The following is a 288358-nucleotide window of genomic DNA, read 5'->3' as shown; positions in this document are numbered from 1 at the left end:
AGGTGCCAGAGATCATGGGAGGCATCTGAGAATTCTGCTACTACACTAAATCTGGGCTGGCCTCTGTCTTCCTTTGTAAGTCATATGAAAGTGGCCGTAGGCCTTAAGAAGTCTTGCAGCCTCTTGTTTTGCTGTTTTGAAATGCTCCTTCTTGGAACTCAGATGCTATGTCCTGAGAAAGTTCAAGCTGTTCATGTGGAAGAGACCCAAGGTTCCCGTGGACAGCCCCAGCTGTGCTCCCAGCCAACAGCCAGAATCAACTGCCAGTCATGTGAATAAGGCCACTCTCCCATAGTCCAGCCCCAGTTAAACCATCCTGATCAACACGAAGAGACAAGCTGTTTCAGCTGAGCCCTGTCCAAATTGCAGAATTGCAAGCAAACAAATAATTGTTGTTGTTTTAAGCCACTAAGTTTTGAGGTTGTTATGCAGAAATATAAAAATAAATAGTTTTAGGGCTCTATCAGGTGCTAAGACTGTAACAGATCACACTTAAACATTGGGGTTTGAATGTGCTGGGTTAGGAGTATGGGTAAATGGATTATTATTTCCTTCTTTATTCACAGTGGACTCTGGAAATGACTGATTCACTGTTGGAGCTTTGGAATGTGATTTAAAATATGATTTAAAATATGCCAAGACCAGACACGGTGGCTCACACCTGTAATCCCAGCACTTTTGGAGGCCGAGGCTGGCAGGTTGCCTGAGCTCAGGAGTTTGAGACCAGCCTGGGCAACAAAATACAAAAAATCTACAAAAGATACAAAAATTAGCCAGGTGTGGTGGCATGTGCCTGTTGTCCCAGCTACCTGGGAGGGTAAGGCTGGAGAATGACTTGAGCCCAGGAAGCAGAAGTTGCAGTGAGCCATGATTGCGTCATTGCACTCCAGCCTGCAGCCTGGGTGACAGAATGAGACCTTGTCTCCAAAAATAAAATAAATAGAATATACCAAATAATATATTATTGATTTATATCCTAGGTGTCTGAAGAATCACCAAGAGTTAGTGAAAATTTAAGGTCTTAGTGATTGAGCCAATTGTACACATTTCAGTCTTCTGAAGAAACCCTTATTTATTTATTGATTTTTTTGAGACAGAGTCTCATTCTGTTGCCAGGCTGGAGTGCAGTGGCGCGATCTCGGCTCACTGCAACCTCCACCTTCTGGGTTCAAGCAATTCTCATGCCTCAGCCTCCCGAGTAGCTGGGACTACAGGTGCCCACCACCATGTCTGGCTAATTTTTTGTATTTTTAGTAGAGACGGGGTTTCACCATGTTGGCCAGGGTGGTCTCGATCTCCTGACCTCGTGATCTGCCTGCCTCGGCCTCCCAAAGTGCTGGGATTACAGGCATGAGCCACTGCGCCTGGCCAGAAATCCTGATATTTTATGCTCAACATTAAAAATCTAGATAGTTGGTGCCCAAAGTTAGCTTCAGTTAGGCTTCAGACATACTTGTGTTCCTCCCGAGATTTCCTTGGTTGCCACTCTGAACCCTCAGCCACTTATTCTACCTTAGTCACAACAAGGTCATGCAATGCCATTGTGGCCACATGGTTCTGCTACCTGGGGTCTAACTGGCCTCTCACTGGGAGTGCTGGGTCACTCCCCTTGCTGCTATCCAGCATCCAGGCCAACTACCCATGTGCCTGGGAGTTCTGGCTCCTCCTGTCACTTCCTAACCTAGACAAATGCCATATATACCACAGGGTATGGGATCTGCCTTCCCAAGGGGTCAACTAAGATGCTGGTATTAGGGTTCTCCAGAGAAACAGAACCAGCAGGAGATATCTGTATCTCTATCTATCTATCTATCTATCTATCTATCTATCTATCTATCTATCTATCTATCCATCCATCTGAGAGGGATTTATTTTAAGAAACTGGCTTATGCAATTATGGAGGCTTGTTGAGTCAAAATCTGGTGGGGTAAGCTGGTAGGCTGAAGACTCAGGGAAAAGTTACAGTTTGAATCTAAAGGCCTGGACAAAATTCTTTCTTTCTTAGGAGGCCAGTCATTTGTTCTATTCAGGCCTTCAACTGATTGAATGAGAACTGATCACATTATGAAGGGCAATCTGCTTTACTCAAAGTCCAGCTATTTAAATGTTAATCTCATTCAAAAAATGAGAATCCTCATGGAATTATGTTTGGCCAAACTCTGGGCACGGTGGTCCAGCCAAGTTGACACATAAAACTAACCATCACAGGGCTTAATAATGCAGCCTGTGAGTGCAGGAGACATAACTAGTTATAGGACACACTTTGGCCAGTGGAAAATAGGAAACTAGAGAGAGGGACCAGAGAAGGTCCTTCTCCCCTCCCCTCCCATAGACTATCCCCAGAGGTCTGTCTGGAGACACCCCAAAAACCTGAGTGTAAGCACTTGAGGAGTGACTTGCTGGATTTTTTATGGCTCATTATGAAGCAGTGGCCAGCACAGCCATGCATCTCCTTGCTCTGACCCTGTTCTTCCCTGATTCCTTTGCCAGAGATGTTCAGTTCTCAAAAAGCATTAGCTTTTTATCTTAAGAAAAATACTTGTCTTTGGCTGTTTTGTAGGGAATCTGGGCTAAGAGACGGGCTTTCAATATTCTTAAAAAATACCATCAAGACACACTATTTGAGCAAGACATTTTCAATCTTTTTTTTTTTTTTTTTTTTTTCAGACAGAGTTTTGCTCTGTTACCCAAGCTGGAGTGCAGTGGCCAGATCTCAGTTCACTGCAACCTCTGCCTCTGGGTTCAAGGGATTCTCCTGCTTCAGCCTCCTGAGTAGCTGGGATTACAGGTGCCCACCACCATGCCTGGCTAACTTTGTATTTTTAGTAGAGATGGAGTTTCACCATGTTGGCCAGGCTGGTCTCGAACTCCTAACCTCAAGTAATCTGCCCACCTCGGCCTCCCAAAGTGCTGAGATTAGAGGCATGATCCACTACGCTGGGTCAACACTTCCAATCTTAAAATTGGTCTTTATTGGCATTACCAGTATAATTTTAAAAAATTATGTAAGTTATTCTGTATACTAGAAATAGTTGAAAAATATATATATATACACACATATATATATATATATATATTTATTTATTTATTTGAGACGGAGCCTCACTCTGTTGCCCAGGCTGCAGTGCAGTGGCCCAATCTCAGCTCACTGCAAGCTCCGCTTCCCGAGTTCACGCCATTCTCCTGCCTCAGCCTCCAGAGTAGCTGGGTGCCCACCACCACGCCTGGCGAATTTTTTTTTTTGTATTTTTAGTAGAGACTGGATTTCACCGTGTTACCCAGGATGGTCTCAATCTCCTGACCTCGTGATCCACCTGCCTCGGCCTCCCAAAGTGCTGGGATTACAGGCGTGAGCCACTGCACCTGGCCTATATATATGTTTTGAAACAGAGTCTTAGTCTGTTGCCAGGCTGGAGTGCAGTGCCATGATCTCAGCTCACTGCAACCTCCGCCTCCCGGGTTCAAGCAATTCTCCTACCTCAGCCTCCCGAGTAGCTGGGACTACAGGCACACACCACCACATCCAGCTACTTTTTGTATTTTTAGTAGAGGTGAGGTTTCACTATGTTGGCCAGGCTGGTCTTGAACTCCTGACCTCAAATGATCCACTCACCTCGGCCTCCCAAAGTGCTGGGATTACAGGCGTGAGCCACCATGCATGACCTAGTTGAAATATTAAAACCCCGTGTGAACATTTTTGCCTTCAACAACTCATGTACTTCAGTATGGAAAAGTGGAGTTAGAGTTACTATACATTTCTTTACACAACATGCTAAAAATTATATGGCTATGAAACAAGTAATTAAATTGATGGCAACAGTGGGAGACAGATTTTTCACTGTTGGAGTGGGTGTTTATAGATAAGCAAAGGAAATAAGCTAGAATAATTTATAGAGTAACAGATTACAGCTGGAGACAAACCTGTGAATTTATATTTAGCTTAATATATGTATATAGATCATTACATATAGAAATATAGATGCATATAAATACACAGGTTGGTATACACACATACATTTCCTTACTCTGACAGTCGAGTAGGCCTAGAAGCAATGAAAGCCCAGTAGTAATGAGCACATCTAGCACCCAGATCTTGGTTTCTAATATCATTCTCCAATAAAGGGAATCAGGGCTCTTTGGAGAAATGACTGATTCTAGTAGTGTAAGAAAGTACAGTACAACAGTGCTAAACATACATACACACATAATGATGTGGGTATGTCAAAATCATATAGGAGTCAACTGAAAGAGCTCCTAATGGCCAAAGATGGAACAATTTTCTCAACAAAATAAAGAAGCACTGCATTTTAACTCAAAGGATAAAATAAATATCATGAGTCTGCACTGGTTCATCAACAGTGGTAAGTTGTGATGGTAGTATGTACCCTGATATGGATATGACAAAAATGGCACTTCACCTCTGTGGTCTTCCTCTCCAGAACCAGAATCCCAGTCTAATAATGAGAAAAACATCACACAAATCCCAATTAAGAGGTAACCTATGCAATATCCTACCCGTCTACTTCAAAACTATCAAGACTACCAAAAACAAAGGTCTGTGAAATTGTCACAGCCAAGACAAGCCTAAGGAGACATGACTATTAAATAGTTATTAATTAGTCATTCCAAGATGGGATCCTGGAATAGAAAAAGGACATTAGATAAAAACTAAGGAAATCTGAATAAAGTATGGACTTTATTAATAATAATGTATCAATATTAGTTCATCAGTTGTAACAGATGTACCACACTAATATAAGATCTTAATAACAGGGGAAATGAGAACTCTGCCAGGAAATATGAGAACTCTCTGTACTACTTGTCACAATTTTTCTGTAAATTGAATCTGTTCTAAAAGTAGTTTAATATAAAAAATGTATAGTGAAACTTGATCATAGTCATAATTTCCACAATTTCCTTTAACATGGAACTGTGGACTGCCTACTGTTCTCTTTGACTATAGTAGAGCATGCATTGACATTCAGTTGGAACCTCTTTTATTTGAATACCATTCTTGTAACATACCTATTTGGTGCTTTGTCAGTGCTGATCTCAGCATATTTTTTCCTATTACTGTTATGACTTACAGAACTTTGGGCAACCAAGCAAATGATTAGCATGGATTTTCAGGCATAAGGAGAACAAAGTCATCCAGCACTTCTCATTCACAAATTGTATCACAATCCACTAAGAACTGATTTATGCCTTTGTACTTCTCAGTGATTTCCTCCTGCAGTAAAGTACTAGTGTGCATAATGGATAATAACTGCTCTTCCACCTTGTATGCTGTTATTATTATCTTCTACGACAAAATCATCGATTAAAAGATTTTACCAATAGCTTTTCCTGTCTTGTCTCTGAATATTATTTCCTTTGCAACTATTGTTCAGCAATACCATGACATATACCTACTTTTAATAAGACTCATATGAATAAGCAATAGTCATTATTTCAGACTAGCAAATGTTATTTCTTTCACATTGGAGAATATTAGTTTTTGTTTGTTTTGGAATAGAACAGATACTTGGTTCATGCCAGTGGTCGCTCTGCAGTATTTAAATATTACACAAAGGATTCGGAGGCACCATACTACTATTTGACAACATTTGAAGCAGACAGCACACTAGAAACTAAAGAATAGATTCATAAATGAGTAACATTCAATTTCAAAGATTAATTGTATTTCCTCTTCACTCTTTTCATCTTTGGTTGCTTGTGGGAAATCAGAATACCCACAGATTTACTTGTCCCAACATGAATAGACTCACATTCTATATTTGTTTTAGATTCTTGTTCACTTTTATGTTTGTGTTGTTCTCAATTATAGTGTGTCTATTAGTACTTTCATTACTACATTTACGCTTCATTGAACAACTTTTAAGCTACCCTTTCACTTTTGTGATTTGGACATAAAATAGACAAAGAGTAGTTTCAAAATATGCGTAGTCAATACATATACATACCATTTAAATGGTATGAAAACACACTCTCTGAGATAAAACATACTCTCTGATATATCACATTAACCAAATGTAAGCTAAAGCAAATGGATTGAAGTAGTCCTGGTAACATATTTACAACTTCAAGGATGTAATGATTATTATGCATGGAATGGAATTCATAGGGACATCATATTTAATTGCATGAATACCAGTCACATTTTAAAATGTTTAACAGTTAATTAGGTTTTGCTTGAAGCTTTAAAGTATGATAAGTTTCAGATGCCAAAAGTTCTGAGACTATCATGTAGAAAGTTTAAAGTAGGTGTTCAAGAATCAATAGAACTTTCTGCAGTGCTGTGAATGTTTTTTTCTACACTGTTCAATACAGTAGACAGTAGTCACATGTGGCGATTGAGCTCTTGAAATGTGGCCAGTGTGAGTGAAGTTTTAATTTTATTTACTGTTGATTAATGTAAATTTAAATGGCAGAGGACAGCACAGGGTCGGATAGGTCTGAAGCCCTTCACCCACACCAAGAATGTAGACAGATAGTAAAAGGAAGAAATGGAGAGAACTGTAACATGGATTCCCCAACTCTTTGGATTCCCTTCAAAGGGTAGATCTGGTGCATGGATGCACCTCATTCAGGCCTGGTGAAATGAGCTGTGTTCAGAAATGTAAAGGATGAGAGAGGGGCTGGCTAGCTGCTGACATGCAAACCAAAGTTTACTGAGACCAAGGCAGCCTGAATGTTTCCCAAGGCCTCGGTGGGTGTGTGTGTGTGTGGTGTGATGTGTGAGAGAGAGAAGGAGAGGGAGGTGTGAGTACCTATCCCAGATACTGTATAATAGGGCTTCCTGGACTGGTGATCAGGACCTAGCCGAGCAACTCTAAAGCTATCAGCAGGTTTCCAGGAAGGCCATAGAAGGAATAAGGGACCAGACAAATTTGAGGTATGATTACTCAGGTCAAGGAAGCTGCAAGCAAAAGATCTCCGATTGGGAAGTCTCTGAAGAAACCATGAAAGTTATCCACAAATGAGGGTCAGCTTTAAACATTTGCCAAGACCAAAGTTTTCAAGGCCATCTTAGGTCAATCCGGGGGACGTTCCCTGTCTTCCTTGTGTCTTCCTCCCACCCACTCCCCTCCTTGCCTAAGGGGTCAGATATGGTTAGCAAGTAGGACAACAGGGAGTGTCTGGGCCCAGACATTCTACTTCTGACTAAAGGCTGTTTGGGTATTTCAAGTCAAAGTATGGATTTTTAGTTCCTAAAAGCAATCAGAAAAGTCGTAAGACCGCCTGGGTTTCATTCAGAGGCAGAAGAACTTGCCCCATCTAATGAATTCAAAGGGGTACTGAAAGGCAAAATTAAATTGCTTCATGATTATGGTACATGAGTCCAGCTTGTTCAGTATTCTAGGTATATACGTGAACAAAAGTTTCATCACTTTTCCCTCTGAAATAGACCACCAGAAAGCCACTCTGGTGATGTACCTGTGACCCTGAACTGGAATACTTGGGTAAATAATGATCTTACTTGTTTTTATTAATTTTTCTTAAATGTATGTATAGCTCACATTTATTCCAATGTCCAACATTAGAAGTGTTTTGGGTCTTTATTTGAAGTTTGGTGATTTTCTTTTTTTCTTTTTTTTTTTTTTTTTTGAGACAGAGTCTTGCTCTGTCACCCAGGTTAGAGTTCAGTGGCACAATCTTGGCTCACTGCAACTCTGCCTCCTGGGTTCAAGCGATTCTTGTGCCTCACCCCCCCGAGTAGCTGGGATTACAGGTGCACGCCACCATGCCTGGTTAATTTTTGTATTTTTAGTAGAGATGGGGTTTCACCTTGTTGGCCAGGCTGGTCTCAAACTCCTGACCTCAGCAGATCTGCCTGCTTCAGTCTCCCAAAGTTGGGATTACAGACATGAGCCACCACACCCGGCCTGTGGTGATGTTTTTGTTCCAGAAATGTCAGTTAGCCTAGGAAAAATTGGTTTCGTTATACATAATTCTGCTTCAAGTCCGTTTCCAAGAACTTATCAATGACATTAAGTGAGGGCTTCCTGTACAATTTTGGAGCAACACCCCCGGCCCTTTTTTTTTTTTTTTTTTTTTGAGACGGAGTCTTGCTCTGTCTGAGTGCAGTGGCGTGATCTCGGCTCACTGCAACTTCTGCCTCCTGAGTTCAAGTGATTCTCCTGCCTCAGCCTCCCAAGCAGCTGGGATTACAGGCAGCTGCCACCACGCCCAGCTAATTTTTGTATTTTTAGTAGAGATGGGGTTTCGCCATGTTGGCCAGGCTAATCTCGAACTCCTGACCTCAGGTGATCTGCCTGCCTCGGCCTCCCAAAGTGCTGGGCTTACGGGCGTGAGCCACTGCACCTAGCACTTTAGGGCCCTTTTTAAGAAAAATTGTTTGAAATGGTCCTGCTTTTTCACAGTTTACAAAAATATACGACCAGATGAATGTATCGATAGGATCCCCCGTTCTTCCCCAGGCTAGGGTCTTGGAAAGAGCCTGTGTAAGTGAAGGGTTCTAAAGCTTAAACTTCTTTAGTTTCATGGTAAACTGGTCTCTGGCAGCCTTTCTGGTTTTGGGTATTGTTGTATTCATGTGACAACTGGAACTGTGGCAGCCATCTTGGGACCATGAGGAAAGTCAAGTTAAGAGGACAAGCCAAGACGCTGAGTGTTGCACAGGGCAAAGAGGAAAAGAAACTTGTTAGAAACACCAAGCACCTAAATTTCTCAACCTTTGAAGCCATCTAAGTGCAGACTTCTTGGTGAAATGATAAATATATTAATGTTTAAGCCTCTCTCCAATAACTTGTAGGCAAAGGCATCCAAATAAAAACTACCACCATGCACTCTCTACATTGTTTCATACACATTCACACATACACACAAATAACCCTAAATGTGTGGAAAGGAGATAATCTCAGAATATAGGACGATCCTTTACATCAAATTAATTTGCTTTGTGAAAAACTCAATTCATTGTCCTACCTTTTCTCTTTGGTTGTATACCCAAGGAAAACTTTACCATGGCATTTGGGAATCACTGGTCTAGACCAGATACTCAACAGTGTGGTTCGTGAGCTAGGGTCAGTCCCAACTGTTCCTTACCAGTCTATCATGCGACAAGCAAAGAAATGGAGAGGAAGAATTTAGAATTTTTTTGTAGCATTTGGAGATGTAACAGAGTAATTTTACATCTATTGAATATAATTATTAAAATTTGGGGGGCTTGTACTTTGTATATATTTTTTTCCTAATTTTATTTTAGTTTATTTTATTCTATTTATTTATTTTGAGATGGAGTTTTGCTCTGTCACCCAGGCTGGAGTGCAATGGTGCGATCTCAGCTCTCTGCAACCTCTGCCTCCTGGGTTCAAGTGCTTCTCCTGCCTCAGCCTCCTGAGTTGCTGGGATTGCAGGCGCTCACCACCACACCCGGCTATTTTTTATATTTTTAGTAGAGGTGGGGTTTCGCCATGTTGGTCAGGCTTGTCTTGAACTCCTGACTTCAGGCGATCTGCCTGTCTCGGCCTCCCAAAGTGCTGGGATTATAGGTGTGAGCCACCGCACCTGGCCTGCTTTGTTTTTTAATTTGATTTTTCTAGTATAGTAATCTATTTTTCATTGTGTCTACTAAAAGTGTCAGTCTGCAACGGATTAGGAAAAAATAAAACAAAACTCATTCCTTCTCACAGATAGTTTGAGAAGCACTGTTTAAACCACTATTGTTCCAGCCTTAGTATTTCATATTCTCAGTTTCTCCCAGTGAAATCATTGGTTTATTCTGAATACAATCCTGTCTTAGTTAAAGTATTAGGCATAGGGCTTCTAAATTTGAATGTTTAAGAAAAGGTAAATTACCTTTTTAAAAGAGTCTCTTTTTTGGCTCCCTATAGTGTGGCAGTAAATCCTTGACGTCTTACAAAGCATTCGAAAGAGCACACAAATAAACTCCCAGCTATGAAGGAAATAGAAAATATATTGTTTATAAGTCAACATCTTTATCCAAGGGGCTTTAATAAATTTAAGCCACAAGTTCTAGAAATATAGAAACCAGAGCATAGCCACAGTGACCATTTACTACATTCTGATTTGTGTTGCCTAGTTGCCACGTGTTTTTGTTTTTCTTTCTTTCTCTCTTAGTTCCACTATAGCAAGTACTTGGAACGTTGAGAGTCAAACTTTTCTTATTATTTCATATTCCTCAGTAGGTCATCACTATCATCTTCCTCTTTTAAAAACATGTCTTCCCTGATGTACTCATTTCGATTATATAAGGAGTCCCCGAAACCTTCCTTCTTTTAGGATTCTCTCTTTGATCCTTGTATTCAGAAACCTTGCTATAATGAGCCTGCTTTGGGCTTTGATGATAAAAGCTTCACATGGTATGTGTTTCCTCTCTGGAACTTGATTCTTCCAGTTGCAAGGTTAGTGTTAAATAGTGTATACAAACCATTGTATGCCACTTCCTTTGGTTTATTTTTGTAATTCATGAAAGTATAGCCATTTTATTCTTTGTTGACTGTCATAGCCTTTAATTTTTGGTTTCCACTTCCTTTTTACTTTAGAAGCTTTTGACTTAATTTTGGAAAGTGAGTTCTAATTTCTTGCCTCACTTATTATGATAGACACAGCCATGAGCTTGATTTCATTTTTGTTGGTCATCCAAAAATGATGACCAACTATCAGGTAGCTGTGAGGGCTTTCCAACAATAGTTTGCCTTAAGGCTTTTAAATGTCATATTTATTTATTTATTTTTTTGAGACAGAGTCTTGCTCTGTTGCTCAGGCTGGAGTATAGTGGAGCAATCACTGCAACCTCTGCCCCCTGGATTCAAGTGATTCTTCTGCCTCAGCGTCCCAAGTAGGTGGGATTACAGGCATGTGCCACCATGCTCGGCTAATTTTTATACTTTTAGTAGAGATGGGGGGTTTCACCATGATGGCCAGGCTGGTCTCGAACTCCTGACCTCAAATAATCTGCCTGCCTCCGCCTCCCAAACTGCTGGGATTACAGGTGTGAGCCACTGCGCCCAGCCCTTAAATCTCCTTTTTGAATTGTAATAAGACTGTCCTCGACCTCCCCTTGATCTCTAGATAATAGTTGCCAACACAGAAGAATGACAAAAAGTGCACATAAGACTGTCTTGTCGTTAATTCAGTGATGTTCATGTGCAACATATGGCTACCTCTGCATTGTTGTGTTTGCTCAAAAGGTACCCGCTCCTGTTTATTGATGGAAATGCAATTTTATATATATATATATATGTATATATTTTAGACTCCTCTGTCTCAAATATATATATAAATATAAAGCTATATATATGGTTTTTTGGTTTTTATGTTTGTTTGTTTGAGACGGAGTCTTGCTCTGTTGCCCAGGCTGGAGTGCAGCGGTGCGATCTCGGCTCACTGCAACCTCTGCCTCCTGGGTTCAAGCAGTTCTCCTGCCTTAGCCTCCCAAATAGCTGGGATTACATGTGCCTGCCACCATGCCCTGCTAATTTTTGTATTTTTAGTAGCGATAGTGTTTCACCATGTTGCCCAGGCTAGTCTTGAACTCCTTACTTCAAGTGATCCACCTGCCTTGGCCTCCCAAAATGCTGGGATTACAGGTGTGAGCCACGGTGCCTGGCCATCTCAGGTATATTTTTAATGTCCTGTCAGAGATTTTTTTTTCTGAATATGTTACCTTAGAATCATTTTATTTCCTTGCTGGCTTTAGTCTGTCATGATCAATTTCTTTATTTCTTTCTCTATTTCATTTTAAACACCTCAAGGAAAGACAACTCATATATTATCTTGCTGTAGGCCTAACCAAACGTGATTTGTTCTTGTTGTTGTTAACAGATGAGTTCTCACTCTGTCACCTAGGCTGGAGTGCAGTGGTGTGGTGATGGTTCACTGAAGCCTCAAACTTCTGGGCTCCAGCAGTCTTCCCACCTCAGCCACCCAAGTAGCTTTATCCAAGGACTACAGGTGCATGACACCATGCCCAGCTAATTTTTTAATTTCTTGTAGAGATGGGGGGGGTCTCACTATGTTGCCCAGGCTGGTCTTGAACTCCTGTCCCCAATCCTCCCATCTCAGCCTCCCAAAGCACTGGGATTACAGGCGTGAGCCACCATGCCTAGCTGCCAAATGTGATTTTGCCACAGGGTCGTTTGCTTGTTTATTTGCTCATTCACTTATTCATTCACAAATTCAACAAATGCTTAATGATAACCTACTATGGGGCAATGCCGGTGCTAGGTATTAAAGAAACAATAGTGAAGACAGACAGGATCCTTGAGCTTAAGAAACTTTGGGTTTAATGGGAAAGAGACACCTTAAATACATATACACAAACATAATTACAAATGAAATTGTGACCCATGCTGTAAGGAATTAGTACAACTACAATTACTTTAATTTTGGGATTAGGGATTGGGGAGAGGCAAAGGCTTCCTTAGGACATGACGTTTATTTATTATTATTTTATTTATTTATTTAGAGACATGGTCTTGTACAGGGTGGAGTGCAGTAGCATGATTATGCCTCACTGCAACCTCAACCTCTCAGGCTCAAGCGAACCTCCCATCTCAGCTTCCTTAGTAGCTGAGACTACAGGTGCGCACCGCCACACCTGGCAAATTTTTGTATTTTTTTTGTAGAGGTGGGATTTTGTCACGTTGTTCAGGCTAGTCTTGAACTCCTGAGCTTAAGCCATCTGTCTGCCTTGCCCTCCCGAAGTGCTAGGATTTCAGGCGTGAGCCACAGCACCGGGCCAGGACATTGCTTTTATTTATTTGTTTATGTATTTTGAGATGGAGTCTCGCTCTGTCACCCAGGCTACAGTGCAGTGGCGTGATCCAGGCTCACTGGAACCTCCACCTCCTGAGTTTAAAGGATTCTCGTGCCTCAGCCTCCCAAGTAGCTGGGATTACAGGCGCCCGCCACCGCGCTCAGCTAATTTATGTATTTTTAGTAAAGACAGGGTTTCTCCATGTTGGCCAGGCTGGTCTCAAATTCCTGACCCCAGGTGATCCACCTGCCTTGGCCTCTCAAAGTACTGGAATAACAGGCATGAGCCACCGCCCCTGGCCTGGACATGGCTTTTGTACTGAGACTTGAAGGAGAAGGAGAGTTGACTGGGGCAGGTGGAGAGAAGTGCTTTCTAGAATGAACCCATATGCTGGGTGGATTTGGCTCTGTTTGATTTTCTCTTTAGCCTGGAAGAATTTACTTATTCAAATAATCTTGAGAATCTACTACGTGCAAGGCAGAGATAAAACCTTGTATGTGGAAATAATTTTGTATTAAATACTTTTTTATTTTTTCGAGACAGGGTCTCACTGTGTCACCCAGGCTGGAGTGCAGTGATGTGATGATGGCTCATGGCAGCCTGGACCTCCCAGGCTCAAGCAATCCTCCTGCCTCAGCCTGTTAGGTAGCTGGGACTACAGGCACAAGCCACCATGCCTGGCTAATATTAATTTTTTTTTTTTTTGTAGAGATGGAGTCTCCTTTGTTGCCCAGGCTGATCTTGAACCCTTAGCCTCAAGGGATCCTACTGCCGTGGCCTCCCAAAGTGCTGGGATTACAGGCATGAATAATCACAGCTGGCCTGTACTAAATACTCTTTAATGATATAGGGAAGTTTTTTTTTTTTTTTTTTTTAATTATACTTTAAGTTCTAGGGTACATGTGCACAATATGCAGGTTTGTTACGTAGGTATACATGTGCCATGTTGATTTGCTGCACCCATCAACCCATCATTTACATCAGGTATTTCTCCTAATGCTATCCCTCCCCCAGTCCCCCACCCCCTAACAGGCCCCAGTGTGTGATGTTCCCTGCTCTGTGCCCATGTATTCTCATTGTTCAGCTCCCACCTATGAGTGAGCACATGTGGTGTTTGGTTTTCTGTCCTTGTGATAGTTTGCTTAGAATGATGGTTTCCAGCTTCATCCATGTCCCTGCAAAGGACATGAACTCGTCCTTTTTTATGACTGCATAGTATTCCATGGTGTATATGTGCCACATTTTCTTAATCCAGTCTATCATTGATGGACATTTGGGTTGGTTCCAAGTCTTTGCTATTGTGAATAGTGCCGCAATAAACATACGTGTGCATGTGTCTTTATAGTACCATGATTTATAATCCTCTGGGTGTATACCCAGTAATGGGATCACTGGGTCAAATGATATTTCTAGTTCTAGATCCTTGAGGAATCGCCACACTGTCTTCCACAGTGGTTGAACTAATTTACACTCCCACCAACACTGTAAAAGTGTTCCTATTTCTCCACATCCTCTCCAACATCTGTTGTTTCATGACTTTTTAATGATCGCCATTCTAACTGGTGTGAGATGGTATCTCATTGTGCTTTTGATTTGCATTTCTCTGATGACCAGTGACGATGAGCATTTTTTCATGTGTCTGTTGGCTGCATAAATGTCTTCTTTTGAGAAGTGTCTTTCATATCCCTCACCCACTTTTTGATGGGGTTGTTTTTTTCTTGTAAATTTGTTTAATTTCTTTGTAGATTCTGGATATTAGCCCTTTGTCAGATGGGTAGATTGCAAAAATTTTCTCCCATTCTGTAGGTTGCCTCTTCACTCTGATGATAGTTTTGCTATGCAGAAGCTCTTTAGTTTAATTAGATCCCGTTTGTCTATTTTGGCTTTTGTTGCCGTTGCTTTTGGTGTTTTAGTCATGAAGTCTTTCCCCATGCTTATATCCTGAATTGTATTGCCTAGGTTTTCTTCTAGGGTTTTTATGGTGTTAGGTCTTACATTTAAGTCTTTAATCCATCTTGAGTTAATTTTTGTATATGGTGTAAGGCAGGGATCCAGTTTCAGCTTTCCACATATGGCTAGCCAGTTTTCCCAGCACCATTTATTAAATAGGGAATCCTTTCCCCATTGCTTGTTTTTATCAGGTTTGTCAAAGATCAGATGGTTGTAGATGTGTGGTGTTATTTCTGAGGCCTCTGTTCAGTTCATGGGTCTATATATCTGTTTTGGTACCAGTACTATGCTGTTTTGGTTACTGCTGACTTGTAGAATAGTTTGAAGTCAGGTAGCATGATGCCTCCAGCTTTGTTCTTTTGGCTTAGGATCATCTTTTTTATGTGGGCTCTTTTTTGAGTCCATATGAACTTTAAAATAGTTTTTTCCAATTCTGTGAAGAAAGTCAGTGGTTGCTTGATGGGGATAGCATTGAATCTGTAAATTACCTTGGGCAGTATAGCCATTTTCACGATATTGATTCTTCCTATCCATGAGCATAGAATGTTCTTCCATTTGTTTGTGTCCTTTTTTATTTCGTTGAGCAGTTGTTTGTATTTCTCCTTGAAGAGGTCCTTCACATCCCTTGTAAGTTGGATTCCTAGGTTTATTATTCTCTTTGTAGTAATTGTGAATGGGAGTTCACTCATGATTTGGCTGTCTGTCTTTTGTTGGTGTATAGGAATGCTTGTGATTTTTGCACATTGATTTTGTATCCTGAGACTTTGCTGAAGTTGCTTATCAGCTTAAGGAGATTTTGGGCTGAGATGATGGGGTTTTCTAAATATGCAATCATGTCATCTGCAAATATAGACAATTTGACTTCTTCTTTTCCTAATTGAATACCCTTTATTTCTTTCTCTTGCCTGATTGCCCTAGCCAGAACTTCCAACACTATGTTGAATAGGGGTGGTGAGAGAGGGCATCCTTGTTCTGTGCCAGTTTTCAAAGGGAATGCTTCCAGTTTTTGCCCATTCAGTATGATATTAGATGTGAGTTTGTCATAAATAGCTCTTATTATTTTGAGATATGTTCCATCAATACCTAGTTTATTGAGAGTTTTTAGCATGAAGGCTGTTGAATTTTGTCGAAGGCCTTTTCTGCATCTATTGAGATAATCATGTGGTTTTTGTCATTGGTTCTGTTTATGTGGTGGATTATGTTTATTGATTTGCATATGTTGAACCAGCCTTGCATCCCAGGGCTGAAGCCATCTTGATCGTGGTGGATAAGCTTTTTGATCTGCTGCTGGATTCGGTTTGCCGGTATTTTATTGAGGATTTTCACATCGATGTTCATCAGTGATATTGGCCTAAAATTCTCTTTTTTTGTTATGTCCATGCCAGGCTTTGGTATCAGGATGATGCTGGCCTCATAAAATGAGATGGGGAGGATTCCCTCTTTTTCTATTGCTTGGAATACTTTCAGAAGGAATGGTACCAGCTCCTCTTTGTACCTCTGGTAGAATTTGGCTGTGAATCCGTCTGGTCCTGGACTTTTTTTGGTTGGTAGGCTATTCATTATTGCCTCAATTTCAGAATCTGTTATTGGTCTATTCAGAGATTCACCTTCTTCCTGGTTTAGTCTTGGGAGCGAGTGTGTGTCCCGGAATTTATCCATTTCTTCTAGATTTTCTAGTTTATTTGCATAGAGGTGTTTGTAGTATTCTCTGATGGTAGTTTGTATTTCTGTGGGATTGGTGATGATATCCCCCTTATCACTTTTTATTGCGTCTATTTGATTCTTCTCTCTTTTCTTCTTTATTAGTCTTGCTAGCAGTCTATCAATTTTGTTAATCTTTTCAAAAAACCAGCTCCTGGATTCATTGATTTTTTGAAGAGATTTTTTGTGTCTCTATCTCCTTCAGTTCTGCTCTGATCTTAGTTATTTCTTGCCTTCTGCTAGCTTTTGAATGTGTTTGCTCTTGCTTCTCTAGTTCTTTCAATTGTGATGTTAGGGTGCCAATTTTAGATCTTTCCTTCTTTCTCTTGTGGGCATTCAGTGCTATAATAGGGAAATGGTTTTATTTATGATTCTGAGATTATTTCTGCCTCTAGAGTTCATTTCTCCTCGTTATTTCGGTAATTGAGTAAGAAAATAAATAAAAGGACTAAAGATAGAGGGATCAGTTATAAAAGTTGGCAAAAAAATAATGATGATTTTAGACTTGTTAAAAGAAAACTTCAGTTGAATTAAATTTAAAGAAGTTTGATTGAGCAACAAACAATTTGCAAATCGGGCAGCCCCCCAGAATCACAGCAGATTTAGAGAGACTCCAGGGATGCCTCATGGTCAGAACAAATTTATAGATAAAAAAAGGAAACTGACAAAAATCGGAAGTGAGATACAGAAACAGCTGGATTGTTTACAGGTTGGCGTTTGCCTTATTTGAACACAGTTTGAACACTCAGCAGGGTATGAGTGGTTGAAGTACAGCTGGGATTGGCCAAGACTCAGGTATTGTTACAAGCGTATACTGCTAAGTTGGGTTTTCAATCTTGTCTGCCTATTAATCTAGGTTACTGTTTGTCTACAAGGACTCAAATATAAAAGTATGGAGTTCTTCTCAGGCCATGTTTAGTTGGCTTTAACAGACTTATTAATCATTTTTCCTGGGTTTCAGTTTCTTTGTCATTAATATAAGATGGACTAGATACTGTGGAAGGTTTCACCCAGCTTCAAGTTTTTGTCAATACTAAGTTCAGTATTTGCCTATGAGATATAATTCTGGCAGCATTATTACTTGAAATGTTCTGCATGAAATATACAAAAAAATTACTCCTGGGAATATATTTGAATTATATGAAGCCATTTGCAAAATCTTTTTTTAATTTAGCTATCAGTAAATTTCATATCATTATTTATTCCTTTTTCCATTCACCAAATGTATTATTATTTGGAAACTTATACTTGAAGAACACTAAACTAATCAAGTGTATACTCTGGCAAGTGTAATCAGTTATACAGTTAATGATGTATATAAATTTCTTTTTTAATCTCTTGCTGTTTAAACCCTGAGATTTAAAACTGTTATTTGGAACTGGAAAGCAAAATGTAGTGCCAAGCATTAGATTTTCCCCCGTCCTGTTCAGTTGCAGAAAATTATAAAGTACTAAAATCTCAGCCAAGTAATACAGTTATAAAATGTTATTTTAAAAATAGAATCCTGTGTGTGTGTGTGTATGTGTATATATATTTTTTGTTTGTTTGTTTGTTTTTTAGACTGAGTCTCCCTCTGTTATCCAGGCTGCAGTGTGGTGGCAGGATGTCGGCTCACTGCAACCTCCATCAGCGATTCTCCTGTCTCAACCTCCTGTGTAGCTAGGATTACAGGCATGCGCCACCACACCCAGCTAATTTTTGTATTTTTGGTAGAGATGGGGTTTCACCATGTTGGCCAGGCTGGTCTCGAACTCCTGACCTCAGGTAATCTGCCCACCTTGGCCTCCCAAACTGCTGGGATTACAGGTGTGAGCCACTGCACCCAGCTTGCATGTATATTTTTCAAAGGGATATGCAAATACTGTTAATTGCGTTACAATTTTGGCCAGAAATGAAGCCCCTGGGGTCAGTCCAAGAATGCTGCAGCGTTTTGCCAATTTTAAACCTGTTTTCATTCCTTTTTTGATTTCTGGATGAAGTATGAACCACTTTTATCATTCTGCATAGATGGTATCAGCCCGGCTGTTCCCTCATCAAATTAATTAATAAAGATTCCAAATGAGTCATAATTTCATCCAGAGTAATTTTGGCAAGAGGATGACTTGGCTGAAGTTTCTCACTTGTCTTTCTCCAAAGAGAACATTAGTCTTAGAGTCTTGGCCACATTCTGTACTGCATCCCTGTGGACCATCACCTGCCATTGGATGGAGTGGGGTTTCCTTACTCTAAAGATGACAACACAGATAATAAAATCTCTACTATACTCACATGTTTCAAGGGAAAAATAAACCTAATAACTATTTAGGTGGGAAATGGCTTTGGAGTCTGATAAGTCAGGATTGAAATACTGTTTTCATCAGTTATTTGCTATATAACTTTAGTTTCCTGTCTAAAAATGGAGTAATAATTTTGTAACCCACATGCAAGTAGACCTTGTTAAATTACCATATGCTTATATAAGATTGAGCTCAGCCTATTGATATTTTGGGGAGGGGGAAGCCAAAATCTGCATTGAGAAGTACTGAAGACTTATGACTGGAGGTTACTCAGGAAAAAAGAATATTGCATTATATATCACACAAGCAAGGTTCTCTAAAACTCCTCTTTAAACATTTTTACTTCCACCCACCGCACCCCTCCACCACCATTTCAGTACCTACATCCATTTTCATATGCATTAGTTAGGGTAATGCCAAGCTAGTATAACAGAGTCCCAAAATCCAAAATGCAGTGGTTTAAAGGAAAAATATGCTCTCGCTCTGTCTCTGTCTCTGTCTCTGTCTCTCTCTCTCTCTCTCTCTCTCTCTCTCTCCCCCTCCCCACCCCCTTCACAACAGCTAATATACAAATAATCCTGGCCAGCAGGGCAGCTTTGTTCTCTTGTTATTCAACAACCCAGGTTATTTCTGAAGTGTAACTCTGCATTGACATTATCTACATAATATGAATAAGGTATATGGATTCTAGACAGAGGGAAGGGAAAAGAGAGTGTGAAGGAGGCACAGCTCTGTGTCTGAAGATCCTGGCTCATAAGTGCACATTTCACTTCTGCTTGTTACCAGAAAGGGGTCCCAATCCAGACCCCAAGAGAGGGCTCTTGGATCTTGCCCAAGAAAGAATTCAGGGCGAGTCTGTAAAGTGAAAGCAAGTTTATTAAGAAAGTAAAAGAATAAAAAAAATTGGCTATTCCATAGGCAGAGCAGCCCTAAGGGCTGCTGGTTGCCCATTTTTATGGTTATTTCTTGATGATATGCTAAACAAGGGGTCGATTATTCATGCCTCCCCTTTTTAGACCATATAGGGTAGCTTCCTGACATTGCCGTGGCATTTGTAAACTGTTGTGGTGATGGTCAGAGTGTAGCAGTGACAACATCCAAAGGTCACTGTCTTCACCATCTTGGTTTTGGTGGATTTTGGCCAGCTTCTTTACTGCACCCGTTTTATGAGCAAGGTCTTTATTACGTGTATCTTGTGCCAACCTCCTATTTCCTCCTGTGACTTAGAATGCCTAACTGTCTGGGAATACAGCCCTGTAGGTATCAGCCTTATTTTACCCAGCCCCTATTCAAGATGGAGTTGCTCTGGTTTAAACACCTATAACATGCTGACGTTTCGATACAGGAGCTAAAAAGAAATTACTTAGGCAGTTAGTGAGGATAAGAGAGTCCTCAGTAAGGCTTCCCTTTTAACAAAAAGCAGCCTCCAAATCATTTCTTTTCTAGCAAAGAGCAGCCTGTAAAATCAAGCTGCAGACATAGATAAGCAAGCTGGAAACTTGCATGGGTGAATGCCGGCAGCTGCGCTAATAGGAAAATGCTACCTGGGGGCCAGGCATGTTCAATACGGAGGCTCCATTTTCCCTTTAGTCAACCATGTGTCCAGTAAAGGAACAGGCAACATGGCCAAGCCAGGTAGAGAACCCACCTGCATCATAAAAGATTAGGGTGGGGTGGCCAGCTTCTTCCTGTGCTATGTAAATGACACACCTGGTCCAACCAATCTTTGGGTCCTATGTAAATCAGACACCGCCTCCTCAAGCTCATTTATAAAACCCCATGCATTTCACCATGAAAGCGGAAGACCCACTTGGGAGCCTCTCTCTCTCCACAGGGGAGAGAGCCCTTTTCTTTCTCTCACATATCAAACCTCCGCTCTTAAATTCATTCCTTGTGTGTCTTGTGTCCTTGATTTCGTTGGCGTGAGGCAACAAACCTTGGGTATTACCCCAGACGAATGATGCCGCTTCAATCTCACTGTTGACAACTTAATCACATGACTGCCCATAAAGTGGTAATTTGCAAATTAGCCACAATCCTTCACTTTACCCTGTATCCAAGCTGTTTTCAATGTGATTTTGCAGCTTCTCTTACTAAGGAGGTCGAGTCTATTTCTTCTCCTTTGGAATCTGGCAAATGTTTGTTTTTTGTAAGTAGAGTGTGGCAGAAGTGATGTGGCAGTTCAGAGCCTAGACTTTAAGAGTCGTTCCACTTTCTCTTTTGGAATTCTCTTCAGGGGTCATGTGAACAAGAAAACAAGTCCAACTAGCCTGCTGGAGGATGAGGCACCATGTGGGGCAGAGATCAGCCATCCCAGCTGAGCCCAGCCCAAACTGACGACCCATAGACTTGTGAACTAAATAAGTGGTTATCTGTTGCAAATTGGGTTACCTGGGAGGTATTATAGATGCTGAGATGGAGTTAGGAATGCAAAATACCTGTGAAAGGGAACAGGAAGGAAGCAAGGCTTGGCTAGGGGAGCCATCATGTTCCTGACAAGTGTCTGTCAGTCCAACAAAAGTTCCAAAATAAAAATTGTCCATTAGAGGATGTAGGGGAGAAAAGTAATCTCTCTCTTTTCCATTGCTAGGTTCATGACCGAGACACCTGTGAAAGGAAAATAAATCTTGGGACCACAAAATCACTAAGCCAAAGGGAAAAGCCAAGCTGGGAACTGCTTAGGGCAAACCTGCCTCCCATTCTATTTTTTAAAAAAGATAGCTACTAAGATTTAAAAGCTACATACCTCCCTCATAAAGAATTTCCTTGTGGGAAAGGACAGACAGAACTCAGAGTCATTCCTCTACAGAGATAAATGCCTATCGACTCTGTCCTTTGGAAAGACTATTCAGAAACTCAAAATAATGCAACCATTTGTTTCTTATCCACCTATGACCTGGAAGCCCCATCCCTACTTCAAGTTGTTCTGCCTTTCCAGGCCGAACCACTGTACATCTTATATATATTGATTGATGTCTCATGTCTCCCTAAAATGTATAAAACCAAGCTGTGCCCCGATCACCTTGGGCACACGTCATCAGGGCCTCCTGAAGCTGTGTCGTGGGCATGTCCTTAACCTTGGCAAAATAAACTTCCTAAATTGATTAAGACTTGTCTCAGATACTCTTTGGTTTACAAACCTATAACAAAAGACAGATTAAAAACAGAAAAGCATATAAATTTATTTAATGAGTTTTATGTGACACTCAAGCTTTTGAAAATTAAGACCTAAAGAAATAGGGAAATGTATGTATCTCAATGCTGAGTTTGATGAAGTGCAGAGTTGTGGAGAAGTGTGGTTAGACAAAGGGTGTACGATGTAAAGGTAATAAACTGGGGGTAACTTAGCAAGAACTGTTTGTTCAGATTCTTCTGTGTTCCTGCGTCTTCAGAGATAATGGTATTCCTTTCCTCTAGTTATAGGGAGTGTGTCTCTGTGACTTTCTTTTTTTTTTTTTTTTTTTTTTTTTGAGACAGAGTCTCATTCTGTTGCCCAGGCTGGAGTGCAGTGGTACAATCTCAGCTCACCACAGCCTCTGCCTCCTGAGTTCAAGCAATTCTCCTGCCTCAGACTTGCGAGTAGCTGGGACCACGGGAGCGTGCCACCATGCCTGGCTAATTTTTGTATTTTTAGTAGAGATGGGGTTTTGCCATGTTGGCCAGGCTGGTCTCGAACTCCTGCCCTCCAGTAATCTGCCTGCCTTGGCCTTCCGAAGTGCTGGGATTACAGGCATGAGCCATGACACTCAGCCTGGGAGAGTGCCTCTAGAATGAGGGTCTTATGACCTGTATCAGAGGAAGGTCAGATAATTCTTTTATGGCCTGCTTCAGGGAAGAAGGGTGGGAGAAGATCAGAGAGCCCTTTCTGCTTCCACGATTTTCTCAAATGTCAAGGTGCCCTACTTTGTGACAGTGTGTTCTGAACTCCATCAATGAGTCCTGCATTGGACAGAAATGGCTAGGCCTTTGCACCACTGCCTTGCTCAGTCATAGGCTAGGGGTTACCCAGAGATGAGAATGACTTCAGTTTGAAAGCTGTCAGCTAATTATACTTCTCACTGTCCAGCAGTGAGTCCTCTCTTGAAGAAGGATCTGAGTGGGGCATCTTCATGTATGCCACATTATTGCTTTAGACCACCAAGTCTTCGGGTTATTTGTTATGTTGCAAAAGCTAACTGATTCACATAACTGCAAGGAAGGTTGGGAATTAAGCTAGGCACCCTTTAAAAAAAAGAGAGAGAAAGAAAGTGCGTGGGTATAGGTGTATGTGCAGGTGATTCCAAGCCTCTCTTGCAGTCAGGGCAGAGGCACAATGCCTGTCAATCAAAGCACATGCCCTCGATTTTGAAATGAAAATACTGATGCAAAGAAGGAACCCAGCAGAATCCTGTCTGGTAGCTGTTTGGAGGCACAGGAGCAGTGTCTTCAGCAGCAATGTCCAAAGTCCAGTGTCAGTGGGTGGGGAGGCAAGCTGGCTGTGGCCCAATGACAGCACCAGTGGCATCTTCCTTGCACAAATTTTAAATTAGTTCCTGTGGTTCATGGCTTTCCAAAAATTCCATCAGATGCCCAATATATTTTCAATAGATTTCCTCTCCTGCTTAAATCAGTCTGAGTAGTTTTCTGCTGCTTGTGACTGAGAGCCTGACTGAAATAGAATACATGACTTTTTAATTTCAGCCCACACAAGTGGGGAGCAGGAAACATTCCCTTCCACTTTGGGCAAATTTTTACATCTGGAGATGCTGCGGAGAGAAGAATGAACTTACATGGGAATCTGATGAAAAGCATTTTCCTCCTTCAAGTCAAATTACTTGAATTTGATATCTTTTGCTATTCACTTGCTATATGACCTTGAGCAATTCTCAGTTTCTGAAAGTCTCTAAAATATCACTTATAATACATGCACCTGGGAGTTGCTGTGAGGCGTAAATGTGATAGGACATGTGAAAGTAATCTTTAAATTGTTACATACTTAGCAAGTGTAAGTTATTTTTAAATAGAAAAAAATCCTACCAAGCTCTTGCTCCAAACCTGATACACTAATTCCCCCCTTGGGACAGTTTGGATAGTAATTAAAGTCAGTTTATGAGCTTGTACACATTCTTCACATAATTTGAGCTTGTTCCAACTTGTTTGTATAATTAATTGGTAGCATTTTCTGTGCCAAATGTACCTTTGTAATCTTCTTCTTGCTGTATAAGTAGCAGGAGTCACCCATCTCAATAACTCATAAGCATTTTTTAAAAATTTGTGAAAAAATAAATTTTGTCCTTTGGGGTCTAAAATAAAAGTAAATAAATGTAATGTGGGTGAAAAGTACAGCTTTTGTGCTCATTTATGCAGTCCGCAGATTGGTCTTTGCATTTTTCCATTCTTAGTTTGGAGTTTCAGAACTTGATTAGAGAACTTGGATAGGGAGTGGGGAAGCAGTTCAGGAGACAGTAGGCCTAAGAGTATATCTGTAATTCTTCTTGAAATTCTTTGCAAAACATTGTTTGGCCTGTATATGATATATGTTTATTACAGAGAAATTAGAGAATATAAATAAAATTTTTTTGAATCCTATTATTACTGCATTGGTATTTAGTTATCTGTTGTTTAGTTGTTCATTTTGTGTATAATTACGCATTGTGTGATATGGCTTGGATCTGTGTCCCTGCCCAAATCTCATGTCAAATTGTAATCACCAGTGTTGGAGGTGGGGCCTGGTAGAAAGTGTTTGGATTATGGGGGCGGATTTTTCCTTTAGTACTGTGTCGCCATAGTGAGTGAGTTCTCGTGAGATCTGGTTGTTTAAAAGTGTGTGGTACCTCTCTCCTCCTCTCTCTCTTCCTCCTGCTCTGGGCATGTAAGACAAGCTTGCTTCCCCTTTGTTTTCAGCTATGATTGTAGGTTTCCTGAGGCCTTCCCAGAAGCAGAAGCCGGCTATGCTTCCTGTACAGCCTGCAGAATTGTGAGCCAAGTAAACCTCTTTTCTTTATAAATAACCCAGTCTCAGGTATTTTTCTTTTCTTTGTTTTTTTTTTTTTTTGCTTTTTTTTGAGACGGAGTCTTGCTCTGTCGCCCAGGCTCGAGTGCAGTGGCACAATCTCGGCTCACTGCAAGCTCCGCCTCCTGGGTTCAAGCAATTCTCGTGCCTCGGCCTCCCGAGTAGCCGGGACTACAAGCGTGTGCCACCACGCACAGCTAATTTTTGTATTTTTTGTGGAGACAGGGCTTCACCATGTTGGCCAGGCTGGTCTGGAACTCCTGACCTCAAGTGATCCGCCTGCCTCAGTCTCAGGTATTTCTTTATAGCAGTGTGAGAATTGACCAATACACTGTGTAACATACCACCACATACTTAGTGGTATAAAACATTTTGTGATGTGTGCAGATTCTGTGGGTCAGGAATTCAGATACAGAGTTGTGAAATGGTTTGTCTCTGCTTCAAGATATTGGGGGCCTCAGTTGGGAAAAGACTTGCTGGTGACTCACTAGCTGGGGACTGGGGTCATCTGGTAGCATCCTCACTCAAATGTCTGCTAACCAGGCTGGGATGACCTGAAGGCTGGTCTCAGCTGGGTTGGTTGACTGGAATCTGGACCATCTACGTTTAGCCTCTCTATGTGATTTGAACTTCTCACAGTATGGTGGCTAGGTTCTGAGAATTGTCCCAAGAGGAAACTTCTAGAGAGTGAGTCTTCCGAGAGAATCAGGCAGAAGCTGCATGATTTTTTTATGAATTAACTTCGGGATCTGCATAGTGTTACCTGTGTTTTACTCTATTGGTCAAAGTGGTTACCAGCTTGCCCAGATGCAAGGGGAAGGGGACAGACACAGGTCTTACCATTCAAACGGAGAAATATCAAAGAATTTGGGGACCAACTTTAAAACACATATCTTGCAAGACTCTTTTGTATGGCCTACAAAATATACCCACACACACATACATATGCATTTAAGTGCATTTTAAAAACAAAAATATCATGCATTCTGTGTTAAGCACAACCTTATGTAACAAGGAAAGAAAAGTTTTATTGAGATGACTGTTGACTTTCAAGAATATTTAAATTCCAAGAAGTTCTATACAACGATCTTAAGGTGATCATCCTTCAAAGCACATTTTAGAGTTTCTTAAAGATTAATTCAGTCAAAAAATAAAATTTTGGAAAGACAGTATCCATTGAGAGTTGCAGAATACAGATCTAAACAGTGATAACTTTTCTAATTTCTAACTTACTGAGTTCAACATTTTATTTCAAGACTCTAAATGGAGCCCTAATTTAAAAAAAAAAAAAAGAACAAAAGCCGAAAATAAGGTGTTATTTTGTCTCAAATACTTCTTAAGATAATGTGAATTCCACATACCAAAAACATAGTTTGAGTTTTTTTGTGGTCACAGGCAGGCTGTAGAGAGGGTCCTTCAGACACGGTCATGCATGAAATCACCTGGGCCTGTTTGCATGCAGCCTAGGCTTGGCCCCAGGCTCTGCAGTTCTAACAAGCTCCCAGGTGAAGCTGCTACCTCCTCAGCAGAACATTTTTCGAGCAGCAAAGGTTGGAACAGACAGGGAAACAGCCTGCATAATAGGCCTTATGTTTCGTTTCAACTTGTTTTAAATTATAAAAGAAACACATGTTCATGATATAAAATTTATGTATTACAAAAATACGTAACTCCCTTAATGATTACTATCACAGAATGAAAAATTATACATATACATACATATATATATTTTTAGAGACAGAGTCTCAATCTGTCTCCCAGGCTGGAGTGCAGCAGCACAATCATGGCTCACTGCAGCCTCCACCTCCCCTGGACTCAAGCAATCCTCCTGCCTTAGCCTCCCAAAGTGCTGGGACCACAGGCCAGCTATTTTGCTTTGTTTTGCTTTGTTTTATTCTTTGTAGAGATGGGGTCTCATGATGTTGCCCAGGCTTGTCTCAAACTCCTTGCCTAAGTGAATCTCCAGCCTTGGCCTCTCAAAGTGTTAGGATTACAGGCATGAGCCACTGCACCCGGCTGAAAAATAATATTAACAAACGTTTGTGTATGTTTGTATTGAGCATTAAGTGATTTATATGCATTATCTGACTTAACCCACAGACAATCTCAGACAATGGGGAACATATTTATTTATTTATTTTTTGAGTCAGAGTTTCGCTCTGTCACCCAGGCTGGAGTACAGTGGCGCTATCTCGGCTCACTGCAAGCTCTGCCTCCCAGGTTCACGCCATTCTCCTGCCCCAGCCTCCCCAGTAGCTGGGACTACAGGCACCCACCACCACGCCTGGCTAATTTTTAAAACAATATTTTTATTAGAGACAGGGTTTCACCGTGTTAACCAGGATGGTCTCCATCTCCTGACCTCGTGATCTGCCCACCTCGGCCTCCCAAAATGCTGGGATTACAGGCGGGAGCCACTGCGCCCGGCCACAATGGGGAAAATATTATTATTCATCCCATTTTACAGAAAAAGGAATGAAAGCTTGAAGGGATTAACTTGCCAAGTGCAGTTGGAAGACGGCAGAGCTAAGATGCCAACAGGCCTTCAGACTCTGACTTCAGAGCTTTTATTCTGAACCACAGGGTGAGACGGCCTCGTCCATTAATTATTTCCTCTATATGCACTATCATTAATTAGAATCATAATTTTAAAACATAGAATTAAACCATGCAAACACTTTTATTTTTTAAATTTTATTTTCATTCTGGTTTTCTTTGGTGCGAGTCGTTTATTTGGGGAAAATTTTCGGGAAACCGGAGTGGGGAAACTGCAATGAGTGACATAGGAATGGAAGCAAAACCAGCTGTCACTCTGGGCGACTGGGGCTCAATCCCACTGGAGACTCTCTAAGGAATCATGTAGAAAATGCTTCAGAAATGTCCACTTGAGACAGGGATTATCTACTGGCTCCCATTACTTGTTGGTTAAAGCAATGCTATCTCCTTCCCATTTCCAATATTGTGCCTATTCCTGCCTGCCTGAGAGGACTCCTACAAGCAGCCGATAGAGTATGCACCAGAGAGGACTGAGGACATCAGCTCAGAGATGCTCAGGGTGGTCAAGAGGAGGCACCATCAGGCTGTACCTGCACACAACTGTTGTGCACAGTAATGCATATACATAATTAAACATTTAAATAGAAATGAGTCTGTGGATTGAGAAGTCTCTCTCTGACCACTGACCTCTAGTCCTCCAGTCCTCCCCGGCAGAGGGAATTTTTGTTTCTACTTTCTCTTTTTTGTATTTTTAGTAGAGATGGGGTTTCACCGTGTTAGCCAGGATGGTCTCGATCTCCTGACCTCGTGATCCACCCGCCTCGGCCTCCCAAAGTGCTGGGATTATAGGCGTGAGCCACCGCACCTGGTCTCTACTTTCATGTATATCTTTTCTGAGATACCACACTGTATTAGTCAGGGTTCTCTAGAGGGACAGAACTAATTTTATATATATATATATAAAGTATTAACTCACACAATCACAAGGTCCCTCAACAGGCCATCTACAGGTCGAGGAGTGAGAAGAGCCAGTCCAAATTCCAAAACTGAAGAACCTGGAGTCCAGTGTTCGAGGGCAGGAAGCATCCAGCCCGGGAGAAAGATGAAGGCTGGGAGGCTAGGCCAGGCTTTTCACATTTTTCTGCCTGCTTATATCCCCGCTGCTCTGGCAGCTGATTAGATGGTGCCCACCTAGATTAAGGGTGGGCCTGCCTTTCCCAGCCCACTGACTCGAATATTAATCTCCTTTGACAACACCCTCATAGACACACCCAGGATCAATACTTTGTGTCCGTCAATCCAATCAAGTTGACACCCATATCACGTGTGTGTGTGTGTGTGTGTGTGTATTTTTTTAAAATTTTTTTGAGATACAGTCTCTCTCTGTTCCTCAGGCTGGAGTGCAGTTGTGCAATCTCGGCTCACTGCAACCTCTGCCTCCTGGGTTCAAGCGATTCTTGTGCCTCAGCCTCCCAAATAACTGGGAGTACAAGCACCTGCCACCACGCCTGGCTAATTTTTGTATTTTTAGTAGAGATGGGGTTTCACAATGTTGGCCAGCTTGGCCAGGCTGGTGTCAAACTCCTGACCTCAAGAGATCTGCCTGCCTCGGTCTCCCAAAGTGCTGGGATTACAGGCGTGAGCCACCGCACCCGGCACACATGTACATTCTTAGTATTAAGAATATACCCTTTCTTTAAACTGTTAGTGACATACTACACTGGCTACTGCACCAGGCTTTAAACATCTTCTAACTATGAATCTTGATGATAATAACATGTATATGTTTAGAAATTCCTCTTCTTTGAAATGACTAGTATTTCATTTGTGGCTGTAATTGAATTTATTGTTTTTGTTTTTTGAGACAGAGTTTCAATCTGTCACCCAGACTGGAGTGCAATGGCGTAATCCCGGTTCGCTGCAACTTCTACCTCCTGGGTTCAAGTGATTCTCCTGCCTCAGCCTCCTGAGTAGCTGGGGTTACAGGCATCCACCACCACGCCTGGCTAATTTTTGTATTTTTAGTACAGACGGGGTTTCGCCATGTTGCCCAGGCTAGTCTTGAACTCCTGACCCCAGGTGATCCACCTGCCTCAGGCTCCCAAAGTACTGGGATTACAGGTGTGAGCCACCATGCCCGGCCTGTATTCGAATTTATTTAACCAGTCATCTTATTGATGATGTTGGTATTTCCAGTATTTTTTTAAAGCCGAGTTTATTGAGGTATACAGGTAGTAAGATTCACCCTTCTAAGTGAACAACAGCTCCATGAATTTCGGTACATATGTATAATCATGTAACCACAGTCAAGATGCAGAACATTTCCATCCCTCCAGAAATCTCTCTAATGCACCTGTGTAGACAGACCCCTTCGCTCATCCCTAGCCCCTGGCAAACAACATGGATCGCGCTTCCTCCCCTCTGCCCTGAGCATCCCACGTGTCAGCTTTCTGTCCCTGTAATATGCCTTTTTCAAAAGGTCATATCAATACAATCATACAGGGTGTAGCCTTTTGAGTCCGGGTTCTTTCACTGAGCACAATGCAGCTGAGATTTAGCCATGTTGTTGTGTGTACCAGTGTTTGGCTGTTTCTTATTACTCTATTACTGCCCAGATTCCATTGCACCACAGTGTATTTATCCATTTGCCAATTGTAAGACATTAGGTTGTTTCCAGTTACGAAGGAAATAAATAAATCTGTTACTATTGGGCACTGGCTTTTGGGTGGACATAAGTTTCATTTCTCTTGGGTAAACAAAGTTTTTATTTCTCAGAGTGGGATTGCTGGGTAGTGTGGTAAGTGTATGTTCAGTTTAATAAGCAATTCCCAAACTGTTTTCCAAAGTGGCTATACCACTTTGTTTCTCTACCAGCAATATATGCATGCTTGCCAGCATTTGGTATTATCAGTTGGTTTTATTTTAGCAATTCTGATTAAGTTTGTAGAGTTTTTGTCTACTATAATCAGTGCTACAATGAATATCTTTATACACAAATCCTTTGTAATTAGGTGTTAATATATCCATAAGATACTTAGAGCTAGGGCCGGGTGCGGTGTCTCACACCTGTAATCCCAGCACTTTGGGAGGCCGAGGCAGGTCAATCACGAGGTCAAGAGATCGAGGCCATCCTGGCCAACTTGGTGAAACCCCATCTCTACTAAAAATACAAAATTAGCCGGGTGTGGTGGTGGGCACCTGTAATCCCAGCTACTTGGGAGGCTGAGGCATGAGAATCGCTTGAACTTGGGAGGTGGAGGTTGCAGTGAGACAAGATCGCGCCATTGCACTCCAGCCTGGCAACAAAGCGAGACTCCATCTCAACAACAACAAAAAAAGGATACTTAGAGCTAGAATTGATGGGTCAAAGGGTATGAAAAGTTCATTAGATATTGCCAAACAGCCTTCTGAGAAGGTAGTACGAATTTACCCACTTACCCAGTAGGTATGGTACTGCTGGTTTTCCCACATCCTCACCAAGGCAGTGAGTTTCTTTTTTTTGTTTTGTTTGAGACAGAGTCTTGCTCTTTCACCCAGGCTGGAGTGCAGTGGCACAATCTCAGCTCACTGCAACCTCCGCCTCCCAGGTTCAAGCAATTCTCCTGTCTCAGCCTCGTGAGTAGCTGGGATTACAGGCATGCACCACCATATCCGGCTAATTTTGTATTTTTAGTTGAGATGGGGGTTTCTCCATGTTGGTCAGGCTGGTCTCAAACTCCTGACCTCAGGTGATCTGCCCACCTCGGCCTCCCAAAGTGTTGGGATTACAGGTGTGAGCCACTGCACCCAGCCTGCAGTGTGTTTCTTAATTTCAGCACACGTTTTAAAGTGAAGCTTTACTTTAGAGGATTGCTGTGTAAGTCTCTGGCTCTTCAGGTTGTTGGTGAGGACTCAGGGCAAAGCGTTTAGGGCAGTGCCTGCTGCACAGCAAGTGGCGACGGATGTGGGTTATTGCGTGATAACCACTAACAGCTCCACTACATGGTTACTTGCCTCTCTCTCTGAGTTCCTCATCAGTATATCCAGGACCGATTTTCTCTGAAGGGCTCAAATGTTCTACCTGTGGAATTTAGTTAATCCCCATAATCTCTTTAAATGCTGGCCAGGAATTCAGGCACTGTGGCTTTATTTTGCTTTTGTTTTTTAATTAATACACTTTATTTATTTATTTTTTTAGATGAGATTTATGCTCACAGCAAAGCTGTGCAAAAGTACACGGAATTCCTAGGTACCACCATCCCCCACCACACACACACACACACACACACACACACACACACACACGCACTCCTCTACTATCAATCCCATCACTAGAGTGGTACATTTTTTGCAATTGATGAACTTACATCCACACATCATTACAACCCAGAATCCATAATTTACCTTAAGGTTCACTCCTGGTGTTGCACATTCCTTGGGTTTTGAAAAATGTATAATGACGGGTATCTACTGTTATAGTATCGTGCAGAATAGTTTCACTGCCCTAAAAATCCTTTGCGCTCTGCCTATTTATTCCTTCCTCCTAACCCCTGAAAACCACTAATGTCTTCACTGTCTCCATAGTTTTGCCTTTTCCAGAAGGTCATGTAGTTGAAATCATACAGTATATTGCCTTTTCAAACTGGCTTTTTTCACTTAGTAGTATGCGTTTATGTTCCTCTATGCTTTTCATGGCTCGATAGCTTATTTCTTTCTAGTGCTAGATAATATTCCATTGTCTGGATGTATCACTGTTTATTTATCCACCCACTTACTGAAAAACATATTGGTTGGGTCCAAGTTTTGGCAATTATGAGTAAAGTTGCTATGAATATCCTTGTGCATGTTTTTGTGTGGACATAAGTTTTCAATTTATTTGGGTTAATACTGAGGAGTGTATGGCAAGAGTATGTTTACTTTTGTAAGAAACTGCCAAACTGCTTTGCAAAGTGACTGTACTAGTTTGTATTTTCATCAGCAATGAATGGGAGTTCCTGTTGCTTCACAACCTTGTCAGCACTTCTTGGTGTCAGTGTTTTGGATTTTGGCCACTCTAATAGGTATACAGTGGTATCTCATTGTTTTAATTTGCAATTCCCTAATGACACAGGATCTTGAGCATCTCTTCATATGTTTACTTGGCATCTATATACCTTCTTTGGTGGGGTATCTGTTCAGGGTTTTTTGCTCATTTTTATTTATTTATTTAATTTTTATTTTTTTATTTTTTTTTGAGACGGAGTCTCGCTCTGCCGCCCAGGCTGGAGTGCAGTGGCAGGATCTCAGCTCACTGCAAGCTCCGCCTCCCGGGTTTACGCCATTCTCCTGCCTCAGCCTCCCGAGTAGCTGGGACTACAGGCGCCCGCCACCTCGCCCGGCTATTTTTTTGTATTTTTTAGTAGAGACGGGGTTTCACCATGTTAGCCAGGATGGTCTTGATCTCCCGACCTCGTGATCCGCCCGTCTCGGCCTCCCAAAGTGCTGGGATTACAGGCTTGAGCCACCACGCCTGGCCTGCTCATTTTTAAATCAGATTTTTTTGTTTTCTTGTTGTTGAGTTTTAAGAGTTCTCTGTATATTTTGGGTAACAGTCCTTTACCAGGTGTACACTTTGCAAACACTTTCTCCCAGTCTGTGGCTTGTCTTCTTGTTCTGTTGGCTTTTTTTGTTTGTTTGTTTTGTTTTTTCCTTCAACCTCTTCCTTTTCCACATAACGATGCCTCTTCTATTTCATTGTTTTTCACACCAGGTTCCATTCTGGAAGGGCTGCTTGCTTGGTGCACACAGTCCGGGCATAGGCTGGTGCTCTCAGGTTCAGATAAATACTTTCAATAATCCTTGTAGACATTGCTTTTTGTTTGTTTTTTTTTTCTGTTTGTTTGTTTGCTTGCTTGCTTTTTTTTTTGAGACAGAGTCTTGCTCTGTTGCCCAGGTTGGAGTGCAGCGGTATGATCTTGGCTTAGTACAGCCTCAGCCTCCCAGATTCAAGTGATTCTTATGCCTCAGCCTTCCGAATAGCTGGATTACAGGTGTGCGCCACCACGCCTAGATAATTTTTTGTATTTTTGTAGAGCTGGGGTTTCACCACGTTGGCCAGGCTGGTCTCGAACTCCTGACCTCAGGTGATCTGCCCTCCTTGGCCTCCCAAAGTGCTGGGATTACAGGCATGAGCCACTGCACCTGGCCCTTGTAGACATTCTTAACTTAGGGCTTTGAAAGACAAGAGGAAGGTTAGTTAAAATGACTGACTCTATACTATGGAATGAATTGGGTACAGGTATAGCTTAGGTATAACTATATACTGTGTATGGAGTTACAATAATTTTCAGGCATAATTAATTGTGACTCATTTCTCTTTTCTTTTTGAAAAGAATTTATTCTTATTTATTTATTTTTGTGGAGATGGGGTCTGACCATGTGGCCCAGGCTGGTCTTGAAGTCCTGGGCTCAAGAGATCCATCCTCCCACCTTGGCCTCTCGAAGTGCTGGGATTATAGGCATGAGCCACCAGCTGAAATAATATGTTTTTGATCATTTATTTTCTACTGACTCCAATAAAATATAAGTGCTAGGATAATAGGGACTTTGTTTTGTTCACCAGTGTGAGCCCAAAATAGTTTCTGGCACATAGTAGGCTGTGTATTCATATATGATGAATAACTTGAATGTATTTATGAATAAATTACTCTGGTATCCTGTATCCTTCATATAGTGGTGAGACCCTAAGGCAGTTATGGCTACAGGAAGTATCTATCTGCCTTGGTTCTGGGCCATTCTCTTCTCTGCTTGTCTTCAAACTTGCCTATGTATCCTGTGCCAAGTGATGACTGCATTATCTGCTGTTGAAAATGGGAACCCTAATTGCAAGGAATCCTTGGTTCCTGTGTCTAAAATTGCTCAGAGTGCAGATTTGAAGTACAGAGTATCCAAGAACTGTACTTTTATGGCTCTGGTTATAAAACATGCCACTCTAATTCTGCAAAATCCTCGCCACAGCTGCCAGGAAATGCCCCGGAAAGCTGCCATCAAGTGCCTTCTGCAAGCACTGCGGCTGCTGGAAGAGTTTCGGGAGGAAGAGAACCACTTCAAATTTTGGGCTATCTGGAAGATTCTCCATCCTACTCCCTCTACTTGGGAGACTTCTCCATTGTCGCCTTGGCTACAATAACTAGCTGAGTAAAAAATAGAAGACATTGCCCTGCTGGGGTTGCTATGTATCCAGGCCAGGTGTATACAGGGGGTATTAGGTGGTCGCATAGTAGAAGCCAGTACATTCTAATAGATTGATTAAGTCTCATTAATATTATTTCAGGTTAACAATTAGGAAATGTGTATCTAAAAATTACATTATACCAAAGAAGATATGCAAGTGGTCAATAAGCACATGAAAAGATGCTCACCATCACTAATTGTTAGGGAAATGCAAATCAAAACCACAATGAGATATCACTTCACACCCATTAGAATGCTGTTATTAAAAAAAAAAAAGCGGCCGGGCGCGGTGGCTCAAGCCTGTAATCCCAGCACTTTGGGAGGCCGAGACGGGCGGATCACGAGTTCAGGAGATCGAGACCATCCTGGCTAACACGGTGAAACCCCGTCTCTACTAAAATACAAAAAAAATTAGCCGGGCGAGGTGGCGGGCGCCTGTACTCCCAGCTACTCGGGAGGCTGAGGCAGGAGAATGGCGTGAACCCGGGAGGCGGGGCTTGCAGTGAGCTGAGATCCGGCCACTGCACTCCAGCCTGGGCAACAGAGCTAGACTCCGTCTCAAAAAAAAAAAAAAAAAAAAAAAAAAAGCATAAAAAACAGTGTTTCCAAGAATGTGGAGAAATTGGAACCCTTGTGTGTCACTGGTAGGAATGTAAAACAGTACAGTCACTGTGGAAACCAGTATGGCAGTTCCTAAGAAAATTAAACATAGAATTGTCATATGATCTAGGAATTCCATGTCTGGGTATATATCAAAAAAAGTTGAAAGCAGAGATGCAAACAGATATTTGTTTGTTTGTTTGTTTTTTAACTTTTATTTTATTTTATTTGTGTATTTTGAGACAAGGTCTCACTCTGTCACCCAGGCTAGAGTGTAGTGGCGAAATCACAACTCACTGCAGGCTTGACCTCATGGCCTCAAGTGACCCTCCCACCTCAGCACCACCGCCACCCACCCCGCCAATGAGTAGTTGGGACTACAGGTGCATGCCTCTACGCACAGCTAATTTTTGTATTTTGTGTAGAGATAGGGTTTTGCCAGGTTGCCCAGGTTGGTCTTGAACTCCTGGACTCAAGTGATCCATCCGCCTTGGCCTCCAAAAGTGCTGGGATTACAGGCATGAGCTACTGCGCCCAACTTAACTTTTATTTTAGGTTCAGGGAGTTACATGTGCAGATTTGTTATATGGGTAAATTGCCTATCCCTGAGGTTTGGTGTATGAATGATTCTGTCACCCAAGTAGTGTGCATAATAGCCAATAGGTAGTTTTTCAATCCCCCACCGTGCCCTCCCTGTCAAGTAGTCCCCAGTGTCTGTTGTTCCATCCTTGTGTTCATGTGTGCTCAATATTTAGCTCTCACTTATAAGTGAGAACCTGTGGTATTTGGTTTTCTGTTCCTGCATGAGTTCACTTAGGATAATGGCTTCTAGCTGCAGCCATGTTGCTGCAAAGGACATGACTTCATTCTTTTTTATGGCTGCATAGTGTTCCATGGTATATATGCACCACATTTTCCTCATCTGGTCCACAACAAACAGATATTTGTGTACCAATGTTCATAGCGGCATTATTCACAGTAGCAAAAATGTGTAATCAACCCTAATGTCCATGGAAAGATGAATGAATAAATGAAACGGATATAAACATACAAAGGAATATTATTCAGCCTTAAGGAATGAAATTGTGAAATATGCTACAACATGGGTAAACCTTAAAGGTATTATGCTAAGTGAAATAAGCCAGTTACAAAGGACAAATACTGTATGATTCCACTTATATAAGGTGCCTAGAATAATCAGATGTCTTTCTTCATAGGGACAGAAAGTAGAACAGTGGTTACCAGGTGCTGGGGGCAGGGGGCAATGAGAAGGAATACAGGTGCACAGAGTTTCAGTTTGGGATAATGAAAAAGTTTTGGAGATGGATAGTGGTGGTGGCTGTACAATGGTATGAATGCACTTAATGCCACTTGAATAGTAGGCTTAAAATGTTAAATTTTATGTATATTTCACCACAATAAAAGACCTCTAAAATTACATTATATACATTTAGATCTGACTAATCTATCTCCTTTTAACAATGTACATGAAAAGAAGTAACAATAGTAGTAAATGCTTAGACTTAATGTTTCCTAAGTGCTTTGTATACATTCATGTATTCTTCCAACACCAATAATGAGTCAGCTTCTGTTACGTTCTCCAATTTACAGCTAAGGAAATGGAAACAGAGAAAGGTCAGGTGACTTGCCAAGGGTCACAGAGCTAGTCAGTGGTGAAGCCAAATCAAACCCAGGCCAGGTAGCGAGACTGTGCCTGCACCCACTGTGGCATGCTGCCTCTCTGATTCTGTAATGCACAAATATGAGTGCAAGCGGGGCAGCTCACCAAATGTGATCTGCTGTTCTGCCATGCTGTAGCTCTTTCATGTCCTGAGTTGACAAGCTCCGACTTGGAGAAGGCCTGCAGCCTCTGAGCAGTGAGGAGTGGAGTATTCTGAACTGTCTTCGGGATTGGGCTCGCAGATGGTTAAACACCCATGTGCGCTTTGCATGGGGCTCCTCTGGGATATGCGTAATTCAAATGACGACAGGAGCATTTCATTTTGTATTGGCTGGTACACAGTCAATGGAGCAAGTGGGAGCCGGCTGATTTCCAGAGAGACAGAAAGCTCGAAAACTGCAGCTGAGAGTCATTTATTCCTTCCACTCCAGAGGGTTCTCTCACTGAAGTACAGAAATCAGACTGACATGCGATGGCCAGCTCTTCCATCTGTGGAGGATGCAGCACTCCAGAAAGGCAAGCAGGGATAAGGAGGAGGGGCCCGGATCTGCCCTGGAAATTAGCCACAAAGAATGATGGTCCCTGCAGTGCTTTGCTATGATTTCAGGATCCCTCATCCCAATCAATTAAGAGGAGGGGGACGGAGTCCAATCATCACATGCGGTTACCTCACCCTATCAAGCCATTATCTGTGAAACTTTTCGTTATTTTTGTTGTTGTGATAATACTAAGAGCTGACATCGAGAGCTGACTACATGCCAGGCACTGTACTAAACACTTTATGCATCTCATATCATTTCCACTCCACCACAACCATCTGAGGGAGGTGTTGTTCTTACCTGCATTTTACAGGCTGAGAGGCCCAGAAAGGTTAAGAAACTGTCCAAGTTCACACACAGAGACAGAGCCAGGATTCAAATCCTGGTCTTGTTGAACCTGTTGCCTATACTCCTAACTGCTAAGCTATGCTTTTGTTATAAAAGAAGAATGTGTTTACATTAATTCTCCGATAGATGGAGAAAAAAAGGGTAGGATTCTGTTAGGTTGAAAAGGCTGTTTTGTAGGTCAAAACAGTAAACCATTGTCAATTTAAGATTTTGTAGCTGAGCAACTGATGAATTTTCTCTTTCATACCCTGGTCATGGTAATGGGACTAATATATGTAAAGTTATGAATTGCTGTTAGGTTTTGTCATCATCCTGAAAACGAAAGTGTCCCTTGATAGCTGGGTTGGAACCCTGGGGTCACCCTTCTCTGTATAGTCTTGATAGGAAAGGAAGTCCTCAGGGTAGGACAGGGCTGCTGAGGAGACCTCTGCCCACTGTCTAGCATATATGGACAAAGATAGCATGCTCTTTATACTGCTTTTTTGGGGAGGTGATGGGACCAGTGTATCCTGGAATTCTTCAAGTTTTTTCGTGTCTCTCCTCTCCAAACAGTAAGTCTTTGCATTATTTGATGTCTGAAAAGTTGCCTCTGAATCTCTTTGCTTCATTATCCTATAGTGTCAATTATATTGTTAATACACACATTCTATGGTGTATGCATGTGTGTACATATATAGTCATGTACCACATAATGACATCTTGGTCACTGACAGACATATAATGGTGGTCCCATAAGATTATAATATCATATTTCTACTGTATCTTTTCTATGTTTAGATACACAAATACTTACCATTGTGTTTCAATTGCCTACAGTATTCAGACAAGCTGTACAGGTTTGTAGCCTTGGCCATAGCAATAGGCCATACCACATAGCTTAGGTGTAGTAGGTTATACCCTCTAGGTTTGTGTAAGTACACCCTAATGTTTCCACAATGAAGAAATCATTAGCCAGGCATGGTGGCATGTAATCCCAACCACTCAAGAGGCTGAGGTGGAGGACTGCTTGAACCTGTGAGGTTGAGTTTGCAGTGAGGTTGCACCACTGCACTCCAGCCTGGGTGACACAGCGAGACCTCACTCAAAAACAAAAAGAAGAAATCACCTAATGACACATTTCTCAGAACGTATCCCTATTGTTAAGTAATGCATGTATATAGTTACTGTTAACTAAGAAAAACTCTCTTGCTTTCAGAGCAGAGCATTTCTATCTTCCTTCTCATTTTTACAAAAACAGGGTAAAGTAAGTTTTTATAATAACACATTGAAAGATTAAAGTTTTTTCCATAGGTGGAATGGAAGGTAAAAATTTTTTAAAAGATTAAAATTTTTAAAGAGGAAGGAAAAATGTTTTATACCAATCCACCAAATGGAAAAAGGAAGGAAATCCTGACACATGCTACAACATGGGTAAAGCTTGAGGACATTGTGCTAAGTGAAATAAGCTAATCACAGAAGGACAAACACTGTATTATTTCCCTTATATGAGTAGTCAAACCTACAGAAAGTAGAGTAGTGATTGTCAGGGCATAGGGGTCGTAAAAAGAGTGGGAAATGAAGGGTTTTTGGTGTCCAGGCATGGTGGCTCATGCCTGTAATCCCAGCACTTTGGGAGACTGAGGCAGCAGGATGACTTGAGCCCAGAGGTCCGAGAGCAGCCCGGGCAACATAGTGAGAATCTGTCCTTAAAATAAATGAATAGGAAAAAAATATGAAAAAGGGTTCTTGTTCAGAGAGTATAGAGTTTCAGTTTTGCAAGATTCCAGTTTGCAAGATGAAAAGGTTCTGGAGATTGGTTGTACAACAATATAAATATACTTAACACTACCAAGCAGTATCCTTAAAAGTGTTGAAGATGGTAAATTTTATGTTATGTGTATTTTACCATAATTTTTAAAACTTTAAATGAAAAACAAATCCAGTTTTCCCAAGATTTCTTTTTTTTTTTTTCCCTAAGATGGAGTCTTGTTCTGTTGCCCAGGCTAGAGTGCAGTGGCATGATCTCAGCTCACTGCAACCTCCGCCTCCCAGGTTCAAGTGATTCTCCTGCCTCAGCCTCCCGAGTAGCTGGGATTACAGGCGTGTGCCACCACACCCGGCCAATTTTTGTATTTTTATTAGAGGCAGGGTTTCATCATGTTGGCCAGGCTGGTCTTGAACTCCTGACTTCAGGTGATCCCTCCGCCTTGGCCTCCCAAAGTGCTAGAATTACAGGTGTGAGCCACCATGCTCAACCCAAGATTTTTTATTATATGGGAAGATATACAGATGGTCCATGAAAATGATTTTAGAATTCAAAAACAAAAGTGAAGACCTAGTAAGATAGAGACTTATTCCTCTTTTTAAACAGCTAGTCCTTGAGAATTAAGGGGCTCTTTAAATAGAAAAAGCTAATTGACACTTTTTCTTTCTTGTGATGTCAGAAATATGACATTTTACGCATAAACATTTATAGGATTTTAATGCCTTAGTTGTAAGCTCCTTCCAGAACAAACAAACATGTAGCTTTAAAAATATAACTGACAGCAATTCCTAGGCAAGTCCTAGTTCTGGGTTGGGCTTAGAGCCAGTGGACTAGGGCAGCATGTGACCTATGGAGACACCAGCTGGGGTGGCTAAGGAAGTGCTTATGCCACTCTCCCTTAACCCCAGGCAGCACAGCTTACAACAAAGAAAGTGACTCTTTCCTTTTGCTTGAGGAGAGGAGAGCAAAGAATGAAGAGAACTTTGTCTTGCCTCTTGGATATTAGCTCAGCCTCAATAGAATAGGGCACTGGGCAGAGTTGTGAGACCCCCATTCTAGGCCTTAGCTCCCAGATAAATCTCTGTACATACCCAGGGCCAGAAGGGAACTCGCTGCCTTGAAGGGAAAGACCCAGTCCTGGCAGCATTCTGTACCTACTGACCAAAGAGCCCCTGGGCACTGAATAACCAACAGAAATACCCAGGAAATACTGCATGGGTTTTGGGTGAGCCTCTGAGATGTACTGGCTTCAGGTGAGACTCAGCACATTCCCAGCTGTCGTAGCTATGATGAAAGACTCCTTCTGCTTGAGAAAAGCAGAGGGAAAAGTAAAGGGGACTTTGTCTCACACCTTAGGTATCAGCTTGTCCAAAGGCGGGTAGAGCAACAAAGGGGTTCTTGGGGTCCTGGCCTCGGCTCTTGGATGGCATTTCTGGACCTGCCCTGGGCCAGAGGGGAGCCCATTGCTCTGCAGGAGGAGTCCCTTTCCTGGCAGCATTCACCACAAGCTGACTGAAGAGTCCTCGGACTTTTAAGTGAACATTGGTGGCGGCTTGGCAGAACTCCCCAAGGGCCAGTGGTGATGGTGGCCCTTGGGAGAGGCTTCTTTGCCTGTGGAAAGGGGAGGGAAAAGCAGGAAGAATTTGTCTTGCAGTTTGAGGGCCAGTTTAGCCACAGTAGAATGGAACACCAGGTAGATTTCTAAGGTTTTTGACTCTAATCCATAATAACATCTCTGGACCTGCCTGGATCCAGGAGGAGGTCCTGCCCTAAAGGGAAGGACACAAACCTGACTGACTTCTCCACCTGCTGATTATAGATCCCTAGGGCCTTAAGTGAACATAGGCAATAGCCAGGTAGTGGTTACAGTGAACCTTGGGTGAGATCCAGTGCTATGCTGGCTTCAGGTCTAACCCAGTGCAGTCCCAGTGGTGGTAGCCACAGTGGTACTTGTGTCACCCCACTCTGAGCTCCAGGCAGCTCAGCACAGAAAAAGAGACTCCATTTGTTTGGGAGAAAGTAAGGGAAGAGAACAAAAACCTCTGCCTAATAATCCAGAGAATTCTTCCAGGTCTTATCCAAGACCATCAACATAGTACCTTTACGAATCTGCAAGAACCACAGCATTATTGGGCTTGGGGCTTAAGTCCTTTGAATACCTGGAAAGCCTTTCCAAGAAAGACAGGCACAAACAAGCCCAGACTGTGGAGACTACAATAAATACCTAACTCTTCAATGCCCAGACACCAAAGAAGATCCACAAGCATCAAGACCATCCAGGAAAACATGACCTCACCAAACAAACTAAGAAAGACACCAGGACCAATCTTGGAGAAATAGAGATATGAGACCTTTCAGACAGAGAGTTCAAAATAGCTGTTTTGAGGAAATTCAAAGAAATTCAAGATAACACAGAGAAGGAATTCAAAATTCTATCAGATAAATTTAACAAAGAGATTAAAATAATAATAAAGAATCAAGAAGAAATTCTAGAGTTGGAAACTGCAACTGACACATTGAAGAATGCATCACTCTCTTAATAGCAGAACTGATCAAGCAGAAGAATGAATTATGTCAGGTGTGGTGGCTCACACCTGTAATCCTGGCACTTTGGGAGACTGAGGCAAGAGGATCGCTTGAGCCCAGGAATTTGAGATCAGCCTGGGCAACATAGCAAGACTATACACTCTCTCTCTCGGTGTGTGTGTATATGAAATATATATATATATATATATATATATATATATGTATGAAATCTTATAGGCATGCTTCATTATTTTTATTCTTTTTTTCTTTTGTCTCTTCTGACTGCATTTTCAAATAGCCTAGCTTCAAGCTCACTAATTCTACAGGCCAATATCACTGATTAATATGGGTGCAAAAGTCCTCGACAAAATACTAGCAAACCAACTTCGACAACACATTAAAAAGATCATTCATCACGGCCAAGCTTTATCCCAGGGACGTAAGGATGTTTCAGCATATGCAAATCAATCAATGTGATACATCACATCAGCAAAATGAAGGACACAAACCATATGATCATTTCAATTGATGCTGAAAAAGCATATGATAAAATTCAGCATCCATTCATGATAAAAATCCTCCACAAACTAGGTATACAAGGAACATACCTCAACATAATAAAAGCCAACTGCAACAGACCCACAGCTGTTATCATAATGAATGGGGAAAATGGAAAGTCTTTCCTCCAAGATCTGGAACATGACAAAGATGCTCACTTTCAGCACCATTATTCAGCAAAGTACTAGAAGTCCTAGCTAGAGCAATCAGACCAGAGAAAGAAGTAAAGGGCATCCAAATTGGAAAGGAAGAAATCAAATTATCCTGGTTTTCAGATGATATGATCTTATATTTTGAAAATTTAGATTCCACCAAAAAAAACTATCAGAACTGACAAACTTAGTAAAATTGCAGGATACAAAATCGACATACAAAATTCAGTAGCACTTTTTTTTTTTTTTGAGATGGAGTCTCGCTCTGTCACCCAGGCTGGAGTGCAGTGGTGTAATCTTGGCTAACTGCGACCTCTGCCTCCTGGGGTCAAGCAATTCTCCTGCCTCAGCCTCCTGAGTAACTGGAATTACAGGTGTGCATGACCATGCCCAGTTAGTTTTTGTATTTTTAGTAGAGATGGGATTTCACCATGTTGGCCAGGCTGGTCTTGAACTCCTGACCTCAGGTGATCCACCCACCTTGGCCTCCCAATGTGCTGGGATTACAGGCGTGAGCCACTGCCCCTGGCCAAAATTCAGTAGCATTTCTATATGCCAACACTGAACAATCTGAAAAACAAATTTTTTTAAAAATCTCATTTACAATAGCCACAAATAAAATTAAATATATGGGAATTAACTTATCCAAAGAAGTGAAGGATCTCTACAATGAAAATGATAAAACTATAAAATACTGATGAAAAAATTGAAGAGGGCATTAAAAAAGTGGAAAGATACTCCATGTTCATTGATTGGAAGAATCAAAATTGTTAAAATGTCCATACTACCCAAAGCAAATCTAAAGACTCAATGCAATCCCTATCAAAACATCAATGATGTTTTTCACAGAAATAGAAAAAAAATCCTAAAATTTAAATGGAACCACAAAAGACCCAGAATAGCCAAAGCTATCCTAAGCAAAAAGAACAAAACTGGAGGAATCACATTACCTGACTTCAAATTATGCTACAGAGCTACAGTAACCAAAAATGCACGATACTTGCATAAAAGCAGACACGTAGGCCAATGGAACAGAACAGGGAACCCAGAAACAAACCTGTGCATGTACAGTGAACTAATTTTTGACAAATGTGCCAAGAACATACATCGGGGAAAGGACAGTCTCTTCAATAAATAGTGCTGGGAAAATTGGATATCAATATGCAGAAGAATGAAACTAGACCCCTATCTCTTGCCACGTACAAACATCAAATCAAAGTGGGTTAAAGACTCAAATGTAAGAACTCAAACTATGAAACTATTACAAAAAATATTGGGGAGATTCTCCAGGACATTGATCTAGGCAAAAATTTTCTTGAGTCATACTCTATAAGTACAGGCAACCAAAGCAAAAATGGACAAGTGGGATTACATCAAGTTATAAAGGTTCTGCATAGCAAAGGAAACAACCAAGTGAAGAGTCAATCCACCGAATGGGGGAAAATATTTGCAAACTACCCATCTGATAAGGGATTAATGACCAAAATATATAAGGAGCTCAAACAACTCTGTAGGAAAAAATATCTGAGTAGACAGTTCTCAAAAGAAGACATGCAAATGGCAAACAGGCATATGAAAAGGTGCTCAACATCACTGATCATCAGAGAAATACAAATCAAAACTACAATGAGATATCATCTAACCCCAGTTAAAATGGCATTTATGTTGCTGAGGATGTGAAGAAAAGGAAACCCTTGTACACTCTTGGTGGGAATGTAAGTTAGTAGAACCCTATAGAAAACAGTATGGAGGTTCCTCAAAAAACTAAAAATAGAGCTACCATATGATCCAGCAATCCCACTGCTGGGTATATACCCAAAAGAAAGAAAATCAGTATATTGAGGAAACACCTGCACTCCATGTTTGTTGCAGCATTGTTCATAATAGCCAAGATTTGGAAGCAACCTAAGTGTCCATTAACAGATGAATAGGCCAGGCACAGTGGCTCACACCTGTAATCCCAGCACTTTGGGAGGTCCAGGTGGGTGGATCACCCGAGGTCAGGAGTACAAGACCAGCCTGGCCATCATGGTGAAACCTGTCTCTACTAAAAGACAAAAATTAGCCAGGCATGGTGGCAGGCATCTGTAATCCCAGCTACTTGGGAGGCTGAGGCAGGAGAATCAGTTGAACCCGGGAGGTGGGGGTTGCAGTGAGCCCAGATTGCGCCAGTGTACTCCAACCTGGGCGACAGAGGGAGACTCCGTCTCAAAAAACAAAACAAAACAAAACAAACAAAAAAACCCAGATGAATGGATAACGAAAATACAGTACATATAGACAATAAAGCACTACTCAGTTGTTAAAAAAGAATGAGATCCTATCATTTGCAACAACATGGACAGAACTGGAGATCATTATCTAAGTGACATAAACCAGGCACAGAAAGACAAACGTCACATGTTCTCATTTATTTGTGGGAGCTAAAAATTAAAACAATTGAACGGATGGATAGTGAATAGAAGGATGGTTACCAGAGGGTGGGAAGGATAATAGGATAGCGAGGTGGAAGTAGGAATAGTTAATGGGTACAAAAAGTACTCAGTGTCTACCAGGCTGGTGTCGAACTCCTGACCTCAAGTGATTCACTTGTCTTGGCTTCCCAAAGTGCTGGAAATACAGGCATGAGCCACTGTGCCTGGACTTTCTTTTCTTTTCTTTTTTTAATATGACATGAGGTCTTACTCTATCACCCAGGCCCTAGTTAGAAAGAATAAGTAAGACTTACTATTTGATAGCACAACAGGGTAACTATAATCAATAATAACTTAATTGTACATTTAAAAATAAAAGAGGCTGGGTGCGGTGGCTCATGCCTGTAATCCCAGCACTTTGGGAGACCAAGATGGGTGGATCACTTGAGGTCAGGAGTTCGCGACCAGTCTGGCCAACATGGCGAAACACCGTCTTCATTAAAAAATACAAAAATTAACTGGGTGTGGTGGTGTGTGTCTGTAATCCCAGCTATTCAGGAGGCTGAAGCAGGAGAATTGCCTGAACCCGGGAGGCAGAGGTTGCAGGGAGCTGGGATTGGGCCATTGAACTCCAGCCTGGACAATAGAGCATGACTCCATCTCAAAAACCTAAAAACTAAAAGAGGCTAGGTGTGGTGGCTTAGGCCTGTAATCTCAGCACTTTGGGAGATCGAGGCAGGAGGATCACTTGAGCCCAGGAGTTTGAGACCAGCCTGGCAATATAGTTAGACCTTGTTTCTACAAAAAAAAAATTTTTTTTTAAATTAGCCAAGAGTGATGGTGTATGCCTGTAGTCTCAGCAACTCAGAAGGCTGAGGTGGGGGGATTGCTTGAATATAGTTGGATTGTTTGTAATACAAAGGATAAATGATTCAGGGGATGGATGCCCCCCTCGCCCCGCCCTTTTTTTTTTTGAGATGGAGTTTCACTCTGTTGCCAGGCTGGAGTGCAATGGCGCGATCTCGAGTCACTGGAACCTCTCCCTCCTAGATTCAAGCAATTCTGCTGCCTCAGCCTCCCAAGTAGCTGGGATTACAGGTGCCACCACACCGGCTAATTTTTGTATTTTTAGTAGAGATGTGGTTTTGCCAGGTTGGCCAGGCTGGTCTCAAACTCCTGACCTCAAGTGATCAACCTACCTCGGCCTCCCAAAGTGTTGGGATTACAGGCGTGAGCCACTGTGAGCAGCCTTTTGTTTTGTTTTGTTTTAAATTTGAGACAAGGTCTCACTCTGTCACCCAGGCCCCAATCTTGTATGCAGTGGCATGATCTCGGCTTCCTGCAGCCTTCACCTCCTGGGCTCAAGTGATCCTCCCACCTCAGCCTCTGAAGTAGCTGGGACCACAGGTGCCCATCACCACACTTGGCTAATTTTTTGTATTTTTCATAGAGACGGGGTCTTGCTATGTTGCCCAGGCTGGTCTTGAACTCCTGAGCTCAAGGGATCTGCTAGCCTCGGCCTCCCAAAGTGCTGGGACTATAGTCATGAGCCACCATGCCCGGCCATAATGCAGAACTTCATACTGTTAGACATATTTTAAAACATATCTACTCTGAATGCAAGCTTTTTGTCCTTCTCTCCATGCCCAAATACCCTTACAGGTAGTTTTCACAAAAAGCAGAATCATATTTATATCTTATATTAACTTCAATACTGCTAACTTAAAGTGCCTGAAAGAGTTGCTTTTTTATATCTGTTATTGAGATGGCATTTATATCTGTTGTTATTATACCTTTGTTCGTAAAATGGAAAAGGATCAAAAATATTTTCTATAGCTGTTTGGGGTAACAATCAAACATCACTGCTCATACTGTATGAGTAGAGGCCTCATGAACACAGGTACAGGTGTAAAGGGTACGAGATTAATACAGTCACGGATATTTTATGAGAACAAGGTAATTATGATGTGTCAGAAATGAGTAGGTCAGAAACTCTAATGTAATAAATACAAGCAAATACTATCTGTAATTAAGAAACTTTAAGATCAAGGAACCTAAACAAAGTCTTCAAAGCCTTTAAGACGAGATTAACTCCTTAGGTGGGACTATATGATACACACTTTGTTCTCAGTTATTCTGTATTTAATACCATGTATTGAATACAAGTACTGAATATTTACTGGTGACGCCCCTCTAGAGGTAGGTAGACTATCAGTGCAGGTCATAAGCCAAATTTCTCAAGTTATCTTTTGTGGATTTGAAAAATTTGTTTCCTATTTCTCTTTCTCTGAACTATATTTCACATTGCTATGACCTTGTCATTTTATGACTTCATTTTATTGCTAGTCAATAACCTGGAGTGACTAAAACTATCTTTTCTTTTTTTTTTTTTTTTTTTTTGAGATGGAGTCTCACTCTGTAGCCCAGGCTGGAATGTAGTGGTGCAATCTCGGCTCACTGCAACCTCTGCCTCCTAGGTTCAAGCGATTCTGCTGCCTCAGCCTCCTGAGTAGCTGGGACTACAAGTGCCGCCACCACACTTGGTTAATTTTTGTATTTTAGTAGAGATGAGGTTTCACCCTGTTGGCCAGGCTGGTCTCTAACTCCTGACCTCAAGTGATCCTCCTGCCTCGGCCTTCCAAAGTGCTGCAATTACAGGTGTGAGCCAGCGCCCGGCCTAAAACTATCTTTTCAATTGATCTGTTCTGAATAATGCCTCACCAATGACTACTCATGGTTGAGTTAGATCACAAATCATTTGAGGTTGTGACCAGCTGCCAGTAACATTATTAGAGCTGACTTTTGTTTGGTTAACTTTGCTGAACAACTCAATCTGTGCTCACACATATAGAAGTATAGGCTGTAGTAACTGCTCTTGCAGTAAAATAATGTCGGGTGTATTTTAGAATTTAGCATTTATTGTCTTTACTTATTCTAAATAAATTACTTGCTATGTCATTAGCTAGGATATGACACATGAGGTGTTTTAGCAATTCTTAGCTATATTTTACCCAACTATTAGAGATAAAATTAATGATTTCATTGTTCACTAGGTCTGAGTTTGATTTTCTAAGAATATTAGATTTTAGCAGTACTCATAAAAAATGGGCAACTTTCAAAAAGAAATGGACATTTTATTTAAATCTTTTTTTTACCATACATGTATTACTTTTGTGATTAAAGATTTACGTTTGTTTTTATGTTAGAGCAATTGTGTAGATAATGCTGCAAATAATCATATAGTATGTACTTCCCCTAAAGGGGTAACTATCTCTTAGTCCAAATAATTTTTATCTCTTACCTTAGATTAGACTCAGAACTAGGGCAAAATATAGGGTGTCCAGTTGAGCCTGAACTTTGGCTAAATAACAAATAATTTTTAGTATGTCTGAAATATTAAATGGGACTTATCCTAAAAAATTCATTATTTCTCTGAAATTCAATTTTATCTAGGTATCTTATATTTTTATTTACTAAATCTGGCAACCCTACACTGAACACATTAGATTCTGATAAATAAAATAACTACTTGCAATATATAATAAAACATTTTTAAAGTGGGAAAAATAAGTAAGAAATGAGGACTTCTATTCTGACAGCATGGTTGATTAGATAGCCTGAACAACACTCATATGAGAACAACCACAAATGCTAGATAAAATATGAAACAGTTTTCAATGCATTGCTGAGCTGGCAAGACTGTAAGGAATTTCTGAAGCCAAAAACAAAGGGAAAGTGAGAATCAGAGAGGCAGTTCTCATCTCAAGGACAACTGCTGAATCCTGGTGACGATAAGCTTCAGATTTGACAACCACACAGGCATGAGACAGGAGATGAAACCCAGGGTCCAATAAAAGTAGGGCATCTAATGGGAGTTGCTTGCAAAAATGTTGGGCAAAAAAACCCCACGAAACTATATTTTTAGTTTAAGGGTGAACTATACATACCTGCCTCACAAAAGGGGACAATAAAAAAATTTGTCTGTCTCCAGTATGAAAGGAGAATCAATCTTGGGGCCCCCAAATCACTAAGCTAAAGGGAAAATCAAACTGGGAACTGCTTAGGGCCAACCTGCCTCCCATCCTACTGAAAGTCACCCCTCTGCTCACTGAGATAAATGCATATCTGATTGCCTCCTTTGGAGAGGCTAATCAGAAACTCAAAAGAATGCAACCATTTGTCCCTTATTTACCTATGACCTGGAAGCCCCCTCCCAGCTTTGAGTCTTCCCGCCCTTGCTTCAAGTTGTCGTGCCTTTCTAGACCAATCCAACGTTCATCTTGCATATGTTGATGGATGTCTCATGTCTCCCCAGAGTGTATACAACCAAACTGTGCTCAGATCATCTTGGGCACATGTCTGAGCCTGTGTCATGGGCATGTGTCCTCAACCTTGGCAAAATAAACTTTCTAAATTAACTGAGACCAATCTCAGATTTTGGGGGTTCACACCAGCTTGATGCTAGATGGAAGGGGAAAAAATTTCTCCCTGAGAATTCACATTCACAAGCCAATCTTCATGTGATTTTTCAGCCTAAATGATTTTTATTTTTATTTTTTTTTGAGATGCAGTCTTACTCTGTCGCCTAGGCTGGAGTGCAGTGGCATGATCTTGGCTCACTGCAATCTCTGTCTCCCAAGTGCAAGCGATTTTCCTGCCTCAGCCTCCGGAGTAGCTGGGATTACAGGTGTGTGCTACCACATCTGGCTAATTTTTTATATTTTTGGTAGAGATGGGGTTTCACCATGTTGGCCAGGCTGGTCTCGAACTCCTGACCTCAAGTGATCTGCCCACCTCGGCCTCCGAAAGTGCTGGGATTACAGGCATGAACCACTGAACCTGGCCTTTTCAGCCTAAATTAATACCACCTACATGTCCTGAAAACCTCAAGTCAATTTTTTAAAGTGATCCTGGCTGCTAAGTGAATGAAGTACCTGGAAGAAGCAAATATAAATATTCTTTCAAGAAACCTACTTTTAACCCAAATCTGAAAGAATTTCCACTGAAGAGATTCCAAGCAGTATAAATGTATTGTAAAACAAACAAAATTACAACAAAACAAAACACAGGAAGCAAAGCACCATGATCAAGAGCCAGCAGAAACAACAGACTATAGCACCAAACCTATAAATATTTCACATATTGGTATTATCAGCTATGGATCCTATTCTAGCCTGCTCTATTCTATTATATCCTTACTTAAAACACAAAGAAGTTAAAACTTCTAGAAATAAAAAAAAATGAAATTAAAAATTCAACTTCATACTGCAGAAGAGAAACTGAAAGCTGGAGCTGAAAAAATTAAGCAGGGGGCAGCAATGAAAGACAGGAATATGGAAAATATGAAAGAGATGGTAAGAAACGTAAAGTGAAAAGATCTAACATGTGCCTAATGGGATTTCCAAAAGGAAAGAAGAGAGGAAATAAAGCTGAGCCAATATTTGAAAAGTTAATGGCTGAGAATTTTCCAGAAGTGATGAAAAACACCAATCCTCAAATTCAGGATGTCTGATATATCCCAAGTAGCATCAATAAAAAGAAATCCACATCATAGGGTGTGACTTTCAACCAGTGAAATTGAAGAGCAATAATAACAGAGAGGAGATATGAAAAGCACCCAGAACAAAGGACAGATTACTTACAAAGGATGATTGATGGCTAAATTCTCAGCAGAAAAAATAACTGTCGATCTAAAATTGTATATCTTGTGAAACGATTTTTCAAGAATGAAGGAAAAAATACATTTTAATATAAACAGAAACTATATGAGCTTACTACCAAAAGTCCTGTACCAAAGGGAATTCTAAAGGATATCATTGGCACAAATGAAATATAGCTCTAGATCAGAGGTCTGAGATATAAGAAGGAATCATAAGCAAAGAAATAGAAATGTATGTGGGTCAATTCGAACAATATTAACTATAAAACTGAGATATTATTTGTGGAGCTAAAAAAGAACTAATTTATAAGCTATCTAAGGTATTTGTATTGTTTTGATGGGTTTCTATTTAAAACAGACATATCTATATCTATATATCTATGTATCTGTTCCTTATTCCTTTGGAGTAAGGAAATGGAGGCAGAAACAGAGGGAACTCAGTCAGTTCAAAAAAAAAAGGCAAGAAAGGAGAAAACAGAAAAAGTGTGACAGATAAGAAGTGACAATGGTGGGAATTGAACGGTATCCAGGCTTGAAAGTGCTGAGATTTGGCTGCCTGGGGCCAGTGGGGAGGGGAAGCTGAGCTTCAGCGTGGTCCTGAAAACTAGGAGTAGTCCCCTACTGGGACACCACTCTTGCCTCAGGGGCTGGCTTGGCAAGAGTATAGTGATCCAGGGTGCAATGCCCGAGCAGCCAGCACGCTCAAGCATGTTTGGGTATCATTAGTCCCAGAAGACCCAGTGCAGAGTGGCATCTGCTTCAGGACAGCTCTCGTTGTTAGGCAGGACTGTGCTGGAGGTGGGAGTGGGGGATGCAGAGAGCTTGAAGAGGGAAGCTAGCTGTAGTAGTTTCAGGGTTCAGAGAAGGCCACTGTGCTGCAGGGAGCCACTGTGCTGCAGGGAGACAGGGCAGGGTACCTGGGCAGGAGCCAAAGGGAGAATCCAGTCTGGTTGATGGTGCAGAATGTTTGAGGAGCCCTGCAAGACCCAGTCTGGGGGTTTGGTCCCTGGTTTCCAGGTACTGAGGAAGATTGAGACAAAGGCGGAAGGCTAAAAGAATGTCATCTTTCTAGCCTCATCTCTCCTTTCCAATTACTCTCCCTCTAGGTCAGAAGCATTTCTTTTTTTTTTCTTGAGATGGAGTCTCGCTCTGTCGCCCAAGCTTGAGTGCAGTGGCCGGATCTCAGCTCACTGCAAGCTCCGCCTCCCGGGTTTACGCCATTCTCCTGCCTCAGCCTCCCGAGTAGCTGGGACTACAGGCGCCCGCCACCACGCCCGGCTAGTTTTTTGTATATTTTAGTAGAGACGGGGTTTCACCATGTTAGCCAGGATGGTCTCCATCTCCTGACCTCGTGATCCGCCAGTCTCGGCCTCCCAAAGTGCTGGGATTACAGGCTTGAGCCACCGCGCCCGCCGGTCAGAAGCATTTCTATTTGCTTTTTCTACTGGTAAATCTACATTAACAGACCTTCAGTTTTCAGAAATTGCCCCTGCCTTTTCATTACAGTTCTAGGTATGAATTTATACCTCAATAAGGGTGTAAGTAGGCAACAAAACCATATCAGCTGTAAAGCTTTATTTTATTTATTTATTTTATTTATTTATTTTTAAGAGGGAGTCTTGCTGTGTCACCCAGGCTGGAGTGCAGTGGTACTATTTTGGCTCACTGTAACCTTCGCCTCCCAGATTCAAACGATTCTCCTGCCTCAGCCTCCTGAGTAACTGGGATTACAGGTGCGCGGCACTTGGCTAATTTTTTGTATTTTAGTAGAGACAGGATATCACTGTGTTGCCTAGGCTGGTCTCGAACTGCTGAGCTCAGGCACTCTGCCCGCCTTGGCCTCCCAAAGTGCTGGGATTACAGTGTGAACTACCGCGCTAGGCCTTTTTGTTTTTAAGTTTATCTTTTCTGTAGGCAACAACCAAGTGGCAAAGTAAATACTTTTAACACTATTTACTAATAGGCTTACAGAAATCATTATCAACCTAAAGAAATAAAACCACTGTAAGAAAGCTTTGCTGGTAAAAGGGAAACAAAAATCATGTCACTAGAAGTTGCATTTTTCTGTGGAAATATGATACCATCTATAAGAAAAGATTAAATCCTTTAAAAAAGAAAACAAACTAGCAGTTCAGCCCAGGCACGGTGGCTCACGCCTGTTCTCCCAGGACTTTGGGAGGCCCAGGCAGGTGGATCGCCTGGGGTCAGGAGTTTGAGACCAGTCTGGTCAACATGGCAAAACCCTGTCTCTACTAAAAAGACAAAAATTAGCTGGGTGTGGTGGTGCACGTCTGTAATCCCAGCTACTCAGGAGACTGAGTCAGGAGAATAGCTTGAACCCGGGAGGCGGAGGTTGCAGTGAGCCGAGATCGCACCACTGCACTCCAGCCCGGGCGACAGAGCGAGACTCCGTCTGAAAAATAAATAAATTTAAAAAAATAATAAACTAGCAGTTCTGAGAGCCCAGGAACCATTCATTTATTCACTCAACATTTACTATGTGCCTTTTCTTTGCCAGAGACTGTGGTGTTAATAAAGTGAATTAAACATGGTTCTAGACTTTGAAAGACCTACTGCTAGTAGAGGGAGGGAAATAAAAAGTAGCTAACAACAACAAAACAACGTAATTTTAATAAAATGCTTTCATGGATGAATAGACAAGAGCTAACATTTATTGTCAGGCACTATATAAAGGGTGCCTGTATCAACAATCAAATTCAATAATCAAAGTCAGTGTTGATCGTCAGATTTAACCCATATAATAGGGACATGTGGTAAGTGCTATTATTTTCCTTATTTTATAGATGAAGAAACTGAGCTCAGAGAAATTTACAGATGTGCCTGAGTTAGTAAGTAGTAGAGCTGGGTTCAAACCAGTGACCTCTAGCAGTTGAGGAAAAGTCCGTGAAAACATGACTCTCAGAAAACAATTAGTGCTTGAGTCCAGGAGTTGGAGGCCAGTCTGGCAACATAGGAGACCCTGTCTCTACAAATAATTTAAAAAATTAGCCAGGTGTCATGGCCCACAACCATGGTTCCAGCTACTTAGGAGGCTGAGGTGGGAGGATCACCCGAGTCTGGGAGGTCGAGGCTGCAATGAGCTGTAATTGCGCCATTGCACTCCGGCCTGGGCAACAGAGCAAGACCCTACCCTGTAAATTAGGTATTTCCTGGTATGAAGGCTGGAGGTGATGAGTGAGGGTAGGGCAGTCCCGGAAAGAGAGAAGACGGTGCAAGGGTTTGGGAGACAGGACCCCTGGGGCCTGTTAGGGACGCAGGGAGCAGTTGGTGGAGCACTGGGTGAGGGGTGGGGTGGAGAGGGGAGAGAAGACTGGAGAAGCAGCAGGGCCCAGAGCACAGGCCCCGTGTGTCCTATTGAGGAATGGCAGGTTTGTTCCATGAAAAGCACTTAAGCAGGAGAGTGACAGGATCAGATGGGCATTTCAGAAAAATTGTTCTGGCAGCAGTGCGGATTAGAGAAAAGGAGGCAGGAAACTATTTGTCTCTCTGTCTCGGGAGACCAGGAAAGTAATCCTGCTCCTGAGAATTTAGCCTGGAGAAACTCTCAAACATCTGTTCAAAAACAGCAATGCTCCACTGTTTGTATTAGCAAAAAACCCTAAATGTTCTTCCACAGAGAATAAATAAATAAATTGTAGTATAGAGCCATAATAGAATACCATATGGTAGTTAACATGAATGAATTAGGGCAACATGTGGCAAAAAGAAGAAAAAACAAAATTGAGTGAAGGAAGCAGGCTGCAGAGCATACATGCAGTATGATGCTGTTTTAGTAAAGTTTAAAAACCTACAAAGCAGCACTTTGAATTGTTTATGAACATATAAATATCTAGAGAAAATATTAACATATGTGAGATTGATAATAGCAAATTCATGAGACTGCCTTGGGAAAGGGGGACTCAGGAACTAGGGGACGAGCTAGTCAAGGTGGGTTTCAATACCTATATTTATATATAATATGTATTAATACATATGTAGTAAGTAGTGGAGCTGGATTCAAACCAGTGACCTCTGGTAGTTGAAATATACATTAAATACATAAATATATATATATTTCTTTAAATAAATTGGCAAACATAACGTAGAGATGTTGATAAAACTAGAACACAATTGTTTATTATTCTCTATACTCAACTATATATTTGCAACAGATTGTGTCATTTTTAAAAAGTGAAGCTTAGACCCAAAAGTGAAAGAACAGAGAGAAAGAAAGAAAAGAAAGCAAGCACTCTGGAAGCAGTGCAGCCCAAGATAGGGAGCTGGGAGACAGACCCCGCGTTGTCCTCCAAGAAGTGGCGTGATCTGGGGCAGTGGCAGCAGGAAGGGGAGGTCGTGGGAAGCAGGTGGGCTGTCAGGTCATGGGAAGTGGGGGAGGCAGTGGAATCCAAATGACTCCCAGCATTTTGGCTGGTGTGGCTGAGTGGGTGGACAAGCCAATCATCAAGAAAGGGAATGCACGAGAAGTAACAGGTTTGGCTGGGCTGTGATGCACAAAGACCGGTTTCAGACTTGTTCAGTTTGACATTCTTCCAGGAAGAAACATCCAATATGCAATATGATTTTTAGGCTGGGGGTTCAAGGTCTGGGACAGAAATAGAAATTTGTCATCACCAGCATTTGGGGAAAACCATGATAATTATGAGATTATAAGTCTTAATTTAACAAAAATGCACATATATACTATGCACAACAATTAAAATGTTTTGTTTTGCTTGTTTTTGTTTTTTAAAGAGACAGGGTCTCGCTCTGTTGTCCAGGCTGGAGTGCAGTGGTGCTGTCATAGCTTGCTGCAGCTTTGGACTCCTGGGCTCAAGTGATCCTCTCACCTCAGCCCCCTGAGTGGCTGGGACTACAGGCACAAACTACCATGCCTGGCTGATTTTTAAATTTTTTGTAGAGATGGAGTCTTGCTATGTTGTCCAGGCTGGTTGAACTTCCGGCCTCAAGTGACCTTCCTGCCTTGGCCTCCCAAGTGCTGGAATTATGGGGGTGAACCACAGCACCTGGCTAAAATACGTTTTAATGGAAGATGAGCTCAGGTCCGAGAAGTATCATATGTAAGTAAAATACTAATCCTGACTTTTACCCATTGTATTAGAAATTTTTAAAGTAGTAACCTGCCCCATTGCCTATGATGTGGAGTATTATGTGGTCTGAAGGAACTTAATGATCCACCAGCAAAAAAACATTGCCAACTCACCAATGGGAAACCAACCTGATATTGGCAACCCAGCTAATGCTCAGAATCACCTGGGAAATCTACAAAAGCAATGCAGAATTCAGGCTGACTGAACCAGCATCCTGGGGGCAGGGCCTAGGAATCAGAATTTTGAAAAGCTCCATGATCAGTCTGGTCATTGGTTGGGTGTAGGAGATGCAGCAACAGTTCCTGGACAGCAGTTGCCATCTGCCTTGGTGGGGCCTGTCTGCCTCTGTGTGATGCTCCACTGGGACCTTGGAAAAGTCATTTCAACTCTTTGTTTCTTGGTTTCTTCATCCATAAATGGAAATAAAAATAGTACCTACTGTTGGGTTAGTTGTAAGGTTTAAATGACTTAATTTATGTCAACTACTTATATTAGGGTTGGCACAATAGTATAAACATGCCATAAAAGATAGTTACTATTTTTGATTAACATATATGCCACAAGTGTACTGGCACACCATTTCTACTACTATTTTTTGTTAATAAAAATATTCTAATAATATTTTTTAAAAGAATAATATTCTATACTTGAGCCTTTTGTGTTAAGATTGTCACTTCTCCTATCTTGTAAGCCTCCAGAGGTTTTTGCCTTGCCTGTTCTATTTCTCTGGCACAGGACATTTATCCTGGAGCTATTGGAAACATAGAGGCATATTTTATGCACCAACTAGCCTGAGAGAGTTTTGGCATTCAACAGTAGGTGGATTCTTATTCAAATGGTTTATTACTCTCCAAGTGCCTCAGTAGACCTGATGATATTCAGAGTTTCTGGCAGCTTCAGAGGCAGTATTTCATTGGTTAAGAAAATTGCTTCTAAGCAAATCTGGTTTGTTGAACTTCAGGCCCATGCATGCCCTAAAGATCTAGTTATATGGACTTAAACTGAGTTAGAAATATTGTATTCCACCCAGATTTTTGAAGGGAAGATTCCCCATATTATTTTGGTACACATAGAGTATTAATCCAAAAAGATGCATAAAGATGAAAAATAACACATGTACATTATAGACATACTCTTAACCAATCTTACTAATCACCTCACGGTAACCTTGCATCTTGTATATATTTTGTGAATACCATGATGACTCATCTTGACAGAATTCCTTCCTTTGAGCTGGAGGTGCAAGGTTAAAAAAAAAAATTTTCCTCTACAGTGAAAGTTACTCAGTAGTTTTAACTTCATGAGAAGCTAATAATTATAAGATTTTTACCTATTAAGTGGCTAATTAATTCTAAACAATTACTAAAGCACATTTGGAGAGCTAAGAGAAAATATAGTCAAGTGAGAGAGGGAATGAAATGATGCAACATTAAAATTTCAACACAGAATAAAAATGCTCAACCTTACTAGTCATTAGAGGAATGCAAAGTAAAACCAAACCACAGGGAAATACCACTACATCCTTACTAGAATGACTACAGTCAGAAAAACTGGCAGTCAACTGTTGACAAGGTTGTGGAGGAACTGGACCTCTCAAATACTGCTGGTGAAAATGCAAAACGGTACAACCACTTTGGAAATCAGTCTGACAGTTTCTTATAAAGTTGAACTATGCTACTATTTATCCCAGCAGTCTCACTCTCAGGTATTTACCCAAGAGAGATGAAAACTTAAAACAAAAACCTTTATGCAAATACTTGTAGCAGCTTTATTCATAAATTATCCCAACCCGGAAACAACCCAAATGTCCTTCAATGGGTGAATGAATAAATAATCTCTGGCATATTCACGTGGAAGGCTGAATAATGACCCCTCAGATAATATCATATCCTGATACCTGGAACCTGTGAATGTAACCTTATATGGCAAAGAAAAAGAAAAAAAAAGGACTGCAAATGTGATTAAGATAAGGATCCTGGCATGGGGAGATTTCATGTATCTTTATAAATGGAAGTTAAGGGGACATTTGACTCTAGACAGACGGAAGAGGAGGCACTATGACCAGAGAGGCAAAGATTGGAGTGATGTGGCCATAAGCCAAGGAATGCTGGCAGCCATCAGTAGCTGGCCAGGAACAGATTACCCCTTAAAATTTCCAGAGGCCCTGCCAACACCTTGATTTTAGTCCAGTAATACTGATTTTGGACTTCTGTCCTCCAGAACTGTGAGAGAATAAATTTCTGTTGCTTTAAGCTATCAATGTGGTAATTTCTTATAGCAGCCATAAGAAATTAATGCCCCACACAATGGAATACTATTCAGTGATAAAAAAGGAACCAATTCTTGATATATGCAACAACATGAATGAATCTCTGATGCATTATGCTTAGTGAAAGAAACACACTCAAAAGGCTATACACTGTATGATTTCATTTCTATAACATCCTTGTAAAGGCAAAACTACAGGAATCAAGAACAGATCCGTGGTTACTGGAGTTAAGGTTGATTATGAAGGAGCAGTCTAAAGAAGATTTTTAGGATGACAGAACTGTTTTTGTTTTGTTTTGTTTTTTTAAGACAGAGTCTCGCTCTGTCACCTAGGCTGGAGTGCTGTGGCACAGTCTCGGCTCACTGCAAACTCTACTTCCTGGATTCAAGTGATTCTTCTGCCTCAGCCTCCCAAGTAGCTGGGATTACAGATGCCCGCCACCATACCTGGATATTTTTTGTATTTTTAGTACAGAGAGTGTTTCTCCATGTTGGCCAGGCTGGTCTCAAACTTCTGACCTCTGGTGATCCACCTGCCTTCAGGTGCGCCACCGCGCTTGGCCAACAGAACTGTTTTGAATGTTGATTGTGATGGTGGTTTATACACTCTATGTACTTGTCAAAACTCATAAAACTGTACAGCAGAGAGAGTAAATATTACTGTATGTATACTTTAAAATAAAATTTAAAAAACAGCTCAAGCTTTAGCAGCCAGGAAAAATGTTAAAGTGTTAAACTTCAAAGATCATGTAACACAGGTTCCTGCCCTAAGAGGCACTGGTTTTCAGCTCAGACCTCAATCAGAACATTTCTCTTTCTACCAAAGGAGAAATTAACCCTTTCTTTGGTGGCTGACAAATAGATGCAACACAAAAGAGTGGAACTGAGAGCATCTCTTTATAGACCACTGGAGAGAGAATACAAAGAGTTCATATGAGAGAGAGGAGAAAGCTCCTGGGCCATGAGAAGAGAGAGAAGCCTCATTTCCAGGGCACTTGGTAACAGGAGTCTGCATTTGTAGGGTGTACTGAAAGGAGCAAACTTCTTTAAGAACTGTCCTTAAGGTGAATTTTATTTATTTATTTTTGAGATGGAGTCTCGCTCTGTCGCCAGGCTGGAGTGCAGTGGCGCGTTCTCGGCTCACTGTACCTCTGCTTCCCGGGTTCAAGCAATTCTCCTGCCTCAGGCACCTGAGTAGCTGGGACTACAGGCACGTGCCACCATGCCCAGCTAATTTTTGTATTTTTAGTAGAGATGGGGTTTCACCATGTTGGCCAGGATGGTCTCGATCTCTTGACTTTGTGATCTGCCTGCCTCAGCCTCCCAAAGTGCTGAGATTACAGGTGTGAGTCATTGCACCCGGCAAGGTGAATTTTAAACAACCAAAGACTGATAATTTCTGCTAAAGGTCAAGGATGCAAGAAAGTGACATCCTATTGCATGCAGACCTGAGAGGAAAGGCATAGCAGAGTTTGGACAGTACAAAATGTAATGCGGACCAGAGTAGAGCCTATTCTCAGTCACATCAACCTCACTAAAGGTTTTTTCACTGAGAGGGGAATTAGTGTTTCTGGCAGAATTCCTCCTTGCAACATTGGTCATCTATAGTATTCATTATGCTTGAATGTAGGGTTCTCATTCCATGTACTAGTTCTGTTATTGTCAACAGTTCTTTTGTTGCTTTCACAAAATTCAATGTTGAAGTAACCTTTTTAGGCATTGTTGCCATGCAGGCTTGTTAATGAGAAGCAAGTTAAATGTTGGAGGATGATTACCAAAAATAATCGTTTGAGTTTTGAAATACTGTAAATACCATCTCTGAAACTTGTATGGTCCAAAAACTTAAGCAGTACAAAATGCAGTCTTGTTATTTTGGGGTTAATAAAACTATTTAGGGTACAACGTTACAACAAGGTAGAGTTGTTCCTTGATTGCCCTGGATAATTTTAGGAGTTTGACTCTGCTATCCAATCTATCCTGGTCCCTGCTAGAGTTTGATATCATATGGCAGCAGTTTATTGACATAAATATTTCTGGGGACAACTCTGGGTCCTGTGGCTGGCTGAGTCTTCTGGGACAGCAACAATGATTCCAGGAATCTCTGGGTTAGTTGGCTTTCATCTTGATGGCTTAATCCAGAGAAACTGGGCCAAGAATACACTGTGGACTCAGCGACTCACTTCACACTCTGCACTTCTTGAGATTGGAATTGTATGCGTTTTCCCTCCCTGGCCTAGGCCTCATTTTCATATTCCTCTGCAGAAAATAATAATTTTAGCTGACCTTTGTTTGAGAATCAGGGGTGGGCAGATAATGGAAGCCAATTGACAACTGCCTTATATTTGAATTAATATAATTGCAGGGTATGTTACCACTGTGGGTTTTGTTTGTTTGTTTTTATAGTAATTGGGATTAATTCATTATCTTTGACAAGTTGAAATCGGACCAATTATCTGTTAGGCCAGTCCAAGTTTGAGAAGAAAAAACATGGTGTCATCTTAGAATGTAGTGATTCTGAGCCTGCTTGTCCTCAGATCTATTCCTCACTCTTCTCCTGCTCTGCAGGCCTGTTTCTCAGCCCCTTGTACCAGCTGAAATCGAGCTGGGTTTGACTAATGGGAGGCTGTTCTAGCCAGCATAATGGTTCCTCAAAGATGTCCATACATTGCCTGGCAAAAGGGACTTTGTAGATGTGATTAAGGTTATGAGATGGGAAGACTATTGTGAATTAGCCGTGTGGACTCACTCTAATCACATGAGCCCTTAAAAGAGGAGTTCTCTGGCCGGGAGCAGGAGAGATAAGGCAGAGGGGACGTCTGGGAAATTGGAAGCATGAGAAAGACTTGATCTGCCATTGCTGGCTCTGAAGATGAAGGGAGGCATGAACCAAGGAATGTGGGCAACCTCTAGAGGTTGAAAGTCACTCCTATTTGGCACCACACAAAGGAAACTGGGACCACAGTCTTACATTATCATGGAGCTGAATTTGCCAACAACCGGAACGGGCTTGGAAGCAGATTTATACCTAGAGCCTTCAGAAAGGAATGCAGCCCTGCCAACATCTTGATTTTGACCTTGTGAGACTCTAAATAGGGGACCCAGGTGAACCACACTGTACTGGGACTTCTGCTGTACATTTGTGACCCCCTGGGGTTGTGGTAATACTGGTTTTTCCTGTTGTCCCTCCAACCCAAGGGTCCTAAGAGCTTCTTGCTGTTGTTCTGCCCATCTGGGGTACCATCCATTCTCAGGTAGTCTTCTCAGGTAGTCTCAGATGCTGAGATCCAGTCTCAGCATCTTTTATCTCCTGTGTTATCAATTCAGTGAGGTAAATTCCCTCTGCTTTAACTATTCTGAGTAGTTTTGATGTCCTAATTTGACCCTGTGTGGCAATTATAGGATAATAGAGATCTTGAAGTTTTTGGTGGTGTTGGAAGGGGGATGCAATCATTCATTCATTCAATAAACATTTATTGACAGTCTATACTACATATCAGCAGTGAACAGGGAAGATGATCCTTGACGTCAATGAACTTTAGTTTTTAGTCAGGTAGGCAGAACTCTAATCAGGAATTGAAATAAAGCATTAGTATTGTGGTAAGGGAAGAACAGAGGCCTATGAGAACATAAAGCAGGGAGTTCTTAAACTGATTTATGGTCTAGGGAAGGACTCAATAAAGAGGAAATATTTAATGAGACTTGAAGATTGAGTAGGCTTATCCAGATCTTCCAAAAGTATAATTAATAAGTTGGGAAAGTGGGGTTGATAGAGATTAAAACAATCGTGTTTTCTCCTGCTAGAACTTTAAATTGTTTTATTAAAAATAGTTTTGCTTAGTCCTGACTCAGTTGATAATATCAAGGTATTGGTTTTGAATAAACACTATGAGTCAGCAGGGTTACATTAAACTCACAAGCTTAGTCAATGTCTGATTCTTGTCTGTGCAGAAGGAATGATCAATAATGCGAAGGAAAGGTTAATACCATTTTCAAATATTCTAAAGTTACGTTGGATTGTCTAACCCAGCAGTCATTCTCAATACCTTTCTTGCCTGCCCACCACATTTCCATTCAGAGCCTTCTTTCCCTAGCCTCTTGTAGCTAGGAGCATCCCTGAAACATAGGTCTGGTCAACCAGACTGAAGCAAGATTTGTTAAGGATTTTCTGTCTTCCTAGTGAAAAGGACAGACAGGGCTTATGCTGCTTTTCCTCTCTTCTTACCTTGAATTGAGATATAATATCTGAAATCACAACAGCCATTTTGTGGTCATGAGGCAACAAATGCAAATTTAAAAGCCATTATGATAAAGCATGGTCTATAGTAGAATACTATTTCCCAAATCCTGTTTGCTCCTTATATGGAATCTAGCCTCAGAAGCCTTAGACTTGAGCTTTACTGAGGAAGACACTGCATATGTTAAGCAGGAAAAACAAAAGCAAAAACGAACCTTTTTCTTTACTATATAAGTAATACATGTCAATTTTAGATAAATTACATACAATGCGTGAATTTTTAAAAAACCTAGATAGGACTTCTGGTTTCCCACCTGGCATGTAAGAAGCTCAGAAGTTACCACTCTGGCCTTACAATAAGTAAAAAGCTGAACAAACTGAAAAATCGAGCGCTCTTCTTAGATCTGTCAGAGACTGAGATCACAGGGCAAATTGCTGCCTCAAAGACTGGAGAGACAGACAGGCAAGAGCAGAATCACAACTTACTGGAGCAGAAACCTCTGCGGAACCAGCGGCAGGATAACTGAACTGTAATTGATGAATTAATAGAGGCTCAGTGTGGGCAGCTCTGAGAGTTAAAAATTCCAGGGAGACCCAGTCGAGTTGGGGCACATTTTTGTGAGTTTTATTTCTGGGAAGTCTACCAGGTCCTCACAATAAATATTGGATAATATTATGGGATAATAAAGAAACAGAAACAATATTTGAAGCAATAATGACTGAGAATTTCCCCCAAATTAATACCAAACCACAGATCCAGGAAGCTCAAAATCAAGCAAGATGAATGCCAAAAACATTGCAACTAGACATATCATATTAGATCATAAATATTGTGCTTCTGGCAGCGGGAGGGGAAAAAGGAACCATTTTGAAACACACCAGAGCGTTTGCTTCTTCCTAACAAGGCCTTCCTCAGGAGAAACTATTTTACCAGAGCCCTACTTGCCGGTGCTTTATCATGCCCTCACCTACCTGGGGGAAGTGAAAGACCCAACTCCAGCCTCCTCTATCTTGGCTCACCTAAGAGGAAAAACACCTGAAAAGCACGCGTGAAGTTCACAGTGCAGAGGCACTGGTTCAACAAAAGACTGAGACTAGGCTGGGTGCAGTGGCTCACACTGTAATCCTAGCACTTTGGGAGGCTCAGCGGGCAGATCATCAGAGGTCAGGAGTTTGAGACTAGCCTGGACGACATGGTGAAACCCTGTCTCTACTAAAAATACAAAAATTAGCCAGGCATGGTGGTGCATGCCTACAATCCCAGCCACTCGGGAAGTTGAGGCAGGAGAATTGCTTGAACCAGGGAGGCAGAGGTTGCAGTGAGCTGAGATTGTGCCACTGTACTCCAGTCTGGGCGACAGAGCAAGACTCTGTCTCAAAAAAAAGAGAAAGAAAGAAAGAAAGAAAGAAAGAAAGAAAGAAAGAAAGAAAGAAAGAAAGAAAGAAAGAAAGAAAGAGAGAGAAAGAAAACAATAAAAACTGAGACCTAACTGCAGGGCTATAGAACACTTCCTCTCCCCTGACACCTTACCACTGCATTACTAAAATGCTATTTATTTTACTTTTTTTTTTTTGACCCAGTACACCATGTTCACCTTTAACAAAAGCTTAAAAGGCAAAAAACGCTGTTTGAAGAGACTGGATGAGCATCAGAACCAGACTCAGATATGGCAGGAATGTTGGAATTATCTGATTTGGAATTTAAAAAACTGTAATTGCTCTCTCCTCCTGCCACCCAAGATGCTGAAAAGAAGGCCAAGGGCAAAAAGGTGGCTCTGGCCCCCTCTGTCATAAAGAAGCAGGAGGCCAATAAAGTGGTGAATCCCCTGTTTGAGAAAAAGCCTAAGAATTTTGGCATTGGTCAGGACATCCAGCCTGAAAGGGACCTCACCCGTTTTGTGAAATGGCCCCGCTATATGAGGGCAGAGAGCCATTCCCTATAAGTGGCTGAAAGTGCCTCTTGCGATTAACCAGTTCATCCAGGCCCTGGAACGCCAAACAGCTACTCAGCTGTTTAAGTTGGCCCAGAGACAAAGCAACAGAAGCAGCAGAGGCTGTTGGCCCTGGCTGAGAAGAAAGCTCCGGGCAAACTGGGCATCCTCACTAAGAGACCACCTGTCCTTTGAGCAGGAATTAACATCGTCACCACCTTGGTGGAGAACAAGAAGGCTCAGCCCATGGTGATTGCACGGGATGTGGAGCCCATCAAGCTGCTTGTCTTCCTGCCTGCCCTGTGTCATAAAATGGAGGCCCCTTACTGCATTATCCAAAGGAAGGCAAGGCTGGGATGTCTAGTCCACAGGAAGACCTACACCAATGTTGCTTTCACACAGGTTAACTCGGAAAACAAAGGGGCTTTGGCTAAGCTGGTGGAAGCTATCAGGACCAATTACAATGACAGATCTGGTGAGATCCACCATCAATGGGGAGGCAAGGCCCTGGGTCCCAAGTCTGTGGCTCACATTGCCCATATGGAAAAGGCAAAGGCTAAAGAACTTGCCACCAAAGTGAGTTAAATGTACACTGTTGAGTTTTCTGTACATAAAAATAATTAAAATAATACAAATTCCCGCAAGAAAACCTATAATTGATAAGCTAAGGGTTTCAATGATAAAAGCAGACAACATGGAATAGACAACATAAACAGAGAGATGGATATTCTAAAAAAAGAATGCTAGAGATACGAAAAGACTGTCACAGAAATGAAGTATGCCTTTGATGGGCTCATTAGAGATTGGATATGACTAAGGAAAGAATCTCTGAGCTTGAGGATATTGCAATAGAAACTTGTAAAACTGAAAAGCAGAGAGAAAAAAGACTGAAAAATCAGAACACAATATTCAAAACCGTGGGACTACTACAAAAAGCATAGCATATACATAATGGGAATATCAGAAGGATAAGAAAGGAACAGAAGCAATATTTGAAGCAATGAAGACTGAGAATTTCCCCAAATTAATGTCAGACACCAAAGCACAGATCCAGGAAGCTCAGAGAACATCAAGCAGGATTAATGCCAAAGAAAAAATTACAACTAGACATATTATATTCAAATTTCAGATGAAGACAAAGAAAAATTTGAAAAGAGCCGGAGAAACAATAATCTGCCTTTCGAGGAACAATGATAAGGATTACATATGACCTCTCCACAGTAACCATGCAAACTAGAAGAGAATGGAGTGAAATATTTAAAAGTACTAAGAGGAAAAAAAAAAATTCACCAACCGGCTGGGCGTGGTGGCTCATGCCTACAATCCCAGTACTTTGGGAGGCTGAGGCCGGTGGATCACCTGAGGTCAGGAGTGCGAGACCAGCCTGGCCAACATGGTGAAACCCTGTCTCTACTAAAAATTAAAAAATTAGCTGGGCATGGTGGTGCATGCCTGTAATCCCAGCTACTCGGGAGGCTGAGGCAGGAGAATCGCTTGAACCTGGGAGGCAGAGGTTGCAGTGAGAGATCATGCCACTGCACTCCAGCCTGGCCCACAGAGCAAGACTTTGTCTCAAAGAAAAGAAAAGAACCAACTTACGTAATGATAAAAGGGTCAGTATTCCAAGAAGACATAATAATCCTTAATATGTATGCACCTAACAATAGGACATCAAAATACATAAAGTGAAAACTGATAGAATTGCAAGGAGAAATAGATGAACCCACCATTATAGTTGGAGATTTTAACACCCCTGTATCAGAAATGGACAAATACAGCAGACAGAAAATCAGTAAGTACATAGTTGAACTCAACAGCACCATTCATCAACTGGATATATTGGTATCTGTAGATTACTTCATCCAATAACAGGAGATTATAGATTCTTCTCAAGCTTCCATGGAACATTCACCAAGACAGACCCATTTAATTTTTAACAAACTAAAAACAATAAAAATCATACAATATCTCCTCTCAGACCACAAGGAAATTAAACTTAGAAATCAATAACAGAAAGATAGCTGGAAAAATCCCCAAATACTTGGAGATTTAACAATTCTAAATAACACACAAGTCAAAAAAGGAATCTCAGGAAAAATTAAAAAATCTTTTGAACTAAATAAAAGGAAAATACAACTTATCAAAATTTGTGGGATGCAGTGAAAGTAGTGCTTAGAAGGAAACTTATAGCATTAAATAAATACATTTAAAAAGAAGAAAAATCTACAGTCAATCATCTAAACTTCCACCTAAAGAAACTAGAAAAAGAAGAACAAATTAAATTCAAAGTAAACAGAAGAAAAGAAATAATAAACATTTGAGCAGTCATCAATGAAATTGAAAACAGGAAGTCAAGAGAGAAAGTCAATAAAATCAAAAGCTAGTTTTTTGTAAAGGTCAACAAAAGTAATAAGCCTCTAGCCAGGCTAAGAAAAATAGAGAGAGAACACAAATGACTAATATCAGAAATGAAAGAGTACATGACTGAAAGTCCCATATATACTATTAATACATGGATGATAAAGGAATATTATGAACAGTTCTAAATCCAGAAATTTGATAACCTAGATAAAAAGGGACCAATTTCTTGAAAGACACTATCTGCCAAAACTCACACAAGAAGAAATAGATGATCTGAATAGGCTTGTGTCTACTACATAAATTGAATCAATAATTAATAACCTTCCAAAACAGAGAGCCCAGATGGGTTCACTGGTAACTTTACCAAACATTTAAGGAAGAAATTACATTAATTATTTACAATCTCTTCTAGAAATAGAAGCAGAAGTAGTACTTCTTTACTCGTTCTGTGAGGCCATACTTATCTTACTACCAAAATCAGACAAAGGCATTACAAGAAAACTACAGATATATCTCTCATGAACATAGATACGAAAATCCTCAACAAAATATTAACAAATTGACAACACCAGGTGGCAAGGTGGTTTGGATCCAGGCTATGAGGTGCTGGGAGCCTCAGTAGAACTTGCTGCCTCTGTTTCTTTAGTGAAAGAGGAACCAATACAGAAGGGTGGAAAATGGCAGAGCTGCAGATGTTACTAGAGGAGGAGATCCTGTCTCACAAGAGGGCACTGATAGAGTTACCAGAACCTGACCCAGGTGGCAAACTACTGTGAAGACAAGAGAAAAGCTTTAGAAGAGACCAAAGCCTACATAACAAGATCTCTAGTTAGTGTCACTTATCAAAAAACTGCAGTGTCTAACAATGTACTCCAGTTGCTGAACATCCAAGCCTTTCAACTTTGAAGAATGGAGTCTTTCATCAATCATATCTCACAGACTGTGGATATTAATAAAGAGAAAGTGGCTCAAAGAGAGATTGGTATTGGGACAACACATAAAATTACATCAAGAATTCACAAAGTAATAGCGCCTGCAAATATGGAGCGTCTTATAAGGTATGTTCGGATACACATTGCCTACACAGTTCTGAATGATGTGAGCCATGGTGTCAAGCATGTCAATAACCAGCCTGCAAGAATTGGCACACTGCTGGCCAGGCACGGTGGCTCACGCCTGTAATCCCAGCACTTTGGGAGGCCGAGGCGGGTGGATCACCTGAGGTCAGGAGTTTGCGACCAGCCTAGCCAACATGGTGAAACCCTGTCTCTACTAAAAATACAAAAAATTAGCTGGGTGTGGTGGCGGGTGCCTATAATACCAGCTACACAGGGGGCTGAGGCAGGAGAACTGCTTGAACCCGTGAGGTGAAGGTTATAGTGAACTGAGATCGTGCCACTGCACTCCAGCCTGGGTGACAGAGCAAGACTCTGTCAAAAAAAAAAAAAAAAAAAAAAAAGAATTGGCACACTGCCAAGAACAAATCCTTCTATCCAAAACCACCAAGTCTTCCCATATGAGGCCAGGAATTACTGGGACAGAATACTCCTTATAAAACCCTGGAACCCATTAAACCCCCAACTGTTTCTAACGACTATATATATGATGCATCCTGCTAGGTTTGGAAGTCATCATAATCCAGGCAGGTCAGCTTCATTAAATCAGAAATCAAGGCACACAATGGAAGTAGTGGAGGAAGGCAAGTCAAGAAAACAGAGGAAGCAGTAGTGTTAGTATTCACATTGCTATACCTACACCTTCACTCCCTATTATTGGATAGTTCAACTCCTCCACCACTGACACCACCAGATAATGTTCTCATGTTTGATTACTTTCCACCTCCACCACCACCCACTCCAGTGGATTATGAAGATGAGGAGGCTGCAGTAGTTCAGTATAATGTTTCATATGCAGATAAGGATATTGCTTGGTCCTCCAATAATTATATTGAGAACATCATTGCAGTGTATGATTATACAAAAGACAAGGGTGATGAGCTGTCATTTATGGAGGGTGCAGTCATTTATGTTATAAAGAATGGTGATGGCTTATATGAAGGAGTCTTCAATCAGGTGACTGGTCTGTTCCCTAGGAGCTATGTTGAATCAATCATTCACTATGCTGATTAATTTTTTTTTTTTTTTTGCTTTTAAAGTAGATTCTTATTATTACTCAGTCATGTTGTGGGACGGTTGTGGTTAACAGAATCATCTTAGTAGGTTTTAAAATGTGCCCATATTTTCAGGACGTGCTGTTTTATTGATATAATTGAATGTCTACCCATAAGCATAAATCTTTGAAGCAGTTTGTGTATTGCTAAACAGCAATTTATACAAGAGGCTGTCCATAACTCATGATGCTTATGTACTTACTTACACATTTTTAACTTTATGACCAGCCTAAATGTTCTGGGGAAGTAGGGTGTAATGTTTAACAAATCATGATTTGGATTGTACATGTTTAGGGCAGCTTGGTTACTAATGAATGCTATGTCAGACTACTTAAATGCTAAAGTCAGAAAACTTAGATGCTAGTGCTCATCATTCTTTTTGTTTAGATTCTCTGATTTTAAAAAATACTGTTTGTTTAAAGCATGCATAAAAATATATATTTTGGAATATACTTAAAAGTTCCAAGATGCTTCCAGTTTGTGTAATATTTCCCTGGAGAACTCATACTTAGGTCTCTTAAAATGAATTGAATCACTAAGGTCTCCATGTGAAACAAAAGAAGTAAATGGAGGGTTATCTGTAGTGCTGTAATTTGTACCTAAGTTTTTTAAGGAGTGGGATTTACATTATAATTTTTTTTCCACTCATGAGTACATAAGTGAACCAAAGGTTTTTGTTTTTCTTTCACTGATTTTCTTTAAAAAAATAAAAGATAGTGACTTATTGTAGAAATACAGTTCTGTTTTCTCAATATATTGACTTGGAAAAAATTGTAGCCTTATCTCAATTTGTCCCAACAACAATGTGATGAATTTTTATAGATTCAAAATCTGAGATGACTATTTACAAGTTCATCCACTGAATTCCTTTTCTAAACAAAATTTTTTTTTTTTTTTTTTTTTTTTTTTTTTTTGAGGTGGAGTCTCACTCTGTCACCAGGCTGGAATGCAGTGGCAAGATCTCGGCTCACTGCAACCTCTGCCTCCTGGGTTCAAGTGTTTCTCCTGCTCCAGCCTCCTGAGTAGCTGGGACTACAGGCGTGCGCCACCACGCCCAGCTAATTTTGGTATTTTTAGTAGAGACAGGGTTTCACCATGTTGGCCAGGAGGGTCTTGATCTCCTGACCTCATGAGCTGCCCACCTCAGCCTCCCAAAGTGCTGGGATTACAGGTGCAAGCCACCACACTTGGCCTTAAATAAACTTTTAGGGCTTAGAAAATGTGCCACAGTGTGCACATTCACTTTGTAGGTAAAATTCTTGAAGATTGCCGTATCATTCCTTCAGTTTTACGGTGGACTATGGTATACCAATTCAACGAAAGGCAATTATAAGGATCTTTTACATATTGTAAAACTGGATGCAAATGATTTGTGAATAGGCACTATTTATTCCATTTCCTGATGCTAACAACGTTAAGGTTTTAAAATAAAATAATTGGGAAAGAAGGTGGATCAGGTATTATTCAGTGAACAGAGATATACCTAACCAACAGATTTGTATTGTTTTTTGACATAATTGAAAGGTAACACAGGTATTTGTGTGTCTCCTCTTAAGGCAGGGCTAAAGAAGTGTTTTCTCTTGTTATCGTGTATGTAATTCTATATTGCTTAGGATATTAAAGTAGAACATTCAAGTGTGAGTTTCCATGTATTGAGGATTTGTTTGGATTTCAAATTACGGTTGGATACTGGATGTTACAGACTTATAACAGCGTAATGAATGGTAAGACTAGTAAAAAACATTTATTTTTGAAAATTAAAGCCCATTATTGCTACCAAATCAATATGATTATTTTATTGGCGTTTTGCCTTTTCACTTTTAAACAAAGTATCATTAGTGATCAGCTAGCTATCTTCTGCTTTTCATTTTTCAAGTGGATTGCATAGCACTTCACTTGGCGTATATACCTTAAATTGTTTATATTTCCTTCCAGTTTGGGAGACTTAGATTATTTCCAATGTTATGTTATTTTAAACAGTGCCTCAATGAACATCTTTATGCCAGATCTCTCTTGTTCATTCCTCCATATCCACTTTCTACCCTTTTCCATTTTTCTCTCGGCTCTACTCTTCTTCAGGGCTTACATTAACTAGTTCCTTTGCCCTCTGGCTTCCAGTCAGCTTCAGACAACATCTCTCCCCAGCAGGAGATTGGAGGGACGAGGGTGAGATCAGAGTGTCAGTCCCCTGGTTCCTTTGTTGTGAGGGCTCCTAGAACTGGCTGTACTTCTCCACCGAAGAGCGCTCTTCTCAAGGTGGCTAACTCTATACAACACTTCCTTCCCAGTTCTCAGAACCCGTCCCTTTCTTTTGGGCCTAAGGGTGGTGATAGCTTTGCTGCTGCTGCTAGTCCTGGGCACCTGCACCATCCCTTGCAGTTTTTCTACAACTCCTCCACATCTTTATGAATTAACACCACTCTAATTATCTTGGTTTGAATGTGCCAGTTATTTTCTGACTGATACAACCATTGCAACTGAATGTTTATGTATGTCTTTAATTATCTTCTTCAAGTAAATTTCTAGGTGGAGAATTTGCTTGGACATTGGGTACACTTGTTTTTAAGATGTGTAACACATGCATTGGCATTCATTTTAGATGAACTGTCTACAATCCTGGTGATACAGAGAGTCATCCTTAAAAAATGTGCCTGGACCGGGCACGGTAGCTCATGCCTGTAATCCCAGGACTTTGGGAGGCTGAAGCGGAGGGATCACGAGGTCAGGATATCGAGACCATCCTGGCTAACACGGTGAAACCCTCTCTACTAAAAATACAAAAACAAAATTAGCTGGGCGTGGTGGTGGGCACCTGTAGTCCCAGCTACTCGGGAGGCTGAGGCAAGAGAATGGTGTGAACCCAGGAGGGGGAGCTTGCAGTGAGCCGAGATCGCGCCACTGCACTCCAGCCTGGGTGACAGATCGAGACTCTGTTTCAAAAAAAAAAAAGTGCCTGTTCTCTGTAGCCAACCAGATGAGAATATACCTAAACATTTAGTGAGTATGAAGAAATTGGCAGGAATACAGCCTACCATTTACTTTGATCCTTGAAAATTTCTGGAGATCTCTAATATTGCTGAGCTTTTTAACAAACCTATTTTGTGAAGGAGTATTACTAGGATTCAGTTAGAAAATGGACTAAAGAAAGGAAATCCAATCAGTTGATGTTGGTTTATAGAGTGAATAAATAAGACTTCCACATATCAGTTGTTATCTAGGCTTCTGAGCTATCATTCATCAAATTTCTAACACAGGTAACCATGTTCCCAAATTTGTCTTTACTTTTCAATTTAAGGAGAGAAAGTCCTGATGAAGATTTCTTATATCTGAGCTTTTCTAAGACAGTGAAAAATCTAAAGCAGGTGTGGCAACTATGAATGTTTTCTATGAACTTAGGAGGTACATGAAATATTGCACCTTTTATAGGCTGAACAACATCAATTTGATGTTTTTGCATGTCAAAAATTGTCAGATATCAGCAATTTTACATGCTTTACCCTAGTGATTTTCTCTAAATCAATTTAATTCCATTTTCAACTTTTATCTTTCCATATTGGCATAAAGTTAAGCTTAGTCATTTGCAAGATTTCTTCATACCTCTACCTTCATCTATCCCTATTCTCCCTCCAACCTCCCCCTTGCCTGGAAATACCTCAAAGTTCTAGAGAGAAGAGGATGAGGGGAAGGGGCGAACATCTGCTTGAATTGACACTGTGTCTTTCACTGACCGCTGTCTGCCTCTGTTCTTTCTGTGCTGTTCTGGGAGCATGGCAGCCTCAAGAGAGGCTGCCTAAGGATCTGCATGCCTAGGTGCACTGGTCAGCGGTTTCTTCTCTGGGGTCTTACTGCCTCCATAATAAGTACAACCAAGAGTGCAAAAGGATTTCCAGATGACCATACCAAGGCTTACCGTACAGCAAAAGGATCACTGTACATAATGCCCAGAATATCATAGGCACTCAGTAAATATTGATGAAAGGAATAAATAAATGATCTGAAGTGGTCAATCTAAGCACAATAAGCACAGTGAGTTAAAAAAATAGCAATAGCAAACACTCCTAGGGCTTTTAATGTGACAGGCATTGTTCTACATGCTTTACATACATTAACTCATGCAGTCCTCAAAACGGCCCTTGGAGGTATGAAATGGAGCAGAGCTAAAGTAACTTCTCAGATTGCTGGAAGGCCCCTGTAAGTCTGACTCAAGAGCCTGTATTATATTTAAGCACTAGTTCATATGGCAGCCCAGACATAGACTCAAGGATGATTTCTAACTTCGTAGACAAAAAGCTGGGCCTTAGATGTCCTTAGATATTGCAGTTGGCTTCACACAGGTTTCACCAGTGGCATTTATCCATGGTGCTTAAGAGCACTAACAAATTCCAGGCAACATCCTGGCATGTAGCCAGCCCACTGGCATTCCTGTCTGGCACACTTTGCAGGACTGGTCATGTGAGAAAGACAGCTAACAGCAACAATCACTGGGTGATGAATAGCCAGAAGAAGGGCAGCTCGAAGCATGACGGGGACAAGGAATGCAATCAGGAAAGGCTGACCTGGAACTTGGAGCAGGGTAAGTTAGGCTGTGATGGATGGAAGGCAGCAGCTGCACGTACAACATGCTGGCAGGCACAGTCTGAGAAACACTGCTTAATTTGAATCGAATGGGCAGCTTGAGAGGCAGGGAGGCAAGCAGTGACCAAAGCCACAAACCGAAACACAAACCTTTCATTAATCTTTCCAACCACACTCACACTCTTGGCAACACAACTTCTCAATGAGTTGAACATAACTCATTGTTGTTCAGCATCATTTTTAATTAATTAATTAATTTTATTTATTTATTTTTGAGGCAGAGTCTTGCTTTGTCACCCAGGCTAGAGTGTAGTGGCATGATCTTGGCTCACTGCAATCTCTGCCTCCAGGTTCAAGCAATCCTTCTGCCTCAGCCTTCTGAGTAGCTGGGACTATAGGCATTCGCCACCATGCCTGGCTAATTTTTGTATTTTTTTTAGTAGAGATGGTGTTTCACCATGATGGCCAGGCTGGTCTCAAACTCCTGACCTCAAATGATCCACCCGCCTTAGGGCTGTGGGTCCAGGACCATGCATTATGAGACTTCCTATAAAAACAGGGAAGAACTGGCAGAAGAGGCTTCAAGCTAAGATCTAATGAGAACATCTGAGCCAATCTCTGGACAAAGGTTCCTGTATAGCTTTCTGAAATGAAAGTTCTGGAGTACACTGAGGCGCTCATGAGTAGGCACAGAGTATTGTTGCTTCTCCTTTATTTCACTTCTCGAAGTCATGGGATCCTTCTCTTATTTTTCTCTCTCCCCATTGTGCTTGTGGCTTCTGCATCTCAGCCTGGGTGAGAGCTCTGGGATTCTGGTGGCCAGGAGACTCAACCCAGCAGAAACAGATCCTGAACAGTCAGTGTGATGCTGGGTTTTATTTTGTTGTGAATCCATTTGCCCAACTTGCAAGAGGAAGACACTTCATGGGTCAGTGACTTTTGATTCCAGGCCTCAAAGGAGATGTAAAAGTAATGATTAAAGGTAAGAAGAAGAATCTTATTTAACTTTAAAACTTCTTAAGGATCTTCATAACGTCAGCCTCTGAAACAGAAGTATAATTCAAGTCATAGTAGCTTCACATTTACAAAAGCAATTCCAGATTCAAGTGTAAAAGATTTGTAATTTCCTTTCTAAATAAGGTCATATGAGCTCTTAGATGGTTTACTATGTGCTTAGTAATTTATATAATCATACCACTGTAGACCCGGAAGAAATCTCAGAGATGATCTAGTAAAATCCTTTGGTTTAGAAAAGATGGTAATGGATAGAGGGATTACTGGACTCATCCAATGTCATGCATCTGAGGAGTGGAAAAAGTCAGTGACGCGGGAACATCTTTTCCCAATTCCTAGTTGCAGCTGACCATACTCCTGGACCCTTTCTGTCCCTGGGGTGTCAAAGTGACCCCCTGGCTGGCTTACTTCAGCTTTATCTCCTTCCTCTTCCCCTTCGGGGACTCTGCCTCTAAGGATGACGTCTGCCTTGGCCTGCCATGCATGGAATTCCAATTCATCTTTACTGGTTCTAAAGGTGATACATTGACCTCCGTGTGCTTCACATTTGCTTTTTATTTCTCAAATTGTTCAGAATCCAGGCTGGGAAGAGGAATGCTATAATGAGGTTTCCTTAGAGACTTCAATACCTCGTGGAGTCTTTACTTCCAAACATCCTTTCATTACAATTCGCTGCTCTCTGCAAAACTTCAGAAGGAAAATAGCAGAGGTCGTCCTATCAGAGTATAAGCAGAATTTGTCTTCTTTCTTCTTCATATTCCCTTCAGCATCACATGAAGCTAAGTGCATAGTTGTAACTCAATCTACTTATTGAATGGAACAAGCCCAGTTCTGGAAAATTTCCTTTAAAAGCAAGTTTTTTGGCTAAGTACAGTGGCTCACACCTGTAATCCCAGCACTTTGGGAGGCTGAGGCTGGCGGATTACTTGAGGTCAGGAGTTTAAGACCAGCCTGGCCAACATGGTGAAACTCCGTCTCTACTAAAATTACAAAAATTAGCTGGGTGTGGTGGCACGCACCTGTAATCCCAGCTACTCGGGAGGCTGAGGCACGATAATTGCTTGAACCCAGAAGGCGGAGGTTGCGGTGAGCTGAGATCACACCACAGCACTCCAACCTGGTGACAGAGTGAGACTCTTTCTAAAAAAAAAAAAAAAAAAAAAGCAAGTTTTAAAGGTAAAGAACAATGAAGAGAAGATGTTTTGTGAGCATTAACCACAAGATTATCCTAGATGCATTCTCTCAGAAATCTATTTCACTTACTCTTCACAATAGCCCTGAGTGGTAACTTTCATTGCCCGTCTTTTTACATATGAGGAACTTGAATTCCAGAAATGTCAGGAAAGTGACCCAAGGTTGTACAACAATTGGGCTCGGAGCTTGGTTTTGAGCCCTGGTAGGTCAGATTCCTGTGCATTTATACAGCACCAGGCTGATTCCAATAAAGGAGGATCCAGCCTCTGTTATGAAGGTGAGATGCATTTCACTCAGCTGCTTGCTACAGTGCTCGTCTATAGTTCATGGTGGCCTGGTGTCTGTTACCTCTTTCTTTGGTAACATTACTCCAGTTTTCCTTTGGAAAATCACCTCTTTCCCACTTTTACTCCATATGACATAGAAGGGAGCTGGCTTCAGGAGTAGGTATGTAATTGGAGCCTCAGAAACGGACGTAGTCCTTCCTCCTAAAACCACAGTGGTTTTTCAGAGGTCAGCATGTGACCATATTCAAATCAAACCCAGACTTTTGCTAGAACTATTGGGAAAGAGATCTCCTCCTTTCCCTAGGGTTACGAATCTCATAGGGTGAAAGCCTAAATCTATTGGTGGAAACTCCCAAAGAGAGCCTTCCAGAGAATGATGCTGACAGAGGAAAGCAGAGCCATGGGTGGGAGCAAGAGTGAGGGATTCCTGAGTCTTTGGATCTTGCTATACCTGAAGCCAAACTCTCCTTGGACTTTTCTGTGACATCAAGCAATAAATTAGTCCCTTCTGTGTTCAAGGAATTTGAGCTTGGTTTCTGTCATCACTGAGACAATTCTTCCTTGGTTCTACTGTAAGTAGACATTTGACTAATATTAAGTGGCCATAGTTATTCACTCTAAGCTTTACTTTTGTTTATTCTATTAGTCAAGAGTACACTACCTAAGGTCTCCTTTTTAATTACACAATATGGGTTGAGAATTTGTTTGGTCTGGGGGAGTACATTCTAGTCAATTAAACTATTTACAGAACACTCACTGTGCTCAAGAAACTACTAAGTCATGGAGAGAATAAAAGATGAACATGACTATTTTAGAGCACAGGTAGGTCATTGAGCCCAATCGGATAAGCATGATTTAATACTGCAGCACCTGGTTCCAATTAAGCAGGAAACCCCCCCACCCCCACTCCCCAAGCTCTGTTCTGAAGGTGAGATGCAGTTTATTTAGTTGCATGCTGTGGTACTCATCTGTTGTTTTGGGAAGGCTTGCAGCCATTTCCTCTTCTTTTGGTGATGGTGCCCCAGGCATAAATCGATTTGTCTCTATAGGCAAATCAATAGAGACAGAAAGTAGATTAGTCATTTCCAAGTAAGGAGACTGGGGTAAAATGGAGATTGACTGCTAATCGGTATGGGATTTCTTTTTGGGATGATAAAAATATTTATATAATTGTGGTGATGGTTGCACAACTCTTAATATACTAAAATCATTGGATTGTACACTTTAAAGGGGTGAATTGTATGGTTTATAAATTATATCTCAAATAAGCCCACATGTATGTAGTAGTATCTCATTGTCTGTGGAAAATACAGTTCAAGACTCCCAGTGGACACCTGAAACTACAAATAGTATTAAACCCTATATATACAGTTGACCCTTCAACCATGTGAAGGGGAGGGGTGCCCATCCACCTGCACAGTCAAAAATCCACATATGGTCGGCATGGTGGCTCACGCCTGTAATCCTAGCACTTTGGGAGGCCAAGGCAGGTGGATCACCTGACGTCAGGAATTCGAGACCAGCCTGACCAACAAGATGAAACCCCATTTCTACTAAAAATACAAAAATTAGCTGGGCGTGGTGGTGGGTGCCTACTGTAATCCTAGCTACTTGGGAGGCTGAGGCAGGAGAATCGCTTGAACCTAGGAGGCGGAGGTTGTAGTGAGCCGAGATCACACCACTGCACTCCAGCCTGGGTGACAGAGTGAGACTCCGTCTCAAAAAAAAAAAAAAAAAAAAAAAAATATATATATATATATATATACACACACACATATATATATATAAAAAACTTTCGACTCCTCTAAAATTTAACTTAACGATAACATGAACTGTTGATTAACATGTATTTTTTAGGTTATATATAATTATATACTGTATTCTTAGTAAGTTAGAGAAAAAAATGTTATTAAGAAAATCACAAAAACTGGAAAATATATTTACTATTCATTAAGCGGAAATGGATCATAATAGAAGTCTTCACCCTCACCTTCTTCATGTTGAATAGGCTAAGGAGGAAGGGGAGGAGGATGAGAAGGGGTTGGTCTTGCTGTCTGAGGGGTGTCAGAGGCAGAAGAAAATCCATGTATAAGTGGACCCATACATTTCAAACCCATGTTGTTCAAGGGTCAACTAACTATGTTTTTTCAATCCATTAACCACGATAGCTACTAAGTGACTAATAGGTGCGGAGTGTATGTGGTGTGAATATGCTGGACAAAGAGATGATTCACATCTTGGGTGAGATGAAGCTGGATGGCTTGAGAATGGCATGCAATTTAAAACTTATGAATTGTTCATTTCTGGAATTTTCCATTAATATTTCCCAACTGCACATAACTGAAAATGTGGAAAGTGAAACCATGGATAAGGAGGAACTACTGTATATGGAATTATCAGTAGAGGAATAATAATAATATGTTAATCTTTAAAAACTTTGTTTTATCCTAAAACATACCAATGTGATTTATTCTCCAAAGGTATGATGTAGGGCCAAGATTTCTTTGGGCATAGGTTTGCTGATTGCAGTTCTACATTTGTCTTTCTGGCATAAACCACACTCATGAAGCATTATCTATGACTTTCTTTATAGTTTCTTTTTTGCTTCCCATACCCCACAGACCCAATGTTATTCCTTACATTCTCCTAAGAGAGGAACGAGAAATTAAAGATATTTGCAAAGTCATTGCAAAGGTCTTCTGGATTTTTTGAAAGTTTTTGCAATCTTTTGTAGTTATCTCACCCACAACTAATTTTTTATAACAGCTTTATTAAGATAAAATTCACATAACATAAAATCTACTCCTTTAAACTATACAATTGAGTGATTTTCATATACTCAGAGTTATATACACACCTAATTTGACATTAAAGTTTCTAGCTATTTGCTTTTACCAACTCTTTCCAAAGCAATTCACATAGTTTTAACAAACAGTTCTTTTTTTTGTACTCAGTATTTGACTAAATTATGAAAATACAGTAACAGATATCTGACATGAACAGGTTTATGAGGAATACCACTGATCTTTGAGAAGCCCATCCAATTGTAGGCATAGAAGTGCCTGGGGGTACTAGGGTAGCCTATACTTAAAAGTGTTTTGTGTTCCATATACAAAGTCAGTATGGAGCAGAGAGGAGACAGCCATTTCATTTGGAGAATTAGTTAAATGGAGGCTGGTTAAGAGAGTTTCTCCTGATGAAGTAAAATGCTTTGCAAGTTCAAAAGAAGAAGAGAGAAAATCTTTTAGCTTTATTGAAAAAATGGCTTTGAAATGGGCCTATTAGAATGGATAAAAGGGTTTAAAAAAATGGAAATAATTTTTAAATGAGAAAATACAATGAACCTCCATATACCTGTCATTCAACTTCAACATTTATCAACACATGACCAACCTAGTTTCACTTATACCCTTATCTACTTTCCCCACTCTGCCCCTTGGAAAGATGGGTACAATTTTGTTTTTATTTATTACTTTATTTCCAAATTGAAGTATGACTTTGGTATAGCAAAGCACACAAACCTTAGCCATACAGCTCAATAAAGTTTTACATATGTATATTCCAGTATACAGTACCACCTAGATCAATATATGGAACATTCCCAGGGCTCCTGGGAATGAGAGGGAGCTCCTTATGAGAGGGCTCCTTCATGTCCCCTTCTAGTCAATGCTGCCCCACTTCCCTTTTTTTTTTTTTTTTTTTTTGAGACAGAGTCTCTCTGTGTCGCCCAGGCTGGAGTGCAGCGGCGCGATCTCCGCTCACTGCAAGCTCCGCCTCCCGGGTTAACGCCATTCTCCTGCCTCAGCCTCCCTAGAAGCTGGGACTACAGACGCCCACCACCACGCCCGGCTATTTTTTTTGTATTTTCAGTAGAGACGGGGTTTCACCGTGTTCGCCAGGATGGTCTCGATCTCCTGACCTTGTGATCCGCCCGCCTCAGCCTCCCAAAGTGCTGGGATTATAGGCGTGAGCCACCGTGCCCGGCCAATGCTGCCCCCACTTCTAAAGGTAACTACTATTCTGAACCTCTATCACCATCAATTAGTTTCATCTGTTCTTGAACTTCATATAAATGGAATGATACAGTATGTGTCCAACTTCTTTTGCTTAATCTCATGTCTATGAGATTCATCCATGCTGTTACATGTAACAGTAGTTTGGTTTTTTTATTGCTGTACAGTATTTCATTATATGAATACAAAATATCATTTTTTCATCCATTTTACTGTTGATGAACATACAAGTTGCTTTTAGTTTTTTGCTATGAACCTTCTTGTACATGCCTTTTGGCATTTCTGCTGGGTGTAAATACTGAAGTAGAATTTCTGGTTCACAGAGTACATATGTATTAGCTTTAAGTTACTGCAGGTTTCCTCAATTGTTTTTTGTTTGTTTGTTTGTTTGTTTGTTTTTTGAGACGGAGTCTCGCTCTGTCGCCCAGGCTGGTGTGCAGTGGCACGATCTCGGCTCACTGCAACCTTCGCCTCCCAGCATCAAGCAATTCTCTGCCTCAGGCTCCTGAGTAGCTAGGGTTACAGGCACCCGCCACCATGCCTGGCTTATATTTGTATTTTTAGTAGAGACGGGGCTGTGGGGGGGGGCAGTTTCACCATCAGGCTGGTCTTGAATTCCTGACCTGCGGATCCACCCGCCTCAGTCTTCCAAAGTGTTGAGATTACAGGCGTTAGCCACTGCGCCCGGCCCCTCAATTGTTTATACCACTGTACACTCCTACCAGTAATGGAAGGCCGTTCTTTTAGTTGCTGTACATCCTTACCAACATTTAGTGTTGCCAGTCTTTTAGCCACTCTCATGGAGATAAAGTGGTAATCACTACTCTTTTTGTTTTTCATTTTTATTTATTTTAATCAGACACGTATTTATTATGTAAGTTCATGATGTCATGAGCAGAGACCTAATTTTTTAAAGTCAAAGTTTTTGAGGTGTGTGATGGTTAGTTTTATGTGTCAGCATGGCTTGGCTATAGTACTGTTATTTAATTAAATACTAACCTGGGTGTTGTGGAAGTATTTTGTAGACGTGGTTAACGTTATCATTCAGCTGACTATAAGTAAAGGAGATTGCCCTTAACAATGTGAGTAAGCGTCATCCAGTCAGGTGAAAGGCCTTAGACCAAAACTGGTTTCTCAGAGAGGAGAAAATTCTGCCTCAAGGCTGTAGCATCAACTCCTGCCTGAGTTTCTAGTCTGCTCCTCTGCCCCACAAGTTTTGGACTTGCCAGCTCCCGCAACTGCATGAGAAACTTTCTTAAAATAAATATCTTTATATATGTATTTAAAAATATATTTCTATGTGCGATATATATATATATGTATATAATTTTTTCTGGAAAATCCTAATACAAGGTATGCTTTATATACAGTAAAATTTATCTTTTTTTACAGCTTGATGAATTTTGACAAATATATACAATGTTATATATTATAATTATATATAAAATTATAATCACCACTAAATAAAAATATAGACCCTTTTTCTCATACTCTTTTGTAATCAATCCCCTCCCCCATCTTGAGCCCCTGGCAGCCATTGATCTGATTTCTATCCCTACAGTTTTGCCTTTTCCACAATGTCATATAAATGGAATCCTAAAGTATTTAGCCTTTTGTGTCTGGCTTCTTGTACTTAGCATACTGGTTTTTATTAAAAACTTTTTATTGTGGTAAAATATAAACAACATAACATTTACCATTATAACCATTTTAAAGTATACAGTTCATGGTATAAAGTACATTCACAATGTTGTCTGTCTAGTTCCAGAACTTTCACCCCAAATGGAAACCCTATACCTAGTAAGTAGTCACTCTCCATTCCCTCTTCCTCCAGTCCCTGACAACCACTAATCTGCTTTTGTCTTTCTGGGATTTGCCTATTCTGAATATTTTATGTAAGTGGTGTCATATAAAACATAACCTTTTGTGTCTTGCTTCTTTCACTTGGCATAATACTTTCAAGACTCATCAATGTTGTAACATGATTCAGTTCTTCATTCCTTTTTATGGCTGAATAACATTCCATTTTATGGATCTACCACATTTTGCTTATTTATCAGTCAATGGACATGGTTGTTTCCATCTTTTGGCAATTATAAATAATGCTATAACAAGCATTGGTGTACAAATATTTTGTTTGAGTCCCTGCTTTCAATTCTTTTTTGTCATTTTAAAATTTATTATTTTTTAATTTTTAATTTGTGTGGGTACATAGTAGGTGTATATACTTATGGGTACATGAGATGTTGTGATACAGGCATACCATGTGAAATAAGTGCTTTCAATTCTTTGTAGTACATACCCAGAAGTGGAATTGCTAGGTTATACGGTAATTCTATGTTTAACTTTTTGAGGAAGCACCATACTGTTTTCCGCAGCAGCTGCATCATTTTACATTCCTACCAGCAATGTACAAGGGCTTCAATTTCTCCACATCCTTGCCAACATTTTGTTTTTTGTTTGTTTGTTTTTTAGATAATAGCCATCCTAATGGGTGTGAAGCTGTATCTTATTATAGTTTTGATTTGTATTTCCCTTATGACTAACGACATTGAGCATTTTTGCATGTGCTTGGTGATCTGTGTATTATCTTTGATGAAATATCTATTTAAGCCCATTTTAAAATTGGGTTTTTGTCCTTTGTTGTTGAGTTGCAAGAGTTTTTTATTTATCTGGACACTGGACTCTTACCAACTATATGATCTGCAAATTTTTTTTCTCATTCAGTGGATTGTCTTTTCACCATCTTAATAGTGTACTTTGATGCATATGAGTTTTTAATTTTGATGGAGTCCAACTAATTTAGTTTTTCTTTTGTTGCTTGTGTTTTGGGTTCATATCTAAGAAACCATTGCCAAATTCAAAGTCATGAAGATTTACCTTTATGTTTTCTTCTAAGAGTTTTCTAGTCTTAGCTCTTACATTTAGGTCTTTGATCCAGTTTTGGTTACATTTTGTATATGGTTGCTATGGTTTGAAGTTATGTGGCCTCTTCAAAATTCATGTTGAAACTTAATCCCAAATGTGATAGTATAAGAGGTGGGGTCTTTACAAAGCTATTGGGTCATGAGGGTTCCTCCCTCATGAATGGGATTAGAGCTTTTATAAAAGATATAAAAGAGGCTTCACACAGTGTTTGGCCATTTTGCCCTTCTTTCTTCTGCCATGTGAAAATACAGTGTTAGTCCTCTCTGAAGGGGACAGCAACAAGACACCATTTTGGAAGTAGAGACACCCAGGCCCTCATCAGAAACCAAACCTGCCAGTGTCTTGATCCTGGACTACCAGGTTCCAGGACAATGAGAAATAAATTCCTACTCTTTATAAATTACCCAAACTCAGGTATTTTGTTATAGTAGTATGGTTGAACTAAGACAATGGTGAAGAGTCCAATGTCATTCTTTTATGTGTGGATATCTAGTCATTACAGCAGTATTTGTTGAAGAGACTGTTCTTTCCCCCATTTGATTGTCTTGGTACTCTTGTTGAAAATCAGTTTCCTATAGATGCATGATTTTTATTCCAGGCTCTCAGTTCTATTCCATTGATCTAGATGTCTGTCCTTATACCAGTACCACACTGTTTTGACTACTAAAGCTTTGTAGTATGTTTCAAAATAGAAACATGTGAGTCCTCTGACTTGGTTCTTTTTAAGATTGTTTTGACCATTAGGTTCCCTTAAAATTCCCATATGAACTTTAAGATTGGCTTTTCTTGGGGTCCTTGGGGTTTTGATAGGGATTGAATTGAACCTGTAAATCCCTCTGGGGAGAGTTGCCATCTTAATGATATTAAATTTTCCAATCTGTGAACACAGGATGTGTTTCCATTTATTTAGGTCTTTACTTTCTTTTAGCAATTTTTACAGTTTTCAGTGTACAAGTCTGATATGGTTTGTCTGTGTTCCCACACAAATGTCATCTCAAATTGTAGCTCCCATAATTCCCACATGTTGTAGGAGGGACCCTGTGAGAGATAATTGAATCATGGGGGTGGTTTCCCCCATACTATTCTCGTGGTAGTGAATAAGTCACACGAGTTCTGATGGTTTTATAAGGGGAAACTCCTTTCACTTGGCGCTCATTTTCTCTTGTCTGCTGCTGTGTAAGACATGCCTTTTGTCTTCTGCCATGATTGTGAACCCTCCCGGCCATGTGGAACTATAAGTCCATTAAACCTTTTTTATTTTATAAATTACCCAGTTTCGGGTATCTCTTTACTAGCAGTGTGTGAACAGACTAATACAAAGTCTTTCATCAACTTTGATAAATTTATTCCTAAGTATTTTATTCTTTTGATGCCATCATAAATAAATTTTCTTTTTGGATTGTTCATTGCTAGTGTGTAGAAATACATCTGATTTTTGTACGTTGATTTTGCATCCTGCAAATTTACTGAATTCATTTATTATTTCTAACAATTTTTTATAGATCCCATAGGACTTTCTATATATAAGTTCATGTTACTTGTGAATTGAGATAGTTTTGCTTCCTCCTTTCCAATTTGGACTGCTGTCTTCAAGACCGCTGTTAAGCTGCAGAGGGGTAGAGAGAAAGGGTAAGAAAAATGCCACCAAGCTCTTCTAACATGTTTCTGTGGCCCTTCTCCTATCTGAGCATTCCCCTTGGACTATCTTCCAGTGTTCTGATTAAAATTGATTTTGGAAGCTCTTTTGGTGTTTCTGTGGAGGGACAGGTTCTCAGAGTTTTCTACTTTTCCATTCTTGCTGAGACCATGCCAGCACAATGTCCTTGGGATTCATCATGTTGTTTCAGAAATTCATTCTTTTTTATTGCTGACTGGTATTCTACTGTATTGATGCACTACAATGTATCTGATTGACAGTTACAGGTGTTCATTGTTTCCAAATTTTGACTATTATGAATAAAGAAGCCCTAAACATTCACCTATAGGTCTCTGTGTGGATATATCCTAGCAGTGATATATCTTTCATTTGCCTAGCAGTGAGATTATTGGTTTTATGGTTTTATGAATTGTGTTTCCTTCAAATTCCTAGATTGAAGCCTAACCCCCAGTACCCCAAAATGTGGCTATATTTGGAGATAAGGCCTTTAAAGAGGTACTTAAGTTCAAGTGGAGTTGTTATGATGGACCCTAATTCAATATATCTGGTGTAGTTATGGGAAAAGATGAGAATCCACAGAGAGACACCAGGGGTGTGCATGCACAGAGGAAAGACCATGAGCACACAGCAAGAAGAGGGCTCTCTGAAAACCACGGAAGAAACCAAACCTGTCAGTACCTTGAGATAGCCTCCAGAACTGTGAATTTTTTTTTTTTTTTTGAGACAGGCTAGGGTGCAGTGGTGCAATCTCAGCTCACTGTAACCCCCTCCTCCCAGGTTCAAGCGATTCTCTTGCCTCAGCCTCCTGAGTAGCCGGTACTACAGGCACACACCACCATGCCTGGCTAATTTTTGTATTTTTAGTAGAGACAGGGTTTTACCATATTGGCCAGCCTGGTCTTGAACTCTTGATTTCTCGTGCTCTGCCTGCCTGGGCCTCCCAAAGTGCTAGGATTACAGGGGTGAGCCACCATACCCAGCTATGTTAAAGGTATTTTTTAATGACAGCCCTAGCAAACTACAGGTTGAGTATCCTTTATCTAAAATACTTGGGACCAGAAGTGTTTTGGATTTTGAATTTTTTAAGAGTTTGGAGTATTTGCACTATACTTACCAGCTGAGCATCCCCTATCAGAAAATCTGAAATCTGAGCATCATGTCAGCACTCTAAAAGTTCCCAATTTTGAAACATTTCAGATTTTTAATTTTCAGATTAGGGCTGCTCAACCTGTTTTATATATATGCGTGTGTATGTGTGTGAACATATATGTGTGTGTGTATATACGTATATATATAGTGTGTGTGTGTATGTAATTTTATAAGAAATTGTCAAGCTATTTTCTAAAGTGGCTGTGACATTTTACAGTCTCACCAGTAATACATGAGAGTTCCAGTTGCTCTGCATCCTTGTCAGCACTTGGTACTGTCGTAATTTTTAATTTTAGTCATTCCATTAGGTACAGTCATTATTCAGTGTTCACAGGGAATTGACTTCAAGACCCCCTGCAGATACCAAAATTTGCAGATGTTCAAGTCCCTTATATAAAATGATGTAGTATTTGTGTAAAACTACACACATCCTTATACTTTAAATCATCTTTAGATTACATATAGTACCTAATACAATGTAAATGCTAGTAAATAGTTGTTATAATATATTGTTTTTAAATTTGTATTATTTTTATTGTCTTGTTATTTTATTTATTTTTCAAATATTTTCAATCCAAGGTTGGTTGAATCCACAGATATAGAGAGCTGATTATATGCCGTAGGATTTAATTATGTTTTAAATTTGTGTTTCCCTAATGCCTTAATAACATTGAGCATCTTGTATTCTTATTTGCCACCCAATATGGTTTTAATTTGCAATTTTCTGATGATTAGCAATACTGGACACATACTTATTGGCCATTTGTAAGGTGCCTGTTCAAGTCTTTCACCCATTTAAAAAATAAGATGTCAGTCTTTTTCTTTTGGAGTTGTAGCTGTTCTTTACATGTTCTGGATACATGTACTTTTTACAAGTACTTTGTTGTATATCTGTATTGCAAATGTCTGCTCCCAGGATTTAGCTTGCATGTCACTCTCTTAATGGTGTCTTTTGATAAAAAGAATTTTAATGAAGTATTATTTTCCATGTATAGTGTTATGCTTATTTTTTAATCTTTGTATGACAAATTTTTGTCTATATCAAGATTTTAAAGGTATTCTCCTATGTTTTCTTCTAAAACATTATTTTATTCTTCATACTTAGGTCTATGTCCATTTCAAATTAATTTTTTGTGCATGTGTATATGAGATAGGCATCATATTCCCTTGTCCAATTGATTCACCACTATTTACTAAAAAAATGCACAAAATTTAACTATGGATAATATTTGCAGAATGGAAGGTGGTGGTATTCCAACATGAGAAAATGGAAGGCATTACCAGTGAAATTATATATTTAGGTCTGTTTAAGGTGGATGTCAATTTATCTTTTTTTTTTTTTGTGAGACAGGGTCTTGCTCCATTGCTTAAACAGGAGTGCAATGATGCAATCATAGCTCACTGTAGCTTTGAACTCCTGTGCTCAAGCGATCTTTCTGCCTCAGCCTCTTGAGTCACTGGGACTACAAAGGTGTGCAACCATGCCCAGCTAGGATGTCAAATTTTAATATCCATACATATTATCTATTATAAATGTTGACTCCTGGATATGCCTCCATTCTTTTCTCTCCCTCCCTACCCCTGCAACATTCAGACCAAGAAGTCTGGTGTGGATCACAATTTGTCAGTTACCCTTTGAAAAATGCTGGTAAAATCAGGGTAGGTGCTGTACTGTCTTTCTTTCTCAGATCAAGCTAATATAATTACCTTAAAAACTTTGTGGACTTTTATAATCAGTTTATAATCCACCCATCATATAAAAGCCAAGCCCACAAACCTCTTGATATAAGTATTTATCTTCCTTAGACTCTCTGAAGCTGTTGTGGGACAATGACCTTATATTCCTGGAGGCCCTGCTGTTTAAACAGAGAAAGTCTGCAAGATAAACTCTTAAAATCCCAAGAAGACCTTCTTCTGTCTGTCTGCAAGGGCCTAGGAGATGCCACCTTAAATTTCCCTGACTTCTTAATAAAAGATCTCACAGCTCTATGCTAGATTTGGTTTCGCTCTGAAGCTATTTGATAATAGTTTCCTGCCTAACGTAGACTCCTACCACTGATGGGACAAGAGTAACTAAAAGATTTGTGAAAAGACACTGGGAAAAAAAACGTTTAGAAATCATTCAACCTGAAGACTTGTGTAATGCTCTGGCTGTTCATTTGCACTCCTCCTTCTAATAAAAACTTTCTTTGCAAGACACCTGTTATTTTCTTTTCTCAATAATAAATGACTTTTGACAGAACTATTTATAGAACTTAGTGGAGCATTGATGCTTGAGTCTGGTCCTTTTAGCACTCTGAACATTATATCCTCTATTGTCAGGCTAGAAGCTGAAAGGAGTTTGTTGTTGCTAATCTTGGTGCTTCTGTAATGCCGATTTCTTTTCAAACTCCTGAACCAGTGGGAATTGAGATCTCCCATAACAGTCCAAATACACTCAATCGAAGAAAATTAAGTTATAAAATAATAACTTTTAAACCCAAAGAAGGAAAAACGTGGTAAAAAATATTTTTCTTTAGAAATCCCCTTCTTTGCTGGCAATTTTACAGGAGGTAGACTCTGACAAACTGGAGTGAGACTCTAAGCATAATGAATATCTTTTGGTTACAATTTAAATGGTGTCACAAATTCTGTTCTTCTTTATTGCTAACCTCAAAAAATTAGAGGACTGATTCATGAGAGCAAAATGCAAGACCAGTAGTCTATTTACCCCATTATTTGACTGAGATTAGCACCAGTGGAAGATTTGTGGGATGGCATTGTTTTATCTCAGTTGTTTCTCATATGAAATGAAATAAATCTTAATCTTGGTTTTGAGTTCTACTCTGTGGTTGGTGCTGTAAGCCGGGTCCATATGGAAGCAGATTTTTCGACAATCACGGATGTTATTACCAAGATACAATAGAAAATGGGACTTAGCAGACCAACGTCCTCATCAACAAGCTCTCATTGAGTAGTGATTTTTGATGAGATGCTAGAGAACACTGAGGTTTTGAAAGTCTGAGTTTACCATCATTATACAAGCAAAAGTAAATTACTCACTACATCAAATGTGCAAGTGTAATTTTTGGTCAGTTGAAGAAATGAATGCCTGGAGAACATGGCAAATCATAAGCCAAAACAAAAATAACGAAGTTTTAAATAATAGGGCAGTTGCAGATGAACATGAAATATTTGGGTTTGGGTTAGATGATTTCTTGATCCCTTCTTGAACATAGATTTTCCATGGTGCTGGAAAAATCAGATTAATGAGAGAATTCATTTAAAAAACTAAAGATCAAGTAGTACATCATTCTGGGAGAATATGAGTAAAGAACAAAAATCAGCTCAAGTATATGACATGTAGGGTTTTCCCTTCAGCTTGCCAGGGAAGCACTACTCCATCCTCAAAGGCATACGAGCCACTGAGGATGATGTCTGTGGATAGAAGTAAGCCAGTGAAGGAGCAAGCCAATGCTATCTGCAAACATTTCTCCCTGGGATGCAAAATAAGTTTGCATGTCATCAAGGATCTACTTTGGGAGGATTGGGATGGATTCTGCTTGAGTGTCTTCAATGTCCTAGTGAAGCTAGTTGGGCAACCAATTGTCCCAAGTTGCCTAGGAGTAAGGGATTTTCCAGCATGTGAGATTTTGAGTGATAAAACTGAAAAAGTCTTAGACAAACTGGTATGAGATGGTTAACGTAGTTATGAGAAAACTAAGCAGGGTCAGATCCCCTTGGTAGTACGGATCCATGATTCCAGTAAGAAGAGTATGTCCCTTCTCTATCTGTTTGGTGGCTGGAGAAACACATAAACGACCACCTGGAAGCCTCGACTTTCAGATCAAATAGGACATATTTATCTCCTGATAGAAGTCTTCCTCCCCTGGCAACCAAGACCTCTAAATATGCAGAGATCATTAGGTATAATAATAAGAGCCGGCGGGGTGCAGGGTGCAGTGGCTTATACCTGTAATCCCAGCACTTTGGGAGGGTGAGGTGGGCAGATCACCTGAGGTCAGGAGTTCAAAACCAACTTGGCCAACATGGCGAAACCCTGTCTCTGCTAAAAATACAAAAATTACCCAGCGTGCCGGCATGCGCCTATAATCCCAGCTACTCGAGAGGCTGAGTCAGGAGAATCACTTGAACCCGGGAGGCAGAGGTTGTAGTGAGTGGAGATTGCACCACTGCACTCCAGCCTGGGAGACAGAGTAAGACTCTGCCTCAAAAAAAAGAGGGAAAAAAATTAAGAGCCATTCTCACTTCTTCCTTTTGGTTTCTGCATCTATATATTTTGTCTACAGATTTTTTAAAAAGTCATACAGATTTTTAAAAAAGTCATACAGTTTTGTAGCTGATTTGAAGCACATATTGCATCTGGTAGAATAGCACTCTAATGCCATGGTCTCTGTCTCTCATTTGTCACCAAAGCTGTTTTTTTTGATAGCCATTCCAACCATTCTGTAATGTTAGCTGCTTCTTGTGAATTCTTTGCCCATTGCCTCACTCTGCTGTGAAATCAGTTTGTCAGAAGCAATGTTGTATGGTGTGTCAGAAGAGCCATGTGGATGAGGTTTCCACTGAAGTCAAGGAAAGAGAAGCATTTCAAGAAGTGATCAGTGGCATCCTATGTAACAGAGAGGTTCTACCAGATGGATGAAGACTGAGATACTTCCCTAGAGTTAGCAGCAGGAATGTCATTGATGACTTTGGTGAAAAGTGTTTCAGAATCTAGTTGTGGGTACAGAAGCAGACTACCATAATATGAGGAGTGAATGTGAGTGAAAATACTGTCAAGTAAGTGACTCCTTTTTTTTTTTTTTTTAAGAAGAGGTCTCACTCTATCACGAGGCTGGAGTGCAGTGGTGCAATCTCAGGTTACTGCAACCTCCACCTCTCTGGCTCAAGCAATCCTCCCACCTCAACCTCTGGAATAGCTGGGACTACAGGCACACACCACCATGCCCAGCTAATTTTTGTATTTTTTTTGGTAGAGATTGGGTTTTACCATGTTTCCCAGGCTGGTCTCAAACTCCTGAGCTCAAGCGATCCACTCACCTCGGCTTCCCAAAGTGCCGGGATCACAGATGTGAGCCATCACACCCATCCTAAGTAAGTGACTCTTAACTAACCAATCAGCTAGCCAACCAACCAACCAACCAACCAACCAACCAACCAACCAACCAACCAAAAACCTGGCTTTGCAAGAAATGAGGTAGATGGGGTGATTTGGAGTTGGAAGTAACTTTTTTTTTCCCATTTAAGTGGAGAGAGCTCTCAATGCACTAACGACTGACAGAGAGGGAGAGGTTGGAAATACAGACAGAATGGGCATTGCTAATGGAATGAGGTCCCTGAGGGGGCTGAAAAGGCTGACATCCCGAGTTCTGTGTCATGAGACTTGGCATCTAGAGAAAGTATTCTACAGCCTTCATGGAATAATGATTTGTAATGGAGCTTGGAATCTATTTACCTTTTCTCATAAATAGAAAATTTCCAAAACAATATACAGAAGTACCAAAAGGTGCCTTTAAAAAAATTGTTGACTCAGATCAAAGAAATTGGTAAGTTGGAGATGTGGTCAAAAATAAATGGAACAAAGCCTGTGAAGGTTAATCACAGAGCTGTCATACTACAGAGGGGGAAAACACTGGGTAAGGGCTGGCTGGGATACAAGCATTACCACAAAGGAGCTGAATAGGAGTCAGTAAACAGGAGCGAGGTTTAAAATGTGAGCACCACTTTGGAGCACAAAAATTTTTGAACGCGTGTTTTACATTCAAACACCTAACAGGATGCTATGCATGTTATAAATATTTGCTGACTTGATTTGATTTGTTGCTACTGATCTGCCCTTGCCTGGTCATATTAAGAGTTATTTGGACAGCAGTGGTGATGGTTTATGCTGACATATCCACATTCTCTTGCCTGATTCCTCAGGCCAGGTCCCTGCAACATAGCTGGTCAGGATGAAGGTTGTGCAGGCAGTGGAAGAGAACTTTTTTGTTTTTTGTTTCTCTCTTATATGACACGTATATGGCAGCCTGCTGCCCGTATGTTGACCAAATTTCTTATTTAGGCCTTGTTGAAGAGCTAATACTGATCAACTAAAACTGATCTAACCTTCCAAACAAATAAGACGTGTCAAGTGAGGACTAAAGAACTACAAAGTAACCTTCCATTACTGGGAGCATTCTTTAGGGATCTTACTAGCAAAAATGTAGCATTCACTATTAAAGAGAGCCATGGAAAACCTTCCAGACTTCCCCAGCTGCACCCCAACGCCCCAAAGGCGAGGAGAGCACTGGCAGCATAAGATGCATGCGTAATTGGATTAGAGGATGAAGGCTGCAAGGTTGATTTTTAATAAACACGTTAAAGTATTTACAGAAAAAGTAACCACCACAGAAGACACAAGAAAAGGTTGCAAACCACTGGGTTTTGCTCTTACATTTTTTTTCTGCAACTTTTCTACAATAGCCATAGTTTTGTTTTCTTCTTCTTCATCTTCTTTTTTTTTTTTTGAGATGGAGTCTCGCTCTGTCGCCCAGGCTGGAGTGCAGTGGCCCGATCTCAGCTCACTGCAAGCTCCGCCTCCCGGGTTCACGCCATTCTCCTGCCTCAGCCTCCCGAATAGCTGGGACTACAGGCGCACGCCACAACGCCCGGCTAATTTTTTGTATTTTTAGTAGAGATGGGTTTCACCGTGTTAGTCAGGATGGTCTCGATCTCCTGATCTCGTCGTCCGCCCGTCTCGGCCTCCCAAAGTGCTGGGATTACAGGCGTGAGCCACCGCAGCCGACCTCAATAGCCATAGTTTCCTTTTGGATTTTTCCCTCAGTATTTTATTGTGAAAATTGGGAAGCATGCAGAAATGTTGAAAAACAGTGCAATGTACACCTGCACACCTACCGCTTAGATCCAACAACTGTTGACATTTTTCCATGTTATCTTTATCTATCTATATATATATATTTACTCAATTATTTGAAATGAAAGTAAGTTACAGACATCATTTACTCCTAAGTACTTAAATGGGTGTTTCTGAAACACAAGGATATTGTACATAATTCTGTAGTATAAGCACACATATAATTCCCAAGAAAATTAACAAGTCCTCTAATATTATTCAATATTCAGTCCATATTCAAACACCTCCCATTTGGACCAAAAACATTTTTCATAACTTTGTTTTTTGTATGGGGATCCAATCAAGGGTAACTTACCATGTTTCTTTATTCCGTCTGTTTTAATATATATTAAGATATATAAACAGTCTTCCCAAATTTATTTGTTAATTTTAAAGTCAGAAAGAAATAGATGTTAAAAAAACCCCATGATATTATTTAAAAGTTTGGTGTGTATTACTTCATTTAGTATTTACTATCACAATTACAATAAAAGTATGCAGATATTTAAAAAGAAAGAAATAAAAATGTTACTCAGGGTTATCTCTAGATATAAAACTATAGGTGATTTTTCAAAACTTCTTTTTAATTTTTAATTTTTATTTTTTTTCACAATGAACATGAAATTTAAAATGTTTATAAGATTGAAGCCGGGTGCGGTGGCTCAAGCCTGTAATCCCAGCAGTTTGAGAAACCGAGGAGGGTGGTTCACTTGAGGTCAGGAGTTGGAGACCAGCCTGGCCAGCATGGTAAAACCCCGTCTCTAATAAAAATACAAAAAATTAACCGGGTGCACTAGCAGGCATCTGTAATCCCAGCTACTTGGGAGGCTGAGGCAGGAGGATCGTTTGAATACGGGAGGCAGAGGTTGCAGTGAGCCGAGGTTGCGCTATTGCGTTCCAGCCTGGGTAACGAGAGCGAAAATCCGTCTCAAAAAAAAAAAAAGTTTCTGAGATTGAGTTCAGAGTGATAGAAGAATTACATAACTGTGAAGGACATTAAACCTTTAAACACTGGGTAAGTAGCTGTTGAGAAAGAGTGTTGAATTATATGTAAAATTTTTTAAAAATAAGGGCTGGGCTGGGCATGGTGGCTCACGCCTGTAATCCCAGCCCTTTGGGAGGTTGAGGTGAATGGATAGCTTGAGCCCAGAAGCTGGAGACCATCCTGGGCAAAATGGCGAAACCCTGTCTCTACAAAAAATAAAAAAATTAACCTAGTGTGGTGGCATGTGCCTGTAGTCCCAGCTATTTGGGGGGCTGAGGTAGGCAGATTGCTTGAGCCACAGAGGTTGAGGCTGCAGTGAGCTGAGATTGCGCCACTGCACTCCAGCCTGGGCATCGGGAGTGAGACCTTGTCTCTCTCCCCTGCCTCCCCGCCACCCCTCTAAAAAAGGATTCCCCCCTATGTGGTGAGGCTAAGAGAGGTTTGGGCTAAAAGTGAGAAGAAAGAGATCAAATCTCCCTTTTTTTCCTGCTGTTCAAGCAGGTTGTAAACTAGCCTGTTAGCATGTAGGGAATAGTTTGGTAGAAAGGAAGGAGCTTGAACTTTGGAGTTCCAGTCCCAGCTCTGCCACTTAGTAGCCATTTGACCTTACGCAGGTTATTTCATTCATTCTTTCTATTTTTTCCTCCTTTTGCACACTTCTCTGTTGTGAATTATTTCCTTTCCTAAGCCTGAGCGTAATTACATCCCATGAGGTTGTTACAATTTGTAATTATATGTAGTATATGAAAAGTAGCTACTAGGGTGGTTATTATTATCAGATACATTATAGGTTAAATAATGCCTATTTATATTTAGACCCTATAATAAGGTGGACTCTGTTATATAGTTATATGCTATTTTGTAGCTTAAAAATATTTTAAAATACATTATCTCATTTATTAATAATTCTCACACTAACTCTTGGAACTAACTCTTGGCCTCCATTAATTAGTGAGGAAACTAAAGCTCTGGGAAATGAAGTAACTTGTCCAAAGTCTCATTACTAGAAAGGGGCAGAACCGGGAGGAAAATCAGGTTTTCTAGTTGCAAATTCAATACCTAAAAAGAAAAAACAAATTATTATAAGGAAGTGTATAAAAAATCACAGAATCAAGCATCCAAGTGGCTTGGATTTTTCCTTCCAATTGCTAGGTGTACTTGGACAAAAATGTACACATTTCAATGCTACATTCTGTTAGAAAAATTTACATGAAACTGGTTGATAGTCAATATAATATTGCTGATTTAAAGTTACATATCTTATTATTTATGCAAGTGACAAAAAAGATATCATAAACAAAAATTATGTATAAATGAAACTTCACATTTTAGTTGTTTGTGTACCTAAAGATTTACACCTTGGGAGTGAACATAGTATTGGGGCATGTACATGGGAATTGGAGTCAAACAGCTCTAGGTTCAAGTACCAGTTTGTGAGCCTTGTGTCTTTGCACTAGTTAGTTACCCGTGTGAGCCTGTTACTACAATATGGGGTTGTTTCGAGGACCACATGAGCTAAGATATGTTAAATACCTGGCACAGTGCATATGCACAACAAATACTAGTTTCTCTGTCATCATTTAATACATTAGCTTCCATTTCACTGGCAGCCTTTGAGGATGGGAGACATTAAGGTGGTTTTAATCATGTTAAGTAATGTTACATAATAGCTTTACCTCTCCACCTACTTCTGCCTAAATTTCCCTTGAAAGACTACAGGGATGTCTTGAGACTGCATGAACAAAGTAGAAATTTCCTTCTGCTTGAATAAGATTTCTTGCAGCTATTATTTTAAAAAGTGGAAGAAGGCTGTTCCATTTATCTATTACATGACAAATTATAAAAAAAATTGCAAAAATTATTTTATTTGTATGGGGTCAGAATTCGGAGGGTTCAGAAACTCAGGCAGTGCTTGGTTAGGTGATATTTTTGCTCCATGTGGTATTAACTGGGGTCGCTTGGTGGCATTGAACTTGTAGCATGGATGGTCAGGAGTTCAAGAAGGCTTCATTTATATTTCTGCCATCTTGGTGGGAACAGTTGGAAGATGGTCCAGCTGAACCCCTCTCCCACCCAGTGTAGTCTCAGGGCCTCTCCACACGGTTTTTCCAGCAAGATGTATGAACTTTTTACATGGATCTAAGAGGCAGTGAGTGGAACTACCTGTCTTGTATAGCCTGGACCCAGAAGTTGGCAAAGCATCACTTCTGCCATATTCATTGGTCACAGCAGTCATGGAATCCTTCTAGATTCAAGAGGGAGGTCTATAGATCCCACCTGTCATGCAATGAGTGGCAGATAATTTTCAGTCACCTTTAATCTGTTATGAAAGCACATGCTTGAAGATACAGGTCAAAGGAGCACAGTGCAGACCTTTATGAAGCACCTTTCTGTGACAGATACTTTGCTAGAATAGCTGATGACCTCTAGATCTGCAGCCGAAGAAGTTTCGATGAACTTTCCCTCTCCATTACTTGGGTGAAAGTGGACCTGGAATCCTCCAGTTGCTTCCATCATACTTTCATTTCTGCCATCCCTGATCTTGTGGAGTCAAGAGATATAATCTGTTACTCATGCATTACTCAAATCTCTACACAAGTCACCACTTATGGGAAAACTACCCTAGTCAAAACAGGAATAGTCAGCTTGTCCTCCATCTGCAGGACAGGAATGTATTATTTGTCTTTAAAACTTTCCCCAAACTCAGAAGAAAGCGTTGTTACATGCAAAAAATTCAGAAGACAGTCTTCAGTAAATTGCAATTTTGTTAAATTAAGAAAAAAAAGGATGTGAGCTCTTTAGGTAACAGTATTTAGACTTTATAGTTTTCAATAAAATTTAATTTATTAGTTGTTGCAACTAGAGGTACCTCAGATGCTGGGTGTGTTGCTAATCCTTTTTAACAAGTTAGTTGTTGGTTTCAGTGGCATTGGAGGGTAGTAAATAGCAGGCAAAGTTAATTATATCTTAGGTTAATTATATGTGTTAACTATAGCTAATTACATTATATTATACTACACTTCAAAACCTGGAGGGTTGGTGTTAATTCATAATAGGGCGTGCCTATTATGCATAACACTAGAGATGCATAGTATTTCTAGTGAATCTTTTTTTTTTTTTTTTTTTAAAGACAGTCTTGCTCTGTTGGCCAGGCTGGAGTGTGGTGGTGCCATCTCTGTTTACTGCAACCTCCGCCTCCCAGGTTCAAGAGATTCTCCTGCCTCAGTCTCCCTAGTCGCTGGGATTACAGGCGTGCACCACCATGCCCGGCTAAATTTTGTATTTTAGTAGAGCTGGGGTTTCGCCATGTTGGCCAGGGTGGTCTCGAACTCCTGACGTCGGGTGATACGCCCAGCTCGGCCTCCCAAAGTGCTGGGATTACAGGTGTGAGCCACTGCGCCCAGCCTCTAGTAAATCTTTTTGTTTTTATGTGAATAAATAGAAAGCTTATAAAAAATAAAGCATTCAACCACTTCCCTTTCAATAGTCAAAGTTCAAACGCCAGAAAAGCTGAAATAGGTGATACAAAGTCATCCTTTAATATAGGCAGCAGTATATTTTGAGAAAATCCTAAACTCCACTTACTGTCTGTCTTACTTACAAGTGCACCAAAATATTATTGCCTGTAACTGACATTGCGGTTTTACTGGTCAGGAAAATATGATTTTTTAATTCTAATCTAAAACCTGCTTTAGTACTAACCTGAGGAAATTACATGGTTGTCTGTAAGCTAATCAAGAGCCCTTAAACTCTATTACATAAATGATACACTTCCCCTTTGTATTAAGGGACTAATGGCTTCGCTTTTCAACAAAGCTGGATCTTCTGGCACACGCTCAGAAGATAGCCAGTACTTCAGAGATAGATTGCTTTGAGGGCTCTGGAGCCGCTGAGGGGCACAGTAATCCTAATGAGAAAGGAAAAAGAGGACGCCTCTGGAGTTAAAATAAGACAGAATGCATCTGTGGAGAACGGTGACTGAAGACTGGCAGAATTCTCAATATCTCAGGCCACTTACACAGCGCGCAGTTTTCATTTGTATTTTGGAGGTGCTCTAGAAAACTTAGAAATGATTAGAATAAAAAGTATAGATACTTTTAACCAGCCCATGTGCAGGAAATTCTGTTGGTGTAGAAACGGTTCTGCTGTTCATTTCTTAATTGCTTCTGTTCCGACTTTGTCAGATGTAGGGCGAGGTGGTGGTGGTGGTGAGTCCTAATTTTTTGTATCTCTATGCAGTCTGGAAGCGTTTGGATTATTTTAAACCTTCATAACATTTGCGGAGAGCTTGGAGTGTTTTGTACATGTAGTGGGGCAGTGCCTGGCCTCCTGTGAGAGATTCATCATCTATAAACAATCCACACAAAACTCACTTGCCAGTGGACCGGGAGGATCGCTGCCATCCTTTCAGCAAAGAGCTAAACGAATAAGCAGAGATCCGGGCCCATCCATCCTCGCGCAGCAGTTTCTAAATTTTTACCTCGGCTTTATGAATGGCTACCAGCTGGCAGACACAACACTTTCATAATATTTGCACACAATTTATTTGGGTCGCTGTCTTTTCTTTCCTTTTTTTTTTTTTTTTTTTTTTTTTGAGAGAAACGGAGAGTCGCACTCTCTCGCCCAGGCTGGAGCCCAGAAGTGAGATCTCGGCTCACTGCAACCTCCGCCTCCTGGATTCATGCGATTCTCCTGCCTCAGCTTCCCAAGTAGCTGGGGCTACAGGCGTGCGCCACTATGCCCAGCTAATTTTTTGTATATATGTATTTTTTTGTAGAGACGGAGTTTCACTACATGTTGGCCAGGCTGGTCTCGAACTCCTGACCTCAGGTGATTCGCCTGCCTCGGCCTCCCAAAGTACTGGGATTACAGGCGTGAACCACCGTGCCCGACCATTATGTGGGTCGCTTTCTAATTTCTTTCTCCGTTTGTAGCTAGCGTTGCCCGAAGGAGATTTCAGAGATCCCCTGGAGAAAGGGACGGGGGATGTCGTTTTCCAGTAATTTCAGGGGGTAAATCTAGTGCCGTTTGCTTAAGTTAAAAGAAAGGCGTGGGGAGCCAGGTGGTGCCCTGGAAGGAGCGTCGCGCAAGACGAGACCAATCTCCGGGACAGGGGAGAGCGGGGCTACTGAACGCAGGAGATTCCGCGGAGCCTCCAGCTCCTGAACGTCCACCTTCGGCCCAGCTTTGGGACGCAGTCTCGGGAGGAAAGCCCGGAATCCCGAGCCGGCCAGCCGCGAGCTGCGGGTACCGGAGCGTGTGGGCAGGCGCGCGAAGGCAGAGGCGGGCCGGCGTCTGTCCCTTTAAGGGGCCGGTCTCCCGGCGCCGCCGGCCCAGACGCCGGGACGTGCCGGGGCCGCCCCGCCCCGAAGCCGCCCGTTTCCTGCCGAGCGGCGCGACGGCACCTGAGCGACTGCGGCGGCGGCGGCGGCTGCGGCGCCTCGGAGCGGGCGGCCCGGGCTGTAGTGCCGGCGCCGCCGCGTCTTCCCGGTCTCCTTCCCCGGCCGCACAGGGTGAGGGAGAGCAGGCCGCACCGGGCCGGGCACCGGCGGCAGGGAGCGCGGGGGGAGGCGGCGCCGGCCGCGGGGTCCTGGGGCAGGCGGGAGGGCCGCGCCGGGCGGGGGGGCGCGGCCGCGGGGTCCGGACGCCGCCCGCTGGGTAGGCCTCGGGCATCCGGTCGCCGCCGCCGGGCTCCTGCTGGGGCCGGGACGCCGCAGGGGGCGGGCTCGGAGGGACCTCCTCGTCCTCGCGGGGCCGCCCCGGGTCCGACCCCGGCTCTGTCGCGGCGCCCGGGGCGCGGCCGAGGGATACCCCCCTTCTCCCCAAGGACGACTCTCCCGAAGGCGAGGTCGACCCAAGAGGGCCCTGGGGTGACCGAGGCACCTATTTTTAGCCAGGCCTGAGGGCCCCAGGAGGGAAGGCGGATTATCGCCTCCTCGGTCGGTGGACGGAGGCAGCGTGTCTCCGGCGGCGTCCCCGGGCCGGAGCTGGGCCACGCTTACGCCATGCTGGAATTCCAGTCTTCGCCGCTGCCTCCGGCGGCCTGGGCGCTCGCCCCCTTCCCCGGCGCCCCTCCCGCTGCCCTTTGCGAGTCCCTAGGTCAGGGCGGGAGGCGGTTGGGCACGGAAAGCAGCGTTGCGGGGACTTTGGAAAAATCCGTGGACCACCCTCGACACCGGCGAAGTTATCCCTTCCTCTCCCCGAGGGGTGTGTCTTCTTAGCGATTCGGCCTGACCCCTTCAGTTTCCAACAGTGAGACTTTTGGCCTTGGGGACCTCGCCGGAAAACTACACGGGAAGTCTAGAGAAGTCGTCTGGCTCTCAGCCATACGCCTGGTGTGGGATGTGCAGCCCCGCACGCTGGCGGTGAAGGCGCTGGGTGCACTAGAAGTGGGCAGCCCCGGACGCGGGCAGCGGCGTCCCAGCCTGGCCCAGCTGCACCTTGACTAGGTTAGGTTAAAAGTAAGCTGTTCGATGTTGGCCCTTCTTTCTTCTGGGAGGAAGGGGGAATCTAAATTCAGAACTGTGTTGTCAGACGAATTCCTTAGCAGCTATTTAAGTTAGTAGTGCTTAAAGAGCTACAGTTGAAGTTAACTGTTAAGTTGTGTGTGTGTGTGTGTGTGTGTGTGTGTGTGTGTTTTGAGATGACTTTGTGGAAAGCCTTGATAAATGTAGACGCCCATAGCCAGCCTAGCCGAAGATAAGCATCTTCCGGTGAACTAAACGTTCTGAATTGTATAGGAGTTAACTTAAAGTTAGAAGTTTTGCTAAATGAGGTTGCATTTGTTTTCCTTAGCTTACTTACCTAGCAGGCTAATGGCAACAGTGTCTCCAGTTTGGTCCAGAGCAATTGCTGGTGAGACTGGGGATAATGTTCCCAGGAATAACACTAAATTACTCTTTGAGTATTTTGTGTAGACATGCCTTGCAGTAGACTTTCCTATTTGATGTGTTGCCTGTTAAAAAAGGCTCTTTTTTTTTCTCCCCCTTTTTCCTTTTGTCTTTATTTTAGGGATCTAACCTGAAATAGCTGGGTCTGTTGATGAGTTCCCCTTCCACCTCAACATTGAGTTTCAAATGTCTCTTCTAATTTTTTAGCCTTCAGCAGACATAACAATACCTTGGCTAGTGAGCTTAGAGAATAAGGTGTTCTACTTAATTTACTTGAGGCTGATAATGAATTTGAAAATATAACGAGATATATTGAAAAATTTTCTTAATACTTGAAAATTATAAAGAATATCAAGTATTTAACTCTTAATGATTCAGGGTCAGCATTATGAAGAGACATTTACAATTTTGTTTCCAATTTAGATCTTTATATGTTCTTTTAATACCAGTAGTCTCTTCTGTTTGATATTGTGTTTTTCCCTAAAAATGCCTCACTTCAGGCTCCCTTCTAGTTTATAGACGTTAATCTGCTTTTGGTAGGGAGATCGTTTTAATAATTATATTTTTAATATCAGTCAATATGACTTTTTAAAAGAGCCTAAAAAGTGAAAACCTTTTTGAGGCTTAACTTCTAAAGAACCCATATTAAGATTGTCGCTGTTGTTAAGTTCTTAACTTGAATTTTAAGTTATGGTTAAAAGTTCTTAATCAGCCTGTAATGGTTAAGATGACACGTAGAATACTGAATCATAATTTTTTAAATAAAAGTTGAATGTGTCTTATACATTTAATATGTGTAAGTTAAGTTCTTAACTTGAATGGAAGATGTATTTTTAATTGTGTGCTTATAATTTTTATAGCAAATGAAGTTTTAACCTAAAAGATCTCCAATGCTGTGTTAAAATATAAAATGGTTGATGAACTTAAATGGTTCTAGGAAGGTTTTGGTTCTCTTGGGAATCTGACCTACTATGTAATAAGGAAATGAGAAAAATCATGCTTTGCAAGATCATTCATATATTTGAGAATACACCTTATGACTTGCTTGTTCTCTGTACTGTTTTTAGTGACTTTGAAGGTAAATCCAGAGTATACTTAGAGGATAGAAGCAAGTAACTATTTCTCTAGAAGTGACATTGATGATCACTCATGCCCAAAGAGAATTGCATTTCATTGCTTCCTCTTTCAGTTCCTGTGAACATGACTTTGAGTGTCCCAATCAAAAAATGTAATTCATTTTCAAATCACCGGGAAAACATTGGTCTAGATGAGATTATAAACCTTTTCCCCACCTCTGTAAATAGAAAATTAATCAGTAAGGGGAAGAACGTTATGTGCTGTGAACTAAGGAGTTTAATATAACCTGTGTCTGAGGTCTAGAGAAAGAGAAATAATGACAGTTTACAACTGTGCCAGGCTGTTGTGCTTGAATGTGTTTTTGGTCTTTGACAGAGGTAGCAGTGAAAACTAGGCTATTTTTCTTTTTTAAAAAATGGTACAAGCTTTTAATTGGTTTTATGTTAAAATAGGCAAGATATACTTTTAATTCTAACAATAGTTTTGTCGATACTCTGATAGGAAAAATAATATTCCTAGGAAATGTATAAGACATAACCTAAAAAAAGTTGTGATTTAGTATTTTACGAGTCATCCTAACTACTACAGGATGATTAAAACTGTTCCATAACTTAAATATGGTTTCAGCAAAGTGATTTATACACTAAATTTAATTTGTTTGTGCTCTTCTTCCAGGACATTCTGCTTTTTGGGCTGTCTCATTACTAATTGCTTTGTTAGTTCTGTCTTACGTCTTCTACTCTTAAAGTTGACTTGCTCAGTCCTTGTTTCACTTTTCTTTTTATATTCCTCTGACAGTCTTATCCAGTGTCATGGTTTTAAATACCTATATGCTGATGGCTCCCATATTTATATTTCCAACCCAGACTTTCCACATATCCTGTTAGGCCTATCCACTTGGATGTGCAGTGGTCAGCTCCAACTAAACTTCCATATTTTTCCTCAAACATGTTTGATGTTTCCATCAAACATTCAGGTAAAAAAACGTTGGAGTCATCCCTGACTTACTTCTTTCACACTTGGCATTCTGTGCTCTGTCTTATCTTGAAAATATAACCAGAATCCAGTCAGTACTTATTGCCTCCACTGCTCACCAGCCTGGTCCAAGCCATTCTTATCTCTTACCTTGATTTCTGTAATTAACCTCCTAACTGATCTCGGGGCCTCTGTACTCTCTACAGTCTTTCCAACACAACAACCGGATCATATCACTTATCTTCTCAGAATGCTACAGTGACTTTCTCTATGCAGAGTGAAAGCTGAAGTTCTTATGTCCTTAAGGCCATACAGAATCTGGACACTTCCACTCTCCCCATTCCCCCTTACCTCTAAAGTTAGCTACTATCTTCCCTCTGCTTATTTCCTCTGGCCCCATTGGCTTTCCTAGGGGCAGCTACATGTCAGACACTGCGCTAAACACTTAGGCTCCATCAATAAACAAAACAGACGAAAAGCGCTGCCCTGATAGAAGTTATGTAATAGTGTGTGTTTGAGGGCAAGGGGAAGAGATAATAAACACAATCAATGAGGAAATTATATACTGTTGACTTCTCCTGGCAAGAAGGTGACAAGTGCCATGGAGGAAACAGAGCTGTGTTTTATACTGGCTGCTGCCCCTCCTTAGATCAGTGTTTTTTCTGAAGATACATGCATGACTTGTTGTCTCCATCCAGTCTTTGCTTTTTAAATGTCACTTTCTTAAAAAGATCTGCCTATTTTATTTAAAACTGCACTCCCCTAACGTCTGATTCTTGTACTTTGCTCTGTTTTCTTTATAGCATTTGTCACCTTCTGTTGTACTGTATAATTTCCTGGTTGTGTTTATTGTCTCTTCCCCATAACCCCCAAACAACAGTATTACATAGCTTCTATGAGGGTAGGCTTTTTCTCTGTTTTGTTTATTGATGACTCTTTAAGAGTTCAGAGCAGTGTCTAGCATGTAGCAGGTCCTCAATAAGGATTTGTTGAACGCAGTAATTAAATCCTGGCTGGGTGTGATGACTCACATCTGTAATGCCAGCACTTTGGGAGGCCAAGGTGTGTGGATTGCTTGAGCCCAGCAGTTTGGGACCAGCCTGGGCAACGTGGCAAAACCCCATCTCTCAAAAAAAATATAAAAATAGCCTGGCATGGTGGCGTGTGCCTGTGATCCTAGCTTTTTGGGAGGCTGAGGTGGGAGGATTGCTTGAGCCAGGAAGGTAGAGGTTGCAGTGAGCTGAGATCATGCGGACTGCACTCTAGCCTGGGTGACAGAGTGAGACTTCGTCTCAAAAAAACCAAAAAATCTCACATTCCTTCCTTTGATGGATACCTCATTATTGGATACATGTGGTTTTCAGTTTGCTCCTTTACTCTTTCAGGGATGGTCAGAGCGGAAGAAAGTGGCATGGAGCCTTTGAGAATGATGTTAGAGTGTGGTGGAGACCGTCTTACATACCCCACATAATTAGGACCATTCGTTAGTTAATTCAAAAAGTTGGTTAAAGCAAGGACTCAAAATATATGTGCACCTTAAATGTTTTCACTGAAAATATTTGATTTTACTTTTATTTACCTTTTTATTTGTACTGATTTCTTAAAATAAAGATTATCCTGATTTTCCTTTCATAGATTGTACTCTAAAAGCATTATCTATGATATCTAGTATTGGCTTCTTTAAAGTGCAATGAAAAGGTAGGAACTGGGAAACTCTCCAAGTACAAAATCTTTATAGATTTTTGCAGTTATTCGTCAAGGCCTTCCAAAGGATTTAATGCTGTTTTAATAGAAATAACACCTTTTGACTCTATTTTCTTTTTTTTTTTTTTTTTTTTTTTTTTTTGAGACGGAGTCTTGCTCTGTCACCCAGGCTGGAGTGCAGTGGCCGGATCTCAGCTCACTGCAAGCTCCGCCTCCCAGGTTTACGCCATTCTCCGACCTCAGCCTCCCGAGTAGCTGGGACTACAGGCGCCCGCCACCTCGCTCGGCTAGTTTTTTTTTTGTATTTCTTAATAGAGACGGGGTTTCACCGTGTTAGCCAGGATGGTCTCGATCTCCTGACCTCGTGATCCGCCCGTCTCGGCCTCCCAAAGTGCTGGGATTACAGGCTTGAGCCACCGCGCCCGGCCAGACTCTATTTTCATATTTGATAGATATATAGAAATAAGTAAGTAGGAGAGTAACCGCTAGCCAGAAACAGCTTTCTGAAGACACCAGCCTATGTATTTTTACAAAGGAGAAGAATGTCAGTTAATCCAGTGAGAGATCCTTTAAGACATCTTCCACTTTGAATAGGTTTCATAGGGGCCGTAGGGTCATACCAGCCTGTGATTATTAGAGGAGAATGTTATTTACTTGTACTTCTTTATTTTGACTCTGAGTAACATCTACAATTAGTTATCAGAACTTACGTGAATTCAAGTAAGTGTCCATTGTCTATCAGGAGACATTATGTTACACTGCATTTTCACTGGAAAATGTGGGACAATTATTATTCTTACACATGAGTCATTGAGTTGTCAAGGAAACAGTCTGGTCTGGTATAATGAGCTGAAAGTCAGTAGTTAGGAGACCTATAGGTCTTAGACCTTATTAATTCTAAGGTTTTTTGCAAGTTCTTTATTGTCCAGTTCTTTAATTACATAATGTTCTGTGGGGTAGTAGAAACAGTGTGGGCACTAGGGAGTCTCAAGACCTTGGGCTTGAATTTAGTTTTGCTAATCAGTACCGCTTACTGCATGTGTGATCTTAACATATATTAACCTGCCTAAGGCTCATTAAGGAATTATCTTCAGTAGTTGCCTCATAAATGATAGCTAACATTGGAGTACATATTTGCTGTCAGACTCTAAATGCTTTATGTGCATTATCATATTTAATCCTCTCAACAACCTTATGAGGTAGGTACTATGTGGTGAAAACTAGGGAGACAAATAATTTGTTCAAAGACACAACAAATGTCTTTAGGAGGAGCCTTAATTTTAACTGAGGCATTCTGACTTAGAGCCCATTCTTACCCATTGAGCTGTTTTATAAGAATGCTTTCTGAAAAATAAAATGCCGTCCATGTGCAGCTGTCTACTGTTAGGCGTTACAAAGCTAAATTAAGGTTACTGTCTACTGTTAGGCATTACAAAGCTAAATTAAGGTTACTGTCTACTGTTAGGCATTACAAAGCTAAATTAAGGTTATAAGGATTCCGCACCCCCCCCGCCCCCCCCACAGGAATTAGAAGATTAATTCTTAAAACTAGTAATTTAAATTTAAAGACTTGAAGTTTTTCAAGTGGAGAAAATAGTAAAAGCTACCTAAAACACGTGCTATAAAATGTTTTAGTTATATGAAAAGCAGTAGATAGAATGTCATCCTTTTAGTTTCCAAGAAATTTTTCTGTTTCATTTCCTACATATGTTCATTATGAGTTACTCTTGTGTGATCTTACAGGCATTCCTCAATGACTACCTCAAAAAAGCCAACTCTGACCCTACCTAAAAATGCATACCCTCCCTATTCTTTGTCACAGCCTTATTTTTCTTCATTGCACCATCAGTCACAACCTGATGTTATAATATGCTTATTTCTTTCTTGGTATCTGCCTCACCTACAAGAATGTAAGTGAGGCAGGGACTGTTTTGTTCATCACTGTGAACTATGTGTTTGACACTTAGGTAGTGCTCAATTTGAATGAATGGATGGTCTGATGCTCGAAAATGATTGGGACTCATTGAGTCTTTTGCTTTACTTGCCATCCTTTATTAGCATGCCTAGCTGAGTAGTATTTGGTATGCCATATAAAGTGAAACTCTAAGAATAAGGGTTTCAGGTTTACTCTTGGGAGAGTGGAATGGAAAACAGTTTGAAACACAAATTTCAGCAAAATGCTTGTGCTTAGTCTCAGTTAATCTTGTTCATCAGTAATGTAAGTGTTCTGAGTGGAATCTCTACATAAATAATTCAGTGAATGCCTGTGTTTAGATCTAATTATCTTTTGAAATAAATTTGGACAAGCTAAGCTGTGCGCTGAAAACTCCCTAGTGTTCTGAACGCTGTGTTGCAGAACATTGAAGATGTTGCCTTAAATCTGTAATATCCACACAGGTTGAATTCACTTACGTGCTGCCAACCTTTACTTGCCCACTTTGTTAGGAAGTCATGTTCATTTGAAACGTTTCTGTAATTACTTTACGTAGTTTTCGTAATCTGGATCTCTTCAGGTTGGCTAAATGTCATGATTTCTGTGAAGGGAATGCCTCAAGCTTGTATTTAGTGCTCTTATTTCTGGGTACAGTTTCAGGTACTGTGCTGTATAATCTTTGTGCTTGGTACTCTATTGCTGGGGAGTCATTTCTTAAATAACTTCCAGTTTGACCTAGATGTTTGCTGTAATTTTAAGTTTAAATTGAATCCTTTTGTAAAAGTGGCTTGGTTCTTTTGCTCTTTTTTTTTTCTTTTAGTCTAAATAATTAGATTTAGTTTTAACTTGAAGTATTTCTGAGCTTGAAAATTTTTTCAAGTGAAAAATACAGCTGACCTTTGGACAATGTGGGAATTCGGGGCGCTAGCACCCTGTGCAGTCAAAAATTTTTGTATAACTTTTGACTCTTCAGAAACTTAACTACTAGTACCCTACTGTTGACTGGAAACCTTACCAATTACATAAATAGTCAATTAACATGTATATTGTATGTTATATGTATTATATACTGTATTCTTATAAAGCTAAAGAAAAGAAAATGCTAAGAAAATCACGAGAGACTGTATTTACAATACTGTACTGTTTATTGATACAGTAAGTTTATATCATCTGTAAGATGAATCATCTGTCTGAAACAGTGAGCAACTGTAACTGCAGACCTCAGTCTATAGTACATATCAAGTAATTCAACTTTTCCTTGTCATGACTTTTCTCTGCTTCTTGGGAGCACTTCCAGCATTACTAGTGGCACTTGGCATGGGTCCCATGGTGTTATTCGGGGTTTATGGTGTTGTGCTAAAAATGATGAAAAATGTGCGAGAACTAAGATCACTTTTTACTGTGTTACTGTTACTGGAAGGACAGAATGCTCATGTGGAGATAATTAGAGTCATGGATAGGAGTCATGGATACTTCAGACACTTGAGCTCACAGTAATAGCAACAGGAGGTGGCTACAAAATTATTACAGTGATACAATATGTACTGCAGTTAATTTTATGCAGTTGTGATTTAGTAGTATATCTTTATATTTGTTTACATTTCCTTCTATTGCAAATGGCACCATGTACAGTCACCATATAGGGTCTGGTTTGTGTTTGTGTAAGTTTTGATAAATTTTAACTTTATAATTTGTGTATATTTTATGGTAGTAAATTATAAAATAGACTGGTATCTACATATATTTTATGCATTCATGACATGCCTTTTTCTTAATTTTTTCAATATTTGTAGGCTATGGTTTCTCTGCGAGTTTTTTTCAAATTATTGCATTCTCCAAAAAATTTTCCAATGTAGTTACTGAAAAAAATCTACATGAAGTGGACCCATATGGTTTAAACCCATAATGTTCAAAGGTCAGTTATATATTCAAGATTAGCCTTGGAATTACAGCCTGTAAAATACAGCCCAGGCATTTACCTTGTCTGAGGTTTTGGGGAGAAAAGAAGTAATTCGTAAATATAAGTTAGTTGTAAAGTGATGAAAGCCGAATTTTTGTCTGCTCGTCTAAGATTAATTACCTGGCATAAATTGGTAGTTATATTTCATATTCTTTCAGTGTTATGTAACCTTTATTTAAGCAGAAAGTCCTGACAGCATTCAAAATAACATACTACTTTTGGTATAAAGAGATTCTTTTTTTTTGAAACGGCGTCTCGCTCTGTCACCCAGGCTGGAGTGCAGTGGTGCAATCCTGGCTCACTGCAACCTCTGACTCATTGGAACCTCTGATTCACTGCAACCTCCACCTCCTGGGCTCAAGCGATTCTACTGCCTCCCAAGTAGCTGGGATTACAGGCACCTTCCACCAAACCTGGCTAATATTTGTATTTTAGTAGAGATGGGGTTTTGTCTTGTTGGCCAGGCTGGTCTCGAACTCCTGACCTCAAGTGATCCGCCCGCCTTAGCCTCCCAAAGTGCTGAGATTACAGGCATGAGCCACCATGCTGGGCCAGAGATTCCTTAATTGTTATTCTTGGTTACTATATTTATCTGATTTCTTTTCTTTTTTTTTTTTTTTTGAGATGGAGTCTTGCTCTGTCACCCAGGCTGGAGTGCAGTGGCACGATCTCGGCTCACTGCAACCTCTGCCTGCAAGCATTTCTCCTGCCTCAGTCTCTGAGTAGCTGGGATTACAGGCATGCACCGCCACGTCCAGCTAATTTTTATATTTTTAGTAGAGACAGGGTTTCACCATGTTGGCAAGGCTGATCTTGATCTCCTGACCTTGTGATCCACCTGCCTTGGCCCGGGATATTCTTTCATCATGTTGTATGTAGCTCTAACTGAGTTGGCTACTTCATGTATGAATATTTTACAACCTGTTTCCTGTTGTTGGACATTTGGGTTTCTAGGTATTTTTGTTGTTAGTATACACAGTGCTACTAGGAACACCTTGAATAGCATAGGTCTCTTTATTGCACTTGTGTCTCTAGGATACTGTTTTTTTTCAAACTTTTTGTTACCACTCACAGTAAGAAACACATTTTAAATTATTACTCATTATATTATCAGGTATACTATTCCATGCTATTCTGTTTCATTAAAACTAAAAACACTAGTCAAGACCTAAGTTTTATGCTAATCGCTAATGATACTAGAGTGTAGATAGTTTTAGGGCTTATAACTAGCTAGAAATAGAATTGCTGGATTGTAGGAGACATATATTTTAAACCTTACTAGTTAGTGCTAAATTGTTTTCTTTCCAATATAAATGTTCCAGTTTATTCCTGTCACCAGTGTATATGTGTGATGGCTCCACATTCTTCCCTATACATGATAATGGCAGAAACCAGTTAGCCTATTGTGTGTGAATTGATACATTATATGTCTTTGCATTTCTTTCTTTCTTTTTTTTTTGAGACGAAATTTTGCTCTTGTCGTCCAGGCTGGAGTGCAGTGGTGCCATCTTGGCTCATCGCAGCCTCTGCCTCCCGAGTTCAAGCGATTCTCCTCCCTCAGCTGGGATTACAGGCATGCGCCACCACGCCCGGCTAATTTTGTATTTTTAGTAGAGATGGGGTTTCTCCATATTGGTCAGGCTGGTCTCCCGACCTCAGGTGATCTGCCTGCCTTGGCCACCCAAAGTGCTGTGATTTACAGGCGTGAGCCACTGCGCCTGGCCTTACGTTTCTGATTAATGAGACAAAACATATTTTCAGTGTTTGCTGGGCACTAGTTTCCTTTTCTCTGAAATGACTGTTCATTTTTCTGTTGGGTTTATTTTTTTGGGTGGCAAGATTTCTTCATATGTTCTGAATACTAATTCTTTGCCACTTATGTGTTATAAATGTCTTCCTACTTTGTGGCTTGTCTTCTGACTTTCCTATGGTGTCTCTATTAAAAGGTAAAAATTTTAATGTATAATTAAATTTTCCTTTTATAATTTGTACTTTGTGTCTAGTTTAAGAAATTCTTCTCTGCCTCACGGTTATGAAGATGTTCTCACATGTTGTCTTCTAAAGTTTTATGTTGTCTCACAGTTCTTTCCTTTGAATTGATTTTTGTTTCTTCCCCTTTGTGCTGTTTTCTTTTCTCCAAGGTTTCCACTGCTTACCGTTTCAGTTTTTAAGGGCTAAAATGTGTTTATTTATAGATGCTTTGAAATAATACTTTGACTATGAGGTTGTTTTGAGGATTGCATCTACAACTTACTTTTAGAGTCACAAGAAAATAATTGCAAGTGGCCCTTGAACAACATAGGTTTGAACTGCATGGGTCCATTTATGCGTGGCACAGGATGGTGAAACCTGAGTAGATGGGCTATTTGACTTGACTATGGGCAGATTTTGGTATATCTGTGTGTGTCCTGTAACCAATTTTTGATGCATACTGAGGGATGACTGTATGTTTTTAGAAAGAAACTTTGGATAGTTATTCAGTAAACTTTGAAGTCCCTCCTCCAATCCCTAGTTGACATCCTAAGTGTTTTGTAAATATTTGACAGTGATGCCAGTGTTTGCATGTGGTTTTCTTAAATTGTTTTGCACATATATTGTGAAGTAGATCTTTGTGCTTGGTATTTTGAATAAATATGGACAAACTTCTGTGTATCCAGCTGGTACTCAGAGTGTACTTACAGTATGAGGAATCAAATCCTTAATTTTGAAAAATTCTTACCTCTTTAAATATTGCTTCTTTTATTTTCACTTTTCTCACTTGTTAGACCTGTCTTGGAGTCTTAGTTTATCCCGTGTCTTTGATTGTTCTATCATTTTTTTCTCTTCTCTGTGCTTCATGCTAGGTGAATTCATTACTGTCTAGCAATTTACCATTTTATTTTTCTATTTTGTCTAGAGTGTGTTGTATCTGTTGAGTCTATATGCCAGTATCTATAATTTTCATATTTTAGATTTGGAATTGCTTTTTCATAATCACCGGTTTCAATTCTCTTTTTGTTTGACAACCCTTTTGCTACTTAGAAAATCTCTATCTCTTCCTTTAACATGTTCAAATTAAAAAATCTTTGTCAGACCATTTCATAAAACATCTGACGTGAATTCATGTTTTTATATGATTGTTTTTTCTCATTAAATTTCTTGCTATGTTTTGGATTAAAAAAAAACCTGGTTTTAACATTGGACAGACTCATTATTTTGATGACTTTTGTGTTCAAATCAAAACCCTGATATTTAATCTTGTTTTTGAGTTTACGAATTGATCAGAAATAGACACCCCCCCCCCCCAAAAAAAAAACTTGTTAAACACTGTGAGGGTACTATTAACAAAATTCACACTGGGAAACTCTGTAGGACTAGCTGCCTGGTTTTTGTTTTTTTTTTCCCTCCCCAACTAAAAGTTCTAAGAATTGTAAGAAACTGAAAATGAAGAGATAGGTATAGTAGGTGAAAGGAGACAAGAAATATACCAGTCAAGGAATAACAAAATACTTACAAAGCAATTGGGGAATGTGAACGAATGCTAGCTTTGTATTAAGGAATTATTAATTTTTAATTTGCTATGACATTGGATGTTTTGTTATCTTTTTTTTTTCTCCAGGCTTGGAGCTTCTATAAAGTTATAGCTCTGGATTTGCAGTGTCATTGTTTTTCTCCCCTCTCTTGCCCTCTCCTTTTTTACCTTTTTATTTTTTTAAAACCTCTTTTTACAAGCTGTGCAAATCCTGACCCCTTGGCATCAGGCAGTGAACCTGGTTCTGTTTTATTGCTGTTACTTTTAGGAGCTGAACTATCCAGCCATCTTCCTGGTTCCTTCTTCCCTCTACTCCATTTAAGATATGGGTTGCTACTTTGAATTTTTATTGCATTTCATCCCACTATGATGTTTATCTTAGTTTTGAGTTTAGCCATATCTTTTAAATCATTTCCTTTTATATTCTTGCAAAAGGTTGGTGCAAAAGTAGTATTTCACACCATTATTAAGTTATTTGGAGTAGGAGGATCCTTATTGGAAGTCTTTATCTTCATTTCTATCTTAGTCTTACTTGTTTTTTGAATCCCAGCTTGTGTATCCTGAGTAGTATTCATAGTGTATCCTGAGCGCTCTAGTTCAGTGATCTTTTCCCTTCCTTTGCACAAATCTGTCTTTTAATCTTGTTGAATATTATTCAGCTCTACAGAACACATCTGATATTAGCATCACACTGATTTATGATGATATAATAATTAGTTAGAATCCTTAAGTCTTGAAATGCGATTCTTGCTTTTGCTGCTTGATCTTACTCATCTTGTGTTTCTTCATTCTGTTTTGGAGTTGCTATTCCCACTCAAGCAGAGTAGATTTTTTTTTTTTTTTTTCCGTTTTTTGAGTTTGGACTGGGATCCGTTGTTGTCTGAAATATTTTTGCTTGTTGTCTCCAACTTGAAAGTCACATATTCAATGTTTTGAATTTATTTTCTTGAAAACCCTGCTGGTAATTTAAAAGCTATTAAATGAAAGCATATTTCCATTAATTTTAGTAGGGAATTATGATGCAATATTTCATCCCAAACAGTTCTCACATGTAGGTAAATATTAATCTAACAATGAAGACAAGTTTGTGTAGGTATAAACAAGTTGAAAGTAAATACACTTTATACATAAAATATAATGTATATTGAAGGCTAATTGTATTTGCCAAAGGAGAAAGAAAATTTGATGGTGGATGGTAGTCTGGTTGGTAGGGTGTCACTTTTTGGAAAGTCTGTTTCTTCTATATTGTGTTTTTTCACCAATTCACGTGTTCTGGAGTTCAGAGTTGTCTTGCATTCAGTCTGCACTTAAGTTGTCTGCGCAGAAAAGCACCACTAGGGCAATAACAGATAAACACAAGTTGTTTAAAACACGGGAAATGGAACGCAAGCAGAAAAGACAGAGTTGTAGGAGCTAGAAGCTCATTGACTTTCTTGCTCTGCGTATATACACAAAGCATATCTAGGTTCATCCAGTATACTGTATGTGCAGTATAGATCTGTTGCATATGATATACGCTGACGGGAAATAATTATGTTGAATAAAACATTGATTGTGTCTTTGCCTGAAATCATAAATGTTGAAATTTCACTCTATAGAATATTTATTTTGTGTGTGCTTAGGTAAACAGTCACTAATACCAAAAAAGGTCATTGCTTGAAAAGTGGTAATTTTCAAGAGCCATTTTGATGAAAACCAGTTAAATGAACAGCTGATTATGTGGGGTAAGTTTGTAGACTTAATAACTGATATTCCAGCTTATCTGAACTAGTTGTCAGAATTTCTGCTATTCTAACCAGGTAGCTCAAAGAGTAACACAGGATAATACAAATCTTATTTTCTGAAACCTTTCATTGGTTTGCCCTTTGTTCTCATCCACATTTGTGAACTGGCAAGATTATCTTTAAGTAATCGATTAAAATGTTAGTAAGGTTAGGCTAAGAACCGAGTTTTTTTGTACATTGTTAAGGTACTTTCTAAACATTAATTGGCAACTTTGGGATATTATGGTTTAACCTTTTAAATATTCTCCAATTTATGCCACTATTCAGCCATGTTCAGGATTTATCAATCTTGTCACCAAGGATAGCTTGTTTATGACTGTTCTGACAAAATCAGACATTCCATAATGTGTATTGGGTTTTCCTGATTTAGTAATCCTTTTATTTAAAAAGGTACTGGAGTGATTTTTTTTTTTTTAATAGTGACTGGTTTGGCGGCCGGGCGTGGTGACTCACGGCTGTAATCCCAACACTTTAGGAGGCCGAGGTGGGCGGATCATGAGGTCAGGAGATCGAGACCATCCTGGCTAACATGGTGAAACCCCGTCTCTACTAAAAATACAAAAAAATTAGCCGGGTGTGGTGGTGGGCGCCTGTAGTCCCAGCTACTCGGAAGGCTGAGGCAGGAGAATGGCATGAACCCAGGAGGCTGAGCTTTCAGTGAGCTGAGATTGCGCCACTGCACTCCAGCCTGGGCAACAGAGCAAGACTCCGTCTCAAAAAACAAAAAAAATGGTTTATAGTGGATAGCTTTTGATGTGCCTGTATTTTTTAGTAACAATTGTCTGGATTTACCTAAAATAAATTCATCAATTTTAATTTGACTACTTTCTATATTTAGTACATGATATTTAATAGCTTTTACTTTTTTTCCCCTGACTCTTCAGGCATCTTCTTTTTTTTTTTTTTTTTTTTTTTTTTTGAGACGGAGTCTGGCTCTGTCGCCCGGGCTGGAGTGCAGTGGCCGGATCTCAGCTCACTGCAAGCTCCGCCCCCCGGGTTCCCGCCATTCGCCTGCCTCAGCCTCCCGAGTAGCTGGGACTACAGGCGCCGCCACCACGCCCGGCTAGTTTTCTTCAGGCATCTTCTAATAGTGAGGAAAGCAGAAGCCTTTCCTGGAACTTGAAATGTAGGATCATGGCAGCTGTGTCTGCTGAAGGCAACATCTATGTTTGCATGGCTGTTGAGGTGGTTGTGTTGTAAACATGGATTCTAAGGATGACTATAGGATAGGAGCCTCTACTTGTGGCTGTAATTTAGGTTCTGATAACTGATCACCTTTCAGCCTCTTACTTCATATTTCTGTTGTCTGGAAGGCAGTCTTTGCGATCACAAATTTTGAAGGTTCATGGTATGCTGTGTTTTAATTATGCTAATTACGTAATTTACGTACTTAAACCAACTTTCAGTTGGTGAAATCACAAGGACTATTTCTTGGAGTTAGCTTCCTATGGTTGTTCTTAGTAAGATCTGTTCTCTCACTAATTTTTTGCCTAGGTTTCTTATTATTGTGAGTGATGTTAAAAGAGTAGAACCTTTTTTTCTGTTTTTGACAAACTTTTTTTTTTTTTTTTTTGCCACTGTAGACTTAAACTTTGTTAATATATGAGAGCTACACTTATTTCCAATTCAAGGTAATTATGTCTGTACTTTCTGATGTTTTTTCTGTCATAGACTCTTGGCAGCTTCAAGAATAGAGCATTATAATGAAGACCATATCATGATAAAACATCCTTGATTTTGTGTTTCAGAGTACCAGTGAACACAAATAGAATTAGTATATACTGTATATATGAAGGATTATTTTGAAAAAAAATCCAAAGGGAAGAACTCACAAGGACCACCTATATAAAGTTATTAAATATTTGACAACACTGCGTTGGACTCTGTGTTGGGCTCCCAGATAGATGGGAGAACATATATTTGAAAAGGAGAGTTACTCATTTGACTTATACTTTTTGAGTAGTATAAACTAAACTTTGTATAAGAAGTGAGTAAAAATCTTCAGTGAATGTTTTCTTAAGCCATAGTTCTTAAGGTACAATTTCAGAGAATGATAAATACATAAGATTGTGAATGTATTAAAGCAAATGCCTCTTTATTTCAGTGAATCAGAATCAGAACATTTCTTAATTTTATCGGATTCTTCGTTTGTACTTGTTTTTAGATTGTAAGATTTTGCTGTTTATTGACGATTTTGCTGTTTGTGTAGATGTTGAATCTCTTTGCTTTTTCTTAAATAGCAATGATAGGAATTTCCCTGTGGAATATGAACATTAAAATTGAAATGTAGAAGGGCCGGCATGGTGGCTCATGCCTGTAATCCCAGCACTTTGGGAGGCCGAGGTGGGCGGATCACTTGAGGGTCAGGAGATTGAGAACAGCCTGGCCAACATGGTGAAACCCTATCTCTACTAAAAATAAAAAAATTAGCCAGACATGGTAGCGGGCACCTGTAATCCCAGCTACTTGGGAGGCTGAGGCCAGAGAATCACTTGAGCCCCGGAGGTGGAGGTTGCAGTGAGCCAAGATCATGCCCCTGCACTCCAGTCTAGGTGACAGAGTCAGATCCTATCTCAAAAAAAAAAAAAAAAAAAAAAAAAAAAAGGAGAAATGTAGGTTGTAGAAGTGTAGAAATTAAAATGTAGACTACAGAATAGATTGTAAGGTTTAGAAAAAAATTCAGGCTTTCATCATTTAACTGGTGTACTTGACTATCTGTGAAGATTTGTCCTAATTTTATATGGCTTTGTACATGGAAGCTTGGAATCGAGGGGCCAGAGAGGGAAAACTCTTTGCTAGCACTCTTCTTTGTGCATTCCTGAAGAGTTTATTAGAGAAAAGCAAAGGTCAGCTGTAATCCCTAATGAAAGAATAAGAATATTGGTTTCTCAGTCAGGCATACTCTGGTTGGAAAGAGGTACTATTCATTAAAAAAATTACATTCTGGATTAGTAAATTTCATATAAAGTCTGAATTTTTACTATTTACTAATGTTAATCAGTTTTGTTTGTTGCATAGCTGACAGACTTATTGCTTCTGAAAACTAATAATATTCCAGTGTTCAGCAGGGTCTAGAATTCTGTGGTAATTAATGGTCATTGTTTCTATAGAGATTTTATTACATTATCCTTTGGCTTCTATTGCTAAGTACTATGTAAGTCTAAATTTCTTCTTCAGTACTCTTTTCTGTGTTGCTTTCAAGACTTGTTTGAGTTACACGGTGTTACTGCAAATATGTTTAAATATCTTTTATTCTGTTCAAATTTTGTTGCCTTTCCTGAATTGGAAGATTCATAGCTTTCAGCAGTTTTTGAAAATTCTCAGCCACTTTGTTTCTTTGTTCTTTCCTCTCCTTGAATTCCCATTTGATTCATTGGACATTCTCATTGTATCCTTTATGTCTGTTAATTTTTCTTTCATATTTTCCCTTATGTATAATTTTTTGTGGTACATTGTCAGTTTTTTAATCAAGTCTGTCTTGTTTGATAATTCAGCTTTATATAGTTATCAGGCCATTTGGCTTTTAATTTCTGGGGGTGTTTGTATGTCTGTGTGTGCATATGTATGCATACACATAATTTATAAAGTTCAAGTTCTAATTTTTCTTTTTTTTAATGAGTGTTTTCTGTGTTTCTGATTTCTTTTATAACTCTAATGGCTGACATTTTTGTTTTAATAGTCTTTCACATTCTGTTATCAGTTTTTTGGGATCTACTCTCTGTATGTGCTACTCTTGTTCATTTTGACTGGAAGTTCACCTTTGACAGGAGAATATCTGCAAATACTATACTGTACAGACTAGATTGGATAGAGGTAGTTTTTTTCCAGAGAGATTTTTCCTTCCCAAGAGTTTTTCCTGAGTCACAGGGCTTTTGTGGCCGTTGATCCATTTTTTTTTCTTTTTATTGAGACGGAGTCTAGCTCTGTCACCCAGGGTGGAGTGCAGTGGCGCAATCTTGGCTCACTGCCAACCTCTGCTGCACAGGTTCAAAGCGATTCTCATGCCTCAGCCTCCGGAGTAGCTGGGATTAACAGGCCCGCCACCATGCCCGGCTGATTTTTTGTATTTTTAGTAGAGATGGGGTTTCACCATGTTGGCGAGGCTGTTCTCAAACTGCTGACCTCAGGTGATCTGTGAGCCATTTTTATGTTAGTATTTGTGGTAGGAAGCGGCAGTAGGGGAGTGTTCTGGATTGGCAGAGACTGTAGATAATAATTTATGATTGTAAAATCTTAATGGAGACTTTTGGGTTTTGGAAAAGCAAACAAGCTTTCTCTTGTGTCTTTTTCGCATTTGTGCCAACACTACTTATTAAATCTATGTTTTTTTCAACTTACTGATTTGAAATGGCACTGTGATAATATACTGAACTTTTTGTTTGTATTTGGGCTATTTTGCCTTTAATTGGGTGTTCTTGGACAAGGTTTAAAAATTCTTGTTTTCTTTTCTTTTTTTTTTTTTTTTGAGACGGAGTCTCGCGCTGTCACCCAGGCTGGAGTGCAGTGGCCGGATCTCAGCTCACTGCAAGCTCCGCCTCCCGGGTTCACGCCATTCTCCTGCCTCCACCTCCCGAGTAGCTGGGACTACAGGCGTCCGCCACCTCGGCCGGCTAGTTTTTTGTATTTTTTAGTAGAGACGGGGTTTCACCGTGTTAACCAGGATGGTCTCGATCTCCTGACCTCATGATCCGCCCGTCTCGGCCTCCCAAAGTGCTGGGATTACAGGCTTGAGCCACCGCGCCCGGCCAAAAAATTCTTGTTTTCATAAGCAAAACTTTTTTGGTAGAGTCATTTTTGACAGTATTTGATATTCTCATTTACATTTCATGTTTAGTTTGTGAGATGTTTTAGGTATTATGTCTTTTCTGGGGATAAGCAAGAATAAATGTTTTAGGTATTATGTCTTTTCTGGGGATAAGCAAGAATAAATTATTCTTGAATTCACATTTGATTTATTGGACATTCATCATTGTATCCTTTATGAATAAATTATTCTTGCTTATCCCCAAAAAAGACATAATACCTAAAACATCTGGTCATTTTAGTACTTCCATTGTTGAGTGACCTAAGGTGATCCACCTTAAATTTAATTTTGTTAAGTTTAAGCATCAGTTATTAAGACTACCTGGTGGTAGTGGGATTGGACAGATTTGTTAAGGTTAGGGTAGAGATAGGACCACTGGGAGAAGTTACAGGGTGATGCGATTTTGGATCAAAACTAAAAAGAACTTGTCTTTCTAAAGAAATAAAGGGGGTTTATGGGAGGTGTTCATCCCTGCTTTTCAAGCATGGGCTGGCTGCCTGTTTCAGCTGGGTCTAATCTCTGAGTGACTAGTTGGATTAGATGGCCCTTTCTTACTCAGGAATCTTATGAAAGGAAAAGTAGGTCAAGATGGTAGATTTTAAGGGGAGGAAAGCTTCTGTACATGGTGTAGCTGTTTTACGGTTACATTATTGGTATGAATTTCGTGTTGTAGTGTTAATTTTTGAACAGTTTTGATGACTTATGTTCTTTTGTCTTTGAAAACTGATTTTATGTGTTGATTTGAAAGACTATTTTAAAAAGTTATTAATTTTTTTGGTATTAAAGCTTTCAGTTTATCTAATTATAAATTAGATTTTTTTTACAGAATAAACTTTTAACCAGATTATTTCCTATGGAATTGTTTTAAAATGAGCAGTGCCTTTTCCTGAGAAAATGGGCTGGTTTGGGCATGATGAGTAAGCAAAAGTCTGAAAGATACTTTCAGCAGCTATCATCTATGCAATTCCTTTTCAGTTTCTTGAGAAAGCTGTTCAAATGGATTGATCTATTCTCATTAAAGGGGAAAAAGTTTGATTAAAAAATAGAAGTCTCATTTGTTGTGACATGATACCTAATGGAGAAATTAAATTTCGTTACTCATTTCTGGCATTAGTTGTATTCATTTCAGATTGGGGTAGCAGTACTTTAGAATGGATATTGCTGAAGTAAGGGGTGTGTTAATAAGATGTGAGTCATAGAAATAACTGCCTTGCAGTTTAAAAGGAGAAATTGTACCACAGCTTTGAAATTTTAGTGTGGTCTATAGAGTTAATCTTAGAAAAGATACTGTAAATGGGATTCCCATGCTGAGGAATTCAGTGTTTGGATTTCCTGGATTGTTGTGTCTTTTGCTTACTTCGAATGTTTTTCCTCTTATTTTAAAAGATAATTGTTTAATTGTGTTGTGCACTCCGGGGCCATTATACTTTTGGTGTAGTGACTGACTAGGACAATAGGAATTTAAATGAGTTTTTGCATTTTGATGGCCATTTCAGGAAATGGTTAATGCTTTGTCTATTTTTCTCATTGAGTTTTTTGTTTTTTTAAATCGATTGGTAGAATCATTTATTTTTAAAAATTCTTACTGCAAATGGAATATGCTTACAAAAATTTAAACATATAGAACTATGTAAAATGAGCCTATCTATTTTCTTGTGTTTTCAAGTACTTTATATTTTTTCTTTTTTTCAGATAGATTTTTGCTCTGTCACGCAGGCTGGAGTGCAGTGGTGTGACCTTGGCTTACTGCAACCCTTTGCCTCCTGGATTCGAGTGACTGTCATTGCCTCAGCCTCCTGAGTAGCTGGGATTGTAGGTGTGTACCACCACACTCAGCTAAGTTTTGTATGTTTGGTAGAGACAGGGTTTTATCATGTTGGCCAGGCTGGTCTTAAACTCCTACCTCAAGTGATCCACCTGCTGTGGCCTCTGAAGGTGCTGGGATTATAGGTGTGAGCCACCACGCCCAGCCCTCAAGTGCTTTATATTTTTTCTTATGTTTGAAACTTTATTTGGATGTTTTTAGTTGATTTGAATGATACAGCCTTCTACTGATTGGAAATAACTTAGAGTAAACTGAATTTTTGTATGTATTTGGGTTCGTTTTAGATTTTGAATTCAATTATTATTTTCTTATCTTTATCATACTGCAGTATGTTGCTGCCTTGCTATATTAGTTGAAACCGTTTACTGTCTCATAGAATTCTGTGCATGTGTATGTAAATAGAGAATAAGTGCTCTGGAATTTTAGGAGGAGAACTAGCTGTGGACATGGTACTTGAGCTGGAAGAGTAGAATCACATGGAGGCTCAAGTTAGGCTTTTTGCTCTGGTTAGTTTTGTAGATACTATATACTTCCTTTCTCAGTGAGATTATAAATTCATTTAAAGTCAGCAAATTTATTTGTGAACACTGTTAAATACCCTGCATTCAAAAACCTAAGTGGAAAATTAAAACGAGTGCAACTTACAAAGAATGAAAACTACAACAATAATTGTAATGTGTTTTATAAGACCTTCAATACTGTTTTTTTTTTTTTTTTTGTATTTTTGTTTTTTGAGACAGGGTCTCCCTTGTCACCCAGGCTAGAGCGCAGAGGTGAAATCATGACTTACTGTAGCCTTGAGCTCCTGTGCTCAAGTGATCTTTCTGCATTGTTCTCTCGAGCAGCTGGGACTACAGGTGCATGCCACTACGTCTAGCTAATTTTTTATTGTTTGTAGAGACAGAGTTCTGCTATGTTGCCCAGGATGGTCTTGAACTCTGGGCTCAAGCAATCCTTTCTCCTTGGCCTCCCAGCGTGCTAGAATTACAGGCGTGAGCCACCGTGCCTGGCCACCATCTTTTTTACACTTATTCTCTGCTTATGACTTTGCTTCTCATTTCATAAAGAGAATCGTAGCATTAGGAACAGAATTTTCACAAACGTCTATACCATCTACCTCCTTTCCTGTCTTGGGTCTGTGCTTTTGTATTCTTCCTTCTCTGTGTTCCTACAGATGAACTGTCTGTGGTACTATTTAAGGCCAATCACTCTTATCTACTTGTCCAAATTCTGTCCTTTCTTGCTATTTGAAAACATTGTCTCTCCCTCCTGCATCATTAGTCTTTCCCTTTTTAGTGAATCGTTTTTTTGTCAGCATATTATCATGCTGTAGTTTCTCCCATCTTTAAAAACCAAACTCTTAACCTCATATTCTCCTCCAAGTTCCATCTTATTTCTCTGCATCCTTTCACAGGAAGGCTGCTTCAAAGAGTTGTCCACACTTGCTAGAGTTCTTTTAACTTTTAAATTAGTTTCAATCAGGTTTTGATCACCACTACTCTACTGCTTTGGTCAAAGTCACCAGTAACGTCTGTGTTGCTAAATTCAGAAGTCAATTACTAGTTTTCATTGTGTTTTACTTACCAACCCCATTTGACAAAATTGATCCATCTCTCCTCCTTAATAGACTGTATTCATCTGGTGTCCAGGACAGCACACTCCTGGTTTTCTTTCTACCTCTCCTCTCTCCCTTGAGAGTTCTTCATCTTCCTGTTGTTGAATTTCAGTGCTTCAGTCTTGAGACCTGGTCTCTATTTATACCCATTTGTTTGGGATTTTATCCAAGTTTATGGCATTAAGTATAGTCCATTTGCTGAATACTTCCAAATTTATATCCCTAGCCTTCACTTCTCACGTGACAACTCTTATTATTTAGCTGTCTACTGGACATCTCCACTTACCTAAAACCTAACTCCTTATCTTCAACCTTAACCATGTCCCTGCCACATTTCCCCTATCTCAGTAAAGGGCAGCTCCTTTGTTTTTGGCCTAGTCTAAAAGCTTTGGAATTGCCTTTGGCTTTGTTTATTCTCTCATACCCTATATCCAGTCCATCAGCAAATCATCTTGGCTCTACCTTTATAAAGTATCTAAATTTTGACCACCTCACCTGCTACCATCATCTCTAAATTATTTCAGTTGTCACCTAACAGTTTTCCCTGATTTCACTTTCTCCCTACACCCTTCCCTAGTCACACCCCTCCAGTAGTTTTCCCATATTACTGAGAGCGTTAGCCACAATCCTTTTCCTGTAAGAAACAACATGATTTGTTAACCACATCCCCTCTCCCTTTCAAATTCTCTTTGACCTCATCAGTTTATCCTTCTGTTCATTCTGCCTCAACCATGTTGTCCTTACTGCTCTTGCTCATATATAGCAGGTATGTTACTGTCTCATGGTCTTTGTGCTTGCTCTTCTCTCATTCACCGTATTTTGCTCTTCACTTAGATACAGATAGCAACATGGCTCTATCTTTCACTTATTTCAGGTCTTTATTGAGATGTCATTTTTTAAAAATGAAATCATCTCTGACCATTCTACTCTAAATTTTAACCATTGGGAGTTTCAGACCAGCCTGGGCAACATGGCAAAACCCTGTCTCTAAATAATTAAAAAAAAAAAATAAATAAAATTTAACCGCTGTCCACATCTTCCTGTTCTCCCTATTTCTCTTCCCTGCTTATCACTATTCTTGCTACTTATTGCCCTTTCATATACTGCATACTAATTGTTGGTCCGTCTTACCACTTAGTAGAATGTTAGCTCTGTAAGTGCAGGGTTTGTGGCCCTTTTACTGCTGTCTACTCAGAATGTCCTAGAGCAGTCCTGACATATGGTCAGTGCTAAATAACAAATGAATAATAAAGACTATTGTGGAAGAGAGTTGAAATTACATATTCATAGGTTTGATTTAAGCTGGGTTTTGAAGGTTAGGTGGAGATTTCATACAAAGGACAAGGCAAAGATTTTTAGATTTGATTGCAGGGATGAGGTGAGGTGCTTTAAATGGAACTTTAGAAAGTGGTTCCTCTGATTGCCTGATTTAGAATCCATAGTAGCCTCCTCCTGCTGATTTTTCCCACTTGGTTGACTGCTGATCTTTTCTAGCTGGTGGTCCCATATTTTCTTCAAAATCTGATCTACAACTCCCAGATAGGAACGTATTCCTGTATTCTTAATCTTGGCAAGGGGTTTTTCTCTTTTATGGAACCTTCCAAGCATGACATGTGGGAATTGTCTTACTAGAGTCCTCACTCACTTTCAAATAGTTGAGTTTTCTTGTTAGTTGTTCCACCCAAGTATTTCTGTGTTGAAATTGATTTACTGTCATCAGATCTACTTAAACTATTGAAAGTCATTTTAATTGATCTCTTTGCAACTATTTTTAACCTATCCATTTGGTTTTATTTATGTGTTTATTTTATTTATTTATTTGAGATGGAGTATTGCTCTGTCTCCCAGGCTGGAGTGCAGTTGGGGATCTAATTCTTTAGCTTGTTTCTTCTGCCTCTTGTTCATGATGGCTTGTCACATGTTCTGTTATTTTTTTGTGGGCTCATATCTGGATAATAATTTTTAAAAACCTTAAGGAGCCTGACTTGGGGAAGGATTCCACGGAAGAGGTTATGCATTTGCTTCTACCATGGGTACTCTGGGCACCACCAACTGGGGGCCACTTGGATCTTGGCATATCCAAGATCATGCAAGTAGTTTGGACCCTAAAGCCATGTGAGAAGAAACTCATGGTTAAAATTTTTAAGTAAGACTGAGTGAAGGCCGAATTGGAACTAAAAGTCAAGACTCTTGCCTTCCATTTTACTGCTTCATTATATTGCTATTCACTAATCTTAAAATAATTTACTTTTGCTCAGGATGTATCTGCAATATAACACGCATACTATATTCGAAGGTTATCAACTACATGATGCCTAATATTTAATTGTAGCAGGAGGAGTTCATTGTAGCTAAACCTTTTGCGGAATGGAAATTTAATTAAATGATACTTGGCTACCAATAGTAAACTTTTTATTACTGTAGAGAACTTAACCATATATCATTTTTCTTAAAAAAAGATTAACGTGTCTGTTTAAAAAAACATGAGATAGTATTGTGGGTTTAAAGAAAGGTAAACATGGTATGAAGAGTGGCACGTTTGGAATGCCAAGTATTTAGATTCAGTGTGATCAGATTACAGATAGCTTTTTTTGTTGTTTTTTTTTTAACCTATGAACATTATTTTTACAGATAACCTATAATAATAGCTTTCAGCTTAGGCCTCTCAGCTACTTCTGTCATATTTTAACTGTATTCAAATAACGAAATCAAGCTCTTATAGGCTGCTCTGGGAGCCTGTATATCTTAAGGGTGTATTCGTTTAGTTGTCCATTGATTTATACCGGAACTTTTATGGAATTTTGCATTCCTATGTTGAAAATTACCTTTCCCTCAACTTACTGCTTTTGTTTTTTTCAAATGTGTCTGCTTGCTTTGTATGTTTTTTGGTGGAAAAATACTTTCACTGTGTTCAGATTTCAGTCTTGAATTTTGATTTGTTAAGTTTTTGCTAATGGTTTTTTTGAGTCACCCTAACTGATAAAATTGTGTCAATTGAAGGACAGAAATATTGATAAAATTTTTTTTGTGTCATTTGCTTTCAATGTTTTTAATGTGAAGAAAAGGATAGCAGAAGCAAGAGCAAGTGAAACCCTATAGTAAGAAAATAAAATTCAAAATTGTTGTATTACTTGAAATTTAATAGTATACTTATCAAACTGCCTCAGTTTTTTTCTCATAATATGAATAATTCTTATTTTTATGTATTTAAGCTGTTGAAGTTTAGTACTGTGCATTTAGATTGGTTACTTATTGTTTTAATGTGAAATTTTAAAAGTTGAACAATTAAAACAGTAAAATGTTTGTAATAATCTCCCTTCAAAAAAATGTAATGATTCTCATTTTTTAGGTATCATCTATGAGTGTATATAATACTCAACACAAAAATTTTAATCTTTCTTCTATGTAATGTATTTTGCTGCATTACAGTCTTAATTATTTTAAATGGTCGTATGATGTTTCTTCACATGTCCCACACTGAAACAGTTTCATGGTTTTATTATATAAACAGTGTGGTCTGTCTTGTATATACATAAATATATAATCCTTTTTGGTTAAGCAGTTCTATTGAAATTCTAATAATTGCCACCAGATTTTTGTATCACTTAAAATTTTAGGGCGTGGTGGCTCAAGCCTGTAATCCCAGCACTTTGGGAGGCCGAGAGGGGCGGATCACGAGGTCAGGAGATCGAGACCATACTGGCTAACAAGGTGAAACCCCGTCTCTACTAAAAAAATACAAAAAACTAGCCGGGCGAGGTGGCAGGCGCCTGTAGTCCCAGCTACTTGGGAGGCTGAGGCAGGAGAATGGCGTAAACCTGGGAGGCAGAGCTTGCAGTGAGCTGAGATCCGGCCACTGCACTCCAGCCTGGGCGACAGAGCGAGACTCCGTCTCAAAAAAAAAAAAAAAATTTTAGGTTTCACCTCTTTGTTATATTAATATAAATGGGTCATTGTACCTTCTGAGAAATTTATAGAATTTAACTCAGTGATGTGTCTCAGTTTTTATATGAACAAATGTAAGTTATAGGAGGGCAAGTAAATAGAATTTTAAAACTATTTGATTAGTATTTGTAATACGTACTCTGATGAAACACAACTTACGTATCATGCATGTTAACTTATAATTATTTTTGTAGTTCTTTTAAGATAGGGCAGGAATGAAAACTCTCATTGTAGAGCAGGATTTTAAACTTGGGGCCTGGGCATATTCTTCAGGGAATCCAGAAACCTTCTGGAGATTATATGTAAAACTTAGTGAGTGTGGATACTTTTTTTCTTTGAGAAAGAGGGTCAGTATCTTTATCAGTTTCTTGAAAGATTTATGTCCAAGTAAAAGATAAAAGACAATGGTGTGGAATGTGGTTTTAAAATAGTTTGGACTTACTTTCCTATCATTCCATGGATATTTCTCTCCTGGTTCTCTTGACAGAGAAACCCTATTTACCACCACTGGCTGTTTATTGCATTCAGATTGGAATCTATTATGACTTACGTGTGATGAGGTTAAAGACGTAACTAATACTACAAAGGGTTAGCCAGGCTAGGTGGTACATGCCTGTAGTGTAGTTGCAACCACTTGGGAGGCTGAAGTGGGAAGACCTCTATAGTTTGATGCTGCAGTGCACTATCATAGGGATTGTGAATAGCCAATGTGGTCCAGCCTGAGCAGTGTATATATAGAGACCCCATTTCTTTAAAAAAAAGTGTAAAAATATTATAATTTTTTTGTAGTAACTCAGGTTGTGAGTTAGCAAAAATCAACAGTGTTAATGATTTCTTCCATGTGTGAAAGAACAGCATAAGTGTCTACATGTCTCCATTTTTCAACTCAACAAACATGTATTGAATTGCATACTGTGGACTTAAAAAATTTTAATGACCTGGTTCTTATCACCCAGAGCTAAATTAACGTTTTCTCAGCCTCTTTCCTTTTATTTTTCAATTTTGCCTCCCTGCTTTTAAATCTTTCTGTGTTTGTTCTTCCCTGAATTTTCCTGTTTCATTTTCAGTTCCTATTTGTCTCTTGTTTTTTCCTCCTTGTGTAATTCTGATGCTCGTGGGTATAATGTGAATCTGAGGTGTATTAATTGGTATGGTAGTATTTATTCAATAGACACTCATGTTTTGCCTTTTTAAAATAATATTTTAAGAGTTTCTCATAAACAAAGTTTAAAACTAGAGTATTAAGGCAAATGAGACTGTACCCATGATTTTGGCACAACTCCTTAGTTACTGAACTTGCACATATAAAATGTTTCGATCATATAAATACATATGATTTTGACTTTTTAGCAGCATTGAATTGAAGTTTTAGGTTCATGGTTTAATACCTATACTTTGAGTTGATATTTGCTGGTTGAAAACATTCTGATGTTGAACGTTTTCTTTTTTCAGTTTTTGTGTAATGTTGCCGTGAACCTTTTTTTAATTTTTTTGGAGACAGAGTCTTGCCCTGTCGCCCAGGCTGGAGTGCAGTGGCGCGATCTCGGCTCACTGTCACTGCAACCTCTCCCTCCTGGGTTCAGGTGATTCTTTTGCGTCAGCCTCCTGAGTAGCTGGGATTACAGGCGCGTACCACCATGCCCGGCTGATTTTTATACTTTTAGTAGAGATGGGGTTTCACCATGTTGATCAGGCTAGTCTCAAACTCCTGACCTCAAGTAATCTGCCCGCATTGGCCTCCCAAAGTGCTGGGATTACAGGTGTGAGCCACCGCACCTGGCCTGTGAACATCTTTCTTTTTTTTTTTTTTTTTGAGACGGAGTCTCGCTCTGTCGCCCAGGCTGGAGTGCAGTGGCCGGATCTCAGCTCACTGCAAGCTCCGTCTCCCGGGTTCACGCCATTCTCCTGCCTCAGCCTCCCGAGTAGCTGGGACTACAGGCGCCCGCCACCTCGCCCGGCTAGTTTTTTGTATTTTTCAGTAGAGACGGGGTTTCACCGTGTTAGCCAGGATGGTCTCGATCTCCTGACCTCGTGATCCGCCCGCCTCGGCCTCCCAAAGTGCTGGGATTACAGGCTTGAGCCACCGCGCCCGGCCGTGAACATCTTTCTATATGTTTTTTTTCTTGCAAATAAATTCCTAAGGATAAAGAATTGGGATTATTGGGTTAAAGGAATGCAAACATTTTCTTCTTTTTTATTCTTCTAAAAAAAAAAAAAAAGCAGGATATATGTGGAGAACGTGCATGTTTATTACGTAGGTATATGTATGTCATGGTGGTTTGCTGCACCTATGACCCATCCTCTAAGTTCCCTCCCCTCAACCCCCACCCCCCAACAGGCCCTGGTGTGTGTTGTTCCCCTCTCTGGGTCCATATGTTCTCAGTGTTCAACTCCCACTTATGAGTGTGAACATGCATTGTTTGGTGTTCTGTTCCTGTGTTAGTCTGCTGAGGATGATGGCTTCCAGCTTCTTCCATGTCCCTGCAAAAGACATGATCTCATTCCTTTTTATGGCTGTAGCAAACATTTTCTTGATTCTTAATCTCTTTGTGTCTATGTAGGTTCCTCTAAATGCATAGTGAGTCTCACGTGAGCTCAAGTGAAGGTGAATTGAATTGCGTGAAGAGGGACTCCCATGAAAATTCAGAGATAGAAAGCTTGATTCCTTCAGGCCTATATATGGGACCTGGAAAAGGAAACTAGAAAATCATTAAAACGTTTGAAGAATCGGTGTTTCAGAATTCTTGTGGTCTCGTAGCCTCTCTTCTCCTTGAACATTTGCTACTTTTTCTTTCTATACAGGTGAATTTGCTGTGCTTGATCATAATTTCTGCTTTCCTAAGACCTAGGTTTGTACAGGGCTGCAGCTTATTCATTAGGCCTTTTTGACTTTTGCCCCTTTTTTCAGCTTCTGTTATTGCTGCTAAGTGCCTCAGCGCCTCTTCCTCACCAAAACAAAAATTTGAAGCATTCCAACTCATTGTTTTGTGCTTTTTCTCCCTTGGCTTCCCAGCTTATGTTGAATAGGCTGTGTATTCTGTGGATGTTATGTTTGAAAAGAAAATTCTGGGCTCTTTAAAAGCATTCCTGGGTGACGAATCACACTTAACGCAGGCACAATAAAATATGTCTAATTTTAAAACCTGGACAGTTCATGTTAATTTGAATTATCAGGGAAACAATTCTGTATGGAGTTTCTTTTAGTATTTTGTTAGCACATGATTCCTTTTCCCCCTTAACGTGTTAAAACTTTGTCTTAGTAAATCTAGGGTTTAACTAATACTATTTAAAAATTGGTTATGGAAGTATGAAATGTTACTTCAGTCATATAGATTAATAACATGTCTGTGGAACAAACGACAGTCATTCCTTGGCATATGCGGGAGATTGGCTTCAGGACCCCTGCATATATCTAAATCTAAGCACGCTCGAAGTCTTGGAATAGTCCCTGTGGAACCCAGGTATACAAAGTTGGCCCTCCATATACTTAGATTTCATGTCCAGTGAATACCGTATTTTCAGTAACAATTGGTTAAAAAAAAAAATCCATGTGTAAGTGGACCAGTGCAGTTCAAACCCGTGTTGTTATAGTTCTGGCAAAGTCTTATATTCAATAAACTCACATTTGTCCAATTTAAAATCAGATGTTTTCTTAGGTGTAAAATAATTCTTAGAGTAAGTCCCCTGTTTAGGTAGAATTAATTTCTTTATCTAATCATTACGTATCAAGATTCTCCAAATCAATAATTTGAAAATTTTAAACATTCTTAGATTTATTTTTACATTAAAAGTGCAGAAATTAACTTTAATTTGCTTTATCCTAAACATGTCCTGATGTTTAATTATATCTGTATTATATACCTTGTCTTTTTCTACAACACACTTGAGATGACATAAGAATACAAGTCACTTTTATGTGGCTTATGCATGTTCATAAGGAGCATCAGTATGTAGAATCTCAACATCAGAATCATTTTTACTTTGAGATTTACTTTTAGGGGAAACTACCCTTCACGTAAGTGATATAATGTCTGTATTCAAGGCAGATGTTGGTAGTCAAGTTACATCTTTCCTCCCTGCCGCCGTACTTACTGAGTCAATCTAAAAGTAGGGCCTATGTCCTATTGATGAGGCAAAGCCTTTTATTTAGCAATTTAGGTAGGATGTTGATGGCAGCCTCGCTTTTGCTGTATAACTTGTTTTGTGCAGTATGGGGTGCCTTTAAAAAATTGAGATAAGTTCCCAACTTGTAATTTATTTCACTACTTTATTTTTTTGGGACAGGGCCTTGCTCTGTTGCCCAGGCGGGAGTGCAGTGGCAGAGTCACAGCTCACTGAAGCCTTGACTTCCAAGGCTCAAGTGATCCTCCCACCTCAGCCTCCAAGTAGCTGGGACTACAGGCTCGTTTTAACTATGCCCAGCTAATTTTCTTGGTGTTTTTTTTTTTTGTTTTTTGTTTTTTGTAGAGACAGGGTTTCACCATGTTGCCCAGGGTGGACTGGAACTCCTTAGGCTCAAGTGATCCATCCGCCTCAGCCTCCCAAAGTGGTGGGATTCAGGCGTGAGCCACTGCGCCTGGTCTGTAATTTATTTTAATGCCAAATGCCACATCCTAACATTTGGATTTTGATTATATTAGATTTTTATATCCTTGATAGATCCCACCGCATCATGAGGCTGATAGTCACTGGTGTAAAGATGCAAGCAGTTTGTGACTGGTCTTAATCTGTAAATAAACCACCTCTTTTTGTGTGTGTGTGCATTTCAGAATATGACACTTTTAATGAATGTCCATTCAGTTGGTAATAGTGCCTCTTTATTTTCACATGTAGTTATCAACACTGTACAATAAACAAAAAAAATTAACTACTAATAAAATACCAAAAGTGGATATTTGGGGAAAAGAAAGTAATGAATATTTAAAATTTTTCTCTTCAATTAGGATATTTTCACATGATTTAGAAATGGGAGGATGTGTTCTACTCTTTCTAGTTACCACTAGTCTTATTTTTCATAGTATGTATGAATTGTTGGCAAATAAATCAAGAAATGTGATTTAAAGAACTAACCTGTTTAGATTTATAGGTCAGGTTAGATTTGAAATGCCACTTGAAAGAGCAGCAGTTTTGACTTTAATTTTTATGAGACTGACAGGTTCTTTTTTTTGTCCCTACCTTCTTCCCTATTTAGGTTTTATAGGATCACATTGACAGAAGTACCATGGAGTTTTATGAGTCAGCATATTTTATTGTTCTTATTCCTTCAATAGTTATTACAGTAATTTTCCTCTTCTTCTGGCTTTTCATGAAAGAAACATTATATGATGAAGTTCTTGCAAAACAGAAAAGAGAACAAAAGCTTATTCCTACCAAAACAGATAAAAAGAAAGCAGAAAAGAAAAAGAATAAAAAGAAAGAAATCCAGAATGGAAACCTCCATGAATCTGATTCTGAGAGTGTACCTCGAGACTTTAAATTATCAGATGCTTTGGCAGTAGAAGATGATCAAGTTGTACCTGTTCCATTGAATGTGGTTGAAACTTCAAGTAGTGTTAGGGAAAGAAAAAAGAAGGAAAAGAAACAAAAGCCTGTACTTGAAGAGCAGGTCATCAAAGAAAGTGATGCATCAAAGATTCCTGGCAAAAAAGTAGAACCTGTCCCAGTTACTAAACAGCCCACCCCTCCCTCTGAAGCAGCTGCCTCAAAGAAGAAACCAGGGCAGAAGAAGTCTAAAAATGGAAGCGGTATTGTAATCTATTTAATCTATTTAATTTTATTGTATGATTTGGAGCTTGGAATTGAGATATTCTGTTAGGTACATACACAGAAGTTTAATACTGAATTTGAAACCGAGATTATTCTTTTCATTATGTGTTTGCTTCATTAACATTAATTGCTGGTAGAAGTTAGTATTGATCATAAAATAGCACTTTAAACTTCAGAGCCCGATGCAGTGGCTCATGCCTGTAATCCTAGCACATTGGGAGGCTGAAGTGGGAGGACCCCTTGAGGCCAGGTGTTTTAGACCAGCCTGGGCAACAAAGAGAGACCTCATCTCTACAAGAAATTAAAAGAAAAAAACCCAACAAACCCATACATCTTATAAATATCCAACTTTGACTATTTTACTAAAACCACTTAGGACCTGTAAATATCAGCAGTTATGAACTTCACTTTCTAAATGATGTGGTAAGAATTAAAGGTGGAAAGCTAAAATCAGATATCATTTCTCACCTTTGATTGCTTCGTTTTGCTAACATTTATCATATATCTGTTATGCTAGGCATTATGCTAGGTAGTAGGGCTACGGAGATGAATAGTGCATTTTCAAGGTAGTCGTGTGTTAGCTGTAGACACAAATAGGTCATTATAAAAGATTTAGAGTAGTGGTCTAGATATGTCTAAACCAGTGTAGGAATTCTAAGGTAGACCACTTAAAGCATGTAACGCCAGAAATTTTTAAAGTTTGGGTAAGTACTAGTTAGGTTTTTTGGGTGGGTGGCGGGGGAGGGAGATTCCAGGGAAAGGGAGTTGATAGGTACAGTGGAAAAGCCTTGAGAAATGGCGTGGTGATGTGTGCAACTGTAAACAGTTTGTTTTATTTGAAAGGACTCGTATGTACCATTAAGTAGTTTGTGTGTCTTAACTTGTAGGAGGTTATATTGGATTTTTTTTTTTTTTTTTTTTTTTTTTGAGACAGAGTCTCACGGTCTCGCCCAGGCTGGAGTGCAGTGGTGCGATCTTGGCTCAGTGTGTCCTCTGCTGCCCAAGTTCAAGTGATTCTCCTGCCTCAGCCTCCCGAGTAGCTGGAATTACAGGCGTGTGCTACCACACCCAGCTAATTTTTGCATTTTTAGTAGAGATGGGGTTTCACAAAATTGGCCAGACTGGTCTCGAACTCCTGACCTCAAATGATCCACCCGCCTTGGCCTCACAAAGTGCTGAAATTACAGGCATGAGCCACCACGCTCGGCCTGGTTATATTGGATTTTAAATATTTGCATGTCAGCTAGGATCAAGACATAGTAAGGGTAAACACTACATGTTTTAGTTGGGAAAAAGGACATGTAAGCCAGTAAAAAAAAAAAAGTGATTTATGTAGGAGATAGAGAAAGTATAGAGGAAATATAGAAGCTAAAGCAACTACTGCTTATGCTGGAGGAAAGGCTTTACAGAGGAGGCAGTGCCTGAGCATTGAATCGCTTCATCAAGCAGATAATGGAGTCTCATTCCTCATTGGCAGGATATCATGTAAAGGCACAGAGCTGCAAGAGTACAGTGTATTGTTGAACCATACAATGTGAGGTGTAGAGAGTGGTAGGGAACAGAGCTGAAAAGATGGCAGTGGCTAGATCATGATGGGCTTTGGATATCGTGCCAGGGAGCTAGGACTTCTTAGGTTAGCCATTGTTGAAGATTTTCAAGCAGTTTAGTTACATGGTCATATTTCTGTTTTAGAAAGATTTTTTGGCAGAGCTAGCAAGAACAGATTTCATGGGGCGGTATTTGATGCCAACAGACTAGTTAAGAGGTTATTGTAGTTTTCTAAAATGAAGATGTAGGCCTGAACTATGGTAGTGACAGAAGAAACAAAGTTGAGAAGTATGCAAAGTAAGAATGACACGAATAACCTCACTATATAGAAGTGTGGCAGATAAAGGAGGAGACAGGATTAAAGCTGATCTCCCAAGTTCTAAGTTAGGTTGGGGTTGGCAGACTGCAACCTGTGAGCCACATGTAGCTCACTTCCTTTTCTTATGCCCATGAACCAAGAATAGTTTTTACATTTTAAATGGTTGGGAAATAGAATAATATTTTGAGAAATGTAAAAATGTAAAAAAAGTCAAGTCTCAGTATTCATAAAGTGTTTTTACATGCAGCTACATTCATTAACTCATTCATAATATGTTTATGACTGGCTTTCATGCTGCAGTAGCAGACTTGAATAGTTGTACCAGAGTCCATATGGCCTATAAGGCCTAAAGTTTTTACGACCTGGCCCTTCGCAGAAAAAGTTTGCCAACTTGTGCTTGGCAGATGGTTGGTAGCACTAAAATGGGTAATACTGGAGAGAGACTAGATGTGAATGGAGAAGAGAACACCCCCAGTTTGTGTTTCCAGTACCTGTGGGGCCATCTACTAGAGCAACTCAGGATGCAGTAGGGTATGTAAGTGTAGAAAAGTAGATTCAGAAGCCTTAAGCATGAAGGTAGTAGAAGGCATGGGGGTAGATAGCTTATCCAAGGAAAGTATTTCAGTTGAAGCCCCAACCCTGAAAACTAGCAGCATTCAGTAGAAGCAGTTCCCAAAGGATACTGCAAAGGAATATTTCAAGTGTAAGAAGAGAATTATCATGGGAGCTGATAGGAGATAATTTATTTTATTTTTATTGTGGCAAATTACATATAGCATGAAATTTACCATTTTAACAACTTTTAAGTGTATAGTCGTGTGGTGGTAAGTACATTCACATTCTCATATAATCATCACCACTAGCCAAGTCCAGAACTCTTCATCTTCTCTAAATGAAACTCTGTACGCATTATACACTAATTCCCCATTCTACCTGCCTCCCTGTTTTCCCCTGTCCCTCCACCTTCCCGCATATCTCGACAATTACCCTTCTGCTTTCTGTCTTTATGAATTTGACTACTCTGGGAATGTCATATAAGTGAAATTATACAATAATTGTCTTTTTGTCACTGCCATATTTTACTGAACAAAATAGAGAGGAGAGAATTTTAAGAAAGGGGTAGAGACCAGAAGTATAAAATGCCAGAGTAGTCAAATAAGGATTAATGGGTATTTGTAGAATATGGCATTTGGGACACTGGGGGATCTGAGTTAATCCTTTCATGGAATGAAAGAGATAAAAATCAGGTTGCAATTAGTTGAGGAATGATTGGTAGAAAAGGAACTAAGAGTACTTTGTCAATATGTAAGGAAATGTATGTGGGATGCTGGGAATTATGGTGATGGGGAAGGATTTTCTCTTCCTTCCTTCCCTTCTTTTCCTTCCCTTTTCTTTTTCTTTTTCCTCTTTCTTTCCTTTCTCTTTCTGTCTCTCTCTCTTTCTTTCTTTCTTTCTTTTTCTTTTCTTTTCTTTTCTTTTCTTTTCTTTTCTTTTCTTTTCTTTTCTTTCTTTTCTTTTGACAGGGTCTTGCTCTGTTGCTTAGGCTTGAGTGAATAGTGCGATCTTGGCTTACTGCATCTTCAACCTCCGGGGCTTAAGCTGTCCTCCCACCTCAGCCCCAGAGTAGCCAGAACTACAGGTGTGTGCCACCATACCTGGCTAATTTTTTTATTTTTTTCGTAGAGATGGGGTTTTATAGAGATTGGGTTTCACCACGTTGCCCAGGCTCGTCTGGAACTACTGGGTTCAGATGATCTGCCTGCCTCAGCCTCCCAAAGTGCTGGGATTACAGGTGTGAGCAACTGTACCTTGCTGTTTCTTTTTTTAGATGATAGAGACTTGATCATGCCTATTGGCTCCGTAGGGTTGAAAATAGCTGAGGAATGGGAAAGGAGGAGTAAGTACATTGAAGAGCTGGTGTAGTGGAGTAAGAAAGCTAGAATAAGTTATTAGTAAGAGTGTTATATGTCACACTTTAAATTTTTAGTGGTAAAGCATTCTGGGAATTACTCAATGATTGCATCTTTTCTGTTATGTTCATTGTTTGCTGCAATTATTTTTTTCATTTGTGTTTAATAAAGATGACCAGGATAAAAAGGTGGAAACTCTCATAGTACCATCAAAAAGGCAAGAAGCATTACCCCTCCACCAAGAGACTAAACAAGAAAGTGGATCAGGGAAGAAGAAAGCTTCATCAAAGAAACAAAAGACAGAAAATGGTGAGATGTTTTAGATATGTATTTTTGTAATGCTAATTCTAAAGAAGTACACCAGCACAAGGACCCTGGAAATCTCACACACTCTTTAGCTCCCAGTTTAATGTGTGCTAATGACAACTATAATACTAATGCAGGTCTAAAATTATCTTTAGCCTTATGACTTTGTAGTGCTTTGACAGATGGGCAGAGTATACATTTGAGGTGAAAAAGTTTATATACCATTTACAAAGGGCAAAGCATTTATAAATATTCTTAACTCAGTTTTGAAAAAAATAAATAGCATACAGACCATAAAAGAAAAACATTCTTGAAATATTTGTACTTTTTAATATCATTTAAAGATTATGCTTAAGGACATTAGCTAGATCTGGCATTAGCATACATTTCTAATTAATTCCTAAACAGAACTCACATGTGTATATAGCAGCCATCAAATGATAAGAGATGGAGCAATCTTATTTGTTCACAGTTTTCCAGGGAAAGCTTGGCTGTGAAATTTGTGAAGACTAAACAACTTAAAATTATTACATATCAATTAGGTATGAGAGAAATATTACCTGAATATATTTGTTAAAATTAAATGTTAAACAATTTTAATTTTAAATAAAAGAAGAGACATATATAAGTACAAAAGTTCTTTTTAAAAGGTAGGAATGAAAAGAAAAGAGATTTTCATCTGGGTGTGGAAATTTGTATCTCTAACCAGCAGACGTTAGACTTTATGTTCAAACTCTTTAAATTCTTCCCATTACAATTAGGAACAAAATAAAGAGGCTTCCTTCTTTCACTTTTAATGTTATTTTGGAAGTTTTAGCAAGTGTACATGTGCCATAGAAATTAGAGGCATAACTAGTGAGAAACGAGAAGCTGTCTGCTAGGAACAGTGTGATTTTTGCACTTAGCAAGTACAAAGAACTTGATTAAAAATTATCAACTACAATAAGTTGGTACAGTACCAACATAAATAAAAACTAATAGTTTTCCTTGAGCACTAATTAAGTGGAAATAATTCTTATATTAAAACAAAAATTAAATGAGACCTAAGGATGCGTAAAAAGTTTTTAGATACCATTAGAGGAGATACGCTATACATTTTTAGAGAACTTAAATGATTTACTATAAAATAAGGCTATTGAGCTGGTACTGCTTCATTAGAATGAGTGTTTTGACTTGTTAAATGATGAAATAGGAATTTAAAACCAATTTGAACTACTATTAGAGGTTTCAAAATAACTGCATTTATCATTAAAGTATGCTTGCATGTCATTTACTCTGTTTTGTAAATATTCTAATTACGATTTTGTTGAACTTAAATTGCAGTCTTCGTAGATGAACCCCTTATTCATGCAACTGCATATATTCCTTTGATGGATAATGCTGACTCAAGTCCTGTGGTGGATAAGAGAGAGGTTATTGATTTGCTTAAACCTGACCAAGTAGAAGGGATTCAGAAATCTGGGACTAAAAAACTGAAGACTGAAACTGACAAAGGTAATAATGTATGGGATTTATAGTCTTCGTTGTACTATAAAAACACATTTCTGAGTTCTGATGGAGTCATATATTTCATTTTCTCATAGAAACAATGCATTGCAAAAGAATCAAATCCTCATAATAGAAGATTTATTGGTAGTCTTTTAGTCCAGCCTCCTCAGTTTTTTAGATCTGGAACTTGAATTTGACTTATTAAAGGTCCTACAGCTATTTTGCTATCTGATGATTATTTTCCAGCTACTACTGTCTCCTGTGAGGTTTCTTGGCTAATTCATAGCTGTTTTTTTTTTTTTAATAGACTTTTCTTTTAAGAGTAGTTTTAGGTTCACAGCAAAATTCATTGCAAAGTTCAGAGTTCCCACATATCTCCTGTTTCCACATATGTACACAACTACCTTTTAAAACTTATAATTTAGCTGAAGTATTAAAAACCCTAGGCTCCTTTGAGTCTGATGGGTGGCAGTTTCTTTTTAAGAAGAGGTTGTTAATGCCTAATACGAGAACCTTGGGAAAATAAGGGTGGATGGGTCAGGAGGTGCTTGATGCATGGATTTTTAAAATGTCAGGATGGTTTGCCTATATTTGATCTTCATAGAATCAGGTTTCCTTTTTATAATTATCTTAGAACTTATTTTCTCATGTGTGGAATTTGGCTTATATATCTCTCAGGATTATTTTGTTTTTCACAGTTGGTTGTCAGTGTGCAAGGATTATTGAAGTTCATTGAGATTATTGTTAATATATTAGTGCAGATATTAGCACATACTGGACACCTAAATGATTTTTTTTAAAGTGAGGGTATATTGGCATTTTAGTATTTTGCAATTTGAGCAAACTTTTAGCTAATGTAATTATTCCGTATTATAGATGATAAACCCTTTTTTTTTCCTATTGACTGGAGTATTTGTTTTATTTGACCTGAAGTATATATCTGTTTTCTTTTGGTTATTGACTTTCTGGGCCATGAATTCTTCATGCTTACCTTTGCTGAAGTTACTACTTGTGTTTTTTTAATGCCAACTCTTTTTTTTTTTTTTCAAATTAAGAAAATGCTGAAGTGAAGTTTAAAGATTTTCTTCTGTCCTTGAAGACTATGATGTTTTCTGAAGATGAGGCTCTTTGTGTTGTAGATCTGCTAAAGGAGAAGTCTGGTGTGATACAAGATGCTTTAAAGAAGGTAAGCATGTTTTTTGATTGTGGGCATATTTGTGACCGGTCATTAGAAGTTCACCAAAGAAGACTTTAGCCAGAACAATTAATATCTACTCCCATCCTTAACATCTCAGAACATATAGTCTGGAATGCCTTCAGAAATTACTTCATATATTGTATTAGTCCATTTTCATGCCGCTGATAAAGAGATACCTGAGACTGGGTAATTTATAAAGAAAAAGTTTAAATGACTCACAGTTCTGCGTGGCTGGGGAGGCCTCACAATCATAGTGGAAGGTGAAAGGCACGTCTTACGTGGTGGCAGGGAAGAGAGAATGAGAACCAAGCGAAAGGGGTTTCCTCTTACAAAACCATAAGACCTTGTAAGGCTTATTTACTACCATGAGAACAATATGGGGGAAATCGCCCCCATGATTCAGTTATCTCCCACCAGGTCCCTCCCACAACACATGGGAATTATGGGAGCTACCATTCAGGATGAGATTTGGGTGGGGTCACAGCCAAACCATAACATTCCTCTCTGGACCCTCCCAAATCTCATGTCACATTTCAAAACCAATCATGCTCTCCTACTGGTCCCCCAAAGTGTTAATTCATTTCAGCATTAATTCAGAAGTCCACAGTCCAAAGTCTTATCCGAGACAAGGCAAGTCCCTTCCGCCTATGAGCCTGTAATATCAGAAGCAACTTAGTTACCTCCTAGATACAGTGGGGTACAGGCATTGGGAAAATACAGTCACCCAAATGGGAGAAATTGGCCAAAATAAAAGGGCGACAGGCCCCATGCGAATCTGAAATCCAGTGGGGTAGTCAAATCTTGAAGCTCGAAAATGATCTCCTTTGACTCCATGTCTCACATCCAGGTCACACTGATTCAAAAGGTGGGTTCCCATAGTCTTGGGCAACTCCGCCCCTGTTGCTTTGCAGGGTACAGCCTCCCTTCAGGTTGCTTTCATGGGCTGGCATTGAGAGTCTGTGGCTTTTCTAGGCTCACGGTACAAGCTGTCAGTGGATCTACCATTCTGGGATCTGGAGGATGGTGGCCGTCTTCTCACATCTCCACTAGGCAGTGCTTCAGTGGGGACTTCGTGTGGAGGTTTCAACCTCACATTTCCCTTCCTCACTACTCTAGCAGAGGTTCTCCATGAGGGCCCCGCCCCTGCGGCAAACTTCTGCCTGGACATCCAGGTGTTTCCATACATCCTCTGAAGTCTAGGCAGAGATTTCCCAAAACTCAAATTTTGACTTCTGTGCACCCTCAGACTCAACACTATGTGGAAGCTGCTAAGGCTTGGGGCTTGCACCCTCTGAAACCACGGCCCATGCTGTACTTTGGTCTCTTTTATCCATGCCTAGAGTGGCTGGGATGCAGGACACTAAGTCCCTAGGCTACATACAGCAGGGGGGCCCTGGGCCCTGCCCAGGAAACCATTTTTAATTCCTAGGTCTCCAGCCCATGATAGGAGGGCCCTGCTGCAAAGGTCTTTGACATGCCCTGGAGACATTTTCTCCATTGTTTTGATGATTTCCATTTGGTTCCTCATTACTTCTGCCGCTGGCACAAATTTCTGTGCTGGCTCGAATTTCTCCTCAGAAAGTGGGTTTTTCTTTTCTATTGCATCATCAGGCTGCAAATTTTCCAAACTTTTATTCTCTTTTTCCCTCTTAAAACTGAATGCTGTTAATAGCACCCAAGTCACCTCTTGAATGCTTTGCTTCTTAGAAATTTCTTCCACCAGAGACCCGAAATCATCTCCCTCAGGTCTCCCTCAGATCTCTAGGACAGGTGCATAATGCCACCAGTCTTTTTGCTAAAACATATCAAGAGTCACGTTTACTCCAGTTCCCAACATGTTCCTCATCTCCATCTGAAATGACCTCATCCTGGATTTCATTGCCTGTGTCATTATCAGCAAAGCTATTCAGCAAGTCTCTAGGAAGTTCAAAACTCCCACATCTTCCCGTCGTCTTCTGAGCCCTCCAAACTGTTCTAACTTCTGCCTGTTACCCAGTTCCAAAGTCACGTCCACGTTTTTGGGTATCTTTACAGCAGTTCCTCACTCCTGGTACCAATTTACTGTATTAGTCTATTTTCACGTTGCTGATAAAGACATACCTGAGACTGGTAATTTATAAAGAAAAAGAGGTTTAATGGACTCACAGTTTCATGTGGCTGGCCTCACAATCATGGCAGAAGGTGAAAGGCATGTCTTACGTGGCAGCAGGGAAGAGGGAATGAGAACCAAATGAAAGGGATTTCCCCTTTTAAAACCCTCAGATCTTGTGAGACTTATTCACTACCAGGAGAACAGTATGGGGGAAACTGCCCTCATGATTCAATTATCTCCCACCAAGTCTCTCCCATAACATGTGGGAATTATGGGAGCTACAATTCAAGATGAGATTTGGGTGGGTACACAGCCAAACCATATCATATATTCACACTAATCAAGTCACTTATTTAAAATGTCATCTGATGTCATCTGATCCTTTGACAGAGCCAATTGCTTAAAATAAGATGATTTATATTACTTTTTTTTTTTTTTTTTTGAGACAGTCTTTCTCTGTCTCCCAGGCTGGAGTGCAGTGGTGTGATCTTGGCTCACTGCAGCCTCCGCCTCCTGGGTTCAAGCAATTCTCATGCCTCAGCCTCCAGAGTAGCTGGCATTACAGGCATGCACCACCATGCCTGGCTAATTTTTGTATTTTTAGTAGAGACGGGGTTTCACCGTGTTAGCCAGGATGGTCGTGATCTCCTGACCTCGTGATCCACCCGCCTCGGCCTCCCAAAGTGCTGGGATTACAAGCGTGAGCCACCGCGCCCGGCCAGATTTATATTACTTTTAAAGTCGTTTGGCCCTTGGCTAAACTGGACTGTGCTTTGCTCTGACCAGAAGTGCTAAAGTCAAAGTCAGGTGATTTCTGGATAGCATATATGAACTGTTTTTGTGACTGAAGATCACACCGTTCAAAGAACTTCAGGGCTGTTGTTGTGGGGGTGTGTGTATGTTGTGTTTACTTTTCTAAAAGAAATAATTTGAAAGGCATAGTCACTGCTATGGCTGATTTTAAAAAAAATTGTAAAATAAAAACCCCATGCAGTTAACATCTATATTATGGGTCATATTCACTATAATATCATATGTACTATGTCTGTAAAATAAAAACCCCATGCAGTTAACATCTATATTATGGGTCATATTCACTATAATATCATATGTACTATGTCGTACTGGGAAAGGTGAAGTTTTCAAGGGTTACCTATGTAAAATAAAGTGATGTGGTGTCTGCTATTCAATATTAGCATTTAACTGTCATTTAAATGCTATGGTGCATTTAACTGTCTTTATTCTAAAAACACACACATGCACACCTCTTTTCCCATAACCTTTCAACTACTTTCAAACCTTCAGTGGTTTGATTTTTTCTTAGACTAGTCTAGACCATTACCTCTCACCTGATTACCTGCAGTAGTCTCCAAATTGATGTTTCTGCTTTTCTTCTTAGTCCTCTAATTTTGTTTTTTTCCCCCCACATAACTGTAAAGTGACCTGTAGGAGATAAATTAGGTTATATTACTGCTTTAAAAACCCTTTGGTGTTTTTCTGTTTTGCAGTTAAAACATAAATCCAGATTCCTTAACAGGTCTATGTCCTGCCTGTCTCTGCAGCCTCACCTAATGACATTTTTTCTTATTTCTTCACTAAATTTCACCCATATGAAGTCTTCTCTGATTCTTCTCTCATATCAGATTTTTTTCTTCTGTCTGTCCTGTCTCCCCTTTCCTCCCAAACCCTCCCCTCCAATTTCTTTCTATGCCCAATTCCTCCTTCAAGTCTCCACTTAAATGTCATTTTCTCATATAAGGCTAACCTGAATTCACAGTCTAAATTGTTTGTCCTTCTATTCTTTCTTACAACCGTCTGGATGTTTTTGCCATAGCATTTATTGTAGCATTATAAGTCTGTCATACTTCTATTGACAGTGCATTTTACAAATCTGTGGCAATTTTACGATGTAGCATGCTTATTAGATAGTCTCCATGTGATGCCAGCAATGGCCCAGAGTAAAAAGGTAATCAGTAAATACGATAAAGGTGACTTTAAATACGAAGACAGGTGTTTTGTTGCAAGGAACTTTCTTGATTATTTTTATTTTTATTTTTTTGAGATGAGGTCTGGCCCTGTCACCCAGGCTGGAGTGCAGTGGTGCGATCTCTGCTCACCGCAACCTTCACCTCTTGGGCTCAAGCGATCCTCCCGTCTCAGTCTCCTGAGTAGCTGGGACCACAAGCAATGCCTGGCTAGTTTTTGTATTTTTTGTGGAGATGGAGTTTCACCGTGTTGCCCATGCTGGTTTCAAGCTCCTGAGCTCAATCAGTCCTCCTGCGTTGGCCTCCCAAAGTGCTAGGATTACAGGTGTGAGCCATGGTGCTTAGCCTTGATATTGATTAAAGAATTTGTCCTTTGGTTTATTTTATTGTAATTGGGTGACTACTTTTCCCATAACCTTTCAACTACTTTCAAACCTTCAATGGTTTAATTTTTTCTTTAAAAAGTTGTTAGTTATATGTGGGGATTGAGAACAGCTCCTAGCAGGGAAGAACCTTGCTGAAGTTACTGTGTTACTATATTGCTATTTAGAGTTAATGCTTTTTAAGATTAAAAATAATTGCTTTAAGTGTCTCTCTTCTAATTAAAGATGTTCCTGGTAGCTTATGGGGGCAAGAGTAATAATTTTATTGTCTGAGACAGCTTTGAACTCTAGAGTCTGGGTGGTAAATCAGACTACCCTTTGTCTCTTTTAGGCAGGCCTTGGAAGAAATTGGAAACTGTTAAAGATAGCATGGAGCAAGTGTTTTGAAACTGTTGATGTTTTTCCCCTTTTCCTTGGAGCCATTTGGTTTTAAATTAAAATCTTTTTGTTTTTGGTTTCTCATGGGGCGGTTCTGTTCTCTACTGAAGGAACTCTGCCTTTGTAGGTCTCCTGTATCTGAGTAAGACTAGGTAAGTTTAATTTCTCCCTTTTCCTGCCTTAGAACTGAGTTGGTCAGACCTTTTCACAGATTGTTCAAAGTCTCAGAGGTAATTGAATCCTTGTGCCGAATAAAGACCACTTTAGAGCAAGGGAAAGATAAATACAGGGCACTGGCATAGGATAGAAGAGTTAAGGGATTTGCTGAGCAGTTGTATGTAGTGGCTAAAGAAGAGTCCGTGGTGACTGCTTGTTTTCTCTCTTGAGTAACTGGATAGATTGTGGTGAGTGTGGTTTTTGTGAACACTTTGTAGAGAGTAGAGGATTGAGAAATTTCAGAAAGCTGTTTTAGGTGTCCCTTGTGCCATTTAAGTGGATATAGTCATTTTACAATTAAAAACATATTTCTCTGGAGTAGAAGAAAGGCTACAATGGGAGTGATAGAGGAAGATAATCCACTATCATCAGTACATATGGTAGATGTATATTAGATCAGGGAGGATGTGAGAGGTGATAGAAGGCTCAAGAATGAACCCCAGGAAACACCAACAAGTAAAGGGCAAGGAAAATCACCACAAAAGATACTGAAGAGACGTGAAGTGGGAGGAACACCAGGAGATAGTGGAATCACAGAAACTTTGAGTTTGAATGATCAACAGTAACATGCTTTAGAGATGAGTTTGATATCCTTAGTAAAAGCAGTTTCATTGCAATACAAGATTATAAATAAGTACCAAATGAATGGGAAAAGTGACAGCGAGTGTCCGCTATGAATAAGCTTAGTTGGGAAGGGGAAAACAGAGCAGAAGCTAGAAGGGTTGGAGCAGAGATGTTATGTTGTGTGAGTGCACACGTGCCCTTGTATTCGAGTTATGAGGCACTTGAGAGTGTACTTAAGATCCTGAGCTCTGGAGTCAGACTTCCTGAATTCTAATCTGGACTCTGCCAATTGCAGCTTTGTGGCCTTAGGTAAGTTTCTTAGCTTTAATGCCTCAGTTTTCCTGTGTCTAAAATGGGAGTGACCAAGTTTTGAGAATTAAATGATAGTGCATGTTAGGTGCTTAGAGTCCCTAGCATATAATAAATGCTGAAAAATATAAACTATTAATATAATTATTAGTAAAATGTTTAATTATTAATTTTTTATTATTGACGTTTAAATATACTTGCTTCAGTTATATTTTAAACTTTAAATTATTAACAATTTGGGCCTCATGCTGCGTAGCAGGAGGAACTACTGTTATACCACTTCAATTTTTTTCCCCTAGCTGCTTTCTTCTACCCCTCTCAACTTTTGTTAATAATACTTTTTCTGTTTGTCAGATACTTGTAATATTTAACATCTCTTCTGTGATTATAATTTTCATGTTTTAGTTTTAATTTTATAGTTTAATGGTAGGTCCAGATCTCAATATTAGTATTTTTGTCATAGCTTCTTTATTCATCTCTTGGTTAGCTGAAGTTGCTTTTCCTGGGATTTCTTCAAGAAATTTTCCAAATTTTGGCAAGTTAACATGCTTTTGTTGTATTTATACTTAAATAATAGTTTGGTAGGGTATAACATTCCAGAGTTTCATTTTCTTTCCTTGAAACATTTTATGCATTTGTTGTTTCACTGTTCTCTTTATTCATATTGCTGGGTAGAGGTCTGAAGCCAGCCTGCATTTTGCACCCTTTTCATATATTTTTGTTAAACTGCACTCTCACAATGAAACATTCTTTGAATAATCAATCACATTTTTATTATTTACTGGATTTTTTTCAGTGTCTGACCGACTCTACACACATCAAGGGATTCAGTTTCTTTGGCATTCAGTAATTGTACTATAATATGGCTTGATGTTGACTGCTCTGTTAAACTTACCTTGGATACAGTATGTCTTTTTAATCATTAGATTCAAGTCAGCTTTTATTACTGGGAAGTTATATATAATGTTCTTGAAATAAGTAAAATAATGGAGATCAGTTAAATACATGTGGGCTCTCCTCTGGCTACCTTCATTATCTTTCATATCTTTAACAACAAAAAAAACCTAACACATTACCAAAGAAAACTTTATTTCTCCTTTTTATTTACTTCTCTCTACCATGTACTCTATGGCCCTTACTGTGTTTACAGTGGCATGTGCTTTTCTGTTTGCTGTTTCTAACTATAGTATATTTCTGGGATGGTGTTGCTTTTGCTTCCACTTTAGTTTTGCCAGCTCACATTTCATCTCATTTTGTGTTATCTTTTCTCTGAGCTCTTTTATTTTCCAGAGATGATTCCTATATTAGATTTTTAATCACAATTTTTATCTGCTGTTTGATAACCTTTTTCTGGTGATTTTTCTTCACTTGTTATTTGTGTTTTTCTTATTTTCATTTTTTTGATATCTAGTATAGATCCTGTTTTGTTTTATTCTATTTTATTTTATTTACTACTGTTCTTCCAATGAGGGGTGTTTTTCTTGGATCATCTTTGTGCTAAGGCTTGGTATTACTAAAGGGTCAAGGCTGACTGGTGTTCTCCTTGGGGACTGTGTATGTAAAATGAGTTTTTTTAGCCTTCGCTGCTTTTCAGATAAGAGACTTAGGGCCTCCCTCTAGAGAATCTTTTGACTGCCTCACTGGCTAGTTGCTCCCTTTGAGTGATTTTTTTCTGCTTGAGATGTGTGATTTTATCTGTGACTTTTTTTTTTCCTTCTTGAGACCTTCTGAGAAAGTTTCAATCTTTGCACTTGTTTGTTGTTTCCCATGTCAAATTGGGGATTGCTGGTTTTACCTTTCAGGATGTGCCTGTTAATTTCAGAGAACTACACATTTATGGCACCTCTATAGCCATGGGTGTATTCTGATGGGGTCGTGGAGCATCTGATTTTGATTTTTACTGTATTTGGTGATCTTTCCTCAGATGCTTTGAGATTATAGGTTACTGTTTCATTCATAGCAGCTTACATTTTGGTTTCACATTGTCTCTTTCGATCTGGTAGGAGAAGGAGGAAATTACTGTCTTGACTCTGAGTTTAAAACTAGAATTCCCATAATTCTTTGTAAAAATCTGTTTTTTGATTGATATGTATCTAGTTGGAAATTTCAGAATATACAACTTTAAAGAGATTTTTCTGAATATTTCACTGATCAGTATTTGGCAGTTATTTTACTTTTTACGTAATACAGAACTCTGCATTGACCCAGGAACACTTAATGTTAGATACTTTATTTTCATAATTTCTTAAATCTTAGCACCTTTTATTTTTTATTTTATTTTTCTTATACTTTAAGTTCTGGGATACATGTGCAGAACGTGCAGGTTTGTTACATAGGTATACACATGCCATGGTGGTTTGTTGCACCCCTCAGCCCGTCATCTACATTAGGTGTTTCTCCTAATGCTATCCCTCCCCTATCCTCCCACCCGCCGACAGGCATGTTCCCCTTCCTGTGTCCATGTTCCCCTTTCTGTGTCCATGTGTTCCCATTGTTCAACTCCCACTTATGAGTGAGAACATGCAGTGTTTGGTTTTCTGTTCTGGTGTTCGTTTGCTGAGAATGATGGTTTCGAGCTTCATCCATGTCCCTGCAAAGGACATGAACTTACCCTTTTATATGGCTGCATAGTATTCCATGGTGTATAGGTGCCACATTTCATTTTCATACATTTTTTTTTCTTTTTGAGACGGAGTCTCGCTCTGTTGCCCAGGCTGGAGTGCAGTGGCACGATCTCGGCTCACTGCAAGCTCCGCCCCCCGGGTTCACGCCATTCTCCTGCCTCAGCTTCCTGAGTAGCTGGGACTATAGGCGCCCGCCACCATGCCTGGCTCATTTTTTTTTTTTTTGTATTTTTAGTAGAGACGGGGTTTCACTGTGTTAGCCAGGATGGTCTCAATCTCCTGACCTTGTGATCCGCACGCCTCGGCCTCCCAAGGTGCTGGGATTATAGGCGTGAGCCACGGCGCCCAGCCCCATTTTCATACTTTTTATTAGCCCTTGGTAACTATTACTAATTCTGCGTTGCTTTCTCAATTGCAGTCAAGTAAGGGAGAATTGACTACGCTCGTACATCAGCTTCAAGAAAAGGACAAGTTACTTGCTGCTGTGAAGGAAGATGCTGCTGCTACAAAGGATCGGTGTAAGCAGTTAACCCAGGTGAAGACATTCTTATGTATGAGGGATATACTTCGCAAATCAGAAAGATTTTAGAAATTATCTATTGTCAGTAGTTTATTTATAATTTATATCCAACTAAAGTAACTTTCTTTTAGAGTTTTGGGAGAGTAGATAGAGCCGTCTCTCTCTTTCGTGATATTATAACCTATAGTTGAATTATTTAAAATAAGAGTACTTACAGATATCCTAACTTCAGAATAACAAAAGCATTCTGTACAGAAGCATGGGAATTTGTTTTAATTGGATCTGACCTAGATCTGTTCTTTATAGAAACACAAAATTTGGTGTGATCTTGTTTAAGTCTGATTAATGGAATAAATGTGAAACTCTTAACATAAGTAATTTTTTTATGGAGCTTCTTGTGATAAGTATAATTTTTTGTCTAGTTCTTCAAATCTCAGAAATATTACTCTCAGAGGTTAATAGTAAAAAATACTGGAAAAGCCAATCTTTAAAACATCATGAAACTGAGAGAACGGAATTGAAACTATAGAAAATATGGTTTCATTATTCCTGAAGTGCTTGTTTCTCTTTCTAGGGATTAAATGCAGTAGAGTACATGATGTTTATTTACTAGTCGTTCACCTAGCCACTTGATGACATTGTAAGAATGAATGACCTTGTTTGAATATAAATCCTTTATGTGAATTTGAAGTAAATAAAAAAAGTCAATGGAAAAAGTTGGCAAGATTAAAGTTGTTAATAAAATTAGAAACTTACAGTTTTATGTGACTATATGACTGTATTTAAAAAAATTAGGATAACTAATTTGATAATTCATTGAGCTGTGTACTTACGATGTATATACTTCTAAGTATGTCATACAGGAGTATAACAATTTGTGAAGATGAATGAACAAACTCAGGCAAACATAAATTATGTAATATCTCAAATTTTGTCGAAAAGTTGCTTTAGAGCAGGGACATGATTAGTCCTAATCATACTTGCAGCTGATTTTAAAATTGCTTGGCTTTCATGTACTTCGATAATTAATATTTGTTCTAGGAGTTCATAGTACCAGCAAAACAAAATGAAATCCCTCATTTAAGATTTGACTTAGGGGCCAGTTGCGGTGGCTCACGCCTGTAATCCCAACACTTTAGGAGGCTGAGGCGGGCAGATCACGAGGTCAGGAGATCAAGACCATCCTGGCTAACACGGTGAAACCCCGTCTCTACTAAAAATACAAAAAAAATTAGCCGGGCATGGCGGCGGGTGCCTGTAGTCTCAGCTACTTGGGAGGCTGAGGCAGGAGAATGGTGTGAACCTGGGAGCGGGAGCTTGTAGTGAGCTGAGATTGCGCCACTGCACTCCATCCTGGGCAATGGAGCGGGACTCCGTCTCAGGAAAAAAAAAAAAAAAAAAAAAAAAAAAAAAAGATTTGACTTAGGAAGATGATAAAACTGCTTTCTGATTTTTACTTTCCCTTGTTTGAAACTTTGACTCTACTGTAGACATCTTATCCCTATTTCTTCCCTTAGGAAAGAGACTTTTATTTCCTTCTAGGCCTTTTTTCCCTGAAAGAGAATGTACCTGGGAATGATAGAGAAGGAACTATTGTGCTTTAAAATGTTCTTTCGTGTAATCGAGTTAGAATGTAGGATTTATTTTAGGTTCATAGTCTTTAACTTATAATAAACTAGAAAATGCATTTGAATTAGTAGTAAAACAGTGGCAAAGTGATTATGAAGGGAATTGGTGTGAAGAGCAGATGAGATGCAGAAGACTGTTTTTGAAATCTTTTGACCTAGCTTTTTTAAAGCAAGTACTTAATGTTTTATCATTCGTGATTATTTTACTGATGTTACATAACATCATTGTTTATCATTGTTGCAGGCTTATGATACTTATTAAATAACAAGTTTTTAAATTTCTGGGATATTCTTTTAGGAAATGATGTCAGAGAAAGAAAGAAGCAATGTGGTTATAGCAAGGATGAAAGATCGGATTGGAACATTAGAAAAGGAACATAATGTATTTCAAAACAAAATACATGTCAGTTATCAAGAGACTCAACAGATGCAGATGAAGGTATATTTTCATTCTTTGAAAACAAGATGAAATGTTTGCATTCATTTAATTAGCAAACTTTTAAGTGACTAGTATGTGCAAGGCCCTTTGCTGGGCTATCAACATACAGTGGCTAGTGAAATTCACTCTCTGTCCTAAGTAAAACAACTTTTCTAGGTGGGGATGAGGTAGGGAGGCTGGATGCAGATCAATATGATGATAAAGATAAGTATTGGCTACTTTAGAGCAATGGTGATGGGAGGTAGGGAAGAGAAGGATTTGATAGGGAAGACTTTTTAGAAGTGATAAGACTGTGTTCAATCTTTTAAAACAATTAGGCATTATCAAGTAAGAGAGTAAAGAAATGGGCACTGAGGATAAGAGTTACTTGGTGTGATTTCTTAGTCCATCTCTGGAGATGATAGTTCAGTGGGTATATTCTGGGACCCAGGATTGAGCTTTTTAATTAGTGCAATCCAGGTGCTACCAGTACAGATTGTCTGGAGTAACTGCTCTGTGAGAAATACAGTAAGAGTTGTGGTATTTGGGAATCAGAGCTGGAATGAAGAAGGGATATTGAGAAGTAGATAGAGGCCCCATCTTAAAAGGGCCTTGTATACCTGAAGACTGGGGAGCCAGGGAAGGAGTTTAAGCAACACAGCAGTCGCTGGAATTACACTGCTATTTTAAATTTTTACCTTGGTAGCAGTGGGGAGAGTGGAGCAAAGGATGGTTGGAAGACTTTGCTAGAATTCAAGTCAAAGAACAAGGGCCTGAAATTAGATGTTGACAATGAGAGAATGAGTTTGAGTATTCAAAGAGTGAGTTAGATAGGGCTTGGTGTTAGTGTGGAGGGGAGAGGTGATAGTGAAGAATGACTTCTAAGGTTTTGGCCTGAGTGATTTTGTCTGTTGTTACTTCCTACCGTTTCACTCATCTTCTGTCAGAAGGCTCAGTTTTTACAGTCTGTCTCTTGTATATATTTTCCATTTTCATGATCCTAGTTAGGACTAGACCAGTGCATTTTTTTTTTCTTATTTTTAAAAAGATTGAAATATCTTTATTACTGCTAAAGAGGCTATTGAAGAATATGGCTTGGGTCTGCTTGCTTAGGGGTCATGTAATACTTTCCTTAATTTAACTTTCTTCACCAGTGACTTTTTGAAATTGTTACTTCCATCTGCTGGCTGATCCTTCAATTTGGAAGGTCTGTCATTACCTCAGATTTAATATGTGTCTAAAACTCTCACCTATTGATCAGTTTGATTTTTTTTTTTTTTTTCCCCCAGGCCAATCATGGTTTTTATATTTTGAGGCATTGTTATCTTTATGCTTGAATCCTGTGACTTCTCTCTGCCTCGCTTAGTCTACAATTTGCTCTGAAATCTTAAAGACATTTTATTTCTGTGGCCAGGTGCCGTGGCTCATGTCTGTAATCCCAGCTGAGGTAGAGGATCACTTGAACCCAGGAATTTGAGAACAGCCTGGGCAAAATAGTGGGACCCCATTCTACAAAAAAATTAAAAAGTTAGCCAGGCATGGTGGCATGCTCATGGTCCCAATTACTCAGGAGGCTGAGGTGGGAGGCTTGAGCCTGGGAGGTTGAGGTTGCAGTGAGCCGTGATCACACATTTGCACTCCAGCCTGGGTGACAGGGTGAGACCCTGTCTCAAAAAACAAAAAACTCCAAACCACTTTATTTCTAGTTACTCTTGCATTCAATTCTTAGACGTGTCTTTAGTTTATTATTACATACTAGAATAATTACAGCTCATATTAATAGGTTTGTCATTTTCATTCTGTCTTGCATTTGGTACCAAATTTTTTTTTTTTTGTAAAATATTGCTTTGATAATATCGCTAGTCTGCTAAAAATTTAAAAATATTCTTCGCTGCTTTCAGAGTCCCACTATTTTCCTCTGAAATGCCACTAATAGCAAAAAAGAAGTGAATGATGCTGTTTTTGTGTTTTTGCCTTATCCACTGCTTTTAGCATTTGTTTAACCCATTCCTTCATCTTCTCATCCCCCAGCAATTTGAGTTATTGAAGAACTAATTTTCCTAGCCTCAAGTGATCTTTTCTTCTTAGTTCCTAATTCCTGTTAATTTGAAAATTAGTCAAATACTTGTAGCAGCATCTTTTGTTGAAGGTGAAAGGTATTTAAGTGATTCATCCTGTTTTACTTGATTACTTACAGAGGTCAGGATACAGATTCCATATGATAACTTCTGTGAAAAATAGAAACATATACCTTAATTTCTCTTAATAAGCAACAATTTCTTTTGAAAGAATTATTAATAAGATTATTTCATATAAAAACATGTTCTTATGAGAATGTAAGAGTCAGTGTGCTTTGTCTTTAGATTCTTTAATCCAAAATTTTAAAATTAGAAGAAGAAAGTTAAGAGTGGTGGTCGCCAGGGGTTTCAGGGAAAGAAATGGGAGTTATTTGTTAAAAGGTGCAGAGTTTTGTTTTACACAATGAAGAGAGTTATGGAGATGAATGGTGGTCATGATTACACAGCATTATGGATATATTTAATACCAGTGAACTGTATACTTGAAAATGGTTAGAATGGTATGTTTTATGTTATATATATTTTATAATGTAAAAACTTGGAAAAACAATTAGAGGTCAGAATATTTTAGCAAGCAGGTTTTTGTGTTATCTATATGATTATGGCTCAATTTGTAACTTAATATGAAGTATACCAAACATATTTTCAGTTTTTAAACTTTGGCTTACTAAAGACTTTAAGAATATTGCTAACATACAGTTGACATAGGATCAGGACAAGCTTAATTCTGTATGAATCTATTTGATAGGAAAGAAGTCCTAAATCATACTTAGTTCTGAAACATCATCTCTAAGCATGTTTATCTTGTATGTCAAATATGATAGCAGCTAGCATCTACTTGTATTCTTGAATGTGGTGAGAGTTTGTATTTAATTTGCAGTCATCACTAACAGTATATTTCTTTTAAATTTGTTCATGTTTATTTGAGAAGAAGGATTCAAACTTCATTCTATTGATGCTTTTTACATTCTCATTTTAATAAAGTTTATTTTGAAAGTTAGCTTTGACAGTCTTTGTTTTCTAAGTTTTATATATGTAAAATTTTAGTTTCAGCAAGTTCGTGAGCAGATGGAGGCAGAGATAGCTCACTTGAAGCAGGAAAATGGCATACTGAGAGATGCTGTCAGCAACACTACAAATCAACTGGAAAGCAAGTATGTTTCCAAATACCTTATTTTTAATTGAATGGCAGAGTATTTTCTTGAATCATCAAAATATTTATAGTGTTTGATAGTAATTGGTTAGACTTTTTTTTTTACATTTGTTTCTAAAATGAGTTACCTTTTTTTTTTTTTTTTTTTTTTTGAGACGGAGTTTCGCTCTTGATGCCCAGGCTGGAGTACAATGGCGCGATCTCTGGCTCACCGCAACCTCCACCTCCTGGGTTCAAGCAATTCTCCTGCCTCAGCCTCCCGAGCAGCTGGGATTACAGGCATGTGCCACCACACCCGGCTGATTTTTTTGTATTTTTAGTAGAGACGGGATTTCTCCGTGCTGGTCAGGGTGGTCTTGAACTCTCAACCTCAGGTGATCTGCCTGTCTCAGCCTCCCAAAGTGCTGGGATTACAGGCGTGAACCACCACACCTGGCTTAAAATGAGTTACTTTTAAAAACAATTCTCTTTTGCTTTGTGAAGAACTTCTTCAGTTACATATATGTAAACTATATATGTTATATTAATGTCATACTATTATATACTTATACAAACACATTAATATATATCATATATTACATATTTATATAAACATGTATGTGTATATTATATATAAACTATGTAATAAATACTAGTACCACCAATGGAATGGTCTATGAAATTTATAAGTTTTAATCCATCTGTCGCCTTTCACAGTAGCTCCTAAACTTCAGTATTCTGAAGAGCACCTGGCATTCTAGTTAAAAAGTGTATTCTTGAGTCCTACCCTTAAAAGATTATGATTCACTGACTCTGAGGTAGAGCCCAGCAATCTATATATTAAGACACTTTCAGGCTGAATGTGATGGCTCACGCCTTTAATCCTAGCACTTTGGGAGGCCGAGGTGGGCAGATCACCTGAAGTCAGGAGTTCAAGACCAGCCTGGCCAACATGGTGAAACCCTGTCTCTACTAAAAATACAAAAATTAGCTGGGCGTGGTGGCATATGCCTGTAATCTCAGCTACTCGGGACACTTAGGAGAATTACTTGAGCCTGGGAGGTGGAGGTTGCAGTGAGCCCAGATTGCGCCACTGCACTCCAGCCTGGGCAACAGAACCACACTCTGTCTCAAAAAAAAAAGACACTTTCCTTGTGATAGTGATTGACTCTGAGGCCATACTTTGAGAAATAGTACCTTAGAGAGATTAGTAATATGAGTACACAGTACCCTGACTGGTTGATTTTTAATACATTTTCAGAAGACCAGTTTGAAGGTGACTCTGTCTATTTATGGTCATCTATTTTTCTTGATATTTTACAGTGATTTTAGAATTTGTATAACTCGTTAGATTATATAGGAATTACCCACCTAAACTTTATTGTTAGTAATCGCTTGTGTTCTGTTTCAGTTGGGCTGTAAATAGAACTACTAGCTCAGCTCAGCGAAACTACCAAAGTATGTTTTGTTTATTTCTTATATCTATTTGTAATAATGGAAGGCTCCTAATCCAGTTACTGTTTTCAGGCAGTCTGCAGAACTAAATAAACTACGCCAGGATTATGCTAGGTTGGTGAATGAGCTGACTGAGAAAACAGGAAAGCTACAGCAAGAGGAAGTCCAAAAGAAGAATGCTGAGCAAGCAGTTACTCAGTTGAAGGTGATATATTCCCACCTTTGTCATTTCATGAATAATATAGGTGTATTCGTTCGTTTTCATAGTGGTATGAAGAACTGCCTGAGACTGGGTAAATTTTTAAGGAAAGAGGTTTAATTGACTCACAGTTCAACATGGCTGGGGAAGCCTCAGGAAACTCACAATCATGGCAGAAGGTGAAGAGGAAGCAAAGCATCTTCTTCATGAAGCAGCAGGAAGGAGAAATGCCGAGCGATGGGGAAGAGCCCCTTATAAAACCATCAGATCTTGTGAGAACTCACTCATTATCACAAGAACAGCATGGGGGTAACCATGCCTTTGATTCAATTACCTCCACGTGGTCTCTCCCTTGACACATAGAGATTATGGGGATTACAATTCAAGATGAGATTTGGGTGGGGACACAAAGCCTAACCATATCAGTAGGTATTTAATTTGATGACTTAAATGTGTATATAGATTTGAAAAATATAGTTTGACGCTTAGTGGGACCTGTAGTCTAAATGCTATGTCCTGATGAAAGAAAAAGAAGCATGTGCCCTGTTGAAAGAATTGAATATAGCCTTGAATTTGAAGTTAAAGACTGTTTGAAGATATGGTAAATGATGTTAGCTGATTGACAGGTATAAACTGTAGAAGTTTGTCTTATATATGGGGGTTAGGGTCTACATATATAGGGCAGAAATCATGTAGTTAAAAATTACCCTTAATACCACTTTATCACCCATAGCTGGGATTTTTCAGTAGGTCCAGTAGAACCTAGTTTTCTTTCAGCACTGGAATAGGTAGTTTTTCCTTTGTTTAAGCACAAGACTAAGTGGTGTTCCAGTGGCTTGCACTCGACCCATGATGTACAAAAAAATCACATATTATGTTTTTAGACACCAGTGTGTCACTTGGTCCAATGAGATACTTATACTGTGAAGAGATGCATGGCTTTGCTCAGGCTGACTGAGGGAGGAGCAGATTCATTTATCTCATTTTATATGCATTCTGGAGCATATGTACATTGAATAGAATGATGAGTATAATTCTCTATTTCTCCTTTTATTGAAGAGGAGATTTGTTGAAAGTATAGTTCAATTTGTGTAAGTTAAATGCTACCTCATTATAATAGATTCCTACCTAGGTCATTGATACAGTTGTACTTTGATACCAGTTCCAGAGTAGGAGTTAAAAAGGCTTCAAGGGTAATTGAATATGGAAAATAGTGTGAGTAACCTTTGTTTTTCTTAAGTTTTCTTGGGTCTTGTTGGGAGATTAATATAAGTATCCTTTCTTTTATTTAATACTGATCTTGCTGATGGATTTACTACTGGCATAGATATGGAAGTCTGTTTTCTGTGGATATGGATAAATAAATGACATTAAAGATTATAGTCATGATTGGAGTGTTGTGTTATAGAAATACCTCAAAATAAGAATTTTTAGCTACTTAGATTTAGCAATAAAGATACTATCCTGTCCTTCGGAAGCTTGTCAGCTGAAGGAGGGTTAGTGGGAAACAGGTTATTGCTAAGTGGATCAGATATGTATATAGTAGTAGCTATCTTGGTCTAAACTCAGCACAAATATTGAGTCTCTGAAATAATCTCTAAACTGTAAACCCTGTAATGTTGGAGGATAGGATGGCTATGACTGATAAATAAATAGCTTTTAGACTGTGTTTATCTGCCTGTCTTATTGAAATATAGGAGACTAGTTGTAATAAGCAGTTTTATGATACAACAGTAAAGGTAGAGGATGCTTTTTTTCCCTCTTTTTCAAAGTAGAAATTCTGTGTTTGTGCTAATTTATCCTTTCTCCCTTTTAAAATACCAAGGTTCAACTACAAGAAGCTGAAAGAAGGTGGGAAGAAGTTCAGAGCTACATCAGGAAGAGAACAGCGGAACATGAGGCAGCACAGCAAGGTAAGGGGAAGAGGTATTCATGTAAACTTTGTATATAATTTTGGGTAAAATTTCCTTTCTCTTCCATCTGTGAAGAAAGTATAATTTGGTATTTTGGTTATAGCTTAGTAAAAATAGCTTTTATACTTTCAGAATATCTTTCTTTCTTTGACATTTGTTAGGGTTTTAAAATAAGTTACCTACTAGTTTTGCCTGAAGCATTAAAGTTGCAGGCAAAATTGTAGTACATGATAGGGTAATGGGGTCCTGGCTGTGTGTTTCTTTTCTGTAGTTATTCTCTTTGGTTCTTTGGTTAATTCTTCATTTTATTTTTTGTTCCCAAGAAAATAGTTCTTATTTTGAAGAGAAAAACAGAGCATTACCATCCCAAGTAATTTACTTAAAACTGCCCATTTAATACATGCTAACTTTTACTCATTTACTCTTAATTTGATGAATCCATCTGGGAGATAATGGAGTACGTGTTATGTGTGTTGTTTATTTCTCTACTACTGCCTTTCTGCCATGAAAAACAAGTATAGGCTGCTACAGGAGCATGCAAGAGTAGAAGCAGGAGAGATTCAAAGGAGGTTTTCTAGAGAAGAGAATGCCTACACTAAAGATGTGTATGAGAAACTAGGCAAAGAAAGAGACCTCTGTAAAATGTAATGTTTTATTACAGATTTACAGAGTAAATTTGTGGCCAAAGAAAATGAAGTACAGAGTCTGCATAGTAAGCTTACAGATACCTTGGTATCAAAACAACAGTTGGAGCAAAGACTGATGCAGTTAATGGAATCAGAGCAGAAAAGGGTGAACAAAGAAGAGTCTCTGCAAATGCAGGTTCAGGTATTTTTTCTTCTTTTTTATAAAAAAAAAATACAGGTGGTCAGTTATTAGATCTGTGTGTCTAGAAGAGAGAGTAATGTCTACCTTATCCTAATTCTGAAATGATGATGAATAATAATAACTTTGAGCACTTGTCACAATATGGTATGTTTGAAGATGTGCTCATCGACAGTCTTAGGCTCTTTGTATTAGATTAGGAATAGCACAGACATATCTTTAACTTCTGTCTTATAAGCTAACTCAGAATGTCTAATCATTGTTTAAAATAATGCATTTTGGAATCTAAGAATGCCTTAAAAAAGAAAAAAAGATAAAGATAAACAGATGTACCTATAATACATTGTGTTCATATACATGGGGTTATTTATTAGCATGCTTTTTTTCTTTTTGATTGCTATTTATGAAAGGATATTTTGGAGCAGAATGAGGCTTTGAAAGCTCAGATTCAGCAGTTCCATTCCCAGATAGCAGCCCAGGTAATGACGCTTTCTTATTGCTTATGATTCAGCCATTTAAACACTCATCTGAATGCCCGTTGAGTGCCAATTACTGGATTAATAGCTGGGAGACTAGTCATTGAATCAACAAATGATGATCCTGAGTGCTAAACACTTGCTAATTATGTACGGTGCTGAGGGAAAACACTCAGAAAGAAATCCATACCAACTAATCGGATGAGGGGAAGGTTAGAGAGCTTTTATTATAGAAAAATATCCCCAGTCCTGTCACAAAACAAGGAGAGAGAATTGGCCGAATGCTGTCTAGAATAGTGGCTTATGTATTACAGATGTTCATTAAATATCAACTAGCTCTGGAAAATCCTAATATATCAGCAGGGGGAACAATATGGTAACCATAGATCACAGATTATATTTGCAAAAGAATCAGTTGAAAATTTGTACCTCAGTTTAGTGACTCAACCTTCCAAAGTTTTCAAGTGATAGTGTAAGACCTGTTATTCTTTGACGTGACGTACACGTCTTTATAAATAATATAAAGAAAATCAAGTAAAAAGCAAGTTAAGTATTGCAAATTTTGAGCTTCAGTTTTTCAACTTGAAAATTCTGAGAGTTATTTGTAGCAAAAAGTATTGGCTTAGAAGTCTGACATTTCTGTATAAAAAGTGGTTTTTACATTAAAATTTTGTTTTTAAGGTTCAGAGAAGTTCAAACTCCCAAAGCTTTGACCCTATAAACATATTTTTCCCTATTGCTTTGTCTGTAGAAATTGTAGTCTAAAATAATTGGGGAAGAATTAACACAGGAAAGGGTGCTGGTATGGATGTGTATGTATATGTGGATTACAAACTCAAATTGAATTGTGATCTTGGGTTATCAGCTGAGAAGTAGCTCTAAAAAATTTATCAGGAGTTAAATACGTAGAGAGTGCTTGTAAGAATCTTTTAAATAGTAAACATGAACATGGGTATTTCCAAACTATATTAGTCATGGAATGGATAATTTTATTATTAAAAGTTGTTAATAAGGAGAAGAAACACAGGATGACAAATGGCCTTTCTGGCTGTTTTTCCTATTCATTTGTTGCTTGTCAATTATTTAGTTTCCGGACCTGTCAACTTGTTTTATTCTAAATGGCTTGTGATATGTAATTCCTGACTACTGGCTGTTGGTGATCAGACTTGCTTTCAGAATAGTAGTTACTTTTTATTGAACACCCACCATGGGCCAGATACTTTCTTAACAATTTATATACATTAACTTCTCTTAGAATTTAGAGCTCTGTTATGATTATTGTATAGCTTTAAAGCTTTCTCTTAAATACTTTTATGTTGACACTATTTTTCTTTCTTAGACCTCCGCTTCAGTTTTAGCAGAAGAATTACATAAAGTGTAAGCCTATCTTTTCACACTCTTATAATTGTGTAGTCACCACTGATACTTGTTAGATGCGACACTTAAGATTAACTTTATACCTCTGACCTGTTCAGAAAATACTCTGAACTAGATTTGAGCAACTTTTGCTTTTTTTTTTTTTTTTTTCCTTTTTCCCATTAGTGATTTGGGTCCCTAAACATTATATATTCTGCTTTTATTTATGTTTTTATTTTAAAAAGAGTTGGGGAGACTTTCATTTGGGTGTTAGCAATTATGTGGAAGAGGTAATTGTTTAGAAAGTAGTGGAAGTAAATTAGTTTTTGTGTCTAATAAGTAGTTGTAGTTCTTCTGTGTCCGACTCTGTGGTTGTATAACCAAAACAAAGTTATGTGCTTTTTTTGTGCCGTGTAATTTTGCATGGACATTGATCACTTGAGTTCGGAAGATCTGAAATCTGGTTTTGACATTGCTAGCTTTAACAAATTAACCTCTTTTATTTCGAGTTTTAAAATAGGGTTATGTATTTTAAGGAGTTATAGTAATGTGTATGACAGTTGTTAGTAAACTGAAAGGGGCTATAGAAATGGAAGGTATATGAGAACTACTGAAGTAAGGATGATGCTTTTTAAGGCTTTAAATCCTTTTGATTTGTGACTTCTGAATGTTTATTGAATGTACAAATATCTTCTAAAGGATTGCAGAAAAGGATAAGCAGATAAAACAGACTGAAGATTCTTTAGCAAATGAACGTGATCATTTAACAAGTAAAGAAGAGGAACTTAAGGTATAGTAATTTGTATAAATGGCTGCAATATTTTACAGGACTGAAATTTAAATTACTTTTATCCACATAATCAGTAAGTGTATATGAAGAATGGAAAATAGTCTAGAGTTCATTTGAAATAACTATTTTTCTAAACTACAAAATCCTCTAGCTCTCTATGAGGAAAAATTCAAAGGGCTTGTCTTGTGATATAATTTACAATAATTTACAATAGTTCGATAGGACTATGCTAAATAACAGAAATTGGTGATTTTATTTAGGAAATTTTATAAGTTGAGACATTTGCTTAACTCTTCTGTAGAAAAGATGCTTTACAAACTTTAAAATCAATTGTATTAAATATTTTAAATGCTATTTTTCCTTGTTCTAGGATATACAGAATATGAATTTCTTATTAAAAGCTGAAGTGCAGAAATTACAGGCCCTGGCAAATGAGCAGGTAGATCTTTATTGCTTTAGAGCATTGACCTCAGAATTTCAGTTTGCGTATTTTTATTTTCACTGGTATTGTGAGCCCCAATTTGATTGTGTAAGTAAAAAATATGATGGTTTCTTATCTTTGGCTGCATGATTTGATGTTACTATTTTTATGTTGAAATAAATGTTTGATCCAATGAATTGATCACTTCAAGAGGCAGTTAAAATGATCTTACTATGCTGATTTGAGTCTTTGAGCCATTTAATTCAAAAAAGATATACCTTTTACTAGGATAAAAGTGAGAAGTAAAAAATATCAAACAGCAAAACATGTTACAGAAATGTATGGTATTGCTGTAACTTCAAATATATGGAACTATAACTTTTTAATATGTAAAAATTAGTGAAAAAATAGTTTTGAGCACTTCCTGAGAAGTGATACCATTTTCTTCTCATTCCATACACAGGCTGCTGCTGCACATGAATTGGAGAAGATGCAACAAAGGTGACTAAAGTATTGTACATCTAGTCATTCATACATTTATGTTTAAGTATAATCGTTGCAGAAAATGTTGCTACTTAAAATTGATAGTTGTGCCCATAATTCCTATAGATTTTCTGAATGTATGAGGTATTTTAATTTACTTTTTTTCACCCTTATAGTGTTTATGTTAAAGATGATAAAATAAGATTGCTGGAAGAACAACTACAACATGAAATTTCAAACAAAATGGAAGAATTTAAGGTGTGTGATTAAGCTTGTAAACTCAGGTTTCTTAGAACAACCTTGCATACTTTTCAGTTGAGTGATTCCAGAAATACTAGATTTTATGTGAAGTCACTCTGAAACAGTGTTTCTGTAGTTCATTAGGGGACTTATGCAAACCATGAATTTTATCATTTTTCCTCTAGATTATCTGTTCTTTTAGTAGAGCTTAGAGATTTATTTTGCTCCCCCCCCCAGCCTTTTCTCAGCTGATAGTTTCTATTTGGGACTGTCTTACTTGTCTCCACTATTGCTGTAGTTCTGGTTTCTGGTCATGGCCAACCAAGTGCTAGGGTGCATCTCTGTGTCCAGTGAAATTTGAATTATGTCAGTGTATAATTGACCTGTCACTTTGAGTACTGAAAGCTGAGATAAAGGTTTGATTGTTCAAAAACCCATTCAAATGATTGCTTTATTACCTTTTTTCTTAATAAAACAGTAAATTGAGATTCTTTCTTCCAGATTCTAAATGACCAAAACAAAGCATTAAAATTAGAAGTTCAGAAGCTACAGACTCTTGTTTCTGAACAGGTAAGGTTTTTCCTAAATTACAAAGTAGAAACACTTGATATATAACAAGATCTGGTTCTTCTTATTTAGGTACCAAAAGACTAATTGAGAAATTTTGCTTAAGCTTGGATATGTCTGTTATTGCCTTTCTATTCATCCTGTATCTAAATTAAGGACATTTTTTTCTTCCTGAGATGAAGCTTATGCCAGTCTGCTCAAAAGCACATTCCAGAAAAACAAAAAAGTGTAATAGGATATGCATAAAAAGAATTTAAGCCGTTTTGATACATTTGACTCTCAGAATAAATGTCCTGCCTTAGACTTGGAACCTCAGCTTTTTCTTTTAGGGAGCATGGTATCTTTAAAGGTTGAAACTTATTATTAGCACTTAAAAGCAGTGTGATGTTGATCAAATAGCTTAACCTTTGTGACACCTCTCATTCCAAGCCTTTCACGTGGAGATTATATTTACACTATGAGGTTGTTAGATTTGAAAGGAGAAGCTTATGTATCATGCTTAGTCTAGTGCTTTGTTTATGGCAGGTATCTAAACCTTAATTCTTTTCTCTTAGAGTATTTATTTTATCCGTCTCATCTCCATCCGCTGCCACCATCACTATTCATTTCATATTTATAGCAAGGCATCTAAACTATAGCAGCTTTGAATAAGCATGGTTCCATAAATTAGAGCCCAGTGGTATCTGTTCTCTGCCTATTCCTAAGTGGTGCCTTCATACTTTTCTCCTACGCAGCTCTTACAATTACAGTTTATTAATAAAACACGAACTCTTGGTGACACATTAGAAGGTTTGCATTTGTTCCTAAGTTTTTGAATTGTACTTTTATTGGAAGCTGAAATGTAAAGCTGTTGCAAATGATAGCACTTCTTTTAGCAAATCCTTGCATTCTTTCATTTATTTTAAAATTTACATTTATGCAGATATTAAGCTGGTGTAAGTAACTGTGCCTCTGTAAGTATTAACTTGTCAAGAAATAATCTATTTTACCTCCGCATATGATATTAAGTGCATTATTACATAGTCTTACTATGTACTTTGTATTTGCTTTATCCTTGTAAACTAAAAGTAATAGAGGAGAAAATGCTGAAGGGATGATATTTAGTTTAAATGGCATTTAAGGCTTATTCTTTTTTTTTTCTTGAGACAGTCTTCCTCTGTTGCCAAGGCTGGAGTTCAGTAGCACCATCTTGGCCCACTTTATCCTCCGCCTCCCAGGTTCAAGCCATTCTTATCCCTCAGTCTCCTGAGTAGCTGGGACTACAGGCACGTGCCACCATGCTCGGCTAATTTTTGTATGTTTAGCAGAGACGGGGTTTCGCAATATTAACCAGGCTGGTCTTGAACTCCTGGCCTTAAGTGATCTGCCTGCCTTGGCCTCCCAAAGTGCTGGGATTACAGATGTGAACCACTGTGCCCAGCTAAGGCTTATTCTTGTCTTATTTCCTTTTCTGGTATAGCTTACAAAAGATATGATATCAATTATAAGGTTTCTCCCCCCCCCCCCCCCCCATTTCTGAAATACGAATGTATCTTGTAGTCTCTGGTTACAGTTTAGTTGTTTAATTGGCAGCATTTTAAATTTTTACTGTTAAATAGCAGTGGTGAGATATAACATTGGTGACTTGGATTAGATGTAATAGATTTTTGTGTGTGTGTGTTCTTACTTGGAACAGCAGAGTATATAGTTTCTGTGTGTTAGTTACCAGAGATTTTTGAAATGCTGATATCAGTGTATGAAGTTTTAACCTTTCTAAAATTAACTTCATGGAGGTAAAACAGATGCTTAGAAACTTCTGAATCTGTCCTAGAATTCTTGTATTCTAGTAGTATCCAGGTGTTGGTGACTCTTATTTAAACAGAAAACTTTTGTTCTTTACTAAAAATGGTATTTTCCATCATTAGATAAAAGTAAAACCACCAGCCTTAAATTTTTCTTTTCCTTTAAAGTCATACAATACCTTGAGAAATGCCATTGTAATAACCTTATGTAAAATTCCCAATCATTCATGAAAGTTAATATTATTGCTATCTTATTAAGTCAGCCTTTTATTATAAGATTTCTGCGTACTTTTAGATGTTCTGTTAAAGTGACAACTTTTAGTATGAGATGTGCTTTTGATAGGAAGAATAATTAACAATTCACAGGATAAAATTTTATAGCCACATTTTTTGATTTATTTAAAAGAATTAGTTGATAAGGGGGAAACTTATTTTGTGACACCAGTTTAAGATCTGCTACCGGGTAATTCTTAAGAGTTGTTCTGACTCTGAAAGCTTTTTATTAATAGTCTAGAAAGCATATGACTGAGGTTTTGGTTATAGTTGTGACTTCTTTCATTTTGGCAAAGAATCATCTTTGTGGCTTTTCCTCTAGTCGTTTTCATTGTTGCTAGTGAAAGAAGAGAAAAGATGGAAGATGGGTATAATCTTAATTTCTGTCGTTTCCACTTTTCTTTAACCCCTTTCTATCCCTCAGTCAGAATTCCAAGTGACAGTTGAGAGATTGAACAGTTTAGTTATGTAAAAATTTCAGTCCTTTTACCCCATGGATTTTTATTCTGGAGGAAAAGATTGAGCTTATGAAAGCAGAAACCAATAATGGTGCCAAGTTGTTGTTTCTTCAGGTGTAGGAAGCAGAAAGACAGCAGGTACCAAGTAAGGTAACCTGTTGATACCCTAAAGGAGAGAAGGCTGCATTTGGATTTAGGCTTGCAGATGGTCAGATAATGCAAATAAATCATTTACTAATATTTCATTAACTCAGAATAAGACTTTTTTTACTTTTTTTTTTTTTTTTTTGCTGGACGAGAGCACATCCTGACCTTTAGTGAAAGAGCAGCATGACTTATTTATTCTTACTCCAGTAGATTTTTAAGATTCAGTGGTCAAGATTATTAAGTAAAAACTGTAGGAAGTTTCTTCTTTTTGCTCTGCTGCCTTGTTAAATTGTATTGCAGAAGAATTTATTGTATATGGTGTAGTTTAGGAAATCATCTAGGGTGGAAACAGTAGGATTGGATTAAACCAATAAAGTATGAAGTGAAGTAAAAATGTTGGAGGAGATGCAAACTAAGCTGGGTCAGTTTTATGCAATAGAGTATTTGATGAGCTGAAGACCAAGAATTTCTAAACTGTAACTTCATTAAAAAAAATTCAATTCATCAAATACTTATTTACTAGTTGAGTATATTACTAGGTACTTATCTACATGCTGAGCCTACAGAGATGAATGAGACTTGATTCCTGCCTTCCTAATATGGAGATAGATGTGTTAAACAGAAAATTATGGTGAATGAAATTTTGGAACTCTGTGTACAGGTTTAGAGGAAGAGATAATGCATTCTCTTAATATTTGAAGGAGGTAGGGAGGTAACACAGGGAACAGCTAAACCTGATTTTGAAAAATGAGCATGAATTTGCCAAAGAGCTAAGAGACAATCCAGGCTGAGGGAATACAATGTTCAAAGACATGACAGTGTGGCCAGATTGGCATATTCAGAGTGTTGGTGTATTGCAGAAGTACAAAATACAGGAAGGATGTAAGGAGTAGAGAAAGATTTGCTAAGACCTAATTATGAAGGGCTTTGTGTGCTGTGTGAGGACCATGAACCTGATGTAGCATGTGGGTAAGCCACTAAAGGGTGTTGGAAGGATAAATGAGCATTTAGCCTAACATTTTAGAAAGAAGACTCTGGTTGGTAGGACTGACTAAAGGTACAATACAGTAAATGGTTAAGGTGCAGTTAACTTAGACTTAATAGTGTTATGTCTTTTTCTGAGGTGGCGTTCATTGAAAATAAATATGGACAAAAACTATCTTCATGAATGATTTAAAGGCTTAATGTATGATTTGTTTTTCATAGTATAAACCTGATTTAATGTACTTTTGACAATTCCTATTTCCCTTCTGATATTTGGATTATTTTTTCCCATTGGGAACTTTTTTCCTGTGCCTTCTACAAAACAATTCTTACGAACTAGAAGCAGGGAGAAGAATTAGGGTATTATGATATTTGAGATGAGTAAGCTGAGGGCCTAAACTTAGGCATTAAAGAGAAGGGTTTAATTTCATAAGTATGTACAGAGTGGAATTTTAGGACTTGGATAGGGCAATGGAAAAATTAATACTATTTGTGAAAAATGATTGTAATAAGATTGGGAAAAACAAAAAAAAGATTGGGAAAAAAAGAAACTAGCAAGATTGGGAAAGGGGCGCACAGAAGAGAATGTTCTAGGAGAAAGACCGTAAATCTTTTTGGTCAGGCTGCTTGGCTGTCTGAAGATATGGGAATACTGAGGGAGAAATCCTGCTTTGGATATAAGATAAATTTTAGCACTGGGGACTTCTGTGTGTACCGGGGGATGCCAGGAGAAGTTTCAAGGGGGACTCACCTTACATGTCATGTTCTAATGCTTTATAAAGAATGTATTCCTGTTGCTTTTGCAGTTTACAATCAGTTTTAAAACATTTTATATCTTGATCTGGTTGGTAGTTACATAATATCTATCTAACAAAATTCACTGAGCTGTAAACAGGATTTGTGCACTTGTCTATGTAAATGTTACACCTTAGTATAGAAAAAAAAAATTCAAATCAATTAAAAGAGCCCGTTTGCCTGCCTTTCTCTTTTTCTTTTTTTCTTTCTTTTCCATTCTTTTTCTTTTTCTTTTCCTTTTCTTTTTCTTTCTTTGTTTTTCTTTTTTCTTTCTTTTCTCTCTTTCTCTTTTCTTTCTTTTTTTTTTGGATTTGCAAGGTCTTAGAGTCTGTATTCTTTGAAGAATTGAATTAATGTAAAGGAAGTGAGGCAAATTGTCTTAAGGTTATCTTTTCTAGTGATTAAGATTTTCTTCATAAGATACTAATTCATTTTGCCAGCCCATTTTATACTGCTGCTTTTTCTGTGTCTCTTGTGTAGATGTATCTCTTTGTTTTGTTTTCTGAATTCTTTAATTATCAAGTCTTCAGATAAGTTATTGTCCTAAATTTTGTATCTATTTAATAACCCTAAACAGTTTTCACAAAATTAATTTCTCATCTGGTTTTTCTTTATGCAAATTTGGTAAAGTTAAACTTTTTGGTGATTTTTATTTTAGCCTAATAAAGATGTTGTGGAACAAATGGAAAAATGGTAAGAGTTTAGTTTTCTTTTTATATTTTGATGAGTTACTTCTACCAAATTAACTACATTAATCATATTTTAAAAATTCTCTTTAAACTTTGTAATGGAAGAAAATGTGGTATACTGTTGATTTGGGATTACATTACCGTTTGTGGGTTTCATGTGTGGCAGTAATTTTACTTGTTGAGGCTAGCATGTAAGCATGAATTACTTGAGTACATTTTACTTGTAAAGAGGAAGTATCCTGAGACCATGATAAACCATCACTAGAAACCTAGAAACTTTTCTAGAATTAAGTTTATAAGAAATGATGGACAGAGGTTGATCCACTTAAAATGATTAGAAATAATACCATTAACTGGCCGGGCGCAGTGGCTCACACTTGTAATCCCAGCACTTTGGGAGGCTGAGGCGGGTGGATCACCTGAAGTCAGGGGTTCGAAACCAACCTGGCCAACATGGCAAACCCTGTCTTTACCAAATATACAAAATTAGCCAGGCATGGTGGCGCATGCCTGTAATCCCAGCTACTTGGGAGGCTGAGGCAGGAGAATCGCTTGAACCTGGGAGGCAGAGGTTGCAGTGAGCCAAAATCGCGCCATTGTACTCCAGCCTTGGCAGCAAGAGCGAAACTCTGTCTCAAAAAAAGAGAAGAAATAATATCATTAACCTTGAAAAATAGTTAATACATGTGTTATAAACTTATAATTTCAGCATTCAAGAAAAAGATGAGAAGTTAAAGACTGTAGAAGAATTACTTGAAACTGGACTTATTCAGGTGGCAACTAAAGAAGAGGAGCTGAATGTAAAGCATTTTGTAGTTTTGTTTTCCTTGTGTTTATTCAGTGACATAAAAGGATTTCACTGTAATTTGTGTAAGGTTTTCCCCGTAGATCTTAAACTTAATAGTACCTCTCACATTTTATAAATTTATATAATGCTTTTTTATTAAAGATTTTTTTAGAAGTTAATGCATAATTGTAACATTGACTGCCTCAATGAGGTAGATACTATTGTTATAGTTTGTCAGTTTCCCCACTTGCACCCTTGTCCAAATTATAACCAAATGATAACTAGCAGACTTAATTCATGAAATGGTATTGGAGGCCAGAGAAGAGATTGCCATTCTATTTTATGGTTGTCATTAGCTTTAACTAACTTGATTGGGAAAAGGTTGCTGGAAGAAGTAAGTTAAAAGATGTATTTGAATTTAGGGAGAGGAGTAACTTAACTAACAAGTGGTATACTATGTATTTTTGAGGTTGTTCAGATATAAGTAGAAATATATGTGGGTGTAATTGAATTAAAAATTCATTTGGGTAGCTATTGAAGTTACAGAATTATAGACATGGAAAAAAGTGAGAGTTTTGGGCCTTCTAGAGTGGAAAAGAAGCAGCTAAAGAAATGAGAAGCTAATGTATTTTGAAGCTAGCTGTATTTTTCAGAAAATAAAAGCATGTTTTGCTTATGTGTCTTTGAAAAAGGCAATAAGAACAGAAAATTCATCTCTGACAAAAGAAGTTCAAGACTTAAAAGCTAAGCAAAATGATCAGGTAATGTAGTACATTTTTACAACTGTTCTTTGTCTCTGTGTTTTTTGTTTGTTTGTTTTTTTGTTTGTTTATTTAAATTAAAAGAAACGGGGTCTTGCTCTTTTGCCCAGGCTGGAGTGCAGTGGTACAATCATAACTCACCATAACTTTGAACTCCTGGGCTCAAGTGATAACTCCTTGCTCAGTCTTCTAAGTAGCTAGGACTATAGGCTCATGCCACAATGCTCAGCTAACTTTTATTTTATTTTTTGTAGAGATGGGGTCTGGACATGTTGTCCAGACTGGTCACAAATTCCTGGCCTCAAGTGGTACTCCCACATTAGCCTCCTAAAGTGTTGGGATTATAGGCATGAGGCACTGTGCCCAGCCCATTCTCTTTTAAACAGGGGGCAAACTGTTGCATAGAAACAAGTCTGTTGTTTCTCTTCCTCCAGGTTGGAATTTGTCAATTATAGTTTTAATTTATGAATGATAATCAGTAATAGAGGCTGCAATTTATATAATACTGATTGTATGCCAGGTACTATGATGAATACTCCAGATAGGGTGCCATTGCCTCTTACTAGAGTGATAAAAAGTTCTAAGTATACAAATACAAAGTAAGACTCTAGTAAAAGAGGCTGCCTGAAATTAGGCAGTTTCTTAGTTGCATTTTCTCTATGGTTGGAATTATTGATTAAATAATTTTAACATTTATCTAATGATTTTTTTCTTTTGACATATTTATAAGTGGCCTTAAAGCTACCTCTTTTCAAAATGCTATTTATTGTCATTATTATGACATTAAAAAAGTCTCGAAAGAATGCCTGGGCTTTTCCTATTTGGATTTTGATTGTAGTGGAAAATCTAAGGATAATGTGCATTCTATTTCTGACCCATTTCTATTTTGAATAAATTACTAAGTAGGATACTTTCCTATTTCCAGGTTTCTTTTGCATCTTTAGTTGAAGAACTTAAGAAAGTGTAAGTGATAACATTATTATAAACTGGTTTTTCTTCTTTGGTCCATTTTTTGTGTGTGTGTGCTCAGAAATCTAGTTTTATTGTGCAATTGGGACAGCTGATGTATGTTTAACTTTCACTCTAGAATTTTTCTTAATGGAATAAGAGAACTTAGCTGTGATTTCCCAAATTCAGTATTATAATAATAATTAACACAAAACAAAACAAAACCTGTTTCCAGAGGATGGGAGTCAGTATAGTTGAATGGAACTTGATTCTCCCCTGTGTTCCTCAGGGTACAAATCTTATATTTCTGATGTACTTTTGAAGCACTTAACTGACTTCTTGTGTGCATAGGCTTCAGCTGTCTGTTAGGAGGAGCTTTATATTTGCCCTGGCCCTTCTACAAAGACATGTTGCTATTTTATTTAAAATGGGAAAGGGTTGATTTGGAGAGCCATTTCATTATTTGCTGCTATTTTTATATCTTTGATGGGTCTGGTGATTTCTAATCAAATTATACTGCATTTCTTTATTGAAGGATCCACGAGAAAGATGGAAAGATCAAGTCTGTAGAAGAGCTTCTGGAGGCAGAACTTCTCAAAGTTGCTAACAAGGAGAAAACTGTTCAGGTATTGGGAGACATAGAACTGTGTTTTATGTTTTTGTTTATCAACTTTAGTTAATATCATTTAATTTCATGTGTTTGTCTGTGCATTGCATTTTATGTCAATTTCTGTGTTTCCATTGTCCAATCTTGTCTGTTTTGTCATTGTCAAGGATTTGAAACAGGAAATAAAGGCTCTAAAAGAAGAAATAGGAAATGTCCAGCTTGAAAAGGCTCAACAGGTAAAAATCCCAGAGCCATAGCATGACAGATTTATTAGTTATGTGTTATTTACGAGCTATTTGATTTTTTTTCTTGTTACTCAGAAAACACTTTTAGTAGTATGCTGTAAGTATATTGGGTTATGTGCTTTTAATTTTATTTTTTGCCTGATTTGAGAAAGTGTTCTTGATATTTTAATCTATATATCTTAAAAATTTTAACCGTTCATAGTTATTTTCTAGAACATTTTTTGTGTTAATGTTTCATTTTAGTTTTCCAATTAAAAATGAAACATGAAACACTTAGGCAATTTTTTAAATCCTCCCCACCCCTTTTAAAAGAAAACTGCATGGACCAAAATGTTATTTGAATATACATTGCTTGACCTCTGCCTTAGAACAAAGTACAAGTTTCATTGGGATTTCAGACATAGATGTGATTACTGGAAATTGATGAATTTTGCTGATTTTAATCTGATAAGGCTTCCTTGAAAAAATGGTGAGATTTCATTGAAGAGATGATTCATTCATCTCATAGATTCATTCAGCAGTATTTATTGTCAAAGCAGTTCTCATCAAAGCACTGTATTCATGATTGGTGGATCACTAGTGATTGGAGATAATGTGTTGAGCGCAATAGGTAGGATGAAAAGATCATACTTTTCTAATATAGATTGAGAGTTCAGGAAAGTCTCCTCCCAAGGAACTGACATCTAAGCCAAGAATCTGAAGGGCCTGTGAGAAGAGAGTGGAGGATAAAAGGTATTATCAGACTGTGTATGACTAAGAAAAAATTAAAAAAAGACATCATAGAGTACTGTTGAGTAATTGGCCTTGAAAACTGGGATGGAGAACATCTCTGATAATGGTAGGGAGGTGTGTGGAGAGTTAATATTTTAATTTTTCACAACTGTAGAAGTATGGCTGATCTGAGTGCAGTGGTATTTACAACTGATTGATCACAACCAGTTAGAGATTTCTTTATTCCTTCTCCATCCCACTGCTTCACTTGACTAGCCTAAAGAAAAAAAGCATCACATTAGACTTATTATTCATGACTATTTTCCTTGTCCCTCCCCCTTATTTTTAGTTTATTAATTTTTGTGTTACTGGAGTCAAGAGGAGGTAAACTCAAACACATCTCATTTTGTCATGAAAAATTTAGCTAGTTTCTTTGTAATTTGAAATGTACACATTATAAAGACTTACAAAGCTTAATAAGTTAAATCGAAAGGATTATTAATAGATTTTTCTGTCCTTTGTATTTCAGTTATCTATCACTTCCCAAGTTCAGGAGCTTCAGAACTTGTAAGTACCATTTATCTCATTTCCTTTTACTATTTCTTTTTCATGAGTTAAATAGAAGTATAATGAAAATTATAGCTTCTTGATTTCAAGTGGTGTTTTAGAAAATACAAAAATACTAATTATCTCAAAACTCCTAAGGGCCCTAAGTTTCTTATTTGGCTTTAACCTGTAAGTTATTTTGTGGGAAGGAGGTAGGAAGTCTTTTCATGATTTATAATCTGAATATAACCTCAAATTGAGATGTTGCTCTTTGCCTATTTTAATAGCCATGTGAAATTGGTATCTTTCACATCCAGAACAATCATAGTAAGTTTTCCAAATTTGTTTGTATAGACTTAAACAAGGTGATACAGGGTTGAGGTAGAGCTAAAATAACTTACTCATATCTGGATATTCAGTGATAGAATGATTTTCCTTAATCATCCTGTACTTCCTGATTTGATTGTCTCCAAAATCTTATATGCCTTTTTTTTTTTTTTTTTTGAGATGGAGTCTCGCTCTGTTGCCCAGGCTGGAGTGCAGTGGTGCGATCTTGGCTCACTGCAAGCTTCACCTCCCGGGTTCAAGTGATTGTCTTGCCTCAGCCTCCTGAGTAGCTAGGACTACAGGCATGCATCTCCACGCCCGGCTAATTTTTTGTATTTTTGGTAGAGACAGGGTTTCACCGTGTTAGCCAGGATGGTCTTGATCTCCTGACCTCATGGTCCGCCCGCTTCGGCCTTCCATGGTGTTGGGATTACAGGCGTGAGCCACCGCGCCCAGCCTTGTATACCTTTATACTTGTTAAGTTTTAGTTTATTTTAATCAGCTGGACTGTGAGTACTACCCAAAATATACTTTTTTCAGTGTCTTAAGATTTTTGCTTTTTATGGTCATGTAACATTTTCATTTAGAGTTCTAATTAATTTATTATCAGATTAAAAGGAAAAGAGGAACAGATGAATACCATGAAGGCTGTTTTAGAAGAGAAAGAGAAAGACCTAGCCAATACAGGGAAGTGGTTACAGGTGAGAAGTTAAAAACAATAAAAAATAGCCTTTTTATACTTGACTGTCAATTTAATTTATACCTATTCTTTTTAAGGATCTTCAAGAAGAAAATGAATCTTTAAAAGCACATGTTCAGGAAGTAGCACAACATAACTTGAAAGAGGTATAGTATAAACAAATTACCAGCATGTTACATAAGGAATGAGAAATCTTTGTTTAAGGTATTAGAAAGTCAAGATGTTAATATGTTCTGAGTTTCTTTGCCAGAAAAATTATGTTGTACCATGGTTCTGTTGTTGTTTAAATAAGTTAACTTTTATTTCTGGCGAATCATACTTAACTGCTTAATCTGTCAACCTGAGCCTACAAGCATTTCCTTATCTCTGCCTTTTCAAATAGACTCTTAGCTCATTCTTAACTATCTGTTTAAAGTATTAGTCTTTAATCTTTTAAGAAATAAGTATTAAAAATTGTTTAATAAAACTCATTCTGTCCTTGCTTTATAAATGGCCCAATCTTAAATTTACTGCATGTAATTATGTTTTTTTTTTTTTTTTATTGGTGGGTGATTCTATATATGTGTCGTAGCACCTTTTTTTTTTTAATGTTAGCATTAAAAATGTGATTCTGTTTCTCAGGTGTCTTCTGCATCACAGTTTGAAGAACTTGAGATTGTGTAAGTATGCTCTAAGACAGCATTTTGAAGAGAAGCAAACGTCTCATTATTTTCCAGAGTGTATTCGAATATAATGATGGGTTTCCTGTACATGATTAACTTTATTGTTAAGTGGAAATTATAATCCAGAGGCAAATAGGCTAAGTCTCTGTTGGGTAAAATAAAGGTTATAAATGCTTTCAGATACCTGGATTCTTTATCCTTTCCAAATCCATCAAACTCATTTTTTCAATTATTCTTTCTGCAAATATAGACTGGTTTTAAGTTATTTTTTAAAACAAAGTATGCAATTATTATAGAGATTAAACTTATTTCAAATGAAAATTAGTATTTGAAAGTGTTAGTAACATCTCTGAATTAACCAGAAGATAATTTTAGCCATAATCTTGATAATGAATTTTAAACCTTTCTATAATTTTAATTTATTTATAGGGAAAATGGAACTTGTCATCCTGTGCTGAATAGGAAAAATACTGAATCTAGTCAGCATAAGAGGCGTCAGTTTTTGTAGATATTAATCTTAGAAAATGTTTTATTCTAGAGAGTCTGTTGTCTTAAGCTACAGCAGGTTACAGTGGTGAGAAGGGGTATCTGGACCTGATCCTTTTGGCCCCCTTTAAAATTGCTCTTAACAAATTTTTCTTGGTGATACCATTACTCTTTATTGATATTTGTTTTAAAGAAGTGTCCCCTTTTAAACTGTCAAGATATTGAGTATATTTATTAGGTTATTATCTTTTTAAAAACAAGGGAGATTACTCTGTTTTTGGAAGATTGCTCGTTTGTACAATGATTGTTTGTCTTTTGGCTATTGTGTAACTGTCAAGGTGCTTATCTCTTATTTGCTTGGAAAGCTTAGGGCAGCATTTCTGGCCTATTTATAGTAGGGATATGTAGACCATTAAAGTAGGTAATTTTAGGTATATTTCTGCCTTACATTTTTTTTTTTTGCCATTTTCTTTTTTAAATTAATAGATTTTATTTTTTGTGGTGGAGCAGTTTTTATATTTATAGGAAAAAATGAGAGAAATACAGTTTCCATATACTCTTCCCAATTCTCCCTACTGTTAACATCTTGTATTAGCATGGTACATTTGTTACAACTGATGAGCCAGTAGCAGTATATTGTTATCGTTGTTATTAACTGAAGTTCATAGTTTCCATTAGGATCACTCTCTGTGGGTTTTAACCAACGTATAATGGCATGTATCCATCATTACAGTATCATACAAAACAGTTTTACTGCCTTAAAAATCTCCTGTGTTTTACCTGTGCATCCCTCCCTCCCTTCCTCCATACCTCTGCAGCACCCCCCCAACCAATGACCTTACTGTCTTCAGAGTTTTACCTTTTCCAGAATATCATAGTTGAAATCATACAGTATATGGCTTTTCTGGATTGACTCTTTTCTTTTCTCTTTTCTTGGAACAGAGTCTTTCTCTGTGGCCCAGGCTGGAGTGTGATCATGGCTCACTGCAGCCAGGACATCCTGGGCTCAAGTGATCCTCCCACCTCAGCCTTTTGAGTAGCTGGGACTACAGGCACATGCCACCATGCCTGGCTAATTTTTTAGAGACAGGATGTCCCTGTGTTGCCCAGGCTGGTCTTGATATCCTGGACTTGAGTGATCCTCCCACCTTGGCCTCCCAAAATGCTGGGATTACAGGTGTGAGCCACCATGCTCAGCCTTGGATTGGCTTCTTTTACTTAGCAATATGTATTTAAGTTTTTCCCTTTTTATATATTTATCTCACTCTTGATGTATGCTGTTTTGTCATTTTTTCATATAGATTTATAAGCATCTTGAAATTCTAGATCAAGGTGCGGTAAAAATAAGTGTTCAGCTCAACGAATACTTGAGACTCTATTATGTGCTTTCTGGCATTGGGGATACTGAAATGGATAAGATTTCCTATCCTGAGGAAACTGTTAAACAGATCATTTTGATGGTGGTGTTATGCTATAGGTCTATTGCTTAGGATGACCAGGGCAATTGAGATTCACTTGGGCTAGATAAAGATTTACATCTGCATTGGGTAAGGGAAAAACAGATTAAATTATCCATAGCATCTCTTCAGTACAAAGGTTATACATATTTCATAATTTCCAGGGTCAGCAAATTATGACTGAGATTCTTAGGGCAAAATTCCTTGCTTTTTAAGTGGTAATTTTTGCAACAATTAGATAAAATATAGTTTTGTTCTTAGTTTTTGTTTTAGAGTTTCTTCCTAGATAAAGCCACATTTGCTTAAGAAATGTTAAGTATGACTGAGTGATCCTAGAAATATCTTTTAAAACAAACTTCTAAGTTGATATAATATGGGGGAAAAAAGCTGGTTTGTATTGTTTCTGCCATCTTTTTTATTAGGAGTGATATTGGAGTCTGGTTTTCTTTTTTTATGTACTTTAGTAAATGTAGATATTTGTAAAAAATTCTAGGTTGAAAGAAAAGGAAAATGAATTGAAGAGGGTAGAAGCCATGCTAAAAGAGAGGGAGAGTGATCTTTCTAGCAAAACAAAGCTGTTACAGGTGAATATGGTGACTTAAAATTAATTATTTTGTAAATTATTGTCTTTGCATGCTTTAAAATAATTTTTAACTGCTGCCAAAAAATAGAGTACAGAATGAATCTCCCTCCCACCCAGATACTAGGTCTCATTATTGGCATATTTTTTGAGTAAGTACCCATGCATAAAATGTGTGTATGTGTGTATACTTGCTTATAAAATACTCTGTTGAACTATACTAACTTGTGTATTTTGCTTCCTTCACAATTAACAGTGTTTTCAAGATCTTTCCATATAAAGCACATTTCTGCCCTAACTTTTAATAGTTTTATGATATTGGATGATTATATCATCATCTTCTATTTTTATTTTTGAGACAGAGTCTCGCTGTGTTGCTCAGGCTGGAGTACAGTGGCGTGATCTCGGCTCACTGCAACCTCTGCCTCCTGTATTCAAGCAATTCTGCCTCAGCCTCCAAAGTAGCTGGGACTATAGGCGTGCACCACTATGCCCAGCTACTTTTTGTATCTTTTGGTAGAGATGGGGTTTCAGCATGTTGGCCAGGCTGGTCTCGAACTCCTGACCTCAGGTGATCTGCCCGCCTCGGCCTTCCAAAGTGCTGGGATTATAGGCGTGAGCCACTGTACCCAGCATATATCACTTATATAACCAATCCCGGCTGATGGGTACCTAGATTATTTAGGGCTGTTTTTTTCTGCACAAACAATGCAGCAGTGAATATCCTTGCACACGTTTTGAATAGTGTATCTGTATCCTAGAAGTGAAATTCTGGATCAAGGCTTATGTCGGTTTTTTGTTTGTTGAAAGAGATAATTAAATAGAAAATCAGTATCTTCTCACCTTCATGCAGTTAGTATTCAAATTAGTTACAGAACATTGATTTGAAGTAGTAGCAAATTTGTAGATACCTACATTGTCTTGGATTAATCTTGCTCACATTACATGCTTCAAAGTTTGAGTCTGTCACATTCCTTCTCCCTCTCATGTAGGTTCATTTTAAATTTTGTTAGACAGTGCTAAATAGACCTCCAAAAGTGTTTTTACTAATTGACACTCTCACCAACTAAGGGCCATTTCCCCTTCTTCCGTTCCAACATTGACAAGGGTAAAAATATTTGATATTATACTTGAAAGATGGTAAGATTATTTTTAATTTGCATTTGATTGTGAGAGAAGTTAAGCATTTTTCATATGTTCAAGCCATTTTTATATGAATTGTCCTTTAATTTTTCCCACATTTTTTCCACTGGGTTGACTCTTTTACTAATTTGTAAGGTCTTTTTTATGTAATAAAGGAAATTAAATAACCTTTTGTTATTATACGAGGTGATTTATTTTCCCCATTTTTTCTTCTGACTTCATTTGTGAAGGGGAAAAACCTTTTTGGGAAATTTGAAACTTTTATGTACTCAAATACAAGTAATTTCCAGAGTTTTAAGTCTTGGGAAGAAAGATGTCTCTCTACGATCATAAAAATACATTCATCAGGGTGTGGTACGTTCACACTAGTAATCCCACCCAGCACCTTGGGAGGCCGTGGCAGGTGGATCTCTTGAGGTCGGGGGTTCGAGACCAAACATGGCCAATATGATGAAACCCCGACTCTACTAAAATAATATAAAAATTAGCCAGGCATGGTGGCAGGTGCCTGTAGTCCCAGCTACTCGGGAAGCTGAGACAGGAGAATCACTTGAACCCGGGAGACAGAGGCTGCAGTGAGCCATGATTACAACACTGCACTCCAGCCTGGGTGACACAGCGAGACTCCATCAAAAAAAAAAACAAAAACATTTTCTTCTAATATGTTTATAATTCTTTTTGTTTGTTTAGGTTATTTCATGTAACTTATATCAGTAAGCTGTAACAATAACATTGTAACCATTAAAAAGAGAAGGCTAGCCACATTGCTAAATAATCCATCATAACAATAGTGATTCTGTTCCCCAGGGGACATTTGCCAATATCTGAAGACATTTTTGGGTGTTACAGCTGGGGCAGCGGGGCTGGGGCATCTAGTAGATGGGTGCCATGGATGCTTCTAAATGTCTGGCAGTGCATAGGATAAACCCCCGACAGCAAAGAAAAGTATCAAGCCCAAAATGTTACTGGAGTTGAGGTTGATTTGAAATGTCACTTCATACTAAATTCTTAGAGCTATTTGGGTATATTTCTGGATTCTATTTTGTTCCATTGAGACATGCAAACTCTGCTGCTAGTACTAATATAAATACTCTAATTTCATCATATGTTTTAATATAGAGCTTATTACACACTTTAAAATTATTGCTATTTTGGAATTTTTCTAGCTTGTATGATCTGTTTCTAGCTTGTATGATCTAAGTTTATGTGGAAAAAAATGTTTAGATACTGATGTTTAATTTTTATTTAATTAGGATGTACAAGATGAAAACAAATTGTTTAAGTCCCAAATTGAACAGCTTAAACAACAAAACTACCAACAGGTAGGTACTATTAGATGTCTTGCCTTTCACTTAGGTGGCAAAAAAATTATATAACCAGTGACATATAAGTATTTTTGCCATTTCTGCATTTTTATTGAGAATAAAGTATGTTTTATTTATGTTTATCAAATTTTATATAAAAAAGCAACTTGCTATGTCATATCCAAAGTAAAACAAATCTATAATTTATAATGTATACACAAATAATATTATTGCCTGTACTCCAGCTCTGTTTTGTATCTGTGTGTTTTCTGATCCTAGAATTCTTAGCAAGTCAGTTTAAATACTGTAGCGGTTGGCTTAAAGATGTGTGTACACACACTGTCTTCCCAAATGAAACATTGGTAACTGGAGAGAAACTAACAAGTGTATCATAAGTGATAGTGTACTAGTATTTAAAAGAGGTTTTCAAGTTATAATTCTGCTTGGTAAAAACCAAAATGTGTTTTTATAAAAGATGCTACCCAAAATAGCCTTTAAATTAATTTATGAATGTATATGGATAGACTTGATAGTATTTTGAGAAACAAATAAATTGGAGTCCTTGCAAACAAGAAGCTTGAGAGATTATTGTCACCAAGGAATAAATACCATATATGAAGGGCTGTGTACCTTTGCATGTTGATGTATAATTAACTTTTTGTTAAACGTGAGGAAACATAACTTATCTTAGTTTTTCTTTTGATTTCATTTCTGTTTTTTTTTTTTTTTAACTTGGAAGCTTAACATTTTTATGTAGTCAAATATGAATTGTGCAGTTTGAAAATTTAAGATATGCTTCCATACACATAGTGGGAAATTGATAAATACTTACTAAATGAAGAGTTTAAGTATGCTGCAACAGTGAAGATTGGATTTAGCATTCAATACATTTTACAGATTTGTACATGTTTTTATTAAAATTATTTGATTAAAGTCAGGGTGACTTTTATATGAAATATATGCTATTTTTACTTTTGTTGTTTTCTTAATTTATATCTGAGAAAAGCTTCAATATTTTTAAGTCTCCTGAAAAGTTTTGTTTTGAAATAACATTTAACTCTTTTGATAGGCATCTTCTTTTCCCCCTCATGAAGAATTATTAAAAGTGTAAGTAATAAGTTTGATTCACAGTATATAAAGTAGTGACTATTTTTATGTGATAAACCGTTCTCAAATAAGCAGTTTAGTGTAACTGCAAATGGCACCTGATTTTTACAGTTCTATTTGGATATCTTGAATTACAGTTTAGAGTTGAGCGGTACCTTTGGCTAAGATGCTTTTTTTATAGTACTTGGATTTGAATATTTTGTTGAGGGAGATGTTTGTTTTTGTTTTTTTAGGCATTCAGATCAAGTTAAACTATGCTTTGCAGGGTTTTCTAAATCACCTTCTATTATCTCAATTATCTTACTGGGTCTTCTTCTAGGTGTGATTGTGTAATTGAATGATGCAAATTTTGGCTTAGCTTCATTTTTTAAAGAAATTTTAGGTTAGATGTGGTAGCTCACACCTGTAATCCCAACACTTGGGGAGACTGAGGCGGGAGGATTGCTGAGCCCAGGGGTTTGAGATCAGCGTGGGCAACATAGTCAGACCTTGTCTCTACAAAAAGTTTAGAAATTCCGGGTGTGGTGGCATGCACCTGTGGTTCCAACTACTCCAGAGGCTGAAGTGGGAGGGTCTTTTGAGCCCAGGAAGTTCACACCGTTGCACTCCAGCCTGGCACCAAGAAAAAAAAATATATATGTAGTCTTTATGATTGTGTTTCTTAAGGAGATTTTTTTTTTAACTGATACATTTTTCTTGTTAGCCTGTAATTTTCTCTGTGAGGCTACATTTAAGGTCATTTCACATAAGTTAGTGTGTTTCAACATGTTAAAATGTCAACCACATTAAGTATATTAATAGATGATGTAAGTGATCTATCATCGGGAAAATTGTTAATTTTTTTTTTTTTTTTAAATCTAAATGTTTTTCCATCTTGGTTTACAGAGTTGCTTGTTTACTAGGTTAGAATTATTGACTGTTAAATCGAATCTTGAGTTTGACTATATAGAGCAAAGGTTGGCAAACATTTTCTGTAAAGGCCTTGATAGCATTTTAGGCCTGTGGGACACATAGGTCTGTTTTATACATGTGTATATATATGTGTATATGTGTGTACATGTATATATAAAACAACACTTTTAAAATGTAGAAACAGCTCTTGGTTCGAGGACCTACAGAAACAGACTGTGGAGTGGGCCCATAGCCTTAGTTTGCCAGCTTCTTATATAGACACTGATTCTAAGCGAAGAGCTATTTGTTATTTAACTTTCTACTCCAGCCACTCTCAACTATAACAGAATCAAATTATGAATCTTTGCCATTGCATTCTGCGTTTCTGGGAAACAGTAGCAGAAAAAAACATGAATGCTGAGATTGGTATGAAAATGGCAAGAAAACACTGAGCTCACTTTAATATTATACTTTTGTTGTGGGTTAGCCATTTAAAGTTATAACTGATTTCATTGCCCTCTGGGAAGAAAAATATTTAAGGGACTGCTTCTACATCCGTTTTAACTCCTCTGAAAATAGCTACTGTGTACTGACCCAAGTAAAAATATAAATAGCTACAACAGTTAATATATTCATAAACTGTTTCTTAGGGAATGAGATTTCTCTTTAGCACAAGCCTAAGCGTACCATATTAGGTATAAAAACTTAGAAATCATTTCTGAAATTCATAGGATGGGCTTTCTATGTTAAACAGTAGGTAGACTCTTTAATGTACTTTTCAAGGTACCATTTCTTGATATTCTTATTTTGTAGTAACAAATGTTGATAGGTAGGGATCTGAGTTGTATTACTGTTTACCTAAAATCTTGCTACACGTATTCATGTTCTGGTTTAGAATTTCAGAAAGAGAGAAAGAGATAAGTGGTCTCTGGAATGAGTTAGATTCTTTGAAGGATGCAGTTGAACACCAAAGGAAGAAAAACAATGTAAGTAAATCTTAATCAGAATGAAGCTTTTCTTTTTATTACTTTAACACTGAAATATGGTCCAGGAATTTTTTTTAATCTACTTTTACTTTAGATTTCTTAATCTTTGTGAGAAAGTACTATTTTCCGTGTGTAGTTTTTCGGGGGGTGGGGCATTATTGGAGAACAGTTTTTTTAAAATAAGTGAAAAGACGAATTCTTATTCTTATAAATATTTAAATGTTAAGTTATAATTATTACACCTTTAGTTATTTTTAAAAACTAAAAGTGCAGTTGACTTTTTGTGGAACTTTTATTTGGAAAACATGTTTTTCAGCTTGGTATTTTAAAATCAAAGATATTTCCTCTTAGATTGGGCTGGCCTTTTTGTAAACCAAAAGTAATACCAGTATTCAAACCCAGTATACTCAGTAATGAGGTCTTTTGAAAGCCTTCTGGTTTTTTTTTTTTTTTTTTTAAAGACAGGGTCTTCCTCTGTCGCCCAGGCTGGAAGTAGCATGAACTCGGCTCACTGCAACCTCTGCCTGCTGGGTTCAGGTGATTCTCCTGCCTTACCCTCCTGAGTAGCTGGAATTACAGGTGTGCACCACCATACCCAGCTAATTTTTTTTGTATTTTTAGTAGAGATAGGATTTTACCATGTTGGCCAGGCTGGTCTCGAACTCCTGACCTCAAGTGATCCACCTGCCTCGGCCTCCCAAAGTGCTGGGATTATAGGTGTGAGCCATGGCACCTGGCCAGAACCTCTCATTTTTAACTGAGAGGTGGTTCAAATTTTGGTAATTAAGTGTGTTAGAGGCCATAGAACCTAACTATGTTTATACTAGAAAGGGGAGGGATAGTGCTTTCAGAAATATGAATCTTAATAACTTACTGAGTAGACAAATAATGAATTTAGTAGAATTTCTTAAATTTTCTCATACCAGAGGACAACACCTATAAAGTAGAGTCCAAGCATTCTTGCTAGAGAAGAAATTTTTGTACACTGTACTGTGATTGCTAACACTTGAGCAAGGGTAAACTGTTACTGAAATCTAAGGGAGTATTGCTAGTAAATGGATGTGTGTTTTCTATTTTTCAAAGTTTGCATTAAATTCTTAATTTAACAAGTTGACATTTTCTTGTACCCCTGAGTTTGTCAAAATTAGGTACATGAATTGCCGCTTGTGTGTTGGTATAACACTACTAACAGCATTGCTTAGCCACAAAACTTGAGGTGAACTTGCCGATATACTGCTAACATCTTAACTGTGTTTTATTATTGGGATTCTGAGATAAGGAGGGCATGGTAATGCAGCAGCAGCAGCATCAGCAGCAGCAGCGCTGGAGACACTGAACCCGTGTGAAAAGAGCCAGGACACTGGAGGCCAGCAGATAGCAGTGTCAGTCTTTCCTTTTAGTTCTGCCACTTCATTTTCTGTGTGTACTTGGCTCAGTTTCCTAACTCACTTGAGCTGTGGTTTCCCTATCTATAGAATGAGAATAAATACCTCATGCGGTTGTTGTAACGATGAGAATTTGTGAACTGCCAAGTACAGTGGTTGGCATATATTAAGTAATAAATGGTGATTATTGGCTTTTTATTTTTTGTTGTTGGTTTTTATCTGTTTAGATTTCTCATTCTGGAAAAAAGACTGAAATATAGAAGATTATATTTATATTTGTGAATGAAATGTTGTTAAAATCCAGATCTCTCAATTTTTAATAACCTCTGTCTCCTCCAAGAGAATCTATTTTATAGCCTTCCAGCCTTCCCCTTTTCTTTGATCAACTAGCTATACAATTCATGTAAGGTTGTTTTGTGGCATGAATGTTAGGCCATGCCAAGAAAGACATAGAACACAGTGGGTTACTATGGGATTCCTAGGTAGATTTGAAAAATGTTAATTGTATTAAAACATAGAGAAAAAAATGTTACACTGCAGTGGAAAGTCCTATGAGTGTTATTGGGCCTTGTTTAAACATCAGATGAAAAGCTTTTTGTAATACTTCTATATTTGCTCTGTCTTTAATCTTCTAATGTTCGATGTACCTGAAATTATGTATGTATTCTTGGTTTGTGTCTTTACTTTTGAATGCTTTCTTCTTTGTCACATGTGCATAGTAGTTATTTTAAAAGCTGGCCTATTTGGTATATATACTAAAACATGGAAAGTGGGCGTCTTTATTTTCTCATTCAAACTTCTGAACATTGTTTTTTATTTTTTTGCTAATATGCATATTTTCCCATTGAAATAATTTTGCAGTAACCAGCATTTAAATGCAGTGCAAAATACTGATGAAGTAAAAAAGCAAAAATCTTTCAATAATGGATAAACTGAAATCATTCTTTCTAAAAATGATTAGGACCTTCGGGAGAAAAACTGGGAAGCAATGGAAGCATTGGCATCAACTGAAAAAATGCTGCAGGACAAAGTGAACAAGACTTCCAAGGTTGTAATGCTAACTCCTAGAAACAATCCACTGAACAGAGAAAATCTGCAGCTTGTCTTAAAATCAGACTAAACTTTAGCATTTACTTTTACTGCAATTTAAATATAAAATCTCCTTGTCCACATTTATCATCTCTATCATCTCTGCTTTTTTCATCTACTCCTTGAAGCTTTAATTTTGGGCATGCTGATTTGTTGTGATTACCTGATTGTTTGGGCTTTGTTGAGCACAACTTTAAGCTGAAGAGTCTCAGAAGACTGATGTTAACCTCTTGTCAGACAATATGCGCCTTTTGGGTTGGTTAAGATAACTTTCATGAAAACTTTGAACCAAAGAAATCTAGGTGAATTAACGAACACATTTGAATATGTAGGATGTGCCATAAACTAGGTGTTTTGGAGGGCACACCAAGATGTCACAGATAAGGTAGAAAAATGTTAAAAGTCTTAAATACAGGAAAGGCATCAACTTTCGGTATGTTGCTGGGAATGATTCCTTAGAGGTGGTGGACTGAAACTTCATATATTACTGGATAGCAGTGACATATATGGCATGTTTAGATGAAATATTACTGTCAAGGGATAATTCTCTTGACCAGAGTATGTGAAGTACTCTTGAAATATATAGCCCCCTTTGTCTTCAGAACAATGGAGGACATTCTCCTTGAGCTCAAGTTGTACCATTGAGTGTGAAGATTTCTAATGAATTGTCATAGAGAGGTTGTTTTTAAAGATTGAAAAAATTGAATCTGCCAGTCCAGTCAAGTATTTTGAAAATTCCTGCCAAAAATAAATGTGAAACAGGGGTATTGAATTTTGCAGATAGGTAAATGAAGGAACCTACATGATTCATTTTAGCACTGTGAAAATATTTTGTGTGCCACGGTACTCTATTGAATCTTTAATATAAGTCTTAGTGACACCTGAAGGAATTTTTAAGTATAAAATAGTTCTGTAATTTTTTTTTTTTTTTAGCAAGTATACGTTTATAGTTATATTTCCTATAGCTTAGTGGATTTGTGTTTAACTACATCCCTATTCATCTAGCCGTAATTTTCAGTAAAGCTTAAATTCGAGATAGCTGGGAGGTATATTGGGACCACAGAGTAGGAAAATCTAGGTCAGATAGGACGTTTCATTGGGACATTTCATTATTTCATTGGGAGTGGTTGCAATTGTACAGTCATTTCTGTTAGGGTTTTAGTGTGGTTTCTGGTTGTTTCTATTACTTTGTTTTTGATGGTTAAGAGCCACCTTTTTGGTTTTATTTTGTTAGTGAGACTGGGTGTCTGGGTGCTTATCATGCCATTCCTACAAGAAGTTACATGCTACTTGCCATAGGCATTTTTGCATTTTATGATTCTAAAAGAAAGCTAGAATTCTTGTGCATGATGCCTTCTTGCATAGCTAAAGATCTGCAGAGAATAGAATAGAAAGTCTTCTATATTTCAATGGAATTTAGACAGTCCTTAGATAGCATAGGTGAGAGAGATGTTGATTGACCCAGTGCTGTAAATTATGTTGTGATGAGAAGGAACTATGTGAAACACTTTCAGTATTTTAACTAGAAATAAGTTATGGTCAGCTTACCTAAAATGTAAAGAGGATGATATATGCTGTCTTTACAGGATTATTTTTAAAGGCTAAATACTCTTGAGGAGCTACTGAAAAAGACTTGTATACATTTCATTTAAAGATAGTATGCAAATTATAGTTCAGTTTCAATATTAGATCTTTCCCAGATGTTAAAGTGGAATGGAAATTGCTATCTATAACCAAACTACTATGTCAGATGAAAACTTCTTAGATAAAATTGTTGATACCAAATAAAAGTAACTTCCCATGTTTGTGGCTCTTGGTTATGTTAGACACTTTGTTCTTTTAGTCTGTTTTTTTCCTGGGAAAGTTTTCAAAAAGCTGTTCCTCATTGTTTCTTTTGCTAACCGGTTTTCTTTAAAGATCACTGCTTTGGTCAAATGATAAGAATTACCTCTTAATATCCTTGAAGTAGCATTAATTATTTTCCTTATTTTATGTAGTTAGGTATATTCCTGAAAATTAGTGGACTTCATTGAATTATTGAAAATACCCTATTAAAACACCTATTGTAAAAATCTGCTGATCTTTAATTAACAGCTTTTTGTGTGTATGGAAAATGGCAAAATCTGCAGCTGTTTATTGTGTAAATTTTCATATGATTAGATTTTCTAAAATTGAAGTGTGTAGACCTTAAATCAGTGATAGATTTCAAATTTCACATCTAAATGTTGGGGGAAAGATATGGTTGAGAAGTTTCTAGCTTGCTTGCCTTCCTGTCACCTGTTGAACTTTGTGACTGTTGTTTTTAGATGATTTTCTTGGCTTGGTTTAGATGTGCATTTTTATAGGGGTCTTTTTTTTTTTTTTTTTAAATCTCGTGGAGGTAGTTTGAATGTTAGATTTTTTTTTTTTTTTTTTTTTTTTTTTTGGTGTGTGATAAGTCATTACCCTAATTTTGACAAACCATGGTTTTGAGTTATAATTGATATGCATTAGACTTGGATTTAATATCAGCAAATTTAGACTTACACATTTGTAATACTTGTAAATTTATAGCAGAGTCCATATACAAGTGTCAGAACTAGTTTTTATGATGTGTGGCATTAGTGAAGTAATATGCCATCAGTTGCTCCTTGTTCTTTTTCCCATTTATATCATCCATCAGATTTTGATGGTCCTCCTTGTTTAGCATAAATACTTCACATGGCCTTGAAGTTGGAAATAAGGAAGTTACCATTTTAATGCCATGAGATTATATGGTCCATAAGTGATGCATTTTTTTTTAATAGAGATATACCAGCCAATAAACCTCAGTTATGTTCCTCCAATGTGTATTTTCTGCTATCGGTAGTTTATGAAGTTTTAGCTATAAGAAGTGTTTTTTGTGTGTCTATTTTTGAAGTGTTCTGGACAGGCAAATCACTTGATTTCTAAATGCCAAGGAAAATGTCCATATTGTCAGATATTGCTAAGGCATTATTTGGTATTTAGGATGCTTTAGAGATTTTGCAGATTTTTTCTTATGGGAGCATTTTAATATCTTAAAGTGGGAAATTTTAACATTTGTCAGTATTAAACTTTTTTTTAACTTTTTCTTCCTGTAGAATTTAAGACACCATAGTTTTTTATTTTCTGTTTTTAAAAAATTCTGTGATCTTGTGAGTTTGATTTGGTTCATCTTCTGCTTTAGGAAAGACAACAACAGGTGGAAGCTGTTGAGTTGGAGGCTAAAGAAGTTCTCAAAAAATTATTTCCAAAGGTGTCTGTCTCTTCTAATTTGGTAAGACTAATTTATTATTTTTTTTAACATGATGACATTATTCAGGAAAGGTATGAATAAGCAACATCATTTGCACTCCTCTTGGTTTCAGTAGAGTGCTGATTCCTTGATCTTTCCCATTGTTAAGCTGGTGCTTTTCAGTAAAGATTAATAACTTGATTTGAAACTGATTTTTATTTACCTGATACTTTTGTTTCTATAACATTTTATGAGACGTTATTTAGGGGATTAAAAACATCATTTGGGAAAGAAGTGTTTTTTAATGCTAATAAAACCAATATGGTAACATTCTTAATGGCTTTATTTAAAACTTAATTTTAAGTGATTGCTTCTTAGTTTTAGCAACACTTCCTTAATGTACTTGATACTATGAACCAGGCTCTTTGCGTTTTAAAACTCAAGATTTTTGGTCATCTATTACCTTCTTCAAGCAGAAATCTTACAGATAATATAGAACAACTTGGTTTATTTGAGGTAGTACATGTTCTTGTTTGTTCAGAGAATTAACAATAATTATTTGAGGACAGAGAAAGTCAGTGAATGTGCATGTGAGTTTCCTAAAATAGAGTGTAGGGTCTTTTTTTTTTTTTTTTTAATGGAAAACTGTTCAACAGTAGAGAGACAAGCATAATGAGGCCCGATGTACCCAACATCTCTCCATGGCACTTATCAGTGCATGGCATGCATATAAGCAATCATGTTTTACCTCCTACCCTGTGCTCCCTAGATTATTTTGAAGGAACTCAAACATCAGAGCGTTTCATCCGTAAATATTTCAGTACACATTTCTAAAACATAAGTATTTGTCTTTAAAAAGTATCATATTACACTTCAAAACACATTCTTAATTTTGTATAGTATGTGTTTCTCCAGTTGTCATATAAATTGTCTATTTTATTAATAATAACTTACTGTAGTTTGTTTTAATCAGGATCCAAATAAGGTCAGTATATAACTGGTTAGAGACATCTCTTAGATATTTTTTAATCCACGGGTTCTCCCACTCTTTCTCAGCAACACCCCACCTCCTTTAAAAAAAAAAAAACAAAAGACTTAGTGGTTTCCTATGAAGTTTCCCACAGTTTGGATTTAGTTGACTGCTATCCCTGTGGTGGTAGCATGTTCCTCTTTTCTTTATATATCTTTTATGTGTCAAATCTGTAATCAGGAATCTGATTCCTGGTCAGATTAAGGCTCAGTATTTTGGGGGTAGGGTAGAGTAGGGGCAAGACCACTTCATAGGCAGTGGTGTGCACTTTCATCAGGAGATTCGTAATGTCTGCTTGTCTTCCTTTGGCCCATTGGAACTTATTTAGGTTGGTTACCAAGTCGTTTTGACACAATGCTGCTAAACTTTGATAGCTTCTATGCTTTGTGGTATGATAAGGTGCTCCTGATTTATCATATACATTTCCTGCCCCAAACATAGAATCAACTATTTCTCCAAGGAGCTCTGTGGGTGCTAGGGGTGGGGTAAGTAAACTTAATGGCTTGTTCTATTTGTAGTCTGAGTTAAGTATAGCCTACATTTATTTCAAGTAAGGAGATAAAACTCCTTTGTTTCACATTGTAACTATCGAGGATATGTTCAGATTTGATCAGTTTCGGAGATCTCTACCGCTTTTGAGTTGAACTGATGAGATATCTAGCACCGAGTAAATGTATAGATACGCTATCAGTTCTAGTGCTGTTGTTAAATCAAACCTAAGAGAAAGGGTTATTATTAATATATTTAATTTTTTTTCTTTGTGGCATAACCCGTTTTTGTTTCTACTTTATATTTTATTTATAGAAATAATATTGGGGGATGTATTTTTTGGCAGTAGTTTATGAACCAAGAGAACTAATGATTGATAATTTCTGTCCTTCAAAGATTGTATAAGATCACCAACAGTAAAAATTTTCTTTTTTAACAGCAATACTATCCACTGTCAGTAACCAAATCTTTTTGACACTATAAATATTTATAAGTCATCATAAGATATGGATGATATTGTTTGGCTTTTGTTCATATACTTGTTAAAAGTTGAATATTTCTGCATATAGTCTACAGGAAATGTACTAAACTTTCTGTGTGCTAACATTAGACTCTGGCATTTTAGATTTGTAAAGATATGAAGAACAATAAACTATTTACCTTATAAAATAATAAAGCAATAGGCTTCATTAACATTAGGATAAGTCAAGATAATCAGTAGATATAAAAATATATAAATTTTTTTACTGTTTTCTTTTATTGTTTTGCTGAGCAGTCAGCATAGGAGAGATCTAAATTATATGACCTAGAGGGAGATTTACAAACTTTAAGCAACGAAACTAGTTTTTTACTTATTTTAATTTATGTTGGGTACCAATAGTTGAAACTGTTAAGTAGGATTCTGATAGTGTACATTTAGTCTTGGTTCAGATTTATATTGTAAGAAAGTTAAATAGTGTTTTAAAACTAATTTGATATTATTAAAGGTATTGTACTATGGAGTGACTCAGCATCTACTTGTTTTTTGTTATTTGATAGTTTGCAGAGAATCCTGATTCAGCTGCATATGTAACAGTTTATATTATAGCAGTTAATAAAAATTTCATGAGTTTTTTTATCTTAAATTTAATCCAAAGACTTAAGGAATAAGAGGAAATTTGATTTAAAGTATCTGACACACAGATACTCTTTATCAAAGTGTAAAATTCAGATAAGCATCAATAATTTAGAGTAATTTATTCTAAAATTTAGAGTAAATGCCAAAATTGTAATAGATGCATATTTACATCAGCTAACCTGTCAGCACAAATTGAGTTTTTGTTGGATTTAAATAAGTAAATGTGTGTGCATATCACTTCTCATTAGGATTTTAAAATACTTAATATTTCCTAATTTGAAATATTTTTAGAGTCCTTGGAGCATTTTCATAGAATTTGAAGTCCTCCAAATGGAACATCTTCAGTTGAACTTTCACTTTATGAACTCAAAATACTTCATTTTTGAGAACTGTTTTATCTGGAAACAGTTTTGAAAAATCATTCTGGGTTTTTTGTGTTTTAAAGATTATTTGTCCTGGTGCTAGTAAGTGGTAGAGGCCAGATTTGAACCCAGGTTTTTCTACCTGCAACTGCAGAATTCAGTTGAAAATATTCTTGGTTAGGTATATAATATTTTATTTTGATGGTGGGTACGTAGGTCTGTTTTTAGTGCTTGTTTTTAAAAGTGGGTTATGTCCAACTTACATAGTAGTTACATTCCTCTTTGAAATTTGTAGCAGTGTCCTGTTTGTCTGTGTAGGTTTCTTTTATAATTATCTAATTTGATTATTTTAAATGTTTGACCTGTTTTATTTAGATTTTTGTTTTTGAAAATTAATGATTTTAACTTTTCTCATCCACAGAGTTATAGTGAATGGTTGCATGGATTTGAAAAGAAGGCAAAAGAATGTATGGCTGGAACTTCAGGGTCAGAGGAGGTTAAGGTTAGTTCAAGAAATGAACTGTTTGTAATTTAAACATAGAAAAAAGAAGCAAATAAGATTTTATCTTCTTGAGCTTGGAAAAGATAAAAGATAATCAAATAAGGCTCTTTTGAGAGAGTGTAAGAAGGTGATTTCATTTTGTTTAAATTTTAGTTGAAATACAGTAGGTCGTCTTTGCATTTGGTTTGTTTACAAAGCTAGTGTTTGCCATTCCTTTCATTCTGTATTTTAATTGTTTCTAAAATTGAATATTTATCTCTTACTATCTTTTTAGCCTAGATTTAAAAAGTAAAGATCAGTCGAGATAGGTAGAATCTCACTGGTTTGCTGAAGCATCCCCAAATACATCATTAGAGGTATTTAGAAACTGGATTGGTTTTTATCCTTGGCTACTGAAATTGGGGAGATTTATTATTATTGTTTTCTTATATCTCAAGTGGCATGAATAAAACCCTGTTTCCCATGTGTGTAGTAGCATAGGCATTGTGACTGTACTTCACATGTGGGTCTGCTTTGATCTTACCACCTGACTAAAGACTTTAGTACCAAGACTTTTTATTATAGCATTGTTTAATAAAAATGACCAAAGGGGTCATTGAATGAACTTTATTGCTACTTAGAAAGGTCGAAATGTAGTGTGTCATTGTGAAATACTTTGAAACCATTTATCATAATACAGTATTAAGTACTAAAACAAACTTGAAGCACAAAACTTTCTGGTAGGATTATGGGAGTTTTCTTTATTTCATTCTTTGCAGGTTCTAGAGCACAAGTTGAAAGAAGCTGATGAAATGCACACATTGTTACAGCTAGAGTGTGAAAAATACAAATCCGTCCTTGCAGAAACAGTAGGAAATGATTTTTAATCTACATTTTGATTTTACTTTAAATCATTACCTTCTTCCTTCATGGCTTAAATAGTTTTTATCTTGGCATTAGAACATGAATTTTTCAAAACAACTATACTTTTGTCTGTAGGAAGGAATTTTACAGAAGCTACAGAGAAGTGTTGAGCAAGAAGAAAATAAATGGAAAGTTAAGGTCGATGAATCACACAAGACTATTAAACAGGTATTTACAAAAGAAAAGCTTAAAGCAGTGGTTCTCAATGTGTGGGGCTTGCCCCAGCAGCATCAGCATCACCATGTACATTCTTGGGCCCCAACCCAGCTACCAAATCCAAAACATGTATGTGGGGTGGCAGCAGTCTGTGTCTTCATGAGCCCTCCAGAACAGTCTAATGCCCACCCAAGTTTGAAAATCACTGGTTTTAAAGTATGACTAAAGGGTAATCATATAGAATGTAGAGTGCTAGTTATAGAACTATTGTGTGATAAGGTAAAGAATAGTGGGTTCAAAATCAGTTTTAAAGTATTTAACCCATAATACAGAATTCAAGAAAAAGTTAGTCATTCTTCTATTTGTGGGACCTGAATGTTATTGTGCAACCTTAATTTTTCTCCCATTTACTTCAGCGTGATAAAGAGTACCATCTGTTACTCACTTATTTTTTGGGACCAACGTGCAGAATTTACAGTTGCTGATAGTACTCTACTTTAATGCACTTGCAGAATAAATACAGCTGAATATCAGTTAATATTAATCAAAAATTAATCACTTTTAGCTGAGCTTAATATACAACTGGAGTAGGTTTTGACCACAATTTAAATTGAGTTCAATGTGACTCTCATGTTTAAGGTCTTTTAAAATTCAGTAAGACTTTAAATGAGATGCATTTCAAAACCTTGGAAGTGTCTTTTAATTTATTCAGAATTCTACAGGATAGAAACCGCTATATCCTTGGTGGTTTACTTGGCCATATAATTGTTTCACATTTCAGATGCAGTCATCATTTACATCTTCAGAACAAGAGCTAGAGCGATTAAGAAGAGAAAATAAGGATATTGAAAATGTATGTTATTTGATTGTTTTACTTATAACCTATAGATTTGTTTTTAGCATTAATGGTTGTCTGAAGATGTATGGTTTAAGATTAGTTTATAGTTATGCTCTTAATATCTTGGGTAGTGTTTGAGTTGATATAGTTTTATATTAATAAGTGTCATAACTTTGCCTTGTGGGGAAATATTATGAAAGGAAATTTTAAGTGTGTTAACTTTTCCTTTGTTGAATTGCTAGCTGAGAAGAGAACGAGAACATTTGGAAATGGAACTAGAGAAGGCAGAGATGGAACGATCTACCTATGTTACAGAAGTCAGAGAGGTACTTACAACAGAATCTTTTCAAACTTGCTTCACAATTCAGATTAAGTTTATAACAGTGATATTTCAGTATAAGTTGTTTGTGGCAGAGCTTCCGAGTAGAATACAAAACATGGGCTATCATAAGGAGATCAATCTTAAACTCTAAACTTCATTGCAGCTGAAAGATCTGTTGACTGAATTGCAGAAAAAACTTGATGATTCATATTCTGAAGCAGTAAGACAGAATGAAGAGCTAAATTTGGTAAGATGCTTGTCCTCCACTGGGTATCAAGTAGGCACTGAAAACACTTTGTTGACATGTGGAGAAACCATCAAAGCTTTTTTTTCTTTGCTAACATCTTTAGCTTGGCCTTTTTGTAAGTCTAAGATAATCTTCATATTCCGATGATTCCTAAGATTATCTTTCATTTCTTGACTCCTAAAATGATCCTTCTTTTCTTAGCTCTTAACAATGGCATGTTTGGCTTCCAGCTCTTTTTCAAAATTTTCCATGTTTTATAAATCCTGTTTTCTCAAACAGCAGTCTTTTCTGTGAATAAAGAAACGAAATAAAGGTTGGCTGAGTTACAAAGATTTTCTTCTCGGACTATCATAATTAATGGGGCCTTTTATTTTCTAACCTGGGAGAAGATTATATTGAATGCCAAAGACACATATTCTTCATTCAAGGACAGTAATCCAGTTTCTAATTTTAACCTAGTCTCTCTATATATTACAAATATTAAAAAACATATTAAAGTCTTTATTATCAACATATTTTGAGCATGGTGATCCTAAAAGCATAGACTTTGAGATAAAGTTAGTTAAATGTCTTAAAACATAGTACCCTGTATTCCTATTCTTAAGTTTTCTAAAAACTGTACTGATTGTGACAGACTTAGCTATTAGACAAATATAGCTGTCTTGCTCTCTGTTTCAAACAATTGTTATGTCTTCCTTGTGAGTTAAAAATTGTTACAGCACAGGGATTAGTTTTTTTTTTTTTTTTAAGTACCTTAATAAACTCTCAGAAGATTACAGTAAGTTTTCTCCTTACCCAGAGTTCACCCTGCCCAGTTTGGAATTTTCTTTTTAGCATTACTCCATGTACCAAGAAAACTTTAACTCATTCTTTTGTGGTTGGTATCCTGTTATGGCAAAAATTTATGGGAATCAATTTTTAGAGCTGTATGAAATACAGGTTGTGTATCCTTTATCTGGAATGCTTGGAACCAGCAATTTTTGGGGGGAGTTTGGATTATTTGTATTATATGCTTGCTCTGTATGTGTCCCTTGTCTGAAAATCCGAAATCTGAAATGCTCCAATGAACATTTCCTTTGAGTGTCATGTCAGTGCTTAAAAAGTTCAGGATTTTGGAGCATTTCACAGTTTTTCAGATTAGGGATGTTCATACACACACAGCCCTATACACGCAGAGCCCTACACCTCTAATTTTTAAATCTTTGTTTTATTTACCAATGTTTTGCTTTAATTGAACTCATTCACACTGCATTGTGAGACTAGTTCTGTGCTATACATTGCACAGATTAAGACTGTGATATGTCATGACTATAAGTCCTCACCCTATAATATGTTTTTAAAAAATCATTTCTAACTAGTTGTTGGAGATTTTACTTATTAACTTTGTGCTTAGTGGCTGACTCAACAGTTACATGGTTACATCTCCACTCAGCTTAATACTTTATTTTGATTTTTTGTCACTCTAGTTCTGTCAGGAGATTATTTTGAGTGGTTGATACTTACTTTTTTCCCCTAGTCTTGAGTTTGGAATCTTTATTTTGATGTTTGTTTGCTCAGGATAACTGCTGCTACTTTTTGTGATAAAATAGCTTTGTTTACCTGTATGTACTTTATGTATTCTTCCACCAAAAGGTTCATTTGTCTGATGGAGAATATTAAAACTCAAAGTTATATAAAGGAGCAAAATTTATTTAGGTACTTACAGAGTTCCTCAGATAAAATTTCCAAGTGGAATTTCCCTCTGCCCCACTGCTGCCCCTTTTTAATTCTCCCTCCAATTTTAAATGTCACTGCCTTGTATTTCCACCTTTGGGCCTCCAGAACTGTTTCAAAAGTGCCCATGGGTGGGAAGCAAAAACAATTACCTTATGAGAATAAGTAGAAAGTTTTTTGGGAGCAATATAGTTCATTTTCCTTGCTCATATTTAATTGGAAAATCAGAGAAGTGGCATTATATATTTGCATTGGAGTTACAGAACTTTCTGTTTTGACAGATTGGTTATTCATAGGTGTATCGTAAGGCATTTCTTGATGGTATAATTTAGGCCAGTGTGGTCTTGTACTACCCCTTAGTGAAGCCTTAAATGATGGTCAGTATTTTGGGAGTTTTAATTTGATTGGATTTGTAGTCTTCTGTTCAATGTCTTTAAAAATATTATATAATTGACTCTTAACTGTATAGATTAAGAAAACCTTTAGAAACTAATGGGTAAAGTATCTGTTTGGTTTTTAATTTGGAATAATTTCAGTGACTGTAAATACCGATACCTTTAAAAGGCACTTTACTGGAATTTGATGGTTTTGTTTTTGCATTTGTGGTTTTCTACTCTAAACTAGTTCATTTCTGTGGCTTTTCTTATGTTTAGCTTTACAGATGGAAACCTCTACTGCTTAGCCTTTCTATACATCTGGTGCAGCATATTGGCTAATCCACTGTGCATAATAACTGTTAGCAATCCCATTCATTCTTCAGTCCTATAGGTATCAGCATAATCAAAGAATGATGCAAATTAAGTTAATTGTGATGTTCCTTTATTTTTACAGTTGAAGGCACAGTTAAATGAAACACTCACAAAACTTAGAACTGAACAAAATGAAAGACAGAAGGTAGCTGGTGATTTGCATAAGGTAGGCACTGTTTGTCCTAGAGATGTAGTATCATGAGCCTATGTTGTGTGTTGAATCTTAAGCAAAGTTATGCTGCTAATTCTGGGTTTGTTGTTTTGCATCATTATATTAACCTTTTATAAATTTAAGCTGCTTGTTATTAGTTACTATTTTGGAACGAAACTTTTTGGCTTGTTTTTCCAGGATTCTTAATTCACCTCATTATTTCATCACATTTCTATATTTAATTGCTTTATAAAGTACAGAGTAAAATTTAGTTGGAGTTATTAAAATTTGGCTGCATCCATATATTTTTTAAAATTGGGATTTGGCTGTGTATTCATTTACAAAGTATTTTTCTCTTGGTCTTTTGGATAAAACAAAGTTATAAATTTCTGTTTTTTTTTAAGAAGTTTTTCCTTCATTTATTTCTTCATACAAATATATTTTTCCTAATCTCAATGCAAATGAATGATTTTTAGGACTGCATTTCTTTGCATTGGCTTGACAGGTTATTTATAATTCTATTTTGAGATATTTTTAATGGTAGAATTCACATATGCTTATATCAAAGCTGTTTTAGAGCTATGATAGTGTTTATGGGATATATCATCATTAGCAAAACAAATGTCACTCTTTGGAATTGCAAGAACAAGAGGTACGCACATCTTAAATTTTGATAGTATAAAATGGAATCCCAGAAACCCAACAGTAATACTTTATACTGCTCCCAACATGGTATGAAGACATGTATTTCCCTATACCCTCACTAGTATTGGATATTGTCTAACGTTTAAATATTTGATATTCTAATAGATTTTAAAAGTTATCTCATTTTTAAAAATAATACTCCTTTTAAAGAGTTGAATTTTTTTTTTTGATTCTATATGCTTATAGTTTATAATTCTTATGTAAAAGTCTAGAAATCCACTAGTGTTTCAGATTATTTTAGTGTAGACAGAATGTGAATTTGGGTCTGTTTTAGAGGACAAATTTTCATGCTTACTGCACTGTCATGGTTGAGCAGTCAGTTTACTTTGATACATGATTTTAATTTTTGACCTCTGGATCAAAATAAAAAACATGCAATTTAGCCTAGCAATGTAGTTTCCTAGAAAGTACTTTAAAAATACTAAACAAGTGCTTAAAGTTACAGATATACCATCTTATTTACTTACATACCATCTTATGGCAATGATAGGTGACAATTAACTGTCCCATACCTATACAGTAGAAATATTGTGCAACATTTGATTGGAAATACACATAAATATTTGACTAAAAAAAGTTAATAATGGCTGGGTGTGGTGGCTCACGCCTGTAATCCCAGCACTTTGGGAGGCTGAGGTGGGCGTATCACCTGAGGTCAGGAGTTCAAGACCAGCCTGGCCAACAGGGTGAAACCTCTCCATCTCTACTAAAAATACAAAAATTAGCCAGGAGTGGTGGTGCACACCTGCAGTCTCAGCTACTCAGGAGGCTGAGGCAGGAGAATCTCTTGAACCCAGGAGGCAGAGGTTGCAGCGAGCCGAGATTGCACCACTGCACTCTAGCCTAGGCGACAGAGCAAGACTCTGTCTTTAAAAAAAAAAAAAAAAAAAAAAAGGTTAATAACATACTTTTTAAAACAGGTAAGTATAAAGCAGTATGTATGTTAAAGCTCATTTATGTAATATTTTCTATAAGCACATAATATGTAGAGAGGGATCTAAACTAGGGGTGGACAAATCCCAAAGCTTTTTTAGGGTTTGTGGGTCACACGTGATCTCTTTAGAATATTTTTGTCTCTTTTTTAACATAACCCTTTATTTTATTTTTTTTGAGATGGAGTTTCGCTCTTGTTGCCCAGCTTGGAGTGCAATGGCACTATCTTGGCTCACTGCCACCTCCGCCTCCCAGGTTCAATCGGTTCTCCTGCCTCAGCCTCCCTAGTAACTGGGATTACAGGCATGTTCCACCACACCCAGCTAATTTTGTATTTTTAGTAGAGATGGGATTTCTCCATGTTGGTCAGGCTGGTCTGGAACTCCCAACCTCAGGTGATCCACTCGCCTCGGCCTCCCAAAGTGCTAGGATTACAGGCGTGAGCCACCGCGCCCCACAGCATAACCCTTTAAAAAGTAAAAAACGTTCTTAGCCTGTGTTCTGTACAAAAACAGGCTTTGGGCCAGATTTGGCTAACCTTTAATCTAGATTAATACTAACCTAAATATCAACTATGGTTATTTCTGTTTTTAAATTTCTTTATATAGTTTCTATATTACTTAAGCTTTTAAAAGCAGTGAACATATATTCTTATAATCTGGTGGGGGGTGAAGCTATTTTCATTTTGGAGGGAAAAACCTTATCGTTTGAGAGGAGCTTTTATCTTCTACAAAGTAAATAAAATTATTCATTTTTTATGTATTTATCAACTGTATTATTTAGTACCTACCATATTGCTTTCCTTATAGGCTCAACAGTCACTGGAGCTTATCCAGTCAAAAATAGTAAAAGCTGCTGGAGACATTACTGTTATTGAAAATAGTGATGTTTCCTCAGAAACGGTATGTATTTTCTTCATCCCCAGATCTCTGAGCTAGTTACCTTGTGACCTGTGTGAAGACCAAAAATGTATAAGGTCCATCTCCTAAAGTCATCTTTCTTGAAAATATCCTGTCCCTAAAATGTAGTGATGTTTGATCTCATTTTTGCTTAGTGAGGTATGTTAATTTTAAGGTTTGTGTTGAGAGGTATGGAGCAGGGGTCCCCAATCCCTGGACTGTGGACAGGTAACAGTCAGTGGCTTGTTAGGAACCAGGCCACACAGCAGGAGATGAGTGGTGGGCGAATGAGCATTACTGCCTGAGCTCTGCCTCCTGTCAGATCAGCGGCAGCATTAGGTTCTCATAGGAGTGCAAACCCTATTGTGAACTGCATGCTCCTTATGAGAATCTAATGCCTGATGATGTGAGGTAGAACAGTTTCATCCCGAAACCATCCTCCCTCACCCATCTGGAAAAATTGTCTTTCACAAAACTGGTCCCTGGTGCCAAAAAGGTTGGGTGTCACTGGCTTAAAGTATATACTCTGGAGCTAGACTGCCTACGTTTGAATCCTGGCTCTGCCACTTAGTAGCTATGTGAATTTGGGCAAATCTTTAGCCACTCTGTGCTTTAGTTGCCCCATCTGTAAAAGGCAATGATAATAGTACCTATCCTGTAGGGTTTTTGAAAGAAGTAAATGAGTTAATACATAAAAACACTTAAAATAGTTAGTACTTACAACAGTGCCTGGCACTTACTTAGTAAGAGCTCAGTATATATTAACTTTTTTTACTGTTTGGAGTGTGCTTTCTTTTGTGGGGCAAATTTTTTCTCTGAAAGAAAAAATGGATATGTTTCTGATAGTCATAGATTCTAGATTTTTTTTTCTTTTGTGGCCAAGTGACAACATTTGTAACGCAGTTTTCTTTGGTGCCAACTAGTTTGCACCACTAGTTAGCAAACAGTATTTCTCTGTGTGTTTTTTGCTGTTGTTGATTTTCGTGTCATTGTTCAGATTTTTATGTGTTTGTATTTAAATCAGCAATATAACATTTTCTGTTGTTTGGTTGTACATTTCTTTTCCTTGTGTATGGAGTTTATCATCACTTCCATCTTCTTTTCAGGAGTCTTCTGAGAAGGAGACAATGTCTGTAAGTCTAAATCAGACTGTAACACAGTTACAGCAATTGCTTCAGGCAGTAAACCAACAGCTCACAAAGGAGAAAGAGCACTACCAGGTGTTAGGTAAGGACAACTGAAATATTGTTGTCTATGGGTAATTGACATTAGGTGTATATGTAATGTATATTTACATAAATAAAGGAAACTCACTTCACTAGAGGAAATATTTCTTCTTTATCTGTCTCAGAACTTCCAGATGATAGCCTTTAGCTTTCTTGGAGCTTTAGTTCTATTTTGTGCATATTTTGAAGGTCTTGTAGCTTGGAGGGGTTATCTTTGCCTCTGTTGACCTTTGTATCAAACAGATTCTCTTGTAACTTGGCTGCCTGGGTTTGTGTTTGTTGCCTTAATACCTGCAACTGCTTCGGTAGTTGATTCTGTCTGTGACCTTTTCTCCCCTCTCCCTTCCTTCTTCCTTTTCTCCCTCCCAAAATAAAATGACCATAACATTTTAACTGAGGTAAGATTGCTGAACTGAAAGTCACCACATTTTCTTAAAATTGAAAGCTGATTTTTATTTAAGTTTGCTTTTGTTAGGTAATCTAAGAAATTCATTCATTAGCTCCTGAAGTGAGATTTTTACTTCAGGATAAGTAAACCCGTAATTAACCAAGTCATGTTATGAGCTTTTATTGTCTATATTACCTTGGAAGGGTCAGGTTTGGTAGCATTTTAAAATGACTTGTATTCTAGCTGGTGAGTGCAGTTTTTGTTTTTCTGGTTGTAGGTTCCCCCCCCCCCCCCCCCAGTTGCTACCTGGATTTTACCTGTTTTATGAATAACTGAAGTCACACTGCCTAGAGCGTAATTAGAGTATTCAGATATGCACTGAATAGTTCAGATATTCTTCTTTTGAAGCTATTTTCTCTAAAATAATCCTGATATCCTGGAGACCCTGAGGGGCAACTCATCACTAAATTATCCCTTTCAGAACCTCTGATAATACTGTGTTGGGCTAGACAAGGCCTCAGGGAGAGCTTAGGTGTCCTGGAAAAGTTGGGATGGACTTCCATTTTGATGTTACAGGAGCATTTTGTCTCACTTTAGAGTGATCATCCTCTGGCCTACCTTGACACATGCTCTCCTTCAAAATGCTAATTCAGGTCAGTTATTTCAAACATGACTTTCCATATAATAAGCCCAACATATCAGCAAAAGTAATTAAGCTTCATCCCAAATCTTTTATCCTTGGTAAGCTGACTTCTCCAGCTTCCCAGTGTAAAAATTCTGCCACATTTCCTCACTTTTCCAAATTAGGAAATAACCTTGCTTCCTAGGGAAACTGTTCCATCTCTCCTTCCCAGGACTTCAGCCTTATTCTTTCCACTGGCTCCCTCTGTTCAGTCTTGAAAACATGCCCAGATGGCTTATTTTAACCTTGTACTTCCTTCAGATTACCACCCTTATTTTTGACTTTTTTACTATTTAGTATTCTTAAGAAAATACTCTCTTAGTATCTACTTATTTATTGTTATTGATTACTTTATCTGCTCTAGAATGGCTTTTCTTCCTGCTATTCCAATGAAATCATTTTTGCAAAAATCATTAGTGATCACTAATTGCTAGATCCAATATAGGCCCTTCTTTTGCATATGATAAGATACTGAAAGTACTTATGAAATATGTCAAAAATGCTGACGTTAGACCTTTGTGTTATAAGGGAAGGGTTTCATTTCTAGAGAGCTTAAACAATGAAAAGATTGCCTATTATCCTTGCTCTTAGACCTAAGCAATATTCTCTCTTTAGCATCTCATAGGTGTTCTTTAATGTTTTCCTTTTCTTCCTAAATACATAGTCTACTCATTTTAAGTCTTAGGAACTATTTTTGGCTTGTCTGTTGCCACATTTGTTTTAATTGTATTACATTTGAGACTTATATGAGTCATTGATATTAACACTTTTTCTTCTTGATTTAGAAAATTGTAGTAATTTATTAAAATATATCTGTATACCCTCACAACACAGTTGGCAGGCAGCTCCCCTAAGTGATAGCGCAACATTCTTTTGTCAGCTGATAAACATAAGTCCAGGTTTGGCAAGTGGGTGGTTGACAGTATTATATCATGAATGATAGGCTGGATTGTTATGAAAATAGAGGCCCACCAGGCACTCTTTTTTTTTTTTTTTTTTGAGACGGAGTCTCACTCTGTAGCCCAGGCTGGAGTGCAGTGGCCGGATCTCAGCTCACTGCAAGCTCCGCCTCCCGGGTCCGCGCCATTCTCTTGCCTCAGCCTCCTGAGTAGCTGGGACTACAGGCGCCTGCCACCTCGCCCGGCTAGTTTTTTTTGTATTTTTTAGTACAGACGGGGTTTCACCGTGTTAGCCAGGATGGTCTCGATCTCCTGACCTCGTGATCCGCCCGTCTCAGCCTCCCAAACTGCTGGGATTACAGGCTTGAGCCACCGCGCCCGGCTGACACCAGGCACTCTTGAACTTCATTCCTTAGGCTCTACCTGGCATTGACGTTGATAATTCTTACTTATGTACTTATGTTTTGGTTCCCATAGCTCTTCTTTATGCCCTTTAAATGTTTGTGTTACCCTCAGGTTTTTATCCTTAGCTATCATTTTTGCTACATATATTCTCCCTCCTGTGTACTCTATTTAAACTGACACGAGATAATTAAATTGAAAATACACATTTCTTAATCATTGGAATGTAGGTAGTAGGTTAATATATCTGATGTCAAGAAACCTTTAAAAATATACACAAGTACATATGAATTGTTTATGATAATGCTGCACATATTTCAATAAAGGGAGAGTTGTTTTTAAAAACAAATATGTAAGAGATAATATGCAGTAATATGGTTTTTCTAAATCCTGATACATAATACTTAGCGTTTCTTAGAGCTGTAGGGGTAGGTGTATTTAACTGATATCTTTAATTTGTGAAAACTTTTCTTTTGGAAATTTTTTTTCCCATTGCCTATTTTTCCTCCCCACCCCCCCCAAATCAAAAAAAGAAAAGGCTACCATCCTCCTCTTTCCATTTGGGGGGAGTGGGAGATTGATTAAGATACCTTTTATATGAATTGACAGTATTGGCATTTTATAATATACTTTTTTGTTCCCAGATATCTACTCTTTTTGTTTCACATTTGCCTGGTTTCTAAGTATTCTAGGTGTATTTCTAACCAAATGAGAAAACTTTATTATCCCAGGTTACCTTATCTTGGAACCAGTTTGTAGAATCCTGTTGAGGGAGGATGATAATTTAAATAGCTGATACTTCATGAGTATGTCTGTAAGCATAAGCATGCTTCCAACATGTAGCAACTCGTTTAACTTCACAACCACCTTGTGTGTTAGGTAGGTAGGTATTATTATTCCCATGTTACAACAGACCCAAAGAGATTCTATAACTTGTCCATGGTCATACAGCTAATAAATGGATAAGCTGGGGTTTAAATCAAGGTAGTTTGGGCACAGGGCTTGTGTTCTTAATCAGTGCTTTTCTTCTCCCTAATTCAGGCACTGTGTTCCCTGATCCCTTTTGTCACTGTTTTCTTTTCTCCTCATTTTGTCTTTTTTTTTTTTTTTTTTTTTTTGGCCAGCCTCTTACAAGTTTTGTCAGTCGATTCTGACTTTTTCCTAAAGTTGATATTTGATTTATCAGTAGTGTATTGGAGAGGCTTACAGTATTATCCAGAAGAAATGGAGGTGAAGCTCTGTGTGTGCTCTCTGTACTCCCTGTAGCAAGTAGATTCTTATGTGATTCAGTCATCTGTTGTTTCTGAAAGAAAAAGTCCTTTCATAGTGCTCCTGAAATACAAGAGTTAATGCTGTGGAGAAAAACTTATCTTATTTCTACACTGAACCTTGGCTATCATACGGATCAGGTTTTCATTTTCAGTAATATGTTTACATAGCACTTTAGAGTTTAATGTCCTAGTGATCTTTTTAGACTTTCTGATCAACTGTTAATAGCCAGGGATAACTTTGCTTTTTAATTTTCCAATTGCTTCTTTCCTCTAAACTTTTCATTTTGAAAAATTTCACACATAAAGTTGAAAGAATAGTACAGCACCCGTAAATCCTCCAGCTGCTTCATCTCTTTCTATACGTCTACATATTTTGTTGTTGTTAAACTAATTGAAAGTAAGTTTTAGTCATTATGACATTTTATCTCTAAGTACTTTAGCACGCATCTCCGAAAACAAGACATTGTTTTACCAATCAGTGGTACCATTATTACATCCAAAAAGAGGAAACAGTAGTTACGTACTATCCAATATTAAACTTTTATTCACATTTTGTCAGTTGTACCCAATATAGCTTTTTAACTATTTTCCCCGAACTAGAATCCAAGGCAAAATTTAACATGTTGTGTTTGGTTAAGTCCTCTTAGTCTCTCTGATGGCTTTTGAAGTTTAATTTCTGTAGTCATCTGACTTAGAAAACTTCGTATGACTTAAAAAAAAAAAAAAAAGGTATGTCTGCTCTTTTAAATTATGTATTCACTGGGGTAAGATTGTATTCAACCTCTTTTCAGTGCTACTCAATCACTTTAGCTTTACATTCTCTTAGTAGGACTAATAAAAATGGATTACCAGTGTTGTTCTCTTAAATGTTTTCTAACATAATTTGGCTCACATTTAAAAATACCTACCTAAAAGCTTGTTTCCTTTGAATCCTGAGAGTTTTCTCATTTTGATTACCATTAGTGTGAATTGCTTTGAGCCTAGTTCGAAGGGCCATGCTAGATCAAATGGAATAATGTACTTTTGGTGTTTGACAGATGTCTTCTGATTGCCTTCTGTTGCTTTGTTTTAAAGTGAAATTCATTCTTTCTGATCTTTTACAGAGTGAAGTAATTGGGAAACTATTCATTTGAGGATAAAAAAGGCATTGTATTATATTTTGCCAAATTAAAGCCTTATTTATGTTTTCACCCTTTCTACTTTGTCAGAAACACTGAACAGAGTTTTGTCTTTTCTAATCCTTGTTAGACTACTGATTTAAAGAAAGAAAAAAAAAGCCAACTCTGTAGACACCTTCAGAGTTTAGTTTTATAATAAAAACTGTTTGAATAATTAGACCTTTACATTCCTGAAGATAAACATGTAATCTTTTATCTTATTTTGCTCAATAAAATTGTTCAGAAGATCAAAGTGGTAAAGACAATGTAAAATTTAACATTTTAATACTGATGTTGTACACTGTTTTACTTAACATTTTGGGAAGTAACTGCCTCTGACTCCAACTCAAGAAAACACTTTTTTTGTTGCTAATGTAATCGGTTTTTGTAATGGCGTCAGCAAATAAAAGGATGCTTATTATTCAAACTTGACTTGTTCTAATTTTTATTGAGCTTTAACAATTTCATTAGTAGTACAGAACATTATAATTTAGAATACAGCTATTAATTGCAACTATTCAACAAGGTAGGTTTATGTAGCTTCTATAACCTTTCTAACTGGTGCTCTGGGTCCTCTTCAGTTTGGTCCAATGTAAAGTGCCCAGGAGTGCTGGGATTTCAGAAAGGACAGAGCAAGCATTTAGGATTTCAGACTTACCACCCACATTTCAGGTAGAGGAGCTCTATTTTTACCATTTCTATAATTTTTTTGAAGTAATAATAATTAACTTTTAGTTTTCTTTTTCAGGCACTGTTACACTGTTTAGATGTGTTATCTTTTTTGTTGAAAGTTTCGTCGTCGTCGTCATTGTTTTTTGATAGAGTCTCACTCTGTTGTCTAGGCAGGAGTGCAGTGGCGTGATCTGGACTAACTGCAACCTCCACCTCCCAGATTCAAGAGATTCTCATGTAGCTGGGATTATAGGTGTGCGCCACCATGCCTGGCTAATTTTTGTAGTTTTAGTAGAGAGGGGGTTTCACCATGTTGGCCAGGCTGGTCTTGAACTGCTGACCTCAGGTGATCCACCCATCTTGGCTTCCCAAAGGGCTGGGATTACAGGTGTGAGCCACTGTGTCTGGCCGATGAAAGTTTTTTTAATAATTGGTTAAAAACACTTCAGATGCTAAATAACTACTGAGAAATACTTTGTGCCATTCAGTACTAAAGTACCCATTAGGCTGCACTGTGGTCATCTGGTTATTTTTGTGCACGTAACAGTCATGCTTCTGTCATGGGGCCTTTGCATTTACTGTTCTCTGGGCTTGGAACTCTCCTCTGGTATGTCAGCTTTGGCTTGCTCCTTCACTATGTTGAAATCTGCTTAAATGTCACCGTTCTCATTAAGTCTTTCCTGACTATCTACTATCCTTCCTGCCCTCCCTATTCTACCTTATTGTCTGTCATACTTGATATCTACTCCCCTTGCTCCCATCAGTAAGGAAGCTCCACAAGGGCAGGAAATATCTCTTTGGTTCATTGCTGTATCTGTAGCCTGAGACAGTGCCGGATACTTCATTGTGCTCAACTATTTAAATGAATGAATGGATAAAATTCATTTTTGGAGATTGAAGATTATCTAAAGTGGTGTTTCCTAACACTGCACATACAGTATTTCTAAGGCATATAGAAATCAACTGAAGTGACTTCTTAGGGCCAGTGAGGACTGGTGTGGGGATTCACATTACCTTTTGCTACCTTTGCTGCTTTCAGCAAATCATTAGGAAATTGATCTGAAGGTCAGATATCATATCAGCCTCTTAACTTTGTCGTTTGCCATTGCCTAAAGGTGCTCATGTTGCTGCCACCTGTAACAAATTCTGCCTTCCAAGTTATGGTGTCTTCTTACTACTCTTTCTCTCTTCAGAGCTAAGTTCCTCAGAAGAATTGTATAATTCTATTTTTTTCAACCTCTCTGTATGTTTTAATTTAAAAAAATAAATGTCAAAGGACTCTGGGGACACAGTCCAGTCTCCTGTCAGTTTGTATCCCTTCCCTCAACATCTCAACCTTACAGTCATTCATCTTTTGCCTCTGATGCAGCAGGAAGTTCACAACATTGCCTTTTCTAACTTGACAGCTCTAATTGTTAATGGTTCTTGTATGACATTAAAAGTTGTGTCCCTGATACTTGCATCAATCTGTCCTTTCTTACTACAGAATCACATAGGAAAAAGCTTATCACACTCTCAGTGATTGTTCAGATATGCAAAGATAATTCTGTGCTCTACGTTCATTTCCCTTACAGTTAAATATTCCCAGCTCCTTAGTTGCACTGAGTGCTTAAAGGCCAAACTAGCCTCCTTGCCTCATTAATCCCCGACCGTTCACCTTCTCCCAGTATATTACAAACCTGTCTCCAGGAGAGGAAGGGAGCATCAAAAGAGAAGGAATCCTGTACCATCAAACTTGAATGGCTCTCCTTGCCACTATCACAGTCTACTGAGGCAGAAAGCCCTAAGAAAATTACACATTGAAGAAAGCTTACAGGAAGAGAATAACGAATAGTTAGGGGCAGACTTCTTGATCCCAAAAAGAGAAGAGAGAGATGTGGAAGGGAGGAGTGGGGATGCCTGTGAAACTGGCCGTACCCTTGGGTTTGGTGTAGGAAAACTAATTCATTTCCTGGAGGTAGTGATATTGTGTAAAGCATCCAGGCTTGAGCTGTCTTGCATGTGTTTCACTCTAGCTGCAAGAGGCTATGTGGTGTATAGCTGTGGGCAATAGCTGTATTGCTTACAGAGTTACAGCTAGATTTTTCATGTGTCTTGCATCCCAGGACAGAGACTGCATATGGGAACCTGCCACTTGTGGAATCTGCCCAGGATGAGATGTAGGGAGAAGCAGTTACCACCAGAAGGAGGCCGCAGTTACACCCTCGGTTAAGACATGTTTGTCCCTTGACCTCATTTGGGTCCCTGGAAAAGGGAGGGCAAAGGAGGAATGAAAGAAAAGATGATTCCTTGTTGACATTATTAAAGCCAGGGGGCAGATGGGAGATGGGTTATTACACTGGATTGGACTGGACTTGTATTAACCAAAGTTACAGAACAGCTGTCGGGTCTGCTTAGGATGTCCAGAAGAGGGAGACTCCGCAAAGCATGGTTGAAGACCATGGTTGGGAAAGGACACTAAGTTCTTAGGCTGTTCTGCAACCTGAGTGGTAGATTTTTTTTCTTGACAAAATTTTTGTTTTATTTTCCTAAAAAATCTGGCCATTTTATATTTGTTGGCAGAGTTCTACCAGGCAACCAACGTACTACTTGTACAACCTATCACATGCCAGACTTTTTTTAAGCAGTTACGTTAGTTCATTTAATCTTTCCTAGAGTTTAACTGGCCAGGGGATTGTGCTTTCATCATCTTCATTTTATAGATAAGGAAACTAAGGCACAGGGAGGATAATTAAATTATCCAAGGTCTCACAGCTACGAAGTAGAGGAACCAGGTTTCCAACCTCCAACCTAAGCTGTCTGGCTTGATTGCCTTATTTATACTCATTAAAAAAATATATTTTGTATATATGTATGTATGCATTTATAAATGTGAGTGTAACTATGTATATAACTTACTAGAGTAATTTTTAAAATTAGACTATACCTAGTCTTATAATTTTAAAATTTACTCATTTGTTCCTGATGTTAAGGTACCTTCTTTCATTTTGTCTTGATTCTACTTTGCAAGGGATTGCCTACCTTTGTGGTTGTCAAAAGTATGGTTTGCAGACCCCTGGGAATCTCCAAGACCCTTTCTAGGAGTTTGCAAGGGCAAACTTAATTTTCATAATAAGACATTATTTGCCTTTTTCACCATACTGACATCTGTGCTGAATGGTGCCTCAGCAAGTGTTAAAGCAGTGGCTCCCAACTGTGGTGTTAGTTACTGAATTTACACCACTACTCACCCCAGTAAAAGTCCTGCTACAATACCAAAGTCACCTGAGAATGTCGTCTGATGAGATCAGCAGTGATGGTAATGAATGTGGTTTTGTGATATGTGTAATGAAATGTGTCAACATTTGGAAGATCTGTATAACTCAGTGAACCAGTATTTTCCAAATGATCAATGCACAGTGTTACAAAGTCATGCGTGGGTGAAAGATCCCTTCAAAAAGCAAGACAGGGCTGGGCATGGTGGCAGGCACCTATAATCCCAGCTACTCGGGAGGCTGAGGTGGGAGAATCACTTGAACCTGGGGGGCGGAGGGTGCAGTGAGCCGAGATTGTGCCACCGCACTCCAGCCTGGGTGACAAGAGTGAAGCTCCATCTCAAAAAAAAAAAAAAAAAAGGCAAGACAAACCAATGGATTTTAATGTAACAGTGCAAAAAGTTCATTGATATCGTTATTGTGATTAATCTTTAATAAATTACCGCTTGAGTTTGACTGTAGCATTAAAGAATATCCACAGTTGTCTGAATGGCTGCTTTTTTTCCAAGGATATATGTCTGTGTGAGGCCAGATTTTTTTCATACACTTCAACCAAAACAACATATCACAACAGATTGAATTCAGAAGCAGTTGCCTTCTATTAGGCCAGGAATTAAAGAGATTTACAAGGCCAGGTGCAGTGGCTCATGACTGTCATTACAGCACTATGGAAGCCCGGAGTGGGAGGATAACGTGAGGAGGCCAGGAGTTCAAGAGCAGCCTAGGCAACATAGGGAGACCCCTTCTCTACAAAAAAGATTTGCAAATATGTAAAGCCATGTCACTTTTCTCATTTTATCTTTTGAGTTTTGGAAAATGAAGTTATAGTTCATGAAAATATGTTCATTATATTGTTATTTTAAATTAGTAAACTTCCAATTTTCTTGGTTTTAATTTCTAGTACATTGAATATTGATAGAAACAACAAAAGTTTTTAAGTCTAAAGCAGTTCTGAGATCAAAACCTTGAGTCACTGATCTGGCATGTTGGTTTATTTTTCCAACAGTTTTAAATTATACTGGACAACCTAGCACTATTTTTTATGTATTTTGTTTTATATTAAATTCATTTATGTTTTTATACTTTTTATTCTTTTTATTTTCTTTGCCAACTTACCTGTAAATTTTAATTCATTTATTTTCAGTTCCTGTTTTCTAATAATTTAGGCTATACATTTTCCTCTGGACTTCTTTACCTGCATCTCAGATTTTGATACATAGGTATTGTGTTGTATTCCAGTGTTGAAATACTGGAATTCATTGAAATACTCACAAATTTTTTTAATTTGTGAGTATTTCAAACATATAGAAAAGCATAGAAAATAAGAGAAAAAGCCGTGTTCCTCCACCTTCTGTTTGCTTGAATTTTTTAAATAAAAGAAAACATTAGCTACAGTTGAAACATCTTGTAAAACCCCCATCCCATTTCCCTCCATTTTCGGAGGTAGCCACTGCACTGAGGCTGAGATTTATCATTTAATTTCATGTTGTTATCAATTAATACCATAGCTAGGTATCCATAACTAACATAATACTATTTAGCATGTTTTCAAAATTTATATAAATCGTTCTGCCATTTGCTTTATTCATTCAATATTGACTTGAAAATTTCTTCATTTTAAACTATGAATATGCCACAATTTATACATTCCTCTGCTAAGGGACATGTAAGTTGTCATCAGTTTATGCAAATTTTATGTAACTTTCAGTTGGGCTTTAAGCTTTTTTTTTTTTTTTTTGGAGTGTGTTATATATTTTTCACATGCATAGATTTTTAAAGGATCTTTTTCTAATACTGCATTTGTGTCAGTGAATATGACCTATATGACACCAATTTCCTGAATTTGTGGAGACTTCAAAAAGAAATTATAAACCAAAAAAAAATTATTTAGTCTTGATTTAGAATGTGTCAAGAAGAATGTGAAGCTTTGGCAGGAAATGATCTCATTATCTGAAAGTTTGAGTTTTCAAGTTACTATACCAGGCTGGTTATTGCCTTCTTCAGTTAAAAAATAAGAGGGAGTTGGGGAATATTTATTTTCCAGTGATCTCAGAACACAGGAAACAGAGTCAGATAGGTGGGGAAAGGTCTTATTTACATTTGCATTTCTGCGTTGTCTCTTGCTTTTGCTATGAAGAATCTAGCAGTTACGAATTTATGAGTCAATAGCAGGTTCTTCCTGAGCTATTCAATACAGAGTTCTTGGGATTTCATCCAGTGCCAAATACAAAGTTCCTGTTTATCTAGTGAATGCAGTATTCATTTCAAAATACATAAAATATGTCATTGTTGAGTTAATCCACAGACTGTAGTTATAGGAAATGGAAATTTGCTTACTTATGTTGATGAATTGTGTTGGTAAGTTCCATTGCCACCTAAATTATGCAGGCTTATCAAACCTCTGCATCTAGTTTTTCTCCTTGCTAGCTATGTAAATAAAATAAAAACGTGACCGTGTTAGTCACTTTTTTTTTTTTTTTTTTAATACTTTAAGTTCTAGAGTACATGTGCATAACGTGCAGGTTTGTTACATATGTATACTTGTGCCATGTTGGTGTGCTGCACCCATCAACTCATCAGCACCCATCAACTTGTCATTTACATCAGGTATAACTCCCAATGCAATCCCGCCCCCCGGCCCCGCTCCCCGTGATAGGCCCCGGTGTGTGATATTCCCCTTCCCGAGTCCAAGTGATCTCATTGTTCAGTTCTCACCTAGGAGTGAGAACCTGCAGTGTTTGGTTTTCTGTTCTTGTGATAGTTTGCTGAGAATGATGGTTTCCAGCTGCATCCATGTCCCTACAAAGGACACAAACTCATCCTTTTTTATGGCTGCATAGTATTCCATGGTGTATATGTGCCACATTTTCTTAATCCAGTCTGTCACTGATGGACATTTGGGTTGATTCCAAGTCTTTGCTATTGTGAATAGTGCCACAATAAACATACGTGTGCATGTGTCTTTATAGCAGCATGATTTGTAATCCTTTGGGTATATACCCAGTAATGGGATGGCTGGTTCATATGGTGCTTCTAGTTCTAGATCCTTGAGGAATCGCCATACTGTTTTCCATAATGGTTGAACTAGTTTACAATCCCACCAACAGTGTAAAAGTGTTCCTATTTCTCCACATCCTCTCCAGCACCTGTTGTTTCCTGACTTTTTAATGATTGCCATTCTAACTGGTGTGAGATGGTATCTCATTGTGCTTTTGATTTGCATTTCTCTGATGGCCAGTGATGATGAGCATTTTTTCATGTGTCTGTTGGCTGTATGAATGTCCTCTTTTGAGAAATGTCTATTCATATCCTTTGCCCACTTTTTGATGGGGTTGTTTGTTTTTTTCTTGTAAATTTGTTTGAGTTCTTTGTAGGTTCTGGATATTAGCCCTTTGTCTGATGAGTAGATTGCAAAAATTTTCTCCCATTCTGTAGGTTGCCTGTTCACTCTGATGGTAGTTTCTTTTGCTGTGCAGACGCTCTTTAGTTGAATTAGATCCCATTTGTCAATTTTGGCTTTTGTTGCCGTTGCTTTTGGTGTTTTAGACATGAAGTCCTTGCCCATGCCTATGTCCTGAATGGTATTATCTAGGTTTTCTTCTAGGGTTTTTATGGTATTAGGTCTAACATTTAAGTCTCTAATCCATCTTGAATTAATTTTCGTATAAGGAGTAAGGAAAGGATCCAGTTTCAGCTTTCTACTTATGGCTAGCCAATTATCCCAGCACCGTTTATTAAATAGGGAATCCTTTCCCCATTTCTTGTTTTTGTCAGGTTTGTCAAAGATCAGATGGCTGTAGATGTGTGGTATTATTTCCGAGGGCTCTGTTCTGTTCCATTGGTCTATATCTCTGTTTTGGTACCAGTACCATGCTGTTTTGGTTAGTGTAGCCTTGTAGTATAGTTTGAAGTCAGGTAGCGTGATGCCTCCAGCTTTGTTCTTTTGACTTAGGATTATCTTGGCAATGTGGGGTCTTTTTTGGTTCCATATGAACTTTAAAGCAGTTTTCTCCAATTCTGTGAAGAAACTCATTGGTAGCTTGATGGGGATGGCATTGAATCTATAAATCACCTTGAGCAGTATAGTATTCTCTGATGGTAGTTTGTTTGTCTGTGGGGTCGGTGGTGATATCCCCTTTATCATTTTTTATTGCGTCTATTTGATTCTTCTCTCTTTTCTTCTTTATTAGTCTTGCTAGCAGTCTATCAATTTTGTTGATCTTTTCAGAAAACCAACTCCTGGATTCATTGATTTTTTGGAGGGTTTTTTGTGTCTCTATCTCCTTTAGTTCTGCTCTGATCTTAGCTATTTCTTGCCTTCTGCTAGATTTTGAATGTGTTTGCTCTTGCTTCTCTAGTTCTTTTAATTGTGCTGTTAGAGTCTCAATTTTAGATCTTTCCAGCTTTCTCTTGTGGGCATTTAGTTCTATAAATTTCCCTCTACACACTGCTTTAAATGTGTCCCAGAGATTCTGGTATGTTGTATCTTTGTTCTTACTGGTTTCAAAGAACATCTTTATTTCTGCCTTCATTTCGTTGTGTACCCAGTAGTCATTCAGGAGCAGGTTGTTCAGTTTCCATGTAGTTGAGCGATTTTGATTGAGTTTCTTAGTCCTGAGTTCTAGTTTGATTGCACTGTGGTCTGAGAGACAGTTTGTTATAATTTCTGTTCTTGTACATTTGCTGAGGAGTGCTTTACTTCCAATTATGTGGTCAATTTTGGAATAAGTGTGATGGGGTGCTGAGAAGAATGTATATTCTGTTGATTTGGAGTGGAGAGTTCTGTAGATGTCTGTTAGGTCTGCTTGCTGCAGAGATGAGTTCAATTCCTGGACATCCTTGTTAACTTTCTGTCTCGTTGATCTGTCTAATAATGTTGACAATGGGGTGTTGAAGTCTCCCATTATTATTGTATGGGAGTCTAAGTCTCTTTGTAAGTCTCTAAGGACTTGCTTTATGAATCTGGGTGCTCCTGTATTGGGTGCATATATATTTAGGATAGTTAGCTCTTCCTGTTGAATTGATCCCTTTACCATTATGTAATGGCCTTTGTCTCTTTTGATCTTTGATGGGTTAAAGTCTGTTTTATCAGAGACTAGTATTGCAACCCCTGCTTTTTTTTGTTTTCCATTTGCTTGGTAGATCTTCCTCCATCCCTTTATTTTGAGTCTATGTATGTCTCTGCATGTGAGATGGGTCTCCTGAATACAGCAGACTGATGGGTCTTGACTCTTTATCCAGTTTGCCAGTCTGTGTCTTTTAATTGGAGCATTTAGTCCATTTACATTTAAGGTTAATATTGTTATGTGTGAACTTGATCCTGCCATTATGATATTAACTGGTTATTTTGCTCGTTAGTTGATGCAGTTTCTTCCTAGCCTTGATGGTCTTTACATTTTGGCATGTTTTTGCAATGGCTGGTACCAGTTGTTCCTTTCCATGTTTAGTGCTTCCTTCAGGGTCTCTTGTAAGGCAGGCCTGGTGGTGACAAAATCTCTCAGCATTTGCTTATCTGTAAAGGATTTTATTTCTCCTTCACTTATGAAACTTAGTTTGGCTGGATATGAAATTCTGGGTTGAAAATTCTTTTCTTTAAGAATGTTGAATATTGGCCCCCACTCTCTTCTGGCTTATAGAGTTTCTGCCGAGAGATCTGCTGTTAGTCTGATGGGCTTCCCTTTGTGGGTAACCCGGCCTTTCTCTCTGGCTGCCCTTAAGATTTTTTCCTTCATTTCAACTTTGGTGAATCTGGCAATTATGTGTCTTGGAGTTGCTCTTCTCGAGGAGTATCTTTGTGGCATTCTCTGTATTTCCTGAATTTGAATGTTGGCCTGCCCTACTAGGTTGGGGAAGTTCTCCTGGATGATATCCTGAAGAGTGTTTTCCAACTTGGTTCCATTTTCCCCCTCACTTTCAGGCACCCCAATCAGATGTAGATTTGGTCTTTTTACATAATCCCATACTTCTTGAATGCTTTGTTCATTTCTTTTTCTTCTTTTTTCTTTAGATTTCTCTTCTCGCTTCATTTCATTCATTTGATCCTCAATCGCTGATACTCTTTCTTCCAGTTGATCAAGTCGGTTACTGAAGCTTGTGCATTTGTCACGTATTTTCTCGTGTCATGGTTTTCATCTCTGTCCGTTCGTTTATGGCCTTCTCTGCATTAATTATTCTGGTTATCAGTTCTTCCACTCTTTTTTCAAGATTTTTAGTTTCTTTGCGCTGGGTACGTAATTCCTCCTTTAGCTCTGAGAAGTTTGATGGACTGAAGCCTTCTTCTCTCATCTCGTCAAAGTCATTCTCCGTCCAGCTTTGATCCGTTGCTGGTGATGAGCTGCGTTCCTCAGTTGATAATGCAGAAATCACCTGTCTTCTGTGTCACTCGCACTGGGAGCTGGAGACTGGAGCTGTTCCTATTCGACCATCTTGCTCCGCCCCCCCGTGTTAGTCACTTCTTGCATTGCTGTAAATAAATACCCATGGCAGGGTAATGTATAAGGAAAAGCTTAATTGGCTCACGGTTCTGCAGGCTGTATAGAAAGCAGGGTACTGGCATCTGCTTCTGATGAGACTTCAGGAAGCCTATAATCATGGCAGAAAGTAAAGAGGGAGCCAGAGTATTGCACGGCAAGCAGGAGCAGGAGAGAAGGGGAAGGGGCCACGCACTTTTAAGCAACCAGTTCTCGCCTCAACTAACTGAGCAAGAACTCACTCATCATGCTAACTAAGCAAATCATGAGGAGTCTGCCCCCGTGATCCGAATGCTTCCTGCTAGGCCGCACCTCCACTGAGGATTACAGTTCAACATGGATTTGGAGGGGACAAACATCCAAACTGTTATCAGGGACTAGCAAATTCTAACCCAAATGCAATAATACAAGTTTTGTTTAACAATTCCTTTGTTGCCAAGTATATAGTCAATATCTGTAAATGTTCCAAACTATTGAAAGTATTTTATATTTGTTAAATTCAAATTTGTTAATTGATACATTCCCAGTTCCCAAACTGTGTTTCTGGTTCAGTGGGTGTGGGTTAGGGTTCAAGAATTTGCATTTCAAACAAATTCCCAGCAGCTAATGCTGCTGGTTTGGGGAACACACTGAAAGTTATGCATATGGTTTTCAATTTGCCTTTCTTCTTTTGCAATTTCTTCACAGTTTCTTATTAAATGAGTGTTCTTGTTTTCAAGGTTTTAAAATATTTACTAAGTATTTTTATACCATGTCTATAAATTCTACAGATTTGGAGAGGAACAGAGATTGCAACATGTGCTTGGCTCCGGCTGGTGGTTCTCTAGGTGTTTCTTGATATTTTCTCATCATGTCACACGGGGAATATTTTTTTCAGAAATAAGTCAAATTTAAGCTTTTTTCCTCTTCAGTGAATTTCTTTATTATCCACCCCCACAAAGTCTGAATATGCATGGATGCTGTTCTCCTCCAATTGACCAATATTATAATTTTTATCCCCTTGAAGAAGGAATTGCTTGGAATAAAGTAAGATGAGAAAAATGTAAGTTTTTCCCATTTTTGGGAGCAAGGACAGGGTGGTTTATTCACCTAATACTATGAGGACAAATAGGAACCCAGGAACAAAAGTTTTTATGGAATCTTAGCCCTAATGTTCTGTTAGGTAACAGTCTCTATAGACTTAGTCTTCTGTTAGAATAGAGAAACATGTCCAGTCAGATGAAACAGGTTTTTTCCCTGACAACTAATCCTGGTAACTTTCTGCCTGTATCTTGACACCTATTTTGAATAAACTAGCTTGCATTTCCTACCCACATTTGCATGGAGAATAGAGGACTTTTGCACATGTGCTGAGCACCTGGTTTTAATATCATGAGTAGCCTTAACACATAATTGCCCCAGTTTCTATTCACTCTTACAATGACCTAGGAGTTAACTTTACAATTTTTAACTGGATTGTGACTGATGCTTCTATAAAGCGATTAACAAGTATTATTAGTAATAATTACAACAACAAAATAATGGCAGTTATAATAATTGCAAACATTTATTGAGTGCTGTTTTCCAGGTGCCATGCTTAGTGTTTTAAATGCATGTTTCATTTTGCTACTGGTATGTTGGAAGGTTATCTAGAAAGTTGTATTGCTTTAGGAGTTTATTCTTTGGAGTCTTTATAGAGCTTTCCAGTGCCTAAGTTGAATATTCGGTAATAACTGTTTCTTAAAATTACTTTTGTTTAATATTGATTTGATTGAGAATGACAGTTACAAAATACATGTGAGGTATAAATAAGAGTGCAATGAGCACTTGGTTGCCTGCTATCCTATTTAAAAGAGAGAATGTTACCATTACTTTGAATTTCCTTGGATATCCTTTTCCAATCCCATCCAACTCCAACCACTCACAGACATAATCACAATTCCAAATTTGTGTATGCTATTCCTTTATTGTAAGTAGTGTTTTTGTGTAGGTTTACACATCCAGTAGTACATTATTTAGTTTTATATGCTTTTGACCTTTACTAAGATGGATGATTAATGTGATGTGCCTTTTTTGTTCAACATTATTCTATGAGAGTCATAAATATGGTTGCATATAGTTTGAGTTCCTTCTTCTTTTCCCTTTCTCTTTCCCCTCTCTTTTTCCTCTTCCCCCTTCATCCTCCTATATAATGTTTTATTGAGGGAATACACCAAAATTTCCTTATCCATCTGTTCTAAATGGACAGTGACAGGGTTCATTTTTTAGACTATGAGCTATTGTGAATAATGGTGCTATGTATATTCTGGTACATATGTTCTTGGGTATGAGGATATGAGCTTTTCTAGGGTATATACCTAGGGATGGAACTTTGGCTTATAGAATATGCACATGTTCCATTTTAATAGGAACCACTAGACTGTTTTCTATAGTGATTGTTTTAATTTACATTTCCATAAAAAGTATGTGGGAGTTTCTATTGCTCTATAACTTCACAACACTTGGTATTATTGTACAAATCATTTTTCTTTTGCCAATATAGTGGGAGTTAACTGAGATCTCATGGTTTGTTTTTAAACCGTTTTATTAAAATATAATGAATGTAGAATAAATCGCACATATGTGTACAGTTGGATAAATTTTGCAATATGAACCACAATCAAGATAATGAACATAAACATTACCCACAAAAGATTTCTTGTGTATCTTTGTAACTTGTCTTCTCCCCAACTTTCCTGTCCCCAAGCAACTCCTGATATGCTTTCTGTCTCTCTATGGTAATATGCAGTTTTGAGAATCATATAGTAGGTGCTTACTTTTTGTCTGGCATCTTTCACTCAACATAATAAAAATCAATAGTCCCTTTTATTTCTGAGTACATGGCATTGTATGTACATACTACAGTTGATTTATCTGTTCATTTATAGATGAATGTTTGTATTTTTCCAGTTTTTGCCTACTATAAATAAAGCTGCTATCAACATGTATATACAAGACTTGTACTTAAGTGTTCTTAAAAACATAAACCAAAATACCAAGCTATAATTGAACATTAAGAGACGTCCACCAGGATAATCTGTATCAGTCTTTTGCACAGATCATTATTTTAGTAAACAGGGCTTCTCCAGCCATCAAATCATGGAAAAGGAAGATTATGAGGGAGTGATAATTTGGGATATGGTGGGCAGGAGGGAGTCAGGGGACAGCATCGCTGCATTGCCCATCAGTCTCTCCCCTTCAGAAGTCACTCTTTGACTTCATTTTCATAGCTCCCTCCTGCCAAGCCACTGTGTCTGGAGCTGATCCACCTTCCTATTGATATTCTTTGTGATCTTTGTTTTTTTTTTTTGCTACAGCGGTAATAACAATAGTTAACATATGTCGAACTTTCCATGTGCTACCTCCTTTCTCCCTAATGGTTTATCCTCACCTCATTTTACCCTCACAGCAACTCCAGGAAGTCAATAATGTTTCTCATTCTCCCTGCCACATAGGGCTGCTATAAGGGTGAGGTAAGAGAATGCTCATAAAGCACTCAGGCTAGTGTCTGGAACATAAACTTAATGTATGTTAGCTGTTACTATTGTTTTTAAAATGGTTGCCTGGATACTAAACCTCTCTCTGTAACCATTATCTTTATAAGAAATGTACCCTTTATCTGGCCCCTGGCCTCTGAGGGCTTTGGGCACCAGTTCGCGTTTTCCAAAAAATCTTTTCCAGGATTGCAAAGGGCTGGGAGAGGCCAGGAGTGAAACAGAGAATCCCTCACGGTCAGGCTTCCAACTTTGCATTAAAGAAAGCATATTGAATAAAATTTTCTCTTCTCCCTCCTAAGATCTCACTAAAATGATAATAGAAGAGTTATAAAGAGGTATAAACCTGAGACATTTTCAGGTAAATGAAAACTAAGAGAATTTATCACCCACACACCAGCACTATAAGAAGCGCTAAACGCAGTTCCCTGTAGCTGGAGGTAAAGGTAAATGACACCAGATGAAAACTTGAATGCACAGGAAGAAATGAAGAGTTCCCAAAAGGCAAAATATGTGAAAATATAAAGACTATCCTTTTATTTTTAAAAAACTTATTTAAGGGGTAACTAAAGTTTAACGTAAAACTGTATAGATGTAAAATACATGACAGAAAGAGCACAAAAGACTTGGGACAAATGGAATTATGTTACTGTAATGTTCTTGCATACATGGGGCAGTACCACATTAATTTCAAATAGACTGATAAGGAGGCGTAATGTAATCTCTAGAGCAACAAGTAAAAATAATTATACAAAGGGGCACAGCTGAAAAGAAAGAGAATAAAACATAATACTAAAAAGAAGACTGGAAAAAAAAGCAACAGTAGAAAATAATGATGACAAAAACAACCAGTAACTAAAAAGCTGAACAAAATACAGAATCCACCATTTTTAGACATTGGACAACAGACAACAGGACCATGGTGACTGAGAAAAAGGGGACAAATGAGATGAGCTTTCACTCCCCAGAGTCTCTGCCTGGGAGCCACGTCCAAAATATGGTGTGAGGAAGGGGATGTTAAAAGAGTTATGCAGCCTCACGGAGTTGAAGAGATAGAAGTCAGAATTTGAGATAGCCAAACCAACTATAATTTATGGAGAAGAATACCCAAGAGGAGGGAGCTATAGAGTTTCAGAAATCCAACAGGGATTCCCTTGAGTCTTTGGCTGAATACAAATCTGTTCGTGCTTAGGGCAAAGCCCCACAAAGCTAAGCCAGGATAACTTCCAGAGAGAGAATAATTACTGCTCATTAACAATTCAAGTGTTTATGAAATAATTGGCTTATTAAACATAATTTGGGAAGTTGTGGATTGGTTCTTTGATGCTTGTTCAACCTCACAGCAAAAGATTTAAAAATCTTCATTCTGTTCCAGAAAAAGAAAAAGCACAAGATTCTGAACCAGTAAAGACCCTATCAGAGTACATGCCACTGTCCTGAATGTCTTGCTCCCTCTACTCCCCACCCTGCATGTCTTTATTTCTATTATAATAGCAGAATTCCAAACACCAAGTTCCTTCCATGTCAGATAACAGACTTTACTAGACTTACCATCAGCCTTTTGTGGGTGAGGTAACCAAGACAAAGCAAGTTTGTATCTTGTTATAGATGACATACAGAAAGTCAGCTGGAAGTAGGACTTACTGCACCAAGGTTTCCGTCTAACTTACTCATAGGCTTAAGAGGGAAAATGTCTGCTCATGCAATTTATCCCAAGAGAAAGTTTAGAAGCAGGGGTAATTGCAGAGAAAAATTCCACAAACTGTGGCATTTTTACGATTGGCAAAATAAGCCACCCAACTCGATTTAAATGATTAGAATCAGCACAACTGAGGCTTCAATGTGGGACCATTTGTCTTCCTGCCAGAAAATGAACAAATGGCAGATTCTGTTACTACCATTTTAATGACAGCCATATTGTTTCCTTTTATTTGAAGTGTTTGAATGTTTAGAGTCCCAAACTTAAATTACCCTAATCATGATAGAGCAAATAAGCACATTTTAGTGATATTGACACTTCCCACAACCATAGCCCTCAGCAACATCAATAGCCAGATCTGAAGAGAAGATCTGAAGTTTGAGAGCCGCACTTTAAAAGCTTCATTAACTACAGAGCAGAATCAAGTTGAAATTCATTAAGTGTTAAGGCTTGATATCTTTACTTCCTTGAGAGATCATGTGATGATTTCACCTGGCTTCTTGGTGTGTCTGATGAGATCGTATTTTACATGCCTTTATGGAAGTGGCTGAGGGATTTGAGGTTACAAATTCCAAATGAAATCTGGAAGGGAGTTCACCAGCTGCTGAATTATAAGGTGAGTGATAGGACTTGGGATTGAGGCTACTTTCTATGCCATAACTTAAATAAAAGAAAAAAAACTCTTTTCCCAAAGCAGTTGTAGATTAAGGGTGGCCTAATCAGGCCCGGGAGGGACGGAGCTGAATGAGATGACGTGTAATTTGATGTCTTAGACATTATAAATGTTGAAATATTTTGCAGTTTGCAAAAAATTTTTAGGTGTTATTCATAGTCCTGGCCTTTGGCTCCCCCCAGGGCCCGTTCTACACAGGTCTTAGGGTCTACGGGCTCAGCTGCTCTACACTGGCCTTCGCATCTACAAGTGTGGCTGGCCACCAGCTGGCCGCCTTCTAATCCTCAGTTCTTTAGTAACTGTACACCAGGGTTTTTCTGGAAATTAAGACCAGTAAGCTCACCAGCCTCGTATTACTGCCATCCTTGGTTACCACCCCCAATTTAAAGGCCCCCTGAGCCAGTTATAAATTTATTGCTTCTCAGCTGCAAACCTACTTTTCATTGTTTGTCCTAAAATGGAGCTGGGTCCTTTAAACATTTCTCCTTTGGAGCAGATGCACTTATGTTAAGCTTTGTCAGTAGAAGTTGTTGGAGGGACATGGAAGGAAAAGGACCTTCTCTTCCTGGTTCTGGTGTTTTCTATCTGCTTACTGCTCCTATGGTATGGCTGCCAAGAACATGTGTGTGTGTGTGTGTATGTATATGTGTGTGTGTGTATATATATATATGGACTTACAGGGTTATTTACCTGTAGTGAGTTTTACCAACCACCACAGGAAGAATCTTGTAGATACCGTAGTGGCTGGCTTCCCCCACTAGGCCTGCCAGCCTAGGGGGAGTTTTCTAGTGTGATAGGCAGAGTAATGGCCCCAGATATGTTCATGTCCTGATCTCTAGAAGATATGATTAGGTTTTGTTACATGGCAAAGAGTTTGTTACATGGCAAAGGTTACAGATGGAATTCAAGTTGCTCGTCAACTGACCTAAAGATGAGGGATGATTTTGGATATCTGGCTGGGCCCTATGTAATCACAAGGGTCCTTTAAATGTGGAAGATGGAGACAGAACATTCAGTCAGGTAATGAGAAGTGACCATGGAAGCTACTTTGGAGTGCTGCAGTGTGAGGACTCATCCTGCCACTGCTGATTTTGAAGATGAACGGGGGCCATGAGGCAAGGACTAGGCTTTCTGGAAGCTGAAAAGGACAAGGAAGAGGGTTCTTCCCTAGAGTGTCCAAAAGGAACCCAGCCCTGACAGCTGGGTTGGGACTTGTGTTCAACTTCTGACTTCCAGGATTGTAAGAGAATAAATCTGTGTTGGTTTAGATTTGTGGTCATTTGTTATAGCACCCACAAGAAACTGATAGCACCACTTTTGGCTGTGGCTTCCTGCCCGTCTGCACCCTGGGTGGGAGTTTTGTACTTGTCCAACAGTGGAACAGCTCTCACCCAGGGCAACCCAGCTAGCTTCTCTGCCACTCCTGGGCTGCAGCCATGCCTTCTCCGTGAGGTTTGAGCCTCCCCTTCCAAGTTTGTCTTTTCCTGCAAACTCTTCCTCAGCCCCAGAGTATTTTTTTTTTTTTTTTTTTTTTTTGAGACAGAGTCTCGCTTTGTTGCCCAGGCTGGAGTGCAATGGCGTGATCTTAGCTCACTGCAATCTCTGCCTCCCGGGTTCAAGCGATTCTCATGCCTCAGCCTCCCAAGTAGCTGAGATTACAGGTACCTGCCTTCACGCCCAGCTAATTTTTGTATATTTAGTAGGGACAGAGTTTCACCATGTTGGCCAGGCTGGTCTTGAACTCCTGACCTCGAATGATCTGCCTGCCTCGGCCTCCCAAAGTGCTGGCATTACAGGCATGAGCCACCGCACCCGGCCCAGGGTATTCTTTAGTGCTGTTTTTACCCATATGTAGGTCATCTCCTGTGGCAATGAATAACTATATTAAACTTTTTCTGTTCGAGTTTTGTGGGGTTTGTCTCCATATTGGACCTTGACTGATGCACTCTTCAATCAAATATCCTCCCCCAGCTTCTCATCCCCACACTGCCTCATGCTTCCTCACTTCTGACCCAACATCTTGTTTTCTTTTCACCTGGGCCATCCACTCCTCCTTTTGATAGCCCTTTCCTTTGGAAAACCGATACCCCTCCCCTATTCTTTAAAAGAAAACTCTGCTCCCCTGAGCCTCACGCTATCTACAAACATTGCTCTCCCCTTTGCTGTCACCCATTCACCCCTTGGTCACTTCTCCCCATGTGTTAGAAACTGGCATCTGCCTTCCAGCTTCCTCTCCAGTGCAAATTCCACAGTCGTTGCAGGTGATTTGACTGACTGTGGATCTAACCCAGCGCTCTAGGCTCACAATTCTTAGACCTTGACTCATGTATAGTTTCTCACAACTGATGAAGCGAATTACCACTAGTGGCTTAAAGCAACACAAATTTTTTCTTTTACAGTTCTGGAAGCCAAAGTCCAAAGTAAGTCGCATGGGCTAAAGTCAAGATGTCATCAGGATTGGTTCCTCTGGCAGCTCCAGCGGGGAGTCTCTTCCCTGACATTCTCTAGCTTCTGGAGGCCCCCTGCATTCCTGGGTTTGTCGGCCCTTCCTCACAACACTCCAGCCTCTTGCTTTGTCATCATGTTCCCCTTGACCTTTGTATTGGTCTGGATTCTCCAGAGAAACAGAAGCAATAGGAAAGACATCTATGTATAAAGGGATTTAATATAAGGAATAGACTCACAAGCTTATGAAGGGTGAGAAGCCGCATGGTCTGTGTTTGGCAAGCTGGAGACCCAGGACAGCCGACAGTAGTTTCAGTCTGAGTTCGAAGGCCTGAGAACCAGGAGAGCTTATGGTATAATTTTCAGCCAGAATATGAGCATGAAGACAGGAGAAAGTTGATGTCCCAGCTTGAAGACAGGCAGAGAGTGAATTCTCTCTTACTGAGACTTTTGTTCTATTCAGGCCTTCAATGAATTGGGTGAGGCCAGCTCACACCGGGGAGGGCAATCTGCTTTACTCAGTCTACAGATCCTTATGTTAATTTCATATAGAAACAGCCTCACAGACACACCCAGAATAATGTTTAACCAAATGGGTTAACTGGGTACTCCATAGCCCAGTCAGGTTGACTCATAAACATGATCTTGACCTATTGCATTAAACATAAAAGGCTTCTTGCCTCCCTCATATGAGGACCCTTGTGATTATATTTAGGGCCTATCGGGTAATCCAGGCTAATTGTCCCTTCTCAAAGTCCTTAATCACATTTCCCCTTGCCTGGCAACGTAACACATTCACAGGTTCTGGGGATTAGGATGTGGCTATCTCTTGGGGGACCATTATTCAGACTATTGCAACTCGAAAGACCTTCATCTTTTTCATGCTTAAGACCACAGCTTGAACCTTGCTATTGTTCTCCAGTATTCTACCCTCTGATACAACCTCTCACCATTCCAGATTTCTTAGCTGCTAAATTCCATTGTTCCTGTCGTTTGCCCTCATGGAGGTGTTAGCCCCTTGACAGCTTTAAAAATTGTTTTAAATAATATATATTTATTTATCTGTAATTCATTATAGACATGTCTTTTGTCAATATATTACATTCTTTTACCCTCTTGTCCCTCACACATGCTTTGCAAAGAGCTCCAAATCTGTGTATTAATATATCAAAGTGGACGCTCACATGTATAGAGACGAAATTGCAAAGTGGGGTGTGATTCCGAAACATGCAGGACTCTGAAAATGGAAGATGGAGAAATGATGTTGCTACTCCTAATTCCTGTATCCATGATCATATAAATGGGAGTTAGAAATTAGGAGAGAAGGGAATTTTTCAGAGATTGCTGTTATTGTACTGTGAGTCCCACTGCCGTCAAGAGTCAGGAATGGGGGAACCCTTCATCTAAAGAGGGAGGACCTTCCACGAGACCAACCTGGCAGTTTGTTATGCATCCTCTGCATTTGGAAAACAGAGTAGACTGGGGTCTGACTCCGTCCCAGAAAATACAAAGGTCAAGACATGGCTACTTTGATGGCAAAATAAGGGAGTGGTGGCTATGCTGGATGGCCTGCATTTCCCAAATTTTTCAGAACAAAGGGTGTGTAGATGTCTGCCATGGACCAGACATGAGTCATGTTAGAGAGAAAGCCAGTGGGATTGTCTTGGCATCTATCCAGTAGGGCCATCTGGAGGAAGAAGAGACCTCATCAGACAAAAGGCAAAGAAGCCACTAGACACCTATGAACTGAGGAAGAAGTCAGCGACTAGTTGGAATAGCATGTTCTTGCTCTCAAGGGAGTTGCAGGTGCGAGATCATTAAGCGTGGAAATGAAGGACCTGAAGTTGACAGAATCACACCAGGACACCAGGGAGCTCAGGTCCCAGAGTCACTGCCTGGAGGAAAGCTGAGCAGGGCAGTGCCCACAGCACAATTTGCACGGGTGAGAAATGATCTTCTATTCTGTTTACCCACTAGGGCTTATTAGTTAACACTGCATTTTATAGCCTTGTTGCATGTTCCCACAAACAGCATACCCATTGTACCTCAGAGGGTTGTGAGAAAAATGGGATGGCCTGTGGAGGGCCTGGTGCATGTTGGGCCCTCAGCAAGTGTTCGTCTCCCTCCTTCCCTGTGAGCACACGCCAAGGGCCAGCCTGTGTTCCGAGGCGTGTCTGTAGCAGGGAGCTGGCCCTTGTTGCCAGAAAGCCAGTTTAGGTCCTTTGAGCACCGTCTCCTGATTGTTGGTTTGTCTTTCTTATTCTTTCTAATTTGGGTTCCAATATTAGGATTATGTATAGATGTCAATAGAAAGTAGCACCTTGGTTGATATTGAGCCCTATCTGGATTAAGCCAGTTCCTTCTCGGCTTCACTTCTAGGGTGGTTTTTGTTTGTTTGCGTTCTTGCTTGCTTTTTGGCTAGGAAGAAAGGCACTTGCCTAAAAATATGGGGATGCTACAGTATATCTACGGAGGATTTGTGATTTTTGTTCATTCAACAAGTTTTTATTGTACATCTTCTAGGAACCAAGCAGAAGTTCTGGGGCTAGAACCACAGCAAAGAACAATAGAGACATACTGGTGCTTCCATAAAGCTCGGGACAGCCGTGGGGATGACAAAGACAGAAAACCAAGCAGGAAGGGCACTGAGCCTAGGCTAGGGAGGGCTCCTAGAAGGACACAATGTCTAAGCTAAGGCCTGAAGCAGTACAGGGAAAGAAGAGAATGGAGGGTGCTGGAGAGCAGAGAGGGAGCAGGGGATGGAGCAGGAAGTACAGGAGAGGACAATGGAATAACGTTGCATGTGTTTCCATCTTTGTCCAAATAGTTCTGCCTTCCTGTTGTTGAACAGGTGCATGGTAATGATAATATGAAAATTCTATACATAGAATTCACTCTCAAAGCATTTCTGAATGAGAACTAGCACATTGATAATGGCATTCATTTATGGGTTATGATATGGTTTGGTTGTGTCCCCACCAAATCTCAACTTGAATTGTATCTCCCAGAATTCCCACGTGTTGTGGGAGGGATCCAGGGGGAGGTAATTCAATCATGGGGGTTGGTCTTTCCTGTGCTGTTCTCATGATAGTGAATAAGCCTCACAAGATCTGATGGGTTTATCAGGGTTTTCCGCTTTGGCTTCTTGCTCATTTTCTCTTTCCACCGCCATGTAAGGAGTGCCTTTCACTTCCTGCCATGATTCTGAGGCCTCCCCAGCTATGTGGAAGTGTAAGTCCAATTAAACCTTTTTTGTTCCCAGTTTCAGATATGTCTTTATCAGCAGTGTGAACATGAACTAATACAGGTTATGAATTAGAAATCAAGATTTGGCTTAAGCATCACATCTGCTTTGAAACTTTCCTGCCCATGTGTGGTCTGGCTATCTAAATGTCACATCACACCTCCTTCTCCCTTACTGCCTGTCTACCAGAGGGGCTGAAAACCAAATATTCACTTTTCCAACTTCCCTTGCAGCTAAAAGTGGCCATGTAAACTAGATCTGGGCTGTGACCACTAAGTAAAAGTCTGCAAGGGAGGCTTCTGGAAAAGCAAAAGTTCTCTTGGAGTTTTTTTTTTTTTTTTTTTTTTTTTTAAGAACATATGAGCTGATCCAGCCCTTTTTCCTTTTCTCCTTTTCTTGCCTTGAACATAGACATGATGGCTGGTGATGCAGCAGCCATCTTGTGACCAAGAAGAAAGGCCAAAAGAATTGCAGGAGAATTGGCCCTAAAATCAATGAAACTCTCACCCACCCCTTTAACCTCTTGTCTGCAGACTTCTAGGTATGTAAAAACAAAACAAAACAACAACAAAAAAACAAAATAAAAACCTAAGACTAAGTACCATTGGTTTTATTTAAATCACTCTAGTGAACTGTAGGCAAAATAAGTCCTATTACATCAAACTGGGCAGAATCTGGTAGTCCTTCCTCTGAGTTCCCATCTCACATGTTGCATAGGTCTACATTCAATTACCATTGAGTGTTTGTTATTTTTGTTATTTGTTAACTTTCATCCTCTTTCATCTGACTTTCCCAATACTGTAAGTTCCTTGGAGTCACAGACTGACTTTGGTGACCCCAAATCTACTACTATGCCTGGCAATGTTAGCTGCTTACTGATGCTTTGTGATACTTAGTAATGCTTAGTGAACAAGTGAATGGCTGACCGAATGTGGTTATGTGGAGGGTGATGTGGGGGAGGAGTCGTCATTAGTGGCAGTGAGATCAATGAAGAGATTTTAGCAGTGAGAATCCAGGGAAGAGGTGATGAGAGCCCAAGCTGTAAAAAAGCAGGCCCATCTCAGGACAGAGAAAGGGATGGGTTCGGGAGTTATTTAGGAGACAGAAGAGAGAGGACCTGGTAGCGCTGAGGGTAAGAGTGAAAGAGAAGAGGGGCTCAAGGATGGCTGGAAGATCCTTAATGTGTGGTGGATTTGGGCATGCACCAGTCCTGGGATCTTGGACAAGCTCTTCAAACATGTTGCTGCCTTTGTCACCTCATCTGGAAAACAAGGATAACAGTAATGTGCACTGTGAGAAATAAATGACTTAGTGTGTGTAAATTGCTCATATCGGTGCCTGGCACAGAGTAAGTGTTCAGGCTGTGTTTTCAGTTACCATCATCATCATCACCGATATGGGGGCAGGATAGCAGGAAAGTGGGGAGACTGTTGAGAAAGAAGGGTGAGAGTGAGCAGGAAGGGGCACTCGGGAGGAATGGAGAGGAAGAGGTAGGTTGGTAGCAGTGACTTTAGGATGCTAAACACTTCCTCTCTCTCCCTTGGAAAGAAAGATTTCATTTAAAGTGGGACTGCAAGTTGTTTAATGAGCTCAAAAGGAATGGGATTAGGGACAGCCTGCTTTTATTCAAGGCGTGTGTCAACGGGTTATGCTGCTTTGATTATTGTTTTAAACATGTCCCAGGAGGCTTGGGGTGAGAAAAGAAGGGTTGAGGATGCTCATTTTTAATGTGAAGAGTTGTAAGCTATTCTGGGCACAGTAGGAGTCTCAAGAGGGTTGTACCTAACAGATTTCTGCAACAATTAATGAAGCCCAACAGCAAGAATATCATAAGAGGCACAGTATGAGGGCCATTAGCCTCGAGGCAGTGGAGGATCCTGCATGATTAGGCAGGAGGAAATGGTAGGGCAGAAACCACACTCAAAATACTGCAGCCGGGAGCCATGTACGAGCTTCCATGGGAACAGTGAGCTCCCACTTATGACGTGCCTAACAGGGTCCAGTATTTTACACGTTACTTTCATCCTCTTGATTTCCCTGCAAGAGTGGGCTAATATTATGCCCATTTTAAGAATGAGGAAACCAAGGATTGAAGAGATTAAGCAACATTTCCATGATCCACAAACCCAGAAGAGGTAGGACTAGGATTCAAGTCAGACCTGGCTACCAAAATGTGGCTATTTCCTTCTCACTGTGTTGTGCCGCAGGACACCATATGCAGGAGATTTTATTTGGTGAATTTTTGTCTCTGTATTACAGGAGGTGTTTTTCAGCTCATACTCAGTCTGAAGTTTACTTGCCACTGGCAAGAGCAGAGTATAAACACTAAATCACAGGCTGAGGATGGAGCGCCCAGCGGGAGACATGGCTGCAATGCAGGGAGGAAAACCTCACACTGCATGTAATGGTTACTTTTTTTTTTTTTTTTTTTTTTTTTTTGAGACAGAGTCTTGCTGCTCCATCGCCCAGGCTGGAGTGCAGTGGAGCTATCTCCATTCACTGTAAGCTCCGCCTCCCAGGTTCAGGCCATTCTCCTGCCTCAGCCTCCCGAGTAGCTGGGACTACAGGCGCCCACCACCACGCCCGGCTAATTTTTTGTATTTTTAGTAGAGACGGGGTTTCACCGTGTTGGCCAGGATGGTCTCGATCTCCTGACCTCGTGATCCACTCGCCTTGGCCTCCCAAAGTGCTGGGATTACAGGCGTGAGCCACTGCGCCTGGCCGTTATGGTTAATTTCATGTGTCAACCTGGTGCCCAGCTATTTGGTCAGACATTATTCTGGGTGTTTCTGCGAGGGTACTTTGGGATGAGATTAACATTGAAATCTGTAGACTGAGTAAAGCAGATTGCCTTCCCTAGTGTAGATGGGCCTCATTCAATCAGCTGAAGGCCTGAGTAGAACAAATACTCTGACCCTCCCCTGAGTCTTTCTGAAGGAAGTCAGACCCTCCTGCCTGATTTCCTTCAAACCAGGATAGTTTTTTTTCCTGCCTGCACGACTTGAACAGAAGCATTGGCTCTTCCTGGGCCTCCAGCTTGCCGACTCTCCCTGCAGACCTTGGGACTTACTAGCTTCCGTAATTGCATAAGCCAATTCCTTATAATAAATCACTTATAATAGAACCTGTCTACCCTCTTGGTTCTATTTCTCTGGGGAACCCTGTTGATACACTGCAGTACCTTATGTGTATATGCCAACAAGTTGTGGTAAAACAAGAAAGTGCCTTTCCCTTCAAAATGGAAACTTTTTATAGAAATATGTGGACTTGGAGCAGATATTAGTTATCCCTTGCATTTAGTGTTATGGACCCTGGTTCAAGGAAAGGAACAAGTCAGGGGGCAAGGCGTTGATGAACAGGGCAGTTGACAGCTCTTTTCCTTAGGCCCTAGAACTACTACCACCAGACTTCCATCACAGCCCCTGTGAATGCTCTGTTGACCACGCTGGTGTCTGATGACCAGTCTGGAAGCTCTGCCTTGCTCCTCGTCCTGGCATGAAGATAGATGGGGAGAGGGCACATGTTGCTTGGAACAGAATCTGCAGAAAATGCAAAACCAAAGAAAAGAAAGACATTTCCTTTAACCATGTCTGGCTAAAGCTGTTCAATTCCAACAAGGAGAATTTGGAAATTAATATGAGTCTATCCCAGTATGGATTATTTATCTTTTATTGTATATAATTATGATTGATAACTGTAATGATAGTAATATAGTAATAACAGTGGTGAGCATGAATTGAATAATTGCAATGTTTTAGCTGCTATGCTAAGCACTTTCAGGATATCATCTCATTAAACCTTCCACTAAATGAAGTAGATTCCATTATTATCCCATTGTACAGATGAGAAAACTGAGACCCAAAGGGATTCATTGACTTGCCCAAGATCGTACAGCTCCTAAGTGGCTTAATCAAGGCGTCACCCAGGTAATGTGACACTGGAACCTCTGTGCTCTCAACCTCATTCCCTAGAGTGAATGTGGTCATTCTTACCTGGTTCTTTGTGCTGGCTTCATAAAGTTAAAGAACCCTCTTCAGTTCTTGAATAAGGTAGCCCTCAACTGACAACTGCAGTCAAGATTTGGGTGTCCAGACTGGACTGAGGAGGTGCACAGCTTGCCTATTAAATGCTGCCTTAGCCAAGCTTGTCCCAGCCAGGTGAGCCATCTTTTCAGGTGACAGTTCCCACTCACAGTAACATTTGCTGCTTCTTAGGATGTCAGCATTGTAATCAAACCACCTTTAAGTAGATAGCCTTTTGTTCCAAATTCTTGTTCTGGTCCTCAAGCTGTGTAGTCATCAGTAACGGACCTAAACTTTTACAGCCCCAATCTTTGTATCTGTCCAGCAAGGATTCTAACACCTTCTCATAGATCATTGTGAGGACTAGTGGATAAACGTGGGTCAAGCATCTTACACTGCCTGGCATGTAGACGGTACTCAATGAATGTTCATCTCCCAGAGCAACAGCTATATTTTCTTGGTCTTATACCCCTCACCCACCAACACCTAAGACTTGGAGACATCTTAGGGTTTTTTTCAATGTGCATGAATAGAATCCTTCAATCAGACATTGTTAAACACAAATATGGTGGTGCAAATATGATGCTAAGCACCGTGAATTAGGCCTCTGGTTCCCAATTGCCCCGGTTTCCTGAGGTGGGGTCAGCATGGCAAGTCCCTGGTTTGTTACAGTTTGTCCACCCTTGGTGTGGGCTCACAGGGAAGGGTGGAAGCTTTGAAGAAACTGAGACTTGGATGGAGTCTGCTGTGTGCACTTTAGGGACTGGAGTATGAGTTCTCCAAGCTCATTGCAGAGAGGCATGTACGGGCTTGATTGTGTGGGCTGGTAGCTCACATCCCAGGGCGTAACTTTTGAGAAAGACCTTCCTAGTATGCAGGAAAAAGAATGATAGATTTCTGTCACTTGGAGGGGGCAAGGATGGTGTTTTCTTCAGCAGTAGGAAGGAAGCATCAGGATAAAGAAGTTTCTGCAGTTCCTGGATGTCATTTTACTTTCTCTCCTGCTTGTTATTTCACAAGGCCTCACGGGACGTGGCAGACTCTTGACTCCTCCATGAAGTGGAGACAGGCCAGCACCTGCGATGAGGGCTGCCTCGATGACTTGTGGTTGTGTCAAAGGTGTTTGCTCAAGAATAAGCTGTTTGCTCTTCATCCTGACATCTGCTAAGCCCAGGTGCTGGAGCTATTTTTGGTAGCTGACTTCAGGAATTACTTTTCGCTATCCCCAAGCAGATCTCATAAACCCATAATCGCTGAACCTCTGTGTGTGTGCGCGCGCGCTCGGGTGCATGTGTGCTTCATAAGCTTGCTCACTGATAATAAACCAGATTTAGAGTCTTAAAAAGCTCCCTATCTGATTTTCCACACTTTCTTATGACCACTAGTTCCTCTTTAACCACCAGGGGATAGTCTTTGAGGAAGAGAATTGTTCTGAGCAATGCCTGGTCTAATGTGCTCTTCTGGTTGCACTTGGCTCTCAGGGTTCCTAGGGTGGACAGGCAGACTTTACAGGATCTGAAGGAGCATCCGGAAAGGACATCCTGCAGTTTTGCACTTCTTGTCATGCCAATGTTCTTCTGCTTCAGAAATGAACCCTAAGACAGGTCATAAGCCAGGCCAAGGAGGGAAAAATAACTGGAAAATGAGGAGAATTGAGAAAGAGAAAGTAGATTTTTTTTTTTTTTAATTCTGAGACAGGATCTTGCTCTGTCACCCAGGCTGGAGTGCAGCGGTGTGATCATGGTTCACTGCAGACTTGAACTCCTGGCCTTAAGCAATCCTCCTGCCTCAGCCTCCCAAAGCACTGGGATTATAGGCACAAGCTCCTGCATCTGGCTGAAAGTAGATTTAAGTAGTTAAAGTACATGTTTTTCAGTTAGATACAAGGAAGAATTGTCTCCCAGCAGGCTGAGAAATCATAAAAGTGATCCTAAGGAAGTGAAAGGACACTTCTAACAGATGCCATTTAAAGCAGCAGCAGCAGCAGCAACAACAACAACCATGATCTTTTAAAAGGTCTTACCTCACACCAGGCACCGTGCTCAAGCCAGTACTGAATGATTCATTTAGTGGTTATTGTGTCTCTATGATATATGCCGTCTCAACCCCATTTTACGCATATGGAAATGGAGGCTCGTGGTTTAAGCCAGTGGCTCGAAATCACAAAGGGGTGCGTGGTGGCACCAGGCTTCAAATGTAGGTCTAACTCCAAATCCCTAGGTTGTTTTCTTTCTCCGATTTTGATTAATAGGCTCCAAAGCAATGTCAGTGTGAGATGATGTGGAGGTGGAATCCATATTGCCTATTTTACAGAGTAGTTATCCAGATACATGAGATTGCCTGTGTGAAAGCATTTTGAGGAGCGTGCAATACTGTTCAAGTGTAAAGAGGCATCATCATCATCATTGTCATCATTGTCATCACCATCATCAGGGTCACTTAATTCCTCCAACTCTGCCAATGGATTCTTATGGCATTTCACATATCCAAGCACTAGGGGGAGGCAATAGACAATGCATATAAGCAAACTTAGTTTTGGAAGGAAAGTGTATTTTTCTTGTAAGTGATGCTCAGAGATTTAAAATAAATAAGCACAGGTTTGTATTAGGGACTGGCAGCCATTCCCATCAAAGTCTGATTTTGTTGAAGTGTTTCCCTGAAGGCACCTTCATCTATCACAAATACTTACGAATAGGGGGTATTGCCCAACAAAGACCTGACATCGACTTTTGTTTCATTGTTCTTGCTTCTTGCCTTCTTTCCCCACTGTGATTCTGCCTGTGATCACTTCTGCTCTCGTTGAGGTGCAGTTTTTCCTTTATTCTCCCCATTCCATTTTACTATGGACCATGTTTGTTGGTCACCTGAGGCAGAGCCAGTAAAGCATGTTCTCGATCTCTCCTGTCCCTTCATGGTGCTGCCCTGGGGTACCTTTGGCTGCCACAGAATCTCTTCCTCAGTCTGGGGGTTCCTGAGGTGACCTTCTTGGCTGTTGTATGAAGACCATTCTGACTCTTCGTACATCGTTCTCATCCACACTTTTCTTACTATGGTGATGTTGACTTCTCTTTCCATCCTTCTAGAATTCCACATCTGCCTTCATTTCCTTCCTGCTAGGTGGAGAGGATGTTGGACTAGGAGTTCAGGTCCTGTGAATACTACTTACTAGCTAGTTGGCCTTGAGACACAGGAGGACCCCACTGAGCCTTTGTTTCAGGGATAATTATAACTTCCATGTCTACTTCCCAGGTAAAGGACTATTTATTTTGTAGCCTAAATTAATCGGCCTAGGCTCTTCACGTAGAGTTATCTAAATAGTCCACCTTCTTTTCCATTTTGAATATTTCTGTGGGTCAGTCCCAAGGCTCTCATAAAGAAGCCCTCTCTGGGAGTGTCTGCACTGTTCCACCAGGTGCAAGTGATCTGCCAGCCAAGGTAGATTCTGCTGTGGCTTCCCTGGAAACCAAAGCTATTTGGGGTTGTGTCTGAGCTCATTAGGGCGGCTATGACTGATTATCATAGACTAGATATGGTTTATAAACAACAGAAGTGTATTTCTCACAGCTCGGGGGTCTAGAAGTCTGAGGTCAGAGTGCAGCATGGCCAGGTTCTGGCAAGGCCAGGCCCTCTCCTGGGTTGCAGGCTGCTCACTTCTCTTTGGATCTTCCCACGGGAGGAAGAGAGCAAGAGTGAGAGTGAGAACGAGAGGGATAACTCTCTGGATCCCTTTTATAAAGGCGTTAATCCCATTCAATCCACCCACATGACCTATTAACCACCCAAAGGCCCCACCTCCTAATACCATCACATAGGGGATTAGGATTTCAGTGTATGAATTTTAGGGACACAAACATTCATTCCATAACAAGCTCTGTTGCCAAAGGGAAGTGCAGCTCTCTCCCCTGTGTGTTGCCTTCTGCAAGAAGGGTCCCAAAGCGGTGTTGCTTGAACCTCCATAAGCTAGAGTTCCTATTCCTCTCAGTTACCTCTCTCTCACCTACAGGCCTGGCTGGAGGTGGATTCCTGTAGTACCGCCCATACTTTCATTTTAAATAACGTCTATTCTCCTTTAACAACCGAGGACAAATACATTGTGCTCAACTCCCTCTTTCCTTAGGATGAGTCCTACCTTCCTTCCGCCCTCTGAAAATAGACTATTTGCTAGGCATGCCTTAATATTTTAAAGCCCATCAGGTGAAGAATCTTGAGTTCTTCCCAGACTTTCCATGCATGTTTCCTGTTGTCAGGCCTGTCCCTGTGGCTCCTGAATATATTGAAGTCCCAGTGGTGGACAACAGAGAGCTCTGACTGAAGACAAGAGCTCTGTTTTAGTTAAAAAAAGTTTCATTGTCATCAGAACTATCCCTCTCTTGTCTTGTCCTTCATGGCTCTTCTTCCTTCTTCAGCATTTCAACCTTGATTTCTTTCTTTCATCTTAAATATCACCATAAGGTGTTTAAAACTGAAGGTGTGTCAAAATGACAAAGGATTTGCTTCAAGGGGCTCCCCTGGACAAATTTCGGACAACCTGAGATTCAAAATTAGTAATAACAGTTATGAGTAATAACTCATTGCTATAAATAGCTCATTGCTATAAATATCCATCTATATTTATACTAAATAAAAGGGGAGGGTAGAAGGGAAAGCCTTTCTTTATAGAAGAATGCCAATTAATAAAAATGAATGATAGAATTACAAAAGCACCATTTTCAACCACCATGGTGATTGAAATAATTTTCATTGTAATATTATTACAATTATTTTTATTAATTTTTATATTATTTTAATTATTACATAGTAATTCAGGCAAGAATTATTAGTGGTTTCTAAAACCATTGGCTGAGCCGTTGTTGGGGAAGAGGATGTTCACAGTCTCAAAGTATCGTCACATAGATTACTTACTAATTACAAAGGGAAAAGGGAACTTTTATGGTGGAGAAATTTGGCAGACACCGCTATAACTAAGTGATCAAACTTAACATCAATAATAGACAAATCATCATTATGGCCTTTGGTGTGACATATGAGGACACAACACCACCTGCATAGAATTCCTGCCAAAAATGTTGAATTTGAATCTAATCAAGAAGAAACAACCAAATAAACCCAAATTGAAGGACATTCTGCAAAACAACTGGCCTGGATTCTTCAAATAGTCAGTGTCATAAAAGACAAAAAGTCTGGGAACTATTCCAGATTAAAAGAAACTAACAAGACATTCAACTAACTGCAATGTGTAATCGATGATTGGATTTTGGATACTGGAGGAAAATTGGACTCTAAAGAATATTATTAGCACAAGTAAGAAAATTTAAATGTAGACTACAATAGTATTACATCAATGTTATAAATGTAATCTGGTTAATAAAGAAACAGTTAAAATTAAATTTAATATTCATTATTTATGCACATGTGTCTCAAATAATCTCTGTGTTGTTTTAAAAAATCTCTATATCTTATGGGCTGGTCCTTACTCACTCCTTCTCTAATCTTCTCTCTCAATTTTCTTTCCTTTACTTTTCTGTTAGAGGGAACTAACACAAAAATAAGGGAACGTAACCAAGAAATGGCCGTTTGAAGGGTACCATTATTAACTGGTGTTTCCCTTTGGGACAATTGTGGTATAGACAAAGCCTTTCATGGCCAGAGCCACTTCTGTTTTTGTTGAACAAGGGCTTGCATGATACTGGCTTGAGCTATTTTTACTTCCTTTGGACCCTGATGATTGACTTATTTGAAAAGCACAGAATTTCCTTTCTTTGCTCTTTCTAGCTGTGTATCCAGGGCAGGAGCCTGGAACCAGGGAGGCTCCATAAAAGGGTCATCTGGATTCTGTAGCTCCTTGAACTAGACCATGGGCAGTGAAGCTGGCAGTTCCTTGCCAAGAAGAGAAAAGCTATTGTTTCAAAAAAATTATTACTTTTATTTATTATTATCTGAGTTCCAGCAGTCAAAATGCCTGAAGGAGGATAAGGTTGATTTCATAAACAATAGAATTAAAAAGAATGAATAATTATGTAAGGACAGACTTTCTTGCCAAATACAAATCTTTTTCATGGCTTTGGAGGCATTTCCTTGGTTTTGCTTTTTGAGTTCGGGGAGGAGATAAATGGAACTTGATGTCAGGAGTGTTTTAAAGAAAGGATCACACTGTCAGAGCCAAGCCCCTGGTTGGGGGGATGATGAGAGGGATCCAGACAGGTCTGGGTGATCCTTGAGCATAGTAACCTGCACTTTCCTGCCCATGGTACAGCCCAAGGAGACCACATACTTCTTAGAGCTCTTCACAGGCAGCCTGGCCCCGCAGAGGTGGAGAAGTCACACATGACTGGGCAACAGCCAGAGGGCTCTGAAGTTAGCCTCATAGAATCCTGATACCCCATTTAATGCAAAGAGAGTACCCAAAGGTCCTTATTGCCTCCTGAAAGGGCAGGATGGAGCTAGGAGAGGACCACAGTGGGGATGAAGAAGACACAGTGTGCATGGACTTTTATTTAAACTTGGCAAGATGAAATTCACTACCATCAGCAAAATGGGGACTCACATTCAGAAATTAAAATTAATTTCTGATTTATATACAGTTAAATACTTTTATTTAAATATTTTTTATGTAACTAAATTTGCTATTATTTAAAATTAAATAATAATAACATTTCTGATTTATATAAAATTAATATTCTACTTTGACAGTCAGAGGCTGTGAAATTTGAATGGCTATGCTTATTCAAGCGTAGGTTTAGCTGGAGCCTAAATGAACGAGAAGGCACTATTCTGGTGTTACCCATGGCAGACAGTGTCTGAGTTTTCTTGGCTTATTTTGGTTTGGATTACACGATTTCTCAGGACTGTAAGACTGACTATTTGAGCCCAGTTCTCCTGGTTCACCTGGGATTCCTGAGAGATAAAGAGGGCTACGGGAGGCTTGTGATGGCTCCTCCCCCTTTTCAGGCCTTGTTACTCATCCTCAGTCTGCACCCAGTGGCCTGAGCTGTGAGAAGATGGGTGCTGTGGTCTGAATGTGTCCCCCAGAGTTCATGTGTTGGCAACTTAATCCCCAACACAACAGTGTTGACAGGTGCTACCTTTAATGGATGAATGTTGTTATTGTGGGAGTCGGTTTGCTATAAAAGCAGGTGTGGCCCTCTCTTTTGTCTCTCTTGCCATATGATATCTTCCTCCATGTTGTGACCCAGCAAGAAGGCCTCACTAGATGCCATCCCTTTGGTCTTGGACTTTCCAGCCTCTAGAACCATGAGCCAAATAAATTTCTGTTCATTATAATTTGCCCAGTCTGTAGTATTCTGTTATAGTAGCAAAAGATGAACCAAGATGATGGGAATGGCTGTAAAGGCCCTGGGGGCACAGGAACATGAGGGTGCCCGCAGGAGAAGCTTATCCTCAGCGCCTAAGAAGTAGGAGGCTCTCTTCTACCCTAGATGGCAGGGGTACCTGCTGCACATTTTCTTTCAGCCATGCAAAGCCTACCTTACTTTTCTGGCAGGCAGGGATGCAGAGCTGCGATGAGCATGGAGCATGGTAAGAGGCATCATTTGCAGATGCGAGCTCCCCTCCTCTTCCCTATCCCCTCTCACTGGCAGTTATACAGTCTCTCTTTACAGTACGCAAGGCTGCACTGGGTGGCTGCCAGCTGTGGGCGCCGTTTGGTAGTTGTAAGGGAATCACACAGGCAAGTATGACCTTTGGAAATACAAGGCGGTTACTCGGGAGTCTGTAGCTTTAGGAGCCTTGGGGAGACTGCAATTCAATCTGTATCCTGTGGCTTTGAGTTTTAAATCTCAACTAATAAACTGTCCATTACATGAAAGACTCACAGATCCAGGAACCAGAATGCACCGTTTTGGGGAGGAGAGAGTAGGGCAGGGTGCCTCCTTCATCTCCAGAACAGTGTTGTCTGTTACTAAATGGCTTAGGACAGCAATGAGGTGGGGAGCTGGCCTTTGGCAGTTTTGGCGGTCTGATGGAGTGGTTTATCTGTTGTTAAAGACTCTTATTCCCTCTCCTCCTCCTCAGTCCTCCGCTGATCCCAGCGCTGCAGGCAATGACAGCTGGATCCTGCCTGGCCGTGCTTGCCTTTTAATGGAGGTGCAGCCCTCTTTAGACACACACAAAGCAAGGGTCAGCTCCCAGCCCTCCAGGAATCTGGCCCTGTGGTGGGGGGCCTGCTCATCAGGCACCTACCCTACAAGGAGTGTGGGTTCAGGGCACAGATTAGCAGCCAATTCTTTTATCCAGAAAAATGGGAATGACATGGGGCTGGAGGAAAGCATGATGGGAAACAAGATAAAAGGAAACACACGATAATGCAAATACAACTGTACAGGAAATCAGGAGAATAAATGAATTTGTGAACGATGAGGGCAAATGCAACTGCGCTTTACCTCCCAACTGTTTGACAGCTAGGACAAAGACTGAAGTATAATAATGGGAAAGAGAATTTCTATTAATAATGATAGCTAAGATTTTCTGCCTTCTAGGTAGCAGGCACTGTTTAGGCACTTTACCGGGATTGTCTCATTTTATTCTCACAAGAGCTCTGTGAGGAGGTACTAGTTTAATGCCTATTTTACATATGAAGAAACAGAGAGGAAGGTTACATAACTGGTAAGTGGTGGACCGAGTTACAACATTACTCTGTCTGACTCCAAAGCCCAACCTCAAACTCTCAATCTATGCTATATATACTGCCTCAGCATATGGAAAAGGGATGCATAGCTCTTTCTGTCTTCGTCATCAAACCAAAATCTAGATTGGGGTGCCCCACTGGCCCAATGGGCCAACCCTGATTTTACCCAGTCACTACTGTGTCTGTAGTCGGAGAACAGAAAGCTTGTCTCAGGGAGCAGGTGCAACGAGGCAATGGGAGTTGCCATTCCAGAAGGTCACTTAGAGGCAGAGGGGCAGGGGGACCTTGCTTCTTTTCAGGCTTTTGCCTATTCCAGTGATGAATTCAGAAGTGAGGACAGCTATGTTGAAAACTAGGCATGAGGATAAATTTTTTTTTTTTTTTTTGAGACAGAGTCTCACTCTGTCACCCAGACTACAGTGCAGTGGCACGATCTCGGCTCACTGCAACCTCTGCCTCCCAGGTTCAAGCGATTATCCTGCCTCAACCTCCTGAGTAGCTGGGATTACAAGCATGCACCACCACACCCAGCTAATTTTTGTATTTTTAGTAGAGATGGGGCTTCTCCATGTTGGCCAGGCTGGTCTCAAACTCCTGGCCTCAAGTGATTGGCCCACCTTAGCCTCCCAAAGTGCTGGGATTACAGGCGTCAGCCACTGTGCCCAGCCGAAACCATTTCCTTTAATTAAGTATCATGTCATTTCATCTGACCCATCTCAGGTGCCCTCATTCTCTTGGCCTCACCTGCGTTCCAGACTCAGGGCTTGCTCCACCTCAGCTGCTGCAGTGACACTGGCTCTGGCAAGGCTCTGATGTGGGGCTGAGGCCCAGAGTCTTTCTGCCTCCTCCCTGCGGCACTGCTGGATGTGAATGAGCATCATGCCACAAGGTGTGCCATCTGGCTCCCCGGGGGCAATAGGTCTTTCAATATAACTCCGAAATTCAAAGTGTGACTGTGGGTCACATTCTACCAATGAGAATGAAGTTAGGTGAATAAATTCCCTGTCCATTCTTCTCTTTGATGGACATGTTTTCTCTATATAGCTTGGCCAGTGATGTCCTGTGTGGCCAAGAAGATACACACGTTGGGAATTGAATGCATCTCTTGAAACTTGTTGAGGAGCAATGGGCAGCATTTACGCTCCATCCTTCCCTGACTTGCTTTCCTTTTTCCTCAGGTGCACTGCCCTGGCACTGTACTTCCTAAAGCATTAGCCCTTAATCCTCGTCTCAGGACATGCTTTCAAGGAATTCAGGCTGAGAGTGCTCTAACATGGGCTTTAGAGTAAAAAGTGAAATTTCTTCTGAAGTTTTCCTCTAGATTACTGTCCTGTCCCATTTAGTTTTAAGGAAAGATGACTTTGGTTCATGGATTAGGCTGTCCAAGAAGCAGAGCCCTGTGGCTCTGATGTGAGAGGTATATACTTTGCTTAGGGGTCTGATCTCTCAACCTCAAATGCTTGACGTTACGCGATTATATTTTAAGCACCAGTTTGTTGTTTACCAGAGGAACATGAGAACAGCACAGACCCACTCCCTCCAGATGTCCAAGTGGCCGTGTATGTTTCAGGGACAACCAAGATGAAAATAGACTGATGCATTTGAAGCCAAAGACTGCTCAATGGGTTCTCTTGGGACAGAGGTACATTCAGTCTCTCTATGGTAAGTTTGATTGGGATGAACTGTTCATTTCCTTGCTGCTGACCTGGTCCTGCCTTGATGGCCCCATCTCTTCTCTTTTGTCTCTGCCCTGGTAGGTGTGCCCTCTGCCTTCACACACGACTGTACTGAGATGATCCAAATTCCTCTGGCTGAGCCTTGGGTCTTTCCTTCCTAAAAAGTTAAGTGGTGGTTCAGCCACAGAGGACTGAAAATCTGTTATGAATTGCTGGTATGAGAAAGCTGTGGCCACAACTTTCCATTTTAATCACTTAGAATGAGTTCCCTTGCTCTGACATCACTGCCAAATTCCTGTGGGACTCTTCACAGATGAATTCCAGATAGCTGAGCATCTTGTCGACAAACAGAAAAATAAGAACTGGAACATTTTTCCCCACTGAATTAAAAAAATGCTGCAAGTGAGATGTCCTGGTTTCCTATGACAACGCCCCCTCCTTTTGCCAGTCACTTTAGCTAGTCACATCTGTTGCTCCCTGGCTATAGAGAAGTCACTGCGAGGAACTGAGGAACCATGTGGTTGCTGGAGGCTTGTTTTCCATACCTGTTTCTATGGGTTCTCACACAACAGTGACACAACCTGAGATTTCATGAGCTAATGGATCTCTGAAAACCCAATTTAAATTTCTAGGGTTTGTGAAATGTTCCTAAGTGGTTCTGTAGCTATTACAGTGAAAATACTAGAGCAAAGCCTCCCCATAGCAAAGCGGTTGAACCTCCATTCCAAGCCAAATTATGAGAGGCTGCTTTGGTAATATCAATATGAAAGAAATGGCTTTATGTGTGGGAGAAAAAGGATCAGTCCATGACTTCAGAGTGCCCTAGGCTGGGCCAGATGGGAGGTAAGATGGAAAAAGGTCTTTGAGGATCAGAGAAAGCAACCTGGCAGAACCTACATCACTCCGTGCAAAACCCATACTGCTCTGTCCTTTTCCACTTCACAATCTTCAGGCAGACCGCAGTGAGGCGCAGAGGCACATCGTGGAAACGATGCCCCACAAACTGAAAATGGAGCTTCCCCTGGAGTCCCTGTTTAGAGGAAAAGTCACTGAAATTTATTCTCCGGGGGTCTTCAAAGAAGTCCCATTTGGGTGTATGGTATTTTGGGACTATGGCCTCAGAAGCAGTGGCTCTCCAGGCCCCACTGTGAAAGGAGCACGGTGGTACAAAAGGTTTAGGTGTGATGAAAGGTGGAAGACTTGGGTAAAGGCAGGCAGGAGGCACTTCCGGGTATGTGAAGTTGAAGCATTAGTTTTCACATGGAAGGGCTGCTCTGGTCCAGGAGCTGGAAGCAGACAGAGAGTTCTGAGCCCCCGTTGCCCAAGCCTGGGATTTCTTTCTCCACTCACCATCAACTCCAATCCCATTCCCCATTCTGGCTTGTGAGACTCCCTACCTTGTCTGGTTCCCAGGAGCAGAATAGATTTGGGGGCCCCATGGACAGAAGGATCCTCACACAGGGTCTGCTTCTAGGATCAACATGACCCCCTTAGTTCCTGGAGTCTGAATTCTTCTAGGAAGAGCGTCCCGCTTCCCCATTTTAAGTGCCAATTTGTTGTTTACTGGATGAACATCAGAATAGCACAGGCCCATTTCCTTTCAGATGTCCAAGCGGCCACATATGTAGCAGGGACCATCAGGAAGGAAACAGACTGATGCATTTGGAGTCCAAAACCTTTTACTAAACGAGTTCTTTTGGGATCACAGACGGATAAACAGAAATATGTTCTCAGCATTTTCTTGTTCATATCTTTGGTGCCAGGGTGTCTGAGTGCTCTTTTGTTGAGAGCTGCATATAGAATTCACTTTAGACTACTCAGCCCGGGGTCTAGTTTCTCTCTCTCTCGGTAGATTCAGCAGGACGGTGAGTTGACAGGTCACCATAGCCCTTCCAAAAGCAGACATGGCCTCTACTCAGCTAATTTTGTCTCCCAACTTTTCTTTGGTCTGTGTGAACCTTTTAATAGCTGGGCCAGACCATTCCTACGGAGACAGTTGAGTAAATTCCTGTGGAGCAAGGTAACAGGATAGCATTTCCTTGGTGGTGTATTTCTACCATTTTTTCTACTTCTTGTTTTGCTCATCTCTCTTCTCCTTCCCCTAATGACTTTGTTTTTTTTTTTTTTGGTTAACAGAGTATGGGCCCTGTCAGGCTGTTGAGGCACCCAGAGTTGCTGGTTCTTCCTGGAGTGTTGAATTAATATTCAGTGTCGAGTAAGAAAAATACCTGACTCTGGAAACTCAGGACATTTCTTTCTTTCTCTCTTTCTTTCTTCTCTCTTTCTCTTCTTTCTTTTTCTTTCTTTCGACAGAGTCTTGCTCTGTCACCCAGGCTGGAGTGCAGTGGAGCAAGTCAGCTTGCTACAACCTCTGCCTCCTGGGTTCAAGCTATTCTCCTGTCTCAGCCTCCCCGAGGGGTAGCTGGAACTACAGGCACATGCCACCCTGCCTGGCTAATTTTTGTATTTTCAGTAGAGATGGGGTTTCACCATGTTGGTCAGGCTGGTCTCAAACTCTTGACCTCAGGTGATCCACCCGCCTCGGCCTCCCAAAGTGCTGGGATTACAGATGTGAGCCACCGTGCCCGGCCAGGACATTTCTATAGACAAAGTTGCTTCCCTGTGCTGAGGCACACTAAATTCAAATCTTACTTTTCTAACAATCTGGAGACCTCCTAGAACAATGACTTCCAAATATTTTAAAGAATTAAACTCCTCCTCAAATGATGTATTAGACAGATTGCGCAGCAGTCCTGGCTGTGGAGTGGGATAGATGCCCCACCCTTTTGGGCTTCTTTCCATCTCCCTCCCTTGGCAGCCATCCATGCGCCGCTCTGTGAGCTGTGACTCTGTAGAACAGGGAGAAACTATGCTGGTGGAAAGTGTGAGCTGATATGTCTTGGTATTTCTTGACAAGATCATGATACTGCTAAAGACTATATATGTTGCTGGTTTGACAAAAGCATGCTTGTATGTCTATGGCACAGGTGAGCTATGGCCTCTATGCAGAGCCATTTGACAGTTAAATATAGTTCCTGCCTAGAGGGAAGGAACAACTTAGGTCCTGGAACAGGCACACAGATATGTGTATGGTGGTGGGTGCTGGGTGTCTACATTTCCAGGTCGTTTCCACCATGACCTAGCCCAGAAAAACGTGAAGATGTGAGGAAGGCTTTTTGGGAGCCACAAGTCTGCTTAGGGGCCAAACAGGAGAGATTCTTCCATCATTTTTGAATCAAGGTTTCTTGACAGTCAAAAAGCCAAAGCGTTCCCCTCTGGGTTTCCTTGATCCTATGTTGGTTCAGTGAAGCTCATCTATTCCAGTTGACTTGAAGGTCATTGATAACAAATTGATGATTTGGTGACTGTTACATAACTGTTCGATTATGAGTTTCGATTGACCTCTGCCTCCCCCACAGGTTCTTAGCACCCATGTTTCCTATCCTCATTGTGGGCGGGTACCGTGAACCATTCACTACTTGTGCTTGGGCTGAGTCTTTCTCAACAAGCACAGCTTAAGAAGCAAGAACAGCTGGTGGAGGTGTGTGCTCTGAAGGCTGTTGACTGACAAGGCCCTGTATGTGATATTAACCTACCCCGGCCAGCGCTGTTACCTCTGCAGCCTGCAATCAGCAATAGTGATCATTCTCTGTGATCACAGACATTGTTTGTTGCAGTCCACTCTGTCATGTGAAAGAAGAAATGGGCTTCATCTCATAAATTACATCCCATTAAATTCTAAGTATTTCTGAGAACTCAGGAAGAGGAACAGAGTAAGTTCTGTTTGTTCATGACTGAATAATTGCTAATTGGTTATTCATTTTAAAACACACAGAGACTTACATTTAATGCTGTTGTCTTTATCTGGAGAGAGATTTGTTTTGTTTGACAGAGCATAAGCTGTGACATCTTGGAGAGGTGCAAATGACTTGATCCTACCTGAAATTCACAGGTTTGAAATTTTAAAATTTCCTTTAGGTGAGAATTAAAATAATAGGTACTAAATTACCTTTCTAATTTATTGGTTCCATAACATTGCAAAAGTACCTCTCAGGCCTGATGGAGCCCTCCTACTCCATCCATGGGGACTTTTTCTCTCCCTGGAGATGGGCAGGAATTCCTTCTCTTTCTCCACCCTATGACACTTCCTTAAAACACTCTGTTCCATAAACCATCTTTCTTGGTTTATTTAAAAAAAAAAAAAAAAGCAGTGGTACGATGAGGTTCAATATGCAGAATATGCCATGCATAGCTTGTGTCAAAGGGCTGACAGAGTTGAAATAATGAATTTCATTTATAAAAGGAATGCAGTTGACTACTAATGGTTTGAGTTTTCTTCAATTAGTGATGATGAATTTCCCATTCACCCATTCAGTAAATATCAGTTGATCATATTCTCTACATTCCAATCTTACCCTATCCTTCTGCTCTTTCTTTACCTGCTCAGAACTTTCCTGCTGTTTAATTATCTGGTGCTAGGGAGGTGGTGAGTGTAATCGTGGATGAGAATACAACAATATGAATGAACCTCTGGTTCTTAGCACAGTCCTTTAACCTATAGAGCAATTGTATTAGCCGTCATTTCCTTTTTCTGGTAAGTGAGATTTCAAAATAATTACTGTACATTAGAGCCATCCTGAGGAGTCTAAGAACATGGGCTCCAACATACAATTCAAGCCTGAGCTTGAATTCTAACTCTGCCACTTACTGTACAGGACACCTTGGGCAAGACACTTCACCTCAGGGTGTCTCAGTTCTCTCACCTGTGAAATGGGATAATAATGTTACCCACCTCTTAGGGTTAGTGTGAGGATTAAATGAGATAATCCTAAAAAGTTCATAAAATAAGAAGTGGCACAGGGTAAATTCTCAGTAAATATTAGCCATGATTATAATTGTAATCATTTTTTGATCGCTTTAATTTTTCTTAGTTATCATGGAAAATACAGTTGTGAAGAGTGATCATTACATATAAATAATGACAATAACCTTTGAACTTACCTGATTCTTGTCTAAAAGCTTGCTATGAAAGATGCTGTCCTGGGGCATGGTATACTGTTCTTCCTTCTATCCTACATGCAAGAAAGGAAGGGCATAGCAATGAGATGGTAGATTACCGTGGAAGTCAGGAGACACAAAGTTGGGTGTTATACCTTCTTGATTATGGAACAACTCTGTGTGAATTCTTCAGTCACTTTCAGGTCATCTTTTCCCATGTAAACAATCAAACTATCAGAAACCACAGTTTGTGGCAGTGAGAGCCTTGAGACGTGTATGTATTGTGGTTTATTATATACTTTCAACAATTTTGTGTATAATGTGGTGCAAGTGAGCAAAAGCACACATCCTTGTGAGCCTACTGGGTTCCATGGAAGTCTTTTCTTTTAACATGGTAAAAAAAAAAAAAAAAATCCCAAATGCTGTCATTTATTGAGCCTCTAGTATGTGGTTCTATATATTTACTATCTCATGTATTCTTTAGGGCAATTTGAGGACTAACTTGTATTATTCTCATTTTTCAGATAAGGAATCTGAGCCTCCAAGAGTTGCAGTGACATGTTCAAGCCACATGGCTAGTGAGAAGCAGAGAAAGGACCTAAGGTCAGAGCAATCTTAAGCAGGTCCTCTGTGGTCATTGTTAGTGTGGTTTACTTCCAGGCCAGACCATTTCCTTGCTGCTGCAAGATTCTCCAGAACTCTCCTTTTCCCCCTGGGAAGTGGTGATTGGCTGCTCCACCAGCCTGCGTCCTTAAGTGACTGTGCTGGGCAGAATGCCCTGCCAGCTTGAGAGGGACCTGTGGTGTGGAACATGAAATAAACCTTTGTGGTTTTCATTTATTGAGATTTGGGGGTTCTTTGTTACTGCAGCATAACCTGGCTGATCTCAAACACAAAATCTTAATGATCTGTACACAGATTGAATACTTGGTGCCTATTTCAAATATTTTTTGGAATAGGAAGGAAAACCCAGAATCCAGGAAAGCAAAGTCTTGAATTCTAAATTCTCATGTTTTTATTGACAATTTGGTAAAACAAGCAAGCAAACAAAAACACACATAAAAAAACAAAAACAAAAACAAAAATTAGTCTTAAGAAGTTGTTTTTCAACCATGCAAATAATCACAAGAATCGTTGTTTTAGTTTTCACATCTTATCAGAGGCCTCTTCACCTTCATTTCTCTTGGTACTGTATCTATGTGGCCTGAGGAGGAATCATGGCTATGACATGGTTTGTGCCTGTGCAAGCAGATTGAATTTATTTCTGTCTGAGCCCATCCCTATCTGTCATCCAATTATCATCAATAAATATTTAAATGTCAGGCCAGCAGCCCCAGAAGGGAGCCCTGGGTATTAGGCCTTTGCGAGTCCCAGCTGATCGTTATTAATTCAATGAATGTAGTTGTAAATTGGCTAAGAATACACAATGGAAGCGATTACAAGTGCTCTTGTCAGTGTGGCTCATTCCATTGAAAGATGGTTCAGATTTGCTTTTGCCTCATTCTAAGGAAATATGAGATGCAATTTGCTTCAAACTAAATGCTCCCTTAGTTTCTTGCCCAAATATTCAACAAGAATAAGGCAGGTTGGAAGGGCTGTCTCTGGAATGTATTGTTCTGAATGACTTAGAGGTTTGCAGGGTCACTTTTTGAACTAATGTGAATTGGCAGGAAAACACTTTCCACTGAGATGAATTATGTGCTTAGGGTTACCTGATTTTTTATCTGAGTTAGAGAAGTCAGAGTAGATAAAAATGAAATGACCCATTATTAAATAATCAATGAAAAAGCTACACTCCTGCAATGTTTCTGGATCAATATACAAGTTACCTTTCAGATAGATGGATTATTCTTGTGTTGTTCAGAGCAGAACAAAGCCCACTTCCAGCCAGTCTCCCCAGATGCACTCTGTGTGAAAACAGAGAAAGAAAGCATTAAACCATTAGGGACGAAAAAGTGGGGTGTTGTCCACATAGCAGCCCTTCTCAAATGGTGCTCAATGAGACTATTCTTGGGAATGTGTTTGGTAAACACAGATCCAGGGCACAGCTGTTGAAGGTTAAGGGCGAGGTGTAGAAGAGGTTCTGGGGACACGGCATGTTCATTCCCCAAGGGCAGGAGCATCAATCAGCAAGAACTGCCTGAAAGACATATTTCATATGATCTATCAAAATTTAAATTGCTCTACACTTTGTCCTAGCAATCCAATTTTAAGAATTCGTCCTGCAAATGTAGCTACACATGTATGCAAAGATCTTTGTGTGAGGAAGTTTCTTGTTTGTGATGGTAAAAACATAATCACAAGTTGAAAATGTCCATCAAAATGGGAATGATTAGGTAAACTGTAATATATCAATACTGTCAAGTACTATCAGCTGTTAGAATGAATGAGGTAGATATGTATATGCTAACATGTGATCTTGGGAACTTATTTAATCTCTCATGAATAACTCATGACTCCTACCACCTTCTTCCATTCTAAGACCATGCCATGTCTTATTCAGCCCTGAATATTCAATGTCTAACATAGGGCCTGACTCCATAATGCTAATTACATTTGATTAAATATTTGCTTAAAAAATTGAGGATGCTGACAGAGATCCCCCTTGCCTTATGTTTTACTTATCCAATTTGTAAAATGGGATAATAATAGTATTTAATAAGTGTTAGCCGAGTGACAGACAAAATGAAAGGGGCTGTGTGTGTGTGCATGTATGTATATATACAATGTTTTATTTTTGGAGAGAATAAACTCTAGAAAAGTAAGGGAAAGACTCATAGACGGAGCTAAGTGTAGACTCCCAAGATCCTCACCTGGGAGTGTGAGATGGGAAGATGAAAGAGGAGGAAAAGTAGCCTGTCCTGCACGTGCAGACCACTGTGTGCAGAGCTGTCTGCTATATGCTTTTCACAGTTGTCTCATTTAAAACTCACCATCATTTGAAGTATTATCATTCCCATTTTACAGATGAGAAAAATAAAGCTGAGAGAAACTTACCCAAGATCACGCAGTTGGAGTAGCAGAACTAGGCTTCCAATCTAGCATTAAAGCCCATGGCTCCCACCACTTCCTTCCATTCTGAGACCACATCTTACTCATCTCTGAGTATTCAATGTCTAGCATAGGGCCTGACTCAATAATACTTCTTACATTTGATTGAAAATTTGCTAAAAAAATTGAGGACACTGAGCAAGATCCCCTTTATTTCTGTTCCTTAACACGTGTGCCTGTGCTCCCTTCCCCAAACAACCTAGATTTTCTTTAATGTTTAAGGTATTTGTTTTTGTATGTATCTTACCCACCTGTATCAGTCAGCATAGCCTAAGTTACACTGCAGTGGCAAACAACTCCAAGCATGTCAGTGAATGACTCCTTTGTTACACGTACTTCATGGACTGACTGCCAGTCTGCTCCATGCTTCCTTCATTTTGGGACCCAGGCGGAAGAATCAGCTCCTTCCTGAGACATGGTGGGGTTCACTGGAGAGAAGAGGGATGCAGGAATCATATAATGTTCCTTAAAACTTCTGCACAGAAGTAGCACACGTCACTTCCACTCACATTTCATTGGCCACAGTGAGTCTGATGGCAGACATGAACACTATGAAACGGGAATAGTGTGATCTTCTTGTAGGGGGTACATCTGCAGACAGAGCCCAGTAAGAAGAAACTGGGAAGAAAGGCAGCAAATAGTTTGAACAGTAATGCAATATACATCACCACATTACTGCAAAATAAATTATAAGCTTCTTAAAGTAGACACTGTTTTCTACATCTGTTTAGCTTCATATCTCCAATGGAACTTTAACTTTTCTAACGCTAGTGCCTTCTTCTCTACATAGTAAACGTTACTTTTGATGGGAGTCAGTCTTATTCAAAATCAGCAGTTCTCAAAATGTGTTGGGGGAACCCCAGTATTTCTGAAACTTTCTCCGTGTCTTTTTGAGGTCAAAACTATCTTAATAACAATTCTACAAAGATGTTATTGCCTTTTTCACTTGCATCCTCCCATGAGTGGACAGTGGGATTTTCCAGATGCTCTATGACATGTGATATCAGAACAGGTTGAATATAGAAGCAGATATGAGAGTCTAGCTATCTTCAAAGAAGCCAGGGGTGAAAGAGATGTGCGAAAATATAAAGCAGTGCCAATCTCTTACTAATGTTTTTGTTTTGGAAAATACAGTTGTATTCTGTGAAAATATTGATATGTAGTAGGTTAACTTTTTTAAGATTAAAAAATTCATATTTAAAATTCTTTTCAGTTTTAATTTCTAATGGCAAAAATCAATACTTACAATACATTTACACTAAAGCTCTTTCAGGTCCTTAATCATCTTTCAAGAGTATAAAGGGTTTCTGAGAGCAAAATGTTTGAGAACTTCTGTCTTAAAATGATTGTGGCAGGCGCTGCCTGTTTCAATGACAATGTTAACTGGAAAGATCATTAAACACAGTTAAAGTTTCCTTAGCTATATGGAAGACAGCATTGAGCCCAGTGGGTTCTTATAAATACTGTTATTTTTCATAATCATCACCAGTGTTCCATATCTGGTACTTCCTAAAGGGGGAGAGATGATTAGTTTGTTAAAGAAGATTGGTTGCATGAATTATTTCCAGCCTTGCAGAAGTTCACAGCTTGATATTGCATCAGTAATGAATAAGAAAAATGGTGGTGCATAACCCTGAAAAGAAAAATGCTGCCTTCTAATAAGAGGCAGTAGTAATTTAACGTTGTCTTGGAGCTTTATGATCATGTCTCACTAGCTTCAACACAGAAGAACTGAAAACAAACCATGCTTTTACACCGGTGGATAATAATAATGATGACTTTGTATGGAGCCTTGATTCAGGCGCTATGGCATTTTTCCATGTACAAATCAATTAAGTCTCCATTCACATTTGTGACCAACCTTCACTAGTTTATTTTTTTAAATCTCTCTCCTGCTTTTGTCTTTGCATTGTGCCAGTACTCTCTTCCCCAAACAAAAGGTATCACCCAACAAAAGGGCTCGAATTTATGGGCAGAGTTCTTTTTTCTCTGTTGCAGAATTTTTATCAAATAACTTTGCATGGGATGCAGTGTGGAAAGGGAGTGAGCATGAACAGTCTTCATTTCATGATCATACTGATGATAAGACTATGACAAGGCTGGACAGAGGGTAGGGGACTGGAGGAAGCCCTGGTCATTTAAGAGTTTAGTTGGCATTGTGCTGGTTCCACAGAGGGATCTACCAGAGAAATCGCTGGTGCTGGTAGAGAGCTTAGTAGCTGCTAAAAATTGTATTTGTTCTTTTGTCTAATTGCATTAGCCACCAGAATATTGCTGGACAAAAGCAGAGATGGTGGAGTTCTGAAGGAGCTAGCTGGACTCTGTGTGTGTGTGTGTGTGTGTGTGTGTGTGTGTGTGTGTGTGTGTGTGTGTATAATGTAATGTCAGGAAGAACTTCTGAGAAGTTAACAGTGCTCTTCACCCAGCAGTGAGAGCTATGCAATGTGCTGCATTTTGTTTTCTGCCTTGGCTTCCAGGAAGCTCTGTACTCACATTATATTTTGGTGATTTTTATTCTTGTTTATTCCAAGTTATTTCCATTTTGGATGCACACACGAGATGTAATATTAATAAGTGAACAACAACCGAAACCCCAGCCAGATGCGGGACAGCCTTTAAACAGGCAGTGGTGGTAGTGACAGCATTTGAGAGGGCCCAGCTAGGTCAGAAATTCCTTCTGGAATGCACCATGTACAAAAGTACATGGACGAAAGTAGAGATGGTGGAGTGCTGAAGGAGCTAGCTGGACCCGTGTGTGTGTGTGGTACTGGTAGAGAGCTTAGTAGCTGCTAAAAATTGTATTTGTTCTTTTGTCTAATTGCGTTAACCACCAGGATACTGCCCAACAAAAGTAGAGATGGTGGACAACTTTCCTTCTTGATTTTAACAGGATTATTCCCATGGTAATTCACAATATAAATGTTAAGCTAGCTCTTTTAAGATCTATATTTTTATCTATTTATTCTCCCTTCTCTAAATATATTTATTATGTTATAGATATCATGACATATTCCTTTATCCATATCATCTTACCTCATTAAGGGTTTTTCTGGGGAATGAGTATTACATTTTATTACATTCTGTTTTAGGCATGTATTTATATGGCCACATGAGTTTTCTCCTTTAACCTATCAATGTGGGCACTCTCATGAATAGATTTCTTAATATTAAATTACTTTTGTATTTTTGGAATAAAACTTGCCTAACATATTACCCTTTTTTTTATTATTATACTTTAAGTTCTAGGGTACATGTGCACAATATGCAGGTTTGTTACATATGTATACATGTGCCATGTTGGTGTGCTGCACCCATTAACTCGTCATTTACATTAGGTATTTCTCCTAATGCTATCCCTCCCCTAGCCCCTGACTCTACAGCAGGCCCCGGTGTGTGATGTTCCCTGCCCTGTGTCCAAGTGTTCTCATTGTTCAATTCCCACCTATGAGTGAGAACATGCAGTGTTTGGTTTTCTGTCCTTGTGATAATTTGCTTAGAATGATGGTTTCCAGCTTCATCCACGTATCTGCAAAGGACACGAACTCATTGCTTTTATGGCTGCATAGTATTCCATGGTGTATATGTGCCACATTTTCTTAATCCAGTCTATGAATGATGGACATTTGGGTTGGTTCCAAGTCTTTGCTATTGTGAATAGTGCTGCAGTAAACATACGTGTGCATGTGTCTTTATAGTAGCATGATTTATAATCCTTTGGGTATATACCCAGTAATGGGATCACTGGGTCAAATGATATTCTAATTCTAGATCCTTAAGGAATCGCCACAGTGTCTTCCACAATGGTTGAACTAGTTTACACTCCCACCAACAGTATAAAAGCATTCCTATTTCTCCACATCCTCTCCAGCATCTATTGTTTCCTGACTTTTTAATGCTCGCCATTCTAACTGGTGTGAGATGGTATCTCATCATGGTTTTGATTTGCATTTCTCTGATGACTAGTGATGATGAGCATTTTTTCATGTGTCTTTTGGCTGCATACATGTCTTCTTTTGAGAAGTGTCTCTTCATATCCTTTGCCCACTTTTTGATGGTTTTTTTTTTTTTCTTGTAAATTTGTTTAAGTTCTTTATAGATTCTGGATATTAGCCCTTTGTCAGATGGGTAGATTGCAAAAATTTTCTCCCATTCTGTAGGTTGCCTGTTCACTCTGATGGTAGTTACTTTTGCTGTGCAGAAGCTCTTTAGTTTAATTAGATCCCATTTGTCTATTTTGGCTTTTGTTGCCATTGCTTTTGGTGTTTTAGTCATGAAGTCCTTGCCCATGCCTATGTCCTGAATGGTATTGCCTAGGTTTTCTTCTAGAGTTTTTATGGTTTTAGGTCTTTAATCCATATTGAATTAATTTTTGTATAAGGTGTAAGGAAGGGATCCAGTTTCAGCTTTCTACTTATGGCTAACCAGTTTTCCCAGCACCATTTATTAAATAGGGAATCCTTTCCCCATTTCTTGTTTTTGTCAGATTTGTCAAAGATCAGATGGTTGTAGATGTGTGGTATTATTTCTGAGGCCTCTGTTCTGTTCCATTGCTCTATATTTCTGTTTTGGTACCAGTATCATGCTGTTTTGGTTGCTGTAGCCTTGTAGTGTAGTCTGAAATCAGGTAGTGTGATGCTTCCAGCTTTGTTCTTTTGGCTTAGGATTGTCTTGGCAATGCAGGCTCTTTTTTGGTTCCATATGAACTTTAAACGTATTACCCTTTTAATATATTGCTGGATTCTCTTTGTTAAGGTTTTGCTGGGTTTTAAGTCATTGGTATTTAGGTTTTCTGAAAAAAACTGGAAAGCTTTACTTCTTTCTCTATGTTCTGAAACAGGTAGTGTTGGAATGATCAGTTCCTTGAAAATTTAGAAGGATTCATCCATGGATACACCTATGTTAGGTGTTTTGTTTGTTTGTTTGTTTTTTCAGGGGCAACTATTTGCAACTTTTACAATTGCTGTCAAAGTTATTGATCATTCTTTTCCTATATTACTTCTTTGAATTTTGATAAATATTTCCCTAGAAAATTTTTATCTAGGCTTTCAAATTTATTAACATAGAGCTGTATACCACATTCTTTTATTATGGTTTTATACAACTTTATTTTAAATTTCTGCATAATATTCCATATGTGGATGTGCCATAATTCATAAATGTAAAAACAGTTTTACATTTTACTAGTAATTTTAAGTAGTGATTGGCTGGTAAATGAAGGCAGTTTTTCCTTCTTGAGTTCTACTGGCAACCCTGTCCTGTGTGATCTTGTTGAGAGGAGGATAACAAAAGGATATGGCCTTTGGGTTCAAATCTTGGCTCTGCCACTTGGTAGATTGGGACCTTGGGGGAAATAAATTAATCTCTCTATAGTTTAGTTTTCTCTTCTGGAGAAAGGATAATGATAGTAATTTCTGTCTCAGGAAGGGTTTAGTATAAGAAACGAAAATCCTTCTAGGTTTTTTAGCAGAAAGGGATTTAATACAGGAAACCATATACTTACACAATTGTTGAAAGGGCTGGAGGAGCAATGATTCCCTATCACAGAACTGACGTACGAGGGGAGCTGTACCTCTGAAGCCAGCACAATGGGAACTGGTGAGTTTAAAAACACACATCTGAAATGTTGTATTGCTACTGGTTCTGCTTCAAATACCCAGGAAGCTGGAGAAGGACTGCAGTCCTGCTGTAGAAAAAGTTCACATCTCCACACCCTTGCTTGCCAGAATGAAATTTCCAAAAGGGGCAAGACGTGGCCTCTGCCTCATTTTCACCTTCCCAAACTCATGCAAATACTTATAACTGATGAAACCTAATCTACATGCCAAGCCCAAGCTCCAAAGGAATTTGGGAAATAGTTTTCAGCTTTCTAGTCCGGAGGTTGAGCAAGCCAATCCACAATATCGACTATAATGCCTTCCATGAGATTGTTGTAAAGATGAAATAAAATAATTCATGTGAGTGCCTGGTAAAGAGTGTGATGCAGTAAATGCTATTTATTATCATTTATAGAGAGTGAGGCATGTGCCAGGGACTCAGCTTATTTACTAGGGATGGAAAAATTAATAATGTTTCTTTGCTGTCCTCAAAATATTTCCAGTATAAAGAAGGTAGGAATTAAATAATTATATCACAACCAAAAAAAAGTGCTATGGGAAGGTAGGGGACAGGGTAACTTGGTTGGCAGTGTGTTAATTCACTTACTTTTTCATGAAAAAGCATATTTGCTGGCATAACTCAGTGTACTGACCAGGCCTATCGCTTGGTGCTGGGGTGCAGAACTGAACTGGACAGATGTCTCTGCCCTGTGATGCCTGGGTGTGCTCAGTGTGGGGAGTGATGACTGGGGGGAAGTCAGAAGGAAAGGCTTCACAGAGGAGGAAACGTACGGGCTGGCTCTTCAAGGATGAAGAAAATTTTAGGCAAAGAAGGGAAAGAAGGCAAGTACAGACTTACAAAGAATTTTAGTTCTTGGCTTAGGGCAGCATTTCCCAAAGTGTGTTCCATAGAACACTAGTCCCCAGAGTGGCTCCTTGAAGGGTAGTTCTGCAGTAAGTCACCATCGAGGAGTCATGATGATGATTAGCCAATTAAAATGTTAAGAAGACTTATAGTAAAATGCTATTAACTTTTTAACTCAATGTTTATTATATTTTTTGTCACAAAAATCTTCTTTGATGGAATATCTATTAGCACAGAATACACTCTGCAAAACATAGACCCAAGGTGATCAACCACTTCATTCTATGGATGGCAAAATGGGGCACAGACAGGCTAAGGGCCACACCATTACATTATAAGCTGCAAGAAGTCAGGGACCATGTTTCTCTCCAGCACTTTTTTTTTTTTTTTTAAATTAAGGAATTAACCTAGTACATGGCACTAGACTATTAGAGATGAAGAACTGATGAATTAATGAACAACTAATGTAGAAGAGAACTCTGATATCTCAACTTTCAGGCCTATGTTTTTATTAATATATACCTCTTAGCCAATGGGAAAAGACATTCTCGCCCCAAGGGTTATGTAGAGCCTTTTCCCTTTGAAGTAGTGTTGCCTGGTAAAATGTACGATGCATGCAATATTTGGACATATTTATGCCCCCAAATTATTCGCTGTCTATCTGCTGTTCAAATTTAACTGGCATTCCATATTTTTGTTTGCTAAATTTGGCAACCCTACTCTTGGGGAAACAATATGGAAATCTTTCTACCTGCTAATGTTACTTGTTAATCACCTTAAAAAGCCATTTATAAACAGACTTGTATTTTGCTTTCCAGTATATCACAGGGTCAATCCTTTTAAGTGGGTCTAAGAAGATAAACTGATTGTGTTCACCTTAGTTTCTTTCAAGTTCCTGCTGAGAGAAAAAGCTTTTGTGTAAACAGGGAACTGACAAAGTATTTGTTTCATCAGCCTGCACCCCAGCACATGTGAGAGGGTGCCCAGTGGATTCTTCCAGCCTGGGAAGCCCTTTATAATCCACAGGAGAAACTCAGACCGAGATAGCAAGAGATATGTGAGGGAACAGGGAAGACAGTTTCCTAAGTAATGAGGCTATTTAGACCTTGCAGAGGAAGGACACTTGCTATTATGTACCCTAAGCCAGGTCTGTGTTTCCAAAATGTGATACTCTTAGCCACACAATTTCTTGAGTTTGGACCAGATGATTCCTTCATTTTGTGCAGTGCAGACCTGGATATAGATAACAAATTGTAATGCCCTTAAAAGCTCTCTTGTTCCCCATCCATCTTTGTCCTGCTTCACAAAGATGCACTGAGACCTCTCACAAACCATCCATTGCGACTTTGCCAGGGGATCCTGATCTTAAGACAATCAAACAATTAAAAAAGGTCAGTAAAAAAAAAATACTCTCCTTCTCTGCTCCTTCTGCTGTTGGTTGCTTAGGCTGTTTGCTTTCATCCTCAGCTCTTGTGTGAATTATACGTGTTTTTGTAAACTCAAACTTAAAATCCAGTATGTCTTTAGATAGCTTTTTGCACCGCACCCTTTTATGTGGGTTATTTTTCACATGCACTAGAGTGATTTTGCTTTTGCATAGAAGGGCGATGACTTGCTTCAGGTATTGGTTAATTGCACTTACATTCATTGGTTTGTTCCTGTTACAAACAGAAAAGAAAAAAGAAGAAAAAAAAAAAAAACCAAACAAACCCAAAAAACCACAAAACATATTATGTACCAGGAACTATGTGAAAGGCCCAGTTGAAACAGAGATACATAAAGCACAGTCCTTAAGGAACGGAAACGTTAAACAAATATTTGCAGTTCAGTGTGATAAGTCAATAGAGGTGACATTAGTACAGAGGTGCTGCACAGGGGGGCAGAAGGAATAACTCCACCTGTGGGAGGTGGAGGGGGAAGAAATAGCTGCACAGAGATTTATGAGCTGAATCCTGAGGCATAAATAGGCATTTTCTCACTGCACAGATTGCAGATGGGAACTCATGCAAAGACAAGGAAATATGAAGCTGTGTAATTTGTGTTCGGTGAGAGACCTCCACAGGCTAAAGATGGCCCATTGGGACCCAGAAAGAAAACAGCATAACTTAATTTTTATGTAAAAAATCTTTACTAATATTTAATATACGATTTACAGTTGGGCATATATAATTTATCAGTTAAGTATAGCTGTGTGGTGGGTTGCATGCTCAAAAATGCTTTACCAAAAGGGGGCGCTCATGATCAAACTAATTTGGCTACTACTGCTGGAGTGGCAGAATTGGGGGTCCAATTCAGGCCTGCAACAGTGCCAAAGGAGTCTAGATAATTATGTTTCTTGTAGTCCAGGGTATCTCAAAGTATGGTCCACATATATATACCTAGAATGCGTGCTAAAGAAAAGTGAATTCCCAGGCCTATCCCACATCAATAAAATCAGTATTTCTCAGGAGAGGGTCTGGGAATTTGTGTGTTTAACAAATTCACCAGGTGATGCTTGTGGTCTTAGTCTGCTCAGGCTGCCATAACAAAATACCATAGACTGGGTGGCATAAACAACAGACATCTGTTTTTTCAGTTCTGGAAACTGAAAGTCCAAGATCAAGATTCCTGCAGGGCTCAGTTCCTGGTGGGGGCTCTCCTCTGGCTGGCAGATGGCCACCTTCTTGTTGTGGCCTCATATACTGGGGAGAGAAGCTCTGCCCATACTGGAGTTTAGTGGTGCAATCTCAGCTCACTGCAACCTCCGCTTCCCAGGTTCAGGTGATTCTCATGCCTCAGCCTCTTGAGTAGCTGGGATTACAGGCACATGCCACCACACCCAGCTAACTGTTGTATTTTTTGTGGAGACACAGTTTCACCATGTTGACCAGGCAGCCTCAAGTGATCTGCCTTCCTTGACCTCCCAAAGAGTTGGGATCATAGACCTGAGCCACAGCTCCTGGCCTCTTCCTCTTCTTATAAGGACACCAGTTCTCTTGGATCAGGGCCCCACCCTTATGATTTGTTTAACCTTAATCCCCTCCTTAAAGGCCTTATCTCTGAAACAATCACATGGGGGAATTTAGAGCTTCAATATGTGAATTCGAGGGGGGCGGGGCAGGACACAATTCAGTCCATAGCACTTATGTTCACTGAAGTTTGAGGACCACTGCTCTAGTCTAACCAACAAAGAAACAATAAAGCCCGTGATAGCTTCTGATGGTAGACTCCTTTGTTTCTGAGTCTGCACCAAGAGGATGAGCTACAGAAACATGCGATTTCCAGCTGCCTGCCTTGCCTTTCAGACTAGCATTGTCCACTAGAAACATAATGGTAGCCACAAATGTGAGCCACATAGGTAATTTAAAGTTTTCTATCAGCCACGATGGAAAAATGTTTAGTGAGACTGTGACTTCAGTAAGAAACAGGTGAAGTTACTTTTAATAAGTAGTTAATTTAATATATCCCAAATATTATCATTTCAACATAAAATCAACGTAAAAGATTATGAGTAAGACATTTTACATTTGTTTTTGTATGAAATCTCTGAAATTCTGTGTCATATTTTACACTGTTATTTTAGCGCAGCTCAATGTAAACTAGCGAGATCTCAAACACTTCGTGGCCACATGTGGCTAGTGGCTACTGTGTTGGACAGGCAGTGCTAGACTATCCCAAGCTAGACTATTGTGCTTTGAAGAAGCAAAACAGACCAGGTGTGTTGTGTAACATGCGGTACAAGTACCATTGTTTCTAAGAAAGGCTTCATGATTATGATTAGTCCTGAAATGTTTTTGTTAACATGACTCTCCTCTAACCAGAAGCTTAAGATGTCAAGTTTAAGCAGAGAACAGAAGCTGACGGCTCGTTCTAGCAGTTGAAGAAATTGTCACCGTTCAAAGTTCTGTTTACCATTTACATAAGAAATCACAAGCTGCCAGCCAGGGCTGGCTGATGCCTGAGCCATGCTGACTTGATGATGCATTTCCCTTAAATTAAAACTGAGCTGCATTTGATTTATCACCCAGAGCTGTCACTTCTCACCTCCAGTGAACCTTTCCTAAGACCATAATAAATGTCACTTCAAAAGTTCAGAACTGGATTTCAGCGGTGATGAGCATATTCATCCTAAAACAGACTCCTTGAAACAAAACAGGGTTTGCCATCAGTGTTGGGAATGGGGAGAGGATATGGAGACACTCCCCTGAATGTTGTATAATGAAGAAAGCATTTGGCTAATTACAAACTTTACCCATATCCCACAAGATCAAGTTTGGGATCCTCAAAGGCAAAGGGTGTGGTATTGGTGCTGAGCTCTGTCTTGGGAGCCACTAGAGCCCGAGAGCTTCTAGTTACTTTTGAGACAAGAAATTATTGTTTAGTTGGAGGAATTTGGGGGCATTTGGTTAGAGAAGAGAAAGTTTGGTGAAGAGGGCATGACACATCACCCTCATGTATTTTGAGGGCTTCTTGGAAGAGGAATTAGACCCATTCTACACAGCCAACGGGGCAGAATTAGAACATATCTTTAGTTCAAGATAAAGAAGACATTTTTAATGAGATTGTGATATCAGTAATAAGACACAGATATCAGATTGTGCTTCTGTATGGAAACATTTGTTGAGTACCTACTTTGGGTCAAGCACTGTTATTTATATTAATGAAATTTCATAACATTTCTGTAAGGTAGGCATTATTACCTCATTTTCATAGATGATGAAGTTGAGGCTCAAGGATGTTGAGCACCTTCCAGAATAGGTGCTCTGAGTTGGAGGGAGGTCTCCCAGTCACTGAGCCTGTTGAAGCAGAGGGTGCAACACCATCTGTATGAGCTAGGAGGTGTCAGTCATCTTGATAAGCTAATAACTGCTACTCTTTAATTGTGCTTGTTTTGTGATAGAAGATATTACAAATTTTGATTTATGTATAAAAATGATGTGGCCAAAGAGACTGAGTAATAGTTTTCAAACTATTAAGAAGAGAAATTTTTTTCCTTCCCGCAGATGGAAGCTTCAGCAGCAGGAGCCAGGCTCTACACTCTCTTGCTCCCGGTTGGTCTGTGGTGGGATATGGTGAGGCTCAGCTGTTTTCTGGTCGCTTCCCCTGGTGACCAGTTAGTACCCCAGAGGAACTGCAGATAATAGAGTGATGTGAAATGAACTTAAAAATAAATCTGTAAAACACTCAGAGGAATAAAGGGAAAATAGAATCCATAAAGCAAAACAAGATCTTATAAAAAAGAACAGGCAGATTTAAATAAGAAATAGAAATTTAGAAAACAAAAAATAGTAATTAAAATAAAAATCTGTCTTAATATGTTTGTGCTGCTATTAATAAAATACCTGAGACTGAATTTATAAGGAACAGAAATTTATTTCTCACAGTTCTGAAGGCTGGGAGTTCAAGATCAAGGTGTATGGCAAGGACCTGGTGTTTGTTTCCAAGATGGCTCCTTGTGGCTTCATCCTTGGGAGGGGAGAAACACTGTGCCCTCGCATGGTGAAGGATGGAAGGGCAAGAAGGTGAACTCTCTTTGCAGCCTCTTTCATAAGGACACTAATCCATTCATGAGGCCAGAGCCCTCTTAACTTCATCACTTTCCCAGAAGCCCCACCTTTTAATACCACCATGATAGGGATTAAATTTCCACAATTAATTTTGAAGGGGACACACATTCAAACCATAGCAGTGGTCTAGTCCAGGGATCAACAAACTCTAGCCTGTGGGCCAGCTGCCTGATTTTGTAAATAAAGTTTTATTAGATCACAGCCATGCCCATTCTTTAGCATATTGTCTTAGGCTGCTGTTGAGCTACAAATAGCAGAGTTGAATAGTTGAATAGAGACCATGTGGCCACACACTCTAAAGTATTTACTACCAGGCCCTTTAAGAAAACATTTGACAAAGGTTGATCTGGAGTGAATGTGGGAGAGAATTAGTGATTCGGAAGACAGAGATAAAGAAATCACCCAGGATACAGCACCAAAAGATAGACAAATGGAATATGGGATAGTAGGTTGAGATATGGAGCACACAATAAGCACAACACATTCATGTCACCAATATCTGAGTTCCTCCTCTTCTACCACGTGCACTTCTAGACCACCCAGCTTAGCTGGTTGTGGTCAGGTGGACCTTGTGATTGAGTTATGGCCAATGAGACATGAGCAGGAAGGAGGAGCAGCACTTTCCTCTTGCCTGGACGATCTCTCTTACAATCTCCCACATACTCTCTTCCTTCATGAGAAGATGGAAGTTCTTCTGGCTTCCTGAGTGACCGAATCTCCCTTTCCTCTGCTGAGCTGCCTCAGTCTGAATATGAATTAGAAAGAAACCACTACTAAGCCACTGACATCTTGAGGTTGTTTCTTATGGCAGTTAGCCACTGATAGGGTTTGGCTGTGTTCTCACCTAAATCTCATCTTGAATTGTAGTTCCCATAATCCCCACATGCCATGGGCGGGACCCAGTGGGAGGTAATTTAATCATGGAGCAGTTACCCTCATGCCGTTCTTGTGATAATGAGTAAGTTCTCACGAGATCTGATGGTTTTATAAGGGGCTTCCCCCCTCACTTGGCTCTCATTCTTCTCTCTCCTGCTACCATGTGAAGAAGGACGTGTTTACTTCCCCTTCTTCCATGATTGTTAGTTTCCTGAGGCCTCCCCAGTCATGCTGAACTGTGAGTCTATTAAACCTCTTTCCTTTATAAATTACCCAGTCTCAGGTATATCTTATTAGCAGTGTGAGAAAAGACTAATACAGCCACCCTGACTCATATACATTTAATAGAAGTTCCAGAAGGAAAGAATATCAACTAGTGCTTTTCACATTTTAATGTGCATATGGTTCACCTAAGTCTCATTGAGCTGTTGGTTCTGATTCCATAGGTCTTGAGAGTTGCCAGCTATTTTGCATTTCTAACAAGCTTCCAGGTGGTGAAGCCGCACCTGGTCCTAGATCACATTTTGAGTAGAAAGATAGAATGGGGAAGAGGCAATATTCAAAGAGAGAATGGCAGAGAAGCTCCCAGAGTTCAATATGCCAGAGTTTACTCTTTGTCTATTTTCTTCTGTGTTCTTGTTTCCTAAGTACGTAGACACTTACCTTCAAACAGATGAGTATGTTTCAACAGATTGGGGGCTTTGGCTCAATTTCACGTCCCTGCGAGTCACTTTGGCCATCTCAGTGACTCACTCACATTTATGCACACATGCACACACACACAAGTGATTGTGGAAGCCCAGTGCACAATGATTTTGTTGGCTCTTTTCCATAGTTTACGATCTTCTTTGCAAAGATGCCTGTTCAAGTGCAACACACCATTTCATCTCCATGCCTACTCCTTTGTGGTCACAGATTTAGTGATTCTGGACCTCACTGGACTCTGTGATCCCTGGACAAAAGAACACCTAGAAAGCTTGGGTGCAGGGCTGACCCTGAGGCTCTTAGTCTAGACCACATGGAGTTAGAATGGGATTGGGACTACCCCAGCCTGGTGGGAATCCCCTGGGACTGAGAAGGCGAAGCGCTGCCCAAGTCATCAATGCTGTGCCCCTCCAGGCTGTTCTCCAAAGGCGGTGTTCCTCTGCCCTAGGACCATGGCGACAGCTAACAGGGGTAAGAAAGGTGTCAGCCCTGGGGCTGGAACCTATGGAGTTCTCAGCTTACCCAAGCAGATTTTATCCCTTAGGAAGTCCAATGTAAATGTCATTTGCTTTACATGCTGGATTGGAAAATAGACAACTTGTGTGTCTTATACAGTGGAACTTGAATTTCACAGGTGAAAGAGATGCATAAAAAACTTTACAAAGTTGTAAAAGGTTTTCATTTAAACCAGTACTTCCCATTCCCACAAATGACAATGTATACTATGGCAGAGTCTAAATTTTCTTCTTTAGGTGCACCTAACAATTTTTCCTAGCCTATACAATTTGTATCTCCATAATTATCTATCACCTATCTCTATCTCTATTTTATTTTTTATAAATACAGACAGGGTTTCACCATATTGCCCAGGCTGGTCTCAAACTCCCGGGCTCAAGTGATCCATTGCCTTTGCCTCCCAAAGGGCTGGGATTATAAGCATGAGCCATTGTACCTGGTCCAATCTGTTTTTGCTAAAATATATCTTGCAGTGTCTATGAAAGAATATGTTCAGAATTCATCTCTAAAATGGATACTGGTTTTACGTTCATCCTACCAACAGAACGTATTGTGACTACAGCTACCTCCCATCTCTCGGGGCATGAAGTGAAGCCTAATATCTTTATGAGATATAAACATATAATTAAACATTAATGGTTAATATTATTGAGTAGTTACCGTGTGGCAGGCATTGTTGTAAGGGCTTTACGGTTTTTTGTTTTTTTTCTTTTTTTTGAGATGGAGTCTCCCTCTGTCACCCAGACTGGAGTGCTGTGGTGTGATCTCGGCTCACTGCAAGCTCTGCCTCCCCAGTTCACGCCATTCTCCTGCCTCAGCCTCCCGAGTAGCTGGGACTACAGGTGCACACCACCACCCCTGGCTAATTTTCTTTTTGTATTTTTAGTAGAGACGGGGTTACACCGTTTTAGCCAGGATGGTCTCAATCTCCTGACCTTGTGATCCGCCCGTCCTTGGCCTCCCAAAGTGCTGGGGTTACAGGCATGAGCCACCGCACCAGGCCTTTATGGGTCTTAACTCATTTGCTCCAATACAGTCTCCCATAACATAGCTACAGTTGTTACTCCCATTTTCTGGAAGAGGAACCTGAGGCACAGGGTGGTTAGGTAATTTTCCCAGGGCACAAGGAGTAAGTAGTAGAGTCAGGATTTGAAACAGGCAGTCTAACTCAATAGACCATAAGCATAATGGCTATACTGGGTGTTGGCATAGCATAGCATAGCATAGCATAATTTTTCTCCTACCTTACCAGAAAATGAGCACACTGGGAAGCCTCTGTTGAAGCCTGGACTTTGGCTGTCCAATGTGGTGGCCCCATGTGGCTACTGAGCATTTGAAATGTGCCTAGTACAAATTGGGATGTGCGGTAGGAGTAAAATACACACTGGATTTTGAAGACAGTATGAGAGAAAGAATGCAAAAGACCACTTTTAAAATTATTTCATATTAAGTGCTAAAATGATAATATTTTAGATATGCTGAGATGAAAAAAATATATTCTTATAATTAATTTCACTCTTTTTTACTTTTTAAAATGTAGCTTCTAAAAAATTTAAAATTCCATATATGGCTTGCCTTTGTGGTCAGCATTTCTACTGAACGGCGCTGGCCTTGACAGTTTGCTCATCCATTTGTTCACTCATTCATTCAGCATGTGTTGGCATCCAATAGGTGCCAACGGAAGCTAGACTCTGAGGATACAGCAGTTAACAAGGCCGATTTGATTCTCGTTGTCAAGTAGCTCAATATTCCAGAAAGGCGGGTGGGAAAAGGAGGCCTTAAAGACCCTAAGAAATAATTATGTAAGTAGTTAGTTAATTAACATCATTATTAAGTGTTCAAAGGGGGAAGGGGGTAGCTAGGAGAGATCGCACTAAGGGCATCTAACCCCTGGGGGTCATTCAGTAAATGTTATCCATTCGATAAATATTTGTTGAGGGAATAATTGAATCTGGGGGATCAGAGGAGCTTTCCTGAGGAAATAACTTTCAGATAGAATTCTACAGACACGGGAGAGAGTCAGGTGAAATATTGGCAGCTTCTCCTGTGATCACAGGTGCTGCTGTGCAGGGTGGCTTTGGCTACTCCCCCTTTATATCAGAGATAGTTGTCTCTGGTTGGGTTTGGGTCTGCGCATTTTGATGGGGTGGGTAGAGGCATGGGGAGCTGTGTTCCTTGGTATGAAGAAGGGTGGTCTCAGCCATTGTGGGCATCCCAGGGAGATGGGCAGGAGGGAAGGCACCTTCCCATCCCTTCTCCAGCATCGTGTACTGTCCAGCCCCTGGGGCCTCGGTTTCTCCCACGAGGAGGCTGTGCGTTGCCTCCTCTCCCTTTCCTTCTGCCCCTACTAGGTTTGCCTCTGCAGCATTTTCCTTTATTCCACAATCCATTTGACACGTTTTTATTTTGTTGTTGTTTCTGCCCAGTGTAAATGAGATCTCCAGTAGGGAGAATGACTTTTAAATCTTTTGTGACCCTGGAGTACAAAACGTTCCCAATTCCTTCCCCTGAGCAATTTTTATTTCTGTGGCAAGTCACAATAGCGTGCTTACTTTTGTCAATAACAGTTGGGCAGCAGGAGAGGTGAGAGAGGCTGGCCCCATGAAGCTGGGTGGCTGGAGCTTGCTGCCGGTTAACTAGCCTGAAATGGGAGGGAGCTGGGAGCTGGAGCTGGGCTGGGGACAGAGGGCAGCTGTGGGCAGCTAGGGAGGAATGTGGGCACCCGCCCTTGGGCCCCTGTGCAGACCCCGGAGAGCTGATCTTGGATCAGCCTCCTCTGGATTTTTGCAGACACGATCCCAGGTTGCCAAGTTACCCAATGAGCCAGAAAACAATAAAACCACCGTAACCCAGCTGGGGGTGGATTTTGCTTGGTTCGGAGCCTATCTCGCCTGGATCTTATATTGGACTTACACAAAGGGATTTATTCCGGGATGGGTAACTATTTTGGCAGGAAAATCAGGCACTGTGCCCTAAACATACTGGGCGCCTAACAAATATTTGTTAAGTCAGTGAATACAAATTTGCGGTAAGGAATACCATTTTCAGTTAATTTGCCACACAAGTACTACCCGGTGGGAAAGCAAGCCAGCAAAACATTGAAACCTATAAGGTGTTTCAGTGAAACCTGTAATGTAGCTTTGTTCTAAGATGGCCCTAAAAACCCTCAGGGCAGTTGGGCTGCCCTGAATGAGGTCTCAGCTGGGCTAGTTGTCTCAGCAGTCTTTTCCTGCTCTGAGATTCTGTAGTTCTCTGAAATATGCCTGGTCATAATTGCAGGTGGTTTCTGCTGGGATATATATCATATGGCGTGGAGGGTGTGTGGATTTATCTTCCCAAGCACTATATTTAGCACACATGAAAACTGTCTGCTCTTAGTGCCCACTGGGTGGGTGGGAGGCCTGGGGCGGGGGAGGAGGGCTCCTGCAGCACAGCGAGGCTCTGGAGGTGGCTAACTGCACACGGACAACGCCCGGCACACTGCATCGTCCTCGGTCCACATCGCCCTCCTCTATTCCTTGGGGAGGGCAGCAGTTCTAGACCCTGAATATCCACTAAAATCACCTTGGAGGCTTTTCAGGACTTCTGTTTAATTGGTAGCAGCTAGCACCTGAGCATTTTCTCTCTTGCTTTCTTTCTCTTCTTTTTCTGTCTCTTTCCTTTTTCTTTCTTTCTTTCTCTTTCTTTCTTTTTCTTTCTTTTTCTTTTCTTTCTTCTTTCTCTTTCTTCTTTCTCTCTTTCCTTCTTTCTCTCTCTCTCTTTTTTTTATTGACTGAGTCTCACTCTATTGCCCAGGCTGGATTTCATCTCAGCTCACTGCAACCTCCACTTCCTGGGTTTAAATGATTGTCCTGCCTCAGCCTCCTGAGTAGCTGAGACTACAGGTGTGCACTACCATGCCCCGCTAATTTTTGTATTTTTAGTAGAGACAGGGTTTCACCACGTTGGCCAGGCTGGTCTCGAACTCTTGACCTCAAGTGATCCACCTGCCTTGGCCTCCCAAAGTCCTTGGATTACAGGCGTGAGCCATTGCACCCAACCGCATCTGTATTTTTCTGAAGCCACTCAGGTGACCTATCTGCGCAGTTGTCGCTGAGAGCCCCTGGTGTGGCAAAGAGCCTGGGCTCTGCAGTCGGGCACCCCTGGTTCTAGTCCCAGCTGGCCAAACTTCTTTGAGGTTACTTGTTGATGAAACTGGGAATAATAATTGCCCCCTCCCAAGCTGTAGTGACAGGTAAAGGAGGTAATGTTTCAAGGAAGCTCTTATTGTGAGGTGCCTAATAAGTGCTTAGTAATGCCCCTCTCCTTTCAGGCCGTCCTTCCCCTAGCTACATCCTTCCCTCCCGGTCTCATTCCCTCTGGCTCCAAGCTGGGTCTCCGGGCACTCTTTTGGAATCTCCATGTGACTGATGTGGGTTGTCTCAAGTCTTGACTCCCTGTGGAGCCTCTTCTGTTTTCTGCACCTGGAAAGAACCAGTTTCTGCACACTGTTGAGGCCCTAAGCCATAGCAGGGCTCAGAGGGATTTCCCAGGTACTTCTAGCAAAACTGACCTGAGGGGCCAGCAGTGACTGCCAGGGCAACACAGGAAACACATTCCTGGCTAGGAGTATGTCTCCATTTGGTCTTCTATTTGTGTGTGTGTGTGTGTGTGTGTGTGTATGTGTGTGTGTGTGTGAATAGGGAGTGGGTAGGTGGGGCAAAGTAAGTCTGGGTCACACTTAGTAAGCCTGGGTCACAGGGGTCAGCTGAAGGTGACACGAAGAGGAGAGGTTCCATTCATTCTGTTGCTCACTTATCCTTTTATTTTTTTTAAAATGGCCCCCTGCAGATGCAGGTCCCTGGAATTAGAACAATGCCTCGGTTATGTTCAGTTAGGGAGTGATAAATATCCTAGAGAAGAATGCTCTTGTGTAGGCCTATTGGTCTCCATGGGGGCTACTGACCCAACACAGTGTTTAACCAGGGCCAGCGGGTTCCTGTGGACATCTGGCCTGAGCCCGCAGTTAAACCTACCCCTCACCACTGTATCAAGCAGAAATTCTTAGTCCTGGGTGTATTTGCATGGAGTTGAAGTACCCTGTAAATTAGCATAAATGTTAAAACCTCACCCAATTATTTCCCTAGTTCATTCTCTTCCCTTGGATTGCAGTGCTTGTCAAATAGAAGAAATGAATGTTCTTCCATGGTTTACCAGAAAAAGGTCATCCTGGCAGCAATTTTTTTAAACTGGATACTCTGGGTAGATTCTTTGACTTTGCCTAATACTAATAAGAAACCTAATATGAACATTTTATTTGACCACTCTTCTGAACCAGAGGTGATTTTTGCCTTTCAGAGGACATTTGGCAATGCCCGGAGACATTTTTGGTTGTCACAACTAGGGGAGGATGCTACTGGTATCTTAGAGAGTAGAGGCCAGGGATGCTGCTAAACACCACACAATGCATAGGACAGCACCCCACAATAAAAAAGTAGCCCAAAATGTCAATAGTGTTGAGGTTGAAAAATCCTGTTAGAGAAGCAAGTGTCCAGTGTTGGCACTGGGATGTGAATTCCAGTGGTTCTGTCTAACTCAACCCCAGCTCGCACCTGCTGGAACAGCTCCCTTGGCTTGGTGATGGTAATGGTTGGATCTGGGCACACTTGGCCAAATGATGATGATAACTATGTTCATGATTGTATTTCATTAGTACCTACTGTGTGCTGAGTCCAGAGCTGGGCCCCTTACAGATATTATCTTGTTGAATATGCCAGCATCACAGCCCTGAATGATGTAGATGAGGGAGCAGCACCTCAGACAAGTGAAATTGCCTGGCTGCAGCCACACAGCCAGTAAGCTAAGGAATCCAGGTTTGTACCCACGCCCCTTCCCTGCAGAGCATGGGTTGCCTGTTACCCACATAACCAAGGGAAAAGGCAGTGGCTAAGCAGCTGCATTATTTATTAATTTTTTCATTTTTTATTTTTTTTTGAGACCAAGTCTTGCCCTGTCACCCAGGCTGGAGTGCAGTGGCACAGTCATGGCTTGCTGCAGCCTCAAACTCCTGGGCTCAAGCAATCTTCCCATCTCAGCCTCTTGAGTAGCTGGGACTATGGGCATGCACCACCACATCTGGCTCACTGCAACGTCCATCTCCTGGGTTAAAGGGATTCTCATGCCTCAGCCTCCCAAGTAGCTGGGATCACAGGCATGCACTATCACGCCCAGCTAATTTTTGTATTTTTAGTAGAGACAGGGTTTCACCAGGCTGGCCAGGCTGGTCTCAAACTCTTGACCTCAAGTGATCTGCCTGCCCCAGCCTCCTAAAGTGCTGGGATTACAAGCGTGAGCCACCACGCCCAACCTTGTAGCTGCGTTCTTTCATTCAGCTTTAGGACAGATGTTTTTCAGGAGTTGGTTGTTCCCTCCTTTAGGTAATCTGCTGTTGGATCCAGTCTTCACCTCTGTCACTTTTTTTAGACGCAGGGTCTCACTCTGTTGCCCAGGCTGGAATGCAGTGGTGTGATTGTAGTTCACTGCAGCCTTAAACTCCTGAGCTGAAGCGATCCTCCCACCTCAGCGTCCTGAGTAACTGGGACTACAGGAATGTGCCACCACTCCTGGTGAAGTTTTTAAAAAAACATTTTTTTTAAGAGATAAGGCTCTCACTCTGTTGCCCAGGTGAATCTTGAACTCTTGGCCTCAAGTGATCTGCTTCGGCCTCCCAAAGTGCTGGGATTACAGGCATGAGCCATCCCACCCAGCCATCTTTGTAACTTATAACCCTACCTTGATGCGTTTTTTATGAATAGTGATTTTGGCCAGTACCCTTTCAGAAGTAATGGTAATATTTCACATCACAGGCAGGGTAACTTGCTTGAGTCTGTCAAATTGCTGGCTGGCTAAGGAAAGTGGGTGGCAGCCCCTGGCTTTCTCTGTTTACCTCCAAGTGTTCCCCACCAGCCAGAATGCTGCTGCTCCCATTCACAGAGGCCGTGGGGAGACGGAAGTTTGGGGACCTTCCAGGCTGCCCATGTGTGGTGTCTGGGAAGACTCCTGTCACTTCCACGCTGTCACCCACCAGCTGTGACTCAGAGGCTCCCTCTGGACAGCTATGGAGAGGTCCCAGGGCACACTGGGTAGCTAGGCCAGAGACTTGATTCTAACACAAGTTCTCACCAAAGGTTTGTCGCATGGCTTCTTTGGGCCTCAGATTCTGCATCTGAAAAATAGAAGATGTGCCAATTTACAACTCTTTTCCCTTTTTTGTGTCTATCATTCTGTGGACTCAAGACAGAGAAACATTTGAGTTCCAGTCTAAGGAATACAAGGGGAAAGGGAAAGCTCAGAGAGATTCTCATCGGCCAAGTCAGAAGGGAGGCTGATTCTTCAGACTTTCAGAAGCTTCTGTGGCCTTTTCAATGTCCTCCCTTTGTTATTTTGTTTTCTTGTGATTAGCAGTAAAACCCTGAATGTGGGGTGTGAATGAGGAGGAAGGAGGCAAACTGATTCTGGGTCCTTCAGAAACACTATCCTTGGCTAGGCACAGTGGCTCACACCTATAATCCCAGCACCCTGGTAGGCCAAGGTGGGTGGATCACCCGAGGTCAGGAGTTCAAGACCAGACTGGCCAACATGGGGAAACCTTGTCTCTACTAAAAATACACAAGTTATTTTTAGTGTGGTGGTGTGTGTGTGTGAATAGGGAGTGGGTGGGTGGGGCAAAGTAAGCCTGGGTCATACTTCGTAAGCCTGGGTCACAGGGGTCAGCTGAAGGTGACACGAAGAGGAGAGGTGCATGCCTGTAATCCCAGCTTCTCAGGAGGCTTAGGCAGGAAAATTACTTGAACCTGGGAGGTGGGGGTTGCAGTGAGCTGAGATCGCACCACTGCACTCCAGCCTGGGTGACAGAGTGAGACTCTGTCTCAACAACAACAACAACAACAACAACAAAAAACACAAAACACTATCCCTTAGATCTCACTCCATGTTCAGTACTCCCAGAGCATCTCTGTCTTAGAGAGGGCCAGGGGACTATCTCTCCACTTCTGGCAAAATACTCCTGAGTAAATTCTCAATCTCTCTCTTTTCCCCTCTCCCAGATATACTCTGAGCTGGCTTGCCCTCTCCCCACCTATAGGGTGAGACTCTGCTGTGCTCACAGGCCCTGTCATGTAGGCAAACACATGACCTCCCACTGCCTGAACTCCACTATTCTGCACCTAAGGGGGGTCCTTATTTGCCGACTGGCCAGAGGGCAAGCTCCATCAGATTCCCTCTCTGGGGAATGTTCCAGTTAGAAGTCCCAGGAAGTTGCTTGTAAGTAGAAAACACGAAGGCCAAAAGACCCTGATGAGACGGGCATCAGGTGAAGCTGAGGAGAAAGCTGTGGACACGGGGCTCTGAGGACAAGTGGTCTCGAGGCCCGGGAGAGAAGGAGGGGTTTTTCTGTAGTGCCCAGCAGCTTTCCTGTCCCAGATGGCACATGATGTGCTGTCGTGGAGTCCCAGGGTCCTCCAGGGTCCTTGCAGTGAAGCCACCGTGCATCCAGGCTGAAGTACGGGTTCCTGTGATCAGAGGGACCTGAAGTAGAGGACTCTGTGCTTCCCCTGTGATCTGAGGAGCAAAAGAGATGCCACTTTATCAACTAAGAGGGACCCTAGGGTTAAGGAAACAAAAGGTACCTGTGGGTGGAGGGTTCAGTGCTTGACTGGCATGCCAGTTTCCTAAATTCCTATGGCTGTAGGAAAACCCACACTCTTGGAAAACTCCCTAACAGGAAGAACTATCAGGTAAATTGTCAGACCCCTCCTAACTGTGGTCTACATCCCAGACCACTACGACGCTGACTGGACAGAGGACCAGCCTTGCAGACACTCTTTTCTAAGCCACTGCAGACCTTAAACCAGTTTCAGCCAGCTTACAGATGCTGCGCACAAGCTGACTCTATGTCCTATAGTTCATCTTTCAACATAAACAGCCAAAGTCCACTTTGTGTTAAGGACAAATCCCCACTCCAAAGTGAACATGGGATGTATGCTATGTATATGTTTACCCATTATGCATCTGTTTGGCTCCCCTCATAAATACGTGAAGCTTTCCCTCCAAGCCTGCTGAATATGTATGATACAGACCCTGTGAGGAATAAAACCCAACCTGTTCTTCCCCTCTTTGAAGAGAGAGGACCTTTGGTCTGCACTGGAGACTTTCTCTTCCTGGTTTGCAAACTGTATTGCCAATCAAGCTCTCCGTTCTACCATGTAGCCATCCTGGGGTCTTTTGGATGGCACTCTCTAGCCGCGAGCTCCAAGAGCAGTATTCTTCCTCATCTGACTCTTCCTTGAAGAAGGAGGTATTTCTCACTTGGCGGCACTAGGAAACCAACGTCACAGTCCATTTTCCAGGTGAGGAACTTGAAAGGTGAAAGATACTCATTGAGGGTCAAGATTTGCATTTGTGATGGAACCTGGACAAGTCCGGATTGGCCATTTCCTGCCCTGAGCATCTGCTGCACTCAGGATTGGCCGCTTCAGGGCAGACAAAACAAGTTAGACAAGGCCTCTGCCCTCTGTAATGTGCACCAAGAGACACAGCAATTAGAAGAGACTCTAACAGGATTTGTTTTCTGACTTGCCCTTTGCTTAAAAGTCTCTTAGTACAAGTGGGAATTTGGATTTCATGAGGAACAGTGCAAGTATAAAATCTATTCTTTAAAGCCCAGCTTGGAGCAGGCCCCAGGCAAAATTGCGATCTCTGTGAAGCTGGCTTCTAGCTCCACGAGGCCCTCGTTTCTGCCTGCCTTGCCTTCTTTCTTTATTCTTCCATCTATTCCCGCAGCTCCACAGCCACCTTTCCCCTTTACAAAATTTCCCTCTCTAGTAAAGTAAAAAAATGACTGTTAAGACAGTGTTACTTATACTCCTGGAGAATTTTACTTTTTGAGGACAAGCAGCCTTAAACCAAAGCACAGTTGCATTTGTACAGTAGAAAGAAAAGCCCACTGCAATAAAAATAGCATTTCTTCAGCACCTTCTGAGCACCTGGCAACTGCGGTCGACATTGTTGCTTCTCTATCTAGCAGCTGTTCCATGCCAACCTTCCTTCTCCCTGGTTTTGTGTTTCAGGAAGGTGACTGTATCCCAGAGTTAGGAGGAGCACGTTGTCTTGGTCTAATTCAGCCACGTTCCCTGGATTCCTGTGGCTGGGAACTGGAGATGTGATGTAAACTTGCCAATGACACATAAGGCAGCTTGTGGGCAAGTCTTTCCTCCTCGGTATAAGCAGCGTCTCAGGACAATCTGCCTTCCTGCTCTCCTGCTGGTTGTTGCTCCATGGGGTTGTGCTGCTTGGAGCATCTTCCGCCATCTTGTATCCATTCAGAAGCTGCGCTGAAGATGGCACAGCAGAATGATGCTGAGTGTCTGAGTCCTTAATGACATTAAAAGACACAGCTCAACAGCTTTGGAACTTCTCGTTCTGGGAGATAATACATTCCTTATAGATATTTTTCATGATACTTTTAGTTGGGTCTTCTGTTATTTAGAGCTGAAAGCATCCTAATTAATGCCCTGCTGAATGTTTTATGTAGATCATCTCACTCGATCCTCACAACTTTATGTTGATGAGAAAGCGAGGGCTTGGACAACTTAAATGACTTTTCCAAAATCATGCAAGGAGCAAGTGGCGCCTCAAACACATATACCTGCCTTCGAAGTGCTTTGCCATCAACGGTTATGGCCCCAAATCTGGCTCTTGCCTCTACCTCATTCTGTGACCTTCAATAAGTCCCTTAACCTTGTTGGGCTTCAGTTTCATCCATGAAGAAAGGGACTGTGCTGGGTGACCTCAAATGTCCTTTTCACTCTAAAACTATAAGAATAAAATTTCAACTCTAAAATTCCCCACAGGGGACCAAGTCCAGGTACCATTGTGCAAGAGAGGAGGTCTTGATTTTGTTGACTCCTTGGATGCAGATAAGATAATCCAACTCTGGGTAATATAAGTAGAAGCAAACGTGTTGTAACACATCAGGTGGATTACAGTCAGAGTAATGCCTAGGAATGACCCGGTGGGGGCTCATACCCCATAGCTGCCCACTGAATTCTGCAGCTGACGTCAGTGCTACCACCACACTGGGCACTGGAGGCCCTTGCTGGCGGCCTCAGAATGAATTCTAGACCGTTTTTAAATTCTTCACCTGCTCCAGGGTGAAAGTCTCAGACTGAAGCATTTAGGTCCTATGGACTTAAGCTGTAGGCCCTGGTTGCCAGGATCTGGGAGATCAAGTATCTTAGGCTGGGTTTCCCCTGGAGCAACCCTGAAACAAGGAATTGAGTGCCAGTGGCTTATTTGGGAGGTAATTCAAGGAAACACTGGTAGGGGAGTGGGGAAGTCAGATAGGGAAGGGAGTGAAACAATAAAGGGTTTGTTATCAAGCAAGTTCCCCTGCGAGCAACTCCAGCTTAATCTTGCCTGGGAATTCTGAAAGACAGTGTAGGCCATGTGCTCAGGGTTATCCCACTGAGAGGCATGGTGGGGGGTCTAGGCTGTTTACCCATCAGCTCTTGGCAATCATTGGCTGAGGGTCTGCTGGGTAGGGAGGTGAAGTGTACATCTCTGGCATTCTCTGCTTGTCCTGCAAAGTGGGCTCTGCAGGCCAGAGCAAGCCCTCAGGCATTGAGTTAGAGGAGTTGGCAACTGGAGTCTGACATTGCACAAGCACCTGGTGTTTACTGCTTCTCACCAGCATTCTTACAAAGATGGGAAGAAAGTAAAGATGCCAGGCAGCCCCAAATGATCAATACCCATCACAGGTGCCTTGTGAAATCTTGTCAAGCAGACAGCAACACTGTGGGGGAGGCTGCAGCCCACACAGACCTGGGTCCTGGGGTGCCTGCCGCAACTGGCTCGCTTTTAGGAAATGCAGCTGTGCAGGCCCCATGGTGTCTCTTGGCTTCCTATGTAACCTCTCATCTCTTATGGGACCATAAGCTTCTCAAAGGCAGAAAGAACCTTCAACATTTTAAATTCCCTTACCTCTTACCAATTGCACTCTTTACAATGCTCGGCACATAGCAGTCACTAATACCTTAAAAGATTAAATTCAGTGTTTTCATAAATACCATCATTTTTACTTTATATAGGTTGATGAAAAATTAGAATTGTTCATATTTAGAAGGACCCTGTAAGTCACGCAGAGCACACCATGTCCACGCCAAATCCCCTTCGATAGCACCCTTGTTGTGACAGGTGGTCACAGGTATTGTCCAAGGACTTCCAGGGGGCAGTGTGGTGTCATGGTGAAGAGTGGGGCTCTGTGGGCGGCCTGCCTGCTTTTGAATCCTGGCTGAGCAATTTATGCATAGTCTCGGGCAAGATGTGCAATGTTCCTTAGCCTTAGTATTTTTCTCCACAAAATGGGGATAATTATGGTATCTGCTTACATAAGGCCATAAGGGTTAAATAGAAAAAACAGATATAAACATAAGTCCATATACAAATAATATACATACATATGTATTTATATATCTATATCTACATCTATATAAATACAGATATTTAGCACAGAGCAAATAACAAACATTCCATTCCCAAGGTGGCTATTATTATTCCAGAGACAAGTTATTCCATCCTCCTGAGGTGGACTTTCTCACTGGGGAATAGCTGCTATTGTTAGCAGTGCGTCAACATATCAAGCGCAGATCTTTCAATATATCAAGCCCAGATCTCTTGTCCATGCAAGGGTTCAATCTTCAAGCTACATTTTAAATTTAGCTCTCCCAAAGAAATAATTTTTTAGCTTTATTTCATTTTTAATTGACAAATAATATTGTATATATTGATGAGTATAAAGTATTATTTCCATACATGAATACATTGTGGAATGATCAAATCAGAGTAATTAGCATATCCATTACCTCAAGTATTTACCATTTCTTTGTGTTGAGAACATTTAAAATCCTCTCTTCTAGCTATTTTGAAATATCCAACACATTAACTGTAGTCACCCTGACATGCAATAGATCACCAGTACTTATTCCGCCTGTCTGAAACTTTGTACCCATTGACTGATGTCTCCCCTTTACCTGTTCAGCCCCCTCCCACCCCAGCCTCTGGCAACCACTATTCGACTCTCTACTTCTATGAGTCTGACTTCTTACGATTCCACGTACAAGTGAGGTAATGCAAGATTTGTCTTTCTGTGTCTGGCTTATTTCACTTAACATAATGTCCTCTAGTTTCATCCACATTGTTGCAAATGACAGAATTCCTCTTTTTTATTTTTTTTAAGCTAAATAGTATTGTATTGTGTGTATCTACCACACTGAATAATCCATTCATCTGTGGACGGGCTCTTCGGTTTGTTTCCACATCTTGGCTGTTGAGGATAGTGCTGCAGTGAACATGGGCGGGCAGATGGCCCTTTGGCATATTGATTTGTTTCCCAAAGGAATTATTTTTAAACATGTGTTGATCTTGTTTGGCCTTCTGGAACTACAGAGGATAATTCTTTTTCATTTGCATGATTTGCCTTTTTGTTTTGTTTTGGTTTTGTGTTTGAGACAGTGTCTGGCTGCAATGTGATGCCCAGGCAGGAGTGCAATGGCGTGATCTTGGCTCACCGCAACCTCTGCTTCCCGGGTTCAAGCGATTCTCCTGCTTCAGCCTCCTAAGTAGCTGGGATTACAGGCACTTGCCACCATGCCCGACAAATTTTTGTATTTTTAGTAGAGACAGGGTTTCACCATATTGGCCAGGCTGATCTCAAACTCCTGACCTCAAGTGATCCCCCTGCCTTGGCCTCCCAAAGTGCTGAGATTACAGGCATGAGTCATTGTGCCCAGCTGTGATTTGCATTCTAATAAGAAAAGTGTGTTATCACTCTTAAGTGTGTTTCCCAAAGTGTCTTCTGAAAATGCTACACTCCAGAGGACAAAAGTCACAACGCCCATTTGTACCTTAAGGGCTCTGAGGAGTCCTGGAATAAATTGTTCCTAAAACTAACTTGAAGAATGTGACATCTTTTAATATCCCTGCAGTTCCTTGGCATAGATTTTGATTTGTTTGCTCTCTTTTAACCAAGTTTCTTGGTGTTGGCCACAAATACTACAGACATTGAAAATAAGTGTTTTTCTTTTTCACAAAAATATGATTTAATAATCTTTTTTTGGAAAGAAGTTAAAAAACTTCTTTTTCCGCATCTTCCTCTTGCTCTTTTCAGAAGCGCATTTTCTACTGTGTGCACAATTGGAAAGAAACAAGAAGGGGACACAGAAAAAGCCTGCTCTCTCTGCACTTTCTCCTGCCCCTCCCGGGGAAACCTCGCAGCTAGAGATCAAGGAGAAATTCCACATAGTACTAAGCTTGCTGCTCTTTCCCCCCTACTGCTGCCCTTGGAGAGTGGCTTACCCACATTGTGAGCATAAAAAATTAAAACTCAAAAAGGCGGGCATGTTTTCACCAGAACCTTCTCCTCTGCAACCTCTTCTCAGTGCTCCTAAAACATCAGCGCTGGAGAGGAGTATCTGCTCCGTTCATAAAAGGAGCGACTGGGCTCCTCACTCAAGCCAGTGGTTTCATAAATACCATAAATTCAGGGTTTTCATAAATACCATAATTTTTACTTTATATAGGTTGATGAAAAGCTAGAATCGTTCATATTTAGAAGGACTCCATAAGTCAAGCAGGGCACACACCTTGTCCATGCCAAACCCCCTTCGATAGCATTCTTGTTGTGACCGGTGGTCACAGCTATTGTCCAAGGACTTCCAGGGGGCAGTGTGGTGTCTGATGTTTTCACAGCAGAGCGTGGCATCTGGGTTCCAAGAGGGAATGTTCTAAGCACAGGTTGAGAAAAAGGTCAGTTCCGGGATTTGAATGACAATGGCTCCTCCTCATTGTTTCTGCCCTGATCAAGGCGCTCCTTTTACAGGCAAACCGTGTAATTAGGTTTGAGGGACAGTGCCTTGGGAAAGCACAGAGCCACGGGAGCTCAGTGCTGGAAAGGAGACCTGGAGATCATCAAGCCCAGACTTTCCCTTTTACAAATGAAACAGCTGCAGCCCAGAGAGGTGAAGTGCTTTGGCCCAAGCTACACAGCAGAGATGGCTTCTTCCTCTTGCTCCAAAGATCTCTTCTTTCCTTTCCTTTCTGCTGTCCTGTGGTTGGGGGTTATGGGGAGAAGGGAAGGGCATATGGTTTCACAAGTCTGATTTTTGCCTTTCCACCACTTGCAGCCAAGAAATGTATTGCTGTGCTTAAGATCTCTTTCATTCATTCAATAAATATTTATTAAGTGCGTACTGGGTGTCAGGCATTGTGCCAGGGCATTCTTTCACTGCGTCTGTTAAACAAACATGATTTATTTCTCTCTGAAGCTGGTAGAATGAGGCCTCGGGCTAGTTGCTATATGCACAAAAGCACACCAGTTTGTATATTCTGCTTCCTGGCACCAGACACTTTGGCACCAGTCACCAAAGAACCCCACTGGTGTTTCTAGCACCTTGGTATTTCTTGAACCCAGTCCATGTCTGAGGCCTCTGACTTAAAGCTTTACAGAGATACCCACACAACCTTCGTGTACCTGTCTCTTTGCAGGGGATAAGAGGTGACCTCTTCCTTGAACACGCTGGTGGTAGTATAGCCCAAGGATGGCACACTCGTGCCAGCCCCCACCTCCACAGTGCACGAGGCTTAGCTAAGCTCACTGGGGCTGTCTCCCAAATTCTTAAATTTGGCTTAAATTTGGTTGGGCACGGCTCACACCTGTAATCCCAGCACTTTGGGAGGCTGAGGTGGGTGAATTACTTGAACCCAGGAGTTTGAGACCAGCCTGGGCAACATGGCAAACCCCATCTCTACAAAAAACACAAAAACTAGCCAGGTGTAGTGGTGTGTGCCTGTGGTCCCAGCTACTAGGGAGGCTGAAGTGGGAGAATGGTTTCAGCCTGGGAGGCAGAGGTTGCAGTGAGCTGAGAGTTTGCCATCACACTCCAGCCTGGGTGATAAATAAATAAATAAATAATATTTAAATTCAATAATTATTCACTGAGCACCTTCTATATGCCAGTCACAGGTCTAGGTACTTGTAGGTATCATTGAACAGAACAGGCCAAGATCTCTGCCCTTGTGGAATGCACCTAAGAACTGGCTGGCACCTCCCTATGGATTCACTGGTAACTGAATCCAGAGAACAAATGGTGCATAGGACAGGCCCCAGAGGCTGCTCACCAGGATGGAGTAAGGAAGCGATAATGAGGGCTTCCAGGGGAATGAACTTTTTCCACCCCCCCAGGTTTTCTGGGCTCTGACTTTGCTGTGCTCTCAAGCAGCTATTGCCCATGTCTTTCCTTATAATTGAGAGCTCTGATCTCTGGACACTCCCATAACTGTGGGCAGTGGAGGCTGTGGGAGGACCAGCCTTACCTCCATCATTCAACCTGCAGAAGGGGGCTCTGTCATAACTGGGGACAAGGTATCCAACTTATTTCTGCCACTGACCTGGTGGACAGAGTCTAGAAGGATGCTCCACTAACACTGTGGAACTCAGAAGTATTAAAATCCAGTATTTCCCTGCCCCATCAAGTCAGAAGACTGAAGAAGAAGCTGTTCCATTAGAGCCAAGGTTTTCAAAGTGTGGTCCTTGGACCAGCAGCCTCAGCATCGACTGGTGTGTGTTACATATTGTTGCTTAACGAGTTACTCTAAAACTTAGTGACTTAAACAAGAAACATTTGTTATCTCACAGTTGCTGTGGCTCAGGAATCTGGGCATGGCTTCGCTGGGAGCCTCAGGCTCAAGATGTCTCATGAGGTTGCTGTCAAGCTATCAGCAGGGGTGGAGGTCTCATCTGAAGGCTTGACTCAGTCTGGGAGGGGGATCCACTTCCAAGTTCATCACTTCCAAGTTCATGCATGTGGTTGTTGTTGGGCCTCAGTTTCTCACAGCATGAGCCTCCACATATGTCTGTCTCATAGCATAACTTCCCACAGGGCAAGCGTTCAGAGAGGGTGAGAAAGCACCTGAGATGGAAGCTACAGTCTTAGGAGAACATACGCTTGGAACTGACATTCCATTACTTCTGCCATATTCTATGCGTTAGAAGTAAGTTTAGTCTACATCAGGGGAGGCTATTACAGAAGGGTGTGAATACCAGGAGTAGGGATGATTGCGTGCCTTATGCAAGAGGCTTATCTTAGAGGCTGCCCACCGTACCTGGGAACTTATTAGAAATATGAATCGTTGGACTCCATTCCAGACCTACTGAATCAGAAACTCTGAGAGTGGGGCCCGGGAATGTGTGTTCTACACTCCTTCTGGGTGATTCTGAGGCATGCTTAAGTTTGGTAGCCATTGGCTTAGAGTAGGGGGTTGGTGAACTTCATTTTAGGCACCAGGGGCCCCTGCTATCTCTGCCTCAGCTACTCAGCTGTGCCACGTAGAGGAAAAGTAGTTATGGACCATATGTAAATATTGGATATGGCTGTGCTCTAACACAACTTTATGAAAAGAGGCAGTGGATGGGATTTGGGCCCCCAGGCTATAGTTTGTCCACCCATGCTTGAGAATAGCAGGGGCATTTTATGTGATCAGCATTAGATGGTATTACCTCCATATTTCTTTTTCTTTTTAAATCAGGCAAAGCTGTTTTCTCTGTTTCCTTCCAGAATAGTTTGAGATAATTCTGACTCCCCAGCTCCTGAGAGATTACCAAGACTCAGAATAAAGGATTGTGTATATGCTTGAGTTTTCTGATGTAATTTTTTTTTGTTTTTGTGGCTGCCAGTAAATCGCAAGCTCTTTAAGATGGTATACAATGGAGGCTATAAATGTGGGCTTTGGAGATAGATAGATGTGAGCTTGAAATCTGGTTCTACCAGCACTGTGAACCTGGTGACTTAGCCTCTTTGTGCCTCAGTCTTGTCATTTGTAAAACGGAGATGATACTAGCATGCACCACACACAGTTATAAGCAGTTGTTCTAATAACCTACTGTCATGTGACCAATCACCAAATTTAGTGACTTAAAGCAACAACGGTTCGGCAGGTCTTCTGCTCCAGCGGTGTCATCGGTGGCTGCAGTCATCTGTAGGCTGGGTGGCGGTACATCCAAAGCAGTGTCCTCTGTCACTCGCGTGGCTGCCAGTTGGTGCTGGCTGTCAGGGGCATCTTGTTGTCTTCCACACGGCCTTTCTCTATGGCTTGATGTTTACACAGCAGAACATGTGAACCTCTTGGGTTCCAAGATGTTCTAAGCACGGACAAGTCTTGGGAGCTGCACAGGATCACTTCTGCAGCCAGTGTCAGGAGTAGCTCAGATCCCAGAAGAAAAAAAAAAATGCAGCCATCTTTCAGCCACTCCAGGAGTAAATGAAAGTAATCACAAGAAGTGCTTGTCGCATGCCTGGGCTACAACAGAAAACAAATACTAAGTACTTACATCAGGAAGCAGGAACTCTCTTGCCTGATTCTTTGCATCCTGTCCACGAGGGCTTATTGCTATTCAGTCAACAAGTGTTTCTTCAGGGCCTGCTGGATATTTCTGGAAGGTCACTAGTAGGATTCCTCTCCTCTCTACACCCTTTAATGATGTGGTCAGTTTCCTACACTCTTTAATGATGTGGTCAGTTATCACGACACTTTGGTTTCCTGAGAGCCCTGTAGGCCTTGCACTCTCCATTCAGAAGCTACCTGCCCTTCAGCAAGCCCAGGGAGAAAAGAGGTGGGTTGGACTAGAAGGATGCTCTGAGATGATTTGATTGGAACAAGGTTCTTGTCCCCCTCTCAGCTGCTGAGATAAGGATTCTCAGCCACAGAAAAGGGCAGTCTGTGGGTAGACAGAGGGTCAAAGAGGACTGTCAAAGAGAGGAAATGCCCTCTTATGCTAATTCTCCATAATAGAGACTTCTGTGAAATCTGCCCCTTTGGAGCCCGTGCAGAGGGGAAGTGCCGACTACTTAATTCCCACTAGGACACATCTTTGGGACAATAAGCAGCCCCCAAAATTTCACAGCATAAGAAAATGAGGCTTGTATTTGGAAAGTTTATTTTAACTGGGTGTGAAGGCTTATCTCAAGCTAGAATAAAGTAATAGTTGCCAAAAAAAAAAAAAAAAGAGACCAGGCAGGTAACATGAGTTAAGGGGCTAGGTGTCCCACAGTAGGGACTGGTGCGGACTAAGGGAAAATGGAGAGTGAGGCCCCATTACAGGGGCAGTTGCTGTCTATTTCCACTTGTGGCTCTATGGGCTATTGTGGCTGGATCGTCACATTTTTAAAGAAAAGCCTGAAATCTAGACTTTTAATTGGAATTTTCCACTTACAAAATGTTGGCAAATAATATAAAAATGTAAAACAACCATGTTGGCCCTTTACACGCACACACACACACACACACACACACACACACACACACACACAGACACACACACATCAGTGATCAAAATACTCCGGGCAGATGTCCTGCAAGTTGACCTGCAAGAGATACAGGCAGGAGATTGGACCCTTTTCCTGAGCAACACTGCTCCTTATTGTTTTAGCTTGAGAGTCATATCACAGAAAAAATAGAAGAAGAGCAGGGAGACATTGGGTATTTATGGAATGTTTTGGGGGTAAAATAGTTCTGAAAAAATAATACAACCTTTTATCCTTACTTATTTAGTCACCAAAATGATGTCACCTTGCATGAGTGCTGATCTCTAGAGTATTAGCAAATGATTAAGTTTTGATAAGCTTCACATAAAAGAGCAAAGAAATGTCCATGTCTACCCCACTGACTGTTCGAAGGCTTGTGGTGTCTTCCTATTTTAAAGAGGAGGAAATAGAGATTCACTGAGGTTCTTTTAGGAACTGACTAGAAATCTCAAGGAAATCCTATTCTTGAACTGAAATACTAAGAGTATCTATGCTTGTATCCAGGTAAAACTACATGTGTTGAAGAGAAGTAATTACGACTAATATTAACTTGTGAAGATGGGAAGGCAGGAGAGATTTAGGTTAAATATAGGAAGTATTTAGAGATTGGAAGGGCTAAACAATGGAAAAAAGTGGAAAGCTTTTTTTTTTTTTTCTTTTTCTTTTAACATGGAGTTTCTAAAAGAAAGAATGAACAGCTTTCTTCCTGATGTACCCTGCAAGCAATTCTGCTCCGAAGGGGGTGGGTGAAGCAGGCGCCCTATGGATACTTTCCCACCCTGTGAGTTTTTTCTTGGGCCTAGCAAACAAAGGCCCCCCCAATTTACTAACTTACCAAAATGATTTACCAGCTGTCTCTTCCCCCAGGAGGTAAACAGGCAATAAAATAAATGAAATTCCTATTCTTCATTACTTGACCCCCATAAATCATCACCCACCCAGGGTGAGTATTTATCTCTAAGGTGTCACAAAATATTTTAAATGCTATTTCCTTTATTTTTGAATGAATAAACAAAGAATCCAATGATGGTAAGTGTAAGATAATTCTGCAAGCAGTAACTGATGAATTTCAGAAAATGGAGACTGTGTGTGTGTGTGTGCGTGTGTGTATGTGTGTGTGTGTGTTGCAGGGAGTAAAGATTCTTGGGGGCTTCTCAGTTTCTTTTATTCTGTGCCAAACCTTTCCTAGGATTAAATCACTTTCGGAACTTCAGGTCCTCACAGAGCAGTTGATAGATAAGATCATGTGGGATATTACTTTCCACATTTGGTTACTTATGCAGTTTATCTTGAACTAAAAGCTATTGTGCCCAAATAGGGGGCTTTTGTGTGGTGCTGGTGAACAGGGGGTTACTATCCTGTCACCATGACAACAAGCATTTGCATTAAGAGCAGGCTCCTCAGGCCACATTACAGTCACGTGGTCTAGAGGGACCCCTTTGAAGCCCCTGTAATCTTTTCCGAGCTGACTGTTAACATCTTCTAAACATAATCATTAACCATGTTCTGTAACAGATAATTACCTCCTAGAGTTAGCATATTCTATCCCTGGTCTGTGACATTCATATAGGGTAAGACCTATTTCAGTGTTACTTTACCTAACCAAGCAAAATAAAGCAATTTGACTTCTTAAAATCTGAGTAAGTTTCCCTTTTACAGAAAAATATTGTGTTGACCCTGGCATCATGTGTATCTGTCATCCTGTGCCCCAGGGCTGTTCTTTGCCCCTGTATTTGAATACCTACCACAGGGAGCTTCCGAAATGCCATGGGCTCCTTTCTTCCTTCTGTATCTCCTCATTTTCCCATGATGTCTGCATACTTATTGAACTTCTAGTGCCAGTTTGTTTGTTTCAGATTTATTGCATTCACTTACAATAAATATTAGGGGCATATAAAGATACTTTTCTTTTTTTTAAATAAGTTTTCCCTGTGGATTTCTCCTTATCGCCTAACATCATTCCCTAAGACTCCCCAGGCTTGCGCCATGACCCAGGAAATTCATGTTTCTCTCTTGGCTCTTGTACAAGGGAAAGTCTCCCGTTTCAAATTCCCTAACCTCAGCTTATCTTTGAGGGGTACATTTAAAATTTCAGGAGAGTTAGATGAAAAGGATGATAAAAAGAGTGCATGAGAGAAAAAAGGAAAGAAAAAAGACAACTCCAAATCCGAAGCCATACTGGAGATTGATCTTCCTAACATCTAAGGATATGATTAAAGCACTGAACTATAATATCCTATTGTCAGACAAATAGGATGCAGAATCATTACGATGATAACGAGTGCTTAGGTGTTTTAAATGTCACCTGGCTGGGGTACCCAGATTCTGGAGGTCAAGCATTTGATTGTGACACCCCGAGATACCTCTTGAGGGGTTGGCGTGGGACCAGGAGGAGGGAGATTGTGAATCATACATGTCTACTCCCCACCCTGCTCATCTTTCTTTGCCAGTAAAATTTGACCAAAATGAACACCAGAGCTATACAAGTGCCATATTTTCTGAAATCCAAATTAAGACCCATGGGAAAGCCATCATGCTTGTGTTGGTGATAGAATCAATGTCTCCAAACTCCTACTGCTGAAAGAAGTAGTCAGACCTCTACTGTGAAAGAGAAAATGGCCCAGGAGAAGAGGCAAAAAGTCTACCTGCTGGATGAGGGGTGTGGGGTTCCCTTGGGGAGGAGCTGCTCTGTGCTGAATACATACATATATATATATATATATATATATAATGTCTATATGTCTAATATATGTATATATGTGTGTATATTATGTGTATATATAATTTTTAAACGAGCCAGTCTGGTCTTTAAAACAGCAGCTGGCTGGGCCACCTCTATCTACTCGATTTGCTTCTGGCTCCAGATGACTGATTCCTACAGCGTTACAGCTCCTCTTCCTCCACCTCCTCCTCAAAAAGCCCAGAAAATGGGGCCAGCTCCCTATTTGTGCTGTACTCCAGGCAAAACTTCTATCATAATGAGCTCCCTTGTGATGCAGAAACCAATAAACTTGTGCTATGAATGCCCAGTAGTGAACCAAATGATACATTTCTTTTTCCCAGTTGAGCATTGTTTTATTTAATATGCTCATACCTTTCTAATGGTAGGTTTAAAATCGTCATGTGTCTGGGAAAAACAAATTGAGCTCTGATAGTTTGTGTATGCACATGTGTGGAAACTTCTTTAACACTAGCACGAGTGAGTCCTTCTGTGGTGAGGTGTTAAGACTGGAGGCACAGAGAGCCCATACGGCCATGTTTCTGAAGGCCTAAAGCAGAGGAAATTCTTGAGGTACAGAATATAATTATCCCAAAATGGAAGGCAGCTGAGGTTCTGGAGTTAAGATTTCCTGCTCTTACACAGAGTCAGGTATTTCAAGAACCTTGTCATAACCGATTGGACACACTTTTTAGGGATGAATGGCAATGTGCTGAGGCAGGGAGGCAGCAGCTGGCTGTTTGGCCAGTCCATTGTTGTGCATTAATTTCACTTTATTTATTTATTTATTTTGGTCAGAGCCCCAGTGGTGATGAGCTCATTTTGAATCTTTCTGCCTGCCACATGTCAGTTCCAGAAATATTCCAACACGATGTGGCATTTGTTATGTGTTGTGGGATCCAGGCTGATCAACTGAATCCAACCAATGTAGATGAGCTTTATTCACTAACAAAATTAATAAACATACGTTGTGACTTGAGCCAGTCAGAAGACAGCTTATTCATAACATAATAGTTTAGTGCCTCTGGGATGAACTGATCCAGTTCTTGATTCATCTCAGGCAGGCAACAGTTCTGTTATGAACACAAATCAGTATGTGGGGGTCCGCAGAGGCACTGTCAGAGAGCTGCACTGATATCCATCAGACAAACCGATTAAATCTGCACTCATCAGAGCGCCCAGTGCAAGTGCCGTCAGTGCCCTTGAATATTGCCAGGAGTATTAATTGCATTGGTTTGGAAAAATAAATGTGTTTCTATCATTGATGGAAGCTATTATCTGGTGACAATGTTCTAGTATCTTGGTAATGTCTTTTAATTAAAACTGAGGAATAAATTCTGACCATGACCACATGTGTATGCTATTCAGGGAGCAGGCAGAAAGAGAGATTGAATTTTTCTATTTCTTACATGGAATAACACACAAACTCCATTCAATGGCTTACAAGAGTCGGCATTACTGACTTCAGTCTGCCATCTGATCATTCCCTGTCCCTCTCTCTTCGTGCGCTATTCTCCCCAGATGCTGGCTGTGTTCCTGCCTTAGGACTCTGTGCTTGATAGCCTCTGCCTCGAATGGTTTGTCTCTCAGATGTTTGCATGACTGGCTCTCTCTTGTCACTTACATCTCAGCTCAAATGCCACCTCCCCGTGGAGACCTTCCCCCATTACCACATAGTAAGGCCCCATTCCCTCACTCCCTATTATATCATCCTGGTTTATTTCCTTTCTAGCACTTAGTGCCCCCTGAAAGTCTCCGAATAGGTTATTTGTCTATAGCATAACTCTCCTGAGTTCTCCACTGTGTCCCCAGCTGCTGGCACTGAGTCTGGCATGCAGACTCAGGTGCTTAATCAACCTTGCTGAATGACTGAATTTCTCTGGCTCCTATACCTGCTTTTGGACAAGTCAGTGGATGTAGGGTTTAGAGGGCAGAACATTTCACCAAAGGGGTTAGATGCTGCTAGTATGGATGCTACCTCTAACTTATGGGGTGGCCTTGGATAAGTCACTCAACCTTTTTGGGCTAATTGACCACCTCCTCAGCTCTAAGACAATGTTTCCAAATGCTGGCTTTGGTTGAGATGGGAGCAAGCTGGGTAATAGGTATTTTCTGTTTTAATCATCTGAGTTTTAATCTTGAAGGGGATGGGAATGGGCTATGGAATTTTATCCCGGATGAGATGGGAGAGAGGTACCTACGAAGGGGCCAGTATGCAAATCACTGAATAGCTTCCACACTATTTAAAAATATCCAGTCGGCATACCATCTGGGAGAATGGTTTTCTTTCGTGACCTGTAGCCAATGAATATTTACAGGTCAGTAAAAAGTTAGATTATTAGTAAATGAAAAAACTAACACTCACCTTAGAATAGTTTCTGCCTAGATCCCCAAGATCCAGTTCCTCTCACACAGCTTGTGAAGAAAGCTTAGGCAAAGCTCCAAGGAGAAGCTGAGCTGTGAGTAGTAGGAAAAAGGTCCCTGTGCTCCCCTCCCCATGGGGCCCCAGGCTGCTCTTTTATCCTGTGCTGAGGACAACCCCATCTTTCATTCTTACCCAACACATTCAGGTTCAGGAAGCCTGAAGAGCAGATTCATGAGGGGGTGGCTATATCCTTCCCAGCTTTAAAAGGCACTGCACCATAATGTGTTTTTAAAAGACCACAGCAGGTTGAAAAATGGTGAAACACAAATGACAGAGTGCTTGTGTGAAAGTGGAGATACTACTCCCAAGGGCGGGGACTGAATACTGTCTTCTGAGAAAAACAGAAAATGATGCCGTTAACTAAAAACAAGAACAGGACAATCAACTACACATATATTCTTCAAAGAAAATGAGGCGCTTTTCACTAGAAGTTTTGGAGCATTAGTTTTGTTTCAATAGATATGAGTGGAACTGACGTAATTTTCTGATATTATTACTTGTTTCTTGCATAGCAACCATCCAACCTGCCCCACTACATTCATACACTAAGTGGAATACTTTTTATTTTCCTCCTGAAAACTAAAACAGGAAAAAAGGAAACTTTTCAGAGGAGCTTTCTATTGAAAGAAAACTCTCTGCAGCCAGTGAAGAATTTTCCTGTGCTCTACACAAAACATACAGTTATTTTATATCCAATCAGCTTACGTTCACCCAGAAGTTATTATTATTATTATTATTATTATTATTATTATTTGAGATGGAGTCTTGCTCTTGTCGCCCAGGCTGAAGTGCAATGGTGCAATCTTGGCTCACTGCAACCTCTGCTTCCCAGGTTCAAGTGATTCTCCTGCCTCAGCCTCCCGAATAGCTGGGATTACAGGTGCCCGCCACCATGCCTGGCTAATTTTTGTATTTTTAGTAGAGATGGGGTTTCACCATGTTGTCCAGGCTGGTCTCCCATTCCTGACCTCAAGTGATCGCCCGCCTCAGTCTCCCAAAGTGCTGGGATTACAGGCATGAGCCACTGCACCCGGCTGCCTAAGTTATTTTATTGGAGGGAGAACATGATACTTTTTATTAAAAACTATTTTGTTTTTTAAAAATTGACTATTTCATACACATTTATCAGGTTTCTGGCTATGATAATTCTATCGCTTATAGCAGACCATTGGCTCTGCCAGGAGCACCGAGAAAATCTGGGTAAGGTACAAAATAAATGTAGGTTTAAAAGCATCAGAAAGATACCACGCCTGCTAGAACTTGAAGGGCGAGATTCTGGATAAAAGAAAGGCTCATTGAAATAAGGCATTTTTAAAACATGCTACTTTCTCCTTGGCACATTTTGTGAGTTTAGGCCTGGGACAAGAAGCTGAGAATTCGGGCAGAGGATTGACTTCCAAGATCCAGGGCAGACATCTGAGTTTTAAACAATCTCATGAAACTGAAGAGACAAAATCTAGAGTCCATATTTGCAGGGCAACCAGGAGTAAGGGTCCAAGATTCTAGAGAGAAGTGGAACAGAAGCACTGGTTTTCCCTTCAAGGCATTTACTGATTAGTATCTGATAATCTGATTAATACTGAGGCAAAAATGCAACCAGAAAACTGATGAAACAGAATGGAATCAAAGGCAGTTTTGAAGAGACAAAATTTCAGTTCAGAGCCCATCAAGAAGGAATAGCCACAGGAATCATACTAGATTCTATGTTGGGACCCATGGATCTTGATTGGGCTGAGGAGATGAGCCTCTATGAAATGCTTGGCAGAGAATAGGGTGCATCTCTGAAGGGCTATTATATAATGTAGAGCTTCTACGACTTTTCATGTACAATATTCAGCAGTCAATTAAAAATTATGAAGTATACCAAGAGAAAAAAGTAAACTGGAAAAACAGACCAAGAAATGACCCAGACACAGGAAAGATCAGACATTGGTTTTAGAATAACTGGGATTAATTATTCAAGAGAATAGATGACAAAATGAAGAATTTAACTGAGAATAAGAATTTATATTTAAAAAGAACCAAATTGAAATTCTGGAAATAAAAAACACTACAACTGAAATTTAGAACTGAGTAGATGAGTTTAACAGCAAATAAGACACAGGTAAAAAGAGTATTAGTGAGTTGTACAATAGGTGACTAGAAATTTTCATAGTGAATCACGGAGAAAAAAGATGGAAAA

The 288358-nt window shown here is 39.5% G+C and overlaps 1 protein-coding gene and 2 pseudogenes across 19 annotated transcripts; all 3 read left to right on the top strand.

The window, feature by feature from the left end:
* Positions 1-63769: 63769 nt before the first annotated feature.
* LOC139364004 (large ribosomal subunit protein eL8 pseudogene) lies at positions 63770-64698 on the top strand (annotated as a pseudogene).
* Positions 64699-67136: 2438 nt separating this feature from the next.
* Positions 67137-68603, top strand: LOC105473726 (abl interactor 1-like; annotated as a pseudogene).
* A 30116-nt stretch (positions 68604-98719) lies between these two features.
* Positions 98720-259065, top strand: LOC105473588 (kinectin 1). 19 transcript variants are annotated; one of them, XM_071100121.1, is made up of 45 exons: positions 98720-98854; positions 130556-131108; positions 135079-135216; positions 136537-136707; positions 137757-137887; positions 146869-146985; positions 148897-149037; positions 152142-152248; positions 153754-153886; positions 155706-155793; positions 156455-156621; positions 157029-157097; positions 158434-158471; positions 159150-159240; positions 159611-159679; positions 160125-160162; positions 160321-160402; positions 160886-160954; positions 166048-166082; positions 166788-166878; positions 167558-167626; positions 168552-168589; positions 169110-169200; positions 169349-169417; positions 170667-170704; positions 171621-171711; positions 171788-171856; positions 172332-172369; positions 174809-174899; positions 177292-177360; positions 178412-178449; positions 180236-180326; positions 182673-182759; positions 185988-186077; positions 189455-189535; positions 190294-190383; positions 190514-190606; positions 191376-191447; positions 191675-191758; positions 191918-192001; positions 194546-194629; positions 197062-197154; positions 198258-198378; positions 245010-245088; positions 258978-259065. In XM_071100121.1, exons 2-45 carry the CDS (start codon positions 130586-130588, stop codon positions 259048-259050), a joined length of 4221 nt encoding a protein of 1406 aa, XP_070956222.1. In that variant the 5' UTR covers positions 98720-98854; positions 130556-130585; the 3' UTR covers positions 259051-259065. The 19 variants fall into 19 exon arrangements, with proteins under 19 accessions (XP_070956222.1, XP_070956228.1, XP_070956225.1 ...); XM_071100123.1 differs by lacking the exon at positions 98720-98854 and adding an exon at positions 99772-99790; XM_071100122.1 differs by lacking the exon at positions 98720-98854 and adding an exon at positions 119687-119795.
* The last annotated feature ends 29293 nt before the right edge of the window (positions 259066-288358 follow it).

Source organism: Macaca nemestrina, chromosome 7, assembly GCF_043159975.1.
Source record: "Macaca nemestrina isolate mMacNem1 chromosome 7, mMacNem.hap1, whole genome shotgun sequence".
Lineage (NCBI taxonomy): Eukaryota > Metazoa > Chordata > Mammalia > Primates > Cercopithecidae > Macaca > Macaca nemestrina.
The sequence above is the reverse complement of the archived record's forward strand: the minus strand, read 5'-3'. Positions and strand labels throughout refer to the sequence as shown.

Coding starts and splice junctions, on each gene's coding strand:
- LOC105473588 (XM_071100121.1), top strand. CDS start 130,586: ATGGAGTTTTATGAGTCAGCATATTTTATTGTTCTTATTCCTTCAATA. Junction 153,887..155,705: donor AAGCAGTTACTCAGTTGAAG/GTGATATATTCC, acceptor TAAAATACCAAG/GTTCAACTACAAGAAGCTGA. Junction 191,448..191,674: donor AAAATAAGGATATTGAAAAT/GTATGTTATTTG, acceptor TTGAATTGCTAG/CTGAGAAGAGAACGAGAACA.